Source organism: Fundulus heteroclitus, chromosome 4 (assembly GCF_011125445.2).
Source record: "Fundulus heteroclitus isolate FHET01 chromosome 4, MU-UCD_Fhet_4.1, whole genome shotgun sequence".
NCBI classification, from domain to species: domain Eukaryota; kingdom Metazoa; phylum Chordata; class Actinopteri; order Cyprinodontiformes; family Fundulidae; genus Fundulus; species Fundulus heteroclitus.
The window spans coordinates 36,042,636-36,314,561 of record NC_046364.1 but is presented as its reverse complement, the minus strand read 5'-3'; the positions used below and the strand labels follow the sequence as shown (position 1 = coordinate 36,314,561).

General features: G+C 38.9%; 9 protein-coding genes and 1 non-coding gene across 21 annotated transcripts; 3 read left to right on the top strand and 7 right to left on the bottom strand.

The window, feature by feature from the left end:
• Positions 1-2,847: 2,847 nt before the first annotated feature.
• Positions 2,848-16,338, top strand: pstpip1b (proline-serine-threonine phosphatase interacting protein 1b). The gene is made up of 15 exons (XM_012868691.3): positions 2,848-3,048; positions 3,494-3,594; positions 4,427-4,501; positions 5,078-5,112; positions 5,229-5,335; positions 5,567-5,629; positions 5,873-5,962; positions 8,319-8,364; positions 9,930-10,009; positions 10,311-10,409; positions 13,080-13,176; positions 13,288-13,378; positions 13,537-13,625; positions 13,841-13,938; positions 14,034-16,338. Exons 1-15 carry the CDS (start codon positions 3,016-3,018, stop codon positions 14,163-14,165), a joined length of 1,236 nt encoding a protein of 411 aa, XP_012724145.2. The 5' UTR covers positions 2,848-3,015; the 3' UTR covers positions 14,166-16,338.
• Positions 16,339-18,179: 1,841 nt separating this feature from the next.
• On the bottom strand, positions 18,180-25,130 carry tspan3b (tetraspanin 3b). The gene is made up of 7 exons (XM_036136498.1): positions 24,953-25,130; positions 24,217-24,408; positions 22,019-22,093; positions 21,447-21,548; positions 21,175-21,327; positions 20,944-21,027; positions 18,180-19,258 (listed from the first exon to the last, which is right to left on the bottom strand). The coding sequence occupies exons 1-7, from the start codon at positions 25,013-25,015 to the stop codon at positions 19,166-19,168; spliced, it is 762 nt and encodes a 253-aa protein (XP_035992391.1). The 5' UTR covers positions 25,016-25,130; the 3' UTR covers positions 18,180-19,165.
• Positions 25,131-31,710: 6,580 nt separating this feature from the next.
• nmbb (neuromedin Bb) lies at positions 31,711-32,779 on the bottom strand. Its single transcript, XM_012868717.3, has 3 exons — positions 32,525-32,779; positions 32,143-32,330; positions 31,711-32,046 (listed from the first exon to the last, which is right to left on the bottom strand). The coding sequence occupies exons 1-3, from the start codon at positions 32,688-32,690 to the stop codon at positions 31,993-31,995; spliced, it is 408 nt and encodes a 135-aa protein (XP_012724171.2). The 5' UTR covers positions 32,691-32,779; the 3' UTR covers positions 31,711-31,992.
• Positions 32,780-34,251: 1,472 nt separating this feature from the next.
• sec11a (SEC11 homolog A, signal peptidase complex subunit) lies at positions 34,252-48,488 on the bottom strand. Its single transcript, XM_012868716.3, has 6 exons — positions 48,305-48,488; positions 47,733-47,842; positions 41,347-41,496; positions 41,036-41,155; positions 35,020-35,077; positions 34,252-34,914 (listed from the first exon to the last, which is right to left on the bottom strand). The coding sequence occupies exons 1-6, from the start codon at positions 48,353-48,355 to the stop codon at positions 34,864-34,866; spliced, it is 540 nt and encodes a 179-aa protein (XP_012724170.1). The 5' UTR covers positions 48,356-48,488; the 3' UTR covers positions 34,252-34,863.
• A 13,521-nt stretch (positions 48,489-62,009) lies between these two features.
• alpk3b (alpha-kinase 3b) lies at positions 62,010-79,283 on the bottom strand. 10 transcript variants are annotated; one of them, XM_036136490.1, is made up of 16 exons: positions 79,206-79,283; positions 78,633-78,747; positions 78,399-78,428; positions 78,194-78,323; positions 75,390-75,511; positions 75,112-75,229; positions 72,500-73,691; positions 68,259-70,284; positions 66,561-66,708; positions 66,335-66,462; positions 66,204-66,239; positions 65,843-66,117; positions 65,541-65,629; positions 65,207-65,424; positions 63,205-63,253; positions 62,010-63,085 (listed from the first exon to the last, which is right to left on the bottom strand). In XM_036136490.1, exons 4-16 carry the CDS (start codon positions 78,319-78,321, stop codon positions 62,779-62,781), a joined length of 4,836 nt encoding a protein of 1,611 aa, XP_035992383.1. In that variant the 5' UTR covers positions 78,322-78,323; positions 78,399-78,428; positions 78,633-78,747; positions 79,206-79,283; the 3' UTR covers positions 62,010-62,778. The 10 variants fall into 10 exon arrangements, with proteins under 10 accessions (XP_035992383.1, XP_035992381.1, XP_035992390.1 ...); XM_036136488.1 differs by having other exon boundaries at positions 78,194-78,428; XM_036136497.1 differs by having other exon boundaries at positions 68,259-69,231; positions 78,194-78,428.
• A 3,782-nt stretch (positions 79,284-83,065) lies between these two features.
• On the bottom strand, positions 83,066-86,849 carry cry5 (cryptochrome circadian regulator 5). Its single transcript, XM_012868748.3, has 11 exons — positions 86,723-86,849; positions 85,931-86,152; positions 85,628-85,822; positions 85,407-85,525; positions 85,145-85,299; positions 84,394-84,534; positions 84,148-84,315; positions 83,916-84,056; positions 83,640-83,791; positions 83,335-83,555; positions 83,066-83,228 (listed from the first exon to the last, which is right to left on the bottom strand). The coding sequence occupies exons 2-11, from the start codon at positions 86,140-86,142 to the stop codon at positions 83,167-83,169; spliced, it is 1,566 nt and encodes a 521-aa protein (XP_012724202.2). The 5' UTR covers positions 86,143-86,152; positions 86,723-86,849; the 3' UTR covers positions 83,066-83,166.
• Positions 86,850-88,551: 1,702 nt separating this feature from the next.
• On the top strand, positions 88,552-88,623 carry trnah-gug. The gene has a single exon. It is a non-coding gene; the product is annotated as a tRNA-His (tRNA).
• Positions 88,624-93,044: 4,421 nt separating this feature from the next.
• Positions 93,045-187,644, top strand: LOC105930465 (FERM domain-containing protein 5). Its single transcript, XM_036136487.1, has 14 exons — positions 93,045-93,554; positions 154,244-154,348; positions 157,942-157,984; positions 158,153-158,231; positions 165,114-165,211; positions 170,300-170,423; positions 172,080-172,167; positions 172,319-172,407; positions 172,801-172,864; positions 173,031-173,122; positions 173,812-173,886; positions 174,010-174,078; positions 174,196-174,302; positions 184,205-187,644. Exons 1-14 carry the CDS (start codon positions 93,453-93,455, stop codon positions 184,792-184,794), a joined length of 1,725 nt encoding a protein of 574 aa, XP_035992380.1. The 5' UTR covers positions 93,045-93,452; the 3' UTR covers positions 184,795-187,644.
• A 7,967-nt stretch (positions 187,645-195,611) lies between these two features.
• Positions 195,612-205,596, bottom strand: wdr76 (WD repeat domain 76). 2 transcript variants are annotated; one of them, XM_036136486.1, is made up of 15 exons: positions 205,407-205,596; positions 205,198-205,284; positions 205,042-205,122; positions 204,860-204,952; positions 203,432-203,487; positions 203,155-203,272; positions 202,947-203,048; positions 202,079-202,116; positions 201,829-201,982; positions 199,750-199,908; positions 197,376-197,491; positions 197,142-197,240; positions 196,892-197,044; positions 196,664-196,717; positions 195,612-196,565 (listed from the first exon to the last, which is right to left on the bottom strand). In XM_036136486.1, the coding sequence occupies exons 1-15, from the start codon at positions 205,443-205,445 to the stop codon at positions 196,313-196,315; spliced, it is 1,602 nt and encodes a 533-aa protein (XP_035992379.1). In that variant the 5' UTR covers positions 205,446-205,596; the 3' UTR covers positions 195,612-196,312. The 2 variants fall into 2 exon arrangements, with proteins under 2 accessions (XP_035992379.1, XP_035992378.1); XM_036136485.1 differs by having other exon boundaries at positions 205,198-205,305; positions 205,407-205,595.
• Positions 205,597-210,849: 5,253 nt separating this feature from the next.
• Positions 210,850-249,082, bottom strand: LOC105930490 (ras-specific guanine nucleotide-releasing factor 1). 2 transcript variants are annotated; one of them, XM_036136483.1, is made up of 27 exons: positions 248,522-249,082; positions 241,542-241,648; positions 238,628-238,775; positions 236,016-236,108; positions 233,846-234,099; positions 233,660-233,739; positions 232,492-232,685; positions 231,873-231,982; positions 230,440-230,558; positions 230,024-230,184; positions 229,700-229,763; positions 227,423-227,565; positions 227,026-227,108; positions 225,162-225,410; positions 221,617-221,990; positions 221,189-221,305; positions 218,947-219,117; positions 217,082-217,188; positions 216,873-216,985; positions 216,438-216,498; positions 216,236-216,342; positions 216,018-216,102; positions 214,763-214,960; positions 214,216-214,295; positions 214,007-214,124; positions 213,778-213,846; positions 210,850-213,253 (listed from the first exon to the last, which is right to left on the bottom strand). In XM_036136483.1, exons 1-27 carry the CDS (start codon positions 248,795-248,797, stop codon positions 213,161-213,163), a joined length of 3,774 nt encoding a protein of 1,257 aa, XP_035992376.1. In that variant the 5' UTR covers positions 248,798-249,082; the 3' UTR covers positions 210,850-213,160. The 2 variants fall into 2 exon arrangements, with proteins under 2 accessions (XP_035992376.1, XP_035992377.1); XM_036136484.1 differs by lacking the exons at positions 229,700-229,763; positions 230,024-230,184; positions 230,440-230,558; ... (6 more) ...; positions 241,542-241,648; positions 248,522-249,082 and adding an exon at positions 228,449-228,538.
• Between the last annotated feature and the right edge of the window lie 22,844 nt (positions 249,083-271,926).

Below are 271,926 nucleotides of genomic sequence, written 5' to 3'. Positions count from 1 at the left end.
TTATTTTAGACTTTGTGCCTGTGGTCGATTCTCACCTAATTTCTGTAAACCACTTTCTGCTATGTACGACTGGGTGAAAAGTGTCCTAGAAATAAGACGGGTTATAAAACTACTTCACAGAACTACATCTTTATCAATTTAAAGGAACAAACTTTTTTTTGGAAGAAGCAATCAGAGTCACAGGGGTTCGTCAGCACCAAAAATATATGGCCAAGATAAATAGAAACAAACAAAAACACTTTAGCCCACCATTGTTCTCAGTTGGCTGTATCGATTTGTGCTGTCCCTTCAACATGTTGTTAGGCGTGTGACAGAACGATCCCTGGGCTTCTGGAGAGGCCCAAAGATTTTCACACATCTCATTGAGCGGCTGGTGAGAGACACCACAGTCTGTCCTTCTCCTCCTCACTTTGAAAATCAATAAGATGCTTCCATGTGCTCATTCACGTGGATCAGTGTCTTCCATGAAAAAATAAAAAAAGAAAAAACGCCCGAGGCATAGATTTGTATTCCTCTGAGCTCTACTGAGGAGATCTGGGATTCTGGTGTGCGTCCCTCCTCGGAGATTTAATAACTGTTGTGCAAAAGGTGGCATTTTGATCCCAACCTTGCCATGGTGGCTTTGATGTTTAGGCTCATGTCTCCCTCTTGTGGTCATCATAGAAAACTACAATATCAGATGAGTTAAGAAAGACAATTGAGCCTAATTAACAGGCAGGTGCCTCTAAATCGTTAGAATATGATCACATGCAATTGTTTAGGTTTAAATCAGGCTTTAAAATAACAGTAAATTCTTTGGTATCAATGTCCTAGTTTTGTGGTTGTTTTGCAATCCGGTTTTCAGATAATGGAACGATATGATATGATATGATATGATATGATATGATATGATATGATATGATATGATATGACAGTGACAGTAATGATGGATCTGTGCTGCTGCTGATATTAGCTTAAACTGTGTAATGATCACCATTGTTCTCATAGAAAACAAGCAGATATTTACCTTAAGTGGATGATTTCTCCCTTCATTTTTTTTTCTAGCCTGAATTTCCTTTCTTATGGGATGAAACGATTTCCCCGGGGTCCTGCAGCCGCTGGCTGTGGTGTCGTTTTCAAATGAAACAGCTACGTCCAGGTGCGGACTAAACTCTTTTTAATCGTTTTAAAGGGGGGAGTTTTTTGGGTCAGAAAACAGATCTCGTCATTGTCAATGAAGCCTCTTAACTATTTCTTTGTTTGATAAGCGAATCACAGATTTAGATAAACACAATGAGAAAACCTCTTTTTATTCCCTCCCTACAGCAGGCCCGGAGTGAAGGATGCTATCCAGTCAAGCACCCTGGGCTGTCAGCTATAATCATTAAGTAAACAGATTTTTTTTTATGTCTAATGGACATACATAATATATGAGTTTCACTTTTAAAATTGACATACTGCCTCACCTTTACTCACATTTTTTTACCACATTTTTTCCATCCAGTCGTCTTTCCATTTATGCTTGGATGCTTCACTGTGGGAACAGCCAGCTTGTTTAGCAATGACCTTGTAAGGCTTATCCACCCAGCAGAGGTGATTGCCTGCTGAAAAACTGCAAGCCAGCAGTCTCCCCGCCATGATTACACTACATTGCCAAAAGTATTTGCTCACTTGCCTTGACTCACATATTAACTTAAATGACATTTCATACTTAATCCATAGGTTTCTGTAAGATGTCGGTCCACCCTTCTGGCGCTCAGTCTCCGCTCTAATTTATTCCAAAGGTGCTTTGTCGGCTCGGGGTCAGGACTCTGTGCAGGCTAGTCGAGTGCATCCACACCAAACTCTCTTATCTATGTTTGTATGGACATTGCTTTGTGGATTGCTGCACAGTCATGTTGGAAGAGGAAGAGGACATTTTCAAACCACTCTGTGGACAACCATGGTCCGAAAGTTGGGGCCATGGTTGTCCGATATCTCAGATATCTCTTGGTATTCCATAAAGCTCTTGACGCACTGCTCTTCAGCTAATTTTCAGGCCACATGGAGTTTGAAGGACTGCAGCCATTACCTCTGCAGAAAGTTGCCGACCTCTGCACACAATGCACCTTAGCATCCACTGCCCCCGCTCCATCAGTTTATGTGGCCCACCACTATGTATCTGAGTAACTGTCGTTCCAAATCGCTTCTGCTTCTTATGCTACTACATACTGTGGAACTGTGAAATATTGAGGAGCGTGGGAATTTGACGACTGGACTCATTGCACTGGTGACACCCTATCACAGAACCCCGCTGGAATTCACTGAGAACGACCAATTCTTTCACAAATGTCTGCACAGACAGACTGAAAGCCGAGGTGCTTGATTTTATACACTTGTGGCCATGGAAGTGATTGGAAGACCTGATTTGGATTACTTGGATGGGTGAGCAAATACTTTTGGCAATATAGTTTCCCCATGATTATGTAGGCCAAGGGTGTCCAAGTCTAGAGCTACTACCCTGCAACTTTTAGATGCATCACTTCTTCACCACACCTGAGTTTTCTTGATAAAGCTACAGTCATTCAAGAAAGAGTTATTCAGATAAATCTAAAAGTCAGTAAATGTTATTTGGCAGATAGATGGTGTTTTTTTTATTGAATTTTCCGCACAAGTGGAGTGAAATTTCACCTTTTTCACATACCATTTTTACAATTGATGGTGAGATTTCACCTAATAACTTTGTAATTGAACAAAGTAATGTCTTCTTTTTTGTTTGCCACCAAATGATAGTAAAAAAAAAAGGTGTGTTTCAGAGGGGGGGCTTAGCTGCCTGTGGTCAGTGACATCATGGGACACACGCTCTTCCTCATTCAGAACACCCAGAATGACTCACTGACATTCGGGCTACTGCAACTTTTAAACACAGATTATCTTTCTGAGAGCCTACACAGCATTATTCTGCTTGTTTTATCTTGCAGACACACACATCCTTTTTTAAAAAAAAAACAAGTAAGTTATACAAGCGAGGGGCAAACCGATACACCGGCTGCTGAGATGGCTCCTTTGATGTTTAAAGATGCCTTCTGGGTAAGTCGCTTTGTGTGGTTTTGTCATTGCTTAAGAGAGAGAAAGCTAATTCATATACTCTCATTTGTCTTAACTTTTTTTATGTTAAATTAACTACTTTGTACTTTTAAAGTGTACAAAATATCCTATCTAGTTCAACAAGAGAGGGGGGAGCGGGTCTGTTGCTGCATGACTGATATAAATCACATAGAATGCTCAACATTACAGCCCAAAGCAGCAAATAACTGGGTGGTTCGGACATTTACTGTTAAAATTCAAACACAACTCAGCAAAGGAACTTCTAGGGTGACAAGTTGCTTATTTCTATTTTTTGCCAAGAACATATGCAAGTTCTGCATTTCTACCTCACAGAGGCTCGTAAAGAGAGGACATTGTGCAACAGCAGTTGAGCTCTTCTTCTTGTTTTAGCATTCACGTTTAGTTTGTCCCTGTCCTCTGAACGCAGGGCTCGGACTTTACCTGTCACGCTGGGTACGATGCCGTGATCCAGAGGCTGCGTGACGGGAGGCAAATGTGCAAAGATATGGAGGAGCTTGTAAAGATGAGGTGAATGTTTTTTTTTTTTTTTGTTTTTTTCTTGTGACTGAAACTAAACTGCACCCACTAAGTCCACAGAGACTATAAAACACAATCAGTGCTGGTTATATGATTGAAAGAGATATGTGACTCATAATCACACTTGAGCCAAACTCACAACTCACATCCGCTTGACTGCAGCTTAAAAATGGCTGCCTGTGTTCTGCAAATTAATAAAACCCTGCTGACCTGTCCAAGATGTCCGCAGTTTACCTCGCCTCAATGACTGCTGGAGACAGGCACCACCCCCCTGGATGGATGGATAAAACAATGTATTAAACATGACATGAAATGTAAAGTCAGAGCTTACTATACATGTGAGATGCAAAACTCAACACGACAATCCTTTAAATCCAGTTTATTTCAGCTAATATAAATAGCAGCAATTCAGAAGAAACGACAAGAAGGTCCACATCAGGTCCAAAAGTATAGAAATATGATGCATTTATGCAAAACAATACAATCATAAAGACATATTGAAATACAGCTATGTACATTTAAGTTTAATCCTATGTCCAAGTTCAGTTCATAGGGCTGTTTGTAAAAAAAAGAATTCAAAGTAAGGAAGCCCAGCTGGTTGCACTGTGTCAGTGACTTTGCGACACTGGCAAATAATAGCGACAGCAACATCAAGCATCTAAATTCATCTTTGAAAATGAACAGAAAAGAACACCGGAGAGTATTGCATGTATGAAGGTCAAACAGGAGCATGCATCTGATTTATTTGTGCCATGTCATGCATCTTATATTAATACCAAATGCTCTGATTCATGCTGATGTTACTGCCTGGTTTACTGCACAGGGCACTTGCAGAGGAAAAGTATGGGAAGGAACTGGTGACGATTGCTCGCAAGGCTGGAGGACAATCTGAGATCAGGTAAAAGAAAAAAAAAAAAGTAAAAAAAGCATTCAGTGCTGCTGAAAGTGGCCGAGTAACGGCGAATACAAAACCGCAGCGAGCACCCCGGAGTTACATTCTTTTTTTTTTAGAACAACATGCGTCTGTGAGGCTCAAAGAAAGAGGGGGAAAAAATGTGACTGCGTTGTTTGTGCACAAGTGTGGGTCTTTATCACAGTTTGTCTCTCTGCATACTGTAAGGCAGTTTCCTGTTCACTGTGTGCAGCAGCAGTGGAACGAGCAACATGCCAACTGGATAAACCAATTCCAAAGCAACTTTTTTTTTTTCAAACAGAAAAATGTGCAGCATAAACATGACTGGGTTTTAAACTCCATGTGGGATTTTCGCACAAACTAAAGATTACTTGTTTGGGATGGTAGAACAGAATTTTACACCTTTGCATCTTTTCACACTTATGCAACTACATGTTCACCAGCAGAACTCTTTAAACATCTATAAATTTCAGCATTATAGAGGTGATATTCAGGTTAAGTTGATTAGTCCAGGTCCTTGAGAACAACATTTCCTAATCATGGCTGCCATTTTTTTTCCAGCACTTTGAGAGCATCCTTTGAACAGCTGAAAACACGTAAGTCTGCATTCCCTGCCGAACAGTCTCATCAGCTCATGCTGAGGCCGTATTATACAGACAGTAAAATGATTTGCTTTTCTCTTTGCGTTTTGTTTTTTCTTTTTCTTTTACAGAAATAGAGAACATTGGGAACTTTCACATCCAATTATCAGATATATTGAAAGAGGAGGTGAAAAAGATTGAGACTTTCCGAGAACGTCAAAAAGAGCAGAGGAAAAAGGTACTGGGAGATAGTTGTTGCTTAGCAATCAGCTAACTCAAACCTAACATGTGAGCGGTTAAAATGTCAGTTGCCTGATCAATGTTTTTTTTTGTTTTTTTTCATTCCTGGATTAAGTTTCTTTGTTGTAATTTCCAATGCCATTTAAATCCCATTGCACAAAATTAGCTGAGAGTGTTTCAATTCTGTGTACTAAAGACAAATTCTTTGTATTTTTCTTTTAATTTGTAGTTTGAAAGCATCATGGAGAAGGTCCAAAAGAAAAAGGTTACCCTGTTCAAGAAGACCATGGAGGTATGACTAAATTATCATGGCAGGGATCAGTCAACTTGGCAAGTTTATTCCCTGGGAAGTTACATTTCCATATACTTGCAAAACTCAGAGTAATGGATTTTAAATGCAAAAAAAAAAGGACATAAATAATTAATAAATAATAATTTTACATAAATAATAAAACATAACTGAATAGCAAGAGAAGCTTTCTGTCAGTTCTTGTGGTTAGCTGTTGCCTTTGCTTTCCGTTTCTGTTTCCCCCAGTCTAAAAAGACCTATGAGGTAAAGTGCAGAGAGGCTGACGAGGCAGAGTCAAGTGAGAGAACAAACGCCCAGGCCAAAAACGCTGAAAAGGTAAAGGAGATACATAAATCAGCTCATTAATACTGACATATATTGTCAAGGCTGCCACTACCTAAGACTCATAATAGCTCTTTAGCACACAAAGTAACGTTCAAACAAATGTTCTCCCTGGTTAGCTCGGTCTGTTTATATGCCCCATGCCTATTATAAAGGTGGGGACAATTTTGTTGTGTTTTTTTCAGCAGCTGTGCCATAACCGGTATTTTGTTGAAAGCGAGTAAAATGGACAGAATTAGGAATGAGTCACTGGGACAGCTCCGGCTGAGCCATTCGGAGACAAACATGAACAGGCTGAGGTGGTCTAGAGACAAAGTGTATAGGAAGAATGTTAGATCCATTGCCTTACAAAAGTGTAAACACTCCTTTTCACATTTTGTCTTATAACAACTTCACTCAACAATTCATTGGGATTGTTGTATGGTAGACCAATACAAAGTAGCAGTAGAAGTGAAGGAAAACGACTCAAGATAGCCATCTTACAGAGACACTGTTCAGAAGAGGCTCTACTTCCTGTGGAAAAGACAAGAAGTGCGACCTTCCACAGGAGCTGCTAGTCTTCATCTTCTGCAGAGAGAATCATCAGGGCTGGCTGTTCCTCCACCCAGGACTTATACAGGTCTGGGTTCAGGAAAAAGGGCGGCTAACGTCTCTGCAAACCCCTCATGTTCCTTGACGCAGGCTGCTGAGACTTTTACCTTCAGCTCACGCTACAGAGCGCTATTTACGATAAGAAGCCACCACAGAGACAGTTTCTTTGCCCAGGTAGCCACTCTGATGAACACTCGACCGTTTATTACAGGGTTCCAGAAGCATTAACCACGTAAGGTCTGTCTTCCTCTTTCGTAAAAATAGACTGTATTTACACGTATTGAAAAAAAAATATTTCTATTTCCCTTTTACATATTTTTACTGGAAATGTCTTCATTGAGAGCAAAGTGGAACAGGAGTCAAATTCTTCTTTTATTTTATTTAATTTCAAGCAGATTCTAATCCTATATTGATTTAAAAATTGTTTAGAATTAACAATCTGGGAATTATGCATCTGTTCTTAACACAACAGATTTAAAAAACGGTGAGTTCACAAAACTATATCATTTAAAATTCTATCCCGAGCTTTGAATCCATGATTTGAAAATCAAGAGCATTGCTCCATTGCAACCCCACTAAGACGCTAAGAGCTGTTGAACAAAAGCAGATAAGTCCCCTCTGCATTTCACCACAGCCTACTGAGGCGGAACTGCAACTATGAAAGAATGCGCTCTGGTCAGACGAGACCAAAATTAAACTTGCAGGCCGACATGAAAATACTAAACGTGCCGATAAATTAACTCCCTGAACACACCATACAATCCTTATCCTGTTACAAGGTTGTGGCAGCATCATGACATGGTTGTGCTTTTCTTCAGAAGAGGCAGGGAAGCTCACCAGAGTCAATGGAAAGATGCTGGGGGGTTACTGCAGGGCAATCCTTTAAGAAAACATGTGAGAGGCTGTAAAGGCTTGAGACTGGGTTTAAGGTTCACCTTCCAGCAGAACAACAACGCTAAAACTGTGGCTATACTTGAAAAGTGATGTTCACATCCTATCTGACTGAGAGAAGAATTCAAAAAGAAACTGTCTGTGGATGTGCAAAACTGGAAGAGACATACTCCAAAAGACTTAGAGCAGCTGTAATGTCAGCAAAATGTAATTCTATAAATTCCTGACTCAGAGAACTAAAAAATACAATCCAAGCCTTTCAAAAAAAGAGGTTTTAGTAAAAGTTGTTGCATTTTTTTCCATGTAGTATGTTAGTTCATGATGAAAAAACATGCAAAAAAAATGGTAAGATGTGCAGCAGTTATGTGACAAAATGTGAAAATTGCAAGACGCATTCCAACATTTACAAGACACATATATATATATATATATATATATATATATATATATATATATATATATATATATATATATACATATAATTAACAGACAGTTGGCAGGGAGGTGGAAAGGTTCGAGGCCACTGAGAGGTTTAAGGCCCCAGAGAGGGTTCATTGAGATAGTGTAGGGCAGGGGTCACCAACATGGTGCACCAGTTAGCCCCCCAGGATCCATATGTGCTGCCCTCAAGCCTATTAAAAAAATAGCACGACCCTCCAGCGAGCTGCATTTAAAATGCTTTTTTATTCAGTTAATAATACTTGTTGCTTTAGCAAAAAACATTAAGGAAGCAACTGAAAGAAAACTGTTTGTTGTGTAAGCTCCTCGTTCATCTCCTTATAAGTGCATTTAGTCACAGGCAAGTGACTCTAGTAACAGTAATATGATACGAAAAAACTAATGTTCTTGTGTGGAATTTGGTTCGCAGGTGCGCCACAGAGTCAAACAGTGCAGACAAGCTGCCAATGAAGCAGGTATGGCTCACATTTCATAACTTGCTCTTTCTATTTTTCTCTGGCAACCACTGTACAGTAGAGCAAAAATGTGTTGCCTTCAAGGAACCAGACTTTCTTTCTCCTCAAGATATCTATCCAAGTTTCTCTTTGTACATGATTTGCTTCATTAGCAAGTTGCAAGCCAGTTGGTTGAAAAACTGGCTCAAACCACCACATGCTGTGCAGTGCTTACTTCATAAATTAAGGAAACTGAAAACGCAGATGAGAAAAGAAGAAGCGGCAGCCTTGACTAACTACCTAAAGCAACTCATCTGTATCTGACTTGGGTGTCCTTAAGAAACAGGAAGAGAGCAGCAACCTGACACATAACCCGAGAAAAGCAAGCGTGCTTCGGCTGACCCATCAGCTCCATGTCAAGTTTCAGTTAATGGCTCTTTTCAAATCCCCTTTTTGGTACATAACGTACCATTGTATATGTGCCAGACTGTTGGGGCATTGTTTTTTTTTGTAAACTATGTCAAATAACATATTAAAGTAGTCTGTCTGTAGGTAGCTTAAAAGATGCTTTACATCCTGCCATATTTATGTATACTTTAATTACTTATTTTTTTAACTCTGATGATTATAGCTTGCATGTAATGAAATCTCAAAATGCAGTTTCTCAGAAAATAAGAATATTATATTGTATTCGTAATATATCACAAAACAAATGTTATGGCAGAAATGTCAGCCTGTCGCACAGTATGCCACTGTAATGTGTAGCATATCTACTCAATACTGGGACTCCTTTCATTTGAATACATGGATCAATGCGGTGTGGCGAGGAGATGATCAGCCTGCGGCTCTGCTGAGGTGTTAAAGCAGCTCAGTTAGCTTAAACAGCAGCGTTAGGCTCATTTGCATGGTTTTACTTAGGTTTGTTAGTGCCAACTTGCCTGTTCTTACTTGTGCACCTTTTGCGACTGAACTTTTTCCACTTCCCTAACACTTCTATTTCACTTTCCGTTGGTATTATTGGAAACATCACTCTGCAAACCGTCAGCTTCTTTAGCCGTGATCTTTTCTGGCTTACATCTTGTGGAAGGTGTCAGTGACTGCTTGTTGGACAACTGTGATGTTAGTTTTTCTCCTGTGTAGGCCATAGGATGCTCATAATATTCCGTTATTGGTATATTGACTGGCCACTCAGTGTAAGTCTGGTATTCTTGTTAAGATATGACACACTGTGTGTGATATATTTATACAAAACGTGAGTTTTCCTTCTTGAAGTAAATTTGCCTTTCGATGATTATATAATTCATTGAGATGCAGCTGGACTCAAGAACCTCTCAAATGGTGACTTGCAATGACAGCACTGAAAACGAGCGAACAATCAGCGAATATCTTTAGGAGGACCTTGTGTTTTGGATATATTTTGTTAATTCACAAGAAAGTCTCCAATAAATGTATATATGTTTTTTAAAGCAGTGGGTTTAGTACTTAAACACAGTAATCCTCTTTATGGAGACTCTAGATATCAGATGATTCATATCATAGTTTTGCTTTTAACCGCCATCCACCATAATATTCCAATTTCCATGCAGAGAGGGTGTACATGACCAACATTGATCAGCTCGAAACCGTTCGGCGAGACTGGGAAGAGACCCACAGAAGCACGTGTGAGGTACTGCTTTCTGCACACTCCTGTTAGCAGCTCTTTAACCTTGTCATAATCCAAAATAAGAGCTTAACTCTAAGACCAAACCTCAAACCACATCCGCCTGCAGCAATAAAACCCTCCAGTGAGGAAATTGACTTCATGTTACACAGGACGAAGGATTTAAAAATATACATTGTTATTTATGAAGTACTTTCATGTTCTGGCATGTGTGTTTCATAAAAATGTCCTTGAAGCTAAATCATTAAGGTTCTTGTTCCTTATTTCTTGTTCCTCATTTTACGAAACATTGTCGGATACGTTTCAGGTCTTCCAGCAGCTTGAAGGAGACCGGATCAACATGCTCAGGTGTGCCCTCTGGGACCACTGCAACCATTTCTCCTTGCGGTGTGTTAAGGATGACGAGGTAATTTGTTCTGTTTTAATTTAGAAATAACATGCCAAAAAGTACCCAACCTGGGTTCTTTGAAACAGACGATTAAAGCTGACGGCAAATGTGACCATGGCGAGATTTTGCCCTTATCTTCCAAAACTGTAGGATTATGTTACGTTATTAGAAAACGATTAGGGGTTCCCTTCTTAAATGTTTCTGAAGGATTAGTGCAAGGAAATTATGTCCTATAAATGTACACAGTCTTAGATGAACAAGAACATATGCTGTTTTGCTTACTTTATTACCTTTTTAAGAAAGAAGAAGAAGCCGCCGCTGACAAATAAAGCTTACGCTACGATTCTTCAGCTTGTAGCTCCTCCTTCCGTGGCAGCAACTGAAAGTAACCTTATCTGTCTCTGATCATTGTAGAGGACTTTTGAAGTACACAACAATGCATCAGTTTATTTGGGTTTTGACCTTTTGTTCATAGCTCTTTCAACACATGGCTACATTATCTCTTCTAATTCCCTTTCTATTACAGGCACTTTGTGGTAGGGAGGTGGCTGAGCTAGTTATCCTGTGTGACCTATTTGGACAAATCAACTCTTTCTGTGGTTAAGTCAGTGATAGTATGAGTCCCAGCTCCTTTTGGCTGCAAGACAAGCCAAAATCACCAGTTCTCTACCACTCTTGGCACCAAGAGTTTTGCAAATTTGATATATGTGTATATGCATCCACTTATCCCCTGCACATAGCTGTTCCTTTTCCCACTATTTCTTGAGTGAGAACAGGAGTACACCACAGACAGGTCAAGAGTCCATTACAGCGTTAGCAATTACGCACACGGTATCTCCAATTAACCTACTGAGCGCATTTTTCGACTGAGGGAGTACCCAGAGAGAACCCACACAAGGAAAGGAAGAATATGCACACTGCATGCAGAAAGACTCAAGGCTGGGGTTTGAATCCGTGACCTGCATTCTGCAAGGCAACTGTGCTAACCACTACAGTCCTGTACTGTATGTGTTTAGATAAGTGTAAAGTTTCCAACAGTTGTGGCGATGTACATTTCAGCCAAACAGGATGCCTCTTGTCACATTTTTCACAACATAACCTCAAGCTTTATTGTGATTTATTGGGATGTTATGTGAAAGACCAACATGGTTTTCAACATTTTCCACAAGTAAAAATCTGTTAGAAGTGCTAAAAAGTATGCTTCCTCTGCTTACACAGCTAGAGAGAGATCTGAGGCTAAATGTTGCCCATTTTTTTTTTGCAGCAAAACAGGCTCAAGCTCATTCAGATTAGACGGAGAACATCTGTCAACAGCAATTTTCAAGTCTAACCACAAATTCTAATTTGGATGTAGGTGTCGACTTTAACTGGGCCATTCAAACACATGACCATGCTGTAATCGAAGGCATTCCTGTGTAGCTCTGGTAGTACACTTAGGGTCACTGTCCTGTTAGCAGGTAAACCTACACTACAGTCTAGTCTTTTTTCCCAGATGACTTTGTATTTAGCTCCAAACATTTTCTTATCATGTTTGATCAACTTCCCTGGCCCCGCTGAAGAAAAGCATGGTTCTGTCATTGCTATGTTTCTCTTTGGGCATTCAGGCTGATGTGCAGAGTTAGCTTTCTGCCACACAGCATACAAGTTGGCCAAAGCGTGAAATTCTTTTGTCATCAGACCAGGGCAGCTTTTTTTTATTTTCTCTTTATATTTTTATTTATTCTTTTACGTTTGCTGTATTCCCCAAAATGCTCGAGGCAAACATTAAACACGGATTCCTTTGACTTTCTATAACCAATGGCTTAGTAAGGTTTATAGGATGCACAAGTAATAATATCTAGACAAGAGATTCTCCCACATGAGTGGTGGATCTTTGCAGCTCCTCCAAATTGGCCATTAGTCTTCTTGCGATGTTTTTGCTAAACATCGCAAGGTCTGACCTCTCAGTTGTGTTTCTATCATACACACGAATGGGAAGATTGAAAGAAAAACATATTTTTAAGTTTTATCAATCTCAAATGACGGGACTAAAAATTGTTTGGCCTGGAAGCTCCTCTTAAACTCATGAAGATTGACAACTGCTCTCCTGTAAGGCTTTGGGTTGAGACACAGCTTATAAATCACTAAAAAGCACCTTAAAATGTGTGCTTTTGTAGTAAGCAAGTAAGATTTGGTGATCAGCAGTGGATGAAAGCAGATTTAATTTAACACCTAGATGCTTTTCACTGTCTCACTTTTCAGTGGAGGTTGGAACATTGATCTTATTTATAATGTTTTTTGGTTTTTTTTACAGTAGCTTGGCCTAGATTTGGGTAAATTAATGGTTGTTTGATTGTTACTCTGAATTTACCTCATTGTAAAATTTAATTTAGTAAAAGCCAGCTAAACCTGCAGTGTTGTTCCACCAGATGTTCCTGTTAGAGGAACAAACATATTACTAATAACCAAATACAAATGAAACTAAACTTTTTTTTTCTTAATTGCCAAGCACATAACTCTGTTACTGTGTACATGGCGTGACAATGCACTGAGGTAACTCTGTGTTTTGTCTCGTCACACTCGTAACTTCACAGTTTCTGACCATTTCCCTCCTACTTGAAAGAAAGACTGCAAACAAAAACCCAGCAGAGCATGCTGATTCATACATAAACTGGGCTCAGTTCTGAAATCCTGCTTGTTCTGACTCAGCTTTACGAGGAGGTGAGGAAGCTTCTGGAGCAGTGTGACATCACCACGGACAACAATTGTTTTGTAGAGATGAAAAAGACGGGATCGAAGCCACCAGGTGAGCTGAAGAGAAGTGGCGGAAAAAAACTGGATTTACGGCACTGATCCACTTCTGACCTTTCATTTTGTCACTTTACTCTGACACAACACTTCTCTGTTCTTCTTACAGATCCCATAGTGTTTGAAAGCTGCTACCCAGCTGGGACGGAGAGGAACAGCAACGGCCGTGCGTTTTTTTCCCAAGAAAACATTACAAGAAGGTGGGACACTAAAGAGCATTGGGAGGACTAGAGTGTGCAAAGCCAAGCAGCTTTTAAACAACTTTAATCCAGTATCAAGTTTTAAGCAGCAGTTTTGTGAATCTGAGGAATCCACTGTGGGTATCCCAAATGTCTTTGTGTTTATCTGACTCACCCAGGAGCTCAGATCCTCTGCTCAGAAGATCTGTGAGCATCAGTACTGAAAGTCCCACAATTTCACGACCAATCTCAGCCTCTGTTGCACAAGGTAAGCGCAGCTCTGTTCTTTTTATATTAAAATCTCAAAACAGATGCCTACTTCAATCAGTTTACGGTTTACTGATGCATTAATATAAGAAAAAATAATAGAGCAGTTATGTTTTCACTTTCACAAATTGTTTAGGAAATCTAAATGAAATCTTATAGTTACAACAAAAGGTGGATTTGTTTTGTTAAGTCTTCTGTTTTTTTCTTCTTCTCAAGGTGAAATGTCTGATAATGGATATGCACCACTTCCATTATTACACACAACCCCCGCAGAAGTACAGTTCTATGTTGTGCTTTACAACTACACCGCACAGGTAATCCCCACTTAACAAAACCGAACTGAACAATAACCAGTTTTGTATAAGACAGATACTCTATTTCCTTGTATTGTATTCTATTTGCTATGCAGGAGCAAGATGAACTATCTGTGAACAGAGGGGACATAGTTCAGGTCCTGGTGAAAGGAGAAGATGGCTGGTGGACGGTGGAGAGGAACGGGTACAGCGGGCTGGTGCCGGGAAACTATCTGGACAAAATCTGAATCTTGCATATCAACTCCAAGCTAAACTATGCAGACATTTTTTCCATCAATGAACACTTCTAGATAGATTTTCAGCCCTAACGTAAGTCTAAAATATGGCTAGTTATGTTCCTAAAACTTGTTTCCTGGATCAAAAAAGGAGGAATGTCCCAGGCACCATGTGCCTATGGGAACAATCTCTAAACACAAAGAACTGCACGCACAAAAACTTATTTCTGTGACTAATTTTGTTTTGCAGTCAAATACAGTGAACAGTGCTCTTGGGGCCCTCAGGTCAGGACAGAACCTTAAAGAGCTGCATATTTCACACATGCCTCTGGCCGGCTCTGTTCTTAAGTTTAGATCTTTAGCCACATCTTTAGGTTTCAATGGTTAGAAGCCCTACAACTGTAATCAATCATTCTAGGACTGTGTTACTCGAGGTGGCAGCATGTCTGAGTAGCTCTGTTACTTTCATTGTGATATATTGTTTTAAACACATTTAATGTCTCCTTTTATGGGTAAAAATGGCTTTTTTTTTATTATTTCATCTGTTACTGGATTCTGTGCAATATCTTTTTTGCTGATACCTTTTTACTTGTAATTGGTTAGGATGCATTACCTGAGCATCAAAGATTTTTTTTTGTTTTGTTTTTACAACCGAGAGGAGCTGATTAACATCTCAAAAGCTCAAACAATACTTCAACTACAGACCCAAATCTCGGCTGATTTAAAAAGAACGTGCTGTGGGTGCAAACCAGGAGCAAAGAGTAAAGAGAGAAGAAGAAAAGTTTCAAATAGCTCTACCATCCATTATGATGGGTAATGTGAGATTGTTGGGAAAGAAATAAGATGAACTTGGAAATCAGATGAAGCCCTCACAAGGACTCGGCCATGCAGTATTGGTAATGCAGTATTATGCATGGCATATGCTGTGTAATAATATCCCCAACTCCAACGTCTCTGTGCTGGGCTTTATGAGCAATCAAGCAGAAAGAGATTTAAAGAGGAGCAGCAGAGGAGGTTGATTAGCCGTGCATGTGATCAACATGCACGGCTCATCCAAGAGATGTTACCATAATATTTCATCTGTGCGGCCTTGATATTGAACTGTTAGTGTTACATTTCTGTCCACATTATCTACTCATAGAGTTCACCAGTGTTGTTTTACATTCCACCATCTGCTGTTGCTGACACTGCATATGATGTCATCAGATCAGTGGTTGCTAAGGTACAGACGCAACATCCCAATGTGTTTTAGGCAATATCCTGTGATTTCAATCCCACCTCACTCTCTGCTACACCAACTTTTCACGGTTTGTCAGCTGTTCTACAAGAAAAACTAAAACCTTGAATTGGTTTTATGCAGATGTCAAGGAATCATATATTTCTAAAGAGAGACCTCTTCTAGGCAAATCAGATCAATCAGAGTATAAACCCCTTCTTCAAAAGCAACCTGTAATGAAGAGAATTGTGAGGAAATGGAAGATGAAGAAGCCCTGCATGATTGTTTTGAGTTTACAGACTGGGTTGCACTGCGCCAGCCACACAAAGAGGGTATCAATGGCATAATGGAGACTGTGACTCACTATATGAACTTCTGTGTGGATAACACCATCCCCCCAAACCAAAACAGGGAGATGTTTCCCCAATAAGAAACCCCGTATCACCAGTGACCTGAAGGAACTGCTAAACAAGGAATAAACAGCCTTCAGGTAGGGAGACAAGTAAGGTGTACAGGAAATAAGATGGAGACCAAATTCTAGCAGAACAATATAAGAGATGTGTGGTCAGGGATGAAGAAGATCACAGGCTTCAAGCAGAAGGAGGATCGGAGGTCAGATGGAAATCTGGACAGAGCCAATAAGCTTAACACATTCTTCAATAGGTTCAGTTCAGGAGCAAGCTTAGCACCATCTTCTCATGCCCACAACCAAACAGACATCGCACCCTCCTTTGACCCAAAGCTTTCCTGTCACTGCTTACATATCGTACCGTCTACCTTGGCCATGCACATTTCTACTTTTACACGTTTGTCTTGAACCAAATCCAAAAATGCTGATGCTCCCTTTGCCTCCCCCTTCCACCTGTATGTCTCTAGAAGTCATGTGAAGAGGCAGCTGAAGAGCCTGAATCAGAATAAGAATGCTGATGCAGATGATACCATCATACACCTGCTTCAACCACCCCATCATCTGGACAAAGCAGGCAGCACTGAAGATCATGTTCTTTTATTGCTAGTACATTTATCACTAGATTCCTTTTCACTCTTTACACCTCAGACTTCCAGTACAAGACAACCTCCTTTCTTCTGCAGAAATACTCAGATGACGCTGCAGTTGTTGGGTGCATCAGAGTTGCACTTGGAGCTCAGTACAGGGAGCTGGTGGACCACTTTGTAGCATTTTGTAGAAACAGTCATCTCATCTTGAATAGGGATAAATCAAAGGAAATTATTGTGGATTTTGGAGAAACAGGAATAGGTCCAATACTATTTCCATCATGGCAGATCAAATATCTTGGTGGCTGTTCAAATTCTCAGTTAACTGGGTCATGGCAACAGCAAACAGGCTTAGATGGGATGGGAGGCAACCAGACATTCACTCAGTTTTTTCTGAAATTGTTTCAATATCTATCCAAGAATCTTTGTCAATTCAAAATACATTGGTGTTTACCTGAACAGACTGGACTGGAGGTGCAACTGTGAAGCCGTCTACAGGGGTGGAGCAGACTGTAGGTCTGAGGTAGCTCAGGTCCTTTAGGGTTTTTAGCAAGATACTGCAGATCTTCTATCAGTCTGCTGTGGAGAGTGTGATCTCCTCTGAAACCATTTCTTAGGGAAGCAGCAACAGAGCCAGTGACTTCAAAAAGCTCAAGGAGCTGATAAAGAAGGCCAGCTCTGTTCCGGGTAGCCCTCTAGAGAAAATTGTGCAAGGATTGTCTATAAAATGAAGAACATTACAAACAACCCTGAGAATCTTCTTCAACCCTGCTCACAGCATCTATCAAGTATTTGAAGAAACCAGCATAATATTAGTTATAGCATTTAATTTACTTTTGGGATCAACAAAGTGTGAGCAACCAGAATTGACAAAGACTCCTGGATAGGTGTTGAAACATTTTCGTAAAAACACTGAGCGAAAGTCCAGTTGCCTCTGTCCTAAAATGTGCTATACAAATACATTTGCCTTGCCTCTGTTTAAGCCTGTTTGCTGTTGCCATGAACCGACCAACTGAGAATTTACACAGGCAGATTAATAAAGTATTGTTTTTATTAAGCTGCATCAGTTTCAGATGCAGATTTAATGAAAGTGTTAGCAAAAATGTACACAGAGTCAAATTCCTTTTTATGTGTACACATGCCTCGCAAGTAAAGCTGATTCTGACATAAATGTATTTTCCTAAACAATTTAGATCTGCTTTAATATCCTTCTTGGCCACACAGCTTTTGAGGAGCAATGTATTTCTTAACTGAGTGGGGTATTCTGTGTTAGTCACAATATTGTCACCATGTAACCTTACAGGTTGAGTTAATTCTAAACGTTTTATTCTATTTCCCAACAACACTGTGCTTGGACTAGCACTGGGAATAAAGCTAACAAAACTACTTCCTTTTATTAGTTGGAAAATGTCAATAGCTCATGAAGACATATCAGAATTGTCTGCACAAGATAAGAAACTGTAGTCTTGAATTAACTTAAGTACTGAGGGGATTTATCTGTCTGCATTTTCAATTAATGTATTATTTTATTTTATTCCTAGATATAATGCAAATCAGTTATTAGCACAATTGCTAACAATTGTACTTGTATTACCACTTGACTTTGTCAAGTTAGATAGTTTCATAGCTTCAAAGCCTTTGTGCGAACAGTAATAAGGACCCATAAAAACAGAAGTTGGACATTTAAACAATTCTATCTTTTAAAGCAATGCTTTTTTTTTTCAACCTTACTGCAAATACAATTTAATTCCCTTCAAATGTATGTTCTATGTATGCAGTACTGTGGATGAGATGGCAAATAAAAGCAGTCGAGATGAAATATTTCAGTTTATTTGTCTTCTGTGTGTTCTCGGGTCAAACACAATGTTTAAGTGCCTCGCATTTTTACTTGCAGCACTAGTCACATCTATGAGATCAACTTAGCAGCCCAAAAATAACAGTACACAACTTCACAAACATGGTATAAATAACATCTTGTTGTTCTTTGCATCAGGTTTCTAACTTGAAAGAAACAAACTGAAGTCATCCAGTAAAACTAACAAACTGAACGTACACTTAAGCATTCATGTAACACTGCTGATGAATCGTACAAATGGCACTGCAGTTTATACTGGTAATGGGTCACTAGTGAAGCCTGATTCAAAGAACATCTACACCAAAACAAAAGAAATACCATAATTACAACCTAAATATCTGAGAACAAATAAGAAAGAAAACATAGCTGCAACAAAACAGATAAAAACAAATAAAAGAAAAATCACTTTGATTTTGTCATTACTCAAAGTCAATGATTTTAAACACTTACTGTAGGGTTATAAAAGCCAAGAAATAGCTTATGTAACTAAATAACTAAATGTCTCAAGGGCTCCGGTCATTGTGCAAACATCCCTTACAAAACTCCCAGTCGCATCTTCACAGATGAGCTCCAAAAACTCTTCATCCTCCTCACAGGATAAACAGAAATTTCAACAAAAAGTAAAACATATGCAACAGTAATTTCAGTTATCAGCCAAGTACAGCTTTGGCTTTTTATACAGGGCAGGACTCAAGGGACTAAAACGAAACTGCAACTCATGGGGCGTGTTAATAAATAACCAGTTTTCCTTTTAGAGAACATCACCCCACTAAAACCCCATCGCTAGTGTTTGCTACTTTAACATGAGCTGTGCAAGGTGTGCTTGAGCTTGAGTAAGTACGGCTGAATCTAGTGTGAACATGTCTGGTGAAGCTCCCGGACGTATTTTTTCTTTCTTTTTTTATTTTTATTTTACTGAGAGCGGTGTCGGTTGGGCTGTGTCCTTCAAGCGTAGCTGTTAGTGGTGACCAGCAGCTCATAGGCTGGATCATGACTCCTCCTGCACAGTACCACACAGGCACAGAGCATGCCCAGCATCTGCAGTGAGAAAACACACAGGGTCAAACACATCTTAAGACCGCATTTAACTCAGAATACCTGAAAAGCAAAGAAAGGCAAAAATGATGTTGTTGGTGTTACTTCACAAAAAATGCTAGCAAAACCTACAAATAGCAAATGGTTCAGCACTGAAACTGTCTTTCATGTGGGGCTGGGCCTTTATCGTAACGTGTTATCATAAAGCATTTCTCATCATGACAAGAATTCGGGTTTATCTTCACAATGATAAATTCCAATCAGCAATGTCTGAAAACCCCAAAAAATGACACTATTGTCAGGATAATTTAAGCTATTTTCTCCGCTGGGTTTCTTTGGAGCATCAATAAATGTCAAAAAATTCAAAGATATAATTAAATGCCGTTACTGTGTGCAGTTTAGTGATAAAAATCAAATTGCTTTATGTAACTTGTGTACTGATGAAACATATTTTGAATGTTTGAATATATGTTGCATTATTAAATGTGTTTTTTTAAAGGACAGTATTTGTATCTATGGGGCTATAAATGATGTGAAGTCAGAGCCACAAAGTTACCTAAAAAGACTGCAAGAAGCCGGTAATAGTCTTTTAATATTACTTTTATCGTTATCACAATAGTACCACAACATATCACGAAAATATTTAAAATCAATATCGCCCACCCCTATTTTCATGGGATGTTTTTTTTTTTTTTTGTTTTTTTTTTAAAATGTTGCAAAAAAGTCTAGATCCTAAAAAAATTAAAGGAAATTAAAAAAACAACTTGAAAGTTCTGCATAAATACATTTTGTATAGTTAATATAGTCGCTCACCCCAGCTAAAAGCACCAGATTGTTGATGTGAAAACAGAAACCAAGACAAATCATTTGAAAGTTTCTTCCTCCACAAATAATGCAACATTTAACCAGTATACAGCTGAAAAATACACAAACCTGTTAAAAGCAATACAATTTCAAAAATTAGTCTAATACCAAAACTGTGTACACCCTTTCTTTGGTACTCAAGAGAATCAGATAAACCTGGGAAAGTTTTCACATTTCCCTGTCAGATTTTTCAGACTTCTGTTCATAGACATGTGACTAGAGAAATTATGACATTTTATGACAGCTTAATGTTTCTCCAAAACCAACAAAAAAAAAAGCAGACAAACTTTGAACGTGATAATCTGCTTCCTTCTACACATGTCTGGACTAAAGTTGCATAAAAGAAACATTTTCTTCCAAAGAAAAGCTGCAGTCCTGACTAATCTCGGCCAAAGTCTCGTGGGTGAAGGCATTTTAGTCTGATAAAACCAAACTGGATCTTTGGGCCACAATTCCAAAAGATAAGTTTGAAGAAAAAAAAAGAAAAAGAAAAAGATAAACAGCTGTGAAAGTGATCAAAAGAGCACTATACCCACAGCGGAACATGGTGCTTTGGGGTAACATTGGATGAACCTCGGGGTTTTGCCGATTATGGATGAGTAGAAATGATTGCAATGGTTGGTTAGCGTGAAATAAGGTGAAGCCAGAGTTTTTCAGCTAAACTGCACCAAAATAAGACACTGTACGTGAAGAAAGTTTTGAAATCAGCTATCATGGTCTGCGTTCTGTATGTCACAAAGGCTTAGCATTTAAACAGGGGTGCGCGCCCTTTTGAGAGCCATCGTTGCATTACATTTCTGCCTATTCAGCCATGTACTTCTCACCTGTATTGATGCAAAAGTTAACGCCGCCCATATGACGTACATCATGATCTCCTTCAGTTTCTTTACTACAAGTGCTTCACAGCCCTAGGGGAGAAAATGACATGGCACGGAGTTTTACATGGAGCAACACTTCCCTAACATAGCATGCTGGACAAGAAAATATGACAAATACAGCTGTAAATGATTTGATCAGAGAGAGAGAAAAATGGCCCTGGGTTTATGTGTGTGTACCTCTTGGTAGAGATCCGCTGGTCGGGTCAGGGTGCCAGTGCAGTTGCTGATTCTGGGCTGGCAACAGCTCAGTGGGACGCTGTTGTTCTTGGACTCTTTAAACCAGCGTGTGTTCCTCCAGTCAGAATAGTTGTGAATACCGCAGCAGTGAAGCTAGGGGCAGATAATCGAGACACAAATTATAATAGGTTTTGAGTTGTTTTTTTTCTTTACCGTCTATAAATAAGATGATAATCTAATGTAATGGTAGAAAAAGTCGGATATTTCCTCACCTGCCTCTGCACATAGTCAATAGCCCGACTGGGAGCATCCGTGTTGGGGCCGCTGTATTCATTGTAAACCTTCTGGATGGAGTGGTTCACCTGATCTTCTACCTGCAATAGTCAGGGAGCCCCCATCAGAGATAAACTACCGTATTTTTCAGACCATAAGGCGCATCGGATTATAAGGCGCACTAAATATTCTTCCAAAGTGTGTAATATCAGTAGACAGCTCAGGGGTCCGATCAGGTAGTGACACAGCGTACCGTAATGCTCCGAATATCCATTGAGCGGAGCGGCTTCATTGCTAACCAAAGTCGTGCTTACACATTTTAACAGATTTTTTAAACGCATTGTACCACATAAAATCGTCCAGTAAGCACAACGGTAATTATATTTAAGGCGAACCATCAATTTTTGGGAAGATTTAAGTATTTTAAGTGCGCTTTGTAGTCTGAAAAATACGGTATTAGCAGGATGTACAGAGTTGTTTACCTTTAACCACTCTATAAAAAAGGTAGGAAATGCAATCTTTAACCCACACAAAACGAAACCTTCTGCAGGAAAAAGGAGCCAGTGCTTACCTTCGCCCTGTAAATGTAGCCGAGCACAACCACCACACACTCCGTCACGAACACCAGCAGAAGGATCGCAGCAAACTGAAATGATGAGAACCAAGCAGTAGGATTAGTAGACTGAATCTGGATAAAAACGAGAAAGATCATTTCAAATTCTTTCATAAAACAAAAATAAATGGTGCGTTTAAGTACATCTGAAAGGGGTCTGTTTTGTCTTTTATAAGATGTACAGCAAGTACAAGTGATGGGCAGCAAAGTTCATGAGACTTCAACCTTGAACTTTTGCACAGGCTCTCGTTACAACCCCAAATTTTAATGGATTTACCAACAGATTTATCAAAATTAAGTGATAAACCAACAAGAGTAGCACATCATAGTAAAGTGGCAGGAAATTAATACATGTTATTCAAAAATCATTTTACAAATGCAGGAATATGACAGAGTCGGTCCCCTTTACTTTGATACCTCTAAGTAAAAATAATTGCATGCAAATGTCTTTAAGGTTCACTCAATCAGTGAAAAGAGTTCACCCGAGTCCAATTTAATCTCAGGATAAATTCAGTTGTCTGTGAGGGCCTTATAGGTTGTTTCCCATTTATGTTTTTGTATGTTTACCGTGCTTGGTTTTTAACTCTAGTGTTATAGATTTTTTTTTTTTTTTTTACTTTTCTCCTCACAAAACATATATGTATGTAGCATTTCCTTGCCAATCTCTAAGATTGCATATCCAGAATTCATCATCTTCTTTGAATTAATTGATTTTCTATCAACTGAACTAAGATCATTTACCCCTCCCACAAATAGTTTTTCAAATCATTACTCACTTGGCAGACTTAATTGTAGGTATTGGCCCATACTCACAGAATGGTAACCCCAAGAAAAAAATCATATGTCTGCAGTTTCCAAAAATAAAAAAAAATAAAACAATTCATAGAACAATGCCCACGTCTCTTGAAGAATAGATTTGAATCTCAATTAGGCATTTTTTTAATCTGGACAAATAAAAGACGAAATGATTTGTTCTAACTTAAAACAGAAAAGTAAGAAATGTTTTTACTTTTGATAACAAACAGAACATGCTAATTATAATGGCTGTAGCAATGTTAGCTCTAGCATTTATTTCTAGTCATTTTGACTTCTAGACAAAGCAAAGATTACACAACAACTAGATTTAGCTGAAGTTTAGTGGAGTATATTGGTGGGAATATTATACCACCGTGTTGTCCTTCATTTTATTCATCAACATAAACAACCAGCTGGCACTAGTCATTAGTAATGTTAGAGGAGAGCCTGCAGTCTTAATAATGGAATGAACTGTCCCTTATTGGTTTCTGAATCATGACTGTTGATGTTTTCTGCAACATCAAATATTTCCAAACAGTGGAATTGGTATTTCTTGTAAGCAAAGGAAAAATGCAGTATTACTTACTATAATATACTACAAAGAAAAAGGTGTGGGAAGGCCAGTGGTGGATTACCATTTGCTCCAACTTCTTCCCCTAGGACTTTCTTTGGCATCCCATTAAAAGTTCTTTAAACCTTAGGGAGGGTGTGACGGAACATTTGTCCAGATTTGCCTTTGTACTGGTATCTACCCGGTGCCTATTTAATAGTGTCAATAAAGAACGCTAATTTGGGAATTAGTCGGGGAAAAAAAGGCTAAAATTACCAAAAAAAAAAAAATGGTGGCCTAATCCCTATGTGCTGCCCTGGAATCAATTTTACCTAAATGTGCCTCTGGCCACAAGAGGGGGCAGCAGAAGAGTACAAATGGGTTGCAAACAGCAATTTCCCTCTGGGATTATTAAAGTATGTCTGATTCTGATTCTGAAAAATAAAAATGAAAATAAAAAATGTAAAAGATCCAATTGCTATGTTTTTTTTTTTGTTCTTTTTTTGAGGATATGTGAGAAAGCAGCGGCAGACTTGCAGAGGTAGAAATGATTGTGAGGAAGTGATCTGAGGATAAGGTATGGCATTCAGATTTTTTTTTGTTCTCCTAATGAGGAAGATAGTGTTTAAAAAGCTGTTGTTTTCAGGAATTTTATTCATTTATTTTGGTGAAGCTCTACAGGACATGCCTGCCAAACTAGCATTCCAGCGGATCAGCCTTGTCCTTCAGCATCCCTAAATACACACGAACCATTCACGTCGCACAGCATTTGCATCTGCTCTGCTTAAGTCAAAGCTGTGTGGAAACTCACTGTTGCCAGGCCACAGGAGCTCTCGCGTATTGTTGCACAGCAGCCAATCAGGCCGATGACGAACAGAAGAGTCCCTACAGCAATGATTACAATGGCTGGAATCAAAGTGTACACGTCCTCAAAGAAGTGGTCGTAGTCGTCATATGTGATGAACACATAGGCTCCAATGTAGCACAAAATTCCAGCAGCAGCCTGCAGACAGAGACAAAGGGACAAGGGTCAAAGACAGGCTAGAAACTAGGGCATCACAGGGATTTGCTATACAGGATGGAGGGGGTGGACAGATGTTAAGAGCAATAAAAACAGAGCAACTTTCCACATCAATCAGAAATCCAAATTATGTATCTATGTATTGTTTCCACTTGGATTATTTTCCTTTCTTTTTCTCCGGTTCCACGTTTTGGCTACTGATGATCAGATGAAGCTGGAGGTGAGGTCAGCTGTCGCTACCTGCCCCGGCGGCCGGCGACTGCTGCATTACATCACTGCTGCCATGACTAGAGAGCTACACCAACACAACGCGGCCATCAAACACCGGCCCTCCGAACAGTCCCGCGTGGACCCCGCCGCGAGGCTAAAACCCGGCAACGCGTTCACCGCGCCCCGCCTCACGGAGGAGCGCTTACGCAGGGCGCAGCGCATTTCTGGCGCAGTCTGCAGTGCTGCTCAGGCTCCCAGTCCCCGGCCTCATCCTCGGGATGCTGCACATTGTTCCCCCCGTCTGTCGTTTTCTTACCCAGAATATGAGATTGAGGAAAACCAGGACGGTTTTGGACGACGTAATCCCGCACTGCCCCATTGTACCGCGAGCACCTAAAACGTAACCTGTGTTAGAATTATTATTATTTTGGTAACAATTTTCGGTGCACCTGCACCTAGGCTGTTAAAATAATAAAATGGCTTCGGTCTGCCTCACCGTACAGATTCCTCCGGGCTCGACCAATGAAATCGTCGCAAACAGATGATGGAGGTCACGTGGTTATGTAAGACGTCACGATTCAAAACAAACAGCCGAGGGCTTCCTACACTGGTGGAGAAAGCCCTTAGAACATCTTTTTTTCACTCAAATTAAACGTTTATACTCAAATGGATCAAAAAATATTCGGCAGCACCAGAATCTTCACGGAATTTTATCCCACACAATATATTTAAAATAGCAAGGGGGTTAAAAGTATTGCTAAATTGTAATTCCATTGTCCCCAAGCTACCAACAAACCTCTATAAGTTTTATCAACAGGCTATGCTTGCATGGAAATTATGTTATTCACAATATTTTTCCCACATAAAGAAACATTATGGAACAATGGTAACAATACAATCAAAAGCTAAAGTTTACATAAAAAGAATTGGGTGGTTAGAGGTCTTTGTTGCATGGTGATGAAAATGGTAACCTCGATGCCTATAAGGGTTTTCTGATCTTTTCAGTCAAACATAAAGAGTATTGCTGATATTGTAAAACCCATTCCCCTAATTACAGTCGAACTAATGAAAGCACACCTTAAATATCAGAACTCTAGTTTGCAGAAACCTTCTGTAGAAACTGCCAGAATTAATATGATAGGCAATGAATGTACAAATTAGCACATAAGAAAAGTTCTACACGGTTCAAATATATATATAGTTTTGCCAAAAGAAAGTTTTTTCTGGAACTCACAGCTTATTAATATTAATTGGAAGAAGGCATGGATATTTCACTTTCAATACTGAATTTCAAATAATATAAGAGAGCTCAATTTCAAAATTTTGCACAAAATTTACCCTTGTAACAAAAAAAAGCAATCAATGTCTAAAGATTTGAATGAAAATTGCAACTTTTGTCCTGTTGAGTCAGAGACTGTAATACATTTATTTATTAAATTTTTCCACTCAGTTCTGGGTTTTGGGGGGACATGGGTAAATTTCTCAACAAAAAAATCTAAGCATTCTATTAAAATTGGGCCAAAAGTTATTGTCAAATTTGAAGGTAATGATCAATCAATCAATCAATCAATCAATCAATCAATCAATCAATCAATCAATCAATCAATCAATCAATCAATCAATCAATCAATCTTTATTATCAACTACAATTTGCATCAAAATTATAGTTCCAGTACAACCGTCCATCACATACATCACATACATTTAGGGGGAACCGTTGACTTAGGCCTTGCGTTGCCAAAGAACGCAGTCGTTAGGTGCATTCTTCCAACTACCTAGGACCCCGCCTGATGCGGTTTCCTTAGGGCGCTGTGCAAAGATAGGAGCCACATTTGGGGAGGGAGAGGAAAAAAAAGGCATATTTCACACTTTATCCTTAACAGGGTATAGTTTGAGATATGTAAAAAAAAAAAACTCAACTTCACAAGACAACATTCACGCATTGGAGCCATTTGGTGTCACATGTGAGTCCATGTAGTACTGCATCAGTTGTGTGTGTGTGTGTGTGTGTGTGAGTGAGTGAGTGAGTGAGTGAGTGAGTGAGTGAGTGAGTGAGTGAGTGAGTGAAATTTGTCCATGAACGCTGTCCAGAGGCCATTGGCCTTGATACGATGGAAAGTTCATCAGTCGGCACAGTTCTGAAGTTCTGATAGAAGTCCTTCCTAATTCGGGCACAAATAAGTATTGCAGAGGTGGTTTTGTAAAAGATAATTTCCTTTACGTAGGATTTCCCCCACCATTAAATGTACTCAAATTGATAGAAATAAGATATTAAATATCTAATTTATTTATAATTTAGAAATTTTCCAAACCTTTCAGTGTAACCGTATGAGACTGCAATACAAGACTAATTTGTTGAAACTGTCTCTTGCATCTTGTCACATATTTACCAGGAGTGTTGAGGTGCAATTTGTGTGAAGCAGAGAAACGGCATATTGTTGCCTTTAAAGGTTACGTTAGTATAACATACCATATCATCATGACTGATAATTGGTTAATTAAACTCATTTTTGGACAATTTTATCTACTGGTATATATCTTTTACGATTTTAGTTGTAAAAACCAGCGATTGAAGTTGCAAATGAGCCAAAGGCTGTATACTTTTTGTGAAGAAGATCAGATTTACTCTGATTTTCTTCATATATTCACTCTGACTTTACAATGTCTAATTGCTTTGTTACTGTTAAATCAAGTATATGAATACAAATAAAGAAACAAAAATTAACAATGTAAAAATATAGACAAAAAACAGTCTTGCTTCATAATGAGTATACTCATACTCACTTAATCTAATGAATTTATGTAAGTAACGTACCAAAACATTTAATGCAGGTCTAGGCTACATTTTGAAAGGAATTTATCCCTGGGAGGCCACATTAGTCTATGCTTTTATGCCAGAGGGTGGCAGTGTACCATTACTAGTTTTATGCTAGAGCCAAAGCGACAAAATAAAGATTAGGGACGCTTTGAGGTGTTGGGGAAAAACAAGGCTGCCACAGATGCTTATTTAAATAACATTAATGTTTTAGATGGGAAGAAATTCAAGCTGCCTCCATGTTGTGTCCCACTTCTGAAAATAACATATCAGTAAAACAGTTGTGGCACTCAGTCAATAATGACTATAGCTGGTGCCCGAAGCCTTGGTTTTATTAGGCAAATGCTTTCCCTATTTGTCTCTGTCAGCTGTTAGTGTTTCAACTGAAGCACAGTGAAGCTACGAGACGCCAGAACCTGAGCTCATCTGCTGACGGAGCATACATCCTCATTCTGCATGACGTTTACCTGCTGGCTATTGTTCGAGTCATTATTAAAATAACAATCCCAAAAGCAGACGAGTTCATACATAAGGAAGCAAACCAGGCTCTTAGGAAACCCACAAGCAAAGAAAAAAAAACACATACAACTTATTTTCAGCATCGCTCAAGCATCTAGAGATGGTAAAATTCAGTTTTGTATCATAATGTAAGAAAATGGATCTTTAGTTCAGCCATGTACGGCAATGTAAAAGGGGGACTATGAGATAATATGTCAATCTTTAAAGGCAAAGCCGGTCAACCACTATGACACATGACGTCACAAGCAGATCAAACGGAGCAAACATGAAAATCAGTTCAATTACAGAAAAACACAATTCTGAAGGAAACTCAAACTAAAGTGATTTACACTTTGTTATTTATTAGAATGTGGAGGAGAGGAGATAATTTGTCACACCTACAAGCATCAACATGTCTGTCAGTCCACATGGGTATTTGAGATTGTACGTGAAACGGGGCATGAAATTATCACTTTAAAGTTCTCTACTATGCCTTACATGGCATTACTGCAAAAGACCACAACATTGACTTGCAAAAATATCCATACCACATTTACCTTTCTTTCTTTTTAATTTTAGGTTGTTTTTTTTTACACTTATTCATGAAACATCCAAAACATTTGATGCATTTTTTGGGTGGATCATCAACATAGACAACCAAGCTATATACAGGGAACAACGGAAACATGGAGGGAACCATATGCCATCATCATGATGTGGGGAAGATCGGCAGGGACGGGTAGGACAGGGAAAGGGTAGCTACTCAGAGGGAAGAATGATATAGCTAAACACTGGGAAATGCTGGAAGACAACATATCAGTACGACCATGGTTTAGATCAAAGCATAGTGTCAGAATGACCCAGTCAGTTTAAATCTGACTGAAAGTTTGTGGAGAGAATTTAAATGTGCTGTTCAAAAACGCTCTCCATCCGATCTGACTTAGCTTGAACTAATTAATGAAAGAACAATGGGCAAAAATGGTGGCCTCTCTAAGCTGAAAGAGGAAAACCCAAAGACTTACAATTGTAAATGCACAAAAGGAGGATTCCACATTCTTCTTTAGTTTGTTTCTAAACAGAATAGTTTAAAAATGGTCAAATGGACCTCATTCGTGTGGTACTACACTAGTCCTGTAGTCCCATTCACTTACTTAGGCACAGAATGGGCAAAATCAGGGCTTCAGTGTCTTTTCTTACCCAAGAGCACATATGGTGGAAAGAGGCCGGAATCAAGTCAACAATTCAAACCAAATCAACTACATTTTATTTATATAGCGCCAATTCACAGCACATGTCATCTCAAGGCACTTTACAAAGTCAAATTCAATCAAATCATACAGACTGATTGGAGTTTCCTGTTGTAGGAAACCCTACAGGTTGCACCGAGTCTTGACAAGCAGCATTCACTCCTCCTGACAAGAGCGTAGAGCCACAGGGCCAGTCGTCCACATTGTCGATGGCTTTGCAGCAATCTCTCATAGTGAGCATACATTAAGCAACGGTGGAGATGAAACCTTCCCTTCAACAGGAAGGAAAACCTCCAGCAGAACCAGACTCAGTGTGAACGGTCACCTGCCTCGACCGATTGGGGGTTGGAGGAGACAGAGCAGAGACACAAAAAGCACAGAAGCACACATTGATCCAGGAATCCTTTCTATGTTATATGGTAATAGCAGGTGATCTGCCTCCCTCGGATGATGTCATAGCTAACATAATGCCAGACCAATCAGCTTTGTCAATAGGAAAGTTTTAAGCCAAAAGAGATTTCTGATTCCAACCTGTGCACTATCCTAACAAAAAAAAAACTCCTCTTCTGTCTGATTTATATTTACTAGGAAACATGTTCATTTATCCATTCTGTCATCTGTACCAGCCCCCCCTTCCCATTCAGCGTAGGAGGATGACTGCGTAGAAAGATCATCAGTTCATTACTGGCTGAGTTAAGTAGTTCATGTCTAAATATTATGATGTTTCCAAAGCCCATTTCCATACAGAAACATTGTTTTCAATTCTGGATTTTTTTGATTTATTTTTTTTAAAGATGATCATCTCTTAAGAAGCATGATTTTTGTTTATCCCTGAAGTAAGCACACTTCTCCTTTGTGCGGAAAACATGATATATATATATATATATATATATATATATATATATATATATATATATATATATATATATATATATATATATATATATATATATATATATATATTCCGACTTAATCCTTGGCACATATACAGCATCTCTCTCTCACCCTGGGGAGTGAGGAAGCACACTCTCTAATTGTGTGAAAACATCACCTCAACAAATAACAATTTGCAACATTTTTGGATCTGCAACTTTCAGTCATGAGACACATAATTACACATTTATAACCCCCCCCCCCCCCTCCCCATGAATTCCTAACACACAAATATAGCCAAAGCATAATTATTCCATCAACACATGCAACTGGATATTACAACAAGCCTAATTGCCTGCCATTTTAAATTAATTTCACCGTCAATTCTAAATTATAGCTGAGATTTCAGCACTGACAGCGAAAGAGAGGTAAAGTCGTGTTCGCTTACAGAAACCTTTTAAGCCAAAAGATACAAAAGGGATATTTTCCCAGAAATCTTTCTCTTGCCTTTTGTGACCTCTTGTTAAATAGATTGAATCCTATTTTCTACAGCCTACTAACCTACTTTCTGAATTTTTTGCACCTGTGGATTCTCAAAGGTGATGCCTCAAGGAAGCAGCTTTTGTTCTAACTTATAGGTACTGTCCTATAAGATCTTAGTTGTAAAAACTGAATTAATCAGATGTTTGGTTGATGCAAATTGAACTCTTATACTCTAACCCTAAAGTGTGGTGTTACAAGGGTGAATTTAGAAGAACCCTATACCAATTCTGAGAATAAATAGCCACACCACTAAACAGCACCATGGCTACAACTTAACAAAAAAAAAACAAAAAAAAAAAAAACGCCTTTGACAATTTAATAGGCATTTTTAAGAAACTATTTTTTGTTTTAGAGACACTCAAAAAAAGACATTTTACGATGTTTAGAAAGCCATGATGCCACAAGAGAGAGCTCCAGTTCCTGACTAGCTATCCAAGGTCACGTTGGGTGCAACCGAGTGTCTCCTGACCTCTCGAAGCTTCAGACAATGTGCAAATTCTACACTTTGAATTAACAAAGAAAGTCAGACAGGGCATTGTGGGACACACTCTGAAATAGCCCAGCTGTTTTTATTCGAACAGACTGTGGCCCAAGGCAAAGAAGTTGCACGAACCATCTCGCTTCGCTTTTATTGATCGGGAGAAAAGATCATCCTTTTATGCAGAGGAAAGAAAACGCAATCGATTCCATGTTGAAATTTTCAGGGAGCTAAGAAATGTGATTTATGTAAGCTGCCTACATAAGTATTTATATAAGAATGAACAAACACAAAATGATAAAACAGATGTTAGTAATGGCTCTATAAATAAGAGACAAGGTCATAGTAAACCCCCTGTGGAAGAAAATCTAACACGGCAGATTGTGAAATGTTTGGACCAACACATCTTATGAGCTGTATTACCTAAAGTGTCTTATGTTAATTTCAGATCCTGTGGTTAAATCTCTTACCTCTAAATCTCTTACCATAAGTAAATCAAGAGCATGAGTCAAACTCCTTTCACCAGTTTTTTTTTTTTTCAAGGTATTCTTTTTTAATTATTCTTAACAATGCCCAGAGGAACATTCAAAAGAGTGATGTGGAAAAGAAAACAGGTTGCCTTTTCCTTTTGTGTCAGGGTTTAAAAACACCAGCGTTTTATTATTTACCCGCTACACATCCTTTTCATTTTTGGTTTTATTATTTCATATAAATAGCCTAAATAAATAAACAACAATAAATATGATAACTGGAATAAAAGCTGTGGCAAATTGAGACTTACAGTAGATTTTAATCATAGAGCAGAAAAAAAATTATAGACTGTTTCTGGTTCTTTTTTTTATTTTATCTTTTTCATCCTTTGAGGTCCCGGGTCCATGCGTGCCACGCTTCCAACCTGCGCATCATTTTCTGCTTTGGATGTAGTTCTCTAAGATCTTCGCCACCAACTCCGCTTCCTGAAACAGACAGTGGAGAACATCAAATGAGATTTAAGGACGAATAAGTGTCTAACTAAAAAAGGGTGGAGATATACAACAGTCTACTTTTCTTACCTGATTTTTCAAACGACTCTCGTCTGTGTCCACCTGCGCCTTCAACGCCACCCGCAGAAACTCTTGGAAAAGCTCCCCGAGCGAGGTCTGCTCAGCCGGGAGGCTGACTTCCAGCGCATCCACACCCCGGTCCTCGGGTGAGGGCAGCAGAGGGGTGTCCATCACACTCTTCTTCCCCATGAAATGCCCTGCCAAACCAAAATAAAATAAATAAATTAAAAAAAACGCAATAAGTCTGTCATATTTCACTTTGTGTTCAAATTGGAAAGGGAAGAACCTTTGACAACATGGCGAATATTGGTGCGTAAAAGTTAAAAAAACAAACAAACAGATATACGATTACTTATCAAAAAGTCAAACTTCAAAATAAATGGTTTCTTACCTGTTGCCCAAAGATTGCCTCTTGGATTCACTTTAATTTTCGCAACTTTATTCCTCAGCTCAGTCAGGTCGAAGCTGACAGCAGCGCTCATAGACATGAAGGAGAACAAGACGAGATATGTGAATAAGCCACAGTGGCAAACGTTGGTCAGCGTGAGTCCTCTCATCTCAGCCCGGACTGTGGATCTTGTCGTCCTGAGTGCAGTTTTTTCTTTTCCCTAAGCGGCTCCTTGTTAGTGATGGATCGCTGCAGACTCGTCGTGGTTTTATAGGTTCTCCTGCAGGACGGGGTGGGCTCTCTCCACGCTGCGTTTACTTTTCATTCACCCCGCTGCGTAAATTAAGATGAGATCACTCAACTCATTGTGAAGCCTGTGCGTAATTTAGGCACCAAACGAGGGTGTAATACGCATGAAACATAAAAAAAAAATATATAAAAAGAAGTCAAAAAGCATCAAAATGCTTTTTGGTTTTCTTTTTTCTCCAGTGCATTTCAATACATTTACATAGAACGGAACACTAAGTTACTAAATTCAAAAAGTAAAACTTCTATTAATTAAATAGTGATGTTATGCCTTTATTTTCACAGCTAATGAATCCCCTATATTGTTTCTCAGAAACTTGTTCAGCCCCTTAAATGTTGTGTTTTGAGGTTAAGGATGCGTCCCCGAAGAGCAAAACGTATGGTAATCTACTGGTCAGGTTCCTCCACCCCGTACCCACCTTCCAGGGGCCACGTTTGGCCCATTTCGCAACCAACCCGCGTGACATTTTGGCCAGTCGAGGCATGCTACTGCGCACATCATCAGTCCTCCGAGGACAGGAGAACCCGCTGATTCTCGCTGCTAATTTAGAGCTGATAAGACAGATGGCCTCTTCGTCACTTCAGGGTGCTAAAGTCGGAGGTACTGTGGAGGAGCCGCCGCTTCTGTCTTGCTCTTTTAATAACCTTTGACATTAACACGCATATTGAGATTTGGTAAATTCCGCACAGCTGAATGTCAGTCTAATTAGAGGACTGTCTGAACATCACAGCATCACACACGCCAAGTTCAGAAGTTAAATCAACCGAGCTGCCACAATTGCCTTGAGGTAGTGGCACTCCAGGTTCAAACAATTGATGAATGGATGCTGGAGTAGTCAAAATAGACAGTTTAGGTTATTTTTTTTAGGTTATAACCACCAATTTCAGGTGATAGACCAACACAAGGAAGAAAATACTTTTAAGGTGGGCTTGTGAAGGGGGTTGAACTAGAGACTAAAGTCTTTTGCAGTTCATCTTCCAGGATTGCCGTGGATTTTTAAACATACAATATTCCAAAGACCTCTGACCAGGTCCTGTGTCCATGATGAATACATCCTCACATCATGACACTGCTACCACCATGTGCTGCACAGTATGGATCGTGTTTATTAAAACTGTTTTTCAAGTTCTCCTTTTGGTCTACAAAGCACTTAATGGTCGTGGGCAAAAACATATTTTGGAGTTAGTTGTCAACTACGAAACGCAAAGAACCCTCAGGAAATTTACCAAATAAGTCACCATTTTACTTAATCTGCTGCAACAATCTGGGACTGACAAGTTACCTTTTCCTTTAAGCAGCCGTTTGTGACTTTGATTATTTAATTACTGATATATGAAAGAGGACCTTTTAATGAGGAATCTTAGACTTTTTGTTATAGGTGGGCTTCATAAATCTGTGGAAACAGTTCATAGCCAAATATCAGTTTACCAAAACTCTTTAAAATGTTTATTTCAATGCAAGTCTCTCAGCAGTGACAGACAAATTTCACTTCCAATATAGGGTTGTAAAAAGGTTTGCTAAACATATCTTCATATAAGTTTAAAAACCAAAGTGAACTGATTTTTTTTTTTCCAGCAAGAATGAACTCTACATTAATGAAACAAAACATCTTGTCGTGACCAAACGAAATTTGACAGTTCATGTAACCTGAAGTGGATGCTAACCAGATTTTAAATGTATTTATTTTCAGTTGCCAAGAAACACATCCATGTCATTTCCAGGAACAATAAATCAAGGAGAAATGAATGCAAGTAAATTTACCTTTAAGAATGCCATTTCACATTCTGAAGACCACATACTAAAATTGACTCAAAACTTTATCCCAATTAACTCACAAAAATACTTGTACAACTTGGACTTTTGAAAATGTAAACACTCTATCCACGTTTCTACAAAATGTGTGAACAAATGGTACAAAAAAAAAGAAGAAGAAATCAAGTTGGGTTTGACAAAGAAAAATAAATCTGCTTCAAAAGGCATGACTGAGGTTTTCTAGACGCAGTTTATCCATCTTCAGAGCCGAAGGGTCGACGCCTCACTCCCGGTGGACCAAGACGAAAAGACCCAACATGAAGAGCACAGCATACTGTGGGATACAAACACACCAAAACCTTAGACACAATGCATAATTAAGATTAAATCTCAAGAAAATACTTAGCTGTGACTTGTTAAAACAGATTAATTAACTTACCTTGAACTTGGGGTAGTCATTCATGAGGATGGTGACAATTCCAATATATGGCACAAACCTGGAAATTATAAAAGCATTGTCAGACAATCTTACTGATGCATCATGGAAAATGTAGGCAATTTATACGTTGCTTTCCTAATCATAACCACTCAAAGCCATTTACACTAGCAGCTTTCACCCAGTCACAATCACACACACGCATACATCCATACACCAACACACCGATTGGTAGATTTAAGCGCCTCGCCAAGGGTCACATCCACATGTAGCAGAAGGAGGCTAGAATCGATCCCACAACTTTCTGATTGAAAGATCAGTACTCCCCCCCTCACAGTCACCTCATCTGTAAACCACACCAGCCCAGCCAATTATCCAAACAAAGTTGTGGTTATTTACTACACTAAACATTATGCCAAATGGGGTAACAACTAAATGACAGAGCTTTATTTCCTACATTTATCCTTTCAGATGTAGGTCCCATCACACCAAAAAAACATAATTTTTGCTTATGCGATGATGTTGTGCTTGTTTAAAATGTAGAAAGCAGCGCTAGTCGTGGATTTCAGTGGCAAATGGAATATTGCTTAATGACCTGTGTTTCCATGTGAAATAAATAAATGAATATACTTAGGTCAAAAAAATAGTTCATTGGCACAACCTAAATACCCAACTCTCCTTTTCATTTGAAATGTTGCACCATTTGAGGGGATATAAAGAGCAGTGTAGGATTTTAGCATTGTTACAAGAAAAACCTAATTAACCAAAATCGACATCTCTTAGTTTCTGTGCGAAGTTTATCTTACAAACAGATAAGTTGAGTTTGTAGTACAGCTGAACAACATATCCAATTAAAATCGTCATTGCAATATTAATATATGCAATATTGCAATCGCATAAAACTGCTTGGTTGGGTTGTCAAATAAATCGATATTTCAGTATAATCAATTCTTTAAAAAATTAATTCTTACAAGATACTCATTTACATCAAAATTGATATAAACTGATATAAATTGACGTTTACACAAATTGTCACTTCTTCCGACCGCAGCGTAGTAATAATAGACACTGAACCTCGCTGCAGCCGCTCATCTCATCGCTGATCTGCAGCGGGAAGTTTAAACTGTGCTAACACGTTGAGTACTGCCAGAAAACCGTCTATGATCCTCTCCAGTTGACAAGAAAAACACAAAACGTTGTTTGGAGGAACTTTCCCTAAAAGACAGACGGACACAAAAGAAAATCCTGAACGATGCCACATACTACGGTATTGCTACAGGCTAACACTACGACAATAATGTTTGAGATCAACTTAAAAAGATCAATAAAGCTCTTGTATCTGCAACAGTGAAGTAGTAAACCTACCAGATGCCATAAGTTAAAAGTATCTGCTTAAATATTAGCTTCAGAGCCTTGTCATGGGGTTCTGTTGGTCTGAGCTCCCGCATCAAGAAACAATTCCCAGGTGTGCAGTTCTGCACATTGCAACACTCGCTTTTACTGCAAAAAATGTTGCCGCCATATTAAAAATGGTATGAAATATTGAGTACTTTTCTTAGTATCAGTATCGAGCTTGAAGTTTTTGAATTGTGACAACCCAACTGCTTGGATGCAATATTTGGTAGAATATTATATGTCAAGAGCAACGTATACAAGCTTTTCCATGCTCTTAATTCACTACATTGCCAAAAGTATTTGCTCACCTTCTTTGACTCTGACATCTAATTCTTAATACATAGGGTTCAATATGATGTTGGACGACTCTTTCCAAGCTTCTGGAGAGTGTTTATGAAAATCTTTGACCATTTGTCCAGAAGCGCATTTGTGAATCATACACTGATGTTTGATGAGAAGGCTTGGCTCTCAGTCTCTCCCAGAGGTGTTCTATCGGGTTGAGGTCAGGACTTTGTGCAAGGCCAATCAAAGTCATCGCCACAAAACCCTCATCCGTATCTTCATGGACCATGTTTTGTGCACTGAATAGAAAGGACTCATCTCCATACTGTTTCCACAAAGTTGGATGCAAGAAATTGTCCAAAATCCCTTGGCATGCTGATGAATTCAAAGTTTGTTTTACTGGAACGAAGGAACCAAGCACAGACCCTGAACAACATCCCAAACCAGAAACCACCTTTCAATAAACTTTACACTTAGTGAAATACAGTCAAATACCGTTCTCCTGGCAATTGCCAAACCCAGACTTATCCATCACATTGCCAGATGGATAAACGTGATTAGTCACTTAAGAGAATACACCTCCACTGCTCTAGAGTCCAGTGGCGACGTGCTTTACATCACTGCATCTGACTCTTTGCATTGCACTTCAAGATGTATGGCTTGGATGCAGCTGCTCAGTCATGGAAACACTTTCCACGAAGCTCTGTACGCACTGTTCTTGGGCTAATCTGAGGGCCACATGAAGTTTGGAGGTCTGTAGCGACTGACAACAGAAAGTACACGACTTTTAGAGGTATCGCAAATTTTGAAAAGAGTACAGCAACATGAAAGACAGGGGATCCCATAGTTAACAACTTTACCTTTTGAAAGATAACAGACTGCAGGATTTTTCTGACCAACTAAAGCCATCACATCAAACTCTCGTGGAAAAACTCATGAGGGCAAACATACCAGTAGGTGGCGGTGATAGAATATATTTTCAGAATTTGGATGGGTTATATTTGTGTTACACTACACCACAAATTGAAAAAGATGCAATTTAAAATAAGTTAACTTTGACCCTCAAGTGAATGTAGTTGGACTGTCTTTACCGTATCCTTTGTTGTACTCATGCTGAAAGTTTGTAACATGTATTTGAGGTTGTTTGTGGGTTTTGGAATGACTGTCTATGTTGCTTTTAATCTAAAAATGTTATTTCAATCTTAACAGAGAACAATATAATATTTGGAATGGATCTATCGTTCAAACAATAAAACATTAAGAATGTTTGATAAATCATTTTATTCTATGTGGAAAATATTTCCTTCAGAAATGTCAATTTATTTAATTACATCCTACCTTTATGTGCAATATGTGAATCATTTGGTCTATTTATATAGGGTCTTCATTACATAATGTGTTTTAGCCTAAAATACCGAAGTATCCGTCCTTTGTTTTTTAGAACTACCTGATTGTAATGAACCAATAGTTTGTATTATGTCAGTGCTGTTTTGTGTTTATTTCCATAATGTTGTACAGTTACAAGTTAAACAAAAAACGTCAGCTCATAGCTGATACCATGTCCTAGTTTCTCTTTTCTATTGCCTGTTAGAAACATGCACTCACAGTTGGGTCGTTGATCAGTTCACACTACCCGCCCGCGTCCAGATTCGCCACAAAAAAAGTCAACATGTTTGACTGCGACTGTGGTCGGGTCAGGTCGATTCCCCTAGCACACTTTCAGACTCCAGTCATCACCTCCTCTCACACTAGTAGATCTTTGCGGTGACTAATCCTGATGGCCGACTAGTGCAGGCTGACGCAGACTTTCCCCGACTGCAAATCGGAGTTAAAATTGTGCAAAAAAGTTGTGCAGTGTGTCCCCAACTTTACCCAACTATTTCATATTTTAGCTCACTGCACTGTGCCCTGAACAGAAGTCTAACTCTTATATTTATTATATTTTACGTACAATCCTTGTTATGATAGGTGAGACTGCCCTTTCTATGACAGTATGTTGAAAATAAACCAGTAACAAGAGCAAGACGGGCCCTTATTAAACTGTGCAACACTTGGGAGATCACTCCCATTACCACTATTTACAAGGCGAGAACACGGCCACAGAGCATCAGGAAGCCATCTTTGCTCATTCTATGAATACATGGTTTGCTAATGTTTTTCAACCAGAGTTTAGGACCATAAGTAGCTCAGTGTATCATTCAAATTATTGTTAATTCAGGCTGTTAAAAATTTTAAATTTACGACATTTTAACAAAGGATGATGAGCAAAATACATTAAAAATGACAATTATTTGCTGCAGGATTCCAATTAAAAACATGCCGATTCATGCAATGCTAGAAATGTTTGCCTAATATATTAACATTTGGCCAACGTGTGAGCATTATAGTTGCCTAGTGAAACCAGAAGAGCATTTTAATTGACCAAATGTTGAAAATGTCAGGTCCATGTGTTATGATCTTGCTTTCTTTCTTTCAAATGTAAAGTTTAGCCAGTTGGAAAAGGGTCTCAGAGCAGCAGCAGTTGACGCCAGACACGGATGACAATGCCTGAAATGCCAAAGTTCAGAGTGTAGGACACATAGATGGGGGAAAAAAAAAAAGAAGAAAATAGGGATACATCCCAACTGATATAGCCAAACGCAATATTTACCAATATTATCACTATTGCAAGATTTTATAATATTTTGCAACCACCCTGAAACAAACATTAAGTAGGAAAAGGAAAACGGGACAAGTGGAAATAGATGCAATGGCAGGAAAAAACAGAACCATGTTATTAACCTCCCTGGCTAATGGTTATGTTATCCAGTAAATTAATTTACAATTCATCCATTCAGTGCTATTAAGATAATGAGTAAAGGACATTTTCAACTCATTCCTGTTGCATTCCCTTGAACTCAGTCATAAAGTAAACAGTTAAAGAGCATGCAACCTCACCTCTGAAAGACCCTAGGTTGTTTGTTTATATTAACGTTTCAGTAAAGAAAAAAAATAGAAAAATAATAAAGTCTTAAAATAGTCAACACAAAAATATTGTACTGCCCAATCATCTAAAAAATATGCAACTCTCAAAGCCAAAATTACTACAAATGACAACATTCAAATTTGTGTCGTCCAGGCGGCCGGCTGTAACCTTGCATGCAAGACCGGCTTACCTCGCTCTTCAGGGGGATCGCGCCTTAAAAATATCCCAAATCCACTCTGGTATTTCTTTCTACTGAGTCCTTCCTCTTCTTCACATAAACACGGTTCACTTCTCGCGCCTCTCAGCCATGTTCAAAGTCTACAGTGAGAGCAGTGGAGCTACAACGAACGGCTAACCGCTAAGCTAACCGGATACATAAAGACTAGAAGTGCGCTTGCGCAGCCAGCAAGCGGAAACTAGGAAGGAACGAGCACGGACACTGATACGTTACATGAGTGCGTCAGAACGATTGGCATGTGGGACAACCAATAACTACACTGATTTCGCCGGAACTTGAGGGCTAGAGCAGAATGAAAGCAGGAACAAAACTGTCACATCTATGCCGTTTGGACCGAGGGATATGGATTGGTTAGAGTTTTTACAGGCCTGCAGCTCCCACAGAAAACGATTTTTGTGAATCCATAAAGTAACGACTTTCAGGATGGAAGGACCATTTTACCCAGTATTACAACAAGTGTTTCTGAACAGGATTACCAACTATAGCTTTAATCTTACTGTCATAGTTTATTTATGCACCGCTCTAGCACCCCATATGTCCAAACAATACTATTAACTTTCTCTTTAGCACTATCAGAGTGTCATCCCCTCACTATGTTGGCAATCTTAAGCCAGTTTTCAGCTACTTTCTAATCTGTGTCATATTTATGGTTGTTTGTTTTCAAAACCATAGTAGTAACCATTTAAGTAGTTTGGAAATCTTGCTCTCAGGCCAAAAACACACAAAACACTGAAAAGAGCTATGATATAAGACCTTTAAGCAAGCGACGCCACCAACGTTTAGTCAGTGGGGAGCACCCAGCGATCCTTTTTGAACTAGCTTTATTCTCAAGAGTAAATGCTTCTGATAAAATGATTCACGCCTGAAGTACAGCAATCTGTTCAGTCTCTGCTCACTTCAATATAAACCATTTATTTTAAGTTAAATGCATTTGCAGATAACTGTGAAATTATCATCAATCCAAATCATTTTTACTCCATGTTTTTAGTTTTATTAAAACGGTTACATAAAGGTTTATGCATTATAGAAAGCCATCAGGTTTTATAAATCTATTTTAAGTGAAGCCTCATGATTAGACAGAAAAATAAAGAAGAAATCTATTGTAAAACACAAGTTATTTTTCTATAACCATTACTTACCCCCTTGCTCGTCCCACCACATCTTTTTTCTCCAACCAATGTTGGCCTTGCTTGTACAGCCCTCTATCATCCACTGCATTGTTGTCTCCTTTGGTCAAGAACTTAATGTCACCGTTTTCCCTGAGAACAAAGCACCAGTGTCATTTTCAGCCCAGAGGACGCAACATTTATTTTCTCAAATTTGATTCATGATATGTTTAGAAATGGCACAGAATCTTCTCTGACAGTCATTCTGATGGCAATAAATGGAAAATGATCGTTGTCAAAATATGAATCAAAGAATGCTAAAATACCAAAAGATGCATTCATACTTTTCATGGATCTTTAGTACTCTGTGTACTATTGGGATCTCTCTGCCTTCTATCCTGAAGACAACAATCTCTCCAACTCTGATGGGGTCCTCCACTCGATTAGTCAAAAATAACAGGTCCCCTCTGTGGAAAGCCGGCTCCATACTCCCACTGGAATTAAACAGATTACAAAAAAAAAAAGAACAATTTAGTTAAATAAAACTTGGTTTTTGAGTTTACCATATAAAGAGTAAAACAAAATGCTAAGTTGACCAAATGCAGTGAAATACCAACGTTAGTCAGAACCCGATGCAAAACAAAATATAATAAAATTTACCTCATTCTACTATAACTGACCTTATGCATTGACACTTTGCCTATAAATAGGTAAAGTGTAAATGATAGCTTCATTGGAATAAATGACTAAGCAACATCTCTCCAACAGTTGTTTTAAGACAATGTTATCAACCGTTTGTGGCCAATCACGTTGCAGTATTATGATTTGAGGCGACATACCAGCTGTGATGAAAGCGAGAGCTGCCGAGCCCATAGCCTAACCAACATAAACACGGCAGCGCAGGAGGACGCATGCGTAGCTGCAGCCATCACATATGTTTTGTAAGAATCCATGATTTCATCTTTGAAAGAAGAACAGCAGGGGCCTTGACTAGCTTACCTTGTTCAGGGTGTCTACAAGTATAAACAAGTTAAATTTAATACTTTTTAAGACCTTTTAATACCACTTCTAAATGAAATTTAAGACCAAACGTACGATGGAAATACAAATCAAAATGACTTGAGTTTAAGAACATCGACTAAATGTGTGTAATGCGAAAAGACAAACATGTCATTACAGTCCCATGAACAAATGCTTATAAAATCAAGTAAATATATAAAATACTGTTCCTTCAGAACAAAAATAAATAAAACAGGGGTTGCGGGGGTTGCTGGAGCCTTTTTCCCGATATAAAATAATTGTAGCCGTCCAGTGGTTTCAGGGGCTTTCGTGCTCTCTCGTCTGTACTGGCCTGCGTGTTTATAAGGCAGCTGTATGTCGCGGTACGGAACACTAGGCAGCATTTCACAGACTCGCTCCGTCCCTTCAGGCTTTTGCTGTGTGGATCTGGCAATCTGATACCATCAACCATCAACTTACTCTTAAAACGATCTTGTAGTGCGTTATCTAAAGAAGAAAAATACGTGGAGAACTCGCCGGTTTCTCTGTTTGTGTCCGCCATTGTGTTCGCCTTTTGCCTACCAGTCCGGCATGCATGCGCGAAAAACCCGCATCAAAACAATAACAATGAACTACCCTATAGGCCACCGCTGCGGTGCCGGTGTTATAGATTTACATGTACATTTGCCAAAAAACGCACCCCCTGCTATTTTACTGAAATATACACTTGTAGCTGATTTAACATTTCCTACATGTTTACAAATGTGTTCTAAGCTACCAGTATGAATTTCATGAGTCTGGGACAATTTTTAGATTAAAAACATAGGGGGTGCATTTTTCGGCAGCCATTTGCCAAAAAAAAGGCACCCTCTGCTATCTATGAGGGGTTGGCACTTGTATGACTTTATTCCTGTATATCCATCTGTAGTTAAGGGTCAGCAAATGCAAATTCTGCCCGTTAAAACAATGACAGGGCAATTGTTGCTGTATGATCTGCAGCCCAATTTGGAACTTTTAAACAGGCTTTTGAAAAACTTTGATAATTTGCTGTTGTAATATTATAGAATTTTCAGAATACAAACCTAGCAGATGTGCATAATCAAAAACAATATCATAAATACAAGTATAGAGCATTAAGTATTGTTAGAAAGGTCACGCCATTTTCTGGAAAAATACATTATTGTATGAGTTAAGTTCTTTTCCGTTTTATGTCTCTTTCTTTGTAAGTTTGAAATGTCCCATGCCCCTGAATGCACCATAGCTTTCTAACAGTCGCGAATGCATCACACTGGTCTATGAACGCTGTGCTGTTTACTGTAGAAGCAGTGTGATCTTCCGTTTAAGACAAAGCTTTGCAGTTTCAAAACTCACGTCGGTTCTCACGATTTATTGTTGTATGTGAATGACGAGAGACCACAACAGATAAATCAGCCGTACCTCAAATAAAAACTTTGGATTTAATGGTGTTCATTACACCCGTACTTTTGGAAACGAATCTGCCAAATAAACACCGTTTTTTTCCACACATGAGGTATATTCATATGGAGGACCAAGTCTTCCATATCTAGAAATAAATACAGAAATAAATAAATGCTCAATAAATAAATAAGCATACAATTAATTGCCACCAAATTAATAAATGTAGGTAGAAATTAAATTATACAGTGAGACATAAATGTATATATCTCTTTTAATTAGCTTATTCTTTTATTCGCCTTTGTAATAATTACCTTATTTATTTATTGTGCGTTATAATCTTCAACTTTATTTATTAATTACTTATATTTTTTAAGTATTTATTTTTGTGCATGTTATAATATTTTTGTCTGTTTTATTCTTCCTTTGTATTTTTTTACCCTATATATTTCTGTGATGCTATTTATTTCTGCCTGTCGTTTTTACATTTCTGCCTGTCCTTTTTACATTTCTGTATGCATTTCTGCCTCATTATGCAAATGAGGAGGGGCTGTGTCTTAACGGCTCAACTTCTTCCCATTGGTTGGTTAGCATTTTACTGCGTCGGTCAAATCTACATGGCTTTTCCCCGCACTAAAGCATTGTTTAGTAATGTCAAACTCAGCAGGCAGACGTTCAGTGGCCGACCTCTTAAGGGAAGCTGCTAACAGACTGGAAGAATTAGAACGCTGTACATTTGGGATCTGAATGTTTTTCGGTGGTTTCAGATTCGGTTTTCCAGATCAATAACTCATCGGCGGATGATTTCTTCTACAAAACAGACACCTCTCCGCAACCACAGCAAGGCAGACACTGAGCTACAACCATAGTTTCCTCAAAACGAGTCTCCTATCGCGCTGGGTGAATTACATTGGACCCTATGCAGAGCTCGCTTGATAAGAAAATACTGTAGTTGATTATAAAAGGCACAATATGAATTATCAGATTCACATCCAGGCAATAAAAAGCACTACATATTATCATTATTCGATCCATGTTGGTCTAATTTGTGAAGGAGGCGGAGTTTCATCAAGCCGATCCAACATTTCCCCCTCAGCTGCAACACTTGGGGTTCACGCTGCGTCTTTACGCATGATCCAGCACCGCGGTGAAGTTGGTTTGAATTTGGATATTGGACATTACAGCTCCGCGCAGTCAGCGGGATCTAGCTCATGGTTAATCCGGTTGAGGGACTCCGATTTCGGCCAGTGTCTCTCAGCTGCTCCCTCCTCTCACACGCGGTGGTGCAGTTAGAGACCGTCAAAAAACTTTTGAACCAAGCTCTCTTGAGAAATAAAAATCAATAAATGTATTATCTTGTGACCAGCTAAGATAAAGTAATATAAATTGATGCCAATAGATAAAAATCTGTAAGGCACACTTGTTTTTATTAATTTTTAAGCTATTTTCAATTTTCAAGACAAAAGTTTTGACTTTTCTTCAATAGCTTCCAGGTCATGTGACCCACTCACTCAAATTCTTTGTGAAATTGTTCTACTACTTCAGCCAACTATTGTCTTTGAATAAATCTTAAAATTGAAAATAGCTTAAAATGGAATAAAAACAAGGGTGCCTTACAGATGTTATTTAGTGGCATGATTTTATATTAGTTTTGTCATAGGTGGTCACAAAATACGGAATTTATTGATTTTTGTTTCTCAAGAGTGCTTGATTCAAAGGTTTTTTGGCGGTCCCTAAATGCACCACGCGTGTGGAGGAGGAGAGAGCAGCTGAGAGACGCTGGCCGAAATCGGAGTCCCTCAACCGGATCAACCATGAGCTAGATCCTGTTGACTCCGTGGAGTCAACGGGACTTTTATAATCAACTACAGTATTTTCTTATCAAGCGAGCTCTGCATAGGGTCCAATGTAATTCACCCAGCGCGATGGGAGACTCGTTTTGAGGAAACTATGGTTGTAGCTCAGTGTCTGCCTTGCTGTGGTTGCGGAGAGGTGTCTGTTTTGTAGAAGAAATCATCCGCCGATGAGTTACTGATCTGGAAAAACCGAATCTGAAACCACAGAAAAACATTCAGATCCCAAATGTACAGCGTTCTAATTCTTCCGGTCTATTAGCAGCTTCCCGTAAGAGGTCTGACACTGAACGTCTGACTGCTAAGTTTGACATTACTTAACAATTCTTTAGTGCGGGGGAAAGCCATGTAGATTTGACCGATGCAGTAAAATGCTAACCAACCAATGGGAAGAAGTTGAGCCCTTAAGACACACCCCCTCCTCATTTGCATAATGAGGCAGAAATGCATACAGAAATGTAAAAAGGACAGGCAGAAATGTAAAAACGAGAGACAGAAATGTAAAAACGACAGGCAGAAATAAATAGCATCACAGAAATATATAGGGTAAAAAAATACAAAGGAAGAATTAAACAGACAAAAATATTATAACATGCACAAAAATAAATACTTAAAAAATATAAGTAATTAATAAATAAAGTTGAAGATTATAACGCACAATAAATAAATAAGGTAATTATTACAAAGGCGAATAAAAGAATAAGCTAATTAAAAGAGATATATACATTTATGTCTCACTGTATAATTTAATTTCTACCTACATTTATTAATTTGGTGGCAATTAATTGTATGCTTATTTATTTATTGAGCATTTATTTATTTCTGTATTTATTTTTAGATATGGAAGACTTGGTCCTCCATATATTCAAACGTTTTGATATCACTAATATAAGAACAAGTAACTCCGTTGGTCACATTTTAATCCGTTTTCTTCGTCGATATTCAGCTGTACAGAGCGAGGCGCGCTCCCGCGACACCGGCCGGCCGGCCGGCGGGGTTCGCGCACCGCTGCGGTTGCTGTCACGCATTTTCCCGGCCCGTCCACCGGGCGATTCACACGAACGCGTTTGAGTTGGCAACACTGAGTGTTGCTCATAAGATGGTGACGTCACGTGCGTACCGCGCCAGCAGTGCTCGGTCTGTGGCTGATGACGTGTCACGAGCACACGAGCCTGCTCAAGAACGCAAATTGAGAAACGGCCATCGACAACGCAGCGCATAGGCTACCGGAAAAAAATATTCGACCTAGCAGAACAGATTGCCCGTATTTTCACGGTGACGTGACACACCAATATTTAAGACCCATGCAAAATTTATTTAAGACAATTTAATACTTTTCAAGGCCTTATTTTGAGGAAAATCGATTTACGACTTTTTAAGACTTTTTAAGGACCCGCGGCCACCCTGCTTGTTGTGGTTTCGCACGACGGTGTTGCTTACGTTTTAATTTGAAACCGTGATTGGTAGGCGTGCACTAGGGGTTGCTTCACCCAATCAGCTTGGCAAGTTCTGCTCCTTTCTCCAAACAGATTCGATAGGAGCAGTCCCAGATTGATAGTGTGCAGAACAGAGAATGCTACACATTATCAATCTGGCTGGCCAGGTTACAAGGTCAAGCAAAGCTTGGCGGCACCCCAGGCTAATCATACGCTGGGGGAAACCGTGTGTAGGTTATAAATGGCTTGGCCAATGGCTTCTACTTGCATAGCGCTTTATCAAGGCCAACAACATTTATACTATAGTCAGTCATTCACAAACACATTCACACCCTGACGGTGGTGAGCAATGTTAGTAGCCACAGCTGCCCTGAGCACGCTGACAGAAGCGACACACTGCTACAGCCCAGACACACTACGGAGAAAACTCATTTCGGCCGCTTGTATCCAGGATCTCGCTCTTTCGGTCACGACCCAAAGCTCATGACCATAGATGAGGGTACGAACGTAGATCGACCGGTAAATCGAGAGCTTCGCCTTTTGGCTCAGCTCTCTCTTCACCACAACGGATCGGTACAGGCGGTACATTTGACAGGCGGATTGGTGCGGCGTCTGCTGTGAAGCGGGCGCTGTACCGATCTGTTGTCGATCTCCTGCTCCATCCTTCAAACTATGCATCATCATTTTTTGTGATAGTAAAATATTTTAAAGATATAAGTTATCTTTGTTATGCCAATGCTAACTATAACTAATTAGAACACAAAGTTTTATGCGGGCCAATAGTTGGGAAAGATCATGTCTTGTTGTGTCTGCATGCTATGTGTAATTATGTGCATTCTGAGCCAGTGTCTGCCTGATTAAAGATTTCATTATGGTAACACGTAATGACAACAAAGATCCTTGACTCATGATAGGGACACTATATCCCTTAGAAACATATGGTTGTGGGTTAAAGGGGAGAAGCAGGGGTTGCAAATACGAATTAGCCTGATTTTGAACATTGTTAATTAATGATACTAAATTTACCTGAGAACAACAACAATAGGGCTTTCGCTGCCGGTGACAACCATCAGTCCTTTCCAGATCATCAGCGCAGAGGAAACGATCATACCAAAGTTCAGCACCTGGTAATACAGCTGGAAGCAAAATATCTCATTCAATGATCAGATAAGTCACAAGTGTCTGTTTAAAGAGAAAGTTTTCATCAAATATATACATGATACATTAACATATATCTAATATGACCAAATCAGTACCTTAAAGATCATTTAATGTATACAAAATGTATTAGGAACCACATCTGGCTACCTTGTCGACAGCATTGTCTCAGATCTAAGGGGAAATCGCTCGTTACAGCGTAGTTAAAACGATTGTTTACACGCGGTGTGCAAATGTATCTTTGTGCAGCGTTAAAAGGAGATCCTGCGAAACGCACATGGGCCTAAAACGGTTCACCTCGCAGGTGGCTATAAAAGAAAGAAGTCGCTCTTGGGCGCCGTTATAAAGCGCTAAGCGGCTAGTTGTGGTTAGCTCTGTGATATGTCAACGTAGGAAGAGGCAGACGTTACAGGAGAGGAAACTAAAGCTGCGATACCTACCTGCCGCTTATTCATGCGACGGACATCGTCAAGGAAGTCTAAGGACAACATTGTTGCTAATACTACAGAGTAAAAAAACGCCTAAATCACATGAATACGTTTAAAGTAGGGAGCATATGGATGCGGGCTGCAACAGTTAAACTTGTATCCGAATCTTCCGGGTCCGCGCAACCGGAAGTCCCGCCCACCTGTAAGAGCTTGTGCGAGGTGTCGCTTCGGGATACGAGAGTTTAAAGCGAAGCTATTTTCCCCCAAAATAGACCGAAGTAACCCCAACATTTTGGGTCTTTATGATAAAAAAAAGAAAAATTTTGTGTCATGTATTTATTATTATTTTTTTTTAAAACCTCTGCGTTTCAAAGTAGCTGGACTAGTCTGTGTGTGTGCTGCAGAAGTCGAGAGTACCCTGTCGGATGAGTGCTATTTTTTTTCTTTCTTTTTTCTAATCCTGCTTTGAAAAAGTGGGCGTACCCTTCGAACTTTTTTTGAAATATTTGTCACATTATAACCACACACTTCATTGGCTTTCGCAGGATTTTATGTACATGACCTAACGGATCAATATACTAAAAGGAAATAACCCGTTTTTATAAACGTTTATAAATAAAACTCATGAGGAACATGGAACATAGCAAGAAAGTCAGGGATTAAATCGAGGGACAGGTTATAAAATAGTATTTGATCATCTCACTTAGCTTTGTCTTTCTACCATCTCAAAATAAAAAGAGCATCTGCAGTCTGCGGATATACCAATGGCTTTCCACTTACATAATGTGACAGGCAAGCAAGGGGGACATTAATCAGAGAAACAACAATGAGAACTCTGGAGAAGATGCTAAACATCATAACACATTTCATTACTTTGTCAAAGATGCAAACATGTTGATATTAAGTATCATATCTGCAACATGATGAAAATATAGACATTTAATATTGTTCAACGGCAGATGTGGTTGCAGACATTTTCATGAAACCTGCCACCAAGTGAAACTTGGAAAATGTATATGTTATGTGCTTGGAATGTAAAACAGGTGATATTAAATGTAAAAGTAAAATGTGTTGAATAAGAAGTGTACAGTGAAAGCGCAAGTGGGGTTGTTAACATGTTTTTTTCTGATGTGTGCTCTTCACTGACATCATTCTTGCAAAACTATTTCAATTGTGAAATATGTGTAGTGTTGTTGACTACCAAATAAAGACATGGCATTTCCCTCGTGGCTGCTCAACTGAATAATGACGTGGTGTGTGATGTTATTCTCCGACTTTTCCCTGCCCTTATGATGACAACGCCAACATATGCCCTCCAACAATATGGCCTCCATGGAAAAGTATCAATAAAAAACCTATTGTTTTCAGTTCATCATAAGAAGGAGCACTGAACGTTTTGGAGCGACAGTGGCAGAATTCCCTAGCACAGGAGCTAGAGAGTTCGTCCTGTAACCAGCGGGTTGCTGATTTGAAACCCCGCTCACAAATGTACAAGCAGGGGTGCCGTTATAAAGGGGAACAGTTAGGACAATTCCAAGGGGCCCTGACATACAGGGAGACAATAATAATATTATTAATAATAATAAATCTCTCTAAAACATTCTTACTTTGACTGTTTTGGCATTTTGTCAATCGACATATTTTTGTTAATCCTAACAGACATAAAATAGGAAACATTTCATTTCAGACAGTGAGAAAAAGTCTGCGTGAAAAGCAATCTTTTCATACAGGGTATGTAAACATGTAGTTTCAACTGAACATGTCAGGCAGCAAATACCCGTTTTTTAAAGTGTTTTTGGTGAACAAATATGCTTCTTTTTAGGCTGGTCTATCTTGCAGTGAAGATGACCAACTTTAATGGCAGTATGTGTTTGATGGTGAGCTAGCAAGGCAGAGATGCCCCTCTAGAAACCAAATGTGTTGTTAGTTTTTCCGCTGATTCCACCAAATTGCTGTTTTATTGAAAGCAAACACTGACATGGTACTCAGCCCCATCTGTGTGGTTTGTACAAACAGGCAAAGACAAAAGGGCAGCAGCATAAGTAGGGAGTTTTATTTGATGTTTTATGGTGTAATATTTTCCACTTAAGGAGAGTGCTGCTTTTTCATTCTGGGTACCTGTAATGGCTTAATGTGACACATTATCTGGTGTTCAGTTTTCCACACCCGCAAATGCGTGACGGACCTGTGGTACAAAATCCTGACTGGTTAATGAGCTAAATTTCCTTAATGTGACTCAAGCTTAAAGGTGGATGCATGTTCATCACCTAAATGCAGTGCCTGTGCCAATGACAAACCATTGGCAAACCAAACGGGACACTAAATAATAAAGCTAAAAAACACTTCAACCAAGGCTCACAAAGTGCTATGCACATGCAAATGACATGAAAAATAAATAAAATGTAAATTAAACATGTCAAGAATATACTCAAGCTCTTAAATGCGTAAAAAGCTATAACAGAAAGATGTAAAAAAATATTCTATGTCAGAAATGCTTTTCTTTTCTGTTACACCTATTTTCTTAGTTGGCATTTCCCCTCTCTGTCTGCTCCATTGCAAGATTTCAAAGATGGCTGCTAAAAAAAACAACTTATCTACCCTGAAAAAAAGTGTGCCTTAATTTCTTGGAATACCTCTGGTGACAGCCAATGACTCAGTGGGGTAGTGAATCTGAAAGGGTGAACATTTTCAACTTTAATCAGGAAACAGAAATTGTGATTAGAGAAACATTTTTCAAAGTGTTATCATTAAGTTAGTGTCCTCAAATCTGGGATATTTTAGATTTGAGGTCATTTAAAGCTGATTTGAAAGATCTTTGCACAAAGTCACGTGTAATTATCTTGGTCTGATGAAAAGGAAATAAAAGAGGAAAAAAAAAACAACCTAACAATTCAGTCTTCATAAAACCAAACCAAATGCTTTGATATAAAATCAAATGGTTTGGATTTTCTTGAACATATTTTATGGATTGAATTTTGCCTAGATATCCTCCTATCCAGTTCTTCTAAAATTCATTTAAAGGTATCAGAGCTGAACAGGAAAACTGTTCTCTTCTATATAAATACATAAAAAGACTAGTTTTAAATCTGCAACACTATGTATTTTTTGTTTCTGACAGAGCAGATAAAAAAGACCAAACTGCTTCTTATCAGTTCCCAAGCTTGACACAATGTTTAGGGCTGGTCGCTTATTCTTTGCAGCTGTAATAAAACACAGAGGCCTTCCTGTATGTAATTAGGAACTAATTCAAGTGATTCTTATGAGTAGTTTTTTATGACCGTAAGACCAACAAACACCAATAAAAAGCTTAAACTAATAATTCCTGACATATTAATTATCACTTTCAAATTGATGTAAAATTTACTCAGTAAATATGACCGTATTAAACACACGTGAATTTAGTTTCCACTTCAAGCCTTATTAACACCTCTCTTAGCCAACACTAACCCCTCAAGAAGCATAGGCTGCCAGTTATTACCATCCCACTTTATGGCAGACCTGATTTAATATTTTAGAGGAAGTATGTGGGACAGAATAAGTGACACCATGATTAATGACCACACCTCTGTAACCCACCAACAGTTGTTGACTTTGTGATTGTGAGATGTAAGCACTCGCGCCGCCTTTGCGTGAAGAATCATTAAAAGTTTTCATTTGGCCTTTCTACAACCGATTCCTTCTTATGTGTTTCATTACAATATTTTTTTACGTTGGCTTCCTTTGTTTTCAGTGAAACATGTTTTGTTGTTGCACATCAGTACGGACATCAATGACATACATACGCTACCAGTCAAAAGTCTGGACACAACTTCTCATTCAATGGTTTGTCTTTATTTTTAATACTATGTCTGGGAACTCCTTCAAGACTGCTGGAAAACTATTTCAGGTCACTACCTACAGAAACGTATTGAGAGAATGCCAAGAGTGAGTAAAGCAGTAATTAAAACAAAGGGGGTTATTTCTGAAGAATCTAAAATATGCTAGATGTTTTGATTAGTTTTTACAATTGTTTGTTTGCTATATAATTCTATATACTTTTGCTTAGTCTTGATGTTTTTATGATGTATTTCCAATATAGAAAGTGATATAAAATGTCAAATAGTTTTATCAATCTAAAGCAAAACAATTTAGGGCAGAAAACTGTATTATCTTTTTATTTTTTTTATGTTTTTTTAAGTTTGAATGGAAACTTTGAACACACAATCTAACAACTAGATTTCTAAGTGATCTATGCAATGTGTGCCAAACGCACAGAAAGCTAAGTGTCGGAAAAAGCAGCAGCTGCTAAGTTTACTCACACCACAGGGTTCAGTTAGTCATTAACCCAGCTTTGGCTGTGTATGTGTGTGTTATTGTGCGCTTATTTTTTGATTCAATCATCTTTTAAGGTCTCAAAGACTCCCCTCCACCTCCCGTGTAACAAAGTTACTCAATATTTTCAAATGTCAAATGTGCTTAACAGGTATTGAGTCTCTCTCAGTGTCAGGTCTTACAGATGGCATGCTGTTAAATATATTATAAATTGTTCTAATTTTTATTTTATTTTCAATATCAAAAGTTATTTGAGTAAAGAAGTCTTTCATAACTAAAATATGTGTAAAATAATTGTCACAATGTAGTCTATATCTAGCTGTGTTTAAAAGTTTTAAAATGTTTCCAAGAAGCCTAATGTTTTGATACAGTTTTATTATGAACAACAGTGTCTAGACTTTGGAAATATTTAGTTGTTTTTGTTGATGATGCTGTACATACAGTGTTGAAAAAATGCAAAAAGTATTATTCTTTATTACATTAAAACCACCAAGTTCAATATATTTTATTTAGATTTTGTATTTTGGCTTCCATGCAAAATGCTATATGTGTGGTGCAAAGAACAAAACAAAACAAAAAATGAATATCATCCTAAACACACCATCCGTATTTTGAATGCCGGAATATTACAGACCAATTTCACAGTTGCTGAAATTAATGGTAACTGTCATAACTACAATTTTTTCATCAAAAGGACACATTTTAATATATATATATATATATATATATATATATATATATATATATATATATATATATATATATATATATATATATATATATATATATATATATATTACATCCACAGAACACCTAGAGTGATGCAGAATAAAAACATATAAAATATAAATTTTACCGAAAATAAAAATATAGTGTATAAATAATTGTTTTTGAAATTTAGATCCAAAATACATATATATATTTACTTCTGGTTACGATGACTCAAAAGGATTCTGCACCAATAGGAATAGTAGGTTGATGTCACATGAGACGCAACTGAGGCACTGTCAGATCCTAGTAGCTTTGTGATGTTGGGAAAATTATATGAAAGATGAGTAAGATAAGACAAGACAAGATAAGTCAAGACAAAAAATTCCTTTATTCTTTCAAAAGGGGAAATTTGGGTGTGAATGTGGTAAAAACACTGACAGTTTCCCTCATTTTTTTATTAGACCTAAAGAAGCAGAGAATGAGCTTTATCAGAAATGGCAACATAAAAAGTACAAATAAATACAACAGTAAGTATTGCACAATTATTGTTAAATGGCATACTCAGGTAACACCCCCCCCCCCAAAAATATTCAAGTTAAACTGTGTGAGAACAGTGTAGAAACACTTGCCTACTTACTACGATATGAGATACATACAATATGCAGGATACTACAGCAGCATTGGAGTGGTAGCAGACAAGGTAACCCCTTGTCTCCTACCATCTGAGTCCAGGCAGCATACCAGGACAGAGCTGGCCCTCCCAATGAGCTTATCCAGCCGCTTCCTCTCAGCTACACATAAGCTGCGGCTCCAACAAACCACACCATTGAATATGGCTGATACCAACCACAGAGTCAAAGAAGGTCTTCAGGAGAAGACCTCAGCCTCCTCAGCAGGAAGTCTGCTCTGACCCTTCTTGTAAAAGAACTTTAGTGTTGAGACTCCAGTCCAGTTTGTTGTTCAGGTGAACACCAAGCTACTTAAAAGAGTCCACTATCTCAAAGTCAGTTGCCTGGATGTTTACCTGTCAGAAAGGTGGGTCTGTGCCTGTGAAAGCCCACCACCAGCTCCATTGTTTCCCCTGCATTTAACATGAGGTGGTTCTTTTGGCCAGCCTACAAAACTCTGGATCCACTGTCTGTACTCTGATTTGTCCTCATCTGTGATAAGACTGCTTCCGACAAAGTCATCAGAGAACTTCTGTGGGTGGCAGCCTGGTGAGCTGATGGAGAAGACTGCAGTGAGAGAGGAGGAACAGAAATGGTGCCAGCACAGTGGTGCTCCTGTACTGCAGACCAGCCTGGTGGAGACACATGCTGCGGTCGACCAGAGGTAATAGTATCCACTGGGACAGGTGGTGGTCCACTCCTGACCGCTCCAGCTTGGCCTTCAAGAGTCGTGGTTGTATGGTGTTGAAAGTGCTGGAGAAATTAAAGAACATGATCCTCACGGTGCTCCCAGGATTCTCTAGGTAGATTATGAGACCTCACCAGGGGGCGAAGATGGTTGAGGATCAGCTTCTCGATGGTCTTCTCCAGGTGTGATGTTAGTGCTACCGGCCTGTAGCTGTTGAGGTCTTTGGGGTGTGCGGTCTTAGGCACTGGCACCACACAGGAGGTTTTCCACAGCTCTGGTTCAGAATGATGTTGAAGATATTTCCTATGATGACACATTGCTCATCTGCGCAGCACCTCAGGAGCCTGGATCTGATGCCATCCAGGCCTGCAGCCTTCCTCACTTTGGTCTTACGCAGAATGTTCCTCACTTGGAGCATGGAGAGGGACAGGGTGGTGGAGAGGGGCTCATTTGCAGAGTCATTTGAAGTGGAGGGAGTAGAAGATGAGGGTGCTTGCAGCATGTTGGATTGAGTGGGGGAGGGGGGGGGGTCTTTTTAAAGTTCACGTACAGCCTGGGCGTTCAGTTTGTGACCTGAAATAGTTTTCAGGCTTTTCCAAGCATCACCGATCCTACTAACCTGACCAGCAAGATTTATAATGTGTTGCACTGTCCATTCTGCACATTATCAATCTGGGACTGCTCCCATTGAATCCGTTTGGGGAAAGGAGCAACATTCAGCAGAACGCTCTGAGCTGATTGGGTAAAGTGACACCTTGTGCCCGCCTACCAAAGGTTGGTTTTAGCCAATCGCGGTATCTAATTAAAACGTAAGCTGCAGATGTCATGAGAAACCACAAGATGGTAAGCTAGTCAAGGCACTTCTTGCTGCTCTTCTTTCAAATAAGAAATCGTGGATTCTTACTAAATAGACGTATCTAGCAGCAGCTACGCACACATCCTCCTGCGCTGCCATTGTTTATTTTGGTAATGCTGTGGGGTCGTCAGCTCTTGCTTTCATCACAGTGGTATGTCCCGGCTTAAACAATAATACTGCAACGTGATTGGCCTGAACCGTTTTTGATTCAAACACAAATGGTTGAAGCCAGAGCGGTCCAAGATGGATTCTCATGTGTTTGTGAACGCACATATAACGCGAGAATTCATCTTGCAGGCAAGGTTATTGTCCTACAGTTGCACCTCTATTTTCTTCTTTTAATTCTTTTTTCCTGTATGTTATATTTGGATCCAGTAAGTTTGTTTGTTCCTTAGTTTTGCATCAGAATGTAGATAATCACAGCAAAAGAAAAGTATTTTTTTTACTAACTTTTTGTTACTAATGAATAGGCTGGAATGGCAAAATCATTGTTCCTTGTTATCACCTGTAATTCCCATATTTTATGACCACAGCAAAGCATGTGATGATCTTTATGCAGGCTCAGTTGTATCCACTATGAGGAGTGCCTGTTGTTTAGCTAAGGAACTAGCTTTTTGGTGCTGCAGTATGTTGTTTACCACCTATGGTATCCACCATCATAGTATCCTCACCTTTTTCCTCATTGAAACACAGCATACGGTTGTGTTCAGACTGAGTCTTTATGTTCTCCCATGGGAGAAAATGATCAAGATCTGTATCAGAAAGCCATTATTTCCTAGTCAGCAAAAGCTTTCCACAATATGCCGTACTAATATGGCACTGACGGTCAACTGGCGATGGCCCGAGACCAGTGGCAGCATACGACTTTTGGAGCAGCGGAGATAAAACTTCCTTTAAATGCCAGCTAGTCTGTGGCATTTAGGAACCTGTAATCCTTTTTATATAATCTCTCTAAATGGTCACAATCGCACTGGCTCGCTGATGGTAATTAAGGTCAGTTAGGCCGAACAATGAGAGGTCACAATCACGGCTAGTCTGTCATGTGTTTTCATGTTTTATTCTGTTTGATACATGTGGATCATACAGTTTTGCTGGTAAAAATAACAACTTACTGCTAGAAGAGACCATTTCTCCTCTCCTTTCATTATCCATCATAATATCTAGAGAAAACCGTTTGAGCATAGTCATACATAATGAGCCAGAACTTCAGTTGGAATTCAGCAAAATAATGTGGTAATGACTTGCATGGCGAGTGCAAGATAATCCCATAAACTCAACATTATCATTAGTCTTGTTACAAGTAATACGAATCAATTTAGCCTGGATGTGCTTGTCAGATTCCTGCTGTTGGGGACTAACAATTCTTTCATTTGCCTCATCTTATCATGAGTATTAATAGCGAGATCACCCTGTTTGATCTCTTTATCCCATTTAGTCATGAGTACCGGTAGTTATGAGGAGCTGTGGCGATGCATCATCCCCCCGTCATTTCTCTGTTTTTAATCTTGGTTTTTTTTATGTCTCGCAGGAAACATCTGGATTAAGGTAGGTCTCATTTGTAATGTTCGCTCCATGCTTTGAAGATTTTCAAACTTTCCTTTTAAATTTGTTTCCTAGATGAGCCTTGGTGTGAGGACCTAATCATATAGGATCAAACTTTGCTTATAATGGTCCCTCATCAACAGTGAAGTCTTTGAACTAACAGTAGGTGGCAGGAGTGTTTTGTCAGGATAGGCCAGATAATTATAGTGTTGCTGCCACACCTCAGCTACACTAAAACCCTGTTGTCTAAAAGTATCAAAATAATCTCATTAGTGGAATCAAACAGTCAAAAATGCATTGCTGCACTTTGCTTTTTCTTAAATGAATCTCTCTGGAGATGCTATGCTGTAGTTTGTTCAGTTTAGTTCAGTTATTTATTGTCCCAAATTAGGAAATTTAGTGACCAAGGCATATTACACACATATCAGCACAAATACCACACTCCCATTCTAAAATATGCCATGCCAAAAAATGTGCCATGCTTGGTCAAATTAGATCAAATTTGTTTAAGAGCTTTGGGACAAAATAATATTAGTACTGACTGCACCTTATTGATGGTAACCTGTACTTCCTGAGGGAAGTAGAACAAATTCCTCTAAAAGAGGACGGTCTCTGCTGGCTATGATGGTTTTGGCCTTTTTAAGAATCTGTCTGATCCAAATGTCAGACAGGGGGCGCTGTTAAATACCAATGATTTTTCTGGTCATTTTAACTAGATTAAATATACAGTTCGTGTTATCCATGGACAGGTTACCATACCAAGCAATAAAACCAAATATTGAAACAGACTTGTTCCCAGCAGTTTTGTGAGTAAGGATTAGAAGAATTGTATGATGATCAGAGGAACCAAAAGAGGGCAGAGCTATAGACTTATATAGCCCTTTAATTAAATGATAGCGGAGATATAAGGTTTTAGTCTAGTGAGGCAGGAAACGTACTGCTAGAAATTTCCCATTGTCTTTAAACTGAAATGGTTAAAATTTACAAAAATAAATCACGGTCAGTCAGGAGAGCGGGATGGGAGATTTTGTGTTCTTGATAAATTGTGCTTTCAGCAATCACTGTGTTTGCTCAATGGGTGTATATACATCACAGTCACAAAAATCGATGGAAAATCTTGTGGTAGATATTGAGAATTGATAAAAAAAAGCAAAATGTCCATGTGAATTTATATATATATATATATATATATATATATATATATATATATATATATATATATATATATATATATATATATATATATATATATATATATATATACATACATATATAAGGCTTATCACGCTGACCATGATAAGCCTTCTTCGTGGTGTACACAGGAGCGTAGGACGCCAGAGGGAAGTGGAGACGTGGAAAGGGTACCAATCAACGTTGAGCGCGCCGTCAAAGCGGAAAGAAGCAATGATGGAAGACACAACCTGACACATCAGCCTATTCAGGTTGGTGTAGGTGGGGCATTCGATTTCCAGGTGCCAACAGCAGATATGGTAGATGGCCTCGTTGTCCAGGATGAAGTCACAGTCCGAGTGCTCCAGGGTAGTGTGGGGATTGAGTCGGAGGGCTCCACTATGCCTGTGGACACTTGCTGGGCTGGGTAGAGGAAAAACTCCAGCTTGGATTTATTGTTGTAGTTAACTGACAGACGCTCCATCAGCACAGTGGTTAAACCAGAGCCAGTGACTCCAACGAAGCTGTGGAACACCAGGAAACGCTGGAGACCACTTCACTGTTCAGCCTGAAAACAAAGGAGGGTCGACAGGATCCACATGTAACACAAAATTACTTTTTGCAGATGATTTTGAATTCACTTTTTTCTATCAATTAACCGGTTTGAAAATCTTGTCAAAGACAGAATCAGTGATCTCCTTTCTGGTGGTGTAGTGCCCACGAGCATAATTGTTGGCAGCATCCTATGCTTAAGTGGGTCTTAAGTTTAATCAATCATGTTATTACAAAAGGCCTTTAAAGTCTTAATTTTAGGTAAAAGTTCAGGATCATGTACTGTATGTACACAGGCAAGTGAGATTCATTTTATTCTAGAATAAAGTTATGACCCTCTGTCTTAATAAGATTCACCTATATAATTTAAGGTAAGGAAAAAATACTTACCTTTATTCATGATTAGATATTTTAGTTTTCATGTTAGCCTCATTAATCTTCTGTGCATCTTATTGATACAAACGAGTAATGCTAAGTGTAACTGTCAATTCATTATGCACCTTAGTTAATTGCACATTCCCAAGCTCACTCATCTACTTGTTGTCAGGCCAAACATAAAATATGCTCACCACTATTTTTGTACCTACATGTTTTCCATATTAACAACAGACAAGTGGTGTTGCTATAACATTAACGTTAGAGCACATGTGTAACACTGGCACCAGCTACTTCACACCTAAATAATGTGATTTTCCTCATCTGCAAAAATCCACTGATCCACTGGCGTGACACTACAAGCCCTTCTTTGCGTAAACTGAACTTCCCAGCACCGATGTGTGTGTGTGTGTGTGTGTGTGTGAGGCCCCAACTTACATAAGCAATGACTCACTAATGACTGAAAATCACTTATGATTAACATGATAAAGTTCATGTCACCCTATAAATATGCTGTACATGAAAGACAAATAATTTGCCAATATTTGTGAAGAAACTGGATTTGACCCTCTGTGTTACTAAACCCTTTAAAACTGCTTTATGCTACTAATCCTTTACGTATTTACCAAAATCACAGGGACTAGTTCACTCCAACAAAAGTGCAGTTACTGACCAGCTGAAATTAATACATTTCTCTTCAGATTTTGGCTTATATCTTTTGGTGGCAGTAGTTCAGGATCTGTACTCATCTCACTGCCTCCAAATGTGTCCCTTATTTTTAAGTTGTTTCAGATAGAACTGTCATTAGATAGAGCGGCTTGTAAAAGTATTTCACAAAAAATTGACTCCAGGGATCTAAATACTTTTCCACAAATCATGTATAATTTTATTTTCACTTCAAAGTGTTTACCTCTTTGTGTTGGATGTTCACATAAAATCCCAATAAAATATATTTATGTTTGAGGTTGTAATGTGACAATATATGCAAAAGTTCAAGGGGTATGAATACTTTTGCAAACCACTGTAACTGAGCTAAACACATTTAAACCTGTTCAGTTTTTAAGGAATAACTAGTCTTTTTAATTAGAATTCACAGTCAAAACTTAAAAAGATTCTAATAGATTAAATAGTTGGGAGAAGTATTAACCTAAAGAAATGTGCATGTTTGCCAGAATAGCTATGTGATGACAAAAATGCAGACTTTTCTCTGATAAGAGGTGTTACATTTGGATGTTTTTTAATTGGCTACTTCTACTCTGTAGTGAGAACCAGTGTCAGATAAATGTATGTGTGAGATGGAGTTTGTTTCTTGGGATGCAGACAAACTTGCACACCTCTTTAAAATAGCCTCTCACAGAGCCAAAATGCTGCAGCAAGATTTATAAAGAGAATAAGCAAGTGAGATCAAACTTCTCTAAATTTAGCATATCTGTTAAAATGAGAAAACAATGGAAAATATCTCACATATAAAGCTATTTTTACAACTTGATGACTGAATTATTCTGTTCTTTTCCTATGGCATCCTTATGCCGCACGTTTAATTGGAGACTGCTGGAGTACTTTTGAGAGGTGACTATTTTATCAACAGTGGGTGGTCAGAAATATCTAATTTCCAGCAGTTTTAGAAGGCAAATATTAGCTTTTGAATGACAATCATCCAATTTCTGTTTGCTTGACTTTCACCCATGATAATATCTCTTTGTTTTTTGTTTTTTTTTTTGTTTTTTTTTCAATTAGATGTCCGTCAGCACCAAGAACCATAGCAACTAAAGGGATAATTGGGAATAACTTAGGGTAACTAAAGTTCACTTCAATTAAATGTCAGTAAGTTCATTTATTTAGCAACAAATCAAAAACTGAGAGTATATAACTAAATGTAATCCAATTCAACCAAATCTTAAAGACACATTTTAAGTTAATTACATGCATACTAATTGTATCTTAGTTATCATATAACAGAGTCAAGTTTAGTTTATTGAATTGTAAAAAAAAAAAAAAAAAAAACACTTTCTGAAACCTTGCCAATTAAATTGAGTCACTGACTTGCAGCAATCATTCCTCCTGAAGGCGTCATATGCTTAGATATGGTTGGAGTGTCTATCTGTTTGTGAATTTCCTCCTTGCTTATCTGGTCGCCCTCCTAATATCAGCCGCTTGGATTCTTCAGCTAACTACCTCATGACCACCTACCTGTCCACCCTCCAACACTCTCCACTCCACCAACCTCATTCCTGGAAAAAAGGAAACAAACAGGCAATATTACCACAACCTGTTAAACTCAGATTCTGTGGATGTGCTCACCTCCCCCCTGGACTCTTTCCATCTCCATTAAAAGTAGGGATTCTCCACCTGTTATCTCATCATTATTCTCCATTCCCTTATTTTCCACAATAATGCTTACCTGTCCTCATTAGTGCTGAACCAGGATCCCCTTCGACACCCAGAAGACCTTTCCCCGAGTATCATTGTCAATAAATCTTTTAAATCATTCTGCAATTGTTGCCGGCCCTAGAGTCTTTTTTACTTAAACATGACAGGAAGAATGTTAGTGACAGTCATTAACTTTGCAGAAATCCCTCAACTGAGCAGGCATGAAGCGCCAGTGGAAAATGGGACATGAGATTATTAATGTGTTTGTTATTATATTATTTAGTTGTATCTCCTTTTTATTTAATTTTCTCAGTGAAGTTAAACTTTGCCTGATAGTTCTGTTTTTATTTGCTGACTGTCATATTCCACCCAGTGATTGCACAAGATGCGAGATTTAATTAAAGATACCATCACAAAATAGGTCTGAACAGAATGTGAGTGTGTTGAGCTGAACTGCATTTACCACAACTGGACTCAACATGACTTGATTTTATTTTTCATTTTATTTGTACAGTTGTCTGTTGCTTACTGTTCACAACTATTTTTGTGGCCTGCTAATCCAGAAAGAAGCTCATAGACATCCAACAGCAGCCATCAACATTTAGAAATGATTTCAGTGGATTTTCAATCCATGAAATGTCATGTATTTTTTTCATCATGTCTAAAAAAGGATTTGAATATAGATTTTCTATTGTACAGTGAGTTACATTCAAGGGTCAGTTCTTAAAAATGCAAAGTGCAAAGTAGAATGACAAGGAAAAATCTCAGGTTACAAAATAAAAGCCAATAATCACACCACTTGCATTAACCCTAATATATTTTCATAAGAAAAAAAGGTTGATTACTTTGATACAGCTGCACATGGTCTAATGCTTCGTAGACTAGATGTTCTTTTAACTAACTGAACAGCAACAAAAGTAAAGTTGCACAGATTTAACATGTTACACAGCTTTAGTTTGAATAGTTTTACACTTATATAGTAAATATATCAACCTGAGTTAGCTTTCTACAATCTGTGACCTTTGGTGCTTAACTGACAAAATATTAAATTCATAAAAGTCTCCACTTCTTATTACAGAGCTAAAGTATAAATATAAATGCAGCACGTAACAAAGATTCTCCACAGCAAGTATCATGGCAAGGAATGGTATATGTTAAAATTTGATAGGCAACCATATAATTATTAAAACTCCTTTCAGTTCTACTAGTTTTAACCAAATATCTCTGGTAATATACCACTCAGTCAGGTCTGCACCACTTTGTGAGCATCAGAATCGTTTTGTTTTGTCTTGTTGTCTTCATGCTCCGCCTTCCTGGGCATCCTGGGGCTAACTGCAGCTTTTCTGCTGGTTTGAGGACTGGAAGAGCCGACAGCCTTCTTGCGCTGCAGCAAGGGGCTCTTGGAGCCCTTTGGCTTTGTTGGCGTGCTTAAGGAGTCCATAATGTTCAAAGACCTCAGCCCAAGCAGGCCACAGAAGTAGTTGCACTTGTGCTGCGAGACAAATTGATCAAAAACTTTGGGATTTCCTTCAACAGACAAACCAAGGTGCCTGCAGCAACACACAGAGCACATAAATGTACGTTAGTGGCGATTTGTGTGCATGCAAATTACCTGTAAAACAATGTTCTCAAAGCATAATTTGCAAAAACATTGCAGACATGAATTTACCCCGTTGTTTTGACTGAAACACCGACATTTGTGAGCTTGGTGTCAACACCTGCAAAATGAAAACAGGCTTCATTTTTCAGTTGTTTGGTTAGCATGTTTAGATGTGAGAGACATGCCCAGGAAATCATTGCTACACAACATGATATTGAAAAATGTGAAAAAAAAAAAGTGGACTCTTGCTTCTCTAAAGTGAGTGGATAAAAACAAAAATGAGTTTTCAAAATGTAACTACATTTTTCTGCTTTTTCAACTGTGCATTTTATCAACCATTTTAGCAAGAGTTCTGACCAAGTTTATGATGTGGAAGACAACTCTGTGATTGCATGCAACTGTAGTTTTTGTAACCTCTAGCCAACTGAACATTTTAAAGTATCGGTAGATTTTTAATGATTAAACCTACAAACTAGACTGCCAATCCTTTTATTAGGTACATATGTCCAATTGCTTGTTAAAACTGATCATAAAAACACTTAAACATGGCAGGAAATCTGTGAATTATAACATTTGGATGTGATGACAAGAAATTGTACAAACAAAGCATCACAATGTGGGGAGAAAGGCAAAGGTGACTATGAACACATCAGAGTTTTTTTTTTTTAAAACCGACATACTAGAGATTTCAATCCAAATTACATCCGTTTTTACGGAGAATGGTCTGAAAAAGACCAAATATCCAGTGAGCAGTAACTGTGGGTATGGATATGACTTGATCTCAAAGGTCAGAAAAGAATGTGTGAACCTTTTCAACAGGATAGAAAGGCAAATGTTGCTCAAAACAGAACACTTATACCCAAGGTATCCAAAATACCACGTTTGAACGCACAACACACCTAATCCCGAAGCGGATGGGCTACTGCAGCTGAAGGAGCGTATCTTCTGTCTGCTATGAGCAAAAAACCAAGACTGCAATTCCCACAGGCTTACCTGTGTGAATTGGGTAACATTACTTAATCAGATGACTCGATTTCAACTGCAGCATTTAGACAGCAGAAGGTAAGAATGTTATTAACAACATGAGAGCATTGATCGATCCACGGTTGTACTGACGCAGCAGGTTGGGTCAGTGATCCATTTGTCCTAATTACCCCATTAGTGACCTTAATGGTCCTATAGTTTGTTCTGACTACATCTTATGAGTCTAGTACTTCTTTTGGAGGAGAGGTGAAACCTCTTCAAGAAACAAGAGAAGTCCGGTTGCCTTCTACTTAGGCACCTGGGATTGTCATATTCTGGATGAGGGTTGCACAGTAGCGCAGTCGTTAGCACTGTTGCCATGCAGCAAGAAGGTTTTGGGCTTTGATTTCACCCTGGGGTCTTTTTGCATGTGCTCCCTGTGCATACATGGGTTCTCTCTGGGTACTCCTGCTTCCTCCACGGTCCAAAAAGATGACTGTTTAGATAATTGGTCTCCCTAAATTGCTCTTGGGTTTGAGTGAGTCTGTGCATGGTTGTTTGTCTCTGCATTGCCCTGTGATACACTGGTGACCAGTCCATGGTGTACCCAGCCTCTTGCCCAATGAGTGAGGGTGTAATGGTATGATGGATATGTTCCTGGTTCATTTTGGACCCCTTAGTACCTGTTGGGAATCATTTAATGGGGTCCATATCCATTCCACTACGATCACAGCGTATTTATCTTCTGATGGCTTCTTAAAGCAAAATAATGCACCAAGTCCCAAAGCTGAAATCATCTCAAACTGGTTTCTTGAGCGTGACATAAACTACTGTGCTCCAAAGGCCTCCGTAGTCAACGGATCTTAATCCAATGGGATGTGCAGCCAACAAATCTGGAGCAACTGTGTGATGCTATACTGTCTATATGGACTAAAAGCTTTGAAAAGAGTCAACAAAGACACCTTGTTGAATACAGCCCACGTGACATAAAGAACTAAAGAGACAAAAAAGGGGTCCAACCAGCTACCAGCAAGGTGTACCGAACATAGAGGCTGGTGAGTGTACGTAAAACTAAGCAATGCACTATTGACGTTGATGGCCAGCTCACCTTCCAGACGGGTGAGTAACATGTTGCCAGTAGTCCACTGAAAAATCCAATGCTGCAAGGCACAGCACTTCTGCTCAACCTCAGAACCAGTCTTCATGTCTATCCTCCCTGTATTATCCAGGACAGAGTATCTCTTATAGACTCCGATCAGATCTGTTTCCACTGTGGCGTAGGGAACAGGGTTTGCTGGTCTGTACATCAAGTACACTGGAATTACCCTGCAAAGCAAATGAAGGTGAGGAAGGTCAGAGTTGGAATAGCATTTATGAAAGTTTAAGGGAACCTGCTTTGTGGGTGATGCTTTAGCATCCAGACAAAAACTGCTGTTGCTCACTCCAAAGGGGATCCAAAGTTTTCTATGACCCTCGCCTCTGCAGAGAAGATTTTGCAGTATTCCCGTGCCAAGTTCTGAATTCTGCACTCCTGTATAGAAAATAAAAGATCACAGCCAGTTAATTATATGCTCCTGCATCATATTTATTTAAGATTAAGTAGATTAGCATCACAGTAATCCTGTGTGGGTGGCAGACATGAAACCTGGCTTCCTTTAATATTGAAATTCCTGGTATACTGGGTGACGTTTTTACATCTAAGATGATAAACATAACTTACAAAAATTAAACCTTTTTTATATACCTGTTTCATGAGGTGCAGGTTTCTCTCTATAAGACAGCTTTCTTCCTTGCCTCCGTAGAAGATGGGGCTGCAAACTTTAATTACACATGTGTTACCGGACTCGAAAACAGGCTCCAGACCGTAAATGACTTTGGCTCTCCAGACTTTATGGGAACAGCCATCTCCGATGCGTGACTCCGTCATCATTATACGTCCAAAGAATTTGTTGCCCCACATGCCAGAATCAGCCAGCCCCTTGCTGAATATGTAGGGGGTCATTTCAATTTCTTCTCCAACTGTATAAGCAGCGATATACAGAGGGCCATTGGAAAAATCACAGCAAAAACAGTGATCTAAACAAACTACCTAAATCTGATCTTACCACCAAGGTCCTCACGCAGAACCATTCCAGCCAAGACTACAAAATAAGAGGGGTAAGACTGATTAAACACATGTTGTAATGTGGCAGATAGTAAGTCCAACAAAAAATACAAACTTTAATAGCATACATACTATCAGCACTAAGTAGAAAGTCTGTGGAGTGTGAGCCATATTCATTGGTTATTGAGCATCCATATACTCCAGAGTCTTTGCATGATGCCTGAACAATTGCCAGATTGACCTGGGTTTCATCCCCTGCACTGGAAAACAGAAAACAAACAACTTATATTGTTTTTACACCACGTGAAACGAAATAAAAGAAAAAAATACCCCCATGAACATATTGTAACAAACTTACTTTTTCTTAATCTGAGCAATTTCCTCCTCATTTTTGTACCACTTGATGTTTGAGTCACTGAGAACATTGAAGAACTGGCACCACAGTTTCAAATGCCCTGAGCCGTCTGCAAAGGCTTCACCCCTGATCTTACGGATAACCTGAGGAGCTGGAGAGAACCGCAACACAACACATCAATATGAAAACCCCCCTTAGACGTGGTTTTAAAAGGCACATTTTTGTTTTAGCAAGGATGAACTCAAAGCCAATTTTCGAAGCCACTATCCCAGCAGACTATAGTTGAGAGATGGGATCAATTCTCCATCAACACAGAATTGCGCAAGGAAGTTTTGTGCATGTGCATACATCTAAAGTCGATTTATAAAAATCCTTCTCTCTTGCATGTTTTTGAGCATTGAGGAAACTGGAGCACACTGGAAAAACTCCTACATTCTTGTTAATAGTGTGAAAACTCTAAACAGAGGAGCGCAGTCAACTCATGCAACTATTGCTAAGCTCCATACTACCATGCATACTATGTTGCAACTTTTTTAAAGCAAATATAGCTCCAAGTTGATGTCTGTATGATTACTGTAAGAAGCATCTTTCAGACATTAAGGCGTTATAGGCATACACTGATTTTAACAGTGCATGGCATGATTGTGTTTCGGTTTATTGGTGTGTGCCTAATGGGAAGGGGCTAAAAACAGGAGACGTTTCATAGCAGTTTTACAGCATTTTTGCCAACTTTGTACGAGAATATATTTTTGGACTATTGCAACACAATCTCGTGACAAAATGTGTGAAAGCTGTGTTCCATAAAAAAACAGACCAGTTCAACAATAAAATGGTGAAAGTAGAAAAAAGAATGTTGAGCTTATGATTTTCTTTTTAATTAAAGCATAATCTTTCCATGTAATTAAATAAACTAAGCATTAAAATAATACCAAACTGTAATGGTAGTGCACTGACTAAAATCGGATCTAAACCCACAATAATAATAATTATTATAAAGAAACACGCGAGAACCTGGACCTAAAACCCTGTTTCCAACATGGAAAAACACAATTTTCATTTTGTTTTGTTGAGAAGTAGTAATCCAGCAATGATGTAAAATTGATAAAAGCCAATAGCAAACTATGTGTCATTAAAGGACATTTTGTATTAGAGAGATTTGGCTGTAGTATTGCGTTCAGAGTGTTAATCGCTGTGATTTCAGTAGAGAAGTTTTATTTTATTTTTCACCTGTCAGTTAGCAAGAGACCAGTCTAACTAGTGAGAAAAAGATCAATTGTGTTTGTGGACACATGCCAAATTCAGAAAGTTCATTTCAGTTTAGACACTGAACACATGGACCTGCAGAGAGGTAGATAGCATCTCTAAATGGGTAGTTTACCAGGGTGTGATAAAATTTGTTCCTGTAATACTTGTAGTTGTTGCTGCTTGTTCAGGATTTCAGGATCAAAAGTGTCAATACCAATTCTCTTCTTGTACCTGAAGCCTATCACCTATAGTATGCGGGATACATTTTTACCCCTCAGTGTAACAAATATTTCTGCTTTTTCTCTCAAACAGTGAAAAAAATATATTACATTTTGTGTCCTTATGAGCAATTCTATTTTCCAAAGAATTTGTTAAGACGGTGTCCCTTTTTCCTGTGAGACCAAGTAGTATAATACACACATTTAAAGAAATAGGTCATTTTATTTTCAATTTTACCTTTAAATGGGTTATGCTTGTCCTTCTCCATAGGTTTCCCCTCAGCGGGAATCTTCTCAGGGAGCAGGTGGCTTTGTGTTTGACTTTCAGAGGCCATCTTCCTTCTGGTCAAAAGTGGAGATTGCCTTTCTGCCACAGATGTTTGCTCTTCAGCGGGCTGCAGTAATGCTGACCGTCGTGACAGGCTTGGAGACACAGTGCTAGCTGAGAGCTTGTTGCTATGGACAGGTATCTCTCGTTTCTGAGTTTGGCTATTAGTGGGTGATGTTGACTCTTGAGCCTCTGCTGTTTTTGCATTCGATGCTGGAATTTTGCGACGTGCCCCAGAGGCTAGCTCTTGTGGAGTAGCAGAAGGAATTGGTGGAATAAAATCAATTTTCTTTGACAGTGGACTGAACTCTGGAGTTAAAATGTTAAATGGGTTTAACTGCAAATCTTCCTTAACCACTGAGGTCTCCTGCTCTGTAAGATTAATATCCTTTACTTGTGTACTAGTACTAAATTCACAGTCAGACTGATTATACGTTTGCAATTTCTGGGAAGAATTAGCTATATGCTCCTCGATCTTGCATTGCTCAGAAACTTTAATACCTGTTTCCAAGTTATTGTTGTGGTTAATTTGTTTAACAGCCATTACCATGTTGGGGCCTTGAACAGTCTCATCTTTAGTGTGCTCCATAACTATACCCTGCCCCTCTTGAATGTCATTCTCAGTGAGTGGTGGTTTAATCAGAGAGCCAAATTCCTGAAGACTAGTTTCAGGTGGGTTGGGAATTGACTGAATCTCCTTAATAAATCTTCCTTCTGACGGTAAAGAAGGGGGTCTGTCTTTGACGTTTTTACTCTTAGACCGAGGGACAATGGAGGAATCTTTCAATGGAACCGCAGCTTCCTGCCCAGTGTCCATAACATCTTCATTACTTTTACCCACTCTCTCACAACGCTCTGTTATGTCTGCTGCCTTTTCAGTGTCCTTTAAAGAGATAGAAGGGACACAAACAGGTTTGTGAAACGTTGTTGATACTTTGTTTGAAATTTGTTCCTGTTCTTTTTCATTTAGCTGCTGATAAACCTTCATGAGTGTTTCCTTCAGGTTTGTATGAGGTGCTCTGTCAATGCTTGCCTCAGTTTCGTTCTTCGTCTTGAAAGTGTTGACTTCTGGTTTACTTTTTTTGGATTCGTCCCTTGCTCCCTGACACACTGCTTTAGCCGTTCTCACAGTATTTTGTGTTAACTTGGATGGGTTAGACACGATGGAGACTGGATTGTTTTGTGTTAACTCAAGAGCCTTAATTTGAGACCTCAAAAGTTCAGCAATAGATATTACTTTGGATTCAGGTTTGGGGATTTTTGTGAATGTTATGACGTCTTTAAGTGCACTTGTGTTTTCTGGAGTTTGCTCTTTAAGAGTAGTGTCAAGTGGGCCTGACTTCAAATCCTCACAATCTAGACTAGTGTTTTCCATCACTTTTAATGTTGATTGACTCTTCCTAGATTCAACAATAAGAGATTGTACAGGCTTTGCCTCAGAGTCTTCTTTTCCAACAACTTTGGTCTTTTCTCCATTACTTTGGACATGTAGACCAGCGGGTTCAGTCTCCATCTCCAGTATCTTCTCACTTAGGGTCCCATTGATGGCCTGAACACCTAACTTACTTACGTCACCAGCCTCTAACTTCTCATCTTCTTGTATTTCTGTCCCCTCAAAAGTTTTTATAGCTGTGTCCACTTGGCTTTGCTCGGTGACAGACGATACATTACACTCCAGGATGCTCTCACTACAACAAGGGATTTCATGTGCTGACTTCTGTAGGTGAGTAAAAATGGCTGTAGAGCTTCCATTTGATTTCCTGGAATCACCCAATGGTATTTTGTCAGAGCTTGGTTGATGAACACTGGACAAAGGAGAGGTCAGGATGGCATCTATCTTTTGTGGGGGCTCTGAGAATATGTTGTGTTGGTCGACTGGTGGCTTAAGGCCGACAGGTGCACCATTCCGGGTCATGTCTGCCTGGGCCTCTGTAACCTTGGGATATAACACAAGCCGTAAATACTTATTCCCTTATCCCTGGCTTTGCTTGACATGAATAAACACATGCAATTTTAAAAACAGCTACACAGCAACCATAAACATAGAAAGACAAGAATTTGTATAGCATTTGCTTTGAGGGGAAAGGTTAAAAAAATAAATAAATGTGCTACATTGGTCTATTCTGTAAACCAGTTCATGTTAAATGTAGCTTTACCATATGGATACAGCCAATTCAAGTGTCGATTGAGCATTGTAAGATAAGAAATTCCTTTATTGTCCCACAATGGGGTAATTCAGGTGTGACAGTGGCAAAAACAGACAGTCACAAACTAACTTTGTAATGACAAAAATCTAAAGTTAGTTCTATTAACAAAAACATGCTGTTGAATTCACTGTTTGGAATGAAACCCATGATTTGTTTTTACTTAATATTTCCTAATCAGGCTTCTGGACTTTGACATTCAACCAACTATCATTAGCGTTATTTAAACGTACGCCTGGGTTGCCGATCTGCCCAGGACATGCATGTTTGTAATCCTCATTAAGGTTAGATTCCCTTTTTAATGGCTTCTCTTAGTCTCAGTGTATCAGGAAGGGATTAGACCTAATAAAGTGCAAGATGCAAACTATGAACACACGGCAAGCTTTGTCATGGATTTAAAAAAAATTGCATTAAATCCAAATTGGGTGAATTGAAAATATCCCTTCCCCTCCTGCGTAGACTGATATTCAGAGGCCTATTCAAAAGGCAGGTTGCTATTTTAAATGTAAGGAGGCCACAAAGGAATGTGAATGATTTTAAGTAGCTTTCTTGCCATGCAGTGTTTTGTCTCAGCTCACACTGCTATGTAGATGAGGTTGAGGTAGTTGCAGGTTGAGACGATTATTCTTTTGTCTTTTCCTCAGGGGTCCGTCACAGTAGGTGATCTGTCTCCATTTAACCTTTTCTTCTGGATCTTTTTTTTATTTCTATCTCTCATTTCTGGGGATATTCTGCATCAATTCATCTCACTCATTCCAGAATTGATCCTTCTCCTCAAACTCACATCCTACCTGTTGGGCACAACCGCTAACAGCATGGAACATTGCACCTTCAATTTTTAGCTTCAGACTCATTCCGCTATCTGTTCACCTCTAGAAGATTCCTGAAACATTCCTCCTTTGCTCCTACACCATTTCTATTCCCGTCCACACCATGATAGAACAGCTTGAAACCGGCCCCTAAGTTTCTAGCCTTGCTACCTTTGCACTTGGTTTTCTGAACACACATTATATCCACCTTCCTCTTTTGCATCTTGTCAGTCAAGTTTCTTGCTTATCCTGTCATAGTTCTACGATTAAAAGTCCCAGCTCTCATTCCTAGACTCTTGCCTTTCCTCATCTCTCTCTGCCCATGGACATGTCTTCCTCTTTTCTCTCTTCTTCTTTGCTGACCAACCCTAACCCAATTGTGGTGGTCATGTTTAATTCAGGCCTCAACCGATCCAGTATGGAGAGCGTGTTCTTGACTCGCAGGGTAGATAGAAGAAAGACAAGAAATTGTACAAAGCAAAATTCATTCCTACTAATTGATGATGAGAAGCTTTGTGCTTTGTTCCTTCTGCTGGCATTTATCAATTTAATTTTGAAAAGAAAAGCTAAATATTTTTTGTTTCTTTTTTTGTTTGGCCACAACTTGAAATCTGCAGTCAGTAAGCTAACAGATAGTGAGACTAAACTTTTAGTTAGCATCTAACCAAAAATAATAAAAACATAATTTTAGGGATTCAACACAATTTATAGATTTTTATACAATATTTCTACTAAGTTAACATACGATGAAGTGATTTGTGCATTTTATGCATTTAATCAACGGAATAATTATACATTTAGATTATATAACAGTTTTGTTGTTGATTTTTGCAGCAGCAGCAGCAGCAGCTTTGCATTGATGTTTTATTATGATGACAGAGATTGTGTGATTTCTTTTCATCATCTCACATATAATTCCTTGTTTCTATGAGAAATAAAGGCGAAAGCCAACCATCAAGCCATGTCTGGCATCAATACGACTTCTCCAGTTGTCAACATGTGCGTCATTCAATGCTTGTTACCCCGGACAGGGCATGCTTGTAAAAGCTATTAATATCTCCAGGATGGTTGTGTTGGTTATGCGTCTTGTGCTGGCAGCATAAAGCCCCTATGATCTCATGTGAAAATGTTAACTCACCTCACTTGGCACTGCTGGTTGAGATGCAGACTCCTTTTTTTGGCAGGGGCTTGTCTCTTTGTCATACAACAGACGTTCAGTTTGAGGCGAAACTACCCGCTTACTGAAACCAGATCCATCCAGTGTTGTATTTGACTTCTCTTTAGTTTCCAATGTTCTCACATGTTCCGTTTTATCAGCGCCCCCCTTAATTTTGCTTGGAAGTCTTGGTTTATTACTTGACTTGTTTTGTGCAGGGATAATGTAAGGAACTTGATTCTCCAAACACTTTTCTGTATCTTTGCAAATGCCTTCATTCTTGTGCTTGGGTATTTTCTTGACCCCCTTTTTTGACAGAGTAGGGCTACAAGGTACAGCAACAGATGACTCTGATGGGGCGACGTTCTCTCTCTGAGAAGACTCAAGCCTTTTATTAAACATGTTTCCATCTTTTGACAGCCTTTTAATAAAAACTGCTTCCTCTTTTGCTATTTTTCCATGCTCCCCTTCTTCTTCCTCCATGTTATTTGAGTTACCATTTGTAAGTGATGAATCGACAATGTCTTCTACTTCCATGACCTCTTCTGAATTCACATTGGTTTGTACAGTCTCTGTGCAGACTAGAGCTGCAGAAGACATACTATCTTTCATAACCTTCTTTTCTCCAAACATATCTTGTTTTGGATGCATTACACTGTCCGAAATTTTAATCTTCTTCATGACAAAAGGAGATTTTGGCTGATGAGAGGTAAAAATAGCATGATCAGGATCATACATGTATGTTTTACTCTTATTGTCAGGGTCATTGTTTATTTGTCCATTTGTTTTTGCAGACACTGCTTTATTTGTGTCTGAGGCTGGAGTGTTATAAACCTCCTCCACAGTGCCTTTCTGTAACCTACATTCAGTCTCTAGACCTTCTGCCTCATTGCCTTCATCCTCTTTGGGGCTTGGCGTGCTGACAAAGGCCCCCATTGTTGAGCGCCGTTTCCTCTGTGTTCGGTCTGGGCTGATGGTTCGCAGTGGCTCCAGGTTTTCTTTTTCTTGTGTTTCCCTGCATTTGTTTTCAACCTTCTGTTTAAGCTTGGCAAAGTAACGCTGGTGGATCTTGAACTCGTTCATTTCCCCAACTTCTAGGACCCCCGAACAGGACACAATTCCTTTGGTGTTGATGGCAGAAGCCTGGTAGATAGCGGCGTCATCCACAGTGCAACTGTAGATTTATTAAAACAACATGAAGAAGTTTTATTATTATCAACATCAAAGGTAGACACATTAAAACGTGGTGTTTAGTTCAACAAGGTACTTCTTAAGAAGTATATATTTCAGAGGCAATGTCAAAGGCAATTTCTTGTATGTCTTTAGGCCTACATCATAAAATGAACACTGGGGGTGCTGAGGATGTATACTGTATAAATAATCTATGAAATAAAGCTCTACCAAACATACCAAATGGGCTTTTTATATGTAGACTGTTAATAGCCATTACTATAGCATTCTGTCCCACTAACCGTTTCAGTTTGAGTTGTTATAAACTGCTTAAGACACCATCACTGACAGTGCCAATGTAACTGGGTATTAGATTCCACACTTCCAACTAATTTAGTTACATTTTCTATTAGCTCGTATTCAAATCGACAATATGTGCAACACAGTAGTCCATTGTCAGAATTCTTAAACATCACAAAGGATGTACCACAGGGTTGCATTTCAGGTCTCAATTTTCAATTTATATAAACAGAGTCAGTGGAAATGTTACTGATACTAGTAAACATCTTTATGTTGATGACGCTCTGATTTACTGCCATGCAAAAACTGTTACTGCAGTGCTTATGTGTCTGCATTCTGCTTTTGACTATTGAATCTGGCTTGTTTGGTCTGAGTCTAGTCCTAAATACTGATGAGCCAAAAGTCATGTTGTCAAGTTAAATATATTTTAAGAAAAATAGAAAACTCTTCCAATGAAAGTTGCTCTTATTCTTTAATTTTGGTTTAATGCTTTAATTATTTGTACTGTTACTGTGTTTCTAACTTTTGTTATTGTAATTTGTTTTTATCAAGACAGGTGTGTCTTGTAATTGAGAACTTGAATCTTAATGAGACCTGTATAAATAAACGTTAAATAAATGTTGAATAAAATAAATAAATGGAGGCATGACAATACAGAACCTCCCTTTTAAAAAATATTGACCAAGTCTTTAAGTTTATCCTTAGCAGCCCCACATCTTGAGGTAAGAATGGAGTTTAAAAAGTGTCATAATAGTGTCATAAGTGTCATACGTTTAAAAAAGAACAGCAAGGCTTGATTGTAAACTAAAAAAACAAAACAAAAATGTATTTACATTTCAAAAGATAACTTTTTTATTTAAATGAAGTTTCATTTAGCTTAGGTTTTTTAGTCTCTTTGATATATTGGATTTCCATTTTTACACTAATATTTTATTGTTGACATTCAGTTTCACCTTTTTTTAGTTTCAACTACTTCTTTTAAATAAACAAACATTGTGGTTCATATTATTCTGAATAGTTGTTGCTGTATAGTTAATATTTGTTGTTATAAAAGGTTAACACCACTTAGACCTCAGCAGCATTTTAACTGAAAAGATGTTTGAACGGGTATTTAATCCAAATACTTGTATATGTGCAGGGAATGATTTTGTCCATTGTGGAATATTTCGTATTTAGGCAGCCCACAGTATCTATCCAACTGCTTGTCATCCTTATACCAAGTAACCTGAGGGACAGGGTGGCCTGCGAAAAAGAAGAAAGAGACAGAAAGCAGAAATTTCTGAAAAATAAATAATTTTATGTTTCAATAATATTAAGCCCAATGTGTAGTACTCAAGCAGTTTTTATATTTGTGTGCTTACATCAAAAACATCTGAAACCCAGTCTATGAGGCGGTGTTTACCTGTAACCACACAGGCGAACTTTACATTGCAGGTTTCAGACACGGCTTTTGATTTCAAAGTAGTCACAAAGGAGGGCTGCGTTTCTTCAGCCAACTGCGCCATTACACAGCAGAGTGTGCTCCTGTGCAAGAAATGGGAAATTACTCAATAATTATGTTTCCATATTTGTTTTCAGACCTAGGAGCAAAACGTAATGCCCAGACAATTAGACCAAATCACAAATGTCTAAATCCACTAACGTCAAATCAGAGGAATACAAACCTGAAATTAAAACACAAAGTGTGTCATCTCAAGACCTCATCAATTCACATTGTTTTCAACAAATTCATCAATTAAACCAGTGCAGCTCAGAGACAACGTTTGATTAAAACATTTTTGCAACATCCCTAAAAAGAGTGCGGACGTCATTGTTGTGACACGGCCATAATTTCAGATAATGGATGAAAGGATGGGGACGATTTTCATTGCAGGGAAGAAAAAGAAGAACCAACAATATTTTGCCATAGATCATATTTGGTTTCTGTTTAACCCTATAGTGTTTAGGGGTTGTGGGTGACTCAAGCCTATCACACCTGCCATCAGGCAAGACATTACCTCCAACAGTTTGCCAGTCCAACACAGAGATACACAAATGTTCAGGGGTAAACTCACTCCCACAGTCAAATTACCATTTAAACTTAAGTATAGGTACATCTAAATTAATTAGAGTATCATTAAAAAGTTTATTTTAATAATGTAGTACATCTTTGCACACCTTTTCAAGTGTTTACGTCTGTTTTTTTTATTATTATAGCTTACAACCAATGGAAACACAAAAACTGCTTCCAAAACAAAATTGAGTTGTGCACAAAACCAGTAAAGGACTTCTAAAATTTTGTAGGCCATGAAATGGCCTACAAAATTGTAGGACAGCTGACCTGGTAGTTTAGCAGACAGTCAATGACACCCTACACAAAGAGGGGAAGCCACAGAAAGTCATTTGTAAAGAAGCTGGCTGTCCACACTGTGGTGTATCTAAGCTTAAAAATGGAAAGTCGAGGGAATAGAAAAACTGTGAGATAGAAAAGGTTCACAAGCAACAGGGATAACCGCATCATTGGGAGAACTGTGAAACAAAGCACATCAAGAATCTGGAGGAGATTGAAAAGGTGTGGACCTGAGTCAGTGCTTCAAGAATGCACACAGAGACGTTTCTGGGACATGGTCTGCACCTGTCTACGTGTTAAGCCACTCCTGAACCCAATGTAAATTAATTACATTAGTAAATCAATGGCCCAGCGTCCGGAGGAAGAGTGGAGGGGAACAGAAAGCTTGTCTAGACTGATGTTTCCACACTAAGTAATGATTTGGGGAGCCGTGTCATCAGCACCTGTTGGTCCACTGTGTTTTATCAACTCCAAAGTCAGTGCAGCCATCTACCTGCATATTTTAGAGCACTTCACACTTCCATCTGCTGAAAAGCTTTATGTAGATGCTAATTCCATTTTATACTAGCACTTGGCACCTACCCACACAGCAGTAAGTACCAATACCTGCTTAAATGACCATGGTATCTCTGGACATGAATGACCAGCAATCCCCTGACCTGAACCCTAAAGAGAATCTATGAAGTACTGTGAATAAGAAAATGAGAGACACCAACAATGCAGACGAGTCTATAGGTACTATTAAAGTAACCCGTTACACCTCAACACAGCCACAGTCTGAGCCTCTCCAACCGCATTGGTGCAGTAATTCATGCAAATGGTGCCCTGACAAAGTGTTGAGTGTATATACTGTCCAATGCGTGGACACACCTTTTAGAAGGACTACATTTTTGATTGGTTTTATGCACTGTACTAATTTTCTGAGAAATCACACTTTGGATTTTCAGTAGCTGTAAACCCTAATCAAGCATGAAAGTCAACAGAAATGAATGCTTTAAATATGTCACGCTGTTTAATTAATTAATTTCAATAATATATGTTTCACTTTTTAAATTGAATTACTGAAATAAATCTACTGTTTGATAATATTCCAATTAATTAATATTCTGATTTGCTGAAAACCTACCCTAACCCAGAATAACCATGTCAGCAGGTACAACACGCTAACTCCTAATTGGGGGGAAAAAAACTAAAAAACTAAAATCTGCTGTCTTGTGGGGTAAAAACATGAAATCTCATACTTCTCAGATACTCTTACAGAAAGCTATACATATTAATGTAATCAGGTACATGTGATATAACATTTTGATACGACACAAATTACTGAAAATAAAATATAAGTAATCTAGAATACTGGCCACCATTGCTACATACATCTCATACATACAATATTCAAATTTTTGTTTACATCTTTTTCAGTAGTTTTTATTTATTAAAGGTAAAAAGTGCCTAGAAGTAGCTAAAATAGCATGTTGACAGTAGTTAATCTTGAAAAAGGGTTAAACATTTATCTCAATCTTTAACTGTAACAAACAAATAGCCCACATAATGTGTGTATTGTTATCTAAAATTAATAATTTTTCATTTTCTAAAACTCAATTGTGTTTATAGACTTACATAAAGCACAACTCCACTGGTGCAATTAGCAAATCTTTCCATGCAGGAGGTATCACGGATGCTTGAAATTCGGCCCATGGTACATACTGACATCCTGATCTCAATTTGCTGCTTATTTAAACTGCAAGTGACCATGGCAACAAACAGTTAAAGGACTGACTTCATCTTTGGCAAAATCCTGAGTTATGGATGCATTAGCGGATCTGAACAAAAATACTTTGCCAGTCAGACATCAGTGTGAGCTCGTCAAGAATCAGTACCTGTTTTCTGGTCTCACATTGGAGAGGTAGCTGCAGCCACTGGACCGGCTTCTCCCACCGACATCATTCCCGTTGCTGGACCGTCCATTCCCAAAAGAGGAACGCGCCGTTTCCCTCCGTGAACCCATTTCTCGTTCGAAAAAAAAAAATTATGTTCAGAAAGCAAAATGTCTTCCAGGATAAGTTTTGGAGGTTAATCCCTCACCTTCTAGCTTCCCAAAGAGATCAAGTCAACCTTATGACAGATGAAAAAGTAAGTGAAAAAAATTAATATGGAAAATATTATCCTCCAAAAAGTAGTAGAAAGCATTAGTTCTTCAAGTTGTCTGCTATTAAAAAACTGACCATCCTCACGAGATGTTCTGTGACATAATACCACGTCTGCTCCCTTTGCTACTGACACTGAAGATTTTAGACCGTATATTATTTAGTAACTCACCATTAAAGAAGTGTCATTCCCTCCTATGACAGATACTCCACAGCACTGACTTAAGGCGCTGCAATTTCCAATCAAACACGAGCATGCGTAGCCTTCTGGACTATTTATAGTTGGCCTGCAAATAGGCACAAGAGCAGAACATACTTGGTCAAACCTTAGTCAAAGAAAGAAAAATAAAATCAGTGACAACAATTAAAGCAAAAACCTTGGTACTGAAAGTTTAATATGGAAAGAATCAGACATTTCGAAACATGCTGGGTTTCATAGATCGAATGTTTTGTCACCCACATTTGGCAGTACCAGTAAAAGAAGGACAGGATTGAAAATGTATGAAAACTTGTTTTTTCTCTCTCTATATTCCAATGAGGTGACTTGTACTCAGAGAAGAGGGAACACTTGTGTGGATGTTCATCAGGTGCTAAGATATTTCAAAACACTTCCATGAGCTTGTCGACCAAAATGATTGCTGGAACTATTTTAAATTGAAGACAGAGACAGAGGTTGTTTCTGGCAATCTTTAAGGGTTCAAAAGTACATGTTCAGTATAAATAGCATAGGATAGAGAGAGCCTACCATGTTTTGTTGCTTGCATTGTCCAGCGGATGACAATTGCGTTGGGTTCCCAGAGGAAAAGCAGCAGGAATAGAACAGCCTTATATAGACAGATGCCACTGCCAAAAAGCTAAGAGCTCTTATCTTTACACAAGCACGCGTGCGCACACAAACACGCGCGCGCACCCAGACACACACGCACAACACGGATGAGCGTTACGTGACTTTTTCTGTGTGCCATCGTAGAAAAATACACAACAAAACACATATCATATTATATTTCTGTCTTACATTGTAAACAGGCTTAGACTCCACAACAACATCAGTTGCTGACTGACTGGCACTGGGACTCTCATGAGTTACAGCTTCCTGAGGTCTGCCTATCAAGTTTAAAGAAATCTGTCCGATTCCACTCATCAGGTTACACATATGCATGTGCTCTCCTTTCATCTATTTAAATTGATTTGCTCCATTGACCCTCCATCCGCTTTTGCTACTCCAAAACGTTACAGTCTTTTTTTTTTTTTGTTCAGGGATCTAGTACACTGACTTAGCTGGATGACCAAAATCAAGTGAAATACTTTAAATGAAGGATACTCCTTTTTTTAGATAAGGCATCTACACGTTGTAACTTTGGGGGATGTTAATTGTTTAAATGGATAAAGCGACTGATATCTAAGAATGCACTCTGTTATGGGCAGTGTACACATGGCCACAGCCAGACCCAGCTACCCCAACCCCCCACATACACCAGACACGCAGATATACCTTGGTGATAGATATGTATGAGCTGCAGAGCCTGTGTGAGGGGGTTGGAGAAAACAATAGCCCCTGTTTGGCCTCTGTATATCTGCAAAGCGAATATGAGGACTGCGTGGGAACCCCACATGATCTGAGAAATCACAGCTATAAGGTTGCTGCTGTTGATGGGTAAAACTTGTACTTATATTGCGTGAGTCTCCAGACAAAGGTCAAAAACAGCACAACATTGCAGAACGAAGTAAAATTGACTTCTCACTACAGTAACCCCAACAAAACAAAATAAATCCTGAAACAAGTATTTTGACAATCACTCTGCAAATATGAATTCAGCTACGGTAATTTCTAGGGCATGCTTTCAGCCCTGCATGCCCATTGCCTCATGTTTTGCTATGTATAAAACACTTCACAAAATCTCTTTGTGACACAGTCCAGAGCATCGACTAGGGATATCTGAGGTCACTACGTCTGTCTCTTACTATGCCATTATCTGTCTCCTGCAAACACAATCGTCCACGATCATAAATAGAACGCACAAATAAATGGTCAGATTTAGTCATTAGAACCTGAATGATAATGGACAGGCACCAGTTCATAATGCATGATGGCCTTTTGGAGACAAGGACAGACTAAAATATGTGAAGCAGACTCATCAAATGTAGATCTCCAACTTTCACTGGGACCTTTGAATTTACCAGAGCCTATAAAAAGTGACCCTTTATGTGCAAGAAGTACTCTGCCTCTCCTACAGTACAACTAAAAGAAAAAGTGTTTCTGGTTTTCCATCTTCAAACACAGCAACATTATCCTTAGACAAAAACACACTTCTCCTTAGTTAGCCCACAGCTTCATTTGCTTCAGCTAGTAGCCACTGATCAGGCCTGAAATGTGGGTGTAGTGATGGACTCAGACCTGAATCTTCAGAGGCATCTGAAGCCAATTACAAAGTTGACTTTCTATCACCTGAAGAACATTTCCAGGATTAAAGAACTGTCGTAATGTCTCAGCAGAATCTCAGAATCTCAGAAAACTAAGAATCTCAGAAAACTGCTGAGATCCTGTCTCAGCAGGATCTCAGAAAACTAACGTTTTTCTTTAGTATAATTGATTACTGCAAAGGTGTTTTCACAGGTGTGCCTAAAAAGTCGATCAGACAGCTGCAGCTGATCCAGAACGCTGCTGCCTGTGTTCTCACTAGAACTGGGGTGACTTTAGAACTCACCCCAGTTCTAAAGTCCTTACACTGGCTCCCTGTATCTCAGAGATTAGACTTTAAAATACTTATGTTAGTCTATACATTACAGCGTTGTTATCAGTGTATCAACCCTCCAGACTACTCAGGTCTTCTGGTTCAAGTCTGCCCTGCATACCCAGAACCAGACATGGAGAACAGGATTTGGTTCTTATGCTACACTTATCTGGAACAAACTCCCAGAAGACTGTAAAACTGCTGAGATGCTGAGTTCCTTTAAATCAAGGTTAAAAACCTATTTGTTTTGAATGTTAATGTACAATTCCAACTGTTGTAGTTAAATGAAACATCATTAGATTAAGTTTGTAATCCAATTTATCTTGACCAGCTGCTATTATTCTACTGCAATGTAGTTTCCTCTGAATGTTTTCTTTTCCTATGCTCTGTTCATATACAGGACTTTGAATTGTCTTGTTACTGAAATGTACTCTGAGTGTACGTAAATCTCTGATTTCAACTGATGACGCCATTGAAGGCTTGCTTATTCACCTTCCTCTTCAACAGGCAATGCCATGAGTTCAGATCAGTTCTTTGATGTCTGAGCTTGCAGTAAATCTACGCTAGAGATAAATTTCACCAATTAAAGTTACATGAAACCACAGTTGCATGGGAACAAGCTGTTCTAATTCAGGTGGGATCTTTCGGTTCCAAGCTCCAAGTTGGTTTGAGCGGTGAGGTGTTGACACAGTCGGCAGAGGACCACGCTGGTTGAGCAACAAGGAGGAGGCAGTTATAGAGGGGTTGTTAATCACAGATTCATGAATCTGCCGGAGCATGGGAGCAACCAAACACATGAGGAAAACTACAATTTATCTGAAATGTAGTAAATATATCCCATTTTCTCTCTTGGCACAGAATATTTCTAACTAAAAGCCAATTGGCAGAATGAAGCCAAAAGCACACAGAAATATACACCCCTATGGGCATGCACTGTTGACCAGCAGACTGTTTTGATGTTTGACGGGTCTCTGTGGAAACTGAGCTTCGCTTTGTACGCCCGTCTGCCCTGCTGCTGAGGCTGTGACATCATCCTCTTGATATTCTCACCAGTGTCATGTCCAAGGAAGGAGAAACTGGAGAAGACTTGAACACCACGAACAGCTGTGTGACACACACACACACGCACACACACACACACACAGCTTTTATGTAGCCCTGCTCGTCTCACACTGCCTTGTAAACATGCACAATCTGCTCTAATATTCTAATACCCCAGCAGTAATCATGCATTTAGAGTACATTTGTGATTTTCCTGAATCTGAGAGCTGTTTATCTGCACAGGATAAATGAGGAAGCAGAAAGTAGGTCAATTGTACACTGGCAGATTAGTTTGAGTTTAGATACGAGCTGATTGAATTTTAACATTTCTATTGGTTTTTTTTAACATTTATTAAGATATCAAAAAGTATACATATTTGATCATTTATATTGTTCTTGGGAGCTGCGCTCTGACTGAACGTCTACAAGCTTAGTTAGAGTGACCTCTAGTGGAAACAAGCATGAAAACCCCACCATGGATCTCCAGTCCAGAATTAACATTGGAACAATACAGTAATCTTAGACAAAAAATATATTAAAACATATCAGATTTTGTATTCTCTTTATTTAAATTGGACAGCAATTCTTATGTAAAATATATAAAATAATAGCAAGCACTTGTTGAAGCTATAAAAGCAACAAGCAACTGAAAATTTTAATGGTTATTTAGTTTGATGCACATCAAAAACAAAAAAAACCCTGAAGGAATATTTTCTTTGTGTACTTTTTGTGTACAGTTCTTCAGTTCCCCTGCAGTTCATTAACTGACTTTGCATGTAAATACACTTTTTTACCCATAAACCCTTATTACAGTGGGGGGGGGGGGGGGGGGGGGGTCACAGAACTTATATATATATTATATTCAGTAAGTTGTGATGAAACTTGCTTGTTGATGGTTATTAAATGTATCGTAAATTTGTCTGGTGTTTCCCATTACACTTTTCTTTTCTTCTTCTGGAGCAGATCAATGACCGATGGAGCCTTTCGCTTTACACCTAGGACAATAACAAAAAATAAGTCATTTTCAGGAAGCAGGGTTTTCTTTAACTATGGCTTAAAGGTGAAGGAGAGAGATTCCGGAAATATATTTTCCTCTTATACCTTGCTTTTTGCTAGGTGACTCATTGCTGTCTGAAGACCGCTTAGCATAAGCTTCCTTCATCCTCTGAATGTTTTTCTTGCTGATCTGTTCATGCTGTACTATTGGATGAGGGTAGTCTTTGCCCACAATGCATCCCGCAGCTTGCTGGACACTACGGGGAGCCTTCCAAGGCTCATAAATGTACTGTGGAGGAAACTTCTTCAGAATAGGGAGGTACTTTCTGCAGACACATTGGAGACAAGGTTAGTTTAAACGCAATGAAACTCCAACTAGCTATTCGAGTTTAGTCAGGAAACAATCTTACTTAATATAGTCTCCGTTTTTGTCCGTCTTTTTACCAAATGCAACGGGGGAGTAAACCCTGAAAAACTGGTGGAAGAAAGCACTGGCCGACAGCCACTGCCAGTTTCCTGCATTCAGAGCCCAGTCGCCATCCAGTAAGAGCTCCTCAAAGACCTTAGGCAGAGGGAACAAGCTATTTGAGTCAAAACTGTCCTGCAAAATGAAACTCTGCTGCAAGGAAGAAATATTGTACAAAGGTTTCATTTTACAAGCCAGTTTGTGCATAAAAGCTACAAACCTTTTCTCCTTCTTCCCAGCTGATCCACAGGTCCCCCCTAGTGAGGAAACAAGCGACAGCATGTCGAGCCAGGTGGTGGATCCAGCCCTCCTGCCTCAGCTGAGTCATGATTGCATCAATGAAGGGAAAACCAGTCCGAGCCTTCAGAGAAACACGACATCATGACGGAAAATTAATGGGAAGAAAATAAATTACCCCTAATTAGAAAAATTATTGCTTTTAACCCGAGTACCTCTCTCCACGCAGCTAAGCATTCTGGGTTGGTGTCCCAGTCCACTTGTGTGCACACTGGGTTGGCCTCCATCTTGTTGAAGTTTGGGATTCCCACACTGCAGGTGTAGAAGAACTCTCTCCAGAGTAACTGACCATGAAGGGACACTGGAGGATCCGAGTGCTTTCTCTGCATCCATGTTAAGTCAAGGAGTTAGGCGGTATTAAGTGGACTTCACCTTGACCTGCAGTGCGGTGTGACACTCACCCCCCGATACACCTCAGTGAGCCTCCACCAGAAGGTTCTTGCTGAAAGGCACCCAAAGGTGACATATGGACTGAGGACAGTGGTGCTGGGGCTCAGGGAGTTTGGAGAGGTCTGTGGCTTCTCAAAGCTGCACACCCATCCCTGAATTAAGCATATCAAAATAGGGCTGGATGATAATTCAAAAACAATATACATGGGACCGATAGATCAACACAGACCCAGGGACACTACACCCCCCACCCCCCAAGCTCCGTCCCCTTCAAAGGGTTCAGGGAGCTAGAGTTCTTTTTCATATTTTCAATACTTGCAATTTGGTAAAAAGTTGGTTGAATAAAGGGTTGAGTTTTGAATTTGTTGATAATTATCGATATGGATCAATATAATTTCTATTTTATCGATATGATTTTTTTTCTATATCGTCCAGCCCTATATCAAAATATACACTATTGTAAGAAAAGTATTGACACTCCACTTTTCATATTTGTCACATTCCAGCAACAAACAGATGTAATTTTCAGTGAAAGGTTGTTCCCCAAAGCCTTGGCTAAGGGAACATTTTTAGGTTTTCTTAATAACACATTGCAAGGCACTGATAGTAGGACCTTCCTGTTGTATCAGAACAAGACTATTTGATTGAACTCTGTATAGCATGAGCATACATGGTGAACTCCATTTTCTTACCCCAAAGATGAATTAGTTTCAGTCTGTCTAAGTAGCCCACAGTATTGCCAGTCAGAAAAGAGTCCTTTACCGTTCTTTTCATGTGCTCGTCTAATCTCCTAAGCGCCTCCTGTTCTCCTCCGGGAAACAGCTCTTCTCCAAGAGACGTTAAGTCCAGGCCAAGCTCCTCTGCTGTTGGAATGCCGTATTTCTTCTCATTTTCTTCTGAGCAGTGAGTTTCAACATCTTCAGCAGATAAACAAGAAGATGTCACACTTTGATACCCAAGACACATTCCTAGATTAATGCTACATTTTCCAAACTATACCCGAGTGGTTGTATTTGTTACATACCTTTCATGTTTTCTAAGGTTGGAGCAGGGATTGGTTTTTTGGGCGGACCTAGCTTTTGAACTATTGCTTGTAAACGTTTAAATGTAAGAGGAGGTTTCCCATCATTTTCTTCCATTATCCTTTAGAGAAATGGCAGCCCAGAAACAATGCAAAATTATTATACAGAAAATGGAAAAAACAGCAGATAAAGACAATCTAGACTTACTCAGACTGATGTATACCTCTCTGTATTGTAAAGAGTATGGGAGATTTTGTAGCTGACATCGACTCCATGTTCTTTTGCCAGACTGGTCACTTTTTCATCACGGCTCAGACTGTACGGCTCTGTGTCATACTCGTACGTCAGCTTCGTTACCTTCCACTTGTCGAACAACTTTGGGAACACATCTTCTGGTTTCCCTCTCAGGACAAACAGTCTGACAGAATCATACAACAGTAAAGTTGTAGCAAAATAACTGTGTTACGCAGCAATCAGAAATCTTTGAAGGTATTTTATTTTTTAAAAGTTGTGTCAATGGATCTACCTTGAGTTGAGTTTCCTTAAGCTACAGTCTAGGTCTTTGAGTGCCCCAAGGAGGAACCTCCAGCGATTAATGCCCACCTGGGTGTTGTAAAGGTATGGGTCCAGGATGAACACAGGGTACAGCTCCTTACACTCTTTCAGAGCATACACCAGAGCAGGGTTGTCATGTAACCGGAGTCCCTTACGGAACCAGTGAATGCAAACGTGAGCCATTCCTGGTAACCTGTGAATGCATGCATGAGGAAATAACTTTCACAAAAGGAGAGATGGAAGCCTGACCAAAACCTCCCCAAAAGTACAAAATGTGCACGTTTGATACTTTTGATAAATATTCTGTGCACTGCAATAATAATTCTGCAGCCATAAATACTGAAATCCACATAAAATTGAATTTAATTCTGCAAATTGTGATGTTGCCCAGACAGCTGTAATGCAGTGTAAAGAAAACATTTGAAATCAACTTATTTCCAACATAACTGCTTGAAACAGATGTATCAACCGGTGAAACGGATGCATAAAGGCTGCAACAATACTTCTACAGCTATGAAACACTGAAATCCGCATAAAATGCATTTAATTCTGCAAATTATCATGTTACTCAGAGAGCTGTAATGCACTGCGAAGAAAACATTTGAAATCAACCTGATTCTACATAACTGCTTGAAACAGACGCGTAAAGAGGCATACAGCGTAGCAACTATGACGAAAACACAAGACACGGACCCAGGTGTATTCGCATCGATGTGTCACAGCAAGACAGTTTAAATACATATTTGACATGTAGTTTACTCACCTTACTCTCCCCTTACTTTAAACAATCCTTATTGCAGCTTTGTATAATCACCAATCCTCTCTTTTGTAACATATACACGCTGCATGTGTTACAAAACAGGAAAAGGTTACGTATACAACACAACCATCCAATCAGAAGATAGCCGGAAATGGGGGAAAAAATCTGCCGCACCTTGCTGTCTTTACCACCAGGTGGTGGTATTAGGCAATACACGAAGTAATAGCAAAGAATAGAATACAATAGAATATAAATATCCTTTATTGTTCCACAGAGCGGAAATTCAGGTGTACAAACCGTAAAGTAAAAGGCTAATGGAAGCATGCAGATGCAGGCTAAGGAAAAACAATATAAAAACAAACAAAAAATGACTGTACATTAGCCTACCAGTTCACACCTCCTATAGTGGGATCAGAGCAATTTTTTTTATTAATTGTGCAGTAATTGTAATTAATATGTGCAATCACTCGAATTACCACCATCAGTAGATTATCTATTCAATCAAGTCGGGTTAACATTGCTTACTTATTTTTTAGTTATATTTAAATGTTTCTAATTTTCTTTAATAAACATATTTTTACATTAGGCTTCTTAGTGTGTTTCTTTCATTTGACCTTTGTTTTGCTGGTAATTCTTGACATCTGAATGTTGCCAGAAAAACAATTTGCATATGGTCACATATCACATGTGATGCTACCATGATACGAATGTTTATTTTCTTATTTTTAATTGTGTTCTTTGTAGGTCAATTCAGGTGTCCCAAATGTCTCCAGTATTACTTCTCAAAAAGAACTTCCTTTTTCTGAAACAAAACTGTAGATTCAGCTGCAATGGGTATGCGGGTTCTTTAAAACCATTGAACTTACGATATCCAGTTCTTAAAACAAAACTGGTTTTATAATTGTGTGCAATAACATACGAAAGAATGTATACTGAGTTAATTTTGAAGGACAACTATGCAGGTATCAGAGATAAATTAAGGGACCATGCTGAAGGAAGCAATTAAGTAGCCAAGCTAGAATGATTATTTCAGCAATGATAAGAGATTATTTCAGCAATGATAATGAGATAAGAGATGTTATCTAAACTACAGACACTGCAGGCTTTAGTCACTTAATTGACAGAAAATTAAAAAAATATAAACTCGGGAGAGTTTACCATTTTGGACTTGATAATCAGTAATGGTCTAATTTTCAGTCTTTGTAACTAATGCAGCCCAATCTGGCCGCTTAGTGCTTTGAAATAATCATTAGGCAGCCAAAGAGTTATTAATTAAGTTTACCCTTTCTCCTCCATTTTGTTCTCCTGCAGATGCAATACCTTGTAGACGTGTTGTTGTATTAACCTCTCAGATTACTCAGGTCTTCTGGTTCAAGTCTATAAGACACCCTGCTAATCAGAACCAAACATAGAGACGCAGCATTCCGTTTTTACGCACTACTATACTGGAACATACCCAGAGAACCGCAAAAAATATGAAGCACAACGTTCTTTTAAATCGAGGTTAAAACCCACTTTTTTTCAGAGTTGCCCTTGACTTTTCTATTGAACCCATTAACAGAAACGTTTTTGAGCAAGTAGTCCTCCATTTCTTTGCCACTGCCATGCACGCTTTTAAGTGTTTCATCTCTGCAAAGCCTTTTGAGCTGTCTAGTTGCTGGAATGTGCTGCTATAATGGCAATCCGTATGCGTTCTTGTTTACTGACAAAAATAAAGTGTAGTTTATATCGCCAACACCAGCCACACAACGACACAGCAACAGTAAAGGGTCTGGTGTCCGCCAAAGACGTGTGCGTTATGTGCTCAGGAACTCATCGGCTCATCGTAGCTCGCCGTGATCGTATAGTGGTTAGTACTCTGCGTTGTGGCCGCAGCAACCCCGGTTCGAATCCGGGTCACGGCATTGCGAATCAATGTCACGGCAGATGAGCCAGTCTTTTTAGTTTTTCAAAGAGACTTCTCTAAATGATTTAAGAATACCGTCAACGCAAATATATGCCCAATTGTGCTACACCGTCTTAAAAACTCATTTCCTTGCAGTTGTATGCCCTTCCCTCGAAAAAAGTCTTTTACATTTTGTAAGTTCACCACAGTACGGAGACTGGCAGCATTTTAAACCCAGGCGCCCGTCTTAGTATAACCGTAGTTCAACCGTATTACGAAGAAGTTTACTTTTCTTTACTAAGCGGAAGTTTTTTTTACCCCACCCGTTTATTTGTCTCTGCCCCACTTTATCACCAGGGGGCGACATTGGTCATGAAACTGGAAAATCAACATATTCCCATCATAAAAATGTCTCCTGTAAAGTGCAGAATTATTCTTATTCTGTTTAGAAATTCTAAACCAGATTGTAAATTTTAGACTAATGTTTAATTGCACACTCAGCTTCTTGGGGAATGTTGTTTGGACATTCATGTAAATTGCAATTTTTTTATATCGTTCTGTAAATTGACTGCTGTTCTCTTCATTTTTAACTGCAGTGTTTCAGTTATGCTAATGACTTCTGGCACACTTTTTAGCTCCTCGGGTAGTGTTTGTCTGATACATTTAAGCAATTTTTTTATTTAGTTTTTAATTTTATTTTTTGCATTGATCTATAAATTGACAGCATCCTCTGTTTTTTTTTTTTTTTACTTGAATGTTTCTATTTTATCAGACGCTAAGGACTGTATGCACACTTTTTTAGCTTCTCAAGATGTTGTTTGGTACATTACACATTTTTCTGAGTATGCCTTATTGTCTATTAATAATTGCACCATATTTTTTTCCTCTTCTGGTGAGACTTTCTCTTCTGCTGTAAAGCTTAACTTTACATTTACCTTTTTCATAGCGAGTTTTTCTCTTCTGAGGGTATTCTCTATCAACACTCATTCTTAATTTTTCCATGGATGATCTTTGATATGTGTCTCTGTGTTAAATGTGAATTTTGAGCTGGTGTCTCACCAAAAGTTCATTATGGTTGCAAAATGACGATAAAGACTCTTGATTCTTGTTTCTTGTGTTGCCTCAATACATTTGATTAGAAGTGCTTCCATTTTCATCTCATTGCCAGAAAAGTCAGCTAAAATGTATGAGTAAGTCAAGAATAAATTAATTAGACATCATTTTCTTGTTCTAGTACTTAAGAGCAACATTTAATCTAAGCTTATTGCAGATGATGTGGTTCTGTTGGCACTCTCAAGCCATGACCTTCAGTGTGCACTAAAGTGGTTCAGAGCTTGAGTTGAAGGAGCTGAAATGAATGCCAGCTTCTCTAAGGCTCAGACCATGGTCTAGAGAACTGCTTTGGAGGTCAGTGTTTACCAAGATGTATTAGTGAAGAATGAGAGAGAGAGACAAAGAATGCCTTTTTGATAAAATGTAGTTTTTTTTAGATGAACAGCAGAGAGCCTTTCCCACCATTAATAAGTAAGTTTAAAATCTAGAGTATAGTTCATAAAACCTTTAGGTCTGCAAAGGCCTCTTGATGTTTATGAAAGGATATGTCAGTTTCTGATCAATAGGTTACAGAAAAAGAGTTAGGGATAAAAGAAAATGGCAGTTCTAAATAGGAAAAAAAAAATGCGGACTGCTCCGATCAGGGCAAGGGGAAGCCTCTTGTGGAAGTGGCGGAGTTCAGGTAGCTTAGTGTCTTCTTCATGAAAGATGCTAGGATAGACGGAACAGGTCCTAGTATTCAGTAATGTGGGTGCTGCTCCCACGTGTCAAATATGAGAAAAAGCTGAGCCAAAAAGTGATGCTCTTAATTTGTAGTGAAACCCTCATTTATCATCATGACTGAAAGAGCAAGATCTCAGACACCGGAAGCTGAAATGGGCCTGACCTCAGCGTATCTACCTCCGTCTCTCTTAATCTCACGTCTTTTGAATATTTTAGAAAAAAATGTCTTTTTGGTTTCCCTGCTGTCAGAATTTCCCCCAGTCATTGGTGACTGTCCTTACTGTGCCATGGTGTATGGATAATGTGATGTGATGTTTTTTTTTTTGTATCCTTCTCATGACAGATAACTTTGCGCGCTGAGATCATTTTTGATGCTTTGTAAAATATCTGCAATTTATGTCTTAAAATTAAAGTATGCAAAGAAGTAAATACCAAGCAAATCCAGCTCGGCTTCAGCTTTACTTCTGGTTCATTACATTCATTGTAACCGGTGGCAGGTACCACCTCAAGACGATTTAACGCTGAATATGATTTTAAAAATCCAATAATCCATCCATAGTCTTCTGCTTATTCAAGATCGGGTCGCAGGGGCAACAGGTCAAGGAGCAAAACCCAGACATCCTTCTCCCCAGCAACATCCTCCAGACCATTCTAGGGGACCCCGAGGCATTCCCAGGCCAGACTGGATATATAGTCCCTCCAGTGAATTCTGGGTCTTCCCCAGGGTCTCCTCCCAGTGTGCTCTACCTGGAAAAACCCCAAAAGGAGACACCCAGGGGGAATCATGATCAGATGCCCAAACCACCTCAACTGGCTCTTTGTGATGCAGAGAAGCAGCGGCTGTACATTGAGCTCCTCTCAGATAACAAAGCTCCTCACCCAAACTCTCTTTATTTTTTCAAGGTGTCCTGTCTGACAGTGTAGCACTAAGAATTGCTTTCTTAGTAGCAAAGAGAGCCCAACAGATTTACTTTCACAATTGGAGCATTGCTGCGTTCCCGCTTTAGCTATAGTGTTCCGTTTACCAAAAAAAATTAATTGAATATTCATCTGGGATTATTTAAAATTCAATGGACACAGAAACGAAAAACTAAAAAAGAAAGAAAGGTAAGGGAAAATGTTAAAGGGCAGAAAAGGTAACATAAATAGAGTAGAGGATAAAGAGAATACAATATAACATCCTCAGAGTCTGCTTCTACACCTGCAGAAAGAGAGATAGAAAGCACAATAAATAGAAACCAAAAGGTATCACAAACAACCAACACCTATGATAACATTGCTGAAAAATACGCAGTATTATTTCATTTAAGACGTATTAAGTGACAGCCAAAGCTAACTATAAGGTTTATCTGTATAGAAGTGTATCTGCAACCACCTGGATCCAAACACCTGTGGGTGTTTGTGAGATTGTGCTTGTATATGTAACGTTTGTTCATAAGAAAAATGCTCAGTAGTGGTTGTGAGGAAACAAAGTCCGCCCCACCCCACCCCCCTCCTCCCTCCAGGGCGCTGAGGCAGACAATGAGGAGACTAGAGCCCCAGATTTCCGAAAGGGCCCCCAAGTGCTGGAGCCCAAGACGGACCAATAATATAGGGACAGCTGCATCCTCCATCCGAAAGAAGAGCAGAGGGGAGCTCCAGGAAACTTCCCAGCAGCCACAGTGCAGAAGCCCCTGGGGGCAGCAGCAAAGGGCCCACAGGCTCCGCCGGCAGCCAGCTAGCCAGAGCAGATCCAGCCATGGGCCCAGAGACAACCGGCCCCCAGCAGGGCCCCAACATAGCCAGGGGGACCCACAAAGCAGAGCCCCTTACTCCAAGGCTGAGCCAGACCACCCTGCTGAGCAAGTTCGTTTCGGATGCTTGAACCTTGATCTCATACTTTAGGTCATGACCTATACCTCATGAGCATATAGGTGAAGGTTGGAATGTAGATGAATCGGTAAATCAAGAGCTTGCTTTTTGGCTCAGCTCTCTATTTACCACAGCAGACTGGAGCATCGCCCCCACTCTGCTGCAGATGCAGACACAATCCGTCTGTACATCTCTCATTTCATCCCACCGTCACTCATGAACAAGACACCAAGATGCTTGAGTCTTCAGTCTCTCCTCCACTTCAGGCAGAGTCTGGCCTCCAACCCAGAGAGTTAATCCACCTTCTTCCTTTCGAGGACCATGGCCTCAGACGTAGAGGAGCCGACTGTCATCTTCACACTCAGCAGCGAGTTTTAAAAATGCTTCAACAAAGTACTAGTCAAAGGTTGCGTATATCCAGCTACAGCACCTTTACAGTTTTTCCTTAGATAAATGAATTTGTTGTCAGTATAATTGCACAGTGTATGGAACATTAAAAAAAAAGAGTTATCGTTTTTAGTCACATTTTTTGAAAATTGCAAAACTGGACATTTAACAGGGATAGCCACTGCAAATCCTGAAAGACTAAAACCAAAACGATTAACGAAATAAGCGTGAACTTGTGTGTGCTCCCCCCCCCCCCCAAACACACACACACACTAATATTTTAACTGCGACAAACGTATTTAGACTTTCACCTGTCTAAAGTTTGACTTCTTAACGTGGGGACCCTGCTGTGTTATTATGCTCGACCATGTGGCTGCCGTCACGACGCACAGCAGCCTATCGGAATTTCGCCTCCCGTCGTGTCGTTATGTCTGCTAAGACAAGCATCTCAGCCACAGCTCAGCTGGCGCGCAGTCTCCTCACTCAGCATCCAGCAGCACTGAGAGCGGCATGGCAAGGGCTTTGGGAAGGTGTGGTGAGGGGCTGACGGGCTAACCGGACCTGAGAGCGCATCAACAGCCATCACCCTCATTGTCGGCACCACCAGCAGAAACAGCAGCGGCTGCAGCAGTGGCATCCCCCCCCCTAAGTCCTGAGTGAAGAAGCGCGCCGCTGATGGAGCCACTCACACGCTAATGATAAAACGATGCACCAGTCGCCGCCGACTCGGTGTTGGAGCAAGGAGGCAGGGCGCCGTTAACCCGACACAGAGCCGACCCGTATCTATGCGCGGTGCGCGCCTCTCTCCGGTCCCGTTTGCAGACGATCGAGAAGATGCTGAGCCGACTGATGAGCAGCAGCGTCCGGAGTCTGGACAGGGAGTGCAACTGCACGGTGAGGCTGCTGGACGACTCGGAGTACACCTGCACGATCCAGGTCAGTGGGGAGCAGCGTTTGCGCCTTCTCCAGTCACCTTGCTGTGGGTTGTTTTGGACGTGGATGGGGTGGGATGTGGGGTTGCGGGGAGGGTGCAGCGACCAGCAATGACGTTTTGCCGTTTCATGTCTTTCACTGATTGATGTAAACACATGGAAGAAAGAAGGCATCCTCTTTAGATGCAGGCAGCTTCATGACGGATGTGGCTGTGATTGCTGTGCCCTGACGCCTCTTCTCAGGACACAGGGGCTGCAGAAGCTGCTTTCGTCAGAGAACTACCTGTGAGGACATGCCATCATCATGACCGCATGTTGTGCGTGCACTGCGTAGAAAGCGTAAAGGATTCATCAGACACCTCTACACACCAACAGGGAGCATAATACAAACGTCCATATATGCATAAGCTCTTTTTTTGCAGCTTTATGCTTGCATTGCTTTGGATTTAAAATCGAGATAATCTGAGCAAAGAAGTCAGTAGCTGGTTTAGTGGAGATTTTTGGACCTACTGGTGGGGGGAGTCTGATTGCTTCCAGTGTGGATAGTTACACCCAGAGGTTAAACCAGGCGTCTCACGTCATCAGTTTTGTTGCTCATATATTCAAATTTACTGATGTTGTCAGATGCAACAGCAACGATTAATTTGAAGTTTATAAATGTCCAAGTTATAAAATTAATATACCTGTATGAATGCCAATAATTAAAAAAGATTGCAAAATTCTTAGACAAAATTAGGGATTTATTCAAATGCAGGCAAATAATAATAATAATAAAAATCAAGTGATTTACAGATTTTAAATAAAAGTTCCCCAAACAAGGTGTATTGTGAAATCCTAAGCGGTCAACAAGCTTTACAACTTGAAATATTTTTTGGTCTTGCTAATGAAAATATGTTTAGGCCTAGAAAACCTACATGACCCCTAAAAAAATCAAGATTATTAAGTTTTAGGAATACTTACTATAAAAAATAAGAGAAGAGAATGAAAACATTTTCTGGAATAAAATGTTCCACATTTATTGAGAACTATGGAGATTATGTATTTTGAACTGCAATAAAAAACAAAGGACAGAACAAAAAAGCCCCTGTATAGTTATTGCCTTTTGATTGCAAAAATCCTGTGTAAATGTGTGTAGCATGAAAAAACACAGAAGCTATAACTTGCCTTTATATTACTCTTTACCAAACTTATTAAGTTTCACTAAACTTATAACGAGTTATTGTGGAGGGCCTTAAGAGCCACATGCGGCTTTGCAGAAGTAGATTACAGACCCCTGGCCTAGACACATAGCTGCATAAAAAAAGAATAAACTACTTAAAGACAATGTTTCTTCTTCTTTCGTGCATCATATGATAAAATAGTTACCTTAACATTGAGGGATTTTAGTGAGTATAGAGAAAAAGTACAAGTTTAAACTGATGACCTGTGATTTCTGAATCCCCAGACCTCACTGTATCAGCAGCTGCTTTTGGAAACATTTATTAAGAAGTACAATATAAAATTAATTTTAGAATTGCTAACTTATTCAAAGGGGTCTCGGATACATCTGTAATAGGTTTTGGAATCAAAGGAATGCTTATTTAAGCAGCAGTTTGAAAGAATCTGCTTTGTTGTTGTGAGTTAAGACAAAAAAATATATAAATCCACAATGTGATCACAAAGAAGTTAAAAAGCTAGTTTGCCTGTGTAACTAGCTTTTACCGGTGGAAAGAGCAATTTACACTGCTGTGATAGCAGCATTAAAGTGGAACACGTTGAGCGTTGATTTCACAGCAGTATGATGACCTCTTTCAAACATATTCTACATTATGGTTCCATTATTATTTACAATTCCTAGTGTCAGAAGGTTAGCTCTAGCTGCGAGTAGATCTGTTAGAAGGAAATTATATGCAATACAGTCTCTTGAAAAATATGATTTCCCCTTGGACCTTTGTCCCATTACAACCATAAACCTCTATGTATGTTATTTGTTGGGGGGTTTCAAAATTATAGGCCAACATTTTAAATTCATACCTCATACCAACTCACCGTTCCAGCATAAAACATGACAGTGGCAGCATCATGCTGTGGGAATGCGTTTCCTCTGTGTGGACAGGGAAACTAGTCATTGTTAATGGGAAGATAGAGGGAACTCAATCCAGGCAGTCATTGAAATAAACATGTTAGAGGTTGCAAAAGACGCCATTCAGCAAAACATATGACCAGAGCTACAATTGATTGACCTATAGGTAAAACTGTAATCATGCGTTGGAATGGCCTAAATCTAAATCTAATCCAAAAGTTATGGCAAGACTTTACAGTTAATCAGGTGCTTTGCGTCCAATTGGACTATAGTTAAAGCATTTTGCAAAGATCTGTCTCTACATGTGCAAAGCTGACATAAAGCTCCAGTTGCTGTGAAAAGATGCCATGAGGTATTAATACCAGAGTGCTGAATATATATGCATACCTCACTTTTTGAATTGTGCATACAATTTTTCCCCCACCTCGTAATTCAGCACTACGTTGTGTTGGTCTAACACAAAAAATCCCATTAAAATACACTGAAGTAAATTAATTTTGATTCATAGCTAAATGTGGAAAAGTCCAAGAGGTAAAAAAAACAAAAAAAAAAAAAACTTTGCAAATCACCTTGACCTGGTACATGAGATATGTATGTAGGTGACAGATGCTTTTGATTGTGGCTGTTTTAGTTGGTCTGAGTGGCTGCTGCTCATACAACATTATTGGACACTACATTCTTTGCCTGAATGAACCTTCAAGATTTTTATGTTATCAAGTTTCAGTTTTGAAGCTGTCTTGTTGTGTAGAGTAAAAAATGTTGTAATTTACTGGAGGTCTGTTTTGCGGTCTTATGAGGTTATTATTTCTTGGCAAAATGCTGCTGATCAGTGTTCTTGTTCAACAGTTTAATTTCAGGGGTGAAGCCTTGAATATTTCTTTGAAACACAACCCGTCTTTGGGGGTTGGAGTTGTCCTAAAAGCCAATATCGACAGGAATAAAGATGAGACATGGCTTCAGACCATTTGTTTATGAGATAAAGAGCACGGGGCTGAGAAACTGTGATTAATGCATATCCATTCCTTAATACAACTTGTGGCGCTTAGTGCGTTTGATGTGTGACTGTATCACTTCTGCAACTGCGTTTGATGCTCATTTCCTGAAGGGATTCCAGTGCTTCTGAATCAGAGATGACAGCACATAAAGGCCATCAACACCTGCACATTACTAGGAAATGACGGCAAAGGCAAAACGAGTCTTTCTCATGTCTGACAACTTAAAGTGCTTTTGTTTGGGAGAACAAGAAGAGGTGACTTTATGACACTTTCATATCTTTAGCTGCTTGGCCTTTTCCTTCTTGTAGAAAGATATCAAGGGGATAACAAGTGGTGATCAATGGGATTGCAATGGAATGTTGTTTAAAGATCAGTTTTCTGTGTACCTGGAGTGATTATAAAGTTCTAGAGGTGTAGCAATGCATTCAGCTAGCGAGATATGAGGATACACGACATTAGCATCATGAGACACAAACGCTGTTTTCATGATTATAATCAACATAGTATAATTACAGATTACAGATTAAATAAATCATATTTTTCACATTGTGCTTTAAATAATTGTTTTTTTTCAGTGTAGAGTTATCTAGTTGATATATTTTACATTTCCAACTAAAGAAGATTAAATACATGCCTGATACCTTAAAAAAAATTGAAATTGCTCTTTAGTTTATCACCCACTATAACCTCCAAAGTAGATTCCAACCTTAATGTCATGTAGTGGCTAATTGTTAGGCAATTCAGGAATTCTCCCAGGGTAATATGCCATTGTAGAATCCTGTCTGTCTCCCATTTTTGTACAATGTGTTCAAAATGTTGCCAGATAAATGATTTAAGTAGGCTTTGTTGATGATTGTCTGTCTTGAGTATTCTTGGCCAGTCTGTCAACACCAAAGAGAAACAACTCAAGAACTACTCCCCAGTATACTTCAAAATAAGAGTCATAAACAGGGTTTATTGTAGTTTAGACCTATACCACCAGATAAAGTCATTTGCTGAAAGCAACTGGATGGTACTTTGCAGAAGACATACTGTGCCTTGACAAGTAAAAAAAAAAAAACATATGATCATTAAATAAAGCAGGCTGCCTAAGATTTTTTGGAAGTCTAAAAATTCAGCTGCATGAGTGTCACACCACTTACATACTGTGTTTACTTCACATATGTGCCAATAATGCGATGGTGACTCACGTGTTACAGTTTTGATTCAATAATAACATTATTTGATCTACGCTGTGCCGGCTATGCTGATGAAGATCCTCTCACCTCGGCATGCCAGGGGATTGAACAGAAAAGTGAAACGGTTGGCTAGGACAGCTTCTGCTTGATCCGGCTAATGATTAGCAGACATCCTGGGGTTCACTGTAAATGTCCTTCTTAGGATGTAAAGGAATCATCAGCTATTAAGGAGTCAGTAAACAAGATAGTTACATCACTGCAAATGCAACATACCCAGTACTGACCCAGCAGAACACTGACTTCCACACCATTGATTCCAATATGCATGCACAATGCCAGGAGAGACGATGGGACTTAATGTTCCATAAAAACTTTTTTTATACTCTCATGGGTAGACCTGTGTTAAACCATTTTTTAATATACGTTGGCATACATGGCAAGATAGGGAATAGTGTGAAAGCAGCTTAAATCTAATTGTTTCACAAACAAAAGCCTGTGTATAATTTTGAATTGGATCTGGTTAGGGAAGAAAAAGTGTTTTTTTTTTTTCTTTGAGTTTTGTGTACTGAATTAAACCCTATACTTGTTTTCCCTTGACATCTAAGCGACTCCATCACCCCAGCATGAGTCAAAGTGGTTGGCTGTCAAGATATGATGGTCCCGCTCCTTTCCAAGTGAAAGCACACATCAGGGACAGAATGCTTAATTTGGTTGTGTAGCTTCCAGTGAGAGAGATTAGGTTTATGTTGTTCACTATTCCCATCATGAGAAAACATGTTATTATTTTACACTATGGGCTTCTCACTGAGGTTCAAAGGAAACATAAATAGGATAATCAGCTTAATCAGTTGTGTTTTATTTACCACAGTGATGGTTCTGGCATTAGCACTTGTGAACATGGTATTCAGGGAACTATGATGATTATGTTTTACAGTCTGGAAAGCCAAGTTAACAATCTCCTCAGTTCTCACCTTTATCTGGACATCCTAGTTATTACCAGACAGGATAACACTGTGTGCGCTTTGGAAATGAGAGTGTGTGGTTTCTGTCTTTTCCTGGAAACCTCAGAGATGTGGCCCAGAAAAAAGGGTCCTCATGAGGCTCAGGGGTGGGCAAACTATCAGTTTAGCTCAATTAGCCTTTTTCACTTTTACGCTGAAATCACATCATGTGTGAATGACGCCAGTTATGACCTCCGTTTAAGGAAAAACGGCTGGCAGCATGGAAGTGGACGGAAAGTGAAATGTGTGAGTTTATATAAGATCTACGGCATCAGACTGTTCACGTTGGAAATTAGCATGCCAGGTTGCAAGCCTAATCAAATTCTGTCACCAACATCCATTTATTACATACAATCAGCATACTTGGTCCTCTCAGTCACTGATGGCACTGATTACTCTATAATCCCTAAAACAAGGGGAAACTCATGTTCATTGATCTTTCAAGCTCTTTCATCTAGCTTTACCCTTCAGGACATTCACAGGCACTAACAACACACTAGAAAGATTTAAGGATGCAGCTGTGTTGTAAAGATGAACTATGGTAAATCAAATACAACGCACTGGATTTCATTGTGTTTTAGGATTGATTTTAAGATTTAACTGTAGACTCTCGATGGCCTTTTTTTCAGCTATGTACATCTGACTGCTTTCTTTCACAGAAGTCTACATGCTCTTTGAGGTCCTCTGGCAGAGAACTCCTATTTGTTTCTGAAATACATCTAAGAAACCACGGGTGAAAGAGCGGAAGCTGTGTCGGCCCCAAAGCGATGAATCAAGGGATCTAAAGGATTAGTACCCTCATTTCACAGCTTTGGGGTCTGCCCTATCGGTTGATTATCATCTGAAACCATCCTTTGATCCTAGAACCCATTCTTATGCCAAAATGTAGCTATTTGCAATGATGTTTACAGGGTCTCTTATGCCTGTATTCATTTTATTTGATTCAGTTTTATTTAAACCTGTTAAGACTAGAGTTAGGATTGTCTTTAGGTGATAGAAACAAAGTCGCAGAGGAAGAAAGTATGCATTTCCCTGGAGAACTTGCTTAAAATGTAAGTTATTTTTTCCATATTAATAGATAGAGTTGGGCAGTGATCTGTACATCAAACATAGGAAAATCGTACAATGGTTTATCAAATGAAAGTAACGTATTGCTTGGAATGCCGTCATTAAAGGTTTTCTTTGAATAGTATGCTAACTGTAATAGATAGATAGGTAAAAACTATACCTATGTTTTGTTTTATGAAGAATGCTGCCATTCATTTAGTAATAACAACATGTAGTGGTATTAGTATTATTTAAGTAATGGCCAGTGTGTAAAAAGGTGATTGCAGGGACTGTTGTCAAGCTCAGGTATAAACAACAAATGTCCAATACTAATGACAAGACTTGCTCACATTACGGGCAGAAGTCTGAACTTTACTTGTCCATTTCAGTGTCTAATAAAAATGACCAACAATTAGGTTAGTGGTAGATCTTTTTTAAATAATATTGGATACATTTAGTTGCCAACTGTTTAAAAATTCTGTTCTACTGAAAAGGAACACTAAATATTGTAGCGATCCTGTGGTCCTGTGATGGTAAAAATGAGAAACAGCCATCAGTCTTTTTAGCCATCATGTGTCTTGGTCAGGTGATGTTTGTTCTAATTAAAGAGAAAGCTTTACTCTTTATGGTACAATTTCTTCCGTTCCTTTTGGGTTCAACCGTAATCGCTCAAGCACCAGAAGACGTTAGTTTCCCAAACGCAACTCGACAGATCCAATAGGTCCTTTCTACCCCAGGAGAAGGGAAGTGGAGACTGGATTGGGCAATCCCACTTTCTGCTAATGTGTGCTGAAAGTTCATCCTCAGATTGGATTTTCAGCTGGCAGAGGGATTCATCCCCTGCTCCGTCCAGGTGTTTAGTTGACTGCTTCTAAGAAAGGCAGATCACATGATTTATCACAGTGAAATCACCTTTGCAGTGAAATTAACTTGTTGGCTAAATGTTAAAATTCCTATGTATTTAATTTTTTTAATGAGTTTATTTCTTGATCAACGATTTGTTAGGAATTAATTGCATACAGTGGCGGCCCTCCCATGTTCTTTGCCTGAAAGGGGATGTTTCTATTGTAGACTTCTGTAGTAATAAAAATACTCTAGAAACATAAACTATATATTACCATATTTAATCTAAAAGGCAGAGGGGTGTTTACAGCTTCAGTACTGGACCCTCATACACAACGATACGGTAGATTTCCAGACGCCACAGCTTGTCCAAATCTCGGAAACATCAGTTTATATGAATGAGCAAAGCCTGCTTAGGATTGGTTCGATTACCCCTTGTTGTCTTCCAGGATCTACGAGATATTAGACTGAGAGCTTGGCTTCAGGGAAGATAACTGTCCATTTGTTTATGCATGCCACACCTCCTTGGGGTCATCTCCCTGGTAACTGTCTTTCACAGCCACAGCCTTTGTTATCTCATAATCCGTTACCGATTTAAAAATTATAACAAAGTATAGGTTTGTCTGGTATAAAATCCCTGGCCACATATTTAAATATGGCAGTCACATGACTGTGTATAAATGTGTTTAGGGAATCGAGACATATTGTATTAGGTGACCTGTTTTATTCTCTGCTAACTATTTCGTGTGAAGCAACCAATTATAAAATTAAGAATTTGGTGTGAAAAAAAATAAACCATGGATACATCCTGCCATATGTAAATGGTTTAGGCTGCAGTTGATGTAATGGTGTGGGGGATATTTTCTTGGCATACTTTGGATCCCTTTGTGCCAATATAACAATGTTTATACATCACACCCTGCTTGGGTGACGTTGCTGACCTTGTCCAGTTCACCCATTTATGACCACATAGCACCAAATGTTTGATGGCTGCTTCCAGCAGGATGATGACCTGTAGCAAAGTCTAAGTCATTTCAAACTGGTAACAAACTGGTCAAGCAGGTTTACTTTACTGCAATACTCTTCTTTCAAAAAAACAAGTAGAGCACATTTAATAATAATAATCAATTTCATAAAATGGAATTGAGTCCCTGCGATGGACTGGCAAGCTGTCCAGGGTGTACCCTGCCTCTCGCCCATTGACAGCTGGAGATAGGCACCAGCTCCCCTCGCGACCCCATGAGGGATAAGCCTGTCAGAAAAGGGATGGATGGATGTAATTGAGTCCTGGTAATGTAAAGAAGGTTGATGTTGGATAAGGAGGTCTTTTAAGTAAGATGGTGCATTATTGTGCAGACAGTGGCCAGGGAGATTTTGTAGGTGATCCAGGCAGAGATGTGAACCAAGGGAAATGAACGGAGAACAGGGGTGACATGTTCCTCTTTATGCACTCTGCTAAGGATTGAAGCAGTGTCGTTCTCAACACACAGTGTATTTTGTATTTTCTTACCAGAGATCTCGTTGGGAAGTGCGTTGCAATAGTTCAGTCTGCATCAGAGAGGGGGCGTGTGGGCCAGAGTTTTGCAATGTTTTGGAGGTGGAAGAATGAAACCTTTGGGATTTTATGGCATGTGAGATTCCAGACAACAGATCTGCATGAACTGTTGTGTCAATATAGCCTGATGTTTCTTCCGGGTACCTTATAGAATCTATAAAGATATTAGCTATACATGAAAGCAAAACTAGGTCTAACCAGGTAGCACCAAGGCATACCAGATGATGTTATCCATCCTGTTCTACAGGGTCAATTTAAAAGGGTCACAGGAGTGTCTAATCTCACAGACGCTACTTTATCTCATATATCAAGATTCTACTAGCATGAACAACTTTATACAACCCATACATCTATTGATGGTAAGTTAAGGTACATAACCTGTAATGTTCTTGGGATTCTTGTATATCCACCCTGATTCTGGGGACCCATCTGAGGTAGATTAATCCTGACCTTGTGCTGCAGTACCACTCTTCCATAAATCACCTCTCCTGATCCAATGCCACCTTTATTCTCCTCCAGTGGTTGTTATACATAGACGGCTCTTCTCTTTTCTGCTTTGAGGCCAAGCACATTCTGTGGAGGCTCTGCCGTGGCACTACCCTTTGAATCAAATAAATTGTCCACTGTCTTTGTATGTTTTGGGCTGTTCCTTTTATTTATCCATTCAAGTTACAATCCACACACTTAGATGTTTGGAAGTGTCCTATTTATCCTGTGCAGTTGAGAAATAATGAAGCAGAAATCAGGGAGAGATGGACTCGGCGTTCCTAGTAAGAGAACGGCCTGGTCTACCCCCTGAGTTACTGCCTCGTAATCAATATCAGAATAAACAGTCTCTTGATGCAGCATTTAACATATACACTGAATATGTCTTGAGGATTCCGTCCTTCTCATCTGCCTCTACGCTTATGATTTGGTAGATAGATTAATATTGAGACGTATAAGCTATGCTATCCACGGTGTTAAACTTTTATCCCCATGTGATTCTGAAAGTTTCTATACTTCCCCATGGCAGTTTTTAAACATCTGATCATGTATCAACTGCACAGCTATACATTTTCTTATGTGACAGACCAACAATTAGAGCATAATTGTAAAGTGAAAAGAGGACCCAATGGGAGGAGAGAATGTGAAGAACACGTTTCTGAAACAGACAAGTCTGACAGTAACAGGTAAAAGGCAATAATCAGCCATATATGTGGTTTAGGTTGATGTAATTGTAATAAAGTATACATCTGTTTTGTATTTTAATGTGAAATTGTTTGCTCATGGTGAATTTCAAACATTAATCAGGTCCACCAGGCCCTCGAATACAGGCTGAGTGACCAAAATATGAACACTGCACGAGGTCAAATTAGTTAGTTAAAAGAGGAACAACATGTGTGATTTAATCTCAGTATAAATGCTTAAAGGCATCAGAGGTTTGTTGGAGAAAATGCATGATTTAACAGCGTCACGATGATCAAGAAAGACACCAGACAGGTCAGGGATAAACTTGTGATTTCCCCAGAAGACCACGGTAACTTTGGAGTTGTTGCAGAGATCTAAAGCTTAGGTGGAAGGTGTCAGGGTTTGTTTATCGATGAACTCAGGACGCACACACGGAACTAAAAGTTTGAGTCTTTATTGAAGGAAGTATGCTGGGTGGTGAGTGATAAAGACCGGAGGTTCAGGACTGCAGCAGGTCAGGGATGTAGATGATGGCAGGAGCTGACGACCCGAAGAGAAAGAGAGTCACGACTATCCAGGCAGCCGGGAATGCTCAGAACTGCTCGGCTAGCAGGCCCCGTAGCCACAACAGGTTAGCAGTTCATTGGAGACACCAGGGCACAGAGCTGAGCTTCTCCAGGGCGGCTAGTCAGGTTAGCAGAACGTAGGAGACACCAGGGCACAGAGCTGAGCTTCTCCAGGGCGGCTAGTCAGGTTAGCAGAACTTGGGAGACACCAAGGCACAGAGCTGAGCTTCTCCAGGGACAAACAGCAGAGTATCAGTCTAGAGAAACTGGCAGGACTAACCTTAAACAAGAAAAACAATTCTTCTGAGGCAAAACCGGGGACTGGCATGGAGAGGTGTGGAATGATGACGGCCCAGTGCTGAACTGAAGGCAGAGGGAGGTTTAAATAGAGCACTTCACAGGTGGACCGAGGGTCTGGCTAATTGACTGGTAAATTGTTAACAGGTGTGACTGACTGCTGAGGAGGTGAAGTGAAGATGACAGAAAATAACTGATGACAATGAAAACTAACAAATAAAGTCAAACCTAACCCACATGAGATGAAAAAATTAAAATAACAGAAAAATGAAGTTAAACCAGAACTCAACCATGACAGAAGGAACTGTCAGTGTACAGGTCTGGCCTTTACATAAAAAAACAAAATAGCAAGAGGAAAGACCTTGATGAAGGAAGCCATAAGAAGCCCTGTTGCTACTAGCAATCTAGGGGGCACAGCAAGCATGTGGAAGGAGCTGTTCTGGTCAGAGGATCACATTTGGCAGAAATTTGGTACTGAACACATTATTGGCATCATCGTAGTAGTCACGCCAATGTACTGTGGGAACGATTTTTATCAACAGGAACAAGGGAAGCTATTTAGATCAAAGCATGTTTGTGTTAAAATCCAGACCTAAATCCTACTGACAATCTGTGGCCAGATCTGAGAATGTATCTCAACAGTCTCTTTACATCCAGTCTAACTGAGCTTGAGCTATTTTGCAAAGAAGAATCAGCAAGATGTACAATTCTGGTAAAGACATTCTCCTAAAAACCTGCCGCCGTAATTTCAGCGAAAGGTTGGTCTTCAAAGTATTGACACACACAGGTCGAATAGAAACTCACGCCACACTTCTTAAATCTTTATCTGTAATGATCTCAGGAAACCATATGTTAATTTACTTCCACCTCAAAATTACACACTATTGTATCTTTACCTATCATATATATCCCAATAAAATACAATAAAGTTTATGCAATATACTTTTACAGTGCACTGTATTTGTGTGTGCTCTGTTACACACTTGTCATTCTGATCGAACTCAGTGTAAGCTTCCTAAGTGTTACACAAAAACCAACCACACAACCCTGATCCTCGAATGGCAGAACAATTCGAATACAACTGGAGGAAATCATTACTAGGGTCAAAACAGCTGCTATAAATCAAGATGTAAAACAACACAATATTTACCTTAAATAAAAACAAAACAATGAATTATTCACCAATAAATACAAACTGTAAATGTTTAATTTTAATAATTTCAATTATTCCAACAATTATTCCTGAATGAAGATATAAAGCACTGCTACGCCCTTCCTGCATCCCCACTCCATGTCCTTTTAGTACATGATCCCAGAAAAAATAAATTGTGTGTCAACCCCCAGGGAAATTTTATTTTTATTTTTACACACCTGCTGGGAGATGGAGAATGGCAGAGGTGAATATTCACGAGGACACTGTGAACTCTCATATCTTAGTTCCTTAAAACAGTTTGTTTCATATTATTTCTGTTAAAACAACCATTCACTGAATTACCTAAAAGTGAACGTTAAGAATTATTGCGTCTTCCCCCTTTTACAGAGACACATACATTCACATATTCCAAGTTACAAAAAAATAAGCCAATTTAAAACCCTGTTGCTATATCGTAATTTGACTGTGAAATACATAAGTGTTTACACTGACGTAAACAATTGGGTATCTGGAATATAAATGTAACAGTAGCTAAAAAAAACAAGAGACACTTTGTGACACAAATATAGGCTATCTATTTTCCATTAAATTAATCAGTAAGGAAGAAAAAAAATTATATGAAGTTGTTTTAGTTTTTGGGAATTAAAGAGTTTTTATTCTGTAAGTATTTACAATCAAAATGTCCTAATAAATAAATTATCTCCTCTGGTTTCATATTTTTCCATTAAGATGAGTGACAGAAAAACAAATACACAGGTGATTTAATTCTATGTTTTTGCCCGAGGGTTTCTTTGTCTATAGTTGTGGCTGAATGTTGTTGTCACAGAGGCTGCTCAATTAGATGAAGTCTGGTGCTGTTAATCAACCTTATCCCAATGAATAATGAAAATGTAGAGAGAAAAAACACCCAATTGCTTGAATTACGTTTCATTTGTTTCCAATAAGAATATGTAACACATGATGTTTGAATGATCAGGTTTGAAGGAAAGTCACACACTCAAAGTTCTGCTGTTGTTGTTGTTTTTTTTGTTTTGTTTTTTACAATTAAAGCACATTATACACTCACCTGCTATGAGTCAGACAAAGATTGCTTAGTTTTTTTAATTAATATTCTTATCAGGGACCAAAAGATGAATTTCAGAGAGTGAATGCAAAATGTATGATAGAATAGCACTGACGCATAGAGTGGCACTTCATCAGTGTGAGTAAGTGGTTTTGTCACCTGGCACTAACTCAGCTCCTTTATAGCTCACTAATGAAATTAAGGCTGCTCTTTTGAAGCCAAACACAGAACTTGGAAGTGGCGGGTCTCATTTGTGATGTGAATGCATTATTGAAATATGTTGCTCCTATCTCTAAAGTGGTCTCTCTGCTCTCATAATGCTTTCCTCTTGGTGTGCTCTGCTAAAATTGGAACAGAGGTTGTAACATATTTTGTTTTCATCCAAGCATGGTCCTATTCGTCTGCTCTTTAGCTCAAAGCATGTAGAAATTCATGCAGTTTGATGCATTTGTTAAAATTAGCTTTGCAAGACTTTTCTTTTGGTATGTTTTGACAAAATGTGGGTCAGAGCGTAGCAAGGACTGTTTTGTTTTAGATTTTACCAGAAACAAGCTTTGATTTGTTAATAGAACTGGGCTGCTTTACAATTCACTTAGATGTTAGAAAATATTTCAGATGGGTTCGCTATTTATCACTTGTGATTGTGTATGTTCTCAAAATGATGCTTATGTTCTGCTAAAAATAATGACAACGATTTTGATTATAAAACAGCTGATTATAATTTTATTTCCCCTAAAACATTCACATCAGCATATGAATCTCACTTTGATCATTTAATGATAACCTTTGATTGTACAGCTGAGACTGATACAACATTTCTTTCTACCAAGTCAGAGAGTTGCCACAGGATACAGAGGTGAGCGTCTATGGTGAATGTAGGCACCCATTTTACAATGATATTTTTTCTAATATAAAAAAATAAACCTGGGAAAATCATTTAGAGGCGAAAAGTCAAAATGCAAAAAAAAAAAGTTACAATAACCTTGCTACAGAGGTGTCATGATTCCTAGGTGTCATGACCCTTAGATCTTTTAGTTTTGGGGTTTCTCTGTTTCTTTCCTGCTGTTCTTGTTCTCTATTTGTTGCAATTTTAGTTAATCTGTTTGTAGATTAAGTTCTTAGTTCACAATATCAGTTTTGTGCTTATTTTGTAGTATTATTTCCCTTAGATTTCTTCCATGTGTTGCACTCTGTCTGCTCATGTTTATCACTCTCCTCCCTCAACTGATTCTGCCTTTATTGGTGCCAGCTGTTTCCCATTCTCCACCTGTTTATGTTGGGCCTTATTCCACACTTCCCTCTGCATATAAGCTCACTGGTTTTCACTGCTCATAGCTGGTTTCTTCTATTATTCTGCCTCATGGTGCATCACTCTGCCCTGTTCTCCGATTTACTCCTTGTGCCTGTGTAGGTTTGCTTTTGATTCTTTCATTAAATCCTTATATTCATAATGCGGCTTCCAAATTCCTGTCTGCATTTTGATCCTGCCACAATCCCTTAACAGCCCTGTCCCTGCTAAGGAAAATAATTGTAATTGCATACAATGGGGCCAAAAAGTTCAGCTATGCTCTTTTTTTGTAAATGAGCCAAATAATTCTCTGTCTTCACACTTTAACCATCTTAACAGAGAAAATGTTAATAGGCTTGATTGCATCTCACAGTTCATGGTGCTACGTGTAGCACCTTGAATGGTGTGAGAACAAGTTTGTGTATTTGCAGTCAGCCTTGCTTTATAAGGCTTCAGTGTACAGCATATACCTTAGAATTCCCACACAAACTTTTCCAAACCCAACTTCAGTTCTCGTAGGGACACCAGTCAACATGGAAATCATCACAATCTGGGAATTATGGTGCTTTCATACACTTTTTGTATTCTTTTCTCATAGATCTCATAGATAAAAGTGCTATGTGTGCGTGAACAGAGCTCCTAGTTATCTGCATCCCCACCAAGTAAAGGCTCCCCTGCATTACTGTGCAAATGAGGCGGCCTACAAAATTATATGTAAATCTTTAATGTGTAGAAATGGTGAGGTAAGCCTCGAAGCTTTCATGCTTTCAGTTCAGGATGCCTGACATTGGAGGCTCATTTAGTTACACAGAGTATTATAAGTAGTATTATTATGGAGCTAAAATAAACCTATCTATACTGTAACTGAAAGGCCTTGAAGTCAAACTCCCACATCAGTGACATTCCTTTTTATGTAATTTAGTCAGGATTAATCTGGCCATTATAAACTACTGAACAACATGAAATATGCTATCAAACACTCTTTAAGGTTGGGATTACATCATCTTTATTTCTCAGAATGTCTGCCTTTAAGGTCAGAGGGGGTCAATGCTTAAAGCAGGCTATGATCAACAACGCAACATTATAGTGATAAAGTCAATTTACATTTTATTAAATAAGCAGCAATGGAATTTCAATCCAGTTTATTTATGTAGCACCAATTCAAAAAAACATTCAAGGCACTTAAAACAAAAAGAAACACAAATAAAATTCAGTCAAGTCAGACAGATTCAGATTGGCACAATCCATTTATCATTTTACTAAATATTGCAGTCAAAATCAGTTCATCATTCAAGTGAGTCTAAAAACATTTTCTATCTAAGGAAAGCTAACAGATTGAATCGAGTTAGACTTGCAGCATTTACTCCTCCTGGATGAGCATGTAGCCCCAGTGGACACTCGTTTGCATTGTGTCATTGACTTTAAACCAGTGTCTCATACTGTCCGTTTCCAGTAAATACGTTTTGGGCTGGAAGAATGTATCCACTGGCAGCATCTCAATGAGGTTACTTTCAGTAAACCAGGTCTAATTCTGTTTACTCTTCCTTTTTTTGCCTTTTAACTGTCTCTCTTCTACTCTTCTGTTTGATGTCTCTTGCAACTGTCTTCTTCTTTTATTCTCTTGGTCCCCAAATTCCATACGAATTTGTTATTTGTTCTCTTTTACTTTAATTTCTCTCCTTCTCCTCTCAGTCTCTATCTACTCTCTGTAAGCTGGTAACACTGCAGCCGAGCAAATTAATGAGCTTTGCCTGAATAGGCCTGACACCTTTAGACGACACAATCGAGACACGCAAAACGTCACACAGTGGTAATGATGCTAAAGGCCTTTGAACAAAGGACAGCCAGTGCAGACTTTCTTTTGGTTTAAATACTGTTAGAATAAAGCCTGGTTATCACTTGGAATTTATAGACCCATTGCAGTCGGACATCAAGAGTGCCTCCTTTGCTCTCTTTGTTTCCATCTGGTTGATGAAAGATCCTTATTGCTGTATTGCTGTATTGCTGTAAAAAAATATTAATTCCATTGGCAGATGATTTACCTGCTCCAATCAAGGACAGTTATATTAATTTCAGTAAAATGTTACTTACTTTTAGTTCCATTTTTGCAGTGTAGAAACAGTGACAAGTGTGGTCTGCATAGGTACAAAGTAAGGTTTACAATTAACACACAGTTGAGATCACTGCACTAGGCCTGAATTAAGCATTGGTTTAACATATGAGAAGTTTGTCCCTACCTGGTTGATGATAAATATTAAAAAGGGACTAATGGCTTTCTTTCAACAACCACATATAATTTCTGCACTTACATGGAGGCCAGATTTTTGAAGCATATGACTATTTCACAGATTCTCCTACTCTGGATGTCTGCAGCAACTCCAGAGCTTCCATGGCCTTCTTGGCTAGATTTCTGCCTAATGCTCTTCTTACTCTACTAGTTAGTTTAAGTGGAAGGGTATGTAATATATGCTGTACTTCGTGTTAATCTATCACAGCAGTCAGCAACCTGTATAACCCCAAGAGCTATTCTTGTATGATTGTTAATGAAGTTTATGCACTTATTTTGTCCGCTGTTTAGATGGTGGATCAGCCAATCAGCCTTCTCTCAGTTTCTGCCATCCTCCCTGCTTAAGACACTTGCTAAAAGTCCTCATCACTACTCCTAACATTTTTACACTTTAGGAGCTCTCTTGAGGCCCAGGGTGCTTTGTGAATAGCTTTTATCTTACCGAGGTAAAATTCTAAGAAAAATCTTTCATTTTTCATAAAATGACGTCACCAAATGCTACTTTTAGAGTCTTTGTGAATAGAGGCACTGGGTTATGTTTTCTCCTAATTTTCACGTTTACATGAAATTGATTTTCTGAAAAAGTTAAAGACAACATTTAACTCTGCAAAATAAGTCAGGTATTTGTCGTTTTATTATTTAATCAAACAAAAAGCTCTGCATTAAAGCATAACCATACATTGCTGTTAGTTTAGTGTCTACGTAAATCATTTGCATCTAAAAGAATAGAAAGCTCAAACCATCCCTGCACAAAAACATTACGGTGTTGCAATAAATTCATAGAATCAGCGCTGAGGACTGTTTGTGCAGTGCAAACATGTCCCCACTAGCCTTGTTTTAAATTTGTAGATATGTACAGTAATTTAGCTGTCATATACTGGAGACATGGAGAAGATTATAGTTTAATGTGGGGAACTGAGCTACAGCCAGACTCTAGCAGCACAAGCCAAATTGCCCCCCCCTGCATGTATGTGAACAGCTTTAGATAGGGGATTATGCAGAGGGTATCATGGGACTAGGGCAGCCCAAAAGGACAGAGTCTAGTAATCAATGTTCCTTAGTTTGTAATTCCCTATTTCTGTGTCTCTCCCAACAGCTTTTTCCATCTCATGGTCTGGCCTCACTCCATTCATTTGCAGAAAGTTGTTACAGATATGTTATGCTTTTTCTTCACTCAGCAGCACCAACACTCTGGAGATAAGCAGCATGGGTGTATATTAATGCTGCAACACTGGCTTACATCAAACGGGCAGAGAAATCCTTCTTACTCCTGCACAGGATTCACTGCTGGGAAATCTTTACGGCTTTGCAGAAATGAGAGAGCTGCCTCTCATTGTCACTCGAGTCTTCCCATGCACTCTTTCATGTCAGACTTTAAAGGGGAGACAAAGCTTGTTGGGTAAGGACAGGATCCACAGAGGATGCCGTTAGAAAGGACAAGCTGAGGCATGGCGGTGTTTCTGTGTTTACTGATGTCAGCCTGGGTGTGGGGTGATTTTTAACTCAGTCATGAGTCACACGTTTTATTCAGGACCCTATTCCTCCTTCTGCCATACGACCACCCTTCTAATAAAGTTCACAAAGGCAGTCCTATTTGTCCTTTACCATCCTTTTAGTTGTTTAAGATGCTATTCCTGTGTGTCAGTGCTAAGGAAATAATTACAGTGGCTCTTAAAAGTGAATGCACCCTAATAAGCTTCAGTTTTTCGACATTTAAAGAATGAGACCAATACAAAAAAAAAAAAATATTCAATCATCCACTAATGTGATACTAAATCCTTTACAATTTAACTAAGAAAAGCTAACCTGTTGAGAGAAAATATAAAAAATCTACAACTTGGATCTGTGTCAGACATCGCCTGCACTGAGGTCCTTCTTCCACCTAACTACAAAATCTGACAGTTTTGTTTTGTCCAGTTTTTGAATCCCATATTTTCCCCCTTATTGATACATGTCTTCACTAATGCTTTAAATGTTTTGCACCCTTCTCCTTACTGTAACATTTGCACTATGAATTCCTTTGGATATTTTGCAACATCTATTTGCAACCATTGATATAACTTTATCTGAAAATTAGATTTTTTTTTAAAGTGCATAAAACAAATCATTAGTCTTAAATGTGTGCATTTCTTTCTGCGTTCTAACATATTTCTATTGTAGTTGAATTGTTCATGAATAATGTTATATTATGTGATTAAAACTTTTTGAAATGACAAAAGACATCATATGCCCATTCCTATTTCTTTTTGTATTTTTATTCTTTTTGTATTCGTTTTGATCCACTGTATATGTGAAGATTCATTGTATATAACTGATGCACCTTTCCTACTTTGCACCTTCTCTTATGAGCCGATGTGGCAAGTGAATTTCTACAATGTGAGATCAATAAAGCCTATCTTATCTTAAATGTTTAGCATGGTTTAATTTTTCCACCACAAAAACTAGACAAATTGACCATTTGGATGTGTACACACCTTTGAGAGCCGCTGTATGTGCTTGCGAGGCTGTGAAGGTTTGGGCGAATTCGAACAGGACCAAAAAAAATCTGCAAGGGGATCATGTGTCCAGTGAGGATACTTTGAAAAGGCAAAAAGCTTTAATTACACTCAGATGCTGATGTCCTGTTGGGAGCCTGCTGGCTCTGCACATTGCAGACAGCAGGCAGTGTCCTTTGTCGAAGCCTGCTTCTATGAGTCTGCATTTGTGCAAGACCTTCAGGATGAAATGTCTGGGCTCAGGAAAACGACAAGTTTACACCAAAAAAAATGCTCTAATAACTTCTGGAGGTTCTAATGGGAAACCCACTGCGTCTGCTAATTACTCTGCAGTGCAGAGACCATATGAATATGCAAATGTTGTTGGTGTTGTGAGTGGTAACATAACATTTTATACTTCTATATTAATGAATTATATTGAATCTTAAACACTGTGTAGTTCATGTCTGGTTACCATACAGTAATTAAGAGTGCTTCTACTATCAGAGGTTATCTGCTGTGGTCTGTGGGTGTGTTATAGCTGTGCTGTTTGTTGTCCCTGGGGAAAGTGCCTCCATTCGTGTTGTTACACATGAGGAAGGTGAGGTTTTCCTGCTGAGTCCACAGAGCCATCTTAACAGCACATGATGCTGCAGCAATTTGGGCAGCCTCGATCTCCCGTTTGGTGGACTCTGCAGCAGCCTGAAGAAACCACCAAATCATTTTTTATGTTTTCTGCAGTAGGTATTTATTTAACCCTAAAGCATACACCTGTCCATAAATATTAAGTGACACACTTCAGTTTCTTTTCATACCTTTTTATCATAGAAGTTTGCTATATATTGAGCTGGACTTTGTAAAACTTGTACAGGTTTTTACCCCAGGGCTCTTTTTCTGCCTAAAATACAACCACCTCCCGTTCACTTCTGTGTAAACCGTAAGATATGCCATCATTGCACACGCATATTTACTCACAAAATGTATCAATCATTATCATCTTCTTGCTCATCACTATACACAGCAAAACAAAGACGTGCAGGTGTATTCATAAATAAAATTAGAATTTTTTTAATTTAAAAGTTTTAAATCTGTATGATAGTTCTCAGACTGTCTAGAATGAATCTGCAACATTTCATAATAGAAGCGAGAGAGTATTGGAAGAGGAATTGCTATGGTCAGAGTGAGATGCAAGAAAAAAAATCCCTCTCTAAAAATTATCACTTCTCCCACGTCTGGGTTTTTCATCCCTTGACATCTGACAGACAGTGTCGCTCCACTGGATAGAGAACAGCCAGAATAGAAAGTGGGTTTCTTTGGTAATAAAACTGCTTAACTCCCACTAACATGCATAATAAAAAAGCAGCACTAGTGAACTTTATTTGATATTACCTAGACACAAAAGGTAATATCAAGGATATCAGAAAACGAGATGACTGCCAGAACAGCTAAGACATGATTGTTCTGTCCTTTGTACACTGGGCTCCAGCTCTACCCCTAAGTCATGCTGTACCCTGTGTATTATACATTTTAAGTCATTAATGCATGCCCCAACTTATGTTACATCCCCAAGGTCTAGGGTTTCAGGGGTGTTAACAGAAAAATTTATCCAGAGATAGTAAGTGGAATGTAAAATGATTTATTACAAAAAGACAGTTTCACAAACACAAAACACAATACAACCCAATTAAAACAACATAAGGGACTAACAATTTCAAGAATGCTAAGTGCAAATTAAATTACAAAATGTTCAAACAAGTCAGTCTAAAGTAACTCAAAACAACCCAAAAGGGAAAAGGGGAAACAAAAACACACATGCAAAGGGAGCACCAAGCTTCGCAAACACAAACTTCTAGCATCTACAAAGCCAATCTAAATGCAGGTTCAAGGTACTTAACAAAACAAGCAGGCACAACAGGTTAAAATTGCCCAAAGCAGTTGTTAGCACCAAAGGTGGTGGAACAGCTTAATAAAACCACTTCTTACTAGCTTGTTTATTCATTTTAATTTTGATGATTATAACTGACAACTAATGAAAACCCCAAATTCAGTATCTCGGAAAATTTGAAAATTACTTAAGACCAATAAAAAAAGGATTTCCAGACATTTTGGCCAACTGTATGGTTACTGCACCAATACAGTGAATTGTAGCATTAGGAATTGTCTTAATGCCAGTGAGAGCCGAACAGATTACCATGGTCCTTAAATGGTCCTTAAACCAGGAACTGGTAGCTTTGGCACTGTGTGCAGGTGCCAGGTCCTGTTGAAAAATGAAATCTGCATCTCCATAAAGCTGGTCAGCAGCAGGGAGCATAAAGTGCTCTAAAACTTCCTGGTAGATGGCGGTGGTGACCTTGGACCTCAGAAGACACAGCGAACCAACACCAGCAGAAGACATGGTACCCCAAACCATCACTGTGGAAACCTTACACTGGACCTCAAGCAACGTAGATTCTTTGCCTCTCCTCTCTTCCTCCAGACTCTGGGACTTTGATTTCCAAAGGAATTGCAAAATTGACGTTCCTCAGAGACCATACCTCTGGACCACTCAGCAGCAGTCCAGTCCTTTTTGTCTTTAGGCCAGGCGAGATGCTTCTGACGCTGTTTCTTTTTCAACAGTGGCTTGACACAAAGCCATGTCTTGCATACGTCTGTGCATGGAGGTTCTTGAAGCTCTGTCTCCAGCTGCAGTCCACTCTTTGTGAAGCTCACATTTTTGAATGGGTTTTGTTTCACAATTCTCTCCAGGGTGCAGTCATCCTTATTGCTTGAACACATTTTTCTACCACATCTTTTCCTTCCCTTTGCCTCTCTATTAAGTGTGTTCGGACAGAGAGCTCTGTGAACAGCCAGCCTCTTTAGCAATGACCTTTTGTGTCTTGCCCTCCTTGTGCAAGGTCGTCTTTTGGACAACTGTGAAGTCAACAGTCTTCCACATGATTGTGTAGCCTACGGAACTAGACTGAGAGACCATTTAAAGGCCTTTGCAGGTGTTCTGAGTTAATTACATGATTAGAATGTAGCACCAGGTGTCTTCAACATTGGGCCTTTTCACAATACTCTAATTTTGTGAGATGCTCAATTTGGGGTTTTCATTAGTTGTCAGTTATAATCATCAAAATTAAAAGAAACAAAAACTTGAAATATATAAGTTTGTGTATAATAAATTCATTTAATACACTTTTTGAATGCAATTACAGAAAAAAAATAAACTTCATTATATTCTAATTATATGACCAGCAACTGTAAATGGGCAAGAAATAAATACCAAGAAAGACATTTTGGTATGGGTTTGAGTAAAGATAAAATGCCAAATAAAATACAAAAACTTTGAGATACAGTACATATTTTGTTTGAAGTGTGGTTCAGTTAAGAAGATATCACAAGTCAATATCTTACCTGCAGTAGATAGAGCACCATAAAATAAATAAAAGATGAATGCATGACACATCATATCATGCCGTCCTGTATGGTGCAGGATATGATTTCACTCGTTTCTTCTTCCAATGGGTACTAACACAATTCTCCCTCTAAACAACTATAGATTGTACTAAAATATGTCAATAACTATTTATTGTAATCATGGTTTTGTTTATCACAATTCAAACCTTTCTCTTAAGGATTTACTTATTTTTTTGTTATCTACAAGATTTTGCCACAAAATACTAACTTGTGGCCACAAAGTATTTATTTGTGTGCACAAAACTCTAATTTGTTCCCACGGAGTACTTATTTGTGGCCTATGACAACATAGGTGTTAGTACATTTTCAGAAAGCTCATGTGGATGTTTTTTTTTTTTATATTACATGTAAGGGAACCATAAAACCTTAAATAGAACCTCACTACAGAAAAGCCTAACTAATGCTTTAATTTGTTATTATAACCCGTGTATCTCCAACTGGAGTAAAGCAGGTCTATCACCAAAGGCGAGCTATAGTAATAACAGATTTACCTGGAATAACCTCTCATTAGTGAAGTTTTCAGATAATGTTCAAATGGCTGAATTTGTTACGCAACCCAAAGCTTTTTTTATCTGTAAGATACTTGTTTAAACTAGAAAAAAAAAGCTGACTAACAGCTTGCATGATTTTCTGTAAATATAACCGCTCACAACATACTCTGGATGCTCTGTGCTCATTTGAAGAAAGCCAATAAACATGATTACCAAGGAAAGGGCCATTTTAATTCTCCCTGTTAGTTCTCCAGACCAGTCTGGATCCCCTTTCTTATCTCTGATTGCACCTCTCTTTTTTGGCTAAGCTCCTCAGTCCAAGTCTGCTGTGGTCTATTTTTAAACTCTTGCTATAGTGAGGCAACTATGTGTGCGTGGAATACTAAGCGCTCGCTGTGGGTAACTGTAGTTATCATTGGCTCTCTCCCATATGAGGAACAGTGCACGCCGTAGTCAAGTGCCAGTCAAAGAGCCTCTAACTGGCTCCCTTCGTCGTGTCTTACACTATTTCACAACATACACAAACAGTCTGCTGTTTTTTCCCATCCGTCTATTTCTTTTGTCTGCCTTTCATCAGCCTCTTCTATTTGTGTCTTTGCAAAGCATTGTTTCTTCACCATCCTCTAGAAGGGTAAGCATAGTAGTCAGCGAGTCGACTAAAAGAGGGCTAAAAGACTGCCTTGTGGTCTCATGACATCTCTGAGAGAGAGAGAAAGAGCTTCTTGGCTATTACGCAGGGCTGCCTTTTGCTTAGAGTGTTTATGTTCCTTCTTAAAACTAAAGAGGTCTGCCTGCACTGTGGGAGCTCTTTCTTCTTCTCTCTTTCCTTCTTCATGGCTCTCAGAGAGGAGGACAGCACGAGAAAGACTCAAAGGATCTGATCTCTCTTATACCACTGCTAATACTGCCATGTGCTAAAACAAAAGTGCTATATGGAATGTTTATGGACTAGGCATTTCTTCAGCAGTGCAGTGGGGTATGTGTGCATTATGCGTTCAAATAAAGTCCGTCTACTTCTGTACCCATTTCTCATTCAAGCACATTTGTACATAATGTCCTTGATAAATACAATGTTATGCTTTATATATGAAATGAAAGTTCTTGAATGCGATAGAAATTTAAATGCAAATGCATGCAAAATTATTGTATTAATTTAGCAGTGCTTTGTTGATAGAACTTAGCCTGACCCGCTAATGGGATGCTGAATCCTCTCTGCGCCATTGCAGTTTGCCCACATTTAAATAAGGAAACTTTCATTTATGTTTCTTTATTTATCTCTATTGAAAAGAATTATAGCCAGGGCAAAAATGTGTCCAATTCCCAAAGACCAGTGCTGATTGTGACACACAGTTTAATGTGATGTACTTATATAGTGGTGGAAACATGACAAAAAGCAACCTCCTGACTTTACAATGAAATAGACAGGAAGGTCACAGAAAGGTCATGTGCTTGTACATGTGCTTTAAATGCTGCAGAGCCTAATGAGCTTAACTCAAAAATGAACCATGTGACTAATACCTGTCTTCATCATGTAACAAGGGTGAAGTGCTCTGATAACAGGAGATTGTAAATATTCTTGAGGGAGACATTATGGAGTAGGCAGCTATGAGTAAAGAAAAACCTAGAACCCAATTTCTCATTACCAGCTGAAATAACTGGATGTACCGACGAGACAATAAGGAATGCAAACTTCTTTGTGTGTTTTGAGAAAATATCTCAATTGAGTAAACACTACATCCAAATTTTACAATCTAATACATTTTCAGCTTAAGCCAGTTCTTTTTATCCTAGACTAAAGTTGTCCATGCGATGACTCATTCTGCTGTCTTTCACATAATAACATACCAGCAGTAAACCATCCATTCGATGCAAATGTCATTTCAAGCAGGTTTCTGCTGGAATGTTGCTCTGACAGTTTTTTGTAACAGCTCTCTATCATGATTTGGTATTAGGAAGAACCCAAATACAGGCAAAACTAGAGGCAGAGCAATGAGGTGAGGAAAAATAAACAGAACTTACAATGCTAGTATGTAGAAAACAGAGCGTGACACCAGTTTAGGAAGAACAGGCAGGGCAATGGAGCAACAGGGAACATTAAATCAATGGATGAAGTCAGAAAAAAAATAAAGGTTAGCCTATATACTGTGGGGAAGTGTGGTTACAGTTTTTCACAAGGGCTTAGGCACAATTGTGAAAACTGATCGCAATTTCAAAACATTACACACAGTTAGCACAACCACACAACATGCAGAACACCTCAGATCCTGTGCAAAATGAAACACTCTTGTAAAAACTACACTCACCAGCCACCGTACAACTTGCTAGTACCGGGTTGGATCCCCTTTTGCCTTCAAAACTGCCTTAATCCTTCACAGCATAGATTCAGCAAGGTACTGGAGACACTCCTCAGAGAGTTTGGTCCATATAGACATGACAGCATCACGCAGATGCTGCAGATTTGTTGGCTGTACATCCATTATGCAAATCTCCCGTTCCACCACATTACAAAGGCGCTCTATTGAATTGAGATCTGGTGACTGTGGAGGCCATTTGAATTCAGTAAACTTATTGTCATATTCAAGAAACTAGTCTGAGATGATTTGTGCTTTATGACATGGCGTGTTATTCTGCTGGAAGTAGCCATCGGAAGATGGGTAGACTGTGGTCATAAATGGATGGACATGGTCTGCAACATTACTCAGGTAGGCTGTGGCGTTGAGACGACGCTCAATTGGCACTAAGGGGCCTAAAGTGTGCCAAGAAAATATCCCCCACACCATTTTTCATCCCGTCTCAGAGAGAGAAGATGGAAGCACAAGGGGAAATAAGCAAACATTCATACGTAAATTTATCATGTGATTAAAATTCATTGTGTGATTAACTGATTTATTTATTAGGCCTATTTGTGTGTAGTGTTAATAGGCAATATGTTACAGATTCATCAATGTTTTTGTTCTCTTTTTTGTTGAATATAAGTAGCGCTCTTTGTGGTGCTGTTATTGCACTGATATATCCACTATATGTTTGAGGGTTTATTTTCTCACATTCTGACAGCATTTTCAGAATGGAAACGAAATATAAAGTATAAAAATGTGAGACAACATGGATTTTGGCAACGGCTACTTGACTATTAACGTGTTCTATATGCAGATTGAGGCTTTTGAGTTTGGGGTGGTTAGGTGAGTGGTTGGGGTCTTGGATGCCACCAGAGCTGTGGTAGCCATCTTGAATGGCAACAGAAATGCAACAATGTCACTTAGAGTCTCTGTGCTCAGGTTACTGAGGCGGATTTCTTCTCCTCGCTCCTCTAGAAGTGTGCTGACATCCTCGTACTGAACGCTGATGTAGGCCAACATTGCATACAGAGAGTTCCAGCACGTCTCCACAAAGGATTTCATTGTTTTATTTAGATGATTCTGGAGGTTTATTGTAAGTGACAAGTGATTTAACAGAATCGATCAGACCAGACACTGCTTCAACAAAGATGTCATCATCTCCAGGTTTTCTTAGCGTGGAATACAACACTGTGTTTAGAAGTGTGATGCACAGCTGAGTCTCGTAACAGTCCGAATGGCTGCAACTATTTTAGGCACCTCTGTTAGTCATATAGACTACTTTAGAAAATAACTCATCCAGGTTGTATTCATCCATTGCTTGCATGATAGCCGGTTTGAGGTTATCAGCTGTCCCATTCAGATGTGCAAAGTACTTGCTCTGTTAGTTCCCACATGTTGTTGTTATAATGCGATGTCACAAACAGGTAACCAATTTTATGGTAGTAATTTGTCCACATGTCCAAAGTCACTTTCCCATTGCTTTCAGCCAGCTGCTTTCTCAGCTCTGTGATGATGCTTTCATGAATGTCCTCAGCAAATTTAGTCAGTCTGCGTGACACAGTGGTTGAATCAGGCAAAATCTGTCGAGCATCCACACAGCCAGTTCTGGCACAGATGTCAATTAAGCCTTGAGCAAGTGCACTAAATCCTTCTCCGTACAAAGCCTCAAACTACCTAATATTCCAACACACAAAATTCACCGCTAACTTTGTAATAGTGTCCTTGTCCTCTCTTTTGGGGGGTTTGAGGGCTGTGTCCTTAGAGAAGTACCGATCAATAGTCCCGGAATATGTGGTCTTGCAGATTTCAATGTGTTTCCTCGGGGGAGATGTACCTGGCTATTAGCTATCAAAAGCTAACAGCTTTTGATATTTTTTTACAAGCTGCAAATACACTGACAATGTTGTTCTCGTGGTCTTGAATTACACCAAAATTCTCCCAAATGTCTGACTTGGCCTTGGATGATGTATTGTCCATTATTTGGTCAGCAGAGGCTATTTTTCCTTTATTCCCTCCATGACACACCTGCTATGCCACTAGCTGTCCAACTTTCTTCGTAGCTCATGCTATACTACGGAATGACGTAATTGGCCAAAGTAAGAAAGGTTGCCTCGTTGCATGCTTTAAAAAATGACCATTATCTACCACGCCTGTACCCGTGAAATAATATGGTTTTATTTTCTACGCATAGTTGAACATTTTATAACGGCACCCGCTGGTACCTGACTCTTTCATTGCAGCACTGTTGCCAGCCACTTTTCAGACCCATTCTCCGCTGATTTATTAATTTTCAAAAAAGTAACTTCTCGTCATTTTTTTTTTGTGTTATTGGCGACTTCATGTGAAAGTGCCATTCATTGTCCAGTCGCTTAAGAGAGCTGTGATTCACTTTCCACTTCTGTAGTCACTCTCACAGATGGTTGCTTGCCTTGCCTGCAACCCCGCCAATCAGACTCCAATTTTCCCCTTTGTATTGCACCAGACAATTTTTTTCTCTTTGGTCTTGTGTGGAGTCTTTGATGGGGTCTGAGATGCGATTTTGCTTGGTCTTTTGTGTTCCATCTTCTAAAACAGTTGCCCAGGTACTCTCGCTAATGCCTCAATGGCAGCGGAGACTCTCAAGAGAATATTTGGCCCGAATCACTCTCTCATGAACTGACTAATGGAGCCTATGGTGGCAACTGCGGTATTTACAAGACAGGCAATTGTAAGGATATATATGGCAAAGAAAATAAGTAATATTTAATTTCAAAACTTTCACAATGCACCTTTAATAAAAACATAACAACAACAAAATGACCAAGATACTCAAAAGAAAACCAAAATCGAAACACCTCAAGATCATGATTTGTAGTGGTTTTGTGGCAGTGGCATGTTTTTGGTTCTCAGCAAAAAAAAGAATGCAAAGTGCACTAAACACGATTTTAGAACCACTTGCAGGTATTTGGTCTTTTGGTTTCTGTCATTATGCACTTCCTTCCCACACACAAAGAAAAATACAGTATAACTCATTCATAAATCTAGCAATGCATTGTTAATCATTGAGGCTCAAAACATTTCAGCTCACAGGATGCAGCTGTGGACCCAGGTTTGCCGCTGGTTGCTGGGAGACCAAACAACGTAGAAAATTTGTCAGGATGCAGCGTATGTTTGTCAGGATGTGAAATAAGTGCTCTGGCCTCATACTTTCTGATGATGAGGAGAAAAAGTGAACAACAACTAGATAGATGAAGGTTCATTATATTGTAGGAGCTTGAATAGTTTTTGGGCTTTTCCCCTGAACAACACAAATATCTACATTTTCTCCATACACACAAGATAACTAAAGATTCTATCTGATAGAATATTGTGAGCATCCCCACTTGTTGACACAAAAAAAATATATATTTGAGTATTTTGACCGGACCTGTTGAGGTATCCACACAGAACACTGCACCAAAGTAAAAGGAGACTTTGAAAGCAGGTTGCTCTCCCATTACTTTCAGTAGGGGTAGAACCATGCAACTTATGTTGGGAGGCCTCTCTCCTAGACGCAGCAGGCCTGGATTGGAGTCCCGGACTGTGGACCTTTGCCGCATGTCTTTGCCCTCTATTTCAAGCCCATTTCCTGTCAACTTATGGTGAAACGGTAGCCACTAGTGCCACAAAAATTCAAAAAGCAACCAAAAGCATCACAGCAGCTTCCAAATAACTTAGTGGCTTAATAACCCAATACAGCTTTGTTGAAGGGTTTGATTGACACAATCATATGAGATTGTGTTAAGGCAAGCTGTTATTGAAAACAATAGTCTCATATTCTGATCAGGTTTGTACATAAAGAAGTCTGATTGAAAAGTCAGTGTCTGCCTCTGACCTCCTAAAGGTAGCGTGAACCATTTTGATTAACTGAGCATGTACGAGGCCATCTTATTTGCTCTTCTGCTCCTCAGGAGGGTCACATGAAAGAATCTCCCAAATACAATCCAGTCTTGTTTCTTTCTTCTGAGGCCTTCATGTTTTTCTCACAAACTTGTAAGACAGTTTGCTTCTTGCGACTTTCAGCCATTTTCAAAGTGCATGAGCGGCTAACACCAAAGCTATCTGGATACACAAATACTAGAAGTGCTCTTGCACAGCTAAGGCGAAAATAGCAAGGAACCTGCTGTCATGGTTGTCACTGTCCTTGGTTTTTGGATTTAGTGTGAATTGCGGTATCTTGTTTTCCTCAGTTACAATTAGATTGTTTTTCTGGTTCCTTTGTTGCTCTCTCTCGCCCCCTGCTGCCACTAGCTTTCTCTCTCTCCTCAGTTTTACTTCCTGCTTCTTCTCCACACCTGCGATCAATTAGTCAATCTACCCCTGCCATTGTTACAGCTCCTATCCTCCCAGTATTTAAGCTCCTCTCATTTTTCCACTCTCCACTGTTGTTTCCTGCCACCTTGCCTGATTGCGTCTACGTTTCTGTTTCGCTCTGGCTCCTGCGTGTCTCTAGCGTTTGTAAGTTTTTTGGGATTTTCATTAAGCTCACCTGTAATGGCTCCCTGCCTTTATCTCACTGCATTTGAGTCCTGCCACAACCACTACCACAACATGACACATGCATGCACATTGGTGTTAGGTGAGCGTGTCACAATGACTGGCATGGCACACAATAGATAAGATAATTACTCTGGAACTTAAAGCTGAAAAAAGGTTTTTGACTATACCTTTTAGCTTCCGAAATCAATATTGTGTATTGTATTATATACTCAAAAGCACTTATTTAAATGGTACTTGTACTTGAATAGCGCTTTTTACTTTACACTACAATCAGTCATTCACCCATTCACACCCAGAAAGTGATGAGCTATGTTTGTAGCCACAGCTGGCCTGGGGCAGACTGAGAAAGGCGAGGCTGCCATACATCGGCGCCACTGGGGCGTCTGACCACCGCCAGCAGGCAATGCAGATGAAGTGTCTTGATCAATGACACAACGACTGAGATGGCTGGAGCGGGGGATCGAAACGGCAGCCCGCCAATTGCAGGTCAAACTCCATAACTCTTGTGGCGCTGACGCCCCAAGTAGAAATTAATTCACATCTGACGTTTATATGTAAAAAAGCCCTATCAAATATTATCTGAAATATTCTTACCTAATTGTCAACAGTTACACACATCTAAATAAAATGCTGAATTTGGTTGCAGATGTGAGGCAGGTGATAACCCATTTACATTCAATAAAACAATCCTAGGGCTTATGACATCCAGAACACAGAAATCCTTTGTCAACCTGTTTTTTAAAATCTTTTTTCCTTTAATAGTCTCAGACAGTCCTTCAATCTGCTTTTATCTCTCTTTGTTAAATCTGTTCATGAAAAAAGTTTGTGGCAAGTCAATCAAAATGCAGTTGTTTTTTTTCACTCTGATTTGCAAGCAGCTATTTGACTGGAAGATTAGCGACTTTTCTGAGGATTTGAGGACAAATCCCAGCACAGCTGCTTTGGCAACAAATCAAAATATTTCAAGGTCTTGGTGATTTAAAATAAAGTACTTTTCTTCTCATTTTATCTTTATGAAACAATTAGTACAACAACCTGCATTTTAGAACTAACCTTAATGAAATGTGATTCTTGCTATTAACTTTAGAGGACACACATTCTCTTTACTATTAATGAGAAAATATTTTGTTTGGATCTTTTTTTTTCTCAATGACCATGTTCACATCTGTTCAGAGCAGCCAGCCAGTGACTTTCCACCGCCCTTGAATTTTTGGAGATGCAGGGGAACCACTGGGTCTCCATGGCAACAGGATTATTACATCACTTTTCTCCAGCTGCTGCCGTCAAGCTGGTGCTTTGCCAAGCATTGCAGTAGCCCCGACGGTGACTTCACAGACTCATTACATACACAGAGCTGCGCATGCCAAAATCCTTACACTGAACTCTTCCAGCTACAGCAGCAAGGCCATATGCTGCAACATGTCAAGGTGGTGCTGCTTGATTCTCCTGAGAATGACTGTTTATGTTGTCTAACATGCTGTGTGTTAGGTGTAGTGCAATTTGTCAAAGAAATGCCTGACGTGACCTTGTAGCATGACATTCTATTAACATTTATCACAGAAGGAATAAAAAATGGTAGTTGCAGCTTCTCAAAGCAGAAAAAGTGGTGAAGATGATACTCTGGCTTCTGGGTAAACTGCAATGATCATGCTGAAATAATTGGTCAACTAAAAATGGGCTTAGGGAACAATTTTGATGCAAATGGATACTGTCTGCTTGCATTCATTACATTTAAAAGACGTTAGAATTTTTTTTTTAAGTGATACAAAGTCCTACTCCATGCAGTAATACAATGAATATGAAAGGGAGCCAAAGTTTATAAAAGAAAAGTTTGAAGTCTCAAGACTTTACAGAATTTAAGCTTTTTAATTAAACATGTTGAAATGACAGCCATTTTTATTTTTCCAATTTGACAGGCCCAGGATGAATTCAATTGAATGAACAAGCAAAACGCTTTTTAACTTTTTATTGATTTTGGTGAGATGATTTAAAATTTTCACCAGTCCTTCCTAAAAGTCAGTCATAACTAGTTATAAAAATCATTAAAGACTGTTTTTTAGATTTCTACCATCAGATACCAACTTAGTGACATGTATTATATCACCTGAAATGTATGTTGCAGTAAATTTAATTCAATTAAATTTTTTTTATGTAGCGCCAATTCACAACTGATGTCATCTCAAAGCACTTTACGCAGTCAGTTAAATCAAATCATGCAGACAGACTGGTGAAAAGGTTTTCTATCTAAGGAAACCCAGTAGATTGCATCAAGTCTTGATAAGCAGCATTCACTCCTCCTGAAAGAGTGTGTAGCCACAGTGGACAGTCGTGGCTTTGCAGCTCATTGCACGCATGCAATAACATTGGAGAGGAAAACCCCCCTTTAACAGGAAGAAACCCCAGCAGAGCCTGGCTCAGTGTGAATGGTGATCTCCCAAAGCATAAAAGAACGCCAGACCAGGTGTACCTACTATGACGAGAAAGAAGACAGAGGGAACAAAAAGTTAAAAGTTGAAATAACAACAAATAATGCAAATTGGAGAACTCAGCAGAGTGAGAGAAATAGACCCTGATGTCCTCCAGCAGCTTAAGCCTATAGAAGCATCACTACAGAGATACCCCAGGATAACCTAAGCCACTTTAACTGTAAGCTTTGTCAAGAATATATATTTTTTAAGCCTAGTCTTGAAAGTAGACAGGGTGTCTGCACCACAGACTAAAACTGGGAGTTGGTTCCACAGGAGAGGAGCCTGATAGCTAAAGGATCTGCCTCCCATTCTACTTTTAGAGACTTTTGGAACCACTAGTAAACCTACAGTGTAAGAGCAAAGTGCTCTCTTAGGAACATATGGTATAGTAAGGGAGCTTGATGTACTGATAGCATGTACCATGGCAGTGTTGCCTCGCAGCAATGAGCTTTTGTCAAAGTAGCTCCAATCTTGTGGTGGTGGAAACCGAAAAGCACTGAGAGAGCAATGGGCCCAGATTAGCAGAAAGATATTTGGTGGCAAAAAGTGTGCTATCTATTTTTTAATCATCATTCCTGTGCTTTACAGAGATAAATCTACAGTTGTCTTATCAAACCAACTTCAAATTATAAAAGACAGCCTGCAAAAGTCAAGACATTAAGGCAGGAAGATAAAGTAAAACATGATCATCGTTTTTATGAATGAGCATCTCAGTAAAGCCTATCTGCAAACAGATTAAAGGGATTTTTAAGAGATCGTCTCAATGACAGATGACTAAAACTGGAGAAGTTATTGCTCAGTGCTTCTGAGGCGCCTGGTTGTCTGTACCCCAATTTGCCTTTTGCCTTTGGGGAAGGTTAGTCCTTAAAAAGCCTTCACACTACTTAAATGGGGTTAACTGTGTGAGTTAGCCTAGTTTTCAGTCAGTCTGCTCCCAGTGGGTGTCTGTAATAGATGGCCACATTACAGCTAACATACCTACACATGGCTGTGCTGTTAACATTGAGACAGAGATGAGGTTGTAATAGATACAAAAGCATTCGGAGCATCATACTTGTCACATCAGCTGAATATCTTTAACTGGCACTCTGTTTTTGATGGCAGGGTTTTAATAAATTCACATTATCCCTATGTCTGATTCAACAAGCCTACACTGCCTAAAAGAGGACAGTGTTTCCCAGAATATGGTGTGTTCTTCCTGCTTCAGCTGAGGCAAGAGTGACCTTGCTGCCTGACTGATTCCCGTCACTCTGACTTCAGTCTCTCGGCCACTGAACATCGGCACGCATGTTGCTTGCCACAGGCCCTAGAGTCTTGCTAAGAGGCTAGTTAGGAATAGATGAGATGAATATGATGTGAGCTGTGAACACTGTGAAAAGAAAAAGTTAAAAAAAATAGTTGGTAAGTCAACTGCATGTCTGCATGTGCATTAAGGCAAAATATTTTTAAACTACTTTATTGTTACCTTTACCTCTATAGTTCTGAAACAACACAGGTTTGCCGTTGTACATCTAATATAAGAATTTTGTCACCACTAAAATCTGCAGTTTGATCATAGGCAGAAATAAAACTGCTAGGGGTTGGGTGTAGTGTTCTTGATTGAGAGATAAGGTCAAGGTAGGTGGCAAATATGAGACTTTTAAACAGAGTCCACAAATTCCAAATCTCCCTTTTAGATTTTTATTGAGTTCCTCGGAGTTTACAATTGTTCGGGGGCATTGATGAATCCAACAAGTGTTGTCAAACAATGTTATATGCAACCAATGAAATGCCACCAGCTTCACTTAGTCCTGATCATTAATGAGACATTACTGCAACATTGATCCAAAATAGGTTAAAAAATAAAACAACTGGACTTATATTCTGATGCTGAAGACATTTCGTTTCCCATTCAAGAAGCTTTCTCAATTGAAAATGTCTGGAATAGTGTGGACTTACAAGCTTTCTGGGCCTGCTAGAAGGCCTTTTAGAGCTTAGATTCACTTATAAATTCACCTGGGGCAATCAGTTCCAACGTCTTAAGCTTCAGAATAGAAGTCCAGTTGTTTTATTTATTTTTTTACCCTTTTTTGATTGGATTGATCATGACCTGGATGACTGGGAACCTTCACCAACATACTAAGAGATTGATGTGACATATTTGTCTTAAGTTAGAACCTTTAGCAGAACTAAAGTGAATGTATGGATAATTTTGTCCTTGTGTGGATTGAGGAATATCAACAATAAATTTAAACCTGTTCTCCTAATTCATTGCAGTTGTATGTTGTAAAATCACCCCCCCTCCCAAGAATATTTCTAAAAGCCCATTCTAGTCTTACTTTAATGTCCATTGTGATTGTATGTATACTTCTGACACTTTCTGGTGACAGTTAAAGGTATTGAAGACATTTTACTATGGCTAACCTTTATATGTAGGTTGTAGATAAGATAAGTGTGAGTTTGACCTTTAGATATTGCATGTTTAGGTTTTTTTTTTACAAGTCGCTTGACATTTCTCACATCTCCCACAGCTATAGGGGACATTTGTGGGTTGTGAGTAAAGTAGCTTTATTCATGACATGGAAGTAAAGTAAAGTAAATATTATTAAGAATATATTTGAAAGATTTTGAATTGAATATGTTTTCACCAAAGTTTGCATCATTGCGTGTATTTTTGGAGGTTATGTACACCATGTATTAGTCTGTTCTGTCTGTTCTGACTTTACAGAAATGACGGACCTTTGTTTTCTATCTTAATATTTTGAAAAATTGTGAATTTATTTTGGTGGAGATACACAATATGGTCCTGGCTGACCAGCAGCAACAGATTAGGCTGGGGAGCATCCTCTCCCACACCAGAATCATCAGCCCCCAAACCCACAAAGGTTTGTTTTTCTCTGCCCACTCTTCTCCATGTACACACATGACTGCACCTCATTGGACCCGGTTTTCAAACTCCCAACATTTGCAGATGACACCACTGTCATTGGTCTTATTCAGGACATTGGATAAGACCGAAAGTGGATCGGCAGGTCCACTGTTGTGGTCATTAACACCTGGGGCTTAACCCGCACAAGACACTAGAGATAATTTTAGACTTCCTGAGAATTTTCCCTACACTGCCTCCCTTCACGATCCTCAATTATGTCTTCTGTGGATCACGTTGTGTTCCTAGGAATCACCATTTTGCAGGACCTTACAGGGTCCTCACAAAAAAGGTTCTGCTGCAACTCAAGGACTACAAGTTTCTACGGAAGCTGCTGGTCAACTTCTACACTGCCCTTATTCAGTATGTCCTGCGTCCATCCATCATTGTGGGATTAGGCTCATAGAAAAGATCCAGGCATAAACAATCAGGTCTGCAGAGAGAATAATTGAGGTTGACCTTCCCTCCATCCAAGAATTGTACAGGTCTAGGGTCAGGAAAAAGGCAGCCAACATCTCTACAGACCCCACGCATCCTGCACACAAACTGTTTAGATGGCGACCATCAGGTCGGCGCTACAGAATGCAATTTCCAAAAACCAGCTGCAATAGTGACACGTTCTTCTTCCGGGCAGGCCCGCGGGCAACTACAAATGGAGCCGCATGTTGGATGATTGGTGCTCACTTGACTGTACTTCCAAGCAGAATAGCCAGTGCTCTATAATGGATGTTTCTATCAAATTCCAGATCACTTACAAATAAAACGTGTATCCATATTGACTGTTCCTGATTTCACTTCCTGGTTATTATGTTCTTGATGGAAATGTGGATTAAACTTAGTGAAACTCTGTTCTTAGAGCTCCTCCTTCCTGGCTTCTCATTCCTTTACTACCCACAATCCACTGGAGGTGGTGGAGGGATTGTAACTTTCTTCAGACTCTATGTTAAAAGCAGTCCAGATCTCAATAATACAAGTAGAAAAATCCTGAAAAAAGAAATTGAGTACGTTCTCTGAACGGGTTCTTCTTTGTTCAAACATTTTGTCTCTTCTTCAGTCTGAAGAGTTATAGGTAAACTCAGTCTTATAAATTGTACATGTGCATAGTGAATCAATAAGTTTAAGTGTGACTATCAAAACTGGTTATTCACATGCAAAAGAGGACCATCAGCTTAACAACTGATCGTTAGTGATGGCCACTTATTGTTCCCAGGGGACTGAGTCATGGTCAGTAAACCCATTATAGGAGGGGGACAACTGGACTTGGAGGTCACCAACCTTGTTTAGAACATAACTCACCCAGATGTAAAGGCATAACCCCACCCCAAAACATATTTTTCTGGGATAAATAAGCAACCAGCTCTATTACTTCTACCTCGTAAACAGTATAGATCAACAAGTTCAAAGTCACTGACAATAAGTAGGCCTGGCAACACTGATGGAGGCCCGGAGTTTATTAGGCTATGTTCACACTGCTGGTCTTGATGCTCAATTCCGAATTTTTGCTGAAATCTGATTTTTTTGAGGTGGCCGTTCATATTACTATTAAAGGCGACCGCCATCAGACTTCTGTCTGAATGGTTCAAGATCACAAAGCAATTTGCATGCACAGATAACAGAAGGAGACGTTACAGAGCAGCGCACTGTTTGCGGAAGTAATAGTGAATATAATTGTTTCTAAAAATGTTGAATAAAGTTTTGTTTTAAAAAAAACAGGGAAAAACGGTAATGCATGCCGGCATCTCTCCTTGTCAAAAAAATGCAGTTAATTGTGTAATAAACAACAATGCCATCTTTTCTCCTCACATTATGCTAGGCTGAAGTAATCTTAAATGAATCTGAAGCCTAATTATCATCTCAGGGGCTCCATAATTGTTCTGTTCTTAACAGAGCAAAGAGTCTTAAAATTATTTCCATGGCCTCAAAATCCAATTTTCCTTTCATTAATCTATGCATTCCAGTTTGACTCACAGTCAAACACAGATTTCATTCCTCACATGAATCTTTGGTTTATTTGACACAGTTTTCATATAAAAGCTGTTGAAAACACTATTACTAAAAGCGCTGCAGTTTTCCCCAAAGAACGGATTTTGTAAGATACCTCTAGTGGCTTCATGGTTCCTTGTTACATAAAATGAGAAATCACTGTTCACTTGACGCTGCAGATATTTGTCCTAATGTATTGCTCACATTCTGTAAATACATACAGAAAAGAGGAACTGTCATGCTGGACGTTTGATGATGTGTGATTTTTCAAAGCTCTGCAGTCAGCTGCCATTTAAGCCTGCCTTCCTCTGCTCCTTGGTGTGCAGCCAAAGTGGGAGAATTATCTAAGGGACCGGAAGCTTTTAATTGAAAGACTTGTACTAGAATTATCTGTCCTAAATAAATAGTCGTCTCGATGGGATTTCCACTCCTTAACCAGGGGCTCAAAACACAACAAAGAGAAACTGATTAAAGCCTAAACATTCAGAAGCGTAGAGAAGTTTTAGTTTTGATACACATTTTTATCCTTGGCATAAAAATAAACACAGAGTGTAGGTTTCATTATTAATCATTAATATGTTGTCACTCCTGAGGGGAAAAAACAGGCCATTGAGAACTCAAATGTCTTTGATCAATGCTGAATAATGATGAGGTTCTTAAAAAGATACTTGGCTGGTCTGCATTCCTGGTGTGCTTGCATATATTATTATAAATTGCTCTTTATCTGAAGCAACGAAGCTGACACTTTTAGCTGTTCATCTATAACCACTAAAATATAATTACTGGAGGGGCTGCACAGTGGTGCAGTTGGTAGCACCTATGCCTTGCAGCAGGAAGGTCCTGGGGGTCTTACTGCACTGAATTTGCATGTTTTCCCTGTGCATGCATGGGTTTTTGCTGGGTAATTCAGCTGCCTCATACAGTAAAATAAAACGTGACTGTTAAGTTAATTGGTTTGTCCAAATTGCCCTTAGGTGTGAGTGTGTGACTGCATGGTTGTTTGTCCTGTGTGTGTGTTTGTTAGAATAGAATAGAATTAAATTTTATTGTCATTGCATTGTCACAAGTACAAGCAACAAAATGTGGTATCTCTGCTTTTAACCCATCTCCAAGGGAGCAGTGCGCTGCCACTGTGCGGCGCCCGGGAAGCATTCTGGGGTTAAGGGTCTTGCTCAGGGATTCAGATTGCAGGCACTGAGGATCAAACCGGGTACTTGCATCCTTCTCTGAGTGCAAGCGCGCTGCTCTAACCACTAGGCCAGCACTCGCCCCCTGTTGCCCTGTGATAGACTGGTGACCTGCCCAGGGTCTATCCTCCATCTTGCTCAATGACCGCTGCCGATAGGCACCCACGACCCTGCACAGATAAGTGGGTATTGACGATGGATGGATATTATTACTAGACTGTAAAGTTGTTCAATTGAATGTCAACTGCAAAGTAGAATTTAGGTGACGGTTAGTTTGTTGAGTTTGTTTACAAACACAATAAAAGATGGTTTGGCAGTTGCATCATGGTATCACCCCAGGTCCTCCTATGCCCCACTGGTGGGTGAGTTTAGGTCATGTCCTCTCAGATAGAGCTACATTCAAAGCGGGATAGCAGACATGGCTTATAGAAGCTTCAAAATCAGGTCCTTTGTGTCTGTTTAAGACACAAATTGGACTTCAGTCTTTTAAAGTTGTCAGTGATTGCTTCACTTGAAAAACCAGCGAAAATGAATCTGTAATGGTAAAATGGTAAATGGCTTGTACTTGTATAGCGCTTTAACTAGTCTTGACGACCTCCAAAGCGCTTCACACTACAGTTCAGTCATTCACCCGTTCACACACACATTCACACCCTGATGATGGTGAGCTATGTTAGTAGCCACAGCTGCCCTGGGGCAGACTGACAGAGACGAGTTTGTTTAATAGTTGTGTCTCCTACTCAAGTTTACATGAATATGCTGGGATACAGCATTCCCAAGACCAAACGTCTTTAGCAGTTACCTTTTCTGGAGAGTGTTGCTGACAGTTTGATTGTTTGCTAGATAACTAAGAGGTTAGAATTTTTTTTTTCTCCCCTATGCCTGTTTAGGCCATGACATGATGAAAGAATAACACTACTTATTCTACAATATTTTTGTGGTCTTATGTTATTTTTTGATATTCAGAGAAACTGAATTTTGAGGTTTAACTAAATGTATATATTTAAAATGGGAAATGTGTAGAGCATGTGTAGAGTTATCTGGCAGCCGGCTTTTATCTAAAAGTATTGGGCCGGGATGTAAACTTTTCTCAGCAGCCCTGCAACTACATATATGTCCCTCCTGCTGTTAAATCAGGATTCTGAATTCTGCAGCAGCATTTTCTTGTTACAGTATGCGGTATTTCTCTGGGATTAATGGAGTAGAGGTGCTCTCATGTTAGAATTTGAGCAATTGTTCCAGAAAAATAACTTTGCTTTTAGACATGACCTATTATGAATTTCTCAAAATTAGTGTATGTTTTCTACTACATTTCATCAGTTTTGTCTTTACTTTATCTTCTACTTTAATTTCTGTACATGCTGGCTGAAATATAATGTCTCTATGGTGGTCCCTCTGATCTCCACCTAGTGAGGACAGTTTTTTTCATCCTGCAGTTACAATGTTTTTTTTTTCCATGACACCAGTGGGACAAACATTTACAAACAGTTACATAAAATTGTCGACTGGCCTAACCTGATGTCTGTTCTCATTCAGAATGAAGACAGGAAATGAGGCCAACTTATCAGCAGAAAGCTTGTTTAATGCATGCAGTAACTGCTTCACGTAATATTGCAGGGTGTGGTTTTGCATTTGCATTTCCCTGAATTGGCTGGTACAGATACTGAATATTTCTGAATGTGTTCTTCTCTCGCTGGCACACATGCTGTACTGCGGTTGAGCTGTACTCTGATGACTCAGCTAAATTCCCTCCCCAGCTTTCTTTGCAATCCTCTCAATAGTTACAAGCCATTGTGACTGTGTACAGTGCATGCAGACTGCATATTTTAAAGGTGTTTTACACATGGACTCTAGCATTATGACTGCACACAGTCCAGTGTTTTTAGCCATCATTTTGTATTGCGGTATAGTCTCATTGAAGACAGCAAGTGTCCTGGTGCCCATGACAAAAAAAATCTAGCACTTATATTTTGGCATTTATTTATGTAATTGAGATTATAAATATTTAACATACTACTTTACAGTATATCGACATCACATTGGCATCAGAAATTTGTAAATCACAATATTCCCACCCTTCAACTCTTCTTTATGTACAGGTTGAGTGATGATACACCCTTGACGCAGCAATATGTTGTTATATTTTATTGACAAATCTTTCATAATTGTGTACTTAAAAAGGGTATCATTCCAAGCAAACCTGTTTAAATTTTCAGCTTTTACATCAGAGACATAGTGTGTTTCTACTCAAAAACTTATCCACTAATGAAGCAGTTAGTAGTTGGAAAATACTGAGCTGATCCAACCAGACTTAAGTTATATGAGTTGTTTTGCTATTACTCTTGTCATCATAAATGTCTGATTCTAACTGCAGAGGTGTATTGTGAAGAAGCTGGAGGAAAACTACAGCAGCTGATAAAAAAAGAGTGCAGCAGTGTAAAAAGGTGTGTCCTGTATGAGGAGCCGTAAGTGACATTATTCTGAATTTGCTGTCATACACACTACTGAAACACTCTTATACACACACTACTGAAATGCTCTTATACACACAACTAAAACACTGTTATACACACTACTGAAATGCTTTTATACACACCAATGAAACAATCTTATACACACTGTATAAGCATACTTCAGAATAAGGTTAAACAACGAGAATAACAGCGTGATTGTGCTTTTTGCTGAACTTGATTAAATATTGACACTTTGTTGTTTAAAACCTCTTTCAACTTTGAATGGCCTCTGTTTTTCTTTCTTATGTTAGTTTTGAAACAAAATAGTAATTATATCCAAATTTATTAAAAGTCAAAACAGGGGTGTTACATAACATTATTTAGCCTAAAATGGCTGAAAGTTTCTATGATCATTAATTTTACTTGCAGCCTGCAAACATTTGATCTTATTTGTGTTTCTCTTGCTAACCCCTAACTATGCACATGATCAAAGGTTATCTAGACCTTTAAACCTGTCACTGTTTGTCTGCGATAAACAGTTACAGCTACAAAATTATGTCAAGTATTATAACCATCAACACCTGTTTTTTATTAGCTGAATTTGTTTGATTAAAATTGTGCATATGTTTTTTATGCTACAAGCATAAACATTTCCATGTCACTAAATTGTTTTCTAATTGCTTTTGTGTCCTTTTATCTGTTACTGGTGAAATATTGCCAAAGCCAGTGTTTTAAAAACACTAAAGCTATTTGTAAGTAAATAAATCCCATGATATATCATTTTCTCAACTCTGTATCTGTAACCTGACATCCAGTAAAGGAGCATTATAGCCAAGTGGGGGTTATTATTGATCTCAAAAGTGTTACAGTGTAAATGTCAAAGCATTATATTTTGTCTGTATCTGTGTGTTATGTCTGAATCTGTGTAAATTCTGAGCCAGTGTTTTATTCAAAATGTCATTATCGTTACATAATGACAATGAAGATTCTTGATTTATCACAAATCAGAGACAGAGTACCCCAAATTCAGCCAGACAAGCAGAGGTTAAAATAAAAAGGTGATTTATTAACAAAAGCTTGACAGACAAAAACCAAAAATGGGCACCATGCCAAAAAAACGGGAAGTCAAAGTCCAGAGCTCAAAAATAGTTCACAGCCGACAACTTAAAATAAAACTGGTCAGGAGTTAGGCTGGCTTAATAACAAAAAGGCAGAACAGGTCAAATTGTCCAGGCAACAGTCAGCATCAGAACAAACTGGGTTACTGGCAGGCAGGCAAACAGAAAAACAGGCAGGATCTGACTTACCCCAAGGCACGGAAAAATTATCTGGCAAAGTGGAGTGAACTCAAACGGGTTTAAGACAGGAGGTGAACAGAGCAGGCTGCCAATTACCAGTGACAGGTGGAAACAATCAAAGGGAAGGTGGTGACTGAAATGAACTGAACCGATTGGTTAGTGACTGATGACAGGAGAGTGGCAGGCAAATGGATTGGGAGGAGAAAGTGAGCTGGTAGATTGCTAGCAGGTGAACTGAGCGGAAGACTGAGAAGTAAAGTGCAAAACAGAATAACACAAAAACCAACCAAGAGACATAATCTAGAACTGACCGGACAAAAACTAAGAAAGAACCCAAAACAGAAAACTAAACCATGGCAGAGACTCATATTACATGATTATTTTGTTTTCATTCAACTTTTCATTGTCATTTTCCTTGTTTGTTTACAAATACAAAGTACATGAACAATTCACGTACAACTTTATATAAAATAAAAAAGGTAAACCTTTGCTTGGGAGCCATTCTTGTAATAGTCCATTTGTCTTATCAAGTTTGTTGAGTTCCTTCTTTGTTTTTCGTCGCTCTGTTTGATTTTGACTTCTATCCATATCATCCACTTTTCTTCCGTTTCTGTTTTTTTTGTAGTCAAAGGTAATATGTCAATTTTTCCAAATATGTAGATCTCTTCTATTAACTCAATCCACTGGTTATGGCAGAGGGTCAGCCTTTCCCCATTTTCTCGTAATAGCTTTCTTGCTAGCTATTAACATTATCAACATTGAACATCACACCTTCAATTTCTAGCTTCAGACTCATCAACCCAACTTAAACTCTTTACCTCCAAAACATTCACAAAAGAAATCCTCCTTCAAGATAACTGCGACTCTTTCTCTGTTTCCATCCACACCATGGTAGAACAGTTTTAACCCTGCTCTAAAGCTTCTAGCCTTGTTACATTTCCACTTGGTCTCCTGAGCACACAGTATGTCCACCGTCCTCCTCTGCCTACTGTCAGAGGAGGAAGCTTTTCCTGTCATGTTCCCAACATACAAACTCCCTAATCTCAGTATTAGACTGTTTCCTATTCTCTTCTCTCTCTGCCAACTGACATGTCTTCCTCGTTTCAGATCCTCCAGCAGTACTTCTGGTAAAATGTCTTAGATTTTCTAATGAGTACGTAAACATTAAAAGTGTCAAAGCATTTACAGATCTTTACAACCATTCATACATACGATCAGACAACCATAAGACTGGGCAAGATCCAAATGCTCATTAAAATAGCTTTTCAGCACTAGGTCAGAAAATAGCCAGCCAATGGTAATGATTCTTTAAGTAATGAGATCAAAATGGTCTGAAAAAGTATTACCCTTGTTATCAGCCTCACCTAAAGGTGCTAGCATTTTATTTAGGCATTTGTCCAAGTATAATCATTCTCCATTGGGATTTCCCTTGCAGTGTGCTTAAAAGACCACTAATTTTTCTATGGCATTTTCGTTGTCATTAGATAAAATGGCCGACAAATAAATAATTTAGAACAGATTTTTGACAACTTACTCCAATTTTCTCCATTCAATTCAATTAAATTTTACTTATACAACGCCGGATCACAAAACATGTCATCTCAAGGCACTTTACAAAGTCAAATTGAATCAAATCATACAAAAGTGTCCTATCTAAGGAAACCCTACAGATTGCATTGACTCTTAAGAAGCAACATTCACTCCTCATGAAAGAGCAAAGATCCACAGTGGACAGTTGTCTGTATTGTTGATGGCTTTGCAGCAATCCTTCATACTGAGCATGAATGAAGTGACAGTGGAGAGGTAAATTCCTCTTTAACAGGAAGGTAAAGCTCCAGCAGAACCAGGCTCAGAGTGAACGGTTATCTGCCTTGACTGACTGGGGGTTAGAGAAGACAGAGCAGAGACACAAAAAGAACAGAAGCACACATTGATCCAGGAATCCTTTCTATGTTATATTGTAATTGCAGATGAGCTGCCCCCCTGGATGATGACAAAGCTAACAGAATTCCTACTATGAAGAGAAAAATAACATAGAACAAAATATTTAAAGTTGAAATAACAAACAATGCAAATTGGATAACAGTAGTAGAACTCGACAGAGTAACAAAAATAGGCCCTGATGTCTTCTTGCAGCCTAAGCCTATAGCAGCATAACTACAGAGATAGCTCAGGGTAACCTAAGCTATTCTAACAATAAGCTTTATCAAAAATTAAAGTTTTAAGTCTAATCTTAAAAGTAGACAAGGTGTCTGCCTCACGGACCAAAACTAGGAGTTGGTTCCACAGGAGAGGAGCCTGATAACTAAAATATCTGCCTCCCATTTTTTTTAAAGACTCTAGGAACGACCAGTAGACCTGCAGTCTGAGAGCAAAGTGCTTTGTTAGCAACATATGGGGTAATCAGATCTCTGATGTATGATGGAGCTTGATTATTAAAGGCTTTATACAGGAGAATGAGAATTTTAAATTCTATTCTTGATTTAACAGAAAGCCAATGATGGGAAATTAAAATACAAGAAATACACCTCACATTTGCTGCCATTCATTACGGTCCTGAGTGAAATCACTCCTCTCCGCTGCAAAGCATAGAGGTACTCCAAGAAGCAAGTCCAGATCGCAAAAAGCCAATGGTTAACTGCAGAATTCAGACCTATCCAACTCTTTCTGTAGAAGTTAAAGGTATTAAAACTGCTGCTTTTCTTTATTTTTTGCATCCAGCTATTTTCACAAATTATGGTCTACAATGGCTGTGCAAAGAAGCTATATTTGTTGCTTATTTTGGTGCATTTAATGTTTAATCATTAGGTTTTGATTAACTAAGGTATATAGCCCAGCAATTGAGCTAATGTATACATTTGGTATATCAATATACGTGTATATTTAATAACATAGCAAGGTCTCTGAGAAAATCTACTCCAAATTTGGTGAATTATTTTGAAAATACGAATGTGATGCTCATTGAGTTTACTGTTGGCGCGATGTGATCTGTGTATATAGACTGTGACCTTTTTTGCAGAATGGCCATCCACATGTTGCCACCTTGTGCATTTGCTGCCCTGCGGAGGATGTGTAAATGCAGTCATTGGTTATAACGGGTGGATACTTACTGCGGAGGTTGCACTGGAGTGGATACAGTGTAAATTGGGGTTTGCGTTCCTTGTTTTATTTCCCCGTCCATAGAGATGGCTCTTGTTTTCTTGTTGATTTGTTTTCTATTCTAATTTTGCTCCAACATCAATTCAACAATTCCTTGTGTATGCTTGCTGCTAAAAAGTTTGCAAAACACAATATTTACATTCAGCTACAACCTGTTTTGGACAGACGAACAAAAGTAAGAGTCTGGGTTAGAGGACAAGATTATAAAAAAAAAACATTTAACTCTTGTAAAGATCTTTTTTCTTTGTTCTTTGTTTACGTAAAACCAACTGTTCAAGTAAAGACATTTTGGGAGCAGGTACAGTTGTTTTTACCAAGTAAATGGAGTTGTGAACGTGGGAGAAGTCAAAGTGTGTCAAATCAATTATTGTATCCAGTGAAGGGAGACTGTTGCAAATATCATCTTCAGAAAAGCTGAAAGAATCAATACAATGCTGTCAAAATCATTGCTCAAGATGATTTAACATAGATTTTTTTTCCCACACTGCTTTGGGATTGTTGTCATGATTGGGGTTAAAGGAGGACCCCAGTGCAAAACATGATGGTAGCAAAAAGTTTAATGAATTAAAGAAAACACACAATACACAAGAAACAGGGTAGGGAAACAAACCAGGAGGGAGAGAGACAACAAAATTAATCCCGCAGAGCAGCGAAGCTGCAGGAAACAAGAAATCAGCAGAAAAAAACAGCAATCAGTAATGAAACCAGGGAGTTTAAATACAGAGAGAAGAGTGCACAAATGTGAGGCAGAAAGAAGTGAAGGTAATAAAAAGGGAAAGGAGGAAGGCTGAGACAAATGAAACAGGTGAGCTGAGGAGCCCAATGAACAGAACTGAAGGAAAAACTCTTGGAGGAATCAAACAAGGAACATACAAAACTATACAAAGAACAAGAATAAACTAAAATTACTACAAATAGAGAACATAAAATAAACCCAAAAACTTCAATCACCCCAGGATTCTGACAACTATGCATTTTTTTAAATTTAGTTTCCTTTATAAATTGTATAGAAGTCAAAAATACGACATGCATTTTTATAGTAAATCTTTATTGATTTTCAATGGTGTCTCTAACTCAAATATTGATGCAACAGATTTGTCTCCATTTCATCCCTTATACTCCCTTATACATATCCTTGTCTCACCTTCAGTTACTTAGCGAAGCAGCAGAGAGATTCCTCAGGCCCTGTTCACATGAAGACAGGTTTGGCTGTGTCTGACAAACTTCTTGGTCAAATAGGGGATCCGGTCCAGATGAAGCAGCCATTAAACCAACAACATTTGAAAACCGCTCCCAGGGTGGGAAAGTCTGTTGCCGACCCTTGCCTATTGGACATTGCTCTACACACAATCAGCTACAAACTGCCGTGTTTGCACATACAACCCAAAGTACGCTGTACAAAGAATCCTTTGTTTTTACTGAAACACTTTGACAGCAGTGGTTACCAGAATTTTTCAGTAAAGTACAATGAAAATGTAAACCAGTTCACCAACCCACCTGTATATTTTACAATGAAAATGTAAACCTTACAGGACCACGTGTATAGTTTACATTATAAAACTGTGAACTGCTTGATATCTTTACATATATATCTGACAGCTACTTTTTTACTATATTTTTTGCTGCATGTCTTCCCTCTCTCTGTCAGCCTACTTTCAACAAAGAGATCACAAGTGTCTCAAAAAATCCTAATAAAATATGATTTAAAAAATTGCTGTTGAATATACAAAAGGTGATGCAAGCTTTTTTTGAAGTTACACAGAGGGGAGTCCAATGTGAGGCAACATTTTAAAAGTAAGTCGCACAAGAAACACACAGCTGAATGCCTCCTGCTGATCTATGGACTCATTTTTATTCAAATCCAAAAATGCCTGCCAGACAGACAAGGTACAACAACCAAGATTAACTTAAACAATATTTATAATAATAATAATAATAATAACTTTATGCAAATGTTTAATACCATTTTTTTCCCTAATAAGTTTTGACAAAGGGTTAATCTTTAAAAACTTGTAAAGTTGTTGTTTTTTGATAAACTTTGACTAACTTTTTTAAAGGTAAACAGTTTTATACATTAAAAAAAGTGCTCTATGTTAAATTAACATACATGATGTCATCACAGCGTTGGCAATGTGTCCTGCATTGTCCCTCATAAGCATCTTGTTGTCCCACATTTGTTGTTTTTTTGGGGGGATCTGGTGCCTCATGTACGAAGTGTGTGTATGCATAAAAAACTTGTGGCACAATGTTTTAACGCCCAACTTGGTATGTACAAAAATTTACGTTGCATGAAAGTGTAAAAATGTTCTTCAATCGAAAATAAAAAGGTTTCACTCGCAGATCAGTCTGGCTACTTGACTGATCTGAATTTGAAGCCGTTCACCAAACGAATGTCCAATCAGCGTTGGCTTTGAGGCGGGTTGAGGAGTGATGCAACGAGAAGCGTGACAGTTCAGTCTAAAGAACATGGCGGCTTCAGCCGATGAAACTAGCGTTAGCGTGGCTATCGAGCAAGTTTTATCGGAATTACAGAGTATTTCTTTACTGAAACAAGAGCAAAACACTGCTCTGGAGGCTTTTCTCAGAGGAAAAGAGGTTTTTGCTCTTCTCCCGACTGGTTTCGGCAAGAGCTTGTGGTTGTGTTTTCGTCGTCGCTGTTAGTACGTCATATGCTTTGTTGATCTGATTGGTTTATTTGGCCCATCTATCACCAACATAGGCCAATCAGCTAACCAGTATTTTCGCCCCTTCCCAAAATTACTTTAACGGAAGGTTTCCAGATGGATATGCGGAGCAAATCCATCTGGCGGAGTCAGGTTACTAAAAGTCACCCAAATTCACTGAAATATAACCGTTTTATTTAACCCAGGAGCATCGCATCCCAAAGTTCTTTTGAGTTGGAGCTTTTATAGTATAAACCTGTACAAAGAAATATAATCATGTTTAGCCCCATTCAATAAAATAACACACATGAAAATGATGGAAACGACCTCAGTCAGATGTGAGCTGTGAATAATCCTCGGTTTTGTCACATGGAGATGTAAATAGTCTGAGCTCTGAGGCGTATGAAATGCATGTGAATCATCTAACGAGCCTTTTCATTCTCACTGATCAGCAGATTAATTCCTAAGTACTTCGACTTCGAAGGTGGAGGCCATCACACATGTCCACAAATAGCTGCATAAAGCTGCACTAAATTTTGGAGCGGTGGTACTGCAGGAGGACATCGCCAATGGAAAAATGGAGAGGGAGCTTGTGTTCAGAGATCCTGCTGACATGCTGGCGCATGATGATGAGTGGTTTATTAACTGGTTCAGATTGCCCAGGGCAATTATTTTCGAACTGGCCCCAGCGTTACTGGGAAACGCGGAACAGGGACACTAAGAAGAACCGTGAGTCGCCGTGCGTCAACTGTGCCATTTCAACTTAACTCTGCTGCAGTCTTTGCAACCAGAGATTTTCTGAGGGAGCTCACTGGCAGGTCGGGTAGCTAACCTCACTCAACTGTCCCAATCCTACCCCCTAGGGCTACATCATCCATACGTTGTTCAGATACATAAAATTCCCCTGAATGATGGCTCTCATTTGCCACGAGGAGCTGATTTCCAAATGAAATCAGAGCTATGACTGCACTCAGGACTCTTCTATACTACCGTAATTATAATTATTCTCATTATAATAGTTGTGTCTGGAACAAAATAAGAGCAGGCTCTGTGCGTGATTGCTCACTCTTATCTTTTATATAACATCTTGACTCGTCTTAAATATGTAAAGTCCTTCACATAGTGTGTGTGGGGACAGCTCGATGCAACAGCTGGACAACGTAGTTTTAGTTTGATAAACATTGTAGAACAAAATGGGTACAATCAGACAAACTTTATATTTTTCAGACCTTTTTTTAATTGAGTCGCTGATGTCACTCAAGAAGCTATTAGCTTGCTGTCATGGACTACATATATCCCTATAATGTCGCTGTAACTGTCTGACAGTTCCGTTACTTGGTTACAATAGTTATTTGGATGCATGGTGGATGACTTCCAGATGTTTGTTATTGATTTGTACTTGTAATTAGGGGCAAGGGTGGCACTAGGTACCCAAATTGGGATTAATCAAGACAACGCATGCGGCGACCCGTCTATGCACGGGTTTGTACATATGAATTATTTTTGTCCACCACAAATTTCAGGATTTTTCCGTACTGGCAACGTTTAGTTTGAGAGCTGTGCACTATTTCATACATGAAGCCCCTGGTCACCCTACTGCGGAGGTGGATGTTGGATTTCCTCAGGGACAGACCACAGACTATCTGGATGGGAAAGCACACATAATCAGCCCTCATCCTGAACACGGGACACCCCAGGGGTGTGTCCTCAGCCCTATTCTCTATTCTGTATTCACACATTGACTCCACCAACACCATAGTCCAGTTTGGTGACAACACTGCAGTTGCAGTTTTGAATCTGTGATAATAACGAGTCGGCCAGTAAGGATGGGTCGCAAAAACGATGTACATACTCTAGGTGTTTTACATTTTTTAGCCTATTTTGATCAATACGTAAAACAAGGCTAGTCTGGAACAACTATTTTTCTTAAGGCACTTTACTACTTTGGTCTGAAATATTACATTATATCACTTAACAAAATGCAGAGAAGTTCAAGAGAAATTAATACTTAAGCAAAGCACCGTAGCTTTATGTGATCATATCCATTCACACTGATGAGTATAACTGCAAGTCAGATCACTTACAGTAAATATCTGAAGATTGCTGGGGTAAATATGATTTTTGAGGTGTTCCATACTGGATGTTAGGCTGAGTTGTATAGTTTACTGCTGCACTGTTTGCTTCTTCTAGCAAATATGATGTGTATTAGTGTTAATTCAGTTTTCCATAATCCTGTGCTGGTTACAGAGAGATGCTCAGCTGCCCCTGTCAACAAATCAGTACAGAAAGAAGCTGTTCTGCTGCTGCTCTTGCTCACTTTTCCACACACAAAATCACTCTGGCTGCATGTGTTAGAGCTGCACACTGGTGCTTGTATTGACCCCAAAGGAAATAAACCAATTCATTCAAAGCACAAGAGTGCTCTTGGTGTTTTCGGGTGCTGTGAAAAAACATAATGAAAAAGCCTTTTGTGGGGTATAACAATAGAACATGTGAATGCATGCTCTCACCTATACACTGTAAGTGCCTGGCTTGTGGGATAGCTGATCCCAAGTTTGTGCTGCACGTGAGCTCTGAACCACCCATTGTCCTCTTGAATCCTTAAGCGGATGCAGGCACAGCAGATTCAGGGCGCCTTCTTCTATCACGGCAATGATCAGTAACACGTTTGACCTGCTGACTGCTCGGTCAGGGCAACAGTATCGTCTCTTTTCTCTCTCTAAAGAACAAACACGGTGTCAGTACACAAGCTCTGTCTTCCAACCCTTCAAAGGGTGTGTTGTACAGTGCAGCCAAGGTCTTTTCAGGGAGACAGAAGAGTACATTTTCAAATTATAAAGCTATATGTTGACACCTTGTCTCATTTGTATGCAGCATGCTTTCTGTTGAGTGTTTGGTGGTATGTATTCTTTACATGCAGATCTGCAAGACTATTTCAGGCTGTGAACCTTATAATTTAGATTTTCACAGTGAGTCAAGCGTTCAATCATCCAAGTAATAGCATCTATATATTAGCAGTACCCCCTATCCTCTTAAATAAACTGCCATGATAGGGTTGAAAAAGCATAGTAATTGTTGGTAAAAGTGACTCCGGGTGTTTACTCTAGTTAGCCAAACCTTTAATTCCTGCCACTTTGCAAGAGCTAAGCTCTCATATCATCTGCTCTGGGGACCAAAGAAAGAACTGTTCATTCTTTATTTACTTATTTGTTTACGGAAATCTTGTTTGAAAAGAGGTATTTGGCAAATCACAATTATGCTAAAATGAATGGATCGCCACATATGGCTTTTCTGATACAATAAATTACTCTTAGATCTGAGAGGTTCATGGTGTAACACAGTTGTTACATAACAGAGTGTCACAGAGAATATTCTCTGTTAGATGCAAAATAAACCAGACATTCATGTAGCCAACATATCCAATCAGATGAAACAGGTTCTGACGGTTCTGGTGGATCTTCAGTCACTTCTAGTATGTCATCTGAGAAAATGGTATTGACTTTAACAGGAAAAACACCCGATTAAAATCTTAAGACTGGGGGAAAAAGGGACACGTTTTTGGTTATGGAATGCTTGATCATACCCAGGTTATAAGCATAGCTTCAAGGTGCAAAACAAGAAAAAGGAGCAAGAGGAAAAAAGATTGAGCAGGTAACTTATTAAAAAAAATTATGTTGAACTCTGACTGTTCAGTAGCTGATCAAAAGTTTCAGACATTTAGCCTTAAAAAGTCTAAATCAAAGCAAAAACATGGCTTTTGTATAATTTTCCGTCAGGCACCTACACCGATAGCAATCGCAAAAAAATGTTTGTCATTAGGTCCAGAAGGGGTTGGGACAAAACAAATCAATAGACCATAAGAAATATATACCAGCGCTGAGCTGTAGGCTCAGATGGACTGTTAAGATAACAGAAAACAAATAACCTTTCAATGCTACCAACATGACCAGGATATCCAACTGGAGATACACACATAGGACAGTGGAGGAGGCCCAATCAGGATAATTTTCCCTCAGTGGAGCTTCTGATTGTTCGGGGACATCAAAATTCAGATAGATATGAGGAGATGTTAATAGGGCAACTCTGTCAGGGAATATCAAAGTTCAGTCCAGTTGATCAGGTTGTGCTAATTAAGAAAATTCCCAAAGCTATTTGCCACTGACAAATGGATTTTGATGAAGAGAGTGTGACGATATGGGAGGGTATTTCGTATTGGAAAAACACGGCTTATCATCATTGAAGAAAATCCGAATTAGAGATATATCTAAATAAAACTCCTCCACCAGGAAGAAACCCATATCTCTAGTCTCAAGGACCAAACTCTGCTGATAGTCAGCACAAAGAGGAGCATCCAGGCTGCTGTAGTTAAGTTGCCACTATGTCTTGTTTCTTCAAACTTTAATCATCCAATCCAACAAATGTTCCAAGAAATGGTTTGTTCTCCCAAACAGAATAAGCTGTTTGGTGGTGAGGAATTGGGAGGTTTTTCACTGGTGCTGCCCACACATTAAACTCTGTGGCTCAACCCACAAATGTTTTTTTTCTTATATGTGGCAACATCAAAGGTAAAAACAAACCGGCTTTTGAATGGTGTGATTATTAGCCAAGAGCATCGTTACAAAAAAGACATGGTTCACCAAACTCAAACTCAAATTTCCCAATAATTTGTGCATGTGTATATGCATTTCAACTTAGTAGCCTCAAAGGCTACCACAACTGCATTGTATCACTATGACAAGTCACTCATTATTGAAATATGAGACAGTCCAGTCACTAAATGTCTTTCTTTTCTTGACAGTGACTGACATTTTATCATGTGCAGAAAAGGAAGCTCTTACATCTAAATCTGAAGGTATAGCTCACTCAACAGAGGGATCTACAATTGACACCCCACTCCTGCTGATTTCATGCAGCACTGTATCCTGAAGTAGAAGGCTATCTCTAGCTTCTTTTTACTGACTGCTTTGATAATGCTGCTTGTAACATTTTTCGGTCAAGTTACAGTTGAACGTGTTGATATTACGGATGTAACTCCTGACTATAGACCAAAAACAGGTTGGGGATGAAGAATCTTTATCAGTGTTTGCCAATACCAATAATTTTTGCCCCCCTTTTTTTTCCAAGGTGAGCCAGTGGTCTGAGTAGCCTTGGTGGGTTGTATGAATTTATGTCTGTTTTTGTGCACAAGTTAAATAATTTTGTGCATTTAGAGCAACTATGCTCATTTGAAAAATTATAAAGTTTCACCCTGAGTTCACCCATGGGTTATGAGCTAATTCCACGACAATCTATTTGGCTTGTACCATTCTAAGTATATGTAATTACCGCACCATGACGTAATGTTCATTCACACTAGTTTCTTTGCAATTTTATGCTGACAGCCGATTGGCTGAGAAGGGGGTCATATCTTGGATGCAGAGACAGGATGAAATTCATCAGGGTACTTTATTACCATCAAACTGCTTCCCTCTGTTAAATTTTATGAGGAAAGTTATTTTTCGCTACACAAATTACCGTATATTTGTTTGATAATTTCCCTCTACTGCCACGGGAAGCCTGTTTAGCAAATGCATTTTATAATCCTAAAATGCATTGCACTGGCAGTAAGATCCAGACTGTACAGTCTTTCACTTTGTTTATTCAGAGTGTGGAAAAGATACATTACCATATCACAAGATTATAGTAAGCCATTTACAGGATTTTCTGAGCGCAGCCTTGAGGCAACAACTTTAAGAATGAAGAAAATCAGCATAGAGATCATGCAGTGGAGCACTGAGATATCCATCCAATTCAATGTTTAGGCCACCAACAACATTTTTCCACTACATTACATGCTAGGAAGAGGCTTAGAGTTATGTGATGTGTGACTACAAACCCAAAAAAACTAAACAAAACAAAACCCCCGCATACTTAAATAAAACTCTTATGAGGCACTACCTGTGGCCTTTAGGAGCATTTACTCAGTTGTTGCAATTTCCATCCTCTAGCTTAAAATGACACCATCATTTATTGATGTGGTGTTTCCCAAGCTGATATGGAAACCCTCTCAATAATTAATCTAACGCAAAGCCTGGCAAGGCTGAGAGCGTGGCGTGCTGCCGTGGACGCTCCGCTAAGGACCACGGTGATCATTTGGCCAAGGTCTGGGTTATTTCCATCTCCCCGTTTATCACTTTTATTACAGCAGTGATGAAACACCGTGCCTGCTTCTATAAAGCACTTATGGGGCCCCGCTTGTTTAATACATTCCTCTCCCTTTGACAGGCCTACAATAATCTCATTAACCCCTGAGTCGGTGTGGCTCGTATAATCACTGCTGCCACTTGCACACTTACTAATGGAAGTACTACTACTTTTATTTTATGAAGGATACTTGTACAAAACAGATACGTACAGAACATTTTCATGTTGAAATACAATTTTAGGTGTTCCTAGAGAGACATCTTACAAACTTGTAAGTTTCCTTTTGACCACTTGTTCCTTTCATCATGGTACAAAGGGACACCGTTTGGTTGTTGGACCAATTCCAACCAATTCCAGGTCTTTTTTATAATTTTGCAGTTTTAATAATTTACTGCCAGTGTAAGGAATTCTGTTGCATTTAGTCCCACTGCACAGTTTATTTTAAATGCTTGAAAAGGGATAGTTGTCTCAATAGCAGGCTGTTTTAAAATGCTTTTGTGATAAAGGGATTTTAATCCAAAAACAGCACCAATCTAATTATTTCCTAAAAGTAATAAAACCTGAGAAAGAGAAAACGGTGCAAGAAGAAATCCACACTGAAATTAGATGACTGGAAACCATATTAAAGATCTGCAGTTTACCTACTCAAATATAATACAACGTTGCTTTAACTTGCAGCATTTAGTTTTCCTCGCTGTCACCAGCAGTACATTGCAGCTTCGCTCTGAGATTAAAGTTTATAAGGATGTTGAAGAACACTTATCCACAGATCAATAGTGTTTCTGCCTCTGATCCTGCTTTTGTGTCCCAATGGTGCCTGGTCAGCTCACTGATATTCAGCGTGCCTTATTGGCATGCAAGACACTTCCTGCATTCATGCCTGTGGGGAGGTGCCCTGCTGATTAGTGCTAGTCCTTCAAGTCAAGATAGAAAATGTGCTTCAATCTTAGTGTTACATATTGCATGAAATAAGTTCTTACTTTGGTAAACTACAAAGAAGAGTATTGCTGTTGTAATGCAGTAACCTTGCCTGCAAGCTGAATTCTCACTATATGCGTGCGTTCACAAACACACGAGAATCCATCTTGTCCCACTCGTTCTAGAACCGACCCAGCACAGGTTGGCCAATCATGTTGCAGTATTACAGTTTAAAGCGGCACAGACAGCTCTGATGAAAGCAAGAGTTGCCGAGCCCACAGGCAAACCAAAATAAACATGGCAGTGCAGGAGGACGCACGCGTAGCGGCTGCTATCACATCTCTTTTGTCAGAATCAACGATTTCCTCTGAAAGAAGAACAGCAAGTGCCTTGATTAGCTTAACTTGTGGTGGTTTCTTATGATGTCTGCTGCTTATGTTTTCATTTGATACCATGATTTGACTAAAACCTACCATTGGTAGGCGGGCACTATGGTGTCGCTTTGCCAAATCAGCTCAGAAAGTTCTGCTGAATGAGCAAGTCCCAGATTGATGAGCAGAACTAAACTGTGAATGCTACACATTAGAGCAGAGCAAAAATCTAGAATCAGAAGATTGTTATTGAGTCTTATGTCAAATGTGAAGTAAACGCATCTCAGTCAATCACAAAAAGCAAATGCGCTTTTGCATCCTGTTACTTTAAAAATCGCTTAAGTCAGACATTAGGAGAGACTAAATCTGTGCTTGGGACTTCAATTTTCTTTATTAATGGGTGTTGCAGATACATTTTATTCCCCTGCATTTGTTTGCTAAAGTACTAAACGGAGATAAATCACCCTGACTCTTTGTTGTTTCAGAGCTACCAGCATGGGTGTGGGTCATTAATAACTCTCATTCTCACATGCCCCAGAAAGTACAGACGCACACATTAATTTGTGTAATACTGTGAGTAATATGGAATGCTTGTGAAGTAAAACAGAAAGAAAAAAAGAAGGAGGCGTATAGCCTGATAAGGTTCTTAATGTGACAGTTTCACAGGTGTACCACTGACCTTTATGACAAAAAAAAAGAGGAATCTCATCTTTTTTGTGCGTGTATCAAAGTGAGTCAGTGAGAGAATGCAACGCGTGCGTGTCTATTTTTGCTGCCGGGCTGGTCAGCATGCCGGTCCTGGTGAGTCAGGGTGGATGTCGTGACAGTGACATATAGACACACTGACAGAGGAGATAGTGGGTCAGGCCACTGCGTCCCGGGAACAGTCTGGTCGGGGCACAGCTTGGCACAACGGAGCATGATGAGTTTAGACGGGGGTTGTGTTGGTTGAACTCTAGCTCTTTCACCAGTGTTTGATGCAAATATAAAGAGGATCTGCAAAAATGACATGGGGTCAGATGTCATCCCATGTATTGCACCATAGAGTTTATCAAATTCAGTTTTAACCAGCTATATGATAAATAATGCAGTGAGAATCTGAGGTGTTATGATGAGTGTGATACCTTGGAGCACTTGCTCAGGAGCTGCTCAGAAAATCAACAATTCTGGTCAGATATACACATCACCATAAAAACAGGTACCGGCCCCTTTCCTCCCAATTTGTGTATTCAGGGTGATCTTATCTGGCTGTGTCTGACTGAGTGGACGTATTTCAGGGTGGAAGCACATGTTTTCAATGTTCTTGTGGCAAATCTTTCCTGGGCAGCAGGCCTCCTTTAAGAGGTGGTTTTATAGACTGCTTGATAAAATAGAGGAGTACAATCTCAAATATGGTCAGTATTTGCTCCAAATTGAACACTGAATTCTCCAACAATTTTATCTAGAAGCAATTAATAAGACTCCAAGCCATCCTGGCACTTGACATAACCTCTGTCCAGTTTATGTTAGCTTTAATTTACCAATAGTGTTTTATGAGTGCACGATTAATACACTTATTTGTATTAATGTGGTAATGCTCATTTTATGTTATTTCTAAATCACTATTTACTTATTAGTTCATATATTTTTTTCTACTTTTTTTTAGTTCTGATAATATGTAGCTACCTCCTGTGCTGTCATAGCTATGACAAGCTTTTATTTACTGTGTCTGCATTGGCATTGTTTTTTATATGTTCTGTTTAATTTGGAAAAACATTAAAGTTCTAATCATAAAAAAGTGATACGACTAATAATAAAGTAGACAGAGAGAGAATGGGTTGGTGCGCCACTGCAAAATGCTCAAAATCTTCAGAAAGTAAAGATTAGAGATATTTCTCATTAAAATGAAGTCTGTTTCGTAAAGCACTTGCCAGTTGCAGTCAGCATGTGACTTTGGAGAAAGACGTTTGAGGGAATATGAGGGTGCTTTAGGTAGCTCTTGAGTTGTTGTGTTCAGTTAAAGAAATTGACTAAAGCCTGCTGAACTACCTGGTTACATAAGCCTTGGTGAATCCCCGTCACTTTAAAAGCCAATAAAATTACAGAGAGACAGACAAGAGATGATGGATGTGTAAGAAGTTGGTACTTCAGTAAAGCACCATTTTACAGTTTGTTTGTTTTCTTGGGTTGTGGAAAGAAAACCTGGAGGATCTCCTTTGTCTGTTCACGGTGAAATGGAAAATTCACAACCATGACAGAGGTGATTAAAAAGGTCCCTTGCAGCAGAGCAACAGGCCTGGGTGGGATTTGCCACGAGAAGGTGGCCATTGATGAGGCTGTCTTGGTTGACATACTTCTTGACTTCAGTCTAGGGTCATGGTTTTTAGCAGCTTTATCTTGATCTATGCCAACTTAATATGTTCCTCTTACTACCAAAGATCTCTCATCATAGCAAAGCCTGACGTCAATGTCCAGCCATTAGTAGTAAATTGTTTTCATAGTAGTACTCTAAGGAATGCTCCTTCCATCCATGTATAAATGTTGGTGTATATTGTACAGAATCACATTTAGTTCTTGAAGAAAGCTTTTTAAGTGTCTCATATACACTTTAAAGTTAGTGCCAGGGAGGATGTAATGATGTTCTGAGAAAGTCTGACAGGAAACTGACTGGAGGGAAAGCAAATATTAGAGGCAGAATCACTGCTATGTCAACCAACACAGTGAAATAGTTTACGAGGGTGGCATAATTCAACAAGAACATATTACACATATTTCAACCAGTGTGGCAGATTTCAGCATGTCCTGGGGTTATACGTTATACATGTGTCTTATAAATATCCAGAGAAGAGAAAAAAGAGAGAATAAAGTAGAGCTGACTAACACAAGAAGTGGAGTTTGAGCCCGGGCTGTACGTCGACAATCTGGTTTATTCAGAGTACTGTCTTTGCACTGAAGGATCTGTTCCACAAGTCACCTAGAAACTGTCCCTTTAAAATAAAATGTTTAAATATACACTGCTGAAAAAAATTAAAGGGACACTTTGAAAACACATCAGATCTCAACTGGAAACTGGATCCAGCTCTTCTAAAGTAACTGCCTGTTTCTCCTCCTTTTTTTGCTCTGGTACAGTTGTAAGAGGAAAATCATCAAAGTTAACAATAATAAAGCATTTGTGTGTTACTCATCAACATAGAATGTTTCATTTATGAAAATTAGTTACCAAACTAACTGAATTTTTCAGTAATATATATATAGTTTGCTTTTATTTAAATGCAAACCTTCCCATGGTGTGGCTGCTAGGAATATGAATAACTTCAATTTGACAATGTCACCATAATGCAGCAGTAACTCACATTTCAGCCAACCCTGACAACGTTAAACCTTAACATCTGAGAAGTTTGTGTTTAGATCTAATCTAAATAAAATCATGGACTGACTCCATTATAGAGTTTGACGGTTTTAAATGACCCATTTCTATATGCAATAGTAAAAATGATTTCTAAACGTAGTTCTGTGCCATTCTGTAATGAAACATAATGATCAGTGTCTCACAGTAGTTCTTCGCTGTTTTCGTTCTCACCCATCTCTTTCTCTTCTCATTCTCACATAACGGCATTCAGTTCTTCTGACTGTGCAGTTTCTTCCGCTTATGAGAACACACTGTCTCTTGCAAAGGACAGACTGGGACATTATCTACTGTCCTTTACCTCTGCTGAAACTGAAGATGTATCATATTTGTAAAAAAGAAGAGATTGAATATGCATGCACTCATCAGGCATGGTTAAGTTGCAATGATAAACAACTGAGCTAGTAAAAGAGAAGACATATTAAAACAGTACAAAACGTACCTTATGAGTTACTGCTTCAGGTCAGATTTACATAAAAAATAAATTTAATGAATACAGACAATGTTTAACTTAGCTAAAAAGTAAATGTTGTGTTCTGATGTATAGCGCCACTTTCAGCCAGATCAGGGTGATGCCATAAGAGCTCAAACAGATTTAAATCCAGATTTACTCTAGACTGCTCCAAAATATTCCCTTTTATGAGCCACTTAGAAGTGGAGGTTCTGATGTTTTATGGATCTATGTGCTATCTCTAATCAAACTGAGCTTGGGCTTCAGGTCAGAAACTTAAGGTCCGGATTTTATAGCAGAAACCATAATTCATGGTTTTATCGGTTAAGGCAAGTCAACGCTTCTGAGGTCATGACTAAAAAAAAAAACGTCAAACTTACAGAATGAGTCCTTCAAAAAAGAAAAATGTCATTGCCTATCATGGCTTTTGCATAATCCTGCAGTTTTTATTTCTGATTTTAATTTTTAAATTGAAGACACCAGGATCCTCTACCATCTGTCTCTGCTGAGCTTAAGCACAATGAATATTCAGATAGCGCAAGAATCAGGTGACTGGGCAGCATTTATTGCATGACAAGCACTTCCTCTCCTCTTCAGCCTGCCCTTTTCTTTGCCTGCACCTTGTCTCACTGCTTTCCCAGGTCTTTCACTGGAGCAGAAAATTCTTCGAGCCTTCGCAGATGGCTGCAGCCTCGATATGAATATTTGATAGCCCGTACATATCTCCCTTGAGGGTAGTGAAATATTAAAGTGCTTTCTGGTGGCCATTTGGACTTCTCAGGCATTCAAAAAATAAATAACTTATCTAATCCCATTGAGAAAGTAAGAAATCACACGGAAATTATGACATTGATTTGTTTTTGGAGGGTTTTCATTTTATAATGGTGAATGCCAGAATTTCGATTTTCACTCTAAGTGTAATGTGTGCACCACTAATTCTATGGACATGTAATGCTTTTCTTTTTTTTACTGAATGTGTAAAATTACATGAGGGTAAGTTGGGCTCAGATGGGGCTGTAAATGATCATTTATAACATACCTTTCTGCTGTTCTGCTCTTGATAGAGGAGTTTATATTAGCTGATTAATTAGTGATGAAATCTGACTAATTAGCTCGGGTGGCTACAGTTAGCATGCCAGCTGTAGTTTTAAAGCAATGTTGGAAAGAACTACCAATGGCACTCCTTTAGTTTCAACACAATGACTCTTCACCATCTTTCAACCAGAAATATTTACAAAAAGCTGTATTTCTGCTTCTTGTTAGCGAGGGAAAGTGTAAAAGCCTTCTTTCTGCCAGTTGACTAGCGCTGTGCAGCAACAGGTGTGGGAGGGATAGCGCTGTGTTACTCCATGCTTTATACAGCTGGAGAAAACTCCCATCACTTTCTTTGGTGTCTGAATAAAATTTATTTAAACTTTCAGAGTTTCTTGACAATGTCCTTCATTAAGGAAAAACAGCTTATTAATTTTTTAACTCTCTCTTTCAGCGGGACGCCAAAGGACAGTACTTATTTGACCTCATCTGCCACCACCTTAACCTTCTAGAGAAAGACTACTTTGGCATCAGATATGTTGATCCAGACAAACAGAGAGTAAGTATTAATCTATTTTTGTTATTTCTGCAAATGAAATACTAAAAATGATTCAAAACAAGCCTACCTATCTACGCTTTTGCAACCTAAACAATTCAGATTGACCAAAGACACAGCTTAGAGCAATAGAAAAGTCTCCACCTACAATGTCTGTTTGCCGTCTATCAGAAAGTTCTAATTTTGTGTGCAAAATGGAATAAGCCACTGGTATTTTGAAAAAAGAAATAGCTTGTAAGCACCCTTGAATAGAGTGCCCTTGTACGCAGGGTCTAAACTTGCATCTGTCTGAATAAAAAGAGATTCAAGTTACTTTGAGTAACGTCCGTTGGTGCTAAACATAAAAAGACTGACACATTACATTTAGTTTTAGCAAGACTTGTATCTAAATTAACAATTTACTTACAAATATAAAGCTATGTTTTCAATTTGTGAATGAGAGATTCAGTTTAGTTCTCTACTGTGTTGTAAAAGATATTAAGGACTCCTCTACCTATTTTTGTGTTTTTCTATTTTATTTTGTTCTTGCACAATGTTGTCTGTGTTGATGCAAATGGCAAATAATTTGGCAAGGTTTTCTATTTTAGGGTGTTTTATTTTCCTGATTTTTCTTTTCTTCAAGGTTTCTATGTTTTTAATTCCCTTTGTTTGAAATTGTGTAAAAATGTAACGTTCCACTGTTTTCCATTAGATCGGGAAATATTTTCCTGTACTGTTGATCTTTCAGTTTCTATACAGGACGGAATATAGAATGGAAGCTTTTTAAAGACCTATATATATAAAAAAAAAACAGATCAGAACAAATGTTGCTAACATTCTTGGTCTCTAATGATATTTCACTTTAATAGCAGTGGGGTTCCAGAAAGAGAGAGAAACTTACATGCCGGCTTAAAGTGGGACATTCAGTTGAAAAAACTTCAGCCACATAAAATTACAAGTGACGCAAGCAAACACCACAGTCATATCCAATAAATTAGAAAGTGCATTTCTAAGAGTCTTGTTTGTCAGATTAAATGTTTCTTTGAATAAACAACAACCTCGAAGCAGGTATTAAAAATATTCTTCATTAATCCCCCATTTCTGCATGAAACAATTTGTGTTTTTATTGGTCTGATGCAATAATCTAATCTTAAATGTTGGGTTTGGTACGAGCTGGAGGTGGTAAAAACCATAATTAACAGAAATAAAGGTTTTAAAACACCACCTGTCTGTTAATCCCTTAATAATTTGAGTTATGGAAATACATAATCTTTTCAATAATAGTCTAACTCATTGAACATGACTGTATATCAACAAATTTGAGACATTTATATTTTGCATGCGACAATTTTTTTGTTTCAGTGCTGTTATTTTCAACCTGAACAACACTGGTATCAAGGTGTATGAGTCACCTGATCATTTCATGGGTAGCTTTTCATTCAACCACAACACAGCGAAAACTGAGTGAATATGACAACATAGAATTTTTTTTTATTTTTTTTTGGGGGGGGGGGGGTTCAAGGATACCTGTATGAATCAAGAATATTTTATGGTCACCATCTGTTGCCATGCTGAAATTTCCTTCGAGGCACACACAAGCTTATGATGTACACAGATAACATGACACAGAGTTTTTTTTTCCTTTTATTTTCTTTTTTTACAGTAAAGCATGCAACGTTGTATCAGAGTCCAAGAGGTCTGATATCAGTCCCTTTGCAAAAGATATGAACCACGTTCCATGGATTAATTCCTCCTTCAATGAATTTGTTGCAATGAAGTAATTTTTGTGCTGTGATCTTGAGGCTTAATTTACAGAAAAGTGCAATGCGATATTCCTGAGAATAAGTGTGTGCAAATAGGCATTAGCAGCAGCGTGATTGTAAGATGATCCACCAAAGCTTCTCAGCAGGGGACGACAGCCCTCACAGCTCTTGGAAAGAAGCTGTTTCTGAGTTTAATTAATTCTGGATTTTATGCTTCTGAAACGTTTACCTGACAGAGGTGGGTCAAACAGTGCATTGCCTGGGTAGGTTGGATCAGTAAAGATGCGTCTGGCTCTGGCCCTTCTCTGGACTTCCTGGTGGTGTAATCCTTTGATATCTGAGGAGAACAACATGGCCTCAACAGGGCAGGACAGGCGAGTGGAGGAAAAAGAAGCTTGAAATGACGAGGACAAGTGAGAAGGAGCAGAAACGAGCATAGAGCTTGGAAGATAATATGAGAGGAAACTAAATACTGTAGATGGAAGGATTAATTTTGCTTTCCAAGGCTTTTATGGACAAGTAAAGGCGCTTGCCTTTGCTGTTCTCGCCACTCGTGCTAATTCCTTCCTGTCCTGCATTGTGCAGCTCCAGTATCACACAGTTATGCTGAGACATAAAACACTTTCTATAGTGGCTCTCTAGAAGTTTTTAGCATCTTAGTGGAAAGTCCAGTTTCCTGAGAAAGAAGAGCCGTTGTTGGGCCTTCTTCACCAAGTAGGAGGTGTTCACAGTCCAGGAGAGGTTGGAGGAGATGTGAATGCCGAGGAGCCACCTGGGGCCTGTTGGTGAGGAAGTTGCTGATCCAGGAGCAGAGAAGTCCAGAGAATCCTAGGTTGTGGAGCTTCAGAGCCAGCATGTCTCGGAGCATGTTGTTGAATGCTGAGCTGAAGTACACAAATAGCGTCCTAACATAGGTGTTAGGATGCTGCAGATGAGTCAGAGCCATGTGAAATGCCAACCAGACAGGATCCTCCGTGGAGCGATTCTCCCTGTAGGCGAACCGCAGGCTGCCCAGGCCAGCAGGGATGGCATCCTTGATGTGTTGCAGGAGCAACCTCTCGAAGCACTTCATAACGACGGGGGTCAGAGCAACACGACGATAATCGCTGATCCAGAAACAAACCCTGCACACCAGTGTACTCAGCTATTGGTGCACTTGGAGTTATACCACTCCCAGATGAATGGACTGGAAAAGGCAGAAGATGTTTGCCATGAGCTAATGATATCAACCTATACCAGCATGACATATTTGGGTTGTTTTTCTTGTTTTGTTTTCTGTCTGACATGTGATCATCACCTTTGATTATTAGACATTTCAGTCAGCAAAATAAAAAAAATTAAAAAATAAGCTGTTGTTTTTAAAACTGCAGGGTTGCGGATTATCGGTTAGTTTTGCATTGTTGAACTGTTAATAGCTCGTAAGAACCGGCACCATTTGTGCTCTTAGGCTTATCTTTGCCCATTAACACATAAGCCAGCACAGATTTTTGCATTTAGGCGATCAGTAAAATGCTATTAAAGGCATCGCATGTTTGTTTTTAAAAGGAACTCCACAATAAAATACCCTGCTGATTACTGACTCATTATGCTCAGCAGTATGAAAAGACTTGCTCATCTAATTACTTTCTATATTGCGTTCTCCATATGACCTGCTGTGTGCATAGTGGCTTGTGTTTCAGGAGGTCTACATAAACAGAAAGCAGAAAACTAAAAGTAATTTTGCTGTAGCCTCCAGCTAGCTTAAAATTCATGATCTGCTGCTGAGCAATCTAATGTAAAGAATGAAAGTTAAGCAGCCGCCTGTGTTTAAACAGTTCAGCTCTTCTTACTTATAATGTGTCTCTGTCTTTGCAGCACTGGTTGGAGTTTTCAAAGTCTATTGCCAAACAAATGAAGTGTAAGTGTTTTATTTAACTTGCCAGGTGTGATTATGCTCCCGTTTTTAATTATATCAGCCTCAGAAAAAAAAAAGTATTAGGGTTGAGGAGACCAATAAAATCAAATTTAACGTGGTAGATAACCGACATTGAGGTAATGATAGATTATTTGTGCTCTCTTCTCTCAGCCCAGCCACCTTTCACCATGTGTTTGCGTGTCAAGTTTTATCCACCAGACCCAGCTGCTCTCAAAGAGGAAATCACCAGGTAGGAGACTCATTGTGCAAAACTTAGGGTGGGGGTGGGGGAGGGGGTGGTAGCTAATCTCTGTTATAAATAAGTATTCTTTCCCAAAATCACATCAATGAAAGCTTCAGTGTGCCTGAAAAGTCATAATTATGCATAAGACCACTAAAAAATAAGAGTAAATACATTTGCAGTCTAAATCGAAATTCTCAAATCTCAAGAACACATTATTTATTTGTTTTTATTCTATTCATTTTTTGCTGTTGGTTCATAACCGGATTGTAAGTAGAGCTTTAAATAAAAAAAAAGAAACAAACGAAAGCAACAGGAGCAGAAGACAAAAAAAGTAGAGGAGGCTGCATGCCTGTGCGATTTAAGCCTGTGCGGCAAACAGGCTTAAATTTTTCTGAAAACCTTTTGACACCTATCCATGAGTCTTTGTCAATTCTGGTGGCTCTCACTAGAGGAACTTGTAGTTGGAACGCTGCTGTTTTTAAAGGAGAGGTCCGGTCAAAATCAGAATTCAAACTGCTGAAAGTACTTTAAATATAAAACTACTACATACTGTGCAATAAATTATACATTTTTTTAATTAAGAATAATTTTCATTTAATCATGTTTATGTGGAGGAATCCATCTTGGTCAAGAATAGTACTGTCACCTCCCATTTTGTGACATCACGAAGCAGGACCCGCTGTTAAGCAAGCGACACTGCCGCACTACAGCCGACAGCAGAAATATCCCTCCGCCTCATAACGCAAAACAGAAACAGTCCGCGGACGGCAGAGGCATTGTTCCCCACGCTTCTGAAGCTCTGACTTAGGTGGATGCACAGGGAAAACCATTGCAACAGTTGTGGTGCTCTGCACATTAGGCTAAAGACTAAAACACACAGACCAGCTCTGCCCAGACGATGGACAAAATAATAAGGCACATCATATGTGATATCCCTCCGCCCCTCTGGTCGGTAACCAAATATCCCCGCAAATTCTAAATTATAAAAAACTAAAACAACCTACCGAAAATCCTCGCTCTCATGTCATGTTCAAAACATTCTTCTTGAAATGGTTGCTGCATATGACGTGTTTTCTCTCTGGCCAGAAATTAGATGGCAAATGTTCTCTCTGCAAGTCAGATGCAAATCGATGACTCACCAATCAATCTCCTTGGTCGTTAGAAGCTATTGCTTGGTGTGAGTGGAGTACTTGCTCGCCTGAATCATGATGGGACTCATTTTATCTCTTTAGAATGAGTTTTACGACTGAGTTGTACACACTGGGGAGTTGGTAACGTAATCTCCCCCCTCTGTTCAGTGTGGCTTTTCTCATTTGACTCCTCTTTCACTCCTCTTTCGAACCATATGTTCCCTCTGTCCAAAATCTGGACATCATTGTTGTCAAAAGTGAGTTCTATGCTCTTGCGGTGCAATTGGTTTCTCCGATGTAGGAGTCTGATTCCAGAAGTTAAGGCATTCACCACACACATCAACTCAGTGGAAAGCAACATCAAGTTTACCAGAGAGGATTTCGAGAAAAATATATTATCCTTTCTGGACTGTGCTGTGCACATTGAGCATGATGGGAGCCTCAAAACTGAGGATTACCTGAAGCCTACACATACAGATCAATGTCTGCATTTTTATTCACAATAAATACATAAACACATGGCAGAACACAGGAGGGCCAGAACTTCGGGGTAGGATTCAGCAGTCCATTTTCTCCTTAAGAGCAAAGGACACACCTTTGATGACAATGACGTCCAGACTTTGGACAGAGAACAAACACAGACCCAGGTTCTACTTCGACATGTGGTCCTTTGCCGCATGTCTCTCCCCTCTCTCATACCCCCTTTCCTGTCAGCCCACTATATGAAAAACGAGCCACTAGTGCCATAAAAACCTTAAAAAAAAAAGATGAACAAAGGTATAATATGATTGAACTTGACTTTGTAAAGTGTTGACTTTGTAAAGTGCCTTGAGATGACATGTTTCATGAACTGGCGCTATATAAATAAAATTGAATTGAATTGAATTGAACAAAGGGGGAGGATTACGCTACTAACGCCCCAGTGTGTACAACTCGGTTTTAAAACTCATTCCAAAGAGATTACATCAGCAGTCTCATCTGAATTCAAGTGACCGATCCACCCACACTAAGCAACAGTCTCTAACGACCAGCACAGTGACAAGTGAGTCATTGATTTGCATCTGTCTACAACGCTCCAACTACAGATTCCTCAAATGCGAGCCACCAAAATTGACAAAAACTCCTGGATAGGCGTTGAAATGTTTTCAGAAAAATACTGAGCAAAAGTCTTGTTGCCTCTGATTTAAGTCTGTTTGCTAGAGGAGGCAAATTTTGAGAAACTGTTATTACTGATAAAAAAGTCTAAGACCACTGACCTTAAAAAGTCTAAATTTGCTCATAAATCTGGCTTTCATGTTATTTTTTTGTTAGACATCGATGCTGGCATGACTCCCTGATGGCAAAATCAAAAAGGCTTTCAGTGTGCTCCATCAATGCTGAGGATGAACACAGCAAGGCAGTCATTTTAAATGAGCTAAAACATCCTGAGGGAGTTTAAACAAAAAAGTCAAGTGGAAGACCCAAAAAAGCATCAGACGCATTGAGCTGGAGGAACCAGTAGGGTGCCCGGAAAAACACAGGCGGATCTGTCACGCAAATTAAGACCCTAAGTCTTACTGACTGCAGGCCAAAAACCTTTAACACTGCATCTTAAAGATCAAAACACATCTTCAAAGAACCACATCTCCTCCCACGCCACAAACTTGTCCATTTGGACTTTGCCATGGTCCAAACATGGGGCTTTTTAAAGGTGTAAGGAAGTGTTATTCTCTGACGAGAAAGCATTTTATCCACACGGTCCAGATAGCTTTCTACATTACTGCTGTGGCTTCATGAAACAAACAAATGAAATTATTATTATCATGTAAGCAGACATATGTCTGCTTACATGATATATGTCTGCTTTCATGTAAGCAGACATATATACATATATATATATATATATATATATATATATATATATATATATATATATATATATATATATATGTATATATAATATTTAAATAATTTAAAAGGCACCATATGTGTATATATATATATATATATATATATATATATATATATATATATACATATGGTGCCTTTTAAATTATTTAAATATTTTAAAGTTTATCATAGTAGAACCTCAAACCTCAAACATCAATGTAATTTATTGGTATTTTTAATTTAACATACCAACATATCCAACAGTGCATAACTGCAAAGTGAAAGGAAATCATAGAAGAATCTAAAATTACCTTATTAATCCCCACAGGGAAATTCAACTTTGCCACAAAGCTCCAGGATAAAGGAGGAAACAATGTGTCTAAATGTCAAAAGGAAAATTCTACTAAAATAGAATAACATTAAGAATAGATTGAAATATGACAAATATAAATATCAGTTGCAATTTAGGTGATTGTTATATACATCCAATTTACCTCAAATTAAAGTATACACAGTGAAATAGTGTTTTACAGTTATACAGTGGCTCTATACAACTTAACTGTCAGTTTCCTCCTCTTCAACGCCACTGTCAGAGAGTCCAGTTCTCCACATACAGTTTACAGTTTAATTCAATTCAATTTTATTTGTATAGTGCCAATTCTTGATGCATGTCATCTCAAGGCACTTTCCAAAGTCAAATTTAGTCAGACTACACAGATTGGTCAAAAACTTCCTAACTAAGGAAACCCAGTAGATTGCATTGAGTCTTGACAGGCAGCATTCACTCCTCCTGAAAGAGTGTAGAGCCACAGTGGACAGTCGTCTACATTGTCCATGGCTTGGCAGCAATCCCTCATACTAAGCATGCATGAAGCGACAGTGGAGAGGAAATTTCCCCGTTGACGGGAAGAAAAAACCTCCTGCAGAACCAGGCTCAGTGTGAACAGTCATCTGCCTCGACCGGCTGGGGGTTAGAGAAGACAGCGGGTTATTGCCAAAGTACACACCCAGGTTCACCCCCCTTGGGTGTTAACAGGTCTCAGTGGAGCCATGCTCCTCCCCGCTCATCCTGACACATGTGTTTCAAGACGTTTTATGTAAAACTGAAAAGTGTGGCATGCATTGTATATTCAGCCTCCCTTTGCTCTGACACTTCTACATTAAAAAAAAAACAGTGCAAACACTTATTCCCGGAAGTTAGTTCACAGGTAACAGTTCATCTGTGTGCAATTTACAAAATTTTAATAGAGGTGTTCTGTGAAGGTGACAGAGATTTGTTATAGAACATCAGTGAACAGGGAGAGGTCAGGGAGAAAGTAGCCGAGAAGTTAAAAGCAGGGTTAGGTTTTAAAAATATCCCAAATATTGATCTACTCACACAGCACTGATTAATCCATCATCTGATGATGGATTGATGCAAACATGCCAAGACATGGCCATCCATCTAAACTGATGGATTGGTCATCAAAAGCCTCAATCAATAAAATAGCTAAGAGATCCGCAGCTCTGGGAGGTATATCTGTTGAAAGGACAGCTATGAGTTGTGCAGTGCACAAATATGGCGTTCATGAAGGAGTGGCAAAGAGGAAGTCGTTGTGAGGAGAAAGCCATGGAGAGGACACAGCAAATATATAAAACAAGGATCTCTTGTCAGAAATTTGAACTCTTTGACATGCATGCAAAACACCCGCTGTGTGATGGAAAACTCACTCTGCATATCATGCTTTACACAACAAAGTGAGATTTGGCGGAGGCAGAACCATGGGGATATTTTTCTTTAGTTAGAACATGAAAGCTTGTCAGAGTTGATGGGATGCTGGATGGAGCTTAATACAGAACAATCAAGGTGGGGAATGTGTTAGATGTTGCTGAAGAATTTAGAGTGGACTGAACATTCCCCGTACACCCAGAGCTGCAGTGGAATGGCCCAGTTAAAGCCCACACCCAAATTTAATTAAGAATCTGCGTTAAGACTTTAAAGATGCTCTCCACCCAGCAAGACTGAGCTTAAGCTATTTTGCAAAGAATTGTAAAATTCTTTGGATGTGCCGTTTGAGAAACACTTCAAAAAAATGTCTACCGTAATATAAAATGTAAAATTAATGGTGGTTCTACAACGCATTGACTCATAAGGGCTTTATATAAATGCATGCTACACTTTTCAGATTTTGTTTGTATATAAACAGTAAAAATCACATATTTCCCTCCATAATTATTTAACACTTTCTCTTGGTCTATCACAAAAAAGCCACAAGAGGCATAAACACATTTGCATGGGCAAATTCAGCCATGTGCCCTGCCCGTGTTGCCTATCTGAGAAAGCACATCAACATGCCAAGGTGTAGTCGGAGTTCTAAACAATAACTGACTTCCTAGAGTTATTGTATAAGGAAACGGTGGAGTGATGAAGTTCCAGCACTTTTATTGAGAAACAGAGCAGAGTTCACATAGATGGAAAACAATCGCACCCCACAGTCCCACTGCAGTCTGCGTCTGCCTGTTTCTGCCCCTCCTCGCTTTCGCCTCTCCTTAATACTCGATAGTGGCCTTGGCATGAACCAAAACAAAGACAGTCTATCCTAGACAATCAACATCCCGCACAGTAGCTACGCAGCACAAGGTTGACCATATCTGAAGCTGCAGCTCTAACTCAGCATCTCTGCCCCCTAAGTTAGACTGATCTGGATCAAGAACATTGTCCTTTGAGATAGGTGGATCAAAGCAGAATGATATTTCATGTAAGAATAGCTTTTTTTGTTGTTCTTTTATTTACACTCGATTAAAATATCAAAAAGCACAACTTGTCAGCTGGGCTCTTAATAAAACAAAAATATATTTATATATTTTGTTTACAGATTGATTCCAGAAACCAGGATAAGATTGAAAACTTTAATTAGAACACTAAGAAGATTTTTTTGCTCATTACTAGTTATTGAGTAGCTTGTTAAAAGTGGAAAAAAAATCCCACATTTATCACAGATCTATAATGTTATATCCAAAGAATATCCTAAACTCAGTTTAGTGAGCCTGTGTGCAGTGGATTAAAGTATTTCCGTCATGGAGTCATGGAGCTCCTCTCCATTGCTGGGCCGTGTGGCATCCCTGACAGCTAAACAAACTGCTGTGAAGACTGAGCCAGAGCACTACCAAGTGCACAGATCCCTGTAAATGCACATCCCCCGAATGGTTGCCACGCAATAAAATCTCTTCCTCACAGTTGAGCTCTTCTTGATGGAGCAGACGGCAGGCAAGGACAAGAGCCCATCCACCCATCTGCTCTGACTGAAAGCTTTCGAAGACGCCGAATCATGACGCTGATAAATGCAAACTTAAACTTTACAGCTGTTTTTTGGTTGCTTTTAAAGACATCTAACTTAACACCGACCAGTTTTGTATAGACATTTATTATTTGCACGGCGCATTAGGTATGCTCATAAGGAGATACACATACATTATCCTAGTGTGTGACAGGTAATTACCTCAAACTGCACGGTAGAGATCCTGAAATTAAAGATGCTGAAAATCCATAGGGCACACAGACACGTTTACGGTAGTATTTGTACAGCTACACTGTTTATTGCTCTGCTGCTTGGAGACATGAGGAATCTCAGGTGTATAAATGAAGCTTGCCAGGAAAAAACAAAAATATAAAAAATAATCCTATGATGTTGCAATCGGGACCTAAAAACAGGCTTTCACCCAAATTCACTGTTAATACAGGAGCTTTGCTCCAATATTTCAGATACACTGAAGGAGCATCCATGGCTTTTGTCAGAATTTCTCATCCTGTAACTCTCTAAGAATATTTTATTATTAAATCATAAACGTTCAGAGTAGATTTGACACCAATGACGACATAAATCATGCATCTCTTGCTTTTGTCCTGCAGATATCTTGTCTTCCTGCAGGTTAAGCGGGACCTCTACCACGGCCGCCTCCTTTGCAAGACATCAGACGCAGCTCTGCTAGCTGCCTACATATTACAAGGTGTGATGAATCGGTGCAGTTATCATGAAAATTGTCAACTCTATCTTTATCTGAAAATCCTACGTTGTTGGAGAGCCACATTCTCCAACAGTGTTCCACGCATGTGACAATGATAGACAATTGCTTTATTTTCCCAAAGGAAATTACATTGTCTGTCAACTGTTCTCACTCACACCGTCTCGACAAATGAGTCACCAAGAAGTATCAAAATACAATAAAAATGGCAACAAAACACAGCGTTTATAAATTCAAGTATACTAGGTCTGAGAGTTGTGCAGTCTAATGGCCTTTCTGATGATCCTGTTCAGTCGGGAGATGTTCTTCTTACTGGTGCTGCACCAGCACACCACAGCATAAAGAACACGTTAGAACACGTGCAGCAGTTTAAATATGTGCAAATGTGTTGAAGATTTCCTCTACTCTTAGTTATGTATGATGGTTAATGTGCTAAAAAAACGGTGACAATTTTTACAAGTTCTATTTAGACATAATTATCCACCCGAAAAAAAATTGAGGATTCAATTTGACGACCAACATGACTCACTTGGCAAACATTTTATAGCCTTACAAAAAAGGGAAAAATGACTGGTTTTGCTGATGCTGTATTACTAGAATACAGGCAGTCAGAATACATTATAAAATAGTCAGTCACTAACAAAATGTGCTGTCAGCATTTTATCTCTTAGCTTCTTTCCCAACCCAAACACTCTTGCTGCATCCACATATAGTATCTAGCAAGACATATGAGTCAATCTGGCTGAGGTTATCAGCAAATAGTCACAAGTGTTTGGGTAGTAAAAGCAAAAAATTATATTCTAGGCCTCTCAGTATTGTCGAAGAAATAGAATTTAGGACAAATAATAATAATTATTGTTCTTATTATGACAGTGATAAATTATTAATGCAACAATTAACATCAAATGTTAATACATAAGCTACATTAACATTATTTACTATTGAAAAAATAAAATAAATATAAACAACTGCCGGAAGCTGAGTACAGGGAGCTGGTGGACAGCTTTGTTGCACGATGTGGAAGCAAGTATTTAATTCTGAACATGGATAAAACAAAGGAGATGATTGTAGATCTCAGGAGAAACAGGAATAGGACCAACACTATTACCATACTGGTAGAAGAAGTGGAGGTGGTAGAGGAGTATAAATACCTCGGTGTTCACCAGGACACTGAAGTGGAAGTGGAATTGTGAAGCTGTCTACAAGAAGGGACAGCGCAGACTGGACTTCCTGAGGAAGCTTGGATACTTCAGGAATCAAGAAGCTGCAGATCTTCATTAAGTCTGTTGTGGAGAGTGTGATCTCCTCTGCCATTATTTGTTGGGGAAGCAGCGTCGAAGCAATTGACCTAAATAAGCTCAACAAGCTTAGAGGCTGTTCTGGGGACCCTTCTAGAACCTCTAGAGATGACTTCGCAAAGAGTGATTCTTCATAAAACGAAAAACATTATGGACAACACTGAGTATCCTCTTCATCAAACTGTTGTACTACAACAACGGAGTATGTTCAGTCAGAGGCTTCTCCAGATCCACTGTAATACAGACTGCTACTGTATCTACAACAGTATCTAAAACAACCTATTGAAGAAACCCCATAACATGAGTTACAACATAATAACATTTTTCTAGGGGTTATTAAAGTATTTTTAAATTTAAATTGAATTGCCTTGAATTAAACTTCACTTTATGGAGAACTATGTACCAATGAGACATTTTACAGACCTCTAGTGGTACTTTTTATAACTGCAGCCATTAAAGTGATAAACTATGTCACCACTTTCTCCACCTCACCTACAACTGCCCTTTCCTAGGTTCCTAGGTTTTCTCCCAGCAAAGTAATCTATGACATTGTCATAGTAAATTGACTCACTGTAATGATAATAACTTATCATTGCTTTACATTTAAATCACTGCTAGCTTTTATATTTAATAGTTAATAGTATTAACTAGCTTTTAATATGATTATATTGAAGGTGAATTTTTTTATGATTTTGTAACACTTGCTTATGTTGTCTAATGGGCCAGCCAGCTCTGCATTTTGAATCCACTGCTTTTCTGGATGACTCTTGCTTCTGCTCTCCACCTACACGGACACTTTGTTCCTCTGCTCCCTGCTTGCTTGGATCGTTTGCCACATTTACCTTTTATCTCCTCGCCAAAAGTATAGAAAAGTTGCACAAATCTATTTTAGATCAGTGACTCAAGGATTTTCGTATTTTATTTTTATTTATTTTTCCCGTTTGGACTCTGAGAAAAGACCAGCTGATGCCAGCTTATCAGCACAAAATATCCCCCTTCACCTCAGAGGACTTTGACAAGCTTATACAAAAAAAATCTGAAAATTCATCAACTTTAAGTAAATTTGGAGGTAAACGGATCAGGGAATAACAGAACTCTCCCCGTGATTCCGAAAAGTGATAACCACACCAGTAACTCTAACATACAGATCACCAATGGAAATGGAATTAAACCCAAATGCAGCCCACCTTGGAACACCCTGGGAGCCAGGCCAAAGGATCTAGGAAGAACCCCACGACTAGACAAAGAGAACTGGGTCCAATATTACAGCCAAATGCTCCCGTTGTCCCAGGGAAAAGGAAACAGCAATGACGTGCAGTTATCAGGAGTGAACCAACTGGAAATGTTGGAGATCCTCTCCATAACAGATTTGCATCACTTCAACCTGGCACCCAGGAAAATAATCCTTCTACTGACAACGATCAAAGGTATGACAAGAATCTTTGTTCTAAACGGTCTTCTCATAAGCCTCCAGAGGAAAAGCAAGCTACGGGTCCGCAAACGTTAATATTATGAAAAACACCTGTAAAAGGGGTTAAACACTTCTGTAACGAGAAGAACACAGAAGTGATGATTTATGACTGTAACCTAATGTCTGACACTTCAAAGGACCTTGTAGAGATCATGAAAGCGTACAGTGAAAAAAACTCATAATACACATTGAAGCCTGGGGTGAAGTTTGCAGAACAAAATCTGAAGAACTGAAGGAGGATTACATTCATCTGCTAAATATAGTCGAAGATCTGGACGTCAAAGTGTTTCTCAGCATACCCATTTATTGTGGAGATGAGAGTTTATTTTTTTTACTTTTGATGCTTAACAAATTTGTGGAAAAAGCATGTAGGCCTACTACAAGAGCTGCGGAATCCATCAACACTTTTATTATTTTCTGGGAGAAAAGACGTCTCTTCAACAAAGACGGCGTCTCTCTAAGTAGACCAGGTGCAAAATGCCTCATTTCCGACATGTTTTTCTCTGTGAACCATGCACCATCAGCTGTGTCCTTAGAAAAGGTAAAGCAAGTGCATAAACAGACAATAAGCCCTGCACAGCCCGCAACAGCCAAGATAAAAATTCCCAAGAAGATGATGCAGGAAGTGACTCTGTCAGGAAAATCACTTTTAATTAATGACTTCATTACTGACAATAATCTTGATGTTATGTTTTTAACAGAAACATGGTTACATGAATTTAAGTGAAGCCCATATTATGATAGAGTCAACGCCTACAAACTACAATGTTCTTTGTGAGAGAAGACAGAAAAGGAAAGGTGGAGGAGTGCCAACATTGTTTAGTGATTCACTAAAATGTAAAAAGGTGTGTCTGGGAAAATTAGACACTAATAATTGTGAATTATTTGGCTCTAGAGCCAGGCACAAACCATGTTCTTGTATGTTTACAGGCCTCCTAAGTCCAAATCAAACTTAAAGATCTTAATGACCTCCTATCTGTGATACGTGTTGATTATGACTGTTTAATTATTGTGGGAGATTTTAACATTCATGCTGACAACCCTGAAGAGAGGTGCAAAAGAACTGTGTGACACACCTAGAAAATGTTGGTTTACACAACCAACCCACTCTACCAGAGTTCCCCTCACTTCACTTGCTGATTGGCTGCAGGTCACATTCAACAGGCTGCTTGCTCATTTGTCCTCGGGGAACACCGGGCTTAGACAATGCAATAAGTTGAATATCCATAATTTGAAGTTGGACTGGTCCCGACGTTCTACCGAGCGGACCAGATCACTCTTAACACATCTTAAGATAGTCAGGGCCTCTCAAAGAGAGGTTCGGGGCAAAATTGGGGCCAATTATCCTACCGTGTGAACCAGCCTTGAGAGACCGACTTTACCTTTTTGTTTTATTCTATTCGCAGCGTGGACCCTTTAATATAAGACAAGTTGTAGTCCAACTTGTCTTATACTGTCTCTGACTTAAGGCTCTATTCCAGTGAAATGTGCTTGCCTCTGCCATATTTTCCCTGTCTCTGAAATGCTTTCTTTCCTCTCTTTGTTTTTTGTTCTGTTCAGTCTTATTACTGAACAGTGCTTTATAAATAAACTTGCCTTGCCTTGACTATATACTGCAGTAAGAGATACATTTTGAAGTAATTTTTCCTCCAAAATGTTTTGTTATCAGGCGAGCATGTTCTGTTGCTGTTTTTAAGTCAAAATGACTGCCTTTGTGTAATAAAGGGTTTTGATAGGTCACTATTTGGCTCACATTTGTTTTGTATTCACATTTTTATCTTTTTTAACGTGGATTTTTACTGTTTTTGTATATTTACCATGATTGGTTTATTGTTTTCATCCATTTTAACCTTTTGATTTGAGTGTTTTATGAGATGTACAACTTTATAGTAGCTCTTTATGTTCTCTGTACAACACTATCATTGGACATCAATCTTGCATAAAAAGTAGTTTCAACACTTAGTTGTTGATAAGAGAAGCTGCCAAAAAATAATTGAAGTCACATTTTTCATAATGATTTCTCAAAATCATTATGAAGTGAAGTTTAGCTGGCTGTGAACAGCCACACACATAATAAATAAATAACTAAACATGTTGAAATATTTTCTCTTCTATTGTCAGCTCTCAGAACTGACAATATTTAAACAACTTAGATTTTACAAACTAAAACCACATAGTTATTATCACATAGCTAATATTGGTAATATTAGTAATAATATATTATTTAAGGGTCTCAAATAAAAAAAAATGAAATCTGCAGACTAGCCTTTATTGTCATTACCATCTGTCTTTTAATTTCTGCAGCTGAAATTGGTGACTACGATCCTGGGAAACATCCTGAGGGCTATAGCTCCAAGTTCCAGTTCTTCCCCAAGCACTCGGAGAAGTTGGAGCGGCGAATTGCTGAGATTCACAAAACTGAGCTGATGTAAGGTGACACTCGTCAAGATCCCTGTGCACCTGGGTCTCCTTTTTCCTCCATGAGATAATAGAGAAACCACATGGGAACCCCCCTCTGTCACAGCTTCTACCAAATCGATTCTTCTACTGTAAAAATATTCAGGGAAATGTTAAGGTTTTATTTATAAAAGTTTTATTCCTACAACTTGAACATATAATCAGATTTTTTTGCACAAAAATCTGATAATACTTTCAAGTCATCTAGACACAGAGAAGTGGCATTCAGTTCTTATGCTCCACTTATCTGGAACAGACTCCCAGAAGACTGTAAAAGTGCTGAAACCCTGAGTTCCTATAAATCAAGGTTAAAAATTATTTGTTTAGAATTGCCTTTGAATATTAATGTTGAAGTTTGTAGTACAACTTATCTTCTATATTGTCCTGCAGCTGGAAATATACGTTTTCTTTTTATCTTCTGTTCATGTACAACACTTTGAATTACCTTGTTACTGAAATGTGCTATACTAATATACTTGCCTTGCCTTACAAAGATTCAGCGAGCAGTTTTAGATTAATTGTGTCTCTTTGTGCAGTCCATTGTTTGAATTATGATTGAGACTCAGGCTCAGTTAAATCTGACTCATGACTTATTGGCTTTATTCCAAAATAACATTCTGAATCCACTCATATTACTGGAATCAGTTTCATTCTGCAGATGAGACATAAACACCTGCTGATGTATTTAAATTTTCCAAAACCAGATGGGGGTTGGGGGGGATACAGGAAGTGGATATATATTTAATCCTACAGTGCCCTCTATTGATTATTTATGGGGGTTTTCTAATTGTAATTAAAAAATACATCTTCCCTTGGTTGTCTTTCTAAACACCTTTTTAAAAAAGGAAAACATGTAAGGCTCAAGAATCAAAAACAGTTGCACTAAAGGACAAAAAATGCCATATACTGGCATCAATCCTGCTCAGTGTTGTTGAATTTTGGTAGAACACAGAATAAGAAACACACTCAAATCATAGAGCAAAGACTGCATGGCCAGAAGACTGATCTTTAATTATTTTTCTTCTAGTGTTTAGAGCAGCTTTGACATTTCAGTTTATTTTATGCTTTTCCTTTAAACCAATTTGATTGTGCTAGTGCCCTTAATAGGCAAAACCATATCAAATCAAGCCGAATAGAATAGTCATCCTTTAACTGTTCCTCAGTGGGAAGGTTCATAGTGTATCGACAGCAAAGGGATTAAGGAAATATACACAAAATGCACACAGAAATAAATTAGCAAACAATAAAACTAAGTTGTAAAATGTAAACAGTTGTGCAATAGCAGAATTTACTTTTAAATTTAAATATTCATTTATATTTGTGCTTTTATATTTGTGCAAAAAAGACTATGTGCAAGAATATAGACATATATGTTTTGCATGTAAAAAAAAAAAAATCAGGAAAACAGAAACTTTACTGTTTCCATGTAAGCAAGCTTGTTCAGTAACTTTAGCTCTCAAACTGAAGTTATCGTGCCTCAATAGGTTTAGGTTTGTTTATTTGTTTTTTTGGGTGTAGTGGTGGATAAAGAGTCTAGCAACTGCTGGGAGGACTGATCTAGCGAGCAAAAGTGTTTTGACTAAAGCCAATATATTATTTTTTGTGGTTTGTTTTTTTTTTTCCCCAGAGGTCAGAGTCCTGAAACATCAGAGCTCAACTTCTTACAAAAGGCCCAGACTCTAGAGACGTACGGAGTAGACCCTCATCCATGCAAGGTAGTTTTTACAGGAAAATAAAATACTAAATATCAAAATATTCAGGTTTCCTTGTTAAAATGTTGCTTTTCATCATTCTCATACTTGTTTAAAAAGCACTGTCATTTCCTGTCATGCTCAAACCAAACTCATAGATTTGTGTTCTTCTCAGGATGTGTCTGGGAATCCTGCTTTTCTGGCTTTCACTCCGTTTGGATTCACTGTGCTACAAGGAAACCGGAGGGTCCATTTCCTCAAATGGTGAGCACAGATGAGCCAGTTCTTAAACATTTTCAAGAGAAACTATGATCAGAAGATTTTCCCTCAAATCAGTTGATATTTCTTACACTGCAGTATGTTGTTGCCCTGACAAAGGAGTCAAATGGTTAGGAAGCAGCATGTTCCAGCAGTTTTTCTTTTACCCGATATAGAGAGTCTGTTCTGGGTCCTGAAGCCTATTGGACTCTTATTTTCTTGTGGAATCATAGCTTAGTTCTAACCATTAGAAATCCAAAACCAGGCATTTTTTTCCCTAATTTGTCTGTTTCTGTCTCTTTATTCTCTAACGTTTCTCATTTTGTCTGCTCTTCCTAGTTTGTCTTTCTTTATTTTTCTACCGTTTGCTCTTCCTCATTTATTCTGTCTCTACCTCAGGGAGGAGGTAACCAAACTCAAGTTTGAAGCAAAGACATTCCACATATATGCAACTCAGAATGAGGTATGGACATTTTTCATGTGTAAGCTCAAGCACAAAAAACTCTGCTGCCCTGAAAGTCAAAGTTTCATTCTTTAAAACAGTCCCTGTTTCTTGTGTTGTCTTTAAAAGTGCACAAAGGTTTTCCATGTGACTTGAAGGAATGTCTTGTAATTTTGTTCTATTACAGGATAGGAAGATTATACTTACATACTTTGCACCTACACCAGAGGCCTGCAAGCATCTGTGGAAGTGTGGAGTTGAGAACCAGGCCTTCTATAAGTGAGTGATAGGAAATGGATGGATATAGGATTCAATATACAAGTATGTCACGATACAGTCCCTGGCAAAGGTATTCATATCTTCTGAACTTTTTCACATTTTGGCTAGTAAAAAACATCAAGATATTTTATTAGAATTTTTTTGTGATATACCAACACAAAGTAGCACATCATTCTGGAAGGAAAAAAGCTTGTATTCCAAATGCATTTACAAATAAATAGATTTCGGGGAAGTATTAATAGAAATTAACAAACAGTTTTAAGAGGACCAAGGAATACAGTGGACACTGGTCAGGTACCTGATAAAGTTTAAACAGAGATTAGGTTATAAAGCAATATGCCACAACTGCAAATCTACCAAAATATATCTGGCCTGCCAGTGAGAAGTGACTAAGGGGGGCTTTAGTGCCTCTGGAGGAGCTGCAGACATCAACACCTCAGGTTAGAGAATCAGTCAACAGAAAAACTGTTGGTTGTCCACTCCCTATCATTAGGATATCATTTGTAAGACATGCCATGTTTCCCTTTTCTTCCCTTTTATAATTAAGTGGTGCTTTGCAATGGTCTATAACATCAAATCCCAATTAAAATACGAAACATTTATGGTTATAACGAAACAAGATGTAAAAGAGGTAAGCGTCCTATTGAAATGCTCTGTATGTAGGGTTCAATCTCTCTGTTGGCTCACAGGTTGGAGAAGTCAAGTCAAGTTCGCACTGTGTCCAGTAGCAATCTCTTCTTCAAGGGTAGTCGCTTTAGATACAGGTATACACACACGTTTTAAGAGTAAATCTCTCACAACAAATGAGTTACATTTCTATATTAGGGACCTATCTGACTATTTGGAAAGGCTGGTAACAGACTGATGTGTTCTTATTTGTTTTGCAGTGGAAAGGTTGCAAAAGAAGTGATGGAACAAAGTGCCAGAATCAAGAGGGACCCCCCGGAGATCCACAGGTCACAATATTTTATTTAGTAATGTAATTAGCATACTTTGCTCTAATTTCATTTGTATAAATGTGCTCTTGCATATCTATGCGTATGCATTCTGGTTTTGTTTGTTTTATATCCCAGGGCGGGCATGGTTCCCAGCCGGAGTTGTCCATCTATCACTCACGGTCCTCGTCTGACCAGCGTCCCCAGAACCCGGAGGAGAGCTGTGCACATCTCCATCATGGAAGGTAATTAGACTCACACGCATGCATGAGGCTAGCGGGAAAACTTAGCGCCGCAGAGCAATAAAAGGAGTCACCATTTAATTAGAGTATTGAAAGGGTTAGAGACTATTTAGAGAATGCCTCACAACAACAGGAGTGAACATATGAGTATGGCTGGGGCAGGATATTGTCAGGGTATTGGTCTTATTGGTTACTGTGTTAAACTTATCCTAATTAATTTCAACGCTGACATGTTTTTTTAATTTGTACTATTAAATATTGCAAAATAAAAAAGACATCTGGCTAAACACACTTCATTGAATATCAGTGTGAGAGCTCTTTCTGGATTTATGATGGAAATTGTTTTCTTTTTATTTTCAGCACTGAAAAAGAATTTCTGTTCATTGTACAACTAAACATTATATATTACGTGGTAGAAAAACACAAAGAAGTTCATCATTTTGAAAAGAACGGAAAAGAGGGAGTGGTGGCCTAGTGGTTAGGAAGCCAGGCTTTTGGAAAGGCTGCAAAGGTCGACGGATCAAAAAGCAGTCTGTCATTCTGGGTCCCTGAGCAAGGCCCTTGACCACAGATTGCTCCCCATGCGTCACTCAGTGTTGGCAGCAGACTGCACTGCTCCATAAGGGGTGGGTTAAACGCAGAGACAAATATCCCCTCTGAGGGACTATAGAAGAAGATATTTATTTCATTAAATTGATTTATGCGTTTCAAAATAACATAATTGTGCTGTTCATATGCATTGAACCTACCAGGAATAATTCTTGATCAGAAAAAAAAAACACCTTTCACAGCAGGTAGATCTGCAAGTCTGACTTTTTTTGTCTTGTTTTTGCTCATTACTCCTTACAACATTGTTCAAGTTGTATGGAGAGTGTTTGTGCACATAACTTTGTAGGTCTTGCCACATATTGTTAACGAGGCCATTGTAACACATGGTTATTCTTTGAAGCCATTCTATTGTAGCATTTACTGCATATTGAGGGTTGTTGGTGTGCTAGAAGTCAAACCTTCATCCTAGTCTCAGGTTTTTGCTTTTCTATTAGGGTTTATTCCAGGATTGCAATGAATTTATAGCTCCATATACCTCCCAAATCTGTTCCATCTTTTCTGTCCTTTCAAGGTGTGGTTTAGGAATGAACCAAGCACAGTACGAGACACTGGCATTAAAGGTTTAATGATAGTTAAAGAAAAACTTACAAGTAGTCCCCATGAAAGGGATGCAACAGGACAAGAACTGAATAACACCGGTCATGGAGATAAGAACGACAGAACAGGGTGGCAAGAAGTATAAGTCCATGTAAGAAACCAACATAGGGAAGAGGAAACCAGACAGCTTAAAGGAGATAGCTGCAAGTTTAACTCCTCCTTGCCAGTAGGTGGCACAATCGCCCAACCGGTTGCCAAGTCTTTTGGTTAGCGTTAGCAAACATTTAACTTACCTGTCCAGAAGTAAAGAAGCAACCTCCACTTAGTTTCTGAGTTCCTTTGCTTCCTTAAGTTCACACCAGCGCTCAAAAGCTTGACCGATGTTCATCCTCGTTTTTGGTCCTCCTGAATCTGAGAAATGTAAGACTGAGAAGAAGCCAGTATTATTTTTTTTTAAAAATCAATTATTTTAAAGAAAAAAAAATTGTAGCCAGGAGGAAAAGGCCGTTGCAAGCAGGTGAGACCAATCAGAAGAGAAATGAGCTACAGCTGAGAAAGATGTGAGCTGAGAAGAGAAAAGCAATGAGCTGCAGGGAAACACAAGAAATAAAACTACAGGCAGAATCTCTCACCTGAGTGTTTGACCTCTGCATCTCATCTATGGTTAATGTGCCCCTCTTTCTCAGATGAATGCTCTCTTTGCCCAGTTAGTCAGTTTAGGTGGATGGACATGTTTTGATATTACATTCTTATATCAAACATTTTAAAACCTATTTCTGTACAGATAAAGCAGACTGCATTATGTGCCTTTAGGGCCCAACCCCCTCCCTGGTGTGTCTCTCACTCTCTTTATTACTGTGAATGCAGTAGGCATTCACAGTTATTGAGATCCTCTTTCGCGTTTTTACTGTTTAAAGTTTGATTCGCTTCTCCTCCTACAGTTTTTGTCCGATTTCAACCATTCAACTTTTAAACTATTCAGCTTCTTCTGGAATCGATGGCTATATCTTTTTGTACTTTTAACTTTTCAACTTTTTAAAATATTCAGCTTTTTCTGCAAATTTCCTGCTTTTTTTTCTCCCATAGGAAATGAATGTAATTCACTAAAATTCCGCTCATTTCAGCTGCTTTTTGACAGCTTACTGCTTCAGCCTACTTTCAGCTAGAAACGCCATTCAACTTTTAAAATGTAGTGATATCTTTCAGCTATTATGGTCTATTTCAGCTTTTTCATATCTTTTACCATTTTCATATAGTACCTCCTTAAAATAATTTTGGCTTTTCAAGAAATTCAGCAAATAACATGCGTTGCTATGGTCGTCAAGGAGGCAGTTATAGAGTGCGCACTCTAGAAATTCAACAAATTCTTCTCCTCCGAACAACTTCTTCTCACTCGCTCAATTTTTAACCTATCCACATGAATTGTACATCAAAACGTATGAATTTTTGTCTGGATTCAGGAAATGTAACCGTCATTGGTGTAGCATTTATAGATTTTTCGCAAATCACCTCAGAGCGACACAAACCCGAAACCTCCCCCATTCATTTCCTATGGAGCGGTTTTGAAAAATGACGTCTGAAAATCCAAAACATCACACGTTTTCGCACCGTCGCTACTCCTAAACCGTTTGATATACAGGCATGACACTTTCACATATGAATGTCCCAACCCTTCTGGCACTCACAAAAAAGGAATTTTGTGGATAACTGTTACGGTTTTTCCGCAGGAACAATTTGTTCGGGAGTAGCGAATTTGCAAAATCCTGAAGACGCTTTGGACCTCCATCACCCCAAATGATCCACTTTTTTACATCGTTGCTGTGCCTACACCGATTTTTGTACAAACATAAAAATGAGCAACATAGTCCTCAAAAGCCTGCTAATACTCACAGTGAAATAATTGTTTTGATATCTCTTATACTTTTTCAGCTAGAGCGATTTGTTCGGGACTGTTTTTAGAGGATTTTGGAAATTCCTTAAAAAACCCCTTTAGATCATAATTTTTTACGCCTTTATTAAACTTTTTCCAGCAAAAAACGATAGCTTTTCTTCTTCCCCTATCCGTTACGAACTATACGCAGAAAAAATTACGTCTCTACCATTTAGGGATCAGGAGATATGAAGCGTTGTTCGGGGCAAAGTTCTCCATTATAATCCAATGGGACTTATTGTGAGCAAAGTCTCTGCACTTCGGTAGACTGGCCGCTGCAGGTGTGTGAGTGAGTTTCCATGACGACGGAACTCTGAGGGCCAGAGGGAGTAGCCTCGTGAGACCATCCTGATCTCGCGAGCTTTCAAGGTTTCACTCGCAGATCAGTCTGGCTACTCTCCGTTAAAGAAAATTTGGAGCCGTTCACCAAACGAACGTCCAATCAGCGTTGGCTTTGAGGCGGGTTGAGGTGTGACGCAACGAGAAGATCGACAGTTCAGTCTAAAGAACATGGCGGCTTCAGCCGATGAAACTAGCGTTAGCGTGGCTATCGAGCAAGTTTTATCGGCATTACAGAGTATTTCTTTGCTGAGCTAACAAGCCTTTACCTGCAGCAGCAAGAGTAGCTTGGCTTGTGGTTGTGTTTTCGTCAACAGAGCGACGACGAAGCATGTTGACGAGCACGTCAAATGCTTTGTTGATCTGATTGGTTTATTTGGCTTGTCTATCACCAACATAGGCCAATCAGCTAACCAGTATTTTCGCCCCTTCCCAAAATTACTTCAACGGAAGGTTTCCAGATGGAAATGCGAAGCAAATCTATCTGGCGGCGTCAGGTTACAGAGGGAGAGGATCAATTGAGATAGAATGGCAACTTTTGACGCTCACCGCAGTTGCTGTGATTAATGTAGGAATCTGAAATTCGCACAGTCACTTCCTCTTGACATTTTAAAAATTTCAAGTGACTTTCAGCTATGTGTCACTTTTCTGTCCAATTTTGGATTTCACATGCTTTCCTATTGGGCCTTTGCTTCCAACAGGACCTGGCATGATGCCCAGACACGACCCAATTGGCCAATACAGCACCACCCACCTGTGGGAAATGGCGCTACTGACCATTTTGGTCAAATGTTGAGTTCTGGGCCCAGATGTGGTGAGGCTGAGTTGCTAAAGGAGGCCAATCGGACCCATGAACTTTGGTGACGTTTGGCGACATTAAGTATTGGCACCCCTATTTGAGGCACTTCCCAGTACAGGATTTGGACCAAACTGACAGAGTACAATCACCCGGTGATCCTGAGCACAACCATGTTAGAGGCTAATGGTTAGCATGTTGCTAATTGGAAGTAGCTCTAGGAAGCTCGGACAAACTTCTGCTTTACAGAGTCTGTACCTCCTTTATACAGAATGCTCCACAATAAGTTTGGGCCTCGTCACGTAAAGCATCTCCAAGTTAGGAGGTGTCAAACATCCAATGCTTTTCAATGGGGGCGAAACCCCTAATACTCCCTAGAAATGCAGGCCCACATATGGCTACAGTATATTCAAGTTTGAAATTCTACTTATGCTTTGTTAAACGATTCAGTGTTTAGAATGAGTTAGGAAATGTTTGGTGCCTTTCCCTCAGCTTTTTCTTCTTCTAATCATTCAGCTATTGTTCTTTCATGTTCAAATTCTTCAACTCTTTCAAATTCTTCAACTTTTTCAACTTCTTCAATTTTTTCAACTTCTTCATTGCTTTTCAGCTATTTTTCCCTTCTTCAAAGATCTTCTGCATCTTTTGCTCAATCATTCAGCTATCTGCATTCACAGTGCATTTTCGCAGGAAATGCAAATTTTTCTAGTTTCATGTCAGTCTTTCGCTGTTGGACGTGCACACTCTGAAACATACACACGCTGACAAGCGTCCGTCAGCCTGCTCCTTTAAGCATTGCGTTTGTCATGAGAAAGGCTTGCTGTCACTTTATAAAGGCCACTTACTGACCCCGCTCCGATCCAACTGGCTATTAACCTTTAGTGAATGCCTCCACAGAGAGAGTTTTCTCTTTTTTGATCAGCTTGTTTAAACTAATAAACTTTTAGCAAAGTCTATTTGCAGTATCGAAAGGTCTTTTGTCAAACTAACCCTCCTCTTGTCCTGTGCATAGAGGGTAGAGTTTGAGAAATCCCCCAAATATTCCAACAACGAACCATCCCCTGCATGTGTTTTGTTGCTCTGGTATTCCAGCTAGTAATAATAATATCACATAACCTTCTGAAAATAGCTCCTGCTGTCAGGGGTCATGCTGTGCAAGGAGGAGGGAACGTGGATTGTGGATCAAGCGTATGGCATTCACTGGCGCTGTCCGTCACTATCCTACGTTTCTTTATGATTCGTCTGTCTCTGTCAGCTTCCAGGGCCAGAGGCAGGAAAGCTGCTCACTTTACCAACAACAGGAGGATAAAATCAGGAGAGGCAGTGAGAAGAAACACAAGGTTAGAGAAAGGCCAGAACAATTAGATTGAGGTTAGAGTTTTTGGTGGGAGTATAGTAAAATCATGGTGAAGTGTCTAATCCGGATCAAGACCAAGGTGAACGTTCACCTACGTATGATCAACCACTGTTATCGGGAAGTGAAGGTGCGCGTGCTTTCCATGGGACCCAGGCTCCTGGGCAAAGCTCTGGGGGCTCTGCCACTCTTCCCAGCCCTCCCTGGAGGATCTTCCACCTCGGGTTCTGGTTCTGGGTCAGGACATGACTCCAAATCTCCTTCCAGGCTAGCTGTTCCATCTTCCTTTCATGGTTACAGACATCCACAAGCCAGTTGTGCAGGTAAAACCCCAAGCTGCTTGTGTCTACTGAGAGCTCTGTGTTTTTAGCTAAAGAATATTTGACAGGATGGTTTATTATAGGTAAACCAAGTCTGTTCCTATAGCAGTTTTTATACTCAAGGTCACTCTAAAAGTGCTTCATAGAAAAAAAGAGGGAAACAAAGGGGAAAAGACATTCTGCTGTAGGAAACCGACCGATTTACTCAGTATTATTATGTAAACTTAGTAACTGTAAGACGGTGATTATGTGGTGACACAGAAATATAATGTTGTGCGTCATCATCATAAGAGATGTCACAGTACTCCACAATGTTATCAAGGGGAAGTACGCAAATATTTAACAATAGTGACCCAAGAAATAAAACTTGTGATCCTTGTTCACTCAGATTTATAGCTAAAAAAATTAAAAAATGTAATCCCAGATTGCCAAAAAGGACCTGAACCAATTTAGCCCAGTATTAGTTCGGCCTATCAGCTATGATGTGCTCTAAGAGCTGTGGTGTGGTAAAAAATAAATAAATAAGAAGAAAAAAAACGGACTGAAAATTTTTTTTTTTTTGGGGGGGGGGGGGGGGGGGGGGGTATAAAAAACGTGGCCAAATTTTGAAAAAACAAACAAAAAAAACGTTTCAATTCGTAGTAAAAATGTTAGGCTAGATATGTACCTGTAATTATTTATAAATGAGGCATTCAGGTTTAACCTGGCCTGCAAGCTGAATTCTCGCGGTATTTGTGCGTTCACAAACACAGGAGAATCCATCTTGTCACACACCAACTGTTCGGGTACGAACCAAAAATGGTTTGGGCGAATAAAGGTGCAGAATTAGGGTTTGGGGGGGGGGGGCACAGCTGTGAGCAGCTGAGCTCACAGCCAAACCAAAATGAGCACGGCAGCACAGGAGAACACGCGTGTAGCTGCTGCAATCACGTCTGTTTTGTCAGAATCCATTAATTATTTTTTGAAAGAAGAACAGCAAAGAGTTCCCTGACCAGCGTAACTTGTGGTTTCTTACGGCACTTCCTGCTTACATGATTTGTCATTTGACACCATGATTGGCTAAAACCAACCTTCTGTAGGTGGGTACTAGGTGTCGCTTCGCCCAATTAGCTTGGAAAGTTCTGCTGAATGTCTCTCCTTTCCCTGAACGGATTTGATGGAGGCAATAACAGATTGATAATGTGCAGAATGCAGAGTTTTTAGGCCTTTTTTGTTCACAGTTATTGTTCGAAATAAACTTTCTTTCTTTCATTCATTCATTCATTATTTATCTGGCTTGCCAGGGTAATTTAGATCAGGTTTCTTTAACAGAAGATTAGAGATGTCAGGGCCTGTGGAAAATGATCTGGAGGGGAAACAAATTTGCCTCTGCAATACTTCAGGTGCAACACTGCAAAACCCCAAATTTCCACATCCTCCCTGACTGCTCCGTTACGTTCATGTACGTGCACGTTCGTCCGACAGAGCAACTAAGTTGTTATTTTAATTAATGAGAACCATTCCACATTCTCCGTGACTTCTCTGAAAGTCACTGTCTTCGGAAAAGCTCTCCATCCTTCAATATACAAGTCCAATTTTCTGCTCCGTTCTGGTCCATCGGACTCCAGCCAGGCCAAGCTCCACAATTGCAATCATACCAAACAGGAAAAAGAACGCTAGCAACATCCACTTTGTCAAAGTAAAATAGGGTAACGAGAGATCAGTAACTACAAGTTAAAACATCTTTTCAAAATATTCCCAATAAAGTTGAATGTTTTATTTAAATATTGGTTGCAAACTATGGGTTTTTCATCGAACAAGGAAGATAATTTGTCATTTAGTATGCCTCCCTACTATGGCTGTCGTGACCCAACCCCAGATAAAAGAAAGAAGATGGATGGATGGATGGATGGATGGATGGATGGATGGATGGATGGATGGATGGATGGATGGATGGATGGATGGGTGGATTAATATTGAATTAAATAATGTAAAAAAAAAAATGATAAGAAAACTGTGGATATTAAAACCTTTTTCTTATTTAATGTGATATGTATTCAACATAATTCAAATTAATAAAAAATCTGTTTGATGGGAAAATATATTTAATAAATAAAATAATCCGGATTTACCTGGGTGCATAGATGTGTACACTCTTAAGTATGTACCTTTGGGTGTAGTTTTAACATTTAGTTGTCCTTGGTTCAAACCTAGCATCAGTTGATCCTGATGCTTTCTTTTACATTATCTGACAAAGGATGTCAATGTACAAAGGTATTATTCAGGAGGTTACAAAAATCCACTGCATTATATACAATGGCAGAATGAAAACAGTCATCATTTCGAGACTATATGGAGCAACAGTGACATTTAAAAGAAAAACTGTTAATTTTGTAAATTAATTAAAACTGGCCACAGAGTCTGCCAAAAGACCAACTTAGGAAGCTATGGGAATATATGTTATCTCCTGGCTCTACATGTGATTAACATTTCCTATATCTAACTGGACAAAGAAATTGGCTTAAAAAAAATTGTATTTTCTTACAAAGAAAACAATAAAGTCCGGCTAAAATATTCAAAACCCATGTAGAGCTTTATGTTCTGCTATAATGAAACCAAATTTCCCAGTTTTGGACTGTATGACAGTATGTGCCACCAAAACAACACAATACTCGGAGTGAAATGGTGGTAGCAGTATCATGGTCTGGCTTTTCTTCTGATCACAATTATGAACAGTTCTGAAGGCCATCTTTGCGGTAAAACTTTCAGGTGTTTGTTAGAAATCTGACCTTGAAGAGGGATTACATTTTTCAGCATCACAGTGAGTCGAGGCATACATCTAAATCAACAACAGAATGAGATCAAAAAGAGCTTGGACTAGAAAAGCCAGAATATGGAGCCAAATCTGACAGAAGATGTAATAAATTAGCAAAGCTTTTGCAAGCTGGAGCAGACAAATAATAAGCTAAGAAGTGGCATGCGGCACCTTCCTACCAAAATAAATAAATTAAAATAAAAGACTGAATCCTCCTTGTTGTTTTAAAAACGGGCTTTAACAAAGTTTAAAGATGTTTACGCTTCTGCAACCAGATTTAGCTGCATTTTTTTCTTTTTTTCCATCTTTTTTATCATCAGTTGAATTGTTATAAATGTATTACTTATTTTATTACAGCAGAAATACCTGGAATTTTGACAAGGGTGTGTATACTTTTGATAGCCACGATAGAAAAGCTGTGTATGTAAGCAGGCACTATTGAAACATGTTTCAGAGTTTGCCAACTCTGTCTGCAAACAAACCAGCCCGTTATCAGAATAATGGGTTATGATAAAACACATTAAAACTCTAAATATGCCTCAGGGCTTCGTTAAATCTATTATTAGAAAGTGAAATATGAAACCACAACAAACCTGTGACAAAAGGGCTCAGGGCCAAAACTCCAGCCAAAGAACAAGATTAATTTCAGAGGTAGGAAAGGGGTCAAGGGTAGCCATAAAGGTGCAGCAAAGCCACACTGGAGAGTGAGTTGTTGCCATGGGGCTACTTTAAGCCTGGAAGTGCTTGGATAAACTGGTTTCAATGAAGAATTACTACCTAAAAAAAGGGCTGAAAGGAAGAATTTAAACCGGGATTTTGTCCCAGTTCCACACTTCCAATAACAAAAGCAAGCTTTTAAAAGGCAAACACACACATGTTTGGAAACTGTCCAATCAAAGCTTTTAACTGAATCTGATTCATATTCAGAGGTATAATAAAATATATAGTTGCACATCTGCTCAAACTGTTTTTGAAACTGAGGGCTGAGAATAAATCTAATCACATGGCACAACTATGATCTTTATCAAATGGCAATAATCTCTTTGAGTATATATATATATGTATATATATATATATATATATATATATATATTTCCTGTCATCTTTTTCTATCCTTTTAGCCATTCTCTGTGTTATTGTCCAGCCAAACAAACTTTGCAGGTCTGTGCTTTAGAAAAATAGTTTTTTTATACTATAGCAAGTAATATTTACCTCTTTGTTCTCAGGTTTGGAGTCTCTTCGAGACAGTGCCCACTCCACGCCGGTGCGCTCCGTCTCCCATGGCGACTCCTTCATGTCTAGCCGGGGCCACCTGGAGGATGGCAGCGAGGCCAGCACGTCAGGAGTGATCTCCGATGAGACCTACAGCCCCTCGGACAGCGTGCTGCCCACTCCTGTAGCAGAGCACGGGGCGGAGCTTTCTTCAGCTCGTCACCTCAACGGGGCACCCTGTAGCATCGACGAGGAGAAGGAATCGGAGGCAAGAGCCCTGAAGGAGGGGCAAGCAGGAGAGTTCAGGGCCGGCAGGAGAGCGCTGCGTGTGGTCCGTAGCAGGCCCTCACAGGGCGCTGATGTAGAAGATCTTAACAAGTTCATCCTAAGCGTGCTGCGCCTGTTCCTAGTCACCATCGGACTGCTGTTTGCCCTGCTGCTGCTGCTCATCATGCTGACCGAGTCCGACCTGGACATAGCCTTCCTGAGAGACATCCGCAAGACTCCTGAGTTCCAGCAGTTTCACTTCGAGTATTTCTGTCCTCTCCGGCGCTGGTTCGCCTGTAAGTTACGATGGATGGGCGGTTTTCTCGTTAGCAAGTGAGATGAAGCGACTGAGGAGTCCAAGACTTTACACAGGCCAACATGTGGAAAAGACAGTACAGGCGATAAGGGAGTGAACGGCGACGGCTTTGTTTATAATGGCTCTGCTTCTCCCAGGAGTTCCTGTAACAAGCCACAGACTGCCGTGATTATAATGTATGACTATCACTTCATATGTAGGAACAGAAATCACACTTTATTTTAGCAATTCAGGTCATTTCAAGGTATATTATTTTTACACAAAGTCCCAATAGCAGGGTGAATCAAAGCTTTGATCCGAGTCTGTAAGGCTTCGCTCTTTCAGCCAGAGATCATAGTTGCCTTTATTTTTCTATTCATTTGTATGTTATAACATTACTGTGAGAGAGGATGACGTGACAGTTTGTGGTGATTTTCAACAAGACAGTTTATGCAAAGTCCTGACGAGACACAAAAAACCCCCAGGAGAGGATAGTTTAGCTTTAACAAACCAACAATGATTCAACAATAAACAGCACCCTCTATAATTACTGGTAACCTTTAGTAAAGATTTGCAAAAAGCCTTGAAATGATTTTTTTTTTATAAAATTAAAAGAATTTATACACAATCCAACCTTTAGTTTAATCACAGCAGGGGAAAATACATTTCTTTACAAGAAGTACTTATTCTTTCTTTTTGCAAAATCAGCAGCGCCACATTTATTGGCAGCCTTTATGATCGCTAAAAAATAAATGTAACTGAAGCGTGTTTACAGCTTTTAAAATGGTGTTTAGTGTTTTGGAAATACTACTTTGTAATCTACGCTTTCCTTTTTCTGTGAGGTAATTAAACGGCATCAGACAAAGGCCAGTTTCTCTTGCCACTCTTCAAAATGGAAAAGGCGAGAGGGAGAGTGTGCCGTTGAAGTGAGGCAGATGTGTCTTTGATCTTTCTTTGTCAGCACATCGCATCAAGAAACATGTCTAACCCCGGCCCATTTGGACAATCAGAGCAATAGCCACAAAATTCCAAACAACTAGCAACATGACAAACAAGCCTGAACCGGGATATGAGTTTAAATCCCCACCACACACAGTAAGCAGAGTGGTAAGGACATCTTAAGTGAGAATTTGGTGGCATCGTTCAGAAGGATGATTTTAAAACATATAGCCAAATCTCCCTGGTTCTATGATCATGTCAGTCCACAGATCTAATCTCGCTTGAGTTGAAGAGGAGGAAGTGGGCATAAAATAGAATACGTGACTCTAAATAATCCAAAGAGATTATGCGTAGAGGTATGGTAGCGGAATGAATTTAAATTAAAGGTTGGGTTTTTTCTAAAAGGTTCAATGTGTAATAATGCAATTGCAACAGAAGAGGAACTCATTTTAGGGCTTTTTTTTTTACAGATCATTTTTTATCAACAATTCCCTAAAAAAATGGAGGGCTCTGTAAAAGCTGTTGCTAGAGGTTGGACCTGTGTGGGGGGAGGTAAGACATAGAACCAGGAAACATAACATGGTGAATGTAGAGTCCTCAACCAGATAATCTGTTTGGAACCCAATATCTGGCTACACTCAGTTAAAATGACTACAAAACATCTTTTTATGGTCACTTAATGACACAGAAAGTGATGCAGGTGCTCCCCTGTCAGCTGGTTCAGTGTTTTTGAACATGTAATGTTCAGGTGTTTGTCAGGTGTTCTCGCGTGATCGTTTTAGTACAAAAGCTTTTGGACCATTAAAGTCAACAAAATAAAATAAGCCTTCATCAGAATATAAATAATATATTGAGGTCATAGGTTAACTGTTAACTTAATAGGAGCCAAATAACACAATCAGTTTCTGTATGAAGGGTTGGTGTCACTTTGCTGTAGTTTCCTTTACAGTAGCAGTAAAGTTGAAGGGAAAATATGAGCTAATGGTCGTGGTAGTCAAGTGTTTGGTCAGTTCTTCTCCCAAAATCTGTAGAAAGTTCATCTTGTTGTGCAATAATGTTAATAAATCAAAAATCCTTTCCATCGAGGGAAAAAAAATTGATTTGTAAAGTTTGTAAATTTTAAAATTCTTGGTATTTTCCCACAGTGTTAAGAGTTAGTTCTTATGTCAGATCTCCACAGTAGTGAGTCATTTAAGTTTATGTTACCCTGCTGTTTATTAATTTTTGCATTTATATGTAAGCCTTATATTTAAATTGTGTCCGTTTTTGTACACATTGCTGTCTGTTTATCATATGGAGGCCCCTCACAATGGCTGTAATATGTTTGGAGCATTGTTTTTACTGCAAGAAAAAAAAAAACTGTTTTCAAGCCCCTTAAAAGAAAGCCTAAGACAGTTATTGTTTAAGTCATACACAACGTTGTTCATCGCCACGCCTACCAAAGAAACCTCTGTTGTCTCACAGCCTGTTTGCATCAACAGATGAAAGCTCTTCTAGTCTGCTGACCGTCTTCAGCCTTATTACTCTGATTTTTGCAAGCAAACCTACAATGTGTCTTTATTTAAAAAAAAAAAAAAACTAAACAGAAGTTAGTGTTCACAGTCAAGTGTTTGTCCTCAGGATTAAAAAAGAAAAGATACATAAATGCTACGTGCCAGTGCGGTGTATTAGCAAATGTGGAGCATCATGCTTTAAAAAGAGACATCTTGATATAATTTTGCTGTTTGTTGAGATATTTTAGTTGTATACAGTTTAAGGTAAGTAGCATTGACAATTACTCTATTATTTCTACAGTTTCCAAAAGAAAAACAATCCCATAGAGATCATTTATTTTTACACATCATAGAGACACAGCTTTTTACTTTGTAGCTCCAGTGGGTTTCAGTAACATACTTATATGTACAGTTGAAGCCATATTTCTACATACACTGAATAAAAAGACACATAACCTTTTATTTTGTTCACATTTAACATTCAAACATACAAAATGTTTCCTGTTTTGTGACAGTTTGGAGTTACCAAGGTATTTTTATTTGCTAAATTCCAGAATTCCAGAGCAATATTATTTTCTTCAAAGTCAGAAGTTCATAAGTAACATTCCTTACAAACGGTCCAATCAGTCCTCTCCATCAACAATGTCTTAGTCACGTTTTTCTCGTTTCAAACCTAGAGGTACGGTCCGGAACTACTTCAGTTCAGAGTGTAGCCCGTGTTTACTTCCTGGTTCCTGAGCCAATCATATGAGAGTTCCCAGGGTTCCCAAAACAGAGCGCATCATTTGGTATTTTATCTTGGCAAAAGTGCAGCAGCCTGCAAACATGCAAGCCAGTAGGATAAGCAGGCCAGAAGTAGAAGAGAATACAATACTATATACCTGTCCTGTGTAAGTAAAAATACAGTGGCGTTTCACAGCAACAACGCACTGTTGAGTAAATGGCTAGTTTCCGTGAAAGGCATTGTGTATGTGTCGTTCCGATTTTTATCACAAAGTGTCATTATTACTTATAGCTCCTTTAGACAGTTTTTAAAAGCCCAGGTAATTATGTCAATGCTTTCCAGAGCTCTGACTGGTTAAATTTTAACAATGAAGTAATTTGCTTCAAACACATTTGCTCAATCCGAACACCCTTATAAAGTAAGCATTTAGCCAAAGTGGAAGTGCGTCAGTGGTTGCCAGGATAAGTGCTGTCCGAATAGTGCGGTCAGTAAGGAAGGAGGTAGGAAAAGAACCCTGTATGTTCCCTCCCGCAACGTACCTTCCCAATGTAAAGAAGATGGGATATGTAGATGGGATCCAGCTCTTAACCGCCGTACCACAGCGGATAATTCACAGCCAGCCTACCCGTGGCACAAAGACATTATGCAGCTGGCTGTCAGCTCTCACTGCAGTGATGACACAAAAATCATGCCACTGACAGCGGTTTAGCTTCAGTTAGTCAGCCGGAGTTTTTCAATTACAAACACACCTTTCTTACATTTGACAGAGTTTAGAAATGAAATAAACCTACTTTTAATTTCAGCATTGTGGTCGCCACCTTTCGTGTTCTTACAGAAGTGTTTTTTTTATCCGTTTGTTCGAAAACCATGACTTTAAATCCCCCACAGGAAGCAGTCTTTAGTAAAGTCCCCATAAATGCCACTCTTCTGGGATTCTCCTTCAGGACTAAGTGGAACCTTCATGCATTTTTAACAATCCCCGGACATATCAGCTACCCTTTTAAGTAACCGCTATGAAGTTAGTTTGAAGTTGAATATTGGATATTCGCGCTCCGCGGCGTCTGGCTCCTGTTCACACCGAAGCAGGGGGCTGCCATCTGCTCTCTCCTCCCTTCTTCTCTCGGACAATTCGAACATGCCAGCACAACCCACAGCTGTGCATCAGCTGGAGAGAGGAGGGGAGGTGGGGAACGCTTTCCTTGAACCTCAGAAAAATTTTACTTGTTGTCATGGCCCCTTTAAGGGTATTCAGATGGAGCCACTGCTTCCCTGTGTCATATCATGAATAGATCTAAAGGAATAAGCCAGGACCTCAGGAAGAGAATTGTAAATGTAAACAATCTAAGGGTACGGATATTCATATAGCTTAAATTTGTCACCTTCGTCTGTTCACACAGCCAGAGGGAAGTATAAACAGCAGGGGAATGTGCAGCCATCACTTTACAGGATGGAGACGGACGGGTGAACCAAAGAGGAACGTGCTTTGATGCAAAATGCGTGTATCGACCCCAGAGCAAAACCAAAAGCGCCCATGTAGACCTTCCCGGAGCATTATGAGTGCTACTATCCACAGTGAAATAAATCTTCAAAGGCAACACAGCAAGGGAGAAGCTCTTACTTTAAAAACAATATAAAGTCAGCTGTTTGCAAATCTACGTAGACATAAAGACCTTTTTATTCAAGTGCTCTGATGAAGCTAATCCTTGAAGCGTTTGGTCATAAAGCCCATTGTTATATTTGAAAGAAAAAAGGGGAAGCTTGCAACACTGGTATTGGTATTGGTGGCATCCTACACAATACATTACAAATTGGCTCAGAGAAAGCAAGGGTAATGCTTTACAGTGTTTATCACAAACCTGACCCAATAACTCCAATTATATCAGGAGGAATGGACCAAATTTCCAGCAAACTGATGTTCGAAGCTTGTGGAAAGAGATGCAAAAACATGTTTCCTAATGTCATTTATTTTAAGGGGAATGCTACCAAATTTTTGGCTTCTTCGATATGAGAAGAAAATAAAAGACACAACAGTTCTCTCAGTCTGGCAATTAGCCATCATAAAGTTTGATAATCAAAACTAACCTTTAACAGGAAAAGCTTAGTCTTATCTGAGACTGTGAGTGAGAATTGATTGTACATTGTTTTATACAGTTCCTCTATACATCTGCTTTCAGCTGGATTTGTATATTTACACTTTATTTCAGTTTGTACCATGTAGGGAATATAAAAAAGGGAAAATATGTGATTAAGACAGAAGTTATGGTTATTTCCTGCATTTGTACATGTGTAATCAAAAAAAGTCCTCAATCAGGGTTTCCCGAGTCCAATCCTCGAGTCCTGAATCAAACGGCTAAATTCCTTCATCAGCATGTCATTCAGCTCTGCAGAAGCCTGGTTAACCAGTCATTTGATTTAGGTATGTTGGAGAAGGGGTGCATCTATAATTTGCAGGATTGCTCTGGAGGTCTTGGGCACCCCTCTCCTAAATAAACAGAATATGGGATATTTCAGATTCTGTGGTGGAAAAAATAAATAAAAATCTAACACGCTAAATGTAAGCCTTAGCCTTCAAGGCAAGATACACATTTACAGTACGTCAGATATAATATATAATATTTTTTAGGGGCATGTTTGGAACAGACTTCTCCTTGGAAGAAAACATTTCCTGTAAAAAACAGTTTTGGTATTCTCCATATTCTCTATTATTCAGATCAACCTTAATCAGGTTATATTCAGATTATTTTTGTGGAAGTCTGTTTTCAAGAGTTTGAAAGGGAAACCCATTCTCACTTGCCTTTGGTACAAAGTCTGTAAGATTAAAACAGGATTTTATTTGCTTAATTCAACAGGACAGAAAGAAAAAAATTATAATTGTCTTGCACTTTTGGTTCCGCAATGCAGTTTTATTTATCCAGGAAGATGTCTAAATTAGTTTTACACTGTTGCAGTGACTGGAGTGTCAACGTTTAGCTATCAAGCTACTTGTTTTGTACACATTCTGTTTTTTTTTTTTCTTACTGTATCAAAGTCCAGCACCACTCCAAAGTCTCTGTCAGCATTATGTTCTGCATTAATTTCCTCTAAACAAATGATTTTTTTCCTATTATTGACTAAAGACTAGTGTAATATGTGAATAAACACTCATACTTTACATCTGAATGGTTTGGATATAAATACTTACATTCAACAGATGAAACATTTGAGAATTTGGAAAACAAAAATTTGATTAACAATTAGTGATAAAACAATTCCGATCACATGATCACCGGTGATCGTGCTTGAAAGAGAACTGCAATCAGCCTCTATAATTTGTCACACTGCTGCTCTCTTCAGGTGACAAAACCATTTGACACAAAAATTTGGCAATCATCAAAAATCAAGAAGCTTTAATTGTCACTGCGTGTTACCGTGGTGACATTTTTTTTTCAGGACATACTCTGGTTTAGGAGACACACAACAAACAACAATCAATAGATAATGGGTGCAGGTAATAACACCGTAAACAATGTGTGCGGTTTTTAATAAAATAGAAATTAAAGCATGCAAGACAGTCTTTAGGGTCTGCTCGTGCATGCATCGAGTTCCAAAAGTCTGTCCCACCTAAACACGATTCATTGGGTTGGATGAACACTTGAAGCTTCTTTAATGATACATTCAAGTTTGTAGTAAGTCTTGTGCAATGTTCTTAAACCTTCATATACAGAATTGTGCAATAAAAGCTGTGCAATGAAACATTCCTGAGTGTGAAAAAAAAAATGCATTCACAGTAGTGATATTGTAACATCTACAAACTCAGTTTCCTCGTCAGCAGGCGATAGCCCTCACAGCTTTAGCGTAAAAGGTGTTTCTGATTCTGCTTGTACTAGATTTGATGTTCCTGAAACGTTTGCCTGATGGGAGAGGGGCAAACAGTGCATTGCCTGGGTGGGTGGGATCTGTGGCAATGCGTCTGGCCCTTCTCTGGACACGTGTAGCATAAACCGAGTCCAGATATTTCAGACGGCATCCATGTGCTGTCCTCACCACCCAAGTCAAGTCCTTCTTCTCCCTCACTGTGCAGCTCCCATAACACACAGTTATGCTAAGCTAAGACGTAGAACACTTTCTATTGTAGCAATGTAAAAGTTTTTCAGCAGCTTAGTGGCAAGTACAGTCCATCTCAGTTTCCTGAGTAAGATGAGCCTTTGTTGGGCCCTCTTCACCAGGTGGGAGGTGTTTATGGACCAGTATAGGTCAGAGGAGATGTGGATTCCCAGGAACATGACACTGTTGATACACTCCACCATCTTCCCCTGTATGTAGAGAGGAGCCTGTTCAGTCTTCCTGGACCTCCTGTAATCTATTATTACCTTTTTGGTTTTGCTGGTGATCAGGATAAGGTTGTTTCTGGAGCACCACTGTGAGAGATTGTGGACCTCATCTCTGTAGTGACTCTCATCATTGTTGGAGATGAGGCCCACTACTGTGGTGTCACCCGCAAACTTAACTATTTCTCTTCTTCAGTTCATTTCTAGCCATGCTGTAGGCTGGTCGGCCTCCTGATCTGAACACTGCGTCCCGAGCCATCAGCACTGCAGGGGCCGCACTGTTCGTCCAGTCAGGAAGTTTTTAGTTTTTTTGAGGTTTTTGCGGCAGTAGTGGCTCGTTTTTCGTATAGTGGGCTGACAGGAAATGGGGGTATGAGAGAGGGGGAGAGACATGCGGCAAGGGACCACAGGTCAGAGGCGAACCTGTAGCCTGACAAGTGCGGCGTGCAAAATAAATGCTAATATGTTTATTCAACAAATTTGAAGAGCTTTCTAAATATATTTGGCAGTAACTTTGCTCTCTCCTTATAATACCCATCCTAGCCAGAGTTCATGGTTGCACGCTGCATGGCCTCCGTTTCAACTGTAGATGACATGCATGTGTCCTGTTGTTTTTACACACCGCAGAGCATTTCTTGTGGGGTGAAAGGCAGTGATGGACAGCACCGTGCTAAGGTTCTTGTCCATGAATGACTGCAGTAGCTGGCCGCATCCCGGGAGAATGCCATGTTTAAGATTAAATCTGCAAGTTGTGCCACTTTTCATTCTAATGGAGCAGTTTGCATTGGCACATAGAGCCTTAACTGCATTACAAAACAAGTCACCGAAACCAATTTTTTTACGTGATGAGAAAATAAATGTATACTCAATTAAATTTAAAAGGCCTTGTAGAAGTTTTGGTACAGGTTCAAGGGTAAATCTAATACTAATTGAGAGTAGCTTGGAGATCTGGCACAAGTCTCATATTACCACTGATGTGTTGATTCTTCATAAAACCACATTGTGATTACATCAAAAGCATTTTTCAATCTCTGTGAAAGCACCAGAGCCATAATTTCATAGTCATTATTCAGCAAACATATTGGTTGCCAATTGTCAATAGATAATAAGTCTTTGTTAGGTTTACGAATCTCAGTGATTAGGCCTTGGTTGGGATTCAGCAGGAAAGAACAATTTTCAATGCTTTCAATGAAAGCCTGTAGTAAAAAAGGAGCTAATACAGCTGACTTGTAAGTGCACTGTAACAGCAATGCTTATCAGGATTTTATATGTTCTTTACATTATTGACAGAACCAATGAACTGATTAGCAACTTTTGCATTGTAGATTCCTAGAAAAAGTGTAGCAGAATTGTTGGATTGGCCCGGCATCATTAGTAATTGCACAATTATTATTGATGTTTTCTAAGTTGTAATTTATCCTCTTCCAAAAGATCATTTGGATGTCAATGGTATATAGAGGTGTTTTGGATTACTAAATCCTCTTCTTCTGCAGCTTGGTTTTTAGCAATATGAGCTCCACATTGTCTTAGAAATTGCCCTGCTTCATTTTATTTATTTATTTTTTTCCAGTGTCCTGTCTGTCAATGTGGCAATAAGAATTGTTGTCTTAATGCCAAAAAGAGCTCAACAGATTTTTACTTTCACAAGTTGCACATGTATGTAAATTAATTTGTGCTCAGTAAGTGTACCACCACTTACGTATAATTTGTGCAAGCGGTTCAGTAAAAAGATTAAAAAGATTTAGGCTAGCTGGGCAGCCTTGACGGCAAATGTCTTAGTAGTTTTGAAGGTAAGACTACATAATACATTTTATACTTTCCTAGATCATAGAAATTACTTTCCCAGAAAGCTTTGAAAAGTACCTAGGAAATTCCAAGAATGTAACCAGTAATTTCTGTGAAAATTCCAGCGAGGAACCTGGTAACTTTTGGAAGTTAACCTTTATTTTCAAAAATGTACCTGGTACCTTCTGAAAAGTGTCCAGTAAAATTGGCACTAAGTTCCATGAAGGTTCCACAAAAGCACCTAGTAAGTTCAAGGTAACTAGTCAGTTCCATAAACCCTCCAGCAAAGTATCTAGTATGTTCCAGAAAGTAACTGGTCAGTTTTGAAAAGTCAAGCCTAGTTTCCAGAAATTACATAGTAACTTCTAAGAAATACCCAGCTTTCATGAACGTTTTAAAAAAGTCCATTGTATGTTCTGGAAAATCATTTGATATTTAAAAAAAAATGGAATTAATAGGTTACATGGAGGTTTTAGGTCATCTTTGGAAAGTAGCCTTTAATTTCTGAGAAAGTACCGTGTAGTGTCTGGACAAGTACTTGGCAAGTTCCAAGAAAGTAACCTCTGAGTTTCAGCAAAACATCTGACAATTTCCAGAAATTAACCTCCATGGTCAGGCTAAGTAAACTGTTAGCCCCTGGATTGTACCTGGTCAATACTGGGAAAGCAGGAATTTTGACAAAAGTTCCAAAGTGTTTGCCAAGTTTGGAAGAATAACTTCTAAATTCTGGTTAAGTAATGTCTAAATTTGCTACCATTCTGATTATTTGTTGAGTCACGCTCAACGTAGACTGAAATCTTAAAAATCCTCTTAGAATCTGTGATGGTACAGCAACCTGAAAAATCACATTGGTGTGACTTTTTTTTCCAAGATAAATCATTTTGAAAAAGGAACTTTCATGAAGTCTTGCTAGTAATTCCTGCAGCCTTTCAACTTCCTACAAAGTGCTGTTTAGTTATGCCCGAGTTTTGCTTTACACTGCACTTGCTCTTCATAGTAAAATATTAAGTCTGTAAACACTTAATTCCAACAGGACAGAAAGAAATTTAAAAAAAGGATAATTTTCTTGTACTCTTAGTTGCACAATGCAGTTTTATTTATCCAGGAAGCTGTCTGAATTGGTTTTAAACTTGAGCTGTCGCAGTGACTAAGGTCTCAATGTTTAGCTATCAAGCTACTTGTTTTTTACTCACTGAAACATTTCAATAAGTGTCAAACAAACACATTCTTACCGTCCCCCCCCTCCCCCTGTTCTGTATTCAAGCCCAGTACAATGCCAAATTCTCTGTAAGAATTATGTTCTGCATTCATTCCCTCCAAACGAGACTGATTATTTCCTATCATAGACTGAAGACAAGTGTAATCAGTGAAAAAGAGAATATTCATACTTTACATCTGAATGCTCAGTTTGGATTTAAAAGTTTACATTTAACAGATGAAACATTGGAGAATTTGGAAAACCAAAAAACCCCATAAACAAATAGTGATAAAAAGATCACATTAGCATCTTTGTTCCTGCTTGAAAGAGAACTGCAATCAGCCTCTAATTTGTCACGCTGCTGCCCTCTTCAGGTGACAAAACTGTAGGGACGAAAATATTTTTGCCAATCATGCTTTTAGCACAAACAGTTTATTTAATGTGAATCACATGGATATAAACATACCAAACAACTAGTACAAAAACAAATTACCAACGTCTCATTATTTGGGCCATAAACAACGGACCCACTGTGTTTCTAAACTTTAAATTTAAAAACAACTAAAATCTTTATGATTTTTCAGAAAATAAATCTCACACCAAGTGCATATACCTGGCAAAAAACACACTGTACTGTTTCTTTGAAACTAAAGAGGCTTATGATCAAATCTACCAAAAGAAACCCCAATCAATTAAGCTGTGAATCAAGGAATGGGTTATTTTTTGTATGGTTGATACAATGCAAAAACATTCTGCAAATAATACTAAACAGGAATGCATATTTTAACATTGGGTATACTTTAGGAGGCACCTCTAAAGCAGGAGACGGGCAGTTTCTTTGCCAACTCTGTGCAAAGTCCATCAAAATTGTAAAAAAAACCTGACAAGTCAGACTATGAAAGTCTTGTGACTAAAGATCTAGAAAAGACATTTAAGAAAAAAAAAGGCACATCAGATCTGGAATGGCTATTATAGCCTGGCGCGGCGTGCAAAATAAATGCTAATTTGTTTATTCTACCAATTTTAAAGACCTTTCTAAATATATGTGGCAGTAACTTTGCTCTCTGCTATAATACCCATCCCACCCAGAGTTCATGGTTGCATGGCCTCCGTTTCAACTGTAGATGACATGCATGCGTCCTGATGAATTCCCCCCCAGCAGGGCATTTCTTGTGGGGTGAAAGGCGGTGACGGACAGCACCGTGCTAAGGTTCTCGTCCAAGAATGAGTGCAGCAGCTGGCCGCTTTCATGGAACACCTCCACCCTCCGAGGCCTTCTCATACTTCCCACCACAAAGCAGTCCGACTGTTTAGGGTCCCAAACTGCTGATAGGTTCGACAACCACCGGCCTGTCTGCATGTCATGACTGGAAACCCAAGAGGGAGAAACATGATGCCAAGTTAGATTAAGATACAACATGAAATCATGAACACAAAGCATTTTACAAATAAATGGTGACCGTACCTGATGGATTTGAGCAAGGGAGGTTCAGAAGTCAATGAAGATGTGTCATATATCCTATAAAAGTCAAATAAAATGTTTACAACATAATTAAAACATGCCTTTATTCCAGTGCCTGGAATAAAATATTTATATAATTAAAAGTTTTGTAGTTGTAACACAAGATATGAAACATGTTCAATGGTTATGAATGCTTTTGAAAAGGTGAATGTAACCATCTGCGTGATTCACCTTATGTGGTTATCCAAACATGAGGTGAGAACTCTGTTCCCTGTGCTAGGTGAGAAATAAGCACTGCTAATGGATAAAGCATGCCCATGCAGATGACACACCGCCTTGCTTGTGGTCTTCTTAAGGTATCTATTGTCATAAATACTCACTGTCCTGCAAAAAAGATAAAAAAAAAAAAAAACATTTAATAATGTGAAAAAGTAAAATTGGATCTTGAAACCGGAGAAGAACCCAGTGTTTTAATAACTACCTGCTTTCGGCTGCAGCAAAGTACTGCATCTGGAGAGGGTGGACGCTTACACAGCGCACGGCCGTGGTGTTAAGTGAGTGGAGGGACTCATGGGAGTTTCTTCAAGGACAACAAAGTCATAAAATCAATGACTGAGAGACAACATCACAGCAATCAAGGAATGAAAGTATTATCACTATCAAAAGAGGAAAAAAAACTAAAGATGACTCCTCATTGTGAACAGTAATGCCTTACCCTGGAGTCCGCCTGTCTACGATGGCAACATCTCCAAACCAGTTTCCAACGACAAGTGTTGAGCAGTCATCTGACATAAAGTCAAACGTCTTCAGTCCATCGTCAACGTCATACACCTGGGATAAAAATGAAACTTTCATGTAGCATCTAAACCAACAGAAGGGTGAAACAGTTAAACCCCTAAATTATTCAAATCCCTGACAGAGCTGGACTTAAAATATACACAAACATGCTACTTCTGACTAGAAAAAAAAACATTTTAGGCCAAAATTCATGTCTAAAATTATTCATGATGCTTTTAAATAGTGAGCCTGTGTGAAAGTATCTTCCAAAGCATCCAAATTACCTTGATTCATTGGATCGGCTGTTTTTAATCAAGTCTTTGCAGTTGGATTTTGTGCTTAAACAAAAGAGCTCAGTGAGCAGCTGCAGCAAAACACTGTGACCATGACAACAAATTTCATTTTTCTGAGGTTTTGGGGGTACAATATGGTCTGTTGTGCACTGATGAGGCCATGTAAATGTCTAAATTGAATACCAAAGGACCTGCTCATTGCCAGTCAGCTTTGTTAATCTGCTCAAAAATGGTCAGATCAGAAAGCAGGTTCTTTCTACGCAATTCATGTTCTCAAAAAAAAAAAGAAAAAAAAAAAGAAAATAGTGAGAAATCAAGGAAGCGGTGGTCATTTTAAGCTGTGTAGGAGAAAGCTGACCGGGGAGCCGAGCCACAACCATGCAGGTCGTGCAGAGATTCCAACGCACCACAGGCCAAGCACAGGCCACAGGAGATCCGTGTAAAGCTCTTCCAGACTTGGTTCCCAAACGAAGGCTTTCACCTTTATGTCCATAAGAGCCTTTAACACTGATGGGACATTAATGTTTGCGTTTTCCGGTCTGCTAATTACACCAAAATATGTCATAAAAATCCTTCTAGCTTAAGCTTTGAATATCTGTTAGCATTAGCCGCCATTAACCTCCCTTAATAATGTACTACTTACCCTAGTAAATGTAACTACGGTATGTTTAAACATTATGCTCGTTTTTGTTTGGCTCCACCTTCACCCGATAGTGCTATGAGCATTAGTACAGCATTAATATTGATTTAATGCACTGCAAAAAGGGAACTAAAAGTAAGTGAAATTTTCTTGAAATCAATGTAGTTTTCCATAATTAGAGCAGGTAAATAAGACTATTTGCCAATGGAATAAGATTTTTGCACTTAAAATAGGAACAATTCATCTCCATCATCTTATTTCAAGTGTAGGATATCTAATTATCTTATTTTAGGGGTAAAAATACTCACTCCATTGGCAAATAGTCTTATTATACTGCTGGAAGTCAGGGTGCGATCGCTAACACGTACAGGTCTGTGTGGCCCTCCATAGATATGCCTCCCCAGACCAACACTGACCCACCACCAAACTGATCATCCTGAAAAATTTTGCCGGCCCCAAAATCTTCAACACAGCGTCTCTACAACCTTTCACACGAGGTCAGAGTGAACCTGCTCTTATCTGGAAAAAGAAAGGGGCGTCAGTGCAAAACCTGCCAATTCAGAGGTTTTCTGGCTAAAGCCAGTCGAGCTCCACAGTGCTAGGCAGTGACAACAGGGCCTACTAGCAGACGTCAGGTCTTTAGGTCACTCTCATGAAGTCTGTTTCTAATGCTTAAATACATTCACACCAATGGCTAGAGGTCACTTTGTAAAAGGAGCAAATAGCAGTCCTGCTGATGGGTTAAGGACCTCCGGTGGCCCTACCCAGCTCTCCTGGAGCAACTACTTGTCGCCTGGAATCCCCTCCATGCCCTTGAGACTGTGCTGAGAGACACAGAAAGCCTTCTAGCAACAGCACACATTAATGTGCCATCCTGGTGGAGGCAGACTGCCTAGGCAACCTCTGTAAGGTCCAGGTATCGCCTCATGCTACAAGTAGTGATGCAACTGGAAAGCAGTCAAAAGAACACAAGAGGGAAAATATTTATAGCCTCCACCTGCAAAACTTGTCCTGTTAATTTCATTAACACAGAACAGACAACACTGATTAACAACCTCCTCTATTGCTGAACTGCCAAGATGTTATATATTGCAAAAGATGAATGGTCATAGACACCAGTGGAGATTTGTAAGTCTATGATAGTTGTTAAAGCCACAAAGACTTTCCATTGATCATTGAAAAGGTTATGAATAATCCCACCAAGGCAAATAAAAATTAATATTCCCCGACATACATTCTTATTTTGGGGGGGATAGGTCTTTGCCATCTTCGAATAGAAACCAACTTCCTGGTTAAAAAAAATGTAATCTCAATTTGCCAGGGTTATGTATAATTTCAAAAGAAACGTTATTTGCTAGACAGGTGATAACCGTACGTACATCATCAAAGACGGCCTTCTCTACATCCATGCAGCGCAATGATCCGTCATAGCTGACGCTCAGCAGCTGGGTGGGTTGAAACCTGGAGAACGCCAAGCAGCTCACCGGACGAGAGTGGGGCTCAAAGAGCAGAACACCATCATCGCCCCATTCAGCACCCTGATGCACAGAAAGACGAGTCCTTAATGTCAACGTGGTATTATTACAATAAAAACACGTGAGCCACATTGAGTATAGCACATACAGCAATGGTGAAAGCATTTATGCTCAAGACATACATTTAAAACAGTTAAAACATCTCTTAAGCATCAAATACTATTTTGCCTTGCAAAATTAACCAAAACCTTCAAACTTTTTCAGATTTTGTCAAGTTACAGCCAGAGATTCTTGATGTATTTTCAAATACATTTAATTGATCTTCCATCATAATTGAGTACAATTGTAAAGTGGAAGGAAATTAATTAACCCTTGGGTTTAAAAAAAAAACGTTTACGAGAAACATATCTGAAACACGCGCTTTCATATGATTTTAAAAATCTATATAAATCACACCCAAAAGTAAATTGACCAGTTTGGCTCATCACTGCAATCACACATGTTGCAGCAGTGACAGGGAAGCTAGTCAGACCTAAATCCAAAGGGGAATCAGAGGCACAGCCTAAATGTTGCTCTCCACATGTGGTCTCCATCCAATCTAAGAGAGCTTTAGTTAATGTTTGGGTGTGGGGGGGTATTTAAAAAAAAAATATTCTTCCGATTAAGAAAAATTAAAATGTGTGATTGATATCTTATATCAACATCTTGGGACATAATGTTTAGGGGGTTTCATATCAGACTACCTTCAGACACTCATCCTATGACTTGGTTACAGCTGTGTTGACATCTGGACAGAGATTGAAGGTAGAGGAGCGAGGGAGAGCTGTGATTGGCTATGCCCAGGGAACACAGTATTACATATGATCCAAAAGAACAGCTCGTCAATAGCTATGTTTTAGTGGACAAAATTTCACGATCACATAGAAATATATTTGGATAAAAAATATATTTTTTTAAAAAAATTATCAGATTGTACCGTTTATATGGGCACAATCAATTATTCAGACGATAATGCACCTTCTGGCTTTATTCAAAATATAGAACCACTCTGACATGCGCAGGTATAAACTTTCCCATAAAAAAAAACAAAAAAAAACTGCTGTCTTTGCTTAATAACAAAAAATGGCAAACAAAGACGTGTTGTACAAGTTCGTTTGTCTTCATCTTCCTCTGTGTCAACAATGTTGGCTTCACTCTGAGAACTTTCGCCTGCAGCTATCCTCTTTCAAATCTTTCCTCCGCATGAGCTGTGATGTTCGTGTGCAACAGAAAAATCTGTCCCCAGAGAACAATTTCCCACAGCGCACATCCCGGAAGTTGTTCAGGCTATTCGCCGGAATAGCGGTATATGAAAAATCCTATCATAAAAATAATAAAGACAGGTTTCCGGTAAGTACCGGTATACTACACATGCCTAATTGAAACGTTAGTAAATAAATAACTATTTTGAGCTCTTTATATGTTTCGAATAGAAAGGTTTAATGGAGAAACTCGACAGTTTGGCTTCCCGACGTATTTCCAGAAATACAATATGTTTACGTCAGGCGCACTCGGGTCAGTTTGCCACATTTGCAATAACTTGATCCTGACAAGCGTTTATATGCGCGTTGATTGGATTAGCAATCAACATTAACCAACCCTCTCATTTGAATACAATTTCATTCCAATTAAGCTCCATCCGATCAAAAAATTCCAATTGGCTTGTTTACATGGTGCATTTTTATTCCGATCAGCCCTTTATTTCAACTACTTTTGTCCATGTAAACATAGCTATTGTTACACCTTTTGAAGATGCTGGGACCTCTGACCAATCTTTAACCTGTTACAGTGTAAAAAAGGAACAAACAACTCTTTTTCGTGTGCAACTCCCCTTTACAACAAAGTGTTACTGTGAAAATCATGTTCGAAAGTGACAAAACAAAGAAATTGAAAGGCTATGAAAACCTTTGTAAAGACACCATCATAGAGCACAGAACCACTCACCAAATTCCAGAGTCCCACTTTTCCCCACTTGTCTCCAGCAGCCATCAGCAGACTGCTGCTGCATGGATGGAAGGCTACAGAGAAGATGCGATCTTTCACCACTTTGGCCACACAGTCTTCTGATATCTTCATGTTTTTCAGTGAAGCAATATACCTGTTTTTTTAGACAATAAAGTAATCTGACTGTCACACAAAACCACAACAGAACATCTTTGTTACCTGAGCTGTGAACAAAAAAAGATCATCTCACTCTTTCAGGTCAACGTTCCTTTTTCTCTCCTTTATGTCCTGTTGGGGAAAAAAAAGAAAGCCATCATTTCATTAAAGTAACTTTTGCAAAACACATTGTTTTTTGTTTTTTTTATCTGGGATATTTTACTTGTGACATTTTTAAAGAAAACCGAAAGAAAGATTTGCAACTTAGTGTGAACAATATGATTCTAGTCTTAAAAAAAAGGGAAGAAAATATAAAATCCGGACCATACGAGGTAATACTAAGAGCAATTGATTACCGTATTTTTCGGACTATAAGGCACACTTAAAATCCGTAAATCTTCTCAAAAATTGATGGTGTGCTTTATAATCCGGTGCGCCTTATACACAATTACCATTGGGTTTACCGACCGATTTTATGTGGTACAATGCCCTCAAAAATCTGTTAAAATGTGTAAGTACAACTTTGGTAAGCAATAAAGCCGTGCCGCACAATGAATATTCGGAGCGTTACGGTACACTGTGTCACTACGGGCCCCTAAGCTGTCTACATGACTGCCTGACTGTAATGTCGAAACTAGAAAAGCATTTGTGTAAAGGCTCCCACATACTCGGAGGTACTTCACTCCACGGAGGTCCACGCGTACTCGAGGTGGACTTTTATGTTAACTCAATGTAAAAGTTACGTTTATTTTGGCCTAGAAACAGGGCAGTGTAGTCTCTCTCTCTCTTTCTCTCTCTCCCTCCCTCTCTGGCTGTGTACGTGAAGGAGTGGAGTGATATTACACACTTAGGAAGAATATTTAGTGCGCCTTATATGTGGACGAAGACACGTTAATTCACTCTGCACCTTATAATCCGGTGCACCTTATGGCCCAAAAAAAATACGGCAATGTAATTCCTACCTCAGAGAAGAGCTCAAGAAGTTGTCGTGGTAGTTTGAAATTCTCATCCTGGTTTATGGGATTCATGAGAAGAGGCCCAGCAGGCTTCTTGAAAACGCTGGTCTTTAGTGGGGAAAAACAACTCAAATAAGTTAGAAAGGAAAAAAAAAAAGAAGAAAATTCAGAAGGCAACCCATAAACCTAAAGTAACAGCACACATTTGTCATACCAAATCATGATGAGACACATTTTTGGGTTCGTCGGGAAGAGTGAACTGGTCTGAAGGTTTATTTTGAAGCCGCAGGGATTTACGAGGTGGAAGTATTTCCTTAATGGCAACCTGTGACCTGCAAATAAGGATCATAAACTGTACTATTAAAGGAATTTGGCACTTTACCAGCATATCAAGGTACTATCCACGTGCAAATTTATAGTAATCAGAAAATACCTAAAGCGGAACTGAAATGAGCAATCAAAGAGGTTTTTTTTTTTTTAGCTGACCATACCTCAAACCTCGCTGAGATGGCTTTGGTCGTGTGGTCTGCTGCAAATCCTCTCTAGCCTTATGGAAAAGAAACACAGTTTTTTCTTCTGGTCAGAACGGACACAATGAACAGTGGCTATGCTAAAAGACATATTTATTAATAAAACAATATCTAAAAGTTTTTGCATACATATTATTTTAGATGTATATTGATAATGTTAGCCTCTATATGTGCTTATGTGAAGAGACATGATTATATACTGTGTATTTCTTTAGGATGCAGGAAGGATTGAAGAGTTTGTTTTTGCTTTGTATGCACTTAGCTGCAGTCCATAACCGTTGAGGAAACCGGTTGAAACCCAGATGCTAAACTGTGTCCAGGGTACTAATAGACGAGGCTGACACACACACACACACACACCCTGACAGGATGGAGCTTAGAGTATAAGAAGAGATGGAAACTGTTGTTTTCTTCCACAGTGCTGTTATTGGTGGAAATCTGAACGCACGCAAACCTTTAAGAGAGCCATTTTCACCAGTGAAAACTTTTCCTGACTTCCTGTTCATCAAAAATCATGACAACGCAAGCACTACACAAAGGCCAATTATCAGACGGCGATCCCTGCATTTTTTGTTCCTTCCTTCGCACTGACCACCACCCGTGTAGTTGAGGAGGAGCGGCCAGAAAAACGTGGACAGTGGACGGCCCGTTAGGGGAGGGGGGGTAACTACAATTTCTCATTGCACTTATGATTACTTTGTAGCAGACACCCTATGGTGTTAGATTACATTATGTAAAGTGGTTTGGGACTGGTCACCCCATATGGACATGTTTGCGTAAGAATAAACAGAAATTTGTTAGGCTAGACCACATGAAGGTAAACATCATGTGTTGTCTTGCAAATGTTACGTTTCTACTAGTATTTGTTCATATTGTTAGCAAGAAACAACATTTCATTTGAACTTGGTGTTGGATATTTTCTTATGCATAAATTGTATATTTAAGAGTGGACTGCAAGCTTAAGTTGTTGGAAATGGTCTTGTCTCCATTTGAAAATGCTAGAGCTCCCCCCCCCCCCCCCCCAGTGCCCATGTCCACTGTCGCCACATGCATGCTCAGTATGAAGGATTGCTGCAACGTCAGTCACAATGCAGGCATATGCAGTGGCTGCATATGTTCATTCAGGAGGAGTGAATGCTGAAAGTCAATGACTTGATGCAATCTGGTGGGTTTCCTAAGACTGAAAACTTTTCACCAATCTGTATCATTCTATTGAAACGACTCTGTAAAGTGAGTTATATGTTTCTGATTTTGGGTTAATTCGCTACTGACCTACTTCTGAATTGAAAGTTTAATATGAAGAGGCGTCAACATGCTTGTGAAAACCATGGCTTAAAGGAGAGGGGAAAGGTGACCACGTGATGGCACCGAACCAGTTCATCTACCTACCTGCAGCAAGTTGATGGAGGACAAAAAAGCCTGGTTCTTCCTGATGTTCTCCAGGCGCTCCAGTTCATATTCAGAAAGTCCTCCGTGACCACCCTGTTACGCAAAGACCCCGCGTTGACATCATGAATACGGCCTCCAACATTCACATCCAGAGAATATCCGCGTCTGAAGCTGGTACTCACAGCCGGCTGGTCCACTACATCTTCAGCGTCTTCATCTTTTATCATCTCCCTCTCTGGCTTTTCGTTTTCGGTTTTTGTTTTCTGTGGAGATTGAATGCTGTTAAAGAACAAACATCCAACATAACCGACTGAATCCCACTCCGAGACTAAACTTACTTTCTTCTTCGTCGCCGTGTTATCTGTTGCGTCCGGAGAGAAGTTGAGGCGTTTGGGGGCCACGACGCTCCGAGAAGACCGCCGGACCTTTGCATCGGGAGTCAGGTACTGTTCACCGGTAACAATGTATGTCCAATAATAAGTCTGTTTAACAAGGTTTCAACGCATTAAAAGGCTCACAACGAATGGAAAACAGACGGATACCGTACCTTTGCCGTAGAGTCACGTTTTGTTTGTGTGGTTAACATGTCGCAACACTCTGTAAACTATGTTTATCTCCTGGTGAATAAAACCCCGTAGTAAACTCCGACAGCACAGCTGCAAGTTTCCACACAGAATAAATGAAGGTGCAGGTCGTTTGGCGCCACACGAACGAGATGTTTTGTAACAAGCCCCTCCCCTTCTCTTGTGCAACACAATTCAGGCAGCTCATTGGTTGCGCACCATCTGTTTTCCGGTGACGTCGTAGAACGTTCACCGGAAGCACGTGCCCTCCACTTCTTATTTAAGTTAGAAAATTAGGGCTTTCTACTGTGGAAGCTCATTTCCGTCATTCTGATGAAAAAAAAAGTTTTAGTTCATAATTATGAGACACTATCTAAAAAGTATGAGATGGTATCTCATAATAATGAGATTGCTAAATTATAATTATGAGATAAAACTTTTTTGTCCATCAGAGTGGCAGAAATGGATTTCCATACTTCTAGAGAAAATCGAAGAGCATTTGGTCAATATCCTTACACGTTTTATTGTCTATATAGAGAGAAAGTGTTGCATAGGTCAGCTGGGATAATCGATCTGCTTTAGGAAGTAAAACGCTTACCCTCAGGGTTGCATTTCTTTGCAACCATTGATTTTGTTTAGTTTGTTTCTTCTTAATCACTGAATTAAAATGTATAAAGGTTCTGTGTTTTAGATCGTTACAGATGACCAAGTCTAAATAATTCACTTATTTCAGCACTCTCATATTACATACATTTAAAGGACCTAGAAGTAATAATGACAGTGGTTAAAGTCCGAGCAACGCATACACAGTGTCTTTCACGGAGACCTGCCATTTACCCAACGGTGCGTTGTTGCTGTGAAATGCCACGGGATCTTTACTAACCGGTACACAGGATAGGTACATCATGTTGTATTCTCTTCTACCTCTGGTCTGCTTCTCTTACTGGCTTTCATGTTAGCAGGCTGCTGCTCTTTTGTCAAAATAAAATATCAAATGCAGTACTCTGTTTTAGGAACTATGGGCACTCTCATATATTATTGGCTCAGGAACCAGGAAGTAAACATGGACTGAACCAAACCAGTTACTGAACGTACCTCTAGGTTTGAAAGGAGAAAAACATAACTAAGACATTGCTGATGGAGAGGACCAGTTGTTTATGGGGAATCTTACTTCCATCCAGGGCGAGAAATGAGAATGATTTAAGATTATGTTACAGTAAATATCTTATCTATAGCTCCTTTAAGTCATTGCAATCTTTAAATGGAAGCGATTGGCATTTAGTCAGGTTCAGAGTTAATCTGGAAGCACTGGAGAAGTTCTGAACACTTTGCAGAGCAATGGGAACCTGGCTGCCATTTTTTTAAATAATGTAGTGTCATCAGCCAGTTGACTGATAAGGATATCTTCCTAAGCTACTGTTATGTCTCTTAAACCAGTGTCATGAATGTATGATGCTACAATGTGAGTACAAAACAAGAAAAGATACGGGCTAATAGGGCCTCCGTGGAGGATTCTACGTTTAAGATTAAATCTGCAAGTTGTGCCATTTTTTCATTCTAATGGAGCAGTTTGCCTTGGCACATAAAGCCTTAACGGCATTACAAAACAACTCACTGAAACCAATTTTTTTAAGTGATGAGAAAATAAATTTATGCTCAATTGAATTGAAGGCTTTGTAGAAGTCTAGGTACAGGATCAAGGGTTAATCTAAAACTAATTCAGAATAGCTAGGATATCTAGCACAAGTGTGATGTGTTGATTTTTCATTAAACCACATTGTGTCTCATCAATGATTACATAAAAAAAATCCTTCTCTGTGCAAGCACCTGAGCCATAATTTCATAGTAATTTAAGTCAGCAAACATATTGGTTGCCAATTGTCAATAGATAATAAGTCTTTGTTAGGTTTACAAATCTCAGTGATTAGGCTTTGTTTGAGATTCAGCAGGAAAGAACAATTTTCAATGCTTTCAATGAATGCCTGTGGTAAAAAAACGAGTTAATACAGCTGACATGTAAGTGTGCTGCAACAGTAATGCCTATAAGGATTATTGACAGAACCAATGAACTGGTTAGCAACTCTTGCGTTGTAAATAAATAAATATAGATTTGTAGAAAAAGTGTAGCAGAATTGTGGGATTGCAACCATTGCACCATTATTATTGAGTTGATGGATTGTATTGATTTTAGAGCGATGCTTCTCTAAATGGACAAAATAAGCAGAATTCAGTTTTCCCATCTCAAGCCACCTTTTCCTAATACATCTTATGATAGTAAAGCTCGTCTTGCTGTAATTGGAAGTTTGAAGTTTTCTAAGTTGTAATTTATCCTCTTCCAAGAGATCATTTGAATGTTGCCAGTATATAGAAGTGATTTGTATTACTAAATTCTCTTCCGCTGCAGCTTGGTTTTTAGCAATTTTGGCTCCAAGAGGGAATAAGCGGGTCAGAAAATGGATGGATGGATTATCTTAGAAATTGCCCTGCTTCATATTAAATAAGCTCACAATTTAGGCCATAAGGCTTCTCCTTTTTAGCCTGAACCCAGAAAGAGTCTATTGTATTGTGTTAAACTATTGCATGCTCCAGAAGGGAGCCGTTTAGTTTCCAGTGTGAAAATCTACAATTATGTTCAGAGACAAAAAGTTGCACATGTATGTAAATTGTTTTGTGCTCAGTAAGTGGTGTGTACCAGACGTCATTACCCCATTGGGACTTCCAGAAGTTCACATCAGCAGGCATAGTGACTTTCTTGAAAGAAACAAAATTCAGTTTTACATTTTTGGCAAATATAAATATGGCTTTATGTTTACAAATGTGTATTAAACCCTCTGTCATTCAGGAGAGATATAAACAAAGACAGAGTTTAACAAAGAATAATAAAGATAAAGTAAGAAGTACAAAGTTTTTTGATGCCTGAACAAAGTGTCTCAGTAAGGAACCCGGTTCTGCTTCATTCCATTGAAATGCATAGTAGAAACTGTAAATAACATAGCCAAAGTGGCCTCTTTATAACATTAACTGGAAACCTGAGTAACTTTTTCCCCCCAGCATAGAATCTTCCTTCAGACTGCAGGTGGGAAGGTTTTTACTCCTTCAATTAATCCATGGTTTCCAGTGTAGTATACACATTTTCCTTCATCACAAGCCGTTTTTATGATGGGCAACAGCTAACACCAGCATACTTTATCAGCTTGGGTGAGATCCAGTGCAAATGTGATCTGGTTTTCTTTGAGTTACGAGGATGTCTTGGCTGCTTTCCACAACTCTTCTTTGATTACATGTAAGTAAAATTTAATGATAATCCTTCTGGGTCTGTTGCTTTTTGGAGTCTTGCGACCAACATGATGCACTGTGTCAATAGTGACAAGTAAAGGGGTTGTTATGTTCAGTGAGTACCGCTAGGAAGATCTTCTTGGCAATATTCCGCACATTGTCTCTGTCCGTTTCTTTAACACCATAAAGCGTCAAATATCCCATCCGAGATAGGTGTTCCAAGTCGTTGATTATTTTCTGGCACATATCCAGTCGATCTTCCCATTTAGTGGCTTTTGTTTTCAGAACATGCTCTTTTCCTTTCATTAATTTGATTTCATCACATGCAAAGTCGACGTTCTTCTTTAGACCTTCCGTCTGCAGTCTATCATTTATAAGCTTTGAGAGGCTAGTGACCACGTACACATTCCCTGATCAGACACTGAGTGCATAGGTTTCTTAGTTGCTGGAGAGTTATACGGGCTGACAGAAGCGGCATAATCTTGTCAGCTATGAATGAGTGTGTTGCCTACTGCGACCATGTTAGCAATGCTCTCTCCTAGCCTAGCCTGAGCTTTTCCACTGATCTTTTCTTGTCACGTGGAGGCAGCATGTTGTCACTTTGTTCTAATAATGCAGTCTTCAGTGGTATTAGGCAAAACACAGATGCTCTAAAGGGTTTTTACTTTTGTTTCTAACGTCTTTTAGGTTTATTGAAACACAGCTCAACAGTAAGCTCACCTTTTTCTCCTCCATCTTGAAACAGACCCCTTTTTGAATCAGTGCTCCATCCGAATACTTCTTTTGGGTAAGGACTCTTTAGTCAAAGCGGAAGTGTGTCAGCATTTGCCATGATAAGTGCTGCCCGAATAGTGCAGTCAGTAAGGAAGGAAGTAGGAAGAGGAGCCTTTATCCTTTCTCTCACAGCTACTTTAGCATAGGAACCTTGTGATGTCCGGAGCTATAAGGAATCCCACAATCCTTTGTGTGACTTTACCTATAAACACAGCTCACCTCATGGAAATAACATAAATGTCCGCATCGAAATGCGCACGCACTTGCAGTTCTTTTTCAAAAGGCTGTTGGCACGAATTTGACTAGAATCATTCATGTGCCTTTCTATCATGTAATGACGTATGAGTGAAAGTCTGTTTGAATTTGGCGCAGGAGTTCAAAGCTCCTTCCCTACCCACGATAGTGTTCTTAATGTTGACCCCATGAAAGGTCAAAGAACCGGAGCTAGGAGCTATAATGTATAGGAGCTATAAAATGGAAAATAATGCATCACTCCTCTTCCACCGTGCAGGGTTACATTATGTTGGTCTATCACGAAGAATACTAATAAAATACATTAGATTTTCTGGGTGCAGAATGACAAACTGTTAAACCCATTAGAAAGTAAGGAGTATGGAAAGAAAGAATAAATTAATAGAAGGATGGATTGATGGGTAGATTGATCTTCAAAAAAACTACAAAGTAATTATAAGTGGGGACAAGATAAAACTACAAACAAGAGTAACTGTTATTATACAAAAACAATTTAACCAAAAAATAATAAAAAATAAACAAATGAAAACTGTCTTGATGGATTTCAATAGTCCAAGTAGAAGAAAAAAAAAGTTGAACCACACCACTCCACCAGGTGCTGCACTTGCCCTCTGTGGGAACTCTCAACATTGAGGCTCATTATTGTTGTGTCGTCTGCGTACTTTAGGATTTGGTTGGTTCTGGATTTGGCCCGTTGGTTGTAAATCATCAGTGTGAACAACAGTGGGGTCATGACACAGCCCTGAAGAGAACCAGTACTCAAGCAGATGATGCCAGAGTTGCTAATTTCATGGGGGATACTGAAACCAAGAGTGACCAGTTTGTTGACAAGATGCTCGGGGACGATGGTAGTGAATGTTGAACTAATGCAGAATACTTTTGCAGGTACATTCTCTGTATTTGAGTACTTGTCATTTTACCTTTAAATTTGTTAATTGTACAGAATTTATGGTGCTGTAAAATCATAGAAGCCATATACACCGACTGCAGGCTTTAACCAGCTTCCAAGATATTGATCCCATTCTCACACACCCTTCTTGATGACCTAATGCAAAATGTTCTTGTTCAGTGCACATGGTAAGATCAAACGTAAAAGCACAAAGAGAAAGCCAGAAACATTTCACCCCCTGAGAAAGAACATATTTATTAACAAGAGGTAATCAGGAAAGAGTACACTTTTATACAAAACTGGAAATACTACTCAAGCAGTTGAAATAGACTGAAACAGAATTCTGTCACTGGGTATTGCTCACTGCAAACATCTGGTGTTCTTGCTGAAGGATACAGATTCAAGGGTGCAAGGGTAGGGTTTAAATACAATACACATACCATTCTATATATAGATTTGATCTGAACACATAAAAGTGGTACATGCCTGCCACTTGAGCTTCAGGTGTCTCTCTATACAAAGCCTGTAAAAAATACATATAAATATTTTAAGAAGCACAATAATACTACTGTGTAGCCCCTGCTATCATATTTGGGTAGAATGTGTTACACTTATATGTTGCCTTTAACATTTCTTTCAAACTGTCAAAGACAGGAAGGTAATTATAGGATTTAACAATCATAAGGATAACACATTTCCAATTATGTGTCTTTGAACACATTGCATGTTAGGAAATGCATCAGACTGTCTGTACATAATACTGTACACAGCCAGTTTATCCTGGTTTACTGGAAAATCGTCAAACAAAATACCTTACATACTTCTGTGGAATATAATCCATTTCATTATTAAGGCAAAATCATAATGCACTAACCAAAAGAGGATTTTACCAGAAAGACTGCACTCTCTGTGTCTGAATATAGAAGCTAATAGTTTTTAACATCTGTAAGTGGCTCAAAATTTGTTACATTTGCTACATACATTGCCCGGTGCTTACACTGTATATACATGACACTACCCACCAGGGGAATAAAGTAAGCAAAGCATTAAAAAAACTCAAAACTATAAATATACTTTCTGTTTCACTGCAATCATTTTAAACCTTTTCCTCAATCAGTGGTTACATAAAACTGAATATCTTATCCAACTTTAGCCACTGCTATTGTCCCACCTTTCCTCTACTCTGCTGAGAACAACAGCTTTAAAACTTTTCAAAATTAACATTCATGTCTTAGTAGTTTTGAAGGTAAGACTACATAATACATTTTATACTTCTCTAGATCTTAGAAATTACTTTCCCAGAAAGTTTTGAAAAGTACCTTGGAAGTTCCAGGAATGTAACTGGTAGTTTCTGTGAAAATTCCAGCGAGGAACCTGCTATTTTTGAAAGGCAACCTCTATGTTCAAGTATGTACCTGGCAACTTCTGGAAAGTGTCCAGTAAAATCGGCACTAAGTTCCATGAAGGTTCCAGGAAAGCACCTAGTAAGTTCAAGGTAACTAGTCAGTTCCATAAACCCTCCAGTAAAGTATCTAGTATGTTCCAGAAAGTAACTGGTAAGTTTTGAAAAGTCAAGTCTAGTTTCCAGAAAGTACATGGTAACTTCTAAGAAATACCCAGAAGGTTCTGTGAAAGTTTATTAAAAGTCCCTTGTGTGTTCTGGAAAGTTATCCGATATGTTCTAGACATAGAATTAATAGATTCCATAAAGGTTTCAGGTCATCTTTGGAAAGTACCCTTTAATTTCTGAGAAAGTACCTTGTAGTGTCTGGACAAGTACTTGGCAAGTTCCAAGAAAGTAACCTCTGAGTTTCAGCAAAACATCTGACAATTTCCAGAAAGTAACCTCCATGGTCAGGCTAAGTAAACGGTTGGCCCCTGGATTGTACCTGGTCAATACTGGGAAAGCAGCAATTTTGACAAAGGTTTCAAAATGTTTGCTAAGTTTGGAAGAATAACTTATACATTCTGGGAAAGTAATGTCTAAATCTGCTACCATTTTGATTATTTGTGGAGTCACGCTCAACGTAGACTGCAATCTTAAGAATCCTCTTAGAATCTGTGATTGTACTGCAACCTGAAAATCACATTGGTGTGATTTTTATCAAGATAGATCATTTTGAGAAAAGGAACTTCCATGAAGTCTTGCTAGTAATAATTCCTGCAGACTCTCGACTTCCTACAAAGTGCTGTTCTCTTATGCATGAGAGTTTTGCTTAACACTGCACTTGCTCTTTAGATATAGTAAAATATCAAGTCTGTAAACTCGCCTTTCTATCTTCTCTGTAGTGCAAAATAAACAGGTCATAAATTAGCATTTAAGACAATATAGAACATATATATTTATATATATATATATATAGTCTATAACTATAGAAATAAAACCTCTGTGGGCGTCTACTCGGTCTCTAATAACAATAATACACAGAGTTCATTAGGAAGCAAATACAAGGAGGGCACAGCCTATTGTGTCTAATACAAATAATGATGAATGTACAAGTTAAAACTGTCTCTATAATCTGGACCTTATCATGGCACAGTTCCTCTTCACGAGGATGTTTTGGGCTCAATTCTGAGAGATGCTTCATACAGGCTCTCCTCGCCCATCACTGTGCTGCCGTCCAACAGGTACTTCGCCACCTGCAGCAACACAAAGCAAATGCATAGCATATTGAAAGGAATTTATTTTCAGGATCCATTCTTGATATTGAACTATAGAAGAAGGAATACATGTTCTTTGTTTATCATTTTCTATGCAAATTAGGAAAAGTTGCAGATTGTACTTAAATAGACTTGTACCATTTGGTTAAAGCATATGAAACTGTGAGATTGTGGTTAAGAAAGCACTTTTCTTTGCAACTGTCTGGAAAGTAGCATCAGAAGGTCACTAAAACTGATTTAAAAGTGTAGCTCTTCATTATTCTCTATATCAGGAGAGGGTGGAGTCCTCCGGACAAGCCTGTACATTTATTCTGACAAATGTGTTAAAAAGAGTAGTGGAAACATTTCTTACAGTAGGAAATTGTATCATGAAGAAATAAACTTGTCTTGTCAATTCATACAATGAACTATATAAAAGTATTTCTGTCACCTGGGGCAAGAGACACTATTACTCGCTCGCTCACTCTGTCACTCACTCACAAAGTGATAAAAGGTATTCTCACCTTAGGCTGGAAATCTATCTTGTAAGCTGTTTGCTGAAATTGTCGAATCTCTCTGATAATGTGAGAAATCTGAAGACAAATGGAACAAATTTCAGTCAAAATCAACCATCTCTATTAAAAATTGCACAGAGATTGATAAACAAGCTAAGACTGCTTGTAATTAGTTAGTTGCAAAAAACATGGCATACAGTAAAATTAAGGGCTCTGCCTGATAAAAAAAAATGACTACCATTCTCATCTTGGAGAAGTTGACCAGGTTGTCCTCTGTGTAATTTGGTGTTCCCTCCTCAATAAAAGCCAAGTCAGTCAGGTACATTCCCAGGTAAGGAACACATGGAGGGTCACAGCTGAAGGGAGCATGCAAATCACAGAGAGACCAGGTCTTTAAAAAAGGAATGTTGTACACAGTAAAAAAAAAAAAAAAAGACAAATGCTTACTTTTTCAGAGCCTCCCTTAGGTTTTTGAAGCGGCCATCTGATGATACCAGCTTCTGCAACTTGTCGATCACAGTTTTCGTCTGGAAAGTGATTCACAGCAAACCTGTTACCACTTGTAAAATGTCTTTAAATTCACATTTTACACATTTTAAAACATTGGCTTATAAGAGGGGTTTGATACACTACTTTCTGTTTATCACATTGTGTTTATATTGACCTTTTTTAATATGTCCAACTAAACAAAAGAGAACACATTTTCTCCAAGAAGCAAAAGTGCCTAAATATCCAATTAGTTTTTGTCAGATTTTATGTTATGTGTCAACACACACTTTAATTCATCCCTTGAGTTCAGTTGAGGGATATTTTCACGTTTGACTGATGTACAGGTCAAAGTTAAGAAGTTTAGTGGAACTATCTAACAAAAAACCTCTGCAAATGATCGGATATTAAGGTATCAGTCAGAAAAGGACAAGCAGCTGTGTTGTCTTATTTCTGTGAAAAACGATCCGGGAGTAGATTTTTCTCCCACACAACAGAGGACCGATACCTGCTTGGACACTTTAAGCCAGGTCCTCTTGAGGCGGAAGATGGAGCTCCGGTTGAGCGAGGATGTGATCTCCAATACGGCGTTGTAGTTGTGGAGGCAGCGGCAGATGTCTGCCACGGCCACCCACTTCTCGATCACTGCCACCCGCATGTTGACATCATCCCAGTGAAGGATCTCTGAGGCAATCCTGTCACTGATCTGGCAAAGAAAAGAAATACAAACACATGCAGTATTACTTTGTATTACATTTAATAGATTATCAATACCCCAAACTCTGCCACGTAAAAAAGTACGTATTTTACATGGTGTTTTATAAGTTATGGCTAACACATTGACACCCTCCACAAGGTGAGTAAGCCAAAGAAGCTTTCTAAGCAAACTGCTGCATCCGAGCATTTTCAACTGAGAGTTAAGTGGAAGGAAAAAGTGTGGTTATAAAAAAGATACACAAGCCACAGTGATACCTAGGAGTGACAACAAAGCCTTGAAAGGATTATGAAAGAAGACACACATGATCTGGACTGTGGCTGGAGTCAGAGCTTCGAGACCCACCCCACACAGACATATCCTGGACATGGGTTACAGCTGTTGTCTTCCCTGTATCAAGTCACTCCTGAACCAGAGGCAACACCGGAAGCATCTGTTGAATATGAAAAAAGGACTATACTTTTGTGCAGTGGTCAAAAGTCCTCTCTTCAGTTGGAAAATAAGTTTGCATTTCAATTAGAAACAAGCTATAAGAGTCTTTAGAAAGTGTGGAGAGGCAGAGAGTCTGAGTTATTTGAGGTCCAAAATTTAGAGCATTTCACGGTTTCATCTCCTTATAAGAGAGAGAGGCTGATTTTATTTTACCAGCAGTACTTGGCACCTGCTCACACTAGCAAACGCACTAATACCGACTTTACTGGACCTAGTATTATTGTGGTTGATTTTTCAGAAAACTCATCTGATCTAAACTGTCTAGAAAAGTGATTATCGATAAGAGCAAGACGAGAGAAGCCATACGCAAAAAGGCAGACTGCAATCTTGAGCCCACTAGTAAAAAAACCCGGGCATAGTAGCAGTGATCCAAACCGATCACCTCCATGCCACATTGTAGTGATTCAAGCAAATACAATCAAAACAATAGAATTTTTTTTTTTTTTTACTAAATTACAAATATAAATAAGCTTTTCAGTGATTTTCTAATTTACTGAGATCCACCTATGTATCTAGTAATAGTAATGGATCAAGTAATTCGAAAACTATCACATACATCATTGAAATGCTTGGTTGTTTTCATTATGTATGGGGTTCTCTCATTCTTGTCGTTCTTCATCCAGCCTTGTCCAAAGAACTCCCTGCGGGAAAAAATACACATGTCACAAAAAAAACCAAAAAAAACTATTTAAACAAAGCAGCCACAAGCATTGCAGCATCAAGTGAGCTCTGCGTTATTTACAGCCCCTGCTTTGCTTATTGTAAGTTACTCACTCATACGGGATGACTTTAAAGACCAGGTGGTCCAACATAGTGAGCTGCTCAGCAATCTCCAAGGCAGAGTGATTCTCGAATGGTTCCGTCCTACTTTCCTCCATGGCCTGAACGTACACACGTCACCGAGTCATTAACCCTTGAGCTGGAATCACAACCAAATAACCCCATGGCTGGTTTTAAGAAGTTTTCTCCCTCTTACCATCTGCGTGAGCTCCTCAATGCTGGCCTGGCTGTCTCCAGGATCCTCCTGAGTGAGAGTCCTACATGAAGAAAGAATGAACTGTTATTTCAGGGATTTCTTTAGGGGGGGATTTAGTTTTTATGCAACAACCTCGAAGCTACTGCTTGCTCACCACCCTGTAAGTTCAGAAATTTGGTCAGACCACACACCAAACTGGTCCTATCCTGCTAGAATGTCCATTTCGCACTTTTAAGATCAAGGCCTACTTTTTCTGTCTTCTTTGCCATGATTGTCCAATAATTTTTTCAACCATCAGCGTTAACTAGACCATTCATTTAGTTACCAAATGTTTCTATGTTCTTGCAGAAATGTTCCTTTTGGTACCATTCTTTTATAGAGATTTAATATAAACGGTTATCTAAGTGATCATGCCACAACGAACAGAAAACCAACCTGATAATGTTGGCAGCGGCTTTTCTTTCCTGTGTCAGGAGCTCTGGGTCATGCATCACCTCCTCCAGGAAGCCAATTACCCGCATCTTCAGCTCTGTGTTCAGCTCAAAGTCCTGAGGAAACACGCAGGAACAACCACAGTGTTGTTACATGGGCCTTATTGTACTGCTTGAGAAACTGAGGGAGTAAAGTAAGAGGGTGAAGTTCACCTGTGAGTGTTTGGACACCCAGTGACGCAGCACATTCAGTACTCTATTTGTAGCAGCTCTGCGAATAACAAACTCTTTGTCTCCGTTCCTCTGATCTGTAGGAAAACCTGGAATCCGGGTTAATACAGTTGGATTTCTTATTCTTAAACGGCCAGCTCATGCACTGATGCCTAACTAATTTGCTTATTTAGCAAAAGGAGAACTGCTGCTTTAACATATGACAAGAAACATAAATATTGTTTAAATCTAAACCTTTTCAGCCTCCCTAAAAGAAAAAAAAATAATTCAACCAGATAAAAGTACCCCAAATGTGTCACAAAAGAGCAAAAAACAACTATGCAAACGATGAAAATATTTCTCTATAAGTAAAATAATTTCAAATAGATTAAATCAGAACTACTTACAAAACAAACCAGCATTTTTTATTAATTTGGTTTCATTCATGCCCCTACAACATGAGCCTGAATGTCAAAATTCATTTTTGTTTTACATGACTTACGGTAACTATTTATTTGCCAGATTTTTTTTTTTTTTTTTTTAAGGAAGAATTGTGTGCAAAGACTTGGTTATACTGTGGGCTCTGGCCTATCCACACAGGTTAACACTATATATGTAGGCTTCAGTGGTCAGATACTTTCCACTACTATTTGACTAAATGTCTTTTAGCAAGTTGTAATCAGATATTATACACAATGCAGGCATAACTCTGGCTTCATATGAGATAATTCTTAGTAGATTTTCTGGCATGGACCACAACTGTACACAACTTTTAATAGGATTGGGAAGGTCATTTCAGAAGCTTAACATTAGCTGATTTTTCCCCCCATCATTTGTTCTGCTGAAATAGCCACTTGTGTCTAAGTTTCAACCCTTTGGTTGTTAGTTTGAAGTAAAGTTTGAGACTTTGGAGGAAGTTATCATTCAGAATTATTCCAGAGACCATAGTTTAGCAACAGTGCTAAACTATGGCTAAGCTTGAGGAGGAAGGGCTTCTTTCATGGTCAGCAACATCCCAGTCTATGGTGATATAAAACTTTTTCCTCCTGTGGACAGTGACACTGTTGTTCCAGCAATCTCAAGTCCAAAGCAAGCCTGTTCCTAAAAAAATCCAATCCAATTGAATTTTACCTGAGGGGAGGCAGCTATGGTCTGGTAGCTGAAACTTGACACAGGTAGTTAAATTTGAGTGACTTGGTTTTCGAAAGTCAACACTAAATTTCTGGAATATAACCAATTTACATACATTAATTCTGAAATGATGTGGAGAGGTAATTCTAAATAAATTTAAACTTTTGTATCAAATTCTTGATATATTAAAGCAATTGCAGTATTTTGTGGTGTAACTATTCTACCTGGCCAAAATACACATACCACCCCACCCCCCCCAGCTTATATAAATAATAAAAAAGCCCCAAAATACATCACAGTCATGCCCATAAGGAGTGTATGTACACATCTGATCAGACCTGTACGGTCAAATGTGGCTAATATGTGTCAGCATTAAGTTTGTCAGTGTTTGTATTTAGTCATATAAAGGGAGAACAAACTATTTCAAAATTAATTTCCAAAGTTTTTGGGGCTGCAAAAAAAAACACACTGTGATGTTGAGCCCACAGTGTGGTTTTCAGAAACCAAGCAGTCAAATCAATGAGGGAAACAGTGGAAGCTCCCTTATATGAATCCACTCCAACTTTTTAATTTACTGCACTTAGCTCCTGGATGAATGCAATATATAATCCAAACATAAGTGCATCATTTGAACAGTGTAACCTGTAACCAAATAATGGCTGTTCATTGTCAGCTTTAAGCTTCTTGAAAATTACAGTCCTGTGCAAGCATCTCTACCAGCCAATTATGTTACCAACCTGTGCTGGCGAGGGACATGCGGCGGTACTTCTCCTTGGTCGGCGTTCCTTCGTTGGCACCGGCTGTGGCAATGGCAAAGGCTGAGGCAGCAGACAGGGCACTGCGGTTATTCTCAAGCTCCCGGCAAGAAGATACCACCATGCCATTGTTGAAGGAAAACAAGGAAAACTCTAAACAGGAGAACATTACAATGTCATTTAATAACACATATACACAAATGTATGTGTCAAATTACAGATAATACAGAAAATAAGATTCCTTCTAAGGTGAGACATTTTACAGCATTAGCCCCTTTAATGTTTCTTTCTTAGAATTAGACTGTCTAATCGAGCTGTTGACCATCGGAGGGCAACCAAGAGCTAAAACCGATGTAGAACAGTGTGTCCTATCTCATAGCAGCGACGGTGAACGCTCCACTGAGCCTTCCTCTCTGCCTCCCTCCATTACTCATGTCTTACCCCCCCTCTGCCTTCCTCCGTTCACCCGGGGGCGGTATAGAAGAACACGCACATCGTTGCTAAGGTACAAGGTTTCCTTCCACCTACTCACACAAGGCACTGGCTTCCCTTATATCCAGCAACGTGGGAAGAGAACACACTGGGGATGGATTGTGCTTGACAACCTACGGGGTGGATGCTCCTTCGCTATATGGCACGGGGAGGGCCAGGATGCCGTGGGCGGTGTTTATCAAGACCTTATTTGGCTGTACCTGTCCTTCTCTTTTTTTTCAAAACAAAAAGAAGTTTGTTATAAGTTTACCGTTGCTATTTTTGTTAACTTTTTTTAACAACTACAAAATGTAGCGTTTGCCTTTTTTTAGTCTTGCTGCACTAGATGGCGAAAAATACATCATGACACATTGAAACAAAACCGCATTTCAACTTTGTAGTATTTTTTTTTTTTTTTTACAGGAAACCTTAACTTCAAGCATTGCTTGCACCTGATTCAACTTGTTTCTCAGAATTTGAAATGTGGATGAGCTCCTGGCCTTTTATGTTGCACATCACAGTAACATCACCTTGCAAAATCATTCACATTCTTGCAACCTTAAGTTCATTGTGCTAGATGAATTGAAAGTAAAATGATAAGGTCAATCTACAAGACCATTAACCAAGGAAGCAGCCAAAAGGGCAATAGCATCTCTGGTAACCCTGGAGGAAATGCAAAAATCCACAGCCTAGATGGAACAACCTATTGACAGAACACTTTTTAGTCTTGTACTTCACTACCGTTTAAAACGTTGCTGCATGCCATGTAGGGGGCATAGCAAACACATGGAAGAAGGTGCTCTGGACAAAACGAACACACTGGTCCCATAGGGAAACGCAGTAGCGTCATCATCATGCTGAGGGGATGCTTTCTTTCAGCAGAAGTTGTTTAGAAGATGGATGGAGCTTAAATTACTTCTATCCTGGAAGAAAAGTTGTTAGCGCCTGTAAAAGACTTGAGAAAGGGGTGTACGACCATAGCACAGCTTTAGTTTGAATGAAAACATGGGTGTGTGTTAGAATAGTCCAGAGTAAGTCCACACCTAAATTTACTTTAGCATCTGTGACAAGAGTGGTCGAGCCTGACTGAGACTGAGGTATATTACAAAAAAGAATGGGCAAAGATGTAGAGACATACGATAGACTCGCTGTAATTGTAGGGAAAGGTGGTCCTGTAAACCACAATGTTTTGATTTATATAATTTTTAAAAACTAGTATTTTTTTAAAACCTATCTATAATATCCTTCCACTTTACAAATATTAATTGTTCTAAGTTTGTCCATCAAAAAAATCCCATTAAAAATACCTTAACGTTTGTGTTTTAACAAGGCAAAATACGAAAATGTTGAAAGAGTACAACAGATTTTTTAAGGTACTGTAATAATTATTAAAATATTTCTGTTGAAGCACATTTGACATTTGAACAGTCAAGAAATATCATTCAGTTTAGGTGCCTGTCGGTGTAATTCTGATTGAACAGTTCTTTCAAATTGCCATTTATTATTGTCATTTACTGGTCATTTATACAGATCTATGATTATTGTTTTAGACATTTGCCAACAAACACCACTGGAAAGCACAGCATGTCATTTGCACTAATCCCTACGCCTCTGCAATTTCCCCGCTCCCTCGTTTCTGGAAACTAGTTTTTTTCTTTTTTAACTGTTGAACGTTAACTTCAACGTAGATCGTAATTTTCAGCAAAGTCATGACTAGAAATAGCTTAAAGGTCCAGAATTAGTTGTACTGTACCAGAGTTTTTTGACTTGACATTCTTGGGCGTTGACGGGGACTTGGGCGGAGACATTTCTGATTCTACCTCATCACTCTGACTCGGCTCTTCATCGCATTCCTCTCTGACAGACAGATCTGGATCAAATTCAAATAATTAAAAAAGTTAAAGGAAGGTCAAAATAAAAATAAGAGCACATAATGTTACAAATTCCTTATTCTGGAGAGGAAGAACTTGGGAAAGAGAGGAAAATAAAAAATATAAATATATATTTAGATATGCGGTATTCTAATCACATGCTTCTGCTAATTGTAACACTAAACACTAATATTAAAATAACCTTGAACTACTCTGTTGCCATTTTCCAATAAACAATCATTCATTAACCTAAAAGGTCTGATGGACTACATTCAGCACATCAAAAAGTTCCTCTGACAGTGGTTCTGACCTTGCTTGCTGGGGACCGAGTCTTCGGCCTTGCCCTCAGCTTTAGGCTCTCCCTCATCAGGGATTTTGCTGGCCATGGTGCTGGACACGTAGAGCTTGTTAATGTCCAGTGTGGTTTTGCTGAAGGGCGACATGGTTGTGTGCATGCTTGCATAGCCATTGGGAGAGCAGCTGAGTGCAGCGAGGTCCAGGGCCTTGCCCCCGGTGATGATGGGGATGTTGAGTGATAGTTTGCGTCGGCGATTCGGAGAGGAATTCTTGGTGATGGAAAGAGGAGGCGGGGAGGAGAACTTGCGGCTGGCACGTGGCGACGTGGGTGGCTCACCGTAAAGGAGCTTGTTATTCTGGCTGCTGGCGAAGAAGAGCTCCAAAGAGCTGCAGGACATGGGCAGAGACAAAGAGAGGTGACTAAAGACCTGAAGGTGTAAAGTTTTAAACTGCGGTTTGAAAACATGGTGATCTCAATGAGAGAGAGGGAATAACAACAGCGGCTATAATGGGTGTCAGAAGCAGAGAAGGAACCGCAGGGCTACTCCGGAGCTCCTGCCTCTTTTATTTAAGCTACTTTGTTTAAGACAGCATCCTCCTTGCTCTGAGAGCCACCCCCTCTGAAGGCCTATAAATAGCATGTCAAGTGACAGTGTGGGAGGCAACGGGTGCTGCCAACAGCAACCAGCCCAGGGGAGGCCCACAGAGACATGGGGATAGAGAAGCAGAGAGAAAGGGGAGCCAAATCAACAGAAACAGGGAAAAGAGGGAGGATGAGACTGGGCTTCAGCAATAACAAAAGACAAGCAAGGCCGAAAATAGTGATACAGAGAGGGAGGGCACCAGAGAGGAGCAACATAGTTGATATGGATTCCACCACAGCGCAGGTTGCTGGCTGCGAGTGGGCGAATGGGAAGCCTCCAGCCCAGTATGATGCTGGCTACAGCCATAACGTGTCTCCTTTCTGAAATTTACCAAACAGTTAAATAGGGAGATTAGAGGACAAAACAATTCAAATGATGAGACTCATTGGGGTAGAGGATAGGTGAGAGAGAGAGAGAGGTGAATATAAAGGAAGACAAAATCAAAGTAGAGAGTCAAGAGTGTAAGCAAGTACAGGAGGCAAAAAACAATAACATAGTTTTGACCAAGAGACAAGAAGGGAGTATGGCAAAAAGGAAAAAAAAAAAAAGGAGGGGAAGAAGAGAGCACGGTGCAAAACACCAACATCAATATTTAATACCATGGAGCTGCTGCAGATGATGGGGAAGACAGGAGAGAGGGGGAGAGGGTGGGGTCCTGCAGCAGAGTAGAGGGTTGCCATGGTGACAGCGCTGCAGAGAGAGGGATGGTCAGGCTCACGGAAAGAAAAATAAAATCAAGAGAACAGCAAAGGGCAAGATGAGGAATGGGAGAAAGAAGAGATGGGGTTATAAGGGAAGAACCAGGGAGACACATGATCCAATTAACTGGGATGTGGAGGGAAGGTGTGCTGGCGTGACCCCTCGCTGCCTCCTCCTCAGTCCCTCCTCACCTGGACTGGGTAAGGTAGCCTGATGAGGTTTTTCACAGGCAGTCCACGTGACAGCAAAACGCTAATTCAGACACTGGGAAAGTCCCACCTCTTCGCTGCACTTTTACAAAACCACCACTGGATTTGCAGGTGGAAAAACAAAGAAATTCAAACTTTGTTTGCCAGTTGGAGTAATCTACCAAGTAAGAGTCCTGTGTCATCGAGCTGGACACATTAATGTGCTAAATTACACCAAATAAAATGTATAAATAAAACGTAACAGTTGACAAATCCAAGCAAGGTAAAATTTATAATGTAAATTCATGTTGTGAAGTCAATAATTATGTACTGTAGGCGGTTGGAGAGCTTTGCTTTGCTTTGCTATTGCTGCCTGCCTATCCAGCCACTCTTTGCAAAACTTTCTATAAGTTAAAATTATTTCAATCAAATCATTTCAGGGAGAATTTCACTAGTCTAAAGAGTAAACACAAATTCTCTTATCTGATTTCAAAGGTATACCAAAGACTGGTGATCAGTGTAGCTTCTTGGTCACTTTCTTGTAGATCATTGGAAGGAAATATTAATATTATTCTTGTATCTGTTGTCTTAGCCTAGAATAACAATACACAAAGAATGAAGGAAGATCCACCTTACTCTATTCCCAGACTATTAGTTCAGTTTAGGAGGAACCGTTTTTAGCAAATCCCATCTTAAGAGAAAAATCAAACTCATATCCAATTATTTTACAATATCTGATAAAATAAAAACAATAAAGCCAACTTATACAGGCAAATTTAAGTTCTGTTACATACAGTCCAGTTCAAAGTTATGATACAATGCAGTGAAATTTAGTTTCCAAAAAGTTACACCCAAGAATCTTCAGCCAACTGCAAACGACAAGTCATATACTTGTCGTTTGCAGGAATCCCTCCTTCTGGGAAAACAAATGGTGACAGTGGGAAAGAACAACTCCCTTTTAACAAGAAAAAACTTCCATGAGAACTAGGCTCTAACAGGCTAACGTGTTAAAAATCGTTTCTAAGTCCATTCTGAGGGACTTGCAATCAATGTGACGTACTCACGTAATGCCAATGTGCGAGCTCGTTCCTTATTAGTTTCCTCTTGCTGGCTGTGCATGCGTACTTCTAGTGTTTATGTATCCAGTTAGCTTCATTGCAGCTCCTTTGCTCTCACTGTATTTTTTTAAATGGCTGAGAATCGCTAGACGCAAGGTGTCTTACAAGTTTATGAGAAGAAGAGGAAGACCTCAAGGGCGTTTCTTACCTTTGTTTCCAGAAAAAAAATCTTTCACTCTACCTTTAATATTCAATTAGTTTATTTAACATTTATTTACCTTGTTTTAGTAGCCCAGAACCACGCCCAGCCCTTACCCCCTCCACATTCCCTGGTCTGATGGGCACTGTCTCCTTTAAGGGGTCTGGTACAGGGGTGAGTTACCCTTTAAGTTGCATCATAGGAGATGCCATTGGGCATTTTCATTTACCAAACGTGTGTTGATTCTGTACATGTTATTTGAAGATGGGGGAACAACAATACAAAGCATTTATTTACTCTGAAACATAAACAACCACTAAACTACTTCTTAGTGTAGTGTAGTGTTAGACTCAGAGAGGCTTGCTATAAATACACCAAGTTACACAGATAAACGCATCTCACTCAAAACTACAGGGTACTTTCAGGACCATGAGCAATAGCACAACATTCAAAAGAACAAACTGTCCAAGCAAATGCTAAACTCAGAATTCTCTATGAAAGAAACTACAGTACCACTGTGCCACCATGGCATAGACAATTAGTTTTTAAGGCACCCATCAGAGACGCTGATGTTCCCTCTAAATCCAATACCAATGCACACTGTTACAATGCCTTCCCGTTAGTTATGTAAAGTCCACCGTTATACTGATCATGCTGCGTAAACAAACATATTTATAGTATTGAATACTTGCCAGAAACTAAAATGCGCTTTGTATCAAGCTCATACCTGGGAACAAAAAAAATCTGCCATTTGGAGTTATCCTACGTACCGTGCAGGGATGGCACTGATTGGCTTCTTGTAGATGGTGATGAGCTTGTCCAGCACTATGTCGGCACTGGTGAAGACACGGTATGAGTGGAGGAATGTATTGAGGAAGTCAATGGAGAGAAAGCGTAAGTCGATCAGCCTCTCCAACAGGCGTTCCACGCTGGCGTAGCGGATCTGCAGCACCTTGCATGAGTTCATCATCTTGCTGAAGCGAATGTCAACATCGTCGCAGTACAAGCTGGTGTCTGACCTGTAGGGTGTTACCGTTTAGGTAGAATTAGTTCCCTGCATGAATGCTTCTCAATTCTATGTAAAACTTTAGAATAATGTTTTGATCAAAGGAATTTCCTATTATTCTTAGCTGATTATTTCCCCCAAAAGGAGAGAGACGTTTCACTGTTGCATACAATGTAATAGTAAACTGCATTATCTACAAAGTTATATGTATTTTACCGGTCTATTTCACTGTTTTATTTAACAGTGAATAATGGCATCTTCCCATCCAATCAAATTCAACTTTATTTGTAAAGCACGTTAGAATTTCCCAGGGACCAACATGCTGTACAGTAAACAGAGTAAAAATAACAATAATTAACAAAAAACAAATACACAGACTCAAAAACATAAATCAGATAAAAAAATAAAAGCATAAAATATGAACTTCAAAAGTCTGTAATAAAAATAACTTAACTGCATAGGCTAAAATCAACATCTCACATAGTGTCAAAGGCAAAGAGATGAGTTTTAAGAAGCGATTTAAAATCAGAGAGAGAAGTAGTCTCTTTAATGGACAATGGAATGTCGTTCCACATTTTTGGAGCTGCCACAGAAAAAAACCTGATCCCCCCTAAGCTTACATTTAGTGTTGGGCACCTCAAGGAGCAACTGATCAGCTGACCTGAAAGAACGGGATGTACTGTAAGCTGATTAAGTCAAACTTAATCAGTCAAGGCTCTTTGCAGATGCAAATAATAGCTTATATATGTTTTAATTAGCTTTATTTTCCGGTCATATATATATATTTTTTTATTTAATGTCTGACTTTAAAACTTGACAGAATAAGATACAAAGTTGTGATGGTCAAGATAAACAAGCCTGGGTGCTATTTCTTTACTCATCACCAATCACTTTGATCATTAAGCTTTCTTAATACATAAAACAGCTTCTTTCAACAACTAAATATTATGGTGTTATAAAATGCACCTGAAGAAATGTAAATAAAACTGTCATAGTTGAATAAGTATATAAATAGAATTAGAATTTAGAAAAGGTCAAAAGTTGTTTATTCATTGTGCAGTTTGATGACAGACATTGACTTCTGTCCCACCCCCTGTCCTTGTTTCTTCTTGTTACAGACTGTTGCCATCTGGCTAATCTCACTGGGAACAGCCAACAATTTTTTTTTTTAGAAAACCATGGACTGAAGTGTCTTTTTAAAGTATATTTTAAATATATCTTTGTTGGTTCAAAACCTAGATGCTCCAGCTAAATACAGTACATCAAGAATCAGCTGTATGTGCAGATATGTCTTTTACAAATAAATGAGGTTGTTGTCCAGATTTTCTCCTATAAGTTAGTAACTAAAAGCTTTTAAGAAATGTAAAACATTGTATAAACTGTATATTTATATGAGCATGCCTTAGAAAACCTGAATGTTCAACTGGCATGTAAGAAAGTTATATCTGAACAAAAATTAGAACAAAAATTTTGAAAAAGAACAGCTAAATTAATTTTTTTACAGTGATTTTTTTTCTGTTTGCCACTGATACTGCTCCGTTTTTGTGCATTAGTCCTTTTTTTAAAGGCAGTTTCTGGCTTTGTGTATGTATAAAATATGTGCATGCTATCATGGACCAGATTCTTACTTAATCATCTGTGGCACTGTGACTTTACTGTTTTCCTCGAAGGCGTTCATCATCAGGCCGTTGCAGCGGATGTTGTCGATGCACTGTAAGACATAGAACGAACAGAAAACCTTCCTCTTTCAGTCGAAAAATGCAGGAGGGGCAGTGATGCACAGACCTTTAGATGTTGAAGGTTTCTGTGCTTCTCTTCATCCAAACCAAGTCTCTGTTCTAACTACTCTAAAATGATTCCAGTCAGATTTTTGATGTTTCCCTGATAACTTTCTTGTCTTCAAGTTTCAAATCTAAGCAGTTTTTTCATTGCTGATTAAAGCTGCCCTTAAATACGGTAACTATTCTCTGTCTGACCAATCCCCCAGTTTGGTTAATGACTATACACCTTATGGAAAAATCGTACCTGACTTATGTCACTTGTCCATGCTGACTTTTCCTGTCGGGACGAGGCTACAAGGATGACGGTGTAAGGCTGGCTCTCCTTGGGCTCCACCATGACTTTAAAGTCCAGATGTTCTGCGTCCTGGCCACTCCGCTCTCCTTTGGCTGCAGTTTAACAATTTACCAAACCAAAGTGACAAAAACAAAATTAAAAGCCTCGCAATAGCACCTAAGAATTAGAGGTTCTGCAACAGGTTTCACTTGTAAACCAAGAGTGCCTTCACGAAGGATAATTATTGACATTTGCTCTTTATGACCTACTTAATTTAATAGAACTTGGTTGAAACACATCCTTTGGTGTTTTGATAAACATATACACTATTAGAACTAAAAAAAAATATTTTTTTCCCTTTGCACCCTTGCCACCCTCCATATGGCAGATCATGACAGAATAAAGCTACATCCTTACAAACCTTTCCACATTTTGTCACATTACTCCCACAAACATCTATAGATTTTATTGGAATTATATGTGCTCAACCGACACAAAGTAGTGCATAACTGTAAAGTGAAAGAAAAGGGATACAGGTTTTCATAAAAGCGCTGCAGATCTCAGCAGCTCCTCCAGAGTTATCATGAACCTCTTAGTTGCTTCTCTCAATTACGCTCTCCTTTGTCCTGCCTTTCAGTTTGTGCAGGAGGCCATGTCTTAGTGTGCAGTTGTGCCAAACTCCTTCCACTTTTAGATGAAGTTCTTTGTGAGCGGTTCAAAACTTTGAATATTGTTTTATAACCTAACCCTGCCTTGAACTTCTCCACCATCTTTATTCTTGAACTGTCTACCTACTGTATCTCTGAGTCTTTAACAAAACATCTGTACTTACATTGAGATTAAATTCCACACAGGCAGACTAATGCATTTAGATTTAATTTATGGGTATGCCCCTTTTCCATTAGTACCAACTCAGAGCGGTTCGCTATGGGTCGACTCGCTTTTTCGGCTTTTCCATTTTTAACGGTTATGTGGTACAGTTACTATTTCTAGTACCTGCTTCGATGTGGTTCCACGCGCAGCGAGTCGGGCCGAAGACACTGCGTCAGAAGACTGTCGGTCACTAATTCGCTAGGGGGTGGAGTCACTGTTCGCGTAACTGGAGCGACAACAAAACAAGAATCAGACCCCCCATAAGTAAAAAATAAATAAAAAAATAAAAATAAAAAAACCAGCCACAGCAGCTACCGGGTATCATTAGACACTGAAGGAAGATGGAAGCCATCGAAACAATAGCCTGGTCCAATGCAGAGGTGCACATATTTTTGTGATTGGTGGCCGATGAAAAACGTGACGTGTCGGACTCTCAGCGCCACCTTGCCATGTTGACTGTGCCCACATTGGCGTGGTACTCAGTTGTAATGGTAAAGCACCCGTGTAGAACTGAATCAAGACGACCCGTACCAAGTTCTGTCGATGTCACCATGGAAAAGGGGCAATAGATTAAAACGAGCTACGGTGTGTTCAGGCTGTTTTCACATAATTTGTGAAAAGTATTTAAAAATCAGTCCATGATTTTCTTTCTAATCCCCATTGAGGCACAGCATTCTTTTGGTCTTTCACATAAAATCTAACTAAATACATTTAGGTTTCTGCGTGTAATGTGACAAAACGGGAAGAGGTTCATGAGGTACGTATCCTTTGGCGAAGGCACTGCATCTTCTATGCTCCCGTTTCTCATCCTTGCAGACAGACAACGCTGGTTCTCGCACGCAGGTCACGGACATGCTGCGACCATGTTCACCTACGTTTAACCCTGATGAACTTCAGTCACACACAAAAAACACCATGACCTTGTAAAAAAAAATTTTGTGCATTCTCAAAACAGTCTGGGAGCGCTATCGTATGTAATAGGTAGCACATTAACTTAACTTCTAACTTAACAAGACTCTGCAAAAACTATACTGTGATTATTCACCAGAGTCTTCTTCAATGTGAGGAAGAACAAACCAACAACAGCTTCTTGTTGTTAAAATAGTTGACGTAAGAGCTATGCTAGTATATGCAGTGATGTATTATGTTTTTTTTTTAAATCCTGTTTAACAGGTATGAATCATGTAATCACTTAATTTAAGTGTGACAGTTGTAAGTCTAAATGTTTTATCATATATTCAAATACAGCGTTCTAAATGCATGTTCAGTTTCAACTTCTAATACACTGATGGTATCTATCTAATTAGATAGATAGTTTTTTTTTTCATGTATGCTCATTTTAACCACTTTGGTAAAACAGAAATAATAACTTACACTCATCATCTGTTCCCTCGGGTTCCTCCATCAGGGTACAGTCTATAAGAGACACCACTCCATTCTGTGATCGGATTGAGGGGTCACAAGTAAAATATTCATCATATATGTTGAATAAACTCTCTAAACCTTTTTGTCTGAAGATTACGTTCCTTGATTTGATTAATGTTATAAACTGATACATGCCTGTACCACATGTGCTCTAAACACATGGAAACTGTCTTAAAACTTCAAATATCTTTAAAATTAATGCCAGATCTACCTCATTAATAATTTATTTTTTCCTTTAGTTTTAGCCCCTTGTGAGTGAAATCCATGTTTTACCTTTGTGATGTGAAGTTTTCCTCCCGATCCTCGGGTACAAATGATGAGATGTTTGGAAAAGAGGAAGACCTGTCTCTCCCCTTCCTTCTTCAGAGACAGAGAGCCCAGACGGCCTCTTGTGATTTTGCCTTTCTCACTCATCGGCACCTGGATTAGAGAGCCTGTTCACATATATACACACATACACAAACACACAGTTATGCAACATTAACATGTAAATTGTCTAACGTTTTTGTTTGGAGTCAAAATTTAATATACAATATATCACACATATTTGTTTGACTTATGCGGGTTTTCAAAACATGTTCTATTTCAAGGCTCAGGATGTAATTTGCTGTGTGTATACTTGTTTTTGCTGTCAGATTATTAATTTGATCACAATCAGTGCTGCAATCCTACAACCAGGCCTTCCTTACCTTGTCTCACAAACGTTTGGCTGGTGTCAAGCAACACTTCACAACCCTCTACAATCATGCGCTCGATGGCCAGGTTCTTCCTGATGTTCTCTGTTTCACTCACCTCATCATGCATGATTCTGAAAGGAATAACAAGTCCAGATCTATCTTACTAAATTGGAATATCATTAATTTAGTTCACAAATAAAATTCAAACTAAAATTATACTATACTATACTATAAGGTATATATGTGTTGTTTTACACATAGAGGGATATTTTACAGGCCTTCATTTCTGTAAATTGTGATGTAATAGCAATGCTTTGGCCTGCACAATCATGGAGAAGGCTGCTGACCTGACAGTTGTCCAGCAGACAGCCATTGACAACCTCCACAAGGAGGCGAAGCTACAAAAAGCCATCGCTAAAGAAGCTGGCAGTTCACACAGGGATTTTTATAAATGGACAACTTAGTGGAAGGAAAAAGTGAGGTGAAAAAGATCTTTGCTGGGAGTCTAGTGTAATGTTTGCACAAGCTATGACTGCTGGTGTTGGTCCGGTGTGTTTTTTTCAGGTCCATGTCCAGCATACTTCATGCTTCCCTTTGGTCAGAAGCCGTGACATAATAGTTAGAAAAAACGTAATAGAAAACAGATAAAATTGAGCGGCTTGAAAAATCTGACCCAAAAAGAATACAAAGATATCTACACAGCTCCTGGGCAGACTGAAATATAATTTTCTGCACTCCTAGAGATTCCAAGTACACAACAAAATGTATTTAAGGACTAACAAAGTTGATTTTACATGATATGTCTCCTTTAATGACCATGGTAGCACTATTCTTCATTGGTCAGACAACTTGCATGACCTAAAACTATAGATAATCCATGGAGTGTTGTCATAAGGAAGATGAGAAACATCAAGATGCTATTAAAGCAACCTGGGCTTTCTGAACACGTCACCAGTGGCACAGGTGGCATGACTTCTATGCCATATTGCATTGATGCAGGAATTCATGCTAAAGGAATTACAACAAAATAGTACGTGCGTATACCATACAGCACATGATCATGCTCTAATCTAGTTAGACATTACATTCTTAAAAATCTTTATTTTATTGGTCTTGTGAAGTACTCTAATGTTCCAATTTTGTTTTTTCATTAGCTGTAAGCCACAATAACCAAAACTGACAGAAACTCAAACTAGTTATAAGTGTTAGTAATAAATTCATTGAATTTACAACTTCCAATTGTTAAATTAACCTAAAGAAAACTTTTAATTTATTGATATACAGCTGTACTGAAAAAACAAGCACTTTGATTTAGGCTGTGTCGAGCTTTGAATTGGCTCATTGAATTTCAACAATCCAGAGGGATTTCAAAGTTAGAAGCCACTGAAATCAATCATTTGAATTGTGAATTTCCTTAAAAGCAAATGGACAAAACGTAAATCTACCTGGAGAGTTCCTCCAGTTTTGACTTGGCATAGTCTAAACTGTTTCTTTCCACGTGCTCATGAGGGGTATGAGCCAGTAACTCATGCAACGTCAGGATGTAACGAGGGATCTGAAAGGAAAGTAGAAATGTGTTTTAAATTAGTCTGTCATGTGTTTTTTTTTTTTTTTTTGCTGTTGAGCTTAAACATTTATGTAATTCACAATGATCTATGTCAATTTTAAATAAAGAAAGCAGCCCTCAAGTGCATAAGTATGTCTCAGAATGATTGATCTGCATGTGATGAAGTTTGAAAACCTCATCTAATGCCATTAAGAGAGAAGCTGCCACTTGACTTGGTACAAAACAGCATCTTGTCACTCATGTTTAACACAGACTGACATGTACAGTCACAGACTAAAAGTAAAAAGATGTGGCGTTTTTATAACACTGCAGTGTCGGTTGATTGAACTATCTCAGAAAAATGCACCCTTTGACTTTTAACAGTGTCCTCCTACAGGTACACATTGTTTTGTTGGTTCAGATAAGTGAATATCATATCCAAATAGACCTAATTATTTCTTTTTACTTTGGGTTTTGTTACATTTTCTTCCCCCCATGCAGGAAATTGTGAATTTTACCTGGAACATGGGGTATGTGAGGAATGTCTCTAGTGTCCTTTCCTCGCAGTCAGGCTTGGCCTCGTACTGCTTCAGCAGTTTATCAAAGTCTCTGTTCTGCTTGCAGTGGGCCAGGATCTGCAAACTGTACTGATGGTTCCTCACAAACTCTTGATAGATGTTCAACATGGGCAGCAGAATGTCAAACAGGTCAGCTGAAAATGGACAAAGCATGGGTTCAGCAGTTTAAAACATTGTTAGAACATTTCATGTGTTTTAATTATACATACATATGCACTATTTATTAGGTTTCCCGTGGTAACTTTGGAAGAGCTGGAGAGATCTACAACTCAAGTATTTTTATTATTCTACACATATCTAGCCTTTATGTAAAAGTGGCAGTTACAAATCCAATGTCAAAAGCAAGCTATAAGAAATCTCTTATAAAGTTGCAACCTTTAAAGGATAAAGAGAAGGTGCAAAAACTGCACATGGCCCTCAAGAAAGACCCCCCACCATTAGACACGGTGATAGAAGTATCAAACAGTGATATTTTTCTCTAGTGGACAGAGGAAAGGTAAAGCCACTGTAAATGTATGGCAAACCTTAAGGAATACTTGTTTGGGCTACAAAATACTTAACAGTGGGGTAGATTATCATCCTTCTGGCACAAGGATAACTCTAAAGATAGTGCCAGAGGTAAAATGGAAAGATTTATGTACCTAAATAATTCATACAAAGTCCATACCTAAAGTCCAAAGACAATCTCAATCCAATGTACCTGAGCTGAATGTGCAAAAATTGCAGTCTCTAGATACAGAAAACAAGTAGATTAAATAGCCCAAAAGACTTGCAACTATACTTGTAGTGAAAGGTGTTTCTGAAAACTCTTTACTCAGGGGGGCTGAATACAGATTTTTATTTGTTAAAAAAAACAACTTTGATCACCATGTATCATTTTCTACACCTTCACAATTATGCGCTGCATTGTATTGGTTTATCACATAAAATCCCAATAAAATACAATGAAATATGTTGTAACGTGAGTTTTCTTTTTAAAGTTCAAGCGCTATGAATATCTTTTACAAGGCGCTGTCCCAACAACAGTAGAAACAGCTCTCTATAACTTTTTAGCTCTGCACACATCCAGAGACAGAGCATCAACATTCACAGTCTCTGAGGGCCTTACCCAGGACCAGCGTTGGCCAGCTGGCTATCCTGGCCTTAAGGCCCTGGTAGAAGATCTGGTGGAGAAACATGATGGTCTCACTAATGAAACACACAAGCACACACAGAAAATGTTCATTAAGTAAACAAGTTTTTAATTATCTCGCTTTTGGTAAGAGCATTACTCCCACTGCCAGTTAAGGACAACCTGTTGAGGAAGATGCTGCTGACATCATCATGGGTGATGGGGGGTTTCTTGGAGCTGGCTGCCATGCGGAGTGGCCGCAGGAAGTTGTTGACCAAGATGTGGAGCTGCTGGACGTACTCGGCTTCTGCCTCCAGCATGCTAAACACCACCTGGTTTCTCTTCCGCATGCTCTCAGCGTGGGGTGAACGGATGTAGTCCTGGATGATGGTTTTCCACTTCCTGCGGCAAATCCAACCTCGCAAAAAGCTCTGCACCTGTGGGGAAAATATTGTGTTGCACAAGGGTTTCATCATCAATGTTTTTTCCTTTTTTTTATACAAACATGCATCTTAAAATACATAATAAGCTGTCTAATCTGCTTATATTTTACTTTACTTTATTATTATTTATTATCAATCTCATATAGCATTGCATAACGGTTTTCCATCTCTTTTTGTTTGTTTCAGTTGCAAGATACGTTAGGAATTTATCACCTTTTTTTCTCACAAGCCAGCTTTGGGCTGCAGATGCCATGCTTTGCACCAAATACCTGAGTCAGTTCAGGTATAATGCAGCTCAGAAGAAATTATAATATATCACCAAAACTGAAGTGCATGACAAGTACAGCATAACATGTAGTTGAACATTTTATCTAGTTAGCCATTGCAACTTTAAAATTAGCTTTGTGGTAATATACTAAATTGGAATGTACTTTATTAATACATGGATTGAGACTGACAAATGTAATTCAAAATCAAAGCTTTCGGCAATCGACTGAACTTGACTGGATTTATCTTTTGATTCTTTTTTGTCATAGTAAGTACTCCAGTGGTTTTGTGGTTTCCTGCGCCTACTTTCTGTCCTCTCAAACATTAGCTGGTCACAGCAGATGGCTACTGAGTCTGTTTCGGCTGGTTGGTCTTGTTAAAAAGAAGTTGCTCTTCTCCGCTGACGCAACATGTTTGATCAGAATAAGAGATTGCTGCAAAGGTAATGACTCGATGCATTTGTCAGGGCTTTCTGAAACAGAACTTTTTTTTTCATGTTACTTCATATTTTGTGCTGCCTTAGTCTGACTGCGCTGTATTTTCCTTTAGACTGAGTTGAATCTGAATGTGACAACATGCCTCTGTTCCAATGAATTACACTGATCTGCAGAAATATGGACCAAACAGAATTTTATATACATTTGGATGTGTGTGTAAAGTGTTGAATTTTGTTGAAAATTGAATCATAAAATTTCTGAAAAACATTTATTGAGAGTGCAGCGTCATGTATACAGACATAAATTAGAATATTATTGAAAACTTATTTATTGTTTCTTTATTTTAGCAACTCTGTTCGCTAAGTGAAATACATTTAATTGCACAGACTGATGTTTTAAGCTGTTATTTCTGGTTATGATGATTTTCTGCTCACAGCAAATGAAAACACGGCATTTACAACAAAAATATTGCATCAGACCAATATAAAACTTTTCTTTATAAATAAATGTAGGCTTTAATGAAAAGTATGTTTAACATCTGCTTAAAGGTTGTTGTTTAAAGGTGTATTTAATCGGACACACGAGCCTCATAGGAACTTATATTCGAATTTATTCCTTACAAAGTATATAGTTGAAAGATTATAAATGATTAGCAGACAAAATAAATGGCTTTAGGACATTAGTTCTAGACTTTTGAACTTTAAAGGAGATAAAAAAGGAGATTAAAAAAAATATATTTTTTTACAACTAATTTAATATAAATGAAAATATGTAATCAAATTAAGGTGAATTATGATTGAATTGTTATTACATAGTTTAACTTAATCCAGTCTAGCCACAATTTAATCAGATTCACAAAAATATAAATATTCTGCAGCAAACTTTACATTTTGCAAGTTGCACTGCCTCTTAAAAACGTTTTTGCTCCTTCAAACAAAGAATAATAAACATTCTGTATGTGCATTGCCTATAAAGATTGCACTGATTGTGAAATGTAGCATTTTATTAAGTTTGAGACTTACCTGAATTAACAAACATCTAAATAGAGAATAAAAATGTTAAGGAGGAAATAATAGGGTCATTGTTTCACATCAGTGCAACCAGCCAGTTAGCGTAAGCTATTGATCTTTCCCTTCCCTATCTTTCCGTTTAAATTCCGATTTTTCTCCAGCATGCTTTTAAAAAGGCACAGCAGCTGCATGTCACCTTCTTGATCTTCTTGATCTCTGTGTCATCGTCACTGGGTGGCACCTCTGGATTTGACTGGATCTTCTCATTATCCTTCAGAAGTCCAGCAATCTAAAATTCAAGGGAAGCATTAACTCATTTAAAAACTTTGGAAAACATTCAGTGTGTTTTAGGTCCTGCTCCTTATACTGACATAATTCAGAAAATAGGTTTGAATCTCCACATTTTACTATTTCTGAACATATCAACTGTGTGGCTTCAGGTTTTTAAAAACAGACGGCACCGTTTCATTTTGTTTTTAAGAAGGTAAACTTTAACTAAATTGCTATAGAAAAACAGTTAGTGCCCTTAGAGATTTCTTCCTTTCTTGATTTTTTCCCACACAGGAAATTTTCAGATCATAAAAAGTATGTCAGACAAATAGAACCACAAGAAATACAACATATAGGTTTATTTTGATGCTTTAATTTCCTTAAAAGATAGAAAATATATCCATAAGAACTAGGTTATATGTGTAAAAGTACCGAACCTTGTTAAATCACAAATTAAGAGTGTTTCACCTCTTTTTTTTTTTTTTGGACAGCTAAATTCTATATCTAGCTACACCCAGATATGCTTTTTGCCTGTAAATGTAGTATCAGGAAATTAAATATATTGTTTCTGACAGCATGAACTAGGGTAAGAAATGTTAAAAGGAAACACATCATGCTGCGATCAAAATACATTCAATCAAAGTCAATGACATCTATCAACATTGAAAGGGCCACAAAACCATTTGTAAGGCTTTGGGACTCCAATGAATCAGAGTGAGAACCATTATCTGCCAGTCTGGCCTAACAAAATTACTCCAACGGGGCATCGACGACTCACCCAGCAGGTCACTGAAAAACCCAGAACAACATTTAAAACACTGCAGGTCGCATTTGCTTCAGTTGAGGCCAACAATAAGAAAGAAATTGGGCAAAAATTGCCTCTCTGGGTAAAACCGCTTCTGACTAAATACAAAACAGAAAAACATGCCTCACATTTACCAAAAAAACAAAACAGACAAAAAAAAACATCTTGATGACCACCAACAGTTTTGAGAATATATCCTGTGGACTGATGAGGCAGAAGAGGAGGGTTTCTGGAAGGTGTTTATCAAATGTAGACCAACACAGGATTTTAGATAATGAACATTACACTTCAGAAATTAAAGTAATAGTGTAGCAACAGGCCTCTTTTGAATATGAGATCCTGGATCTCAATTAAAATACCTGTATAAATAAAGATTAAATAAAATAAATAAATAATGTGTGTGGGTCTGGAGCTGTTTTGTTATATCAGGAACTGGATAAAATTCACAGAAGCATCTATTTTACTCTAGTCCATAGAGCCTAAACCATCCTTGGGACAATGTCAGTGCATAGTTGTCTGGATTATGGAGCGGCACAACGATCCATAGCACATCAGCAACCCACTGATGAGAGGCTCAAAAAAAGAGAATGTTTTGAAATGGCCAAGTCACATCCTGAAACAAAAATCCAATACTTACAATAATTGAATAATTGAAAACTGTCCGATGTGGCTGAACAAAAACAATTCTGCAAAGAGGAATGGGTCACAACTCCAACACAGCAATGGAAAAGACTCAGTGCCAGTTATTGCAGATGCTTGATGGCGGTTGTTGTTGCCAAGTTTGGTACAACCAGCTATTAGGTTTATCTATCACTCATTATTTTTTTTCACATAGGGCCAGATTGGTTCGGATGGGATTTTACCATAATAAATTAAATCCTCATTTGAAAACTGCTTTTTAGGTTATCTTATTTTATTTTATTGATTTATGCAACAGGAACAATATGCGATGATTACCATTGCTGTAAATGTGCCATAATTAGCCAGTAGACTGTGATTCATCTGTGTCTTTGGACAGATGGAAATATATCTAAAAAGAAATAGAAAAAGATTATACAGTTTTCTATTTACTCAGATTTCATTTGACTGATATTATATTTCTTTTGATAACCTGAAACATTTAGGTGTTTCGGATTGCCAGTACTGCTATGCTTTGGTTTCTTAGACAATTCAAAGAACTGGTAAATGCAAACACTGAATTTGCCATAAAAGGATGACATTTGGTATGTGTCATTTAGGCTTTTTACATTCACGCTTTTAGCACTTAATATGAAAATAAGAAAATGTTTAATAAATAATTGATACTAAAAAAACATCTATTACTGTTGAATACTGTGGCCATGAAAAGGGAGAAAGCGGATTTTATTTTGTAGTGCACCCTGTAGTATCATGAATAACAAAAGCTGACTCATGCATATTGAAAATGATGGATTCAATTGAAACCTCCATTAGCACGTTAAAGAGAGACACATTTGATCTAGTTTAGGCTGAATAATGAGGATACAAAACATTCAACAGTATAATAGAGTATCTAGGGAGCACTGCAAGCTAGCACTCATCATGAATTCATAACCCAGTGGTTTGAAATCTGTGTCAGGACCTTTGTGTTCTCTCCCTCATTACTTTTAGTTGCATTGTTTCTCTCGGCCTTCGCATGGTGTACCATACAATAAGACAAACACAGTCATATACCAGCAGAAGTTAGACAACAATGAAATTAGGAGGCAACCTACCTCAGATTTTAGCCTTTCTATCTCGATTTCTCCGTCCTCTATCTGTTGTCGAAGTTGTTTGGCTACCGTTTTCTCTGTCTCGACTATTTGGAGCAGATGAAGATACTTCTGCATGAGGGACTCATGCTCTGTAGCCAAGTTTCTGTAACTGTACAAGCACACACATCCGGATATCGTGGTGACCTCATTAATGCAATTTTCATTGGATTTCCCAATTTTCCTCCGGACAAAATCAGACATGTGGTCAGCGTCAGTTTGAAGGCAAAACAAATGTATTTTTATAGCACAATACAAAAATTATTCAAAGTTACTTACGGGAAGGACCAATGTTAAAGAAAATATCAAGGTATATTAAATTAATAGAAAAATAAAGCCTAACATGAAAAGGAAATATCAAATGTGTGTTTGTGTCTCTGCACCAGCAAACCTGTGGTGAAATCTGTTGTGGTAAAAGGAATATATTAACATTTAAAAAAAAAAAAGTGGCTCAGAATGGGGCCTTGAGGAATGCCACATGTGGTCTTAGTTCACAGTCTTATAATTGTCAACTACAAAGTAGTCCCAGTCTGCCAGGCAAGATCCAAACATTGTACATCAATCCCACCGATATTTCATGTCTATCAATAAGTAATTTATGATGAGCTGTATCAAACACAGCACTAAGATCCAGTAATGTCAATACATATTTATAAAATGCATTTTTGCCAAGATGTGTCTCATTCAACATTTTTCATGTGAACCCTGAATAATGGTTTTTGGTCAAAGCCTGATTGGAAAGCAATGAATAGGGGTTTTTTTGTCACCAGAATGCAGTAAATTTGCTCCCCAACTGCTTTTTTTCAATTATCTTTGCCCAACATGAAAGATTAGATATGAGCCTGTAACTACCTATTATCGAGAGATGCAGATTAGTCTTCTAAAGAGGTCTGATCACTCCTGATCAGCACACAGCTTTCGGCGCCTTTGGAAAGTGAGCTGAATGAAGAGAAGGATGTATTGTCTGCGATATTTCAGGTGTAACTAAGTGAGCCACACTTTTTTCTTCCACACAGAGTGCAATGCAGATCACATGCAGATCAAAGAGTCAAAATCTGGTAGACTACACACTTCAACACTTGAAGGCGTGCTTGTTTGAACATCGGCAGATTGCATTAATAAAATAGATTTGTCAAATACGTGAATTGTTTTAAATGAACAATGCATGCTACTAATTCTTTAAAGAGGACACTGAAGCAAAAATGCATATAGATATAGATTTGTACACTAAACACTTGTGTTCCTCTCCCTGTTCCCCCTATACAGTCATTGCAGCTGTGTTGACAGACCACTAATCAATATGATCTTCACCGAGTTCAATCAATTGACCTTTTACTCAGCAAATGCTACCTGTCAACGTTTAAAGACCGCTTTCATTACGTTGTTGTTTCTAATCCCCTTAAAGTTGTTTCTCTCATTATATTGCTTTATCAATAGTAATGTCCCTTCAGCGATGTGCACATAACATACACCGTGCAGCTAAATTGATATCAATCTCTAAATTCTGACACGTCCAGCAGGATTCTTGATAGGAAATTGAAATTGTGGTTCAAAAGTGGGGAGAAACAGTGGACATGTTTATTTGGAAATCTACTTTAAGTTTGGGATTTATAGAGCAAAGGCACCAGGTGATCATCCATTTCATCCATTTTCTTTATCTGTTGTCAGTGCTTGTCTCCAGTGTTCAGTGGACGAGACAGAGGTACACACTTGACAGGCTGCTAGTCCTTCAAAGTGCTGAGTGTTTACACACACATTCATGATCCTGAACAGGGCTTTATAAAGGGAAGCCCTTAGACCAGCCTTTCCACGCTGAACAGTCAGTTTGAGACACAAAAACATGGTGATGTAAACCGTCTAGAGCAGGGGTCACCAACCTTTTTGAAACTGAGGGGCTACTTCATCGGCACTGTGTCATACGAAGGGCTACAGGTACTGACCTTTGAAAAACAAGAGTCCAAGCTCACCTTAACTTAACATAATCTAAATATGTTTTTAATGCTTTTGTCATTTTTCAATCTAGGTAAATACAAGTATGATTAAAAAGGAAGAGCGACTGAATCAAAATAGCATTTTAAATTCAGCTCACCGGAGCGTTGTGCTATTCCTATGAACAGGCTTGAGGGCACCACATATGGTCCTGGGGGGCTACCTGTTGCCCGCGGGCACCGTGTTGATGAGCCCTGGTCTAGAAACATCTCCTCTGTAATGAGCTGCATGATGAAATGGCTGTAAGGACTATTTCTTTATAGCAAGAAGGTCCTGGGTTTAGGGCGCTGCAGAGGCACATGTAGAGCCTACGGTCCTCAACATGGCCGTCCCAGGCCATTGACCTTTGCAATGACTCTCCCTCTCTCTCAACCCCATTTCCTCTCAGCCTACAGTTCAATTAAGGCCAAAATGTTAAAAAAAGAAGATCTGAGGTTTGAATCTCGGCTTGGGGCATTTTTGGAAATTTTCCCTAATTCTGCAGGGGCTCTCCCTGGGTACTCTGACTTCCTCCCATTGTCCAAAAACATGCACGTTAGGTTATTTGACCATTCTAAGCTTTCCTTTGGCATGATCATGGATATGCATGGTTGTCTGCCCCTTGTCAATTGACCTGCTAGATACAGTCACCAGGCCCCCCTTCCCCTAACAACCCTGTAAACATTTAGTGAGTAAATCAGAAGACATCGTCTCTTAAAATGACACGTGAAGGCTTCAGAAACCAGTGTTATGGTCCTGGATGGTCCTTGTTGGATATCTGGCCCCAGAAATCAGCTTTGAGTTTAGAGTAGTGGTAGACCACAGCTCCACGCAGGCTGTGGCATTTCAACTTTTTTGTTTGTTTATTCACAGCTGTTTATTAAAGCGGAAGGTCGTGTGCGTAACTTACCTGGCCTGTGTTATGGCACCCACCCACTCGTCGCAGTCCTTGACATCTTCGGTGCGCAGCTCCAAAGGTTTCTGGTTCTCGTGACTGAACGTGACAGTGAAGTAATACTGGAAAACACAAATGATTACGGAAAGTTTCCCATTAGTTAGGAGAACGAAGAGAAAATAAATCAACTACTTTGAAGGCAAACATGCTGGAGTGTGGAAACATTAGATTAGAAGGGAAAAACACCAACATCAAACAATATTTGTTTTTAACAATTTCACTCGTGGCACACTTACTTGGGACACAAACAACAACAACCTGTTACCAGTAAAACAGCACTTGCACAGCACATTTTACATGGTTGCAGCACACAGAGAAGGGGATTTTGATAAGTTTTCTTTGACTCTAAATCAATGCAAATGAGCAGGACTCCCAGGGGGAGTCCTGCTCATTTGCCCTCTTCTCTTCACCAAATTAACTTTCTATATGATTTAGGCCAGGGGACAGTATGGCCAGGGAAGATGGTTGATTTTGTCTAGCAAGTCATTCCTATGATGATTTTACCCCATGTTTAGGATGTTCCTGCCAACAGACACAAGTTTTAGCAGAAACATGTTTCTGCTAAAATGATGTTGATCCATTTTCAGTATTCTAGTAGAGACGATGAGATCTTGATTCAAAATCTTAAAATTTGTTTTAAGGTATCATGGGATCCAACAAGGTTCATGGGCTCTTTGGAAGAGAAGCAAGGCCACAGCATTTCAGATCCTCCACCAATTAACAGTGAGCATGACGTGCTTCTCCACATATTCTTCCTTTTTTTTTTAGCCTTTTTGAACACACTTTGGGTGTTTGTTTCGGAAAACGCTCATTCCTATACTCCTCTGACCAAAGCACACAGTTTAAGTTAAAATCCTTGTAGAGTTTAATGAACTCCACATACTGTACCTTAGTGTTGTTGTTTTTTTCCCCCTCTGGCATACCTCCAAAACAGCTGCCTGCCCTGTACTTCAAATAGTTGTTATGGAGACATGATGATCCCAAGATGCCCTCCTTTACAGCAGCTCTCTAACTGTGACCTTTTAAAATGTTTTTTTACCTCCTTTACCAATTTCCTCACTAGGCATGTTGGCAAACTAAATATCTAGCCTCGTGGTCAGTGGCTAAAAGAAACAGGCCTCTAGAAGGCCAGAAAGTCATAGGTAATGAAATAAAAGTTTATCAGACTCTGATCCACTTAAAAAAGGTAAATTATAAATCATTTAAAAAAAAGTTTCAGTTATGGTACATTTAAATTTAGATTGTTATGGGTATAAAAAAGAATGCCACAACTGATTTATTAAAAAAAAACAGTAACTCCTAACAATGGATTTCAGATAAAGTTGCTGAAATTAAACATTGCACTTAAAGAAAATCAGTGTGAGATTGTCCTGCTGCAACAAGATGTCAATTTCTTTCAAGGCTTTCTACACACTTATAGGGCTGACAATAAACTTGCCTGTTTGTGTGTGTGTGTGTGTGTGTGTGTGTGTGTGTGTGTGTGTGTGTGTGTGTGTGTGTGTGTGTGTGTGTGTGTGTGTGTGTCTTGATTCCCAGGTTTCTGTGTGTGTGCCATGTTACCCAGGTTTTGCTTGTCGATTGTTTAGTATTTAGTCTGTAGATTTTGTTCCTTCCTTCTTGTTCCTGTCATAATTTTACTTTTCTGCTCATTATGGATTTAGTTAGTTTATTCATGTTTGTGTTAGGTCTTGGTTTTCCTGCCTGTCTTCAGTTCAGTTAGTGAGTTTATTTTGTCATTGTCCATTTGTTAGGTTCTGTCTTCCTTCCTGTCTCCTGCCATCTCATTGCTCTTCCTCTCCATTCAGTTCAATCACAGTTTAATCTATCACCTGTGCTGATTACTCTCACCTGCTGGTTCTTCTGTTTTCTGCCCTATTTTACCTGCCAGACCCCTCCCCCCCCCCACCCCCTTTTGTCGGATCCTCCGTTATGCTACCCCCAGCTCTGGTTTGTTTCTTGTTACATTCCTGGTCCATGTCTCACCTGCCCTGTCTGCAGGTTTTTGCCATTTTTAATTCATAATAAGTATCATTCATTTCACCATACGGCTCTCAAGCGCTTATCTGCATGTTGGTCCTATTACAAACAAGCTGAACATGACAGTGTGTGGATGAGCAGAGGGTAGAAATCCTGCCGGAAAAGGTCACAGGCAATTTACACTAAAATCTCTGTATACTGTTTGTGTAACTTCACCTCTGGATTAACAGCCTCCGGGCTTTGGCTATTTTGTTTTGTTTGTGTTATTGATTTGCCAGCGACATAAACACTTGTTTTCTTTCACTGCAATTTGCAACCGTAACGATTCACTTACAGCAATCATTTTAATGTACATTATGTTGAACTGTTCTCTAAAAGGCTCATAGGATAAAGTAAAGTGGTGGTCATAGCACAAATGATACAAAAAGGCTATCTGTAGTCAAAAAGCATCAAATTATATAACAGTGATGCATTGTAAACAGACCCCCCACAAATCCAATATATTGGATTTTTTTTCTCTCACTTTAAAATGTGAGAGAGCACTCATTTGTGAAGGGGAGTAATGTTCCATATTTCCTGATGAGCAAGAAAACAGGCCGTTGTCAATAATGTGCTTCCCAACCTGCGAGCTGCTGTGACAATCCTGTCATCGTTAAATTGTTTATATATATATATATATATATATATATATATATATATATATATATATATAATTTTTTATTTTTTTAAAGATTGAATAAATAAGCTGCAGCAAAATGTGACAACATTGTAAGAAATAAGCATTTCTTAGAAAAGTTTATAGTATAATATCGGTAAAGATCCTCTTATTGTTATGAAAGTATTTTTGTACTATTTTGAAAGAAATGTTACTTGTTTGCTTGCATCTCTTTTTGTTCATATAGCGCACCCATCTGTAGGCCTTCTGACATGGGAGCATATTCTGTGATGAAAAGTGTCAATAAGGCTGGCAAGTGATAGCTGTTAATCTTGAAATTATTCATTTAACATTAAAAATGTAGACACCCAAAAAGAATAAGTAATAGAGAATACACTGATTTTAGGCCTAAAGTAAACAAATATCTAATCAACATATGCACGACTAAGATGACCCACATCCTATTTTTCATAAGCTGTTTTTTTTTTTGTGCTCACTAAATGGAGCACAATGCTAAGGCATATTGTTGCACATTTCATTGGCCCCCTTCAAATGCACTTTTTCAGATGCAAATACAGGTTGCCATGGCAACTGTGGGCTTAAACGTAGTTCGCCTTCTAAATGGGGAATAAGAACATTTAAAAAGTAGAACACTCCAAAGAATACAATGGGAACGCAGAGACAGACGGGTAGGAAGAGAGGGAGGGAGGGTGGGAGGGATCTTTTTGCCTTTTCTGAGGAGTGCAGGGCTATAAAAAGCACTGTAGCCCTGCGAAGTGGCAGTTGGCTTGGCATCTATCCGCTGCATTGTCCCTCTCCCTGACACACACAGATAAGATCCAGCAACCTTCCCAGCTATCCCTCCTGCACCTCACACACACACACACACACACACACACACGCAGCACCTGGACACACAGCCAAAAAAAAGGTGCAGCCTGCTTTAATCTTTAACAGGTTTAATGTCAGGAGGGGTACAGTAGCGTCGCCTCTGATGACCTCTGCAGTCTGCTCATCGACTCCGCTGTCACTCTCTGTTTTTATCAGAGAGGTGGGAAGGAAAAAAGGGGATCTGTATGCCCAAACAGACATGGAGCATCGATTAGTCTTTTGTGTCCTTATTTTGCCTGTTCTGTGGAGCCACTGGGTTTTATAGCTCGACCCTGGTGGATACAATACTATAAACAGAGAGCCAAATATAGACTATAAGAAATGTGCGCCAGATCAGATGATTTGCCAAAGATGCGCAGATTTGGGTAAATATAAAAACATGACAGAAAGAAAACTGAAAATTCCCAAAAAAAAGTTAATTTATTCCTGAGATGTTACATAAAGAGACACATGCCAAATAGAGGACTGTGTTATACTGGATGAAGGCTTTCAAATTCAGTTAATTCAATGCTGAAATAAATTTGCTGCAGCACTCTGCATGAACACTTGTTGTCATAGATGTCACTCAGTACATATTTAATGCACGACAACAGGCCATGCTTGGCCAAAAATAACATTCAATCAACAGCCAGTACTTGTGTTTATCTTTAGATATTAATAAACTCAAAATCCTACTAACATTTGTTTAGACAATCTAAAGCTTCTAACTTTTAACGTCACATCTGTATCATGATGTCAAAACTGACATAAATCAGGAGCAAGGCCAACAAGATGTGATGCTCAGCACCATGGATAGAGACAACAATACCAACAAGCACAGATCGTAGCTGGAGGAGTTTGTTTGCATCTTTAAGCAGCTCTGTTAGAGCCTTTACAATAAAGTGAAAAACCTGAAAACTCCAGATAACAAAGAAATTAATAATGCTTCAGACTAAAAATAAATAACTTATTTTGCATGGCTCATGGCGGCATGCAAATGTGAAATATTTTAGCCATTTTTTTAAGATATAACATTGGCCCTGTAAAATCCCGAGGTATGACTGAATGGTTTTAACATATAACATAAAAGATGAATTTAACATTAACGGAAAACAATTAAAAAAAACTGACCGTTCACCATCTGCACCAAAAAAAAAAAATCCTTGCTGATTTAGGGGTAACGATAAAACCGCTGGACTTTTGATACACAGACTTCAGCATATGAGCCTTTATGTTTCTTTTGGTTGTTTTTTGTTTGGTTTTATTTTGTTTTTGGTTTCTCTACATGTATTTCCATTACAAATAAAAGTCTGCATTTTTAATCATCAGCCCCAAGTAAACCTTTGTAAATAGGCACTTGATATGATTTGAACAACTTGTTGTAAAAACATATTCTGTAATGAAAGTTGTGCATTAATTTAAAACAAGTGTCCAAGGTTGACATTATTACTTTCACCCACACATAGGTGGCTGTTTTTGTTTTTTAATTAGAAAACTGTGTTTTCAAGTGACTGCTGTCTCACACAGTGGTGTGGCGTTGCCCCTGCTCCAAATATGACTCATTACTAAACACAAAAGGCAGGGAAAGTTAAAGCTTGTTTATATCAAATGTAGATTGTTGTTAAATTGTATATATCCAGTTACTTGTTTATTTATTTTTCTTCCATTTCAATTTAAATCCAACAGATAATATGTGGCGGGAGCAAAAGATTAGGGTGATGGCAAGGAGACTATCCAACCTCAAAGACTTTTATATATATAATACACTATTTTACAAGTTTCTAAATAAATCATAAAAGGCTGTGTCACTGTGACTTGCTGAATGTATGTGTATATAACCAATATGCAACAGTTTAAAAAAGGATGGTGCCACTAACCAAACCTAATCCTTAACCCAAAGGAAGTCAGAACAACAGCAAACCTTAAGAGTTTGCTCAACACCTCCTTCTTTTGGTATTTTCAATTGGTATTTTATATCACCAGATGCATGAGTGGTATAGTTACTGAAACGGTTTGTGTCAATTTTTATTTTATTTTTTTTGTTGGTTTTTATTATTTTATTTATTTTGTTTGTTTGTTTGTTTGTTTGTTTGTTTGTTTGTTTTTTTTCATTGGTGACTACGAAAGTGATGATTGTCAGGATGTTTTTAAAGTGGATAAATACATATATTATTTTCAAATAAACTCCTTACTAGAGTGAGAAACTAGAGTGGGTAAGGCACCAAATCTATCTCTTGGCCCTAAGCCCTCCTCAATGAACATAGCCACATGTATTTCTATAGTCTTCCAAACCAATGTCACCTCACACATTTCTGTATAGTTCTGTTTTTTTTTTTTTTTTTCATGTTTAGCATTGTTTAGATCATAAGATCCTTTTTCTTTAGATTTTTTTTTATAATTCCATGTAAAGCACTTCAGTGTTGCGCTCATTTGAAGTGCTTTTTATAAATAAAAATTGACTGATTTTAAAATATAAAACAAAAGTATGCACATATACAACTATATGTCAGCAGAAGTGAAAGTGCAGACACATTGCTTGAATGATTGAAAAACAAGTCAGGTTTTCCTTCAAGCAAGATTTTAAAAAGGAACATAGAATATATTTTGAGGCCTTTATCTCCTGTGTGGCAGGAAAGCTATAGAGAGACTGCAAAGTAGACTTCATGTGGCTGCATGCATAGCTCACAGCAGCTTTGCCACTTCTCGACTTGAATGTCAGCGTTTAATCCCTCTACCAACAATCAAACAGATTTCATCCAATGAAATAAAATGCATCGGGAACAGATTTTTAATAATCCGCACCAAAACAACTCAAAACAAATCAGGAATGAATTGAGACGCAAACAACCTAATGCGACACGGCTGGGCTGTCGTTCACTGTTGTCGTTTGCGCCTCATGATAATGAGGGAGCTATCAAATAGACCGCAGCTATAAAGCGGGGAGACACAGTTGCCAAGGTAAGATGCTATTAATATCAAGACAAGAACCTAAATCAATACGTCAAACCGCCGAGCGAAGGGAGCAGCTCTCCGTATGCAGGACCTGCAAAGTTTGGACACAGCTGAAGTTTTCTACCGAAATAGCCACTTTGCACATTTGTGTGTTTCAGAATATTTTCAAGTTATGCAAGAGCTATAATTATGCAACTGAAAAACATTTAACTTGGGGGTTTGCGTCAGTGCTGCTAATTTTAAACAAAATACTGTTTGAACAGATTGTTTTAGTGCAAAATTGACACTAGACCATCTGTCTGGGTGACGCAATTACGTAAATCCGCGTCAAGTGAACCAAAATTGCAATTGCTTGCGTGATACTGTATGCACAATAATAAAGACAATAACCGTGCTGGTGGTTTAGTTGGTGGAATTGAGAAAGTTTACGGGCAGCAAAACTAATGCACCCAAGCTGCCGTTCCTCTGATCAGCCTCCTACCTGCTTCTCTAAGCATTCCTTCGCTGACATAGACGGTTTCGGTGACGGAGCCCGGTCACAGACGCATCCCTCCAACAGGTACAGTCCGGAGGGGCGTGAGCTGGACTCGTTCTCGAAGTAAAACATCATATTCTGCAACAGGGCGAACCACTTGGAGTGCCATTTTGTGTTGTCTGAGCTTTTCTTACTCAAAAAGCCTCGCCTTGTCCCGTCCTTCTTCGCCAAAAGGGCCAGATAGGTGATGTGGCCGTCATTGAGTCTCATCCCTTTCTGCATTTTGGCTGAGAATCCGAGAGGCTCGGCTGCGGATTCCTCTTACATCTTTCTTGTGGCTCTGCGCTTCCAACGCACAGAGAGTCAGACTTGGTGGACACCTTCAGCCCACTCCTGAGTTCCCCTCATCGTCCCTTTTCCAAAGACTCCGGCGCCGGGGGGGTTGGGACAAGAACGAAACTGATGCGCCCTCAGTCACCGCGACGCATCCAGACCGCTGGAAGCTCTCCACGCTGCGGGCATACTACGGAGGACCCGACGCGGTGTCAGAGCAGCCTTGCCGAGCGCTCATGATGAGGCACTGGGCTGCCCACGTGCACGAGAGCGAGCGCGCGCACTTCGCATCCTGCCCCCAAAAGGCAGCAGGAAGAGCAATCAATGCGATCCATGCCCGGAGCAGCAGATTTCGACACCTTGGTCAGAAAGTAGACGCACAGAGACGCAGCCACACTGTACTTTCCTGACACCAGAGCATGGCTAATTAAAAAAAAAATAAATAAATAAAAAAAAAAATATATATATATATATATATATATATATATATATATATTTATATATATATATATATATATATATATATATATATATATGGTCAAAAAGCAACAACTGGTGTGATGGCTTGCCAAGCAGCTTCATCAGACGTAACAAATCGTTTTGTTTTTTTGGTTGTATCTAATGCAGATAGTGCCTTGCAAGAGTACCAATGTCTTAAATTTGCTTGCACTTTATCACACTGCAACAACAAAGGGAATTGACAGATAATGGTGACGTTGCATGAAAACCCTTGTGGGCTAAGCTAAGGATTTCCTTTTTTTATCTGAAAGGGGTTGTATGTACCTTCCTTTATTCTGATACTTCAAAATAAAGTAATGTGCAATCAATTTCCTCCCTTGTAACCTCTGGGGGAGCTGCAAAGAATCACAGTTCAGTTGAGATCAACACAACAAAACTGCTACAGTCGTGCAATCCATGAACCTGGCCTTTATTAAACAGGTTTGAAGAAAGCCATATAGTTCAAAGACAGTTATAAGAAGTCCCGTATGCCACAAGCCAAAGAAGGTGCTTTGCTCAGATGGCATTAGAACTGAATTTATTGGCCTAGGTGCAAAAAGCTATTAGCAGGAAAACCAACACGGCACATCACCCTAAACACGCTATCCCGGCTGTGAAACACGGTGATGGAAGCATCATCCTGTGGAGCAGGGACAGGGAAACTGGCCAGAAATAGAATATAGATGGGCAGGGAGAAAATCTAGAGACTGCCAAAGACTTGAGCTGAGAAGGAAGTTCACCTTCTAGTAGGACAACACCAAGTATGCATCCTGAACTATAACAGGTGTTAAAATGACCCAAGCAAAGTACAAACCTAACTCCAATTGAGACTAAGGGGCAAAGTAAAAAAAAAAAAAAAAAGTTCTCCACAGACACTGTAGGATGGGGAAGGACCCAGGGGCTCGCTCCTGCCTCAACTGTTCGGGAACAAATCAAATATGGTTTGGGCCAATCACGTTGGAGTATTATGGTTTAAGGCGGGACGCACAGCTTTGAGCTGTTGAGCCAACAGCTGAATCGGAATAAACGTGGCAGCACAGGAGGACGCCCGCCCGGCTGCTGCTGTCACATCTGTTTTGTCAGAATCCGCAATTTCTTCTTTGAAAGAAGAATAGCAAATTGTTGTGATTTTCTCATGGTGCCTGCTGCTTACATTTTCATCTGATACCGTGATTGGCTAAAACCAAATTTTGGTAGGCGAGCACTAGGTGTCACTTTGCCCAATCAGTTCATAAAGTTCTGCTGCATGTCCCTCCTTTCCACCAAACGGATTTGATGGGGGCAGGCCCAGAGTAATAATGTGCGGAACGGAGAGTGCTACACATTTTCAATCTTTTTGGACAGGTTAGCTTGTGCTAGTTTACAAAGAAAAACTGCCAAAAATGTCAATTCAAATGTAATGATATACCCTGAAACACTTCCAGCTGTAAGTCCCGCAAAAGTGATGACTGAGTGCATGTCAGACCTTTTATACGTTTCTTTGTAACAAAAAGTAAGTAAATAAGAAAAACATAAAGTCACTCCCACCTCACAAACGTACATGCCATTAACTGGTCTATAACATACAACACCGCTAAAATAAGCTGAGGATTGTTTTGTACATAAAAAATAAGTTCAATGAAAAGGTTCAAGGGATGTAAATACTTTTGTGAGGCACTTGGGATGCGAGTAAGTGACAAAGGAAAGATGACAAGAGAACAACAATATTAGCAAAAAACAAATCCCAACTAAAACCTTATTCATAATGACTGAATCTCTTTCTAACATTTTCAGTAACTAATAATTAGTATCAGCTTGTACTGATTTCTCAGCATCACATCAAATTTACTCACATAAACAACCAATGGCTTATGGGACCTAAGCTGATAGACATAAAGCAATCAGTTGGATTCCTTGGACAGAGATTTTGTTTTAACCTGACATTTTGTAAATAAAGGCTACACCTGTCCGCATAAAATTAAAGTTGATTACAGCTGAATTTAGCTGCACAGAATTTTAGAGAATTGGATTTAATTTCACTGTACGAGTGGATTACTTAATGATTCTTATGTAACGCAACATCATGAAATTTCTTCCAACAGAAACAAAGTGAATTAAACTAAACTGATATATTTTGAAATAATCTATTATTGCTGAACCTTTGTCCTTGTCCTGGTCATCTCATTTTTATACAGCGCAGAGAGTTAACAAAAGCCTCTCAGCGCTGTCCACTGTCGGCACATTTACATATCTAAGAGGGCCAGAGAGACACTCATTAGGGTTGGTCCATAATTAATCCTGGATTAGCATATTGGGGCGAGGACACACACAATAGTTTGTTTCATCACAGGGTGTTTCACGGTGGGATCACAGCGCTATGTCTGTGTGGTATCATTAAAATGATCCAGGGAGGTAACAGGGTATAATTGAGTGAGATTCAACTACACTCATCGCTGCTCTTTTCATTTAAAAGAAGAGAAGGCCCTCCACTTTTAAGTGTCTTGTTTTTCTTCCTTTTGGTACCATGTGCAGCGAAGAGTGCAAGGGATGTGAAAAGAACGTTAAAGCTGCAGTTTAGGCTCACAGAGGAATTGAAAGCACTGAGTCTGCCATCAGGATCATTTTTAGTCGGCCATGATTGTGTACAATCAAGGCATTTGATGGTTACGGGAATACATACAGGGAAAACATATAGAAAAGTATTTTATATGTAAAGAAAAGGGGAAGGTTGTGTGTCGTTACCACGCCCCAGGCTCAGCTACATTGCAGAGATCCTTGCCATTCATCCGATAATCAGTCCCTCAGACAAGAGTGATAATGAGGTGGTGATTCTCTTCCATGACCGGCATTGATAGTAAGGATTTTTTTTATGGTTTCTTATTATAGACAAAGTAAAAATGGAAAGTGATGCAGAACATGGTTGAGACGGTGCAGAGATGACATTTTGGGAAAGGTCAGAAAGTGGATTCAAACCCATGAAACTGTGGCCAATCAAAGAGCATCTCTATTGGAGGAGGGTGGTGGGGGGTGAGGGGGATTTTAGGCCTATTGTGCAACAGGATTTCTAGGTGTCCTTTCTGGGCTGCTTAAGTATGTCAAGCCAGAGTTTTTCATCAACAAAGAAGGGATAAAAATGGGTTTAATGGAAAATGCTGATAATCAATTTGTTTATTAAGGCTGGGTGATGATCTTTTTAGCCACTTGGGGGCAGAAAATTTAAAGAATCCCCCAGAAGGTGCCATTATAAATGCATTGAACATACTAAAGACAGCTGTATGGGTCCGCATTCAGCTACAGATGCAGTCATGCTCTATCTCTGGGCACAGATAAGAACAGCCATCTGCTGATTAGGAGGGGTTTTTTTAGATCATGTGATGAAATGTCTTTGTGCGAGATGCTGAACCTCTACAAATACCAGACGTGCAAATACAAAGTGCTGGATCAGGTATGACTTGGACTGTGGAGTGCTTGGCAATCAAAAAGATGACAAAAACATAAGAAGATGGGAGTTGTGAGTGTGATTGCAAGAATACACCATTTCTGTTATTGCATTTAATTTTCAATGATATTTTAATTGACAATCCCAAAGCTCTTCATGATGAGTTTAGCAACTGTATAGCAATGTAACTCATACTGAATGTGGTGGAGGACTGTTTTTGGCATTTACAGCACGTACATGTTGACAGCAGCAAATCTGGGGCCAGAACAAAATTATCAGGTTTAAAACCGATGACTATTTGTTATAAAAAAACAGTGTAACAACACATGAGCACATCAGATGTAAACTCTGATTTATTATTGAAACCATATGTTTTCATACAATGGACAAAAAATAATAAATGTCTATACTTTTCCAATTTTTAGGTCAGTTAGGATTGCAAAAGTTCTTTCTATCAACTATCTATCAACTACCAGAACAAAGAGACAGAAAATTGATTTTTCACCAGTCCTCCATTTTTATTACTCACTTTCAGCATCTTCATCTTCACAACAGATTTCTGCCACAAACCTTGATGTCAGAATTCCTTGGTTCCAACTTCACTGCTTCTGAATTGCTTCCTCGTGTTTTTCTAGGTCGTTTTGATTTGTTGCAGTCCATATACAATTATTTTTGGATGCTTCACTCAACTTCCTTTTTTTTTCTTGATGAGGGCCTACAATAAATTGCCATGTCTCTTTTAATTAGGAGAATGATCGATCACATAATTACAGACTCGCAAAATCTTCTGTAAATTAGTTTCGGATTCAGGTGGTTGATATTTTATTCTATATTTTTTATGTTTCTCAGAGTATCCTCTTCATAAATCCATTGTCAAATTAAAGTGCAGAGATGACTGAACCCTCACAGTGGCAGTCCTCAAACTCTGGAGCAAACTGCCCCTTGACATCCGCACTGCAGAGTCTGTACGGTCCTTTAAAGCCATTTTGAAAACTAATTTTTTCACTCTGGCATTTGACTTGAGTTCAGTTTGAGTCCCATTGAATGTGTTACAATGTGTGTCTCCATATTTTAGAATAGAATAGAAATACATTTATCCCACACAATAAAGTGGCAAAAACACGTAGCAAGAATACAAGAGTTATACACTAGATTAAGTGATCTGAAGTAAAAAAAAAGTTAATTTAACATCAAGTTGTAAAGCAGAAGAGATTGAACTTATCACAAAGGAAATATACATATATATTGCACAATTATTAATATATAATATGACATATTCAAGGGAAAATACATAAATTACATAAAAAGTGCAATAGTCAAGTTAAATAGAGGACAGACTGCAGCTGGAATGGACATTAGCATCTGAGAAACAGCATGAATGATTCTTGATCAGATCAAGAACCCGTGGAACTATTTGCATGTTTGTAAACACTTATAGAGCCTATTGTGAGAAGTAGAGATTATCTAACAGCAGCTGGGATGATGGATCTGTGGAAGTGCTCCTTTGAGCATCTAGGATGCAGCAGTGAGTAACTTAAGGATCTCTCCAGCTCTGCAACAGCCCCATGCATAAGGTGAGAGGCATTGTCCATCAGTGATCTCATTAAATTTAATTGTAATAGCTGATTTTATGGGTGTCTTCTGAATTTATTTTGTGAAGCAGTTGATTTTAAATGTGATTTATAAATAAAACTGACACCGACATTGGAGCTGGCCCAACTTTCACCAACCTGAATTTTATTTGATTCAGCTTGTTGTTCAGAGAGCAATATTTTTTTCTGGATTTGTTTAAGTCCTTAAGATATCTAATCTTGATCAAGTTGTACAGACCTTTTACCCAAACAATGCCTTTCCAGTTCCCATACAGCATTCCTTCTATGGTCCCATTGGCAAGCTGGACCATCAGATGCCTTTTGTGTTCAGGCTTCTGCAAACCATGGACACTTTTGACCCTGTGTGCACAAGGCAGGGTATTCCTTCCTCCTTGCTGTAGATCTCCTCCCTGCCCCAGTAGACATTTTCAAGGATGATTTCTCCTTCATTGTCTCCACCATCCCCCTATAGCAAAATGTGAGTATGGATACTATGCGCAGTGATCTTGGTCCCTTGTATTCTTGCTCCCCGCTACCCTGCAGGTGGTTTTCTGAATCCATTGTCCCTTGTTAATTTTCTTCTTGAGTTGTCTGCCCTTCAAAGCCTCTCATTGTGCTTCAAGTCAGGGATGAAAGTTGGACCATTTGGCTACTAGCTTCAATCTCTGGGTATGGTCAGTTCCCTTCAACAAAGCTTCCTCCTAACCCACACGCTCTGTAGTCACTGCAAGGTGTTTAACTGATGGCTCTACTGGTGACAATCCTATTACTCCTTCAGATAGTCTGTTTTACGATGCTTAGGTACGAGTCATTCCTGCTGCACACCTTTCTTCTTGATCTCCTTTCTTAAGTTTGGAGCCCACCCTGGGATACCACCTTATATGGTGGGCTTACACCACTGCTCGGTGGTGTAAAGGGTTAAAGGGTCCAGACTCCTGATGCCTGATGTGTCTTCTCCAAGAAGAGTCTCCAGAGAGTGTGTCTAAGCTGATGTAGAGAGGGTGTCTACACCAGGCATTGCTTCTCACTGCATAAATCCAGGAACCACATCCATCTTCCGTTGACAGATTGGTGTAATCGACTACCCCCACAACCAACCTGGTTCCTCCAGCTGCACCCTTTAACAGCAGCTACCTTTACTTTGACAAGTTGCACTTGTTATCTGGGCTAGATTTGTTTTAGCGGCTTGAAACTAAGCCCCAGGGGTATCAATTTTATTAGCTTTGGCTAAAAGGCCAGCCTTCAAAATCTCCAGGATTTTTTAGCCCAAAATTTTTATTACTATTGACAAACTGAAATTATGTCAAACGGTGAGTAATTGAATGTCCAGAACTTCCGAGATAATTTTGATTGCAACACAAAATCTAATCCAGCAGCTAAGAAAAAGTAGTTAACATGTAAGAATCCCCTGATTATATTAAACTATCTGTGCAAAAAACTGTGTCTGAGAAACTTTTAACGTAATAATTGGAACTAGGAGTGAGAAATTTATTCCTTCCTAACAATCCTATCCTGTGGTAAATCATTGGATCATTGGATGGAAAACATGCTGTAATCAAGGCTCTCAAAATACAGAGCAATTTTGGTAAACTAAAAAAAAAAAAAAAAATGTAATCTGGACAGATTGTGATGTAGAACAAATGTCAAAAGAACAGTAATCAGAAATAACAGTAAAAAAATAATCTGAAAATTCACTGATTTCGATTTAGTAAAAAAAATAGTCATCAGGAAAGAAATTGTAGACAACAATCTAAGATGTTTGTCCAACGTATTACTTTCTACCCCGATACTCAGTGACACATCTCAGTAATTACAAAATACTTATTATCGTTAAATACTAAACAGAGACACCAGTACAAGATTCCTATTAGCAGTTGCATATGCACAACTAGTGTGAGCACTTCACCTTCATTATTTACCCATCCCTTTGGGAATATGGAAGAATCTCACTTTATTTCAACAAAGCATATCTTCATTGAGGTGAATTTCTAACTTAAGGTAAAAAAAAAACAGTCTCTCATTATTCCACCATCCAAGCAAATGGAAATAATTTTTAATTCTAACAGGGAACAGTTTAGTCTGCTTTTATTTCAGGGAGTGAGGAAAATGTGTCGTTTTATCCTTTCTGATGGCAGACTGATTCTTGTCGGCGGCTCCAGGCTTTGGCTGCAGCTCTACTCACTCACACTGTGTGCCAGGTACTGCATGCAGGGTCACCACCTGGCTGCAGCTACCTCCTGCTCCGCAGCACTATCACAGCTAAAAAGCATGGATTGTAGACAAGGAGGACAAACTGAACAACAGAGCTTACAGTCAAAATACATTTAATCTGCCATCGATATTATGAGCTTCAACAGAAGTTGTTGTTAATCTTTAATGTTGAACATTGTTAAGAAAAAGCTCAGTGATCCCATTTTGGAACTAGTGTTGCATTAAAGGATCTGGCTTTTTGTCATATCTACAGAGGACCTTAAAGTAATTTATTTGAGGACCTTGTTTGTTGTTTTAACGAAGGGTGTGGGCTTTGTAACATGTTAAGGAAGAAATTAGAGATTTCAAGTGTGAATATTTAAGGAAAGTCTTACGGTAGACATTTTGCCAGCTCCGTCAAAATGGAAACTGCAAAAAAATACAGCTTTGATTAAAAGGGAAATGCATTGCTTTGTAAAAACATTCATAAAGAATTTCTAAATTTGTCCCTTCAGAAACTTCAGCTTTATTGTTTTCCTTGTTTATTAATGTGGCATTGATGAACGAGGGGAAAAATGAAGACATCAGACAGGCCAGGAATAAATTATTTAGTTATTTTAACTAAATAAAGTTAAAATGAGGGCAAAGCTCTTAAAATGTTTTCCAAGATATGAACATCTCTGGAATTAACATTAACAAACCCTTCCTCGCTAAAGGAAAAGGGCATCATCTTTGGATCGTCATGTCCCTTTCTGCTTTCCAAAAAGCCAGTGCCAAGCTTCAGTTTCATAAAGAGCCATCATTAATAAAGTCTGGCCTGGAAGGACAGCTAGCTCTGTTTTCTTAACACGGGTTGCATGACTTTGAGTCTGTGAACCATTCAGACTGAAGGCTGGCAGTTACATTTAAACAGTAGTGTGAATGGTCATATGTATACACATAAATGTGATTTCAGAAAAAAAAAAAATCAGAATTGAGCATGAAGCCCTGCTGTGAACATAGTCTAAGACAGGGGTCACCAACATGGCGGACCATATGTGGTGCCCTCAAGCCTGTTCAAAAAATAGCACAACCCTCCAGTGAGCTGCATCTAGAATGGTATTTTATTTAGTTGCTCTTCCTTTTTAATCATACTTGTACTTACATAAATTTAAAATGATAAATGCATAAAAAACATGTTTATATTACATAAAGTTAAGGTGAGCTCTGACTCTTCTTTTATTTTTTGTACTGTTATTTATGTTAATAATTGCGTTTTACTTAGTTATTTTGGTATATGGTAATAGTTGTGTTAAGATAGGGTCCTGTATAACAACAACCCCCTTTTTAATCTGGCACATCATTGTCAAAAATGAAAATATTCTGTTTTATATACCAGGACTACACCTCTTCCCATGATCCATTGTCCTCTGCAACATGTATTGAAACCCATACAGAATTCTGCACTATAGAAAACACTAAAGAACACACAATAAACAAGCAGGCAAATTGAGACAATAATTCAGTGGTGCAATGAGCAGAGCGCAGAGTGTGCAGGAGTAAATATTTCCATTGTTGTTATTATTATACACATGTCGGAGGTGGGATGGTGTACAGGTGCACATACACATACACGCATGCATGTCCACAGTGTGTTCAGTGCAGAGAATGCTTGAATATATGATAACCATATACGGTGTTATGTACATGAGGTAGGTAGATTTGATATACAGTAAACAGTATGACAGTATGAACTGTAAAAATGAACACCGCTTTGTTCTGTTGTTGTCAGAGTCAGCTGTTCATTAGAGTAATGGCTTGTGGGAATTTTCCTATCTTTGTAGCATTTGTGTGGAGTGGTTTCCCCATAATGTTTGCATGAATTCTGTGATAGCTGCTGGTTAAACACACAGATTCTATAGGGTGTACTGGTGTCATATTGGTACAGATTGACACACAAGGCAACAGATATTTGAGCCTGACAATGTTATTAGCTAAATATAGGGCAATCTTGGAAGAAAACCTGTTGAAGGTTGCAAAAGACTCTAGACCGGAGCAGAGGTTGACCTTTCAAGAGGACAAGTGACATTGGAACATATAGCCAGAGCTACATTAGAATGGTTTATATCAAAGCACATTCATTTGTTAGAAAGGCTCAATCAAAGTCCAGACTTAAACCCATTTAGGAATCTGTGACATGGCATGTAAACAGATTTTTCCATAAAACATACATCTCATCTAATGTAACTGTTTTGTAAAGAAGAATGTGCAAATATTTTCATGTCTAGATGCCAGGCACACTTCAAGACCTGCAGATATACATGCAGCAATAGGTGGATTTGTTTGAGTAGCTATCTATACAAACATTATCAAAGACTTGAGACTGGAGCAAGATCCAAACCATTCTAATTCTAAGATTAAACAAAAAATGAAAACACAAAAAACTTAAAGTGAAAAAAGTAACAATGCAACATACACTTTCCAATGATGCACGGCTCATTTTCTATCACATTTAGCTACAATAATGCAGCTGATTAAGTGACTACTTGAGCTGAGGACTCCCTTTCCTCAAACCCTGAGCTTCCCCCTGCATCCTAAACCCCACAAGAGAGGTGTCTGGGTTCTAACAGGTGCCCACCACACTGCAGCAACAAATGGTTGCTCCACAGATTTATGCTAATGCCATGCAAATGCCATATTGCAGCTCTGAAGGTGAAGCATATTAATGAAAGACGACGCATTATAATCAGACAGGGGAGCTCTTAGTCCTTGACAACCTCACTGCCTCATCTTGAAATGTTAGCAAGGGTCAGCAAACAGCACGTCACTGCACACACAGTAGAGGCAACATGTTGGTTTAACATGTGGATCTGGGGACAAATGCATTTAGAAGGAATGTACCAAAAAAACAAGCACACATTCTTGCGTTTGCACTTACATGCCCTGTCCAGTATTGCATTAATACATGCAGACGCACAGTCCCGGCTGTGGGTGAAGGAGGCTGACTCATGAAGACATGTGTTCATTATTATAATGCAGTCAGTGAGGAAGCATCTGTGGATATCCATTTTCTGGATCATATTAATATATGTGGAAGGTTTCTAGACCCCCCCCATTATCCATCCTGTCTTGTTAGTTCACATGTCAACAAAATGAAAAGTATAATTTATGCTTGTAACCATGAGAAAATCAGAATGCAGGGTCAACAGCAGGCTAGTATGACCCACTACAACAGCACAGAATTCAAAGACAAAGTGAAATGAAGGTTTTTTTCTTTGTATTTTCCAGGCAAAATGTGTAGATAATGCAAAAACGTCTGCTTCACTTCTGTTTACTTGTTGCATTTGTCAGAAACGTCCAAATGTGGTATCCATATTTTTACATTAACAATGCATTGTTTCATAAAAAAACAGGAGACTAAACAAAAATACTAACAATATATTTGGTCCTTTTATAAATGCAGTTTCTATAGGCATATTCTCCCAGCTGAGGCACTCCATGTTTAGTGCCTGTTTAACGGTGTGTCCGAATGGTTTGCCTTGGCGATTATCCCAAGCCGAGAGCACGATACAGCAAGGATTAAAACAACCCTGAGTTTCAAAACTGAAGCAGAGATGGAAATCACTGCACACAGTCAACAAGAAGACATGAACTGTCCAAATGAGTTGAACAGGTAAACTTGCAGTAACAATAGTAATATGTCCTCATAGATAGGAAGGTTTTGATATTTCTCCTTTAAGTAGAAAACAGCCACTTAAATGGTTAACATCCTACATCATGTCATTGCACAGTGTTTTGAAGGAGGTTTGCTCTGTTTAAACCTCAGCGTTAGTTTAGTGTGGTCCTGACTGTTTAAGTTGGATTAAACACCAGGATCCGAAGAACTGTGTGACGCCTTCAGACACAAGATTATAACAGCACATGAGTCTGGTAAGAGACTTAAAGAAAACTCAAATTAATTAGAAACCAACCAACCAACCCCTGAACAGAAAACAATACACAACCAGAGGACATTCAAACAACTGTCGTCATACCCAGGTGTGTCCTTTCAAGCAGGTTTACCCAGAAAGCAGACTGCAAGATGCTTAAAGAAGTTTATAAAAACCTTAAAATGTTACAGTATCTTGGAATCTACTGGAGACTGTTGCTGCTGCTCATGAAATTGCTCATTGAATATTCTCTTTTGCCAAGGAGAACATATAAAGTCCGGGAGTTGTGGAATTTGCTCAAACCAAATACAGGATTGCAAGGAAAACATCCTTATATTAACTGTGAAGTGTGAAAATGGTAACATTAATCTAATGGGGTTGCTTAGCTGGAACAGGTTTTGGCCAAAATAAATTCTACTATGTGTCAATAGACGTTTAAGGAAATGGTGAGAGCAAAAAAAAACACTTAAAGCTGAAGCAAACTGGTCCTGGGAAAACACGACAATGACCAAAAACATAACAATGAATCTTCTTAGGACTGGCTAAGATTTAAGAAATTGAAAATTCTTGGGGCGAGTCAAAGGCCACACCCTGATCTTATTGAGATGCTATGGGGAAACCTAAAGTGGGCTGAAAAATGCAAGAAAACTTGTTAAACATCTTTCAAATTTTTTTCACATCCCTGTATAGATGCGGTTAAGCCCAAAATTATTCAGAAAGGTGACACATTCAGATTTAAAATTATTTTTTCATTCAACCAAAATGTTTGTTTCTCATAACAAACAAGACAAGCAATATTATTTATTTATAAGGAAAACACTTAATGGAGATTACAGAAACAGAAACCCTGTTTATAATTGCTGGGCAGCATGTTTCCACAGGTACTTTGATATTCCATTGCTGGTGATGGACTCCAAGCCTTCGAGGTTGGAGGGCCTCCTAACCATCACCCTAATCTTTGGCTCATTAAACATATTCTCCATGGCACTCGAGTCAAGACTCCAGCCAAGCCCTTAATATGAACCTTTATATGACTTGAAGTAACCAAAAACAAATTGGTCAAAGTGAAATATTACTTTGAAGCTAAATCTTCCAGGGAATATAAGTTTATATATTTTTAACTGTATAGACTGTATAGATGTACTAGATTATCTACCAACTAAATAGACCTGTTAAACATCTGTAAAATTAGACAAACTAATGCTTAATGAAAATGTTTTTGGATTTCTAAATTAAATTGCTAAATTATTCCGATTTTTTAATTAATCGAGATGTTTTTACAGTTCTCATCTCCTTCATGTTCTTTTGAATTTAGATTACATGCTTTAGCTTGTGTAAAGGCAGGATTCTAAAGGGAATGGCATGGTGTGTCTCTTCACCAGATAAGAGTTGGCTTTCATTTTCCTTTGTCAGTTCAGTTGTTTAAACTAAATAGTGTGACTACAAACAATCATGTCAATTGTACATATTTGAAGCATAACTTGAAATAACAGAAATAATGAAAATACTTCTAATGTTCCGGTTTAATTTACAACAATTTAAATAAACCTCCAAGTGGCTTTTGTTTTCCTAAGACAGTTTGATGTTAAAGTTACAGTTTGTCCTTTTTTCACAATGAAAGATCCGTGTGTAACCAACAGAGGTCCCTGTTCACGTAGTGATTTGAGCTCAAACTCAATCTGAGTACGGTACCATAAGGATGATCAGAAAAGCGTTTATCCCCTTTAACATTCAGAAAGAGTTGCTTCATTCTTATTTATGTCTCGTTTAATACACAGTCTATGCCCAGATAGGTCATAAGTTGTGTTTCCCTCCAATCCAATCATACAGTCTTGTAACCAGTAATTGATGAATGTAATTAAAGGAAGTAAAAGGTTGATAAAAAAAAAGAAGATCCCAGTTGGACAGGAAAAAAATAACCTATAATAAAAATAACATATAAAGAAAAAATATATGAATTAAAGCATTTGGAACATTGGAGTTGTATTTCCTTTGTTCCAAAATGATGTGACAAGTATTACAAAAAAAAAAAAAAAAAAAAAAAAAATATATATATATATATATATATATATATATATATATATATATATATATATATATATATATATATATATATATATATATGTTTAAAGTTATTTAGTTTATTTTTACCATGCTATGGAGGGATCCAAATCAGACACATTTAGCACAGTGCGCATGTTAACTGTAAAATCAAACAGATGAGACTGTAATTCATGGCAATTATTTTTTTTCTTTCTTTAACAACAAATTCCATCCACATCATTTCATTATTTGCAAGTATTTTAAACAAATACTTGCAAATAACATAAAATAAATAAAACATTTACAAGCAGCTGTGTTATATCACTTTTGTCTTGTTTAATTTGCTTGTAAATTTAGCTTTTTGCTCCAAGTGTGAGTTTGGACACATCATTTCTGTTTTTGAATATTTTCTCTCTGTTGCATTGTGACCATGACTGTGTTTACACTGAGGGACTGAAGTATTTCCCCCTGCAAATTAAACCAATCAGCAAATCTGTTTACACTGTTTACGAGAAGCAGACGTATTTTCCGACAATGAAACCGATTTAGTGAAAAAATATTTACTCAACCTAATGTATGTATTTTCTGTTTACACTGTCTGTGGCCCATACACTGATTTTTGACACAGCCTCATTAATACCAAACTGAAGGCAAAGGTCGCCCTCTGGCGTTCAGAGCTTTCCATTGACAGATCCGGATCAGTGCTGGCAACCCTCCACGATCACATTTCACATTTCATCTTCCAGCGAGCAACAGAGACGCAGCACAGCAACAGCCACAGCAGCTCTGAAGGCTTTACAGTGTTGCTCCCAGTCTCTAAACACTCGGAAAGTTCACAAAGTCACAGTTAGTTACAGATGACCTAGTAGTTAAAAAAATAAATAAAAAATAAATGGATGGTTGTTGGAGTTTATTGCTTTTAACAATGGATGATTGACATAATCAATTATTTGGTTGAAGCATAACTTCCAATCTTTCCCTTTTGTGCATCTTCCCTAAGTGTGAAAGTATATGCCAGCACATAAAATGATTGTTTTGTACAGTGCATGCAAAGGTGTTCATACCCCTTCTTCTTCATTTCAAAAACTCAAAGATTTTTTAATGTCACCACGCGTTACCTTGGTGAAATTTCTTTTTGGCCACACTCGCCTAGGAGTACATATAAGAAACAAACAAACAAAGAGGTGATGAAGAAGGTTTACAGTGTTTTTTTCTCCCCATTATAACATTTTAAAGAAAACAAATTATTAAAAAGATGAAGATTTAGAAGTTTATTTGAGCTAGTTGTTCTTCATGAGCCACAGACAAATAATCAGGTAATAAGGTGCTTTTGTGCAATGATTTGAGGCTTAATTTACGGAGATGTGCATTTAGTTAATCTAAGTTAATAGTGTACAAATAGTAACATTAACATGATGATGAGCTAGTGACAGTGGGGTGATTTTTAATGTGTTGGACTGCATTCGCCCATCAGGGTTTTGCCCTTACAGCTCTTAGAAAGAAGCTGTTTCTAAGTTTATTTGTTTTGGACTTACCTGATAAGAGAGGGGTAAACACTGCATTTGTTTGTCAAATTACAACCACAGACCTCAAATTATTTCATTAGAATAGGCTAACAAAGTGCTGAAACATTGTAAAGTGGAAGGGACATTCTATTTGGTTTTTACATTTTATTTACAAATAAAATCTAAAAAGTGTGGCAGGTATTTGTATCCAGTCAGCCTGAGGTAATACTTACTGTTGCAAGCCTCTTGGAGTCTTGTTTATATCAACGTTTTTTATGCACATTTTGAAGTATTGCATTACAAAATGTTGATAAAAACAGCTAAATTTGCATCAATTTACTAAATTTCGCAAAACAAGTTTTTACACTTGCTTGAGGTGGTTTTTGACTTTTTCTAAAAAGAGTAAATACACTAAAAAGGAAATGGAAACACATTTGTTGAATACGATTTTTTTTTTTTTTTTTTTTTTTTTTTTTTTTTTTGTGTGTCATGTCTGGCAGTGCAGCTCTCAGAATTGCTTTCTTAAAGCTGAAGCGAGCCCAACAAATTTATTTTCACAAGTAGAGTATTACTTCAAATTCAGTGGACACACAAATAGAAAGGTAAAATAGACAGAGGCAGACACCAGGAAGATCAGAGCCTCGAACATCCGAAAGGGCCCCCCAGAGTGCAGGAGCCCAGGGAGGGCAAACAGAGAGACAGCTGCGTCTCCCATCCCAAAAAAGAGCAGAGAAGAGCCCCCAGGAAACCCCCCAGCAGCCCCAGTGCAGAAGGCCCAAGGGGTTGCAGCGACAAGCACGTAGGCTACGGATCCAGCCATGGGCCCAGAGATGTGAGACTCAAGGGGCAGGGGTTCCAGGTCCCACGAGCACCCATCCCTGAACACCGAGAACCACTAGAACACATAGCAGGTCAAGGCAACAGCAACCGGCAAGGAGTCTGACGGAAGTTATGGGCCTCACAATTAGTGGAGACCTGAGATATCCCAGCAGAGGGGGCAGCACAAAAACCAACCTGACAAGGAAACAAGCACATAATTACAGGCGCATTTACACATTCCCACCCTTATGCCCACACATGCAAATGCTCATAACCATACACTCGATCTAATAATACACAAGTATACACGCTGTACACACACTTACACTCACCACACACACTGTATACTCCCAAGTACCGATAGAGGTAGGTGAACCCCTTCACCAGAACCAATGAGAGCAGACAGCATGAGCCACAAGCCGAGACCAGGGCCGAGCAAAGCCCTAACCTGGACAAACCCAGTCCACACCCTGACCCGCTTCCCTGACGGCCCCAAACCCATCCATCCAGAGATGGGGCCAACGTGATCCGAATGAGTCAGCCAACCAGAGCCTACCCCGTAAATCTGGAGGTACCCAGACAAGCCACATGCCCAGATATGTGCGGACCGACGAAGAGACTTGAGCATTTCTTTGTCACAACCAGGAAAAAAGTGTTTCACAAAAAATGTGAGAAAAAAATGATTCAAGATTCACTGCATTACTGATCTGTGGTCTGTGGTAGTTTGCAACGGCTACTTCCTGTTTATTACTGCGTAACATCAACATGTGACAACATTGCACTTTGAGTTGCCTGGTTAATTTGCTTTAAACCAGTAGATGGAAACACATTGGGTTTGCATTTTAATTTTTGCATCTAAAAACCAAAAGTAAAATCTTAAAAACAATTCTAAAACCTACAGGCAGCCAGTGCAGATATAAAAATAAGGAATTAATATCACTGGCAGCAGCGTTCTGGACCAGCTGCAAACGACGAAGAAGAGAGTTGTCCATCCCAGGATATAGAGAGATAGATTTATGTCCTTGGTTGTAACAAGACACTATCTGAAAAGGTTTAAAGGTGATGAACCTCCGGGTTCCTCTTATAACAGAAGAAAAACCTTGATTTAAGTTGTCTATTTTACTTCATGGCTTTATTTCTTCTGTGATAAAATTTTTACTGGTGTGTTTTTATACAAGTAAAATATTTAATTTAGAGTTTAGATTATTTTCTTCTATTATTCTGTTATACACCAATGTGGCCTCACTAAGTGGACACTTCTAAAACTAAAATGTATTGAATACTTAAAACAACTACATGATGATGTTGCCATATAGAGTAAATTTTACACAACATGGTTACTTTAGCATTTTTTTAATTTTAAAGTAGACGTTGTTTGTTTTATAAAAAAATATTTTCTTGATGCTTACATATTAGCTTGGTGTGAGAAATGTGACAGATAAACCAATATTGTAACGTTCACAGCTTTTTGCTGTGACTGTGTCTCTGCTGCTGACAGCTGGCGCCTGCTCCCTGTGCTGCTCTAACAATTATCCCCTGATGTCCTGCACCTGTGACTGCTCTAATTACTGGGACTGCCACAACTCTGTGTTGTATATATATATATATATATATATATATATATATAAATATATACCTGTCTCCTTGAGTGTGCAGGCGCCAGATTCTCGAAAGCCCTTGTGTGAGTAGACCTTCCGGTGTGCATTGACTGCCTCCTGCGAGTGACTCTGATTGTGAACTGGATTCCTGCCTGTTTGTCTCGCCCTTGTCAGAGTCTTCTGTTGGAACTCAGTATATGGACATCAACCTGTGCCTGTTACCTGACCCTGCCTTTCTGCTAAACCCTCTTGTACTTGTGCCTGTCGGATCACCTGCCTGCCTGCCTGCCTGCCTGCCTGCCTGCCTGCCTGCCTATGTTTACCCGTGCATGGCCCTAGACTTTCCCTGGTTCTCCTCCCCTGCATCTATCCGATCACTGGAGCCAGCCTCGTCAAAGCAGAGTGAATACAAGGCTCCTCCTGGAACCGCTTACTGGATTCAGTGCCACACCTAGTGAGGTTAGTAGCTTAGTTTCTTCACTCAGCACATTCCTCTGTTGACGCCACTAGCCTGTACTTCTCCCTTAGAGGTTCTTGTGGCAGTTTCATAAGTTTCCCTCACCAGCTACACCTGTTTCATTAATAAATCTGTTAAACGATTCACGCTGTGGCTGGTTGAATTTTGGGTCCTAAGTCTGATTCGTTACAAATATTGTGAGTTTACATGCAAATTATCAGCTGTTTAACCTTGCGTTGAATTTACCAGAGCTTAGGAACTAGTGTGTGTGTGTGTGTGTGTGTGTGTGTGTGTGTGTGTGTGTGTGTGTGTGTGTGTGTGTGTGTGTGTGTGTGTGTCCCACCCCAAGGAAGACCTAGCCACGAGGTATACTGGTGTACAGAATGCAAAAGAAAATAAAGTTGCATACAATTTAAATGTGATAAAGTCACTTATGCACAAAACCTTTTTCAAAAGCTCTACCTTTTTGCTTACTACAAGCTTCTGTGTGTCATAAAATGTAGTAACTTCAAGCTCATCTTTCAAAAAGTCAAACTTTTGTCAGTCTTTCAACACACACTTCTCATGATATGTGAAATGTCTGTCGTGAAGCTTCAGCGATATTACAATTTTAAACAACTGCTTGTACATAAATGGCAGGGTTCTGTGCCTGTGTGCTGGTGGAGAAATGATGGTAAATGTCTTGTCCTTGTATAGTGCTTCATCATGTCTGACGACCCCTAAGCGCTTTACACTACAATCAGTCATTCTCACACCCTGATGGTGGTGAGCTATATTTATAGCTACAACTGCCCTGGGGCAGACTGATAGAGGTGATACATACATTGGTGCCACTGGGCCCTCTGACCACAGCCAGCAGGCAATTCAGGTGAAGTAGCCAAGGACACAACGACTGAGATGGTCAGAGTGGGGGATCGAACCAGCAACCTGCAAATTTTAGGATGAACTCCATAAGTCCCACGCCACTGTTGCCCCACAATGATGGGCTTTCAGGACACTCTGAGGATTTCAGAGAAGATTTTTGAGCAGTTTATTCTCCACATGTGTCTGACAGCTTATGTTCTCCGAGATGGACATGCAATGTATATTAGGATGCCTGGATCTTTTTTGCTTTTTCATTACCAGTTGTTATCTTTTGTCAACACAAGAAATATCCCAAACGTGTTTTATAAAATGGAGAAATCAAAAGTATTCAAGGGCTTTGACTTTTCTACATGTCTGTCAGGTTTTCAAAGACACAAACTGAAATGTGTTTGATGGGGATTGTGTTTGATGGCTATTACAAGGTAGTGTATGATGCTTGATTTCAAAATTTAGCATTTAACAACTTCTTTCCGAATTCCCAAAAACATTCTATGCATGGAATTACTTGCAATGTATTCTCAGTATAAATCCAGCTGCTTTGTTTAAGGCCTTAGAGGTTTGTTAGAAAAGATTAGTGAACAAATAACACCATGGAACCCACCAGACAAATGTCTCAACATCTTTATTCCTTATAAAGTCGAGGAGAGGTAAATCCAAGATAAAGCTAAGGCATTTAATCTAGGGTAAGATTCAAAGCAATATCCCAAGCTTTGAACATCTCCCAGAAAATTGTTCAGCCCATCAAAAATACATTATGAGAATATCACAATCTGCAAATTTATCAAAACATGGCCGTCTACCTAAACTGACCGGCCAATGAAAGGAGCGACCAGAAGGCATTTGGTAACTGGAGGAACTGCAGAGCAATGGAAGAGTAGAAAGAGGAAATACATTTTTGAAAAAAAACCTCCCAAGGTCTAATTTTAAGTTTACAACAAGCCATTTAAGGGACACAGACAGTGATCGGGTCAGATAAGAGTAAAATGGATGATTGGTGACACATTGTAGCAACATCAAGCTGTGGGGATGCTTTTCCTCAGCAGCAACAAGGAACCTAATCAGGGTTGATAGCAAGATGGATAGAGCCAAAACCAGGAAAGAAAAGAAAAGCTGTTAGAGGTTACTTGAGACTTGTGAAAAGATAATTAAAACCATGTATTGTCTCCTTCCACTTATCATAAGCATGTATCAGATATTATTCATGAAATCTCAAAATGCATGACATTCATGGCTGTAATGTGACAAACTTGAAAATATCAAGCTGTGTGAATATTTTTGCGAAGTCCTGTCGGAAGATAATTTTGTTTAAATTCAAATTAGTAGTAAAATGTGAAATATTATGCTTCACTTCAGCTCCTAATGTAACTTGGTGTTATATTTAACTCCGAAAAGAACCTCGGTGAATTTTTGGTGACAATTGTCAACTCACATTACTTTGTTAGTCCCTCATGGTGCTATTTTTACAGTTTCAACCCTGAAATCTAATTCTCCCAGAAGACATTTTGAATTCCCCTGTCAAATGTATCCATAATTGTGAACCAGTAAGCAGCGTGTAAATAACTGGAAATCTTTGTATTCTTGGTATGATAAGTCAAAGTGTTTGAAACTGAAAGAGACCTGATTCATAGGCTTGCACAATAAGCTCCTCCAAGAAGCAGCAGCAGCATTTAGGGAAATTAACTTAATTAATTTGTTCCCACCCAAAGTTTACAGGAACAATTTGATAGCAAATGAAAGTCCAGGATCAGAAAGGCGAGCCACAGCAATCTTCGCAGGTGGGGAAACCTTCTGCACAGCTGGAGAAAGTATGTGAAGACATTCCACTGGAGTCCATCCAGGGGAAGATTTGAAGCTCTGGGGGGCACGCTCTCCCCCACGGCAAGGCTACAATAAACATTGGATGTGAAGTGTGGAAAACATTCTTTGCCCTGATATGGCCAGAGTTTTAACACTGAGAAAAATTATATTAGTGAATATTACCTGCTTCTTCCAATCAGTTTGATTAAAATATTAACATTTGTAAGTCTTTTTTTTCTGGATAGTGAATCACAACATGAGGAATGTTTTGCCATGTTGAAACACCCGAGTAGTAAGTCAACTAATGTCATACAACTTCTTTCTTAAAATAATACATAATAATTTGGAATAATATGTTATAAAATAAATGGTCACTCATTTATTTTTCATAGGTGCAAGTGTGAACAATGTAGAGCTGACTGGTGGGAGCCCTGAGCAGAGGGGCCAGGAATGCGTCCACACTAATCCCTGCAAAGGACAGAAGATGTTTTAGCAGATCTCCTCTGGTCCACATGAGTAGCCCTGGTGTCCGATTTTCCCACATTACCCCGGAACTGGGAAACCAGGAGCCGGTGGCTGTTTGCTTTGCTCCAGACTTTCACACTGATGAAAGGAACTCAACTAAACAACTGACAACAATGTCAGCAGAGTGGGATTCAGGCCCTCCTCACCCAGCGGTATGTCAAGACATCACAAAGTATCATCGGCGAGTGTCAAGCCATGCAGAAAAAGGGATTCACTTCATCCAGTGGAAGAATACTGCTGGAGGAAAATTAAAGGTTTCATACATTTGAAAAAAAAAAGCAGGAAAAATTAAAACTGAAATGCAGTTGGTTTGATTCATAGCTTTAAGCAACCCACCCCATAAAATGTTAAACATTTTACAGCATGTTAACGCTTTGATCACCCTGACCACTAGAAAAAAAATTTCATATTCAGCTTTATGACTAAAAACTCAGATTTCAAATAGCAGTGAAGTTAAATTACCAAAAAAGTTACATAATTATAAATTGTCATGGATGGTTATTAAATTATTAAGCATCTTTGTTTTTCTTTTTCTTTTTGCCTTATCTGGACTCAAAACCTTAGTGGTGTAGGCTTTTCAGTGTTCTTAGTCGTTCTTGCCTTATACGTACTTTACTTTCAATATAACAAGTTGAGCGTTTCACTTTTTAGATTTTAAGCTATGTTTAAAAATATCAGAATGCTTCTTTACCTCTTTATGAATGTGGAAAATCGTGGGAGCTGCGTGTCAAACCGTCCAGAGCAGCACAGCGTGTGCTAAACTAGGCAGACAGCTGACTTAACACCTCCCTAGTTGTGTATACGCTCACTCGGCCATGGTGTTATGACCCCTGACAGGATATAGCCTCAGGGTGCTCCGATAAATCTCCACCCAACCCTGGCCTTAAATTTCCTGTAGACACTCCTGCTCTTTTTTTTTCCACCTCAATTTGTTTCCCAAATAATTAAAGATTACTCTAAAAATTAAACCAGATTCACTAGAGTCACACATCTAAGGGTATTTCTTTAGGACATATCAAACACAGAGGGAAGGTTACATTGAATAAAAAAGTCAAGTGACCAAATTTATAATCCAAACAAATCAAATATTTGTTTATTTTACCTTTTATTTGTACAAGCGTTCTCATTGAGATCCAATATGTAATTTTCAAGACAGACCAAAACAAGAACAAAATAAAAATGCTTGGCTTGTTGTTGGTCACTGATCCAATACTCCAGACGTAGGTGATCAGAAAACACAGTAAAAAGATTGTTCATGGTTCAGAGTGTGCTTTGTTAAAATAATAACTTAACAAGTATATGAATTAATAGATGTTTTTGCCCATGGTAAATGTATTTTTACAGGAATAGTTCAGATTTCCAAGTGGGGAGAATCATCAATTCATCCATTGTCTGTTACCGCTTAATCTTGCAGGGTTGGGGTGGAGCCGGTGATCATCACTAGTATCTATTGGGTGAACAGATACTATACTGACATAAAAACCCAGATCAACCACTGAACCCCTGAAATCTAAGAAAACAACCAAAACAAGAACAAAAAGGCCTGTCTAACAAACATCTGGATGTTCTCCAAGAAAATTGGGAAACTATTGCACGGGCTAAAAAGACTAAAGTAGCTTAAAACTAATGCAGCATATCAGAAAAAAAAAATCATACCAACAGTCAAACATGGTGGTTATAGTGGGATGGTCTGGGGGCACCTTGCTGATACTGGACCTGGACAACTTGCTGCAACTCTTAGAACCATACATTCTGCTCTCTACCAGAAATGCTAGAAGAAAAATGTCCAACCATTAGGTATTTACGTGAAGTTGAAGTGAACTTGGTTTAACAGGATGACAGTGATCCAAAGCACACCAGCAAT

Excerpts from the sequence above, each read along its gene's own strand:
- wdr76 (XM_036136485.1), bottom strand. The coding sequence starts at position 205,445 with ATGTTAACCACACAAACAAAACGTGACTCTACGGCAAAG. Across the intron at positions 205,306-205,406 it reads AACGTGACTCTACGGCAAAG|TACCTGACTCCCGATGCAAA; the intron begins GTACGGTATCCG and ends ACCGGTGAACAG. Across the intron at positions 203,488-204,859 it reads CCTCCATCAACTTGCTGCAG|GCTAGAGAGGATTTGCAGCA; the intron begins GTAGGTAGATGA and ends CTTTTCCATAAG.
- nmbb (XM_012868717.3), bottom strand. The coding sequence starts at position 32,690 with ATGAGAGGACTCACGCTGACCAACGTTTGCCACTGTGGCTTATTCACA. Across the intron at positions 32,331-32,524 it reads AGGCAATCTTTGGGCAACAG|GGCATTTCATGGGGAAGAAG; the intron begins GTAAGAAACCAT and ends TTGGTTTGGCAG. Across the intron at positions 32,047-32,142 it reads AGAGTCGTTTGAAAAATCAG|GAAGCGGAGTTGGTGGCGAA; the intron begins GTAAGAAAAGTA and ends TGTCTGTTTCAG.
- pstpip1b (XM_012868691.3), top strand. The coding sequence starts at position 3,016 with ATGGCTCCTTTGATGTTTAAAGATGCCTTCTGG. Across the intron at positions 5,113-5,228 it reads CTTTGAACAGCTGAAAACAC|AAATAGAGAACATTGGGAAC; the intron begins GTAAGTCTGCAT and ends TTTCTTTTACAG. Across the intron at positions 13,379-13,536 it reads CAAGAAAACATTACAAGAAG|GAGCTCAGATCCTCTGCTCA; the intron begins GTGGGACACTAA and ends TGACTCACCCAG.
- cry5 (XM_012868748.3), bottom strand. The coding sequence starts at position 86,142 with ATGGCTCACGTTTGCATTCACTGGTTCCGTAAGGGACTCCGGTTACAT. Across the intron at positions 84,535-85,144 it reads ACGAGCACATGAAAAGAACG|GGATGGGTGTGCAGCTTTGA; the intron begins GTAAAGGACTCT and ends TGCTTAATTCAG. Across the intron at positions 83,556-83,639 it reads AAAAACGGAGACTATATTAA|AAAGTACCTCCCTATTCTGA; the intron begins GTAAGATTGTTT and ends ATGTGTCTGCAG.
- sec11a (XM_012868716.3), bottom strand. The coding sequence starts at position 48,355 with ATGTTGTCCTTAGACTTCCTTGACGATGTCCGTCGCATGAATAAGCGG. Across the intron at positions 41,156-41,346 it reads GTACTAAAGATCCATGAAAA|GGAAAACGGTGACATTAAGT; the intron begins GTATGAATGCAT and ends CTTTGTTCTCAG. Across the intron at positions 35,078-41,035 it reads GTGGTGGGACGAGCAAGGGG|GTTTGTGCCATATATTGGAA; the intron begins GTAAGTAATGGT and ends TATAATTTCCAG.
- LOC105930490 (XM_036136483.1), bottom strand. The coding sequence starts at position 248,797 with ATGCAGAAAGGGATGAGACTCAATGACGGCCACATCACCTATCTGGCC. Across the intron at positions 216,986-217,081 it reads GGGTGTCCAAACACTCACAG|GACTTTGAGCTGAACACAGA; the intron begins GTGAACTTCACC and ends GTGTTTCCTCAG. Across the intron at positions 214,296-214,762 it reads GGCTTAAAGTGTCCAAGCAG|ACGAAAACTGTGATCGACAA; the intron begins GTATCGGTCCTC and ends ATCACTTTCCAG.
- tspan3b (XM_036136498.1), bottom strand. The coding sequence starts at position 25,015 with ATGGGGCAGTGCGGGATTACGTCGTCCAAAACCGTCCTGGTTTTCCTC. Across the intron at positions 22,094-24,216 it reads GCTCCTGTGGCCTGGCAACA|TTTGCTGCGATCCTTCTGCT; the intron begins GTGAGTTTCCAC and ends TCATCATTTCAG. Across the intron at positions 21,549-22,018 it reads GCTACATTTACAGGGCGAAG|GTAGAAGATCAGGTGAACCA; the intron begins GTAAGCACTGGC and ends TGACTATTGCAG.
- LOC105930465 (XM_036136487.1), top strand. The coding sequence starts at position 93,453 with ATGCTGAGCCGACTGATGAGCAGCAGCGTCCGGAGTCTGGACAGGGAG. Across the intron at positions 170,424-172,079 it reads ATTCACAAAACTGAGCTGAT|AGGTCAGAGTCCTGAAACAT; the intron begins GTAAGGTGACAC and ends TTTTTTCCCCAG. Across the intron at positions 174,079-174,195 it reads GACCCCCCGGAGATCCACAG|GGCGGGCATGGTTCCCAGCC; the intron begins GTCACAATATTT and ends TTTATATCCCAG.
- alpk3b (XM_036136488.1), bottom strand. The coding sequence starts at position 78,321 with ATGGGTTCACGGAGGGAAACGGCGCGTTCCTCTTTTGGGAATGGACGG. Across the intron at positions 73,692-75,111 it reads CATTCCCTGCACATATACAA|TTGCACTGTGGATGACGCCG; the intron begins GTATTTGGATTA and ends ATAAATCTACAG. Across the intron at positions 65,425-65,540 it reads AACTTTGGATCCCCTTTGGA|GGTAATTCCAGTGTACTTGA; the intron begins GTGAGCAACAGC and ends TTTGCTTTGCAG.